Source organism: Dromiciops gliroides, chromosome 3 (genome assembly GCF_019393635.1).
Source record: "Dromiciops gliroides isolate mDroGli1 chromosome 3, mDroGli1.pri, whole genome shotgun sequence".
Taxonomy (NCBI): Eukaryota; Metazoa; Chordata; class Mammalia; order Microbiotheria; family Microbiotheriidae; genus Dromiciops; species Dromiciops gliroides.
The window spans coordinates 598,768,604-599,038,057 of record NC_057863.1 but is presented as its reverse complement, the minus strand read 5'-3'; the positions used below and the strand labels follow the sequence as shown (position 1 = coordinate 599,038,057).

General features: G+C 39.3%; 4 protein-coding genes, 1 non-coding gene and 1 pseudogene across 8 annotated transcripts; 4 read left to right on the top strand and 2 right to left on the bottom strand.

The window, feature by feature from the left end:
* Positions 1-31,387: 31,387 nt before the first annotated feature.
* On the top strand, positions 31,388-31,474 carry TRNASTOP-UCA. Its single transcript has one exon. It is a non-coding gene; the product is annotated as a tRNA-Sec (tRNA).
* Positions 31,475-63,203: 31,729 nt separating this feature from the next.
* LOC122748130 (ADP-ribosylation factor-like protein 6-interacting protein 4) lies at positions 63,204-65,225 on the bottom strand. The gene is made up of 3 exons (XM_043993830.1): positions 65,207-65,225; positions 63,881-64,321; positions 63,204-63,724 (listed from the first exon to the last, which is right to left on the bottom strand). Exons 1-3 carry the CDS (start codon positions 65,223-65,225, stop codon positions 63,204-63,206), a joined length of 981 nt encoding a protein of 326 aa, XP_043849765.1.
* Positions 63,418-209,370, top strand: FOXJ3 (forkhead box J3). Of its 4 annotated transcripts, none has more exons than XM_043996002.1 (13): positions 63,418-63,609; positions 90,361-90,421; positions 103,536-103,860; positions 135,508-135,582; positions 153,980-154,063; positions 170,274-170,375; positions 180,624-180,752; positions 182,412-182,586; positions 186,455-186,871; positions 198,983-199,084; positions 199,522-199,713; positions 205,118-205,225; positions 206,425-209,370. In XM_043996002.1, the coding sequence occupies exons 2-13, from the start codon at positions 90,378-90,380 to the stop codon at positions 206,538-206,540; spliced, it is 1,869 nt and encodes a 622-aa protein (XP_043851937.1). In that variant the 5' UTR covers positions 63,418-63,609; positions 90,361-90,377; the 3' UTR covers positions 206,541-209,370. The 4 variants fall into 4 exon arrangements, with proteins under 4 accessions (XP_043851937.1, XP_043851938.1, XP_043851939.1 ...); XM_043996003.1 differs by having other exon boundaries at positions 103,424-103,860; XM_043996004.1 differs by lacking the exon at positions 170,274-170,375.
* A 20,185-nt stretch (positions 209,371-229,555) lies between these two features.
* Positions 229,556-232,477, top strand: GUCA2A (guanylate cyclase activator 2A). Its single transcript, XM_043990461.1, has 3 exons — positions 229,556-229,627; positions 231,639-231,819; positions 232,367-232,477. Exons 1-3 carry the CDS (start codon positions 229,556-229,558, stop codon positions 232,429-232,431), a joined length of 318 nt encoding a protein of 105 aa, XP_043846396.1. The 3' UTR covers positions 232,432-232,477.
* Positions 232,478-252,459: 19,982 nt separating this feature from the next.
* Positions 252,460-254,960, bottom strand: GUCA2B (guanylate cyclase activator 2B). Its single transcript, XM_043991046.1, has 3 exons — positions 254,880-254,960; positions 253,462-253,651; positions 252,460-252,599 (listed from the first exon to the last, which is right to left on the bottom strand). The coding sequence occupies exons 1-3, from the start codon at positions 254,958-254,960 to the stop codon at positions 252,538-252,540; spliced, it is 333 nt and encodes a 110-aa protein (XP_043846981.1). The 3' UTR covers positions 252,460-252,537.
* Positions 254,961-259,419: 4,459 nt separating this feature from the next.
* LOC122748129 lies at positions 259,420-264,780 on the top strand (annotated as a pseudogene).
* Positions 264,781-269,454: the final 4,674 nt, after the last annotated feature.

Below are 269,454 nucleotides of genomic sequence, written 5' to 3'. Positions count from 1 at the left end.
AGCCAGCTCGCCCGCCGGCCCGCGGGGCAGGCAGCCGGGCACACCAGGATGCTGGTGGGGGCAGTACGCTAGTCGGGTCTCTCGGGATGCAGCGGCCGGGGGCGGAGCCGGGGCCGCGGCGCAGGGGACCGCCCCGGCATCCCTCCCGCCCGGGCTAGCACGTGGCCCCGCCCGAAGAGAGAGTCAGTGCTGGGGCATCACCTCACCACCCGCACTGCCAACGAGCCGATGGCTGGGCCTCCCGGCTCCCCCGGGAAAGGAAGGGGGGGGGAGGGGAGGAGAGTAGTGGGGAGGGGGTCACTTAGGAGGAAGGGGGAAGAGGAGGAGGAGCGGGAGGAGGAAGAGGAGGGGGAGAGGAGGAGAAAGAGGAGAGGGCGAAGGAACGGGGTAAAGAAGAGGAGGGGAAGGGGAGGGGAGGGGGCACTTAGAAGGCATGGGGAGGAGGAAGAGGGGGAAAGAAGAGGAGGGAGGAGTTGGGGGAGACGGGAGGAGGAAGGGAAGAGAGAGTAAAAGGGGATGGCTAAAGAAGAGGAGGGGGAATTAAAATGGGAGGGGGAGGGGAAAAGGGGGGAAGATGGAAGGAGGGTGGGGATGGGGGGGGCGGAGAAAGATGAAGGAGCTGGAGGGTGGGGGCCGCCTAAGCGCAGTGCCGCAGGTTGACTGGGGTGGTGACGGTGACCGTGTGACCTGGGACACTGGGACAGTAGCTCTGCAATCAGCTCCTTCTGGGCATTACGGACCTAAATCCTGAGCTCTGAGCCGGTGGGACCTTTAGTGCCTGAGGTGGGCTGTGGAGCGGAGACGGGGCCAGAGCAGGGTGGGAATAGGCGCCTGACAGGAGAGACCTGAGTGTGGCCGCTGTCAGGCCAGAGGGGTCCTGAGAAACAGGCGGCTCAGTGCAGGAAAAGACCACACCGAGTTTGCAATCTGGGGAGCTGCGTGCTAAGCCGTGCCTCTGCCAGTTCCTTCTTCCCTAATCTTGGGCAAATCTGGGCTCAAGTTTCTCCTCTGTAAAATGGGAGGAGGGTGCTGGACTAGATGACCTCTAACATCTCTTCCAGTTCTAAACCTTGGCGTCTCTAAGGTCTCTTCCAGCCCTTAAATCTATGAAACTAGGCTAACGATGTGACCTTGGACAAATCCCTAAACCTCTCTGTGCTCTAAGTTACCTCATCTGTAAGATGAGGGGGTTCCTTGCACCTCTAATTATATAACCCTGTGCTACTTGTGTGACCTTAAGCAAGACGTTCCACTTCCTCGGGGTTCATTTTCTTCATCTGAAAAAGGAGTGGTTGGACTGGTTGATCTCTGAGGTTCCTTTCAGCTCTAAATTTCTGACCGAGAAACGCTTGCCAGAAATGATTCTTTTTCCCTCCGATTTTGAGTGCTGTGGTGGGGAAAAGCCTTGGATTTGGAGTCAGGAGAGCAGGAGTTTGGATCTCTGCCCTGATACTAGCAATTTGGGAACGGTCACTCTATTCTGAGCCTCAGTTTCCCTATTTGTAGCATGAGGGGTTTGGACTGGATGAGTGCTACTGTCCTTGCCTATTTTAAGTCTTAGGATTCTATTTATAGTACAAGCCTCCATTTGATAAAGCAGTTTAAAAAGGTAAGGGAAAATAAATCCACTAGTTTTGAATCAGAGCACTCCAACATTTCCTTCTCTGGAAAATAAGGGTGTTGGATTAGATAGTCTCTGAAACCCCAGCTCTGATAACAACATGTAGACATAAGAACTGGATTTGGAACATGGGCTGTCATCCTATTTTATGATGCCCTTAACCCATAGCTTGTAAAGGCCAACCTTCTGCCCAAGCGCTGTAGTCTAGAGTCTATGGAGGAATTTGAAGGAAAGGAGGGCTATTTTCCTACCTAAAAGAGGTTAAGTTTGATTTGGATTTGAGTTGTTTGTCATTTTTTGAGGCAATCCTGGTTAAGTGACTTGCCCAAGGATCACACAGCTAGTTAAGTGCTGAGGCCAGATTTGAAAGGATGTCCTGATCTAGCTGCCTCTGAAAGGGATTAGGTTTTATTCTCAGGTGATGGTTCACAGACTGAAGTGAAAAGAACCTCAGATGTAGGAATCACAGGATTTAGAGCTGAAGAAAGACCTTGGAATTTTATCTAGTCCAAGCATCTTCATTTTACAGAGGAGGAAACTGAGGCCCAGAGAGGAAGTGACTTGCTCAGGGTCACACAAATTGCATATGATCAAAGGGGCTGGAAGGGGCCTAAACACCACCTAGTCCAATTTCCTTGTTTTACAAAAGAGGTAACAGGCCCATAGATGGATCATGCATATATACTAAATAGCAGAATTGAAATTTCAAGTAAAGTCTCCTGAATCCAAATCTACATGTCATTGAACCCAACCTTCATGAAAATGAGAATGTAATCAAGGAAACATTTATTAAGCACTAACTGTTTATAACACAGTTCCTGCCTCCATGGATCTGCCTGAAAACAAGTGAAAAGGCAGAAAAATGGCTCTTGTTCTTTAGGTCGGTCATTTGGCCTCTCCCCGCCCCCCTTTTTGTTTCTTTAGCACCAACTCATAGACAACCACCTTCATATGCAGCATCTTCACTGAGACAGACAATTTAGTCTCCTCTTGAAGATGCCTAGAGATGGGGAACTTAACACCTTTTAAATCTACTTTTATATATCTCTAATTGTTTAGAAAATTTTCCTTACATTGCTCAGCCAATACCAGATATCCCCAAAGTCAATGTGGTTTTAATCTATTAAAATGGATGTATGTGTGTGTGTGTGTATATATATATATATATATATATATATATATATATATATATATAAATAGAATCTTAGCATATGTCCATATATACACATACACACATATATACATATACAACAAAATACACATACATTAGTATATACACACATATATACCATTTATAATATTACATCATAGCTACATATGTATTATGCATGATGTAATCATCTATGTATCATTATATGTGATGTGCATACATATATACACACAGAACTTCTCTGTGGCTTCTACTGTTCTATCCTCTGCGAGCAAAGCCAAAGAAGTAACATCTTGCTTTTCTTGTGGGGCAACGAGGGTTAAGTGACTTGCCCAAGGTCACACAACTAGTAAGTGTCAAGTGTCTGAGGCTGGGTTTGAACTTAGGTCCTCCTGAATCTAGGGCCAGTGCTTTATTCACTGTGCCACCTAGCTGCCCCAATAGCTCTCTTATACAGAACAACCTTTCTACTACCAATAGGGTGTAAATGTTTGTCCTATCATATGCCAGTCTCATACTCTTCACACATACTTCAGTTACCTGAAGTTACATGTTGTTAAAAACCAAAAAAAAAAAAAAAGCATTCTCTTTCTCCTCCTTTATTCTCCTTGGTACATCTTGGTCACAGATCCACAGACAAAGACATCAGAGCTAGGAAGGACACTGTAGACCATTAAGTTAGATTCACTGAGGAAACTAAGGAAGGCCTAGAAAGAGAAGGATTTTCCTGAGGTCACCGAAATAGCTCCAGGATTCAAACCTGTATCTCCTGACTCCAACACCATCACTTTTTTATTTATGTGGCTCCACACATATACATACATTCATGTAGTCAGAAGTGCCACCATGTTGTTCAGCTCCAAGTCTGATTCTCTGCTTGCTGTCCTTGGTCCTCATTAGCTAGTTGTAATGGCTACCATGAATGTAACCTACTGTCTCTTCCAACTCTGCTATTCTGTGGAAAATGAAAACAACTTATCTTACAGATACTGAGGAACGAAAAGAAAAACTGTGACACCATAAAGAAATCCTCTATTATAAGGAAACAAAATGCTGGGAAACTAAACTGATATGGGCATACAAACTTAATCAGCCTGAGAATTGATGCTTAAGATACCTAAATAAAAAATAAAATTTTATATAAACATATATATTTGAGTATGAAGTAAAGAGCTCACAAAAGTGCAGAAGAATCTAGAATTTAAAACATCAATGGGAATGGGAAAATAAATGTAAAAAAATCAATGGACAATGAAGATGAAATCAAAGCACAAACCCCAAATAAAAATGTGACAGACTAATTCTTTTTTTTTCTTTTTTGTTGGGGCAATGAGGGTTAAGTGACTTGCCCAGGGTCACACAGCTAGTAAGTGTCAAGTGTCTGAGGCTAGATTTGAACTCAGGTCCTTCTGAATCCAGGGATGGTGCTTTACCCACCGCGCTACCTAGTAGCCCCCTCACAGACTAATTCTTAACAAAATCATGCATCCAGATGATTATGGAAAGAGTGGAAAAAAGAAATACCAAACCATAGATATATTTGTACAATTTTTAAAAATTGGTCTGCACCTGTGACCTTGGCATAGGGAATCCTAGTGAGGAAATTCCCTCTACTAATGCAGATTGCCATCTGCTGTACAATTCACAGCTTTAGTGGATGGCTTAATATTGGTTTGAGAGTTTAATTCTGTAAAATCATGTTTTTATTTTTTAAAGGAGTCAACATCATTTTTTAATCATAAAAGTATATTATTTTACAGTTACATGTAAAGATAATTTTCAACATTTGTTTTCATGAGATTTTTAGTTCCAAATTTTTCTCCCTCCCTCCCTTCCTTACCCCCTTCCCAAGACAGAAAGCAATGTGATATAGGTTATATATGTACAGTCACGTTAAACATATTTCTGCATTAGTCATGTTGTGAAAGAAGAATCAAAACACAAGGGGAAAACCTCAAAAAAAAAAAAAAACAACCAAAAAGTAGAAACAGTATAGTTCAATCTGCATTCAGAATCCATAGTTCTTTTTTCTGGATGTGGAGAACATTTTCCATCATGAGTTCTTGGGAATTGTCTTGGATCATTGCACTGCTGAGAAGAACCAAGTCTATCACAGTTGATCATCACACATCGTTGCTGTTACTGTGTACAATGTTCTCCTCTTTCTGCTCACTTCACTCAGCATCAGTCCACTTAAGTCTTTCCAGGTTTTTCCGAAATCTGGATGGATTAATATTATTTGAAGAAATAATTGGGGGCAGCTAGATGACACATTGGATAAAGCACCAGCCCTGGTTTCAGGAGGCCCTGAGTTCAAATCTAGCCTCAGACATTTGACACCTAATATCTGTGTAACCCTGGGCAAGTCACTTAACCCTCATTGCCCCACAAAAAAAAGAAAGAAAGAAAAAGAAAGAAGTGGAGAAAGTTTTCCAGAATGGAAAAGAATAGAAAACACCTCACAAATGGAAAAAATTCACAGAATTCTGATATAAACAAAGATGAAAATTAAAATCTCCAATACACATAATTAGCAGATTTCAGAATTCAAAGACAAAGATTTCCTGCCCAAACTTTTCATTTGTTACCTACCTATGAGTATCTCCTTGCTAACTCATTTGAAGTATTGATACATTGGCTTCTTCAGAGGACTTAACATAGTAGAAGCAAGTATTGTTAAGTTGCTCTGAAACTAGAACATTATTTTGAGGTATTTTTTTTAAATGAGTACAATTCATTTGAAGATAGTGTTTGGTACTCATCCCATCAGTAGATTAGAAGCTCCTTAGGAGTTGGGACTATTTCATTTTTGGTTTTGTGCCTGGCATATAGTAGGAATTTAATAAATGTTTATTGGATTGAGAAAGAAAAAAAATCCTCATCAAAAAGCTCCAGTTCTAGGTGGCACAGTGGATAAAGCACCAGCCCTGGATTCAGGAGGACCTGAGTTCAAATCCAGCCTCAGACACTTGACACTAGCTGTGTGACCCTGGGCAAGTCACTTAACCCTAATTGCCCTGCCCCTCCCCCCCAAAAAAGCCCTAGTTAGAATCTTATTTCATTTCTTTGCAGTAAAACAGAATCCGAAGCTTATAGCTTTAGAACTGGAAGAGATTACAGAGGTCTAATCTTACCCCTTTATTTTGCAGAAGGAGAAACTGAGACCCAGAAACGAGATGATTTTTCCCCAAGGTTATATAAGGAGAAAGTAATGGAGGAAGCATTTAGATTGAAGTTCTCTCCAAATCCTGCACCCAAAGTAGACAAGAATTCTGATAAAATGTAAAGGAACCAGTTTGTTTGAAAAGATCACCTATCCTGGGAATTTAAGGATTCTGATTGAAAGCAAGACCTCATAAGGAGTTTATCAACAAGGATGTGGGGAAAGAACTGTAGTGCTTAAACAAACAAACAAAAAAAGGTTGCTTCACGTTTTTCATTTTCTGTAATCAAGAATACAAAATACAAAAATAAAATTTTAAAATACCATATTCTCTGGAATATCATTTTAAAAGAAGAAATTAAATGAAAAATTATGTTTTGGGATAAAATAAGGTACATCTCAATTAATGGGAGCTTACAAATGTGTGCACATTGCATAGACTATCTATGTGTCTTAATGTTGGTTTTGAAAATTTCCAAGGGGGAAAAAAAACTAGAATAAACAAAGGAAAGAAGCTGGTGATCCTCTAAGTAAAATTTTAGCCCAAAGTGGATCAAGCCTCAGGGAATCATACATAGTTTAAAAACAAACCGAATTTAGTTCTATCAGGAATTATAGATGCTGGGGTTTGAGAGAGTTAAACAAAATAGGTGTTACCTCTTAGTGGGAAGAATTTCTCCCCATCTCTGAGAAACTGGAATACAACATATGCAAAATTTAGAACCATGAGTTATGAGCCCAGAATTGTCAGGCCAACAAAACTTAGTAGACATTTGATAAGCATTTGGACTTTGAAAAGTTTTCAGAGAGGTATGTGCCCTTCAAATAAGTCTTTGAAAAAGTCAGATTTCCAAATTAAAAAGGGAAATATATTTGAGAACTTAAGGGAAATCAGTGATTATTTTAAAACATATATGTATGTGTGTGTATATATGAACAAAACTGATACAATAGGAAACAGTTTAAATAGACCAATATTAGAAGAAGAAATAAGGCAAATCATCATTGAATTATCTTTTTTTTTTTGTTTTGTTTTTTAAGTGAGGCAATTGGGGTTAAGTGACTTGCCCAGGGTCACACAGCTAGTAAGTGTTAAGTGTCTGAGGCCGGAATTGAACTCAGGTACTCCTGAATCCAGGGCTGGTGCTTTATCCACTGCGCCACCTAGCCGCCCCGAATTATCTTATTTTTTTAAAATCACTCAGTTTAGATGGAATTCATAAGTAAATCTTCTCAAAGAATAAATGATTTCTGTATCATATAAATTCCTAAACTTTGATATTAATGGGTGGTGGGGAGGTGTTTCATGAGGGAGCAGTTTGGGATCATTGAAATTATTGTACAACTTCCCAAGTACTCCTCAGCCCAATCTCATCTTTCAATTCATTTTTGGATCAATCCGATGGGTTGCCAATTCAATTGAATGTCATAATATAAGCAATGTGTTCTCTGTCCTGTGTGGCTAGCTAGCATCTCACTTAGTTACCACAGATCTCTCTGATGTGGCTTGGTAGTGTTTTGAGGCCGAGTGGAATCAGCACACTATTAGAAGCAAAAGAGTATTCGTAGACATTGAACATCATTCTTCTATTTGGACTTTGTCAAGACACTTTCTACTGTCACACACATATTACAGACATTTGGTAAGCACATTTCTTGATGGTGATACTTGCTCAATTATAGAAGAAAACTATCACCTTATGGCTGCCTCCAATGGATAGAGTTCTGACCTTCAAGTCAGGAAAACTCATCTTCCTGAGTTCAAATTTGGGCTCTGGGCTCAGATTTGAACTTATTAACTGTGTAACCCTGGGCAAGTCACTTAACTCTGTTTGCCTACTTTCCTCATGTGTAAAATGAATTGGAGAAGGAAATAAAAAAACACTTCAGTATCTTTGCCAAGAAAACCTCAAAAGGGGGTCATGAGTCTAATATGGCTGAACAACAATATTTTAATGCTCCCCCCGCAATAGAATGTAATCTCCCTAAAGGCAGGTTTTTTCTTTCTTTTTCTCTTTCTGTCTTTGCATCCCTAGCCCTTAACACATTGCCTGGAAGAAAGTGGATATTTAATAAATGTTTGTTGAATGAATAAATAACTTTTACTTCCTTTTCAAGGTTAAACCATAAGCTATCTCTCCATTCAGCTTTATTTTCCTTTAGTCTTCTGGTTTCATTTATAGTACGAATGACAAGATTGATATGGTTCAGTTCCTCAACTATTATGTCCCCACAAGAGTCACCAGGCGAGAACCTCACATTTAAAAGATATACAATTAAGTTAATGGGTTTTTTTTTGTTTGGGGGCTTTTTTTGTTTGTTTTTTGGTAAGGCGACTGGGGCTAAGTGACTTGCCCAAGGTTACACAGCTAGTAAGTTTCAGTGTCCAAGGCCAGATTTGAACTCAGGTCCTCCTGAATCCAGGGCTGGTGCTCTATCCACTACACCACTCAGCTGCCCCAAGTTAATGTTTTATAGACACTAAAAATTGTGATTCTTAACACCCTCTGCCCCATTTCAGTCACTTTGCCACTGTCATTGCAAAGGTGACTTTGCAGTGGAGTCCACATTGGGCTGGAAACCACTTGTATTTTTCTTTGTTTCATAGTTTAATTTGACCAAAGAATTAATTTTCAAGTCATCAACCTGCCAAGGAAAAACATTCAACAGAGAAGATGATTTTCAATGAAAAAGAGGCATTTGAGTAATTCCTCTAGCACTCCCCTGCCTGCCCCCCCTCCAAATCCCCAGCTACAACAGGATAATCTGTCTACTTGACAAGCAAATACTTCAAATGTAAGGCACACAAAAAGGCAAATGTGTACAATTAACAAGAAAATGCTAAATAATGGAATTGACTCTTTAATGATTCCAGGACAAGATAAGAGCATTTTAAAGTATCATACACCAATCAAGGGTCAGAAACTGAATGAAAAGATGTTTTGTGACAAAGGGATCTGTGGGACTAAAGGTTCCTAGGGATAGAGTCCAGAGGGAAGGAGAAAGAACTGAATTAACCTTCTGTTGATTAAAACCCATATTACTTCATAAGCACAACAAATTGTTATTGTAGGTGAGGAGGAATAACTCAGAGGGAAATCACCTGGGTGAAGAAAAAGGAAGTTTGTGACAGGAAGAAGCTGGAGATATACCCCCACTCAACCAGGCTTTGAGAGGAAAGGGAGAAATGGTTTGAATTTCCTGATCTGACTAAAGGGGTGTGGGAGAGTGTGGGAGAAATAGTAGTGGGACTGGAGATGGGATGGGGGAACACAAAATAAGTGTTCTCCTAAGAAAGGGTGGGACAAGGGTAGTGGGATATTGAAGTACAATCACATGAAAGAGGTGGTGGGTAATGGGAAACCTATAATGGAGGAGTGGACCTCAGTGAGGCAGAATGGATATCTCAGGAAAAACTCTTATCTTAACAAGTGTCATGGTTACTAAAAATATATTCCATTCCAGTTGATAGGGTGTATGAGCCCAAATGAATGTCCAATGTCCAGAATGGACCAGGAGAGGGGCAGCTAGATGGCGCAGTGGATAAAGCACCAGCACTGGATTCAGGAGTACCTGAGTTTGAATCTAGCCTCAGACACTTAACACTTACTAGCTATGTGACCCTGGGCAAGTCACTTAACCCCATTGCCTCAGATATCTGGGGCAAAAGGGAACTAATTAATTAATTAAAACAGGAAGGAAAAAAAAGAGGAAAATTTAAATGTAAGAGAGTTTATTTTTTCCACTGACCAGAAAAGGGGGCCAGATAATGAAGTGTTAAACTAACCATAAAATGCAGGTCAGCTAGGGTGCCCATTTTTTGAAGTATCAATGAATTCCCTTGAATGAATAAAAAAGGAAACAAAGAGATAGGGTGAAGAATGATAGGTCAAGACTCAGGGTGACCTTGACAAGTCAGTTCATTGAGTCCTGAAGACAGACATATTATAAGAGGAAGCCACTTTCAGACAGGACAAATGGAAGAAGCATAGAACTTTGAAAGAGAAGATATAGGAAGCCACATGCAGCTGGAGAAAGGGAAGCTATAAGAACTCACATGGACATAACAGTGGAAACACAGGCAGAGACAACTGCCACACAGAAAAGTGCCTGAACTCAAGAAAGAAAGCTGCTTGGGCTAATTAGGTACAAGCTGTGTTGGGACAGAAGCTGTGTTGCAAAACTTGACCATGAACCAAGTGAAACAGCATCTTAATTAAGAATGGAAAATTTAATTAAATTTCAAAAGATATTGGCAGTAACAGTAACATATATACCTAAATGGAATAAGTAATAATATACTAAATAATGTGTGAGTAAAAGCAAATCATAGAAATAATAACTATGCAAAAGAGAATAACAATGAGACAAAATGCTAACATTTTATTTTATTTGCAGGGCAATGAGGGTTAAGTTGACTTGCCACACAGCTAGTAAGTGTCAAGTGTCTCAGATGGGATTTGAATTCAGGTTTTCCTGAATCCAGGCCTGGTGCTTTATCTACTGCACCACCTAGCTACCTTTCAAAATGCTAACATTTTAAAGTTATAACTAAAGCAGTCCCCAGACCAAAAAAACCAAACAAAACCCCTCTGTATCTTTTGTGTTTTGAGGGTTTTGACTTGCTCAGGATCACACAGCTAGTAAGTGTCAAGTATCTGAGGTCGGATTTGAACTCAGGTCCTCCTGAATCCAGGGCCAGTGCTTTATCCACTGTGCCACCTAGCTGCCCCCCAGGCAGATACTTTATGGTGGTCCAATGAGGTGATAGTCTGATTGTGGAAAGTTCCCCTATTGAGGGAGGACCATTCCCCCTGGTGGTGGCTGGAGGAGTTGGGTGAGGGGTGGCTGCAGATCTCTCAAGCCATCTCTCTCCTCAGGACACCAAGGCAGTAGCCACACCTAATCTTATCTCCCCAGGGGTGGAGGAGACTGCAATAAAGGGTGGGGGTCCCGGAGCTAGCTCAGTGGGATCTGGTTCCACTTATCTCTTTAGGTATGTCTGTCCTTTGGGTTAGTTTCTCAAGGAGAAGGTTCTTTGATGTACCCCAGAGAACTTCTGGGGTGCTCTGGGCCCATAACATTGGTAATGCAGTTGGGAGGAAGTCCCTGAGGGGAGTCATATTCCCAGAAAAGAAAGATAGATCTAACGCTGAGGTGTTTTGTCTGAAGTGCTGTCTTTAGTACCAAAAGAGCTAACAAAAAGATAAATAGAATTACAGCTCCTTTGATATGACTTTTCAGTGTGGAAAAAGAAACATTCAAGAAAACCTATCTGGGCGATGAGGCAGTAGTAAGGTGAAGGGCAAATATGAGTGGTTGAACAAACCTGGCCACTACACCATCCTCCTGAACATTGATACATAAGTAAACCCAAGAAATTTAGGATGAGGCAGGAAAATGGGAGGGACCTTGGGGAGAAACTGTGGGAATTAAGACTGGGATACAATTAGTGTAAGCAACACTAATTGCTTAGAGAGATAAGATAATAGGATCCTGGTGGTAGAAATCAATACAAAAGAATTAGGGAGTAAAATACAAACATAATAGTTATATCTTTAAATATCAATAGGTTAAATTTCCCAATAAGATGAGAGAGAATGGCAGCATGAATAAGAAAATGAAACTCCAAAATGTATTGCATAAGTAAGTAAAAAATTAAAAATAAAGTCACATACAGAATTAATTTGAAAGACTGAAACAAAATTTATTGATGTCAAGATGATTCCAAAAGAACCCAAGATTTCAATCCTAATTTCAGACAAACAACAGCCAAATTCATTGTATCAAGAGAGACAAAGAAAAAAATTGCATTATGCTTAAAGGCACTATAAAAACTGAAACAATAGCATTATAACTATAGATGCACCAAATGACATAGTATCTTAATAATGGAAAATCTAATTAAATCTCAAGAGATATGGGGTGTGTGGGGGGGGGGGAGACAGCTAAGTGGCACAGTGAATAAAGCACCAGCCCTGGATTCAGGAGAATCTGAGTTCAAATATGGCCTCAGACACTTGACACTTATTAACTGTGTGACCCTGGGCAAATCATTTAATCTTCATTGCTCTACAGGAAAAAAAAAAAGATATTGGTGGTAACAATAATTATAAAAGGCTTTAATGATCCTTTTTTGGGCACTAAATACATTTTAACAGAAAATAAATAAAAATGAAACCATAGAGTAGTCCACACTATTGTAATAATAACAAAGATTTATGGCATAAACTAAATGAAAATATCAAATAATACACTTATTCTCAATATTCTATTGCATATTTACAAAAATTAATCATGTACTATGATCAAATGTTAGCTTTTCTTTAGCTTTTAAAGCCCCCCCCTATCTTTCCAACCTCATGGGACATTATTCTCCTTCCTCATTCTCCAATACAGACAAATGATCTTTTTCTTCATTCCTCACACAATGCTTCATCTCCTATCACCATGCTTTCACACTGCTTATTCCACATGCCTGGAATGTAGTCCCTCCACACTCTGCATTACAGATTCCCCTTTTAACTTTAAAATAGCATTCAAACATTTTCTTCTCATGAAGACTTTTCTGATTTCATGATGTCCCCAACTCCTAGGGCCCTAGGAAGAAACTACCTTACATTAAACTACTTTGTATATATATTTATTCTCTTTATATTTAGGCTTTATATTTTTATATGCTCTTGTTTCACCCTTTGTTGTTGTTCAGTTTTGTCAGTTGTGTCCAACTCTTCATGACCCTGTTTGGGGTTTTCTTGGCAAAGATACTAGAGTGGTTTGCCATTTTCTTCTCCAGCTAATTTTATAGGTGGGGAAACTGAGCCAAACAGGATTAAATAATTTGTCCTTGGTCACACAGTTAGTTCCCCTATTAGAATGTAAAACTCTTTATAAGCGGGGCGGGTGGTGTTCATTCTTTGTATTTGTACCAAATGCTTAGCATGGTATCTAGCACTTACGAGGTGCTTAATATCTGTGTTGATTGAATGGTAGGGCACAACAATAAGTAAGTATATAGCAAAAAGACAGAAATAGCACATAGAATTTACAGGCTATACTGAAATAAAACTGGCACATGGCAAACACAAGCAAGTGATATAGACATAATTGGGGAATAAGTAATAATATACTGAATAATGAGTGGGTAAAATAGCAAATAATAGAAACAATTAATTATGTAAAAGAGAATACTAATGAGATAAAATGCTAACATTTTAAAGTTACAGCTAAAGCCGTCCTCAGATTTGAAAAAATCATTTCTCTGAGACCAGATATTAACAAAGTAGAAAAGAGGATTAGTGTACTAAATGTCACTTAAAAACTAAAAAATAAATAAACCCAATACATACACAAAAGAAGAAATATTGAAAACTAGAGTAAAAATAGATAGAAATTTATAAGAAAACAAAACTATAGAAATGATCAAGCCAAAACCTAATCTCTGTAAAATGTGAAGACATCAATAAATTATTGGGACCCCCAAAAAGAAGGACATGAAAAAGAATACATGTATATTAGATAGATTATTTTTATATAGATAGATAGATAAAAAATATACACAAATTCATACGTGTTGACTATAGAATCCATGTAGTGTCATGCCTCTGGTCTTGGAGGAAGAAAATCCTGGGTCCAGGTCTTACATTTGACACATACTGACTGTGTGACCCTGAGCAAGTCAACACCCCAGTCAATTCTCCAAGAAAATATTTTACAAAGTAGTAGCCAATCTACATTGGTACAGGGAATCCTTTATGGGCAAAACAATGAAATCATTAGACTGGTGTACTATCTATCTATCTATCTATCTATCTATCTATCTATCTATCTATCTATCTATCTATCTATCAACCATCTATCTATCTATATATGCATAAATATATACATATATATGCACATATATGTATAATATAGGGAGAAAGAGACAGAGAGATGGAGAGGGAAGCAGGGAGGGAGAGAGACAGAAAGAAAGAAAGAAAGAAAGAAAGAAAGAAAGAAAGAAAGAAAGAAAGAAAGAAAGAAAGAAAGAAAGAAAGAAAGAAAGAAAGAAAGAAAAAGAAAGAAAGGAAGGAAGAAAGAGATAGAGAGAAAAGATAGAGGAGAGAGTGAAAGAAAGGACCTCAAAGGCCATCTAGTTTTTGTCTATATATCACTATCAATACAATTTATCAGTGGATAGAGCACCGGCCCTGGAGTCAGGAGTACCTGGGTTCAAATCCGGCCTCAGACCCTTAACACTTACTAGCCGTGTGACCTTGGGCAAGTCACTTAACCCCAATTGCCTCACTAAAAAAATAAATAAATAAATAAATACAATTTATATAATCTACATATATTAGAGATCAATTCAACAACTGTGGATTGTTGTTGGGCTCAAGATCTTCAGCTCAATGGTATCCACAACAGGAGCTTTTAAACAACAAACAAACCATGGGGGCAGCTAGGTGGCACAGTAGATACAGCACTGGCCCTGGAGTCAGGAGGACCTGAGTTCAAATCTGACCTCAGACCCTTAACACTTACTAGCCGTGTGACCTTGGGCAAGTCACTTAACCCCAATCGCCTCACTAAAAAAATAAATAAATAAATACAATTTATATAATCTACATATATTAGAGATCAATTCAACAACTGTGGATTGTTGTTGGGCTCAAGATCTTCAGCTCAATGGTATCCACAACAGGAGCTTTTAAACAACAAACAAACCATGGGGGCAGCTAGGTGGCACAGTAGATACAGCACTGGCCCTGGAGTCAGGAGGACCTGAGTTCAAATCTGACCTCAGACACTTAACACTTACTAGCTGTGTGACCCTGGGCAAGTCACTTAACCCCAACTGCCTAAAAACCAAAAACCAAACCAAACCAAACAAACAAAAAACCCAAACAAACCTTATAGGATAAAGCACTGGCCCTGTTGTTGTTATCGATGATAGTGGTGGTGGTGGTGATGGTGATGATGAGAATAGTCCTCAGGATTTTGTTTCCCAAGTTACTCAGGACCCTGGAGGGGTCACTCAATGGATTCTCTGGACTACATTTCCTGTAGGTTTCTCTGTCTGGCTAGAGGGAAGTGGTTTTATAAAGTATGAGGAATTTGTATTGGTGGATATATGGACCACGATTACATAACTGATAACCCCAAACAGTGTCACTGGCCTTGGGAAGAGTAGCTAGTGCTTCCTCTGTTAAGAATTTCAGAGTCTCGGGGGCAGCTAGGTGGACATGGTGGATAAAGCATCAGCCCTGGATTCAGGAGGACCTGAGTTCAAATACAGCCTCAAACACTTGAAACTTACTAGCTGTGTGACCCTGGGCAAGTCACTTAACCCCTATTGCTGTGCGGAAAAAAAAATTTCAGAGTATTCATAGGCTCAGTTGCTATACTGTATTGAAAAATATGCTTTCAAATAGTAATAATAAAAAAAGAAATCCTTGTAGACCTCAAAACTCTCATACCTATATCTCCTGAATACTTTCTTCAAGAAGAGAATCAGAAGGCAGTAGACGTGGTAAACATGGAACATTACTAAGAAGAAGAAAAAAAGAAAGTGACTGTATCTTTTTTTTCTGGTGGGGCAATGAGGGTTAAATGACTTGCTCAGGGTCACACAACTAGTAAGTGTTAAGTGTCTGAGGCTGGATTTCAACTCAGATCCCCCTGAATTTAGGGCCAGAGCTTTATCCACTGAGCCACCTAGCTGCCCCTGACTGTACCTTTTATTTTATTTTATTTTATTTTTGCTGGGCAATGGGGGTTAAGTGACTTGCCCAGGGTCACACAACTAGTAAGTGTCAAGTGTCTGAGGTCAGATTTGAACTCAGGTCCTCCTGAATCCAGGGCCGGTGCTCTATCCACTGCACCACCTAGCTGCCCCCTGACTGTATCTTAATAGAGAGGAAATGACTAATTAGCAATGTAGGATTCATTTCAGCATCAGTTATGAGTTCAATCAGATTGTCAACTGGTTATAGAAAATGTCAAAATCAATAACAAAGTAGAAGGATAAAAATGAAAAGACAAAGCAATTGTGGACCCTCCAATCTGACCTTTTAAAACCAAGAGCTGACATTTATATTTATATAGTACTGATATACACAACTGGGTGGTACAGTGAATAGAACAATGAATCTGGAGTCAAGAAGATCTGAATTTGAGTTTTGCTCAGGCATTTACTGGCTGTGTAACCCTGGGCAGGTCACTTAAACTCTGTTTGCCTCACTTTCCTCATCTGTAAAATGGGGATAATTATAGTACCTACCTCATAGATTGTTCTGAGGATCAAATAACACATGTAGAAAGCTTTGCAAACCTCAAAGTACTTTATAAATGCTAGCTATTATTAATACTTTAGAGTTAACAAAACACTTTAAATCCATCATCTGTCTTCCTCAAAAAATACCATAAAAATACCATAGTGCATGTATTACAGGATGTTATCACTGACATTTTTAAAGTGAAAAAATGGATACTCAGAGTCATTATGTAATATACCTAAGATTATGTAGCTAGTAAATTGAAGGGCCAGGAACCAAATCTATTTTTCCAGACTCCAACTCCATTATCCATTCCACCTTAAAGCATGTAAGGGCCTAAAATTCTAGCTATGATGTCTAAAATCTAATGAGTGGCCACCTTAAATTAGAAAACATATAGCACCAATATTTGGGCATTAAGTATTTATTAAAGTATATTAGGGATTAGTAAAGAGAAACACATGGATAAAGTATGAGATTTGTCTGCTCTCCCTATCCTGCCTGTCTCTGCCACCAAGCCCCTGTCTGGCAAAGAAAAGATCCCACTCCTCCCAGAAGCCTCCTGTGAAACAGGAAACAGGGCTGTCCATACACTCACAGCTCCAAGGTAATTGGTCAGTAGTGTCATGGGGTGCAGAGCACCCCAGAATTTCTCTGGGGCACATCAAGGAAGCTTCTCCTTGAGAAACTAAACCAGAGGACAGATAATGCCTAGAGAGATAAACTGAACCAAATTAGACTGAGCTAGCTTTGGATTCCCACCCTTCATTCTGGTCTCCCTTACCCTGGGGAGATAAGTTTGGGTGTGGCTGGGGCCTTTGCGTTCTGAAGAGGGATCTGTAGCCACCCCTCACCCAATTCCTTTAGTCACTACCAGTGGGGGATGGTCCTTCACTCCTCACCCAATTCCCCCAGCTACCACCAGTGGGGGATGGTCCACCTTCACTAAAGGAACTTTCCACAGGCAGATGGTCCACCCCCATCAGGCCTCTATAAAAGTACTTTCCAGTCTCCTGTTCGAGGAGATTTGGTACCTCGGAGCCATGTGCTTTATGCCAATCTCCCCATGAAAGTCTAAGGATTTCTTTCATGGTTTCCCTCCCCCCCCCCTTCCCTTCCCTTGTTCCTCAATAAATTACCACCTTATTCTAACTAAGTTTTGTGTGCAAGAGGGTGTAATTCTTTAAAGAGGAATTCCTAAGAACCCCAACTCCTACCCCAACCCGTACCCCATTTTCCCACCATAACAATAGCTATGATTGACAGGACCCACAGGGTGACAAACATCACTTCCTGATGCTGATCTGACCTTTGAAACCCCAGAAAGGTCACTTCTGGATGCTAAAGTCACATGGTTTATTTTCAGGCCAGAGCTCACAATATCCCTCTCAGCAGGGGGTTTCATTCCAATTCTCACAAGCAAAAGAGAAATGGACAAAAATAAAAACATTAACTTTATAGCTTGTTTATAGCTTGTTTTTGATCAAGGCAAGGAGTCTTTATTAAGCACTTACTATGTGCCAGACACTGCTAAGTGCTAGGGATACAAAGAAACGCAGAAAGACCATCCCTATTCCCAAGGAGCTCACAGTCTAATGGGGAAGGCAACATTGCAAAAAAACCAAAACAAAACTATATACAAACAAGATATATAAGATGAATTGTAGATAACTGATAGAGGAAAGGGAATTAGGAAAGGCTTTTGCTGAAGGTGGGATTAGCTGAGTTTTCAAGTAGGCCAGGAAAATCAGGTGACAGAGATGAGAAAGGAGAGAACCCCAGGCATGAGAGAGAATCCATAAAAATGCTCAGTTAGGAAATGGAGTGAAAGGTATAAAGAAAACTGGAAAGATAGCAGGGAGAGGTTATGAAGAACTTTAAAAGCCAAATGAGAATTCTATATTTGATCCTGGAGCCATTTGAATTTAATGAATAAGGGGTGGCATGGTCAGACCTATGCTTTGGAAAGATTAATTTGACAGCTGAGTTGGGGATGAACTGGAGTGGGGAGATATTTGAGGGGAGAAGACTAACTAGCTATTGCGGTAGTCTAGGTATGAGTTTATGAGAGCCTACACTAGAGTAGTGTCAGTGTTAAAGGTGAGAAAGGAATATATACTAGAGAATTTATGAAGGTAAAATTGACAGGACTTGGGAACTAATTAGACATTGTGGGTGAGTGAGAGGAGTTGAGGATGGACAACTAAGAACATGATGGCATCCTTTACTGTAATGGGGCAGGGACGAAGTAGTAGAACAAAGCCAAGAAGGCAGAGTTTGAAGGAGGAGCCAAGATGGCAGAGGAAGAACAGCTAAGCTCTTCCCCACATCTCTTTCATAAAGATCTAGAAAAAAATGCAGCAAGTCAAGTCCTGACTTGGAAAAGCTAAGGGAAAAAAAATCACATAGTCATTTTTCCAACCCAGGTTGACAAAGAGAGATAGCCAGAGAGGTGTGTGAACACTAAGAATGGAGTGCCTGTGTGGAGCATTCTAGATCTCAGGGACTGAAAGTGGACCAAGAATGTGCCCAAGGGCAAACAAAAGTCTTGAACCCATACTGATAACCTTTTGTAAAGTGAGGGAACAGGTGCCAATTTGCAACTCTGTTGCTCACTACCCAGTTCCAGGTCACAGATCTAGGGTAGATTGAGGAGGAGACCTGAACCTAGGAGTAACTTTCTAGGGTAGTGGTTATAGACCATAGGTTGTGTATTGAACAAATTCAGAAGAAGGCAGAGGCTCCATGGCTCTGACCTGAGGAGCAGAGAGGAGTCTCAGTTCCAGCTTCTAGTTCAGTTTGAAACTTCCTGGGGAATAACTGGGGCAGGAATCCCATGCCAAAGGGATACCTGCCGTTCTGGCACTCTGAACCTGTAGAGTTTTCTAGTTGGCTAATAAGGGACCAAGTCCAACAGCAGTCTACTAGAACTTCCAACCAGGAATAAGTCAACAGGAGTTTTATACTGACCCAAACCTGAGTTATGAATTTGTAGAACTCAGACCAGAAGAGTAATGATCATGCTGGGCCTTGAATCAGATAATTCTGAGAGCACTGAAAGCTTGTAGGTCCCCAGCTTGAGTTGTCCATAGGTATTTGAATAACACAATACTTACCACTCCAAGAATACAATAGAAGAACCCAAGAGGAAAAACTCAATTGAAACAATCCCCATGGAAGTGCATAGAGTCCAATTCTAATACAAAGTATGAAGTCAGGAAGTAAATTGGGAGCAACAAGGTGGTACAGTGGATAAAGCAATGGTTCTGGAGTCAGGAAAACCAGAGTTCAAATTAAGTCTCATATACTTAGGAGCTATGTGACCCTGAGCAAGTCACTTAACCTCTGCCTGCCTCATTTCCCTCAACTCTAAAATGTGGATGATAATTGCACCTACTTCCTAGGGTTTTTGTGAGAATCAAATGAGATAATAATTGTGAGGTAATTAGCACAGTACTTGGGCCATAGTAAATGCTACATAAATGTTACTTGTTGCTGTTCTTATTGGAAGAATAAGCAAAAAATTAAAAAAGAATACAACAATAAAGAGCTATTGTGTTAAGAGGAATGCTCAAAACACAAATCCAGAAGAAAAGAATGACTCCCCAAACATCTATAAATAAAGCTATAATAAAAATATAGGTTGGGCACAAGTCCAGCCAGAATTCCTAAGAGAGCTAAAACAAGAGTCCCCTCCCCCCTCGAAAAAAAAAGACTAAGAGTGATTTTAAAAAACAAATGAAAGTACTAGAGGGAAAATATAGAAAGAAGTGAGACCTATGGAAGAAAGATTTGGAAAGAGAATTAATAGTTTGAAGCAAAAACTGACCCAAAGGTGGGAGAGGGAATACTTAAAAACTAGAATTGACTAAGTAGAACTTAATGAGTCTATGAAACAACAAGAAATATTAAAACAAAGTCAAAAGAATGACAAAGGGGCAGCTAGATGGCGCAGTGGATAAAGCACCGGCCCTGGATTCAGGGGTACCTGAGTTCAAATCTGGCCTCAGACACTTGACACTTACTAGCTGTGTGACCCTGGGCAAGTCACTTAACCCCAATTGCCTCACCAAAAAAAAAAAAAAAGAATGACAAAAATACGAGAAAATATAAAGTATTTTATACAAAGAACAACTGGCCTGGAAAACAAATCAGAGAGAGAAAATTTAAGAATCATTGGACTCAAGAGAGGATTCTGGGAAGATAGTGGAGTAGGTCAGAATACTTTCAGCTCTCCAAATCTCCTCCACACACACAAAAAAAAGATAGAACATCACCTCAGAGCAGCAGAAATAAACATAGGGCAAAGCAGTTGTCCCCCTAAGACCATTTGAGAAGACCCTGGGAAAGACCCCAACTCCAGGGATGAAAGTTCAGCCCGAGTGAAGTGTAAAGACCTACAGGCTGATCCTGCAGAATCAACAAACAACAAACCTTGGGGACAGTTGAGTTGAGAGGCAGCCTCAGCCTTAGAAACTTTCATTCAGCAGAGAGTGTGGGGGTCAGCCAGCTGAATAGGAGAAGACTGAAAGACCCTCCACTGCTGAGGAATGCCAAGCACAGCTGTGCTGACCAGATGTCTTCTGGGATGTGGATATAGGGAGGAGCTACCACACACCTGGTGAGTAAAGTACCAAGGGGCGGGGACTCTGTTGGCTATTGGCACTTGGAAGAAAGCAGAGTCCCTGGTTTCAATTCCAGAACAGAAAGGACAGCTGTAGTCTGCAGGCACTACAGGGACCTCAGGGAGCAAGATTATTTTCGGGACAGTATGGCTGGGGGCCCTAGCCATGGTTTTAGAAGTGGAGAGGAGAGCCCAAGGTCAGGCCCCAAGACAGACCAAAGAAAGTTACTGCTAAAAGCAAAATAAATAAGAAATTTAAAATCTAAGAAGAAAGAACTTAATCGTAGATAATTGTTATGGGAATAGAGAAGATCTGGGTTCATATTCAGAGGAAGATAATGGAGCTTTAAAAGCCACTCCTTTTTTAATGAGAAATGTCAAATGGTCCCAAGCACAAAAAGTTATTGGAAGAACTTTAAAAGGACTTTAAAAATAAGAGAGATAGAGGAGAAATTAGAAAAAAAAATAAGAGCAATTCAAAAAAATCGAGAAAACTATGAAAAGAAAGTCAACCAACTTGAAATAGAGAATCAAAAAATTAAGGAAGAAAATAATTATTTGAATACTAGAATTGGGCAAGGGGAAGCAAATGATGTTCTAAGACAAAGAGAAATAAAACCAAAAGAATGAAAATATACAAGAAAAAGTGAAACGTCATAAAAATTGATCTGGAGAACAAATTGAGGAGAAATAGTATAAGACTCATCAGACTACCTGGAAATTATAATAAAAAGACTATCAATACTATATTACAAGAAATTTTCAAGGAAAATTGCCCTGAAATTCTAAAACAAGAAATCAAAGCAGAAATAGAAAAAAATCTACTGATCATCATCTGAAAGCGATGCCTGGAGGAAAACTTAAAGGAATATCATAGCCAAGTTTCAACATTCCCAGGTTAAGGAGAAAATATTGGAAGCAGCAAGAAAAAAAATTAATCATCATGGAGCTACAATAAGGATTACATAAGACCTAGCAGCTACTATGTTGAAGGACCACAGGTCTTTGAATACTATACTCCATAGAGCAAGAGCTGGGGTTATGACCAAGGGTAATTCACCAAGCAAAGTTAAGTATAATCCTGAATGAAAATAAAAGGACATTTAACAAAATGAAAGACTTTCAAGTTTTTGTGATGAAAAACCTAGAACTTAAGGGAAAATTCAATATATAAGGTAAACATTAAAGGCAAATTAATAAGATTCAATAAGGATAAAGTGTTTGCTTCTTATATGTGAAAATATAAACAGTATTCTTATGACTGTCGTTATTATCTGGATAGTTTCAAAGAAAGGCTTGGACTGAGCTGAGTATGATGGAGTTAATCTAAGAAAAATAAAACAGTGTAGAAAGAGATAAAAAGGAGTAATTATCTCATACAAATGGAGGCATAAAAGGAAAAATTGCTACAGAAGAAGCTAGTGGGGGGAGGGGAAGGGCAGATAGTGCTAGCGCCTTACTCTCATCAGGAATGGGTTAAAGAGGGATATATATATATATATATATATATATATATATATATATATATATATAGAGAGAGAGAGAGAGAGAGAGAGAGAGAGAGAGAGAGAGAGAGAGAGAGAGAGAGAGAGAGAGAGAGAGAGAGAGAGATGGATATATATACCCCTCTATCTAGAAGGGTATTAAAGTCTTTTAAATTCAGAAAGAAATGAGGACAAGGAGAGAGGTTGAGGGGAGAGATAAGGGAGGGACTCTTAGAGGGCTGGGTAGATTTAAGGAAAAAGAGGGCAAGTTAGTGGATAGAAGTAAAGCAGAAGAGTAAGGAGGCATAGAGTAAACAGGGTGAGAAGGATAGTGAGGGAAAATAGGAAGGCGGAAAATACACAACAAATAATTGTAGCTTACAATGTGAATGGTATGAATTTACCCATAAAACAGAAATTGATAGTCAATTAAAAATTTGAATTCAACAATAGGTTGCTTTCAGCAAACATTATAAAAATGAGAGATACACACAAAAATAAAATAAAGGGCAGGAGTGGGGATAGTAATCATAATCTCAGACAAAATTAAAGTTAAAATGGATCTAATCAAAAGAGAAAAATAGAGAAACTATACTATATGGCAGCAATAGTATTCAATATAGTTTTAGACCATTTAAAATAAGTAGACAGTATAAAATACCTGAGTGTATACCTGCCAAAACAGACACAGGAACTATATGAACACAAACATGAAACATTTTATACAAATAAACTCAGATCTAAATCCTTTAAGTAATATTTGTTTTTCAGGGGTAGGTAAAGCAAATATAATTTTTAAAATGACAATTTTACCTAACCAATCAATTTATCTAATGTCATCCCAATTAAATTACTAAAACATTATTTTATAGAGTTAGAAAAAATTATAATAAAGTTCATTTAGAAGAACAAAAGATCAGGAACTTAAAAGAAATCAGGGGGAAAAAATGTAAAGGAAGCAGATTAAGCAGTATCAGACCTTAAAGGTAAGAGCATTGTTGAAGGGTAAAATGGATAATTTTGATAATTTTAAAGTTTTCTTGTATAAATAAAACCTATGTAGCCAAGAATAGAAGGAATGTAAAAAAATGGGAAAAAACCCTTTCATAGACAATTTCTCAGAGAGGATGTTATTGGGTTGGAATATTGCTGTCATGTAGGAGATGATGAACTGGTTGATTTAGAAAAAAACTGGAAAGACTTGGACTTACAAAGGGAGATAATATCCACCTTCAGAGAAACAGATGAAAGATGGAAACAAGAATAGTATGGTCTTACATATATGTGTATAGTTGTGTATATGTTTATTGATATCTATATATATGCACATATATCCACATTTAATTGTAGCCTTCTTCTTTTTTTTTTTTAGTGAGGCAGTTGGGGTTAAGTGACTTGCCCAGGGTCAAACAGCTAGTAAGTGTTAAGTGTGTGAGGCCGGATTTGAACTCAGGTACCCCTGACTCCAGGACCGGTGCTCTATCCACTGCGCCACCTAGCTGCCCCGTAATTGTAGCCTTCTTAAACATGAAAGGGGGCTAGGGAGGAGGTAGGGAGGGGGAAAATACAGTAAAAAGTGCACAGCAAAAAACCAACAAGGAAGCAAAGAAAAGCTGGGTAGCTTAGAAAACAATGTGTAGTATTTATTATATAGGTTTTCTTGAAATGGAAATTTATTCTTTTCTATTGAATCTTCTCTTTTGTTGTGCTGTGTACATGGCAATGTTTTTTTTCTCATTTTGTATTGAAGTTTAATATAAATTTAAAAATTAAGAATAATTGAATTCTTTGAAAGCCATGACCAAAAAAAGGACCTATTCACCTAATCATAAAAGAAAACTGCTCCGATCTCTTAGAATCAGAGGGCAAAGCATACATGGAAGGAATCCAAATCCCTCTAAATTCTAGTAACTTCCCTTTGTTAATTATTTCCTATTTATTCTGCATATAGCTGGTTTGTATATATTTGCTTATTATCTTTTCCCATTAGACTGGGAACTCCTTGAGGGTGGAAACTATCTTTTGCCTGTTTGAATCCCCAGTGCTTAACACAGTGGCACATAGTAGGTGCTTGATAGATGCTTATCAATTGATTAAAGAATCTACCAGCAACCCCGAAATGAAAACTTCTAGTAATATTGCCAAAATTCAGAGCTTCCAGATAAAAGAAAATATTGCAAGTGGTCAGAAAGAAAGAATTCAAGTACTAAGGAGCCAGACTCAGAATCATGTGAGATTTAGCAGTCACTACTTAGAAGAAGTTAAGAGCTCGGAACACTATATTCCAGAAGGCAAAGATTATTGACTTACACCCAAGAAAAATATACCCAGTAAAACTGAGCATAAGGGGAAAATGAATCTTTAAGGAAGATGGATCTTTAACAAAATAGAAGATGTCTAACCATTCTTCTTCTTCTTCTTCTTCTTTTTTTTTTTTTTTTTTTTTTTTTTTTTTTTTAGTGAGGCAATGGGGGTTAAGTGACTTGCCCAGGGTCACACAGCTAGTTAAGTGTTAAGTGTCTGAGGCCGGATTTGAACTCAGGTCCTCCTGACTCCAGGACTGGTGCTCTATCCACTGTGCCACCTAGCTGCCCCCCCTAAGCATTCTTAATGAAAGGACCAGAGCTCAGGTATCATGAGAAATACACATACATACGTGTATATATATATATATATATATATATGTGTGTGTGTGTATGTGTGTTTACTTACTCACAATGTATGTCTACACATATGCACAGATATATGCATGTGTATTGTGAGTGATGTAATGATTGGAATGGTGCCACCTGCTGGAGACTTATTGTAGAAAAGTTCCACCATGAGGAGAAGGCCTCTGAGGACAAGCCATGGGGTCAAGGTCCTTGGCGTCAGGAAGTGATGTTTGCTAGTGGGTACTATCAAGGCTACCAGCCAATCAACTTGAGGAGCCTCCCACTTCTGGGAAGAGGATGCAAAGTAGGAAGCCAAAGCTGGTGGAGGGGTTTTCTCTCTTTTGGTTCCTTACCTCACCATGGTGGGTCGGATGATGGGGTCTCTTAGAAATAGTTAGATTTTTACTTTTCTCTCTGATCCTAATGCTCTGTAATAAATACTTAAACACCTAAATACTCTTGACAAAGCTTATAATTTATTGGCAACCACTCATTAGATTTTAGATAGAACTTTAGCCCTTACAGTTAGCAATCATAAGAGATAAAACAAGGACAAACTATTTACTTTTTTTTCCCTTTTTTTTTTTAGTGAGGGCAATTGAGGTTAAGTGACTTGCCCAGGGTCACACAGCTAGTAAGTGTTAAGTGTCTGAGGCCGAATTTGAACTCAGGTCCTCCTGACTCCAGGGCCAGTGCTCTATCCACTGCACCACCTAGCTGCCCCAACTATTTACTTTCTAATGGGGGAGATGATACATGTATCCACAAAGAATATTATTACCATCAAGCATCATAGAGGAAAAGTAATCACACAGAGAGCCTAGGAATGGTTCTGTAATGCTGTAATGATCTTAAAATAAGAATGAAAATGGAGAAGAATACAATACGGGGGAAAGAAAGGAAGGAGAGGAAAATTATCTCAATTGAGATGCACAATTAGAAGACTAAAAAACAAGGAGGGGGGCAGCTAGGTGGCGCAGTGGATAGAGCACCAGCCCTGGAGTCAGGAGGACCTGAGTTCAAATCCGGCCTCAGACACTTGACACTTACTAGCTGTGTGACCCTGGGCAAGTCACTTAACCCCAATTGCCCAGCAAAAAAACCCAAAAACAAAACAAAAAAACAAGGAGGAAGCAAGCAAGCAACATCTGAACCTTAACTCTCATCTGAACTGGTTCTAGAAGGGAAGAATATATACACACAACTGGGTACAGAAATACATTTTACACAACAAGGAAACAGGAAGGAAAGAACAAATGTGAAAGAGGGTTATGAGAGAGTATAAATTGAGAAGGTTTGTTTAAGCAAAACAAACTCTTAAAGGGGGGGAGATAAATTGAAGAATAAGTAAAAGAGAACAGGATGGAGGGGAATACACAATTAACAATAATAACTGTGAATGTGAATGGGATGGACTCACTTATAAAATGAAAGGACACAGCAGAATGGATTAGAAAGCAATATATTGCTTCCTAGATACATAATTGAAACAGAAAGTTGCACATTTAAAATAAGGGGCTTGAACAAAATCAATTATGCTTCCACTGAAGTTAAAAAAAGGCAAAAGTAGAAATCATGGTCTCAGAAAAGGCAATATCAAAAATAGACAATTAAAAGACATAAATAGAAAACTACATTTTACTAAAAGGTACCATAATAGTGAATTAATATCAATACTAAACATATATGCACCAATTAGTGTAGCATCTAAATTATTAGGGGAAAAGTTAAATGTGTTAGAGGTAAAAGTAGATAGTAAAATTCTAATAGTAGAGAGCCTCAATTTATTCCCTATTAACCTAGACAAATTTTAAAAAATAAGCAAAAAAGAAGAGAAGGTCCAGAATAGAATAGATCTCTGGAGCTTATTGAATGGCAATAAAAAGTAGTACAAATATTCTTCAACTGTTCATGACACCTTCACAAAAATTTACCACATATTAGGGCATAAAAACCTCACAAATAAATGCAGAAAAGCAGGAGTATTAAACAAAAAGCTACTGATGAAGTGATTAAAACTTGAATGGAAACCAAATAGCTTAATCCTAAAGAATTCTGGGTCAAAAAACCAGTTATAGAAGCAATCAATCATTTCATTAATGATAACAAACAGACAGTACATTAAAATATTTGGGATGCAGCCAAAATTTATATCTATAAACCAATTAACTCAAACAGAAGCAGGAACCACTAAACCATGCAAAAGGATACCTGCAGGCTTCACATTGATTCAGAAAACCACATATTAGTATTATCTATATTCCATTGTATTTTAATTATTTTGTTAAATATTTCCCAATTACATTTTTTTTTGGTTTGGGTTTTTTTGTGGGGCAATGAGGGTTAAATGACTTGCCCAGGGTCACACAGCTAGTGTCAAGTGTCTGAGGCCAGATTTGAACTCAGGTCCTCCTGAATCCAGGGCCAGTGCTCTATCCACTGCACCATCTAGCTGCCCCCTCCCAATTACAATTTTTTTTAGTGAGGCAATTGGGGTTAAGTGACTTGCCCAGGGTCACATAGCTAGTAAGTGTTAAGTGTCTGAGGCCGGATTTGAACTCAGGTACTCCTGAATCCAGGGCCAGTGCTCTATCCACTGCGCCACCTAGCTGCCCTCCAATTACATTTTTTTGTTTGTTTTTTGCGGGGCAATGGGGGTTAAGTGACTTGCCCAGGGTCACACAGCTAGTAAGTGTCAAGTGACTGAGGCCGGATTTGAACTCAGGTACTCCTGAATCCAGGGCCGGTGCTTTATCCACTGCACCACCTAGCTGCCCCCCTCCAATTACATTTTAATCTGGAGGGGATGTGGGAAAATAGGTACACTAATATACTGTTGGTAGAGCTGTGAAGTGGTCTAACCATTTTGAAGAAAAATTTTGAACTATGCCCAAAGGGCTATAAAACTGTACATACCCTTTGACCCAGTGATGCCACTGCTAGGTATGCTCCCCAGAGAGATCAAAGAAAAAGGAATGGTACCCATATACACAAAAATATTTATAGCAACTTTTTGTGGTGGCAAAGAACTGAAAACTGAGTAGGTACTCATCAACTAGGGAACAGCTGAACAAGTTGTAGTATATGATTGTTATGGAATACTATTGTATCATAAGAAATGACTATTTCAGAAAAATGTGGGAAGACTTACATGAGCTAATGCAAAGTCAAGTGATCAGAACAATGAAGACATTCTACACAGTAGCAGAAATATTCTAACAACAATCAACTGTGAAAGATTCTGATTAATACAATTCACAACAATTCCAAAGGACTTGATGAAAAATTCTATCCACCTCCAGAGAAAGAACTGATGAACTCTGAGTGCAGATTTCTTTTACTTTCCTTATTTTTCTTGCTTCTTCCCATTTACAACATAGCTTATGTGAAACTATGTTTTGCATGACTTCATATGTATAATGGGTATCATATTTCTTGCCTTCTCAATGGGTGGGGGAAAAGTGGGAGGAAGGGAATTTGGAATTGGAAGAAAAGATGATATAATCCTATATTGCATTAATCAAATGGGAGCAGGAGTTATTGCCCTGCTGACCTCTGCCACAATCAGAACACATCTAGACTGAAGTTCCTAGTTCTTTGTGCCACATTTTATGGGGGGGGCAGGAATAAGTGAACTCAGAGTCATGCATTGCAAAATTTTCTCAAAGGAATTGGGTCTATTTAGCCTGGAGAATGTATGGGAGCGGGGAATAATAATTGTCTTCAAGTATCTGAATGACTCTCAGGTGGATGAGGTATGGGACTTCTCATCCTTAACACCAAAAGGGCAGAATTAGAAAATGCAGGAAGAGATTTCAGCTTGATAAAATGAGAAACTTCCTAACAATTCAAGTTTTCCAAATCTATAAAGGTTGCGTTGGAAGTTAGAAAATGTATTCATCACTGAAGATCTTCAAACAGAGTTTGGAATACCACTTGCTGAGGAATTTGTCAAGAAGATTCCTGATCAGATTCTGCTCAGATAGATGGTTTCTGAGATCTCTTCTAGCCTTAAGTGTCAGTACCATGGCCAGGGATAGTGGAGAAACAAGTAGCTAATAGTTTAGTCAGCACCATGGCTAGGGAAAGTGATACATCTTAACTTTCAAACATGCTTTTAGGTTGACAGGACAGCCTCAGGAACAAAAATTTCAAACAAAGCTGTCTCTGAAAGGCTTTTTTCATCATATACCAGCTAGATGTCACGATCTCAAGGTCTAATAGAAGACACCAAACAGCTGAGGAAGACATCTCATACATGGATATATAGATTCTCTTCCAGTTGTCTCATTTCTGGTTAGCATACCCAGATTAGGAAGGCTCTTCTTAGGGAACACAGATAAATAGATGATACCTCACCCTCACCCAAGCCCTAGAAACTCCTCTGGCTTGTACTCCCACTCTGTAAAATTATCCATTAACCTAAAGGAACCAAAGTCAACTTGCTGACTTTTTTTTTATAAGGTATTTTATTTTTCCGTTACATGTAAAAATAGTTCTCAACTTTTGTTTATACAAGCTTTACAATTTCAGATTTTTCTCTCTCCCTCCCCCCTCTCCTAGATAGCAGGTAATCTGATATAGGTTATATCTATATATCTATATGCATATACACACATATATATAGATATATGTATACACACATATATATACACATAATAACATTAATCCTATTTCTGCATTAGTCCTGTTATGAGACAAAATCGGAGCAATGATAAAAAACCTCAAAATAGAAAAAAACAACAGCACCCAAAACAAAAGAAATAGTATGGCTCATTCAGCATCTATACTCAGCAGTTTTTTGTTTTCTTGGATTTGGAGATCCTCTTCTATCATGAGTTCCCTGGAATTCTTCTGTACCATTGCATTGGTGAGAAGAATATAGTCCATCACAGTAGATCAACACTCAATGTTGATGATACTGTGTACAATGTTCTTCTGGTTCTGATCATCTCACTCATCATCAGCTCACGCAAGACCCTCCAGGTTTCTCTGAACTCCTCCTGCTCATCATTTCTTACAGCACAATAGTATTCCATTGTATTCATATACCACAACTTGTCCAGCCATTCCCCAATTGATGGGCACCCCCTCAACTTCCAATTCCTTGCTACCACATAAAGAGCAACTTGCTGACTTTTTAATGCAGTTAGTTAAATCTACCAGGATTAGAGTGGCCAGCTAGCCATGGCTGTTCTTTAAATATCTTGGGGCAATGCCTTTTTTCATTATGTTGCAAGAGCATCCCAAAGCATTCTAGCTATAGGGTCTTTCTTGTCTTCTTTTTGCTAGAGTGCTAGCCATAGGAGAAAGTATGGAGATTTAAAGGAGAAAAAGATTAGTGCCTGTTGACCTTAGGAATTACATTGTTTGCTATTGTGGTACTTTTTGGTCTTTTGTTTTTAGAGAGTGATCTAGACCCAGGTGAATCTCTGGGACCCCAGAAAAGTGAGTCTATTGTTTCATATGTACCAGGAGACTTTTTCCATATGTATGTATGTATGTATGTGTGTGTGTATATGTGTGTGTGTGTGTGTGTGTGTGTGTGCATCCTTCCCTGGAAGTGTGGAGAAGACACAAGAGTTCTGTATTATGGCTGAATTTACCTATCTTCCAGTTTCCATGCTATGATTGTCTGGGTACCTCCCCACCCCCAACCTTATGGCTAGGGTTTGGTTTTCTGATTCAAATGAGTGTATTGAGAAGGCATTCTTAGACAAGCTAGGTTGTTGCACTAAGATGACAATTGTCTGGGATTTTATCCCATCAACCTTAGAACATGTTTCAGAGATTCCAAAATTCTGTCATTGTAAGAGCCTACAATTCTTCTACATTCACACACACATACATATGTATATATGTATGTATGTATGTATTCTGTTGGCTTGATGTTTGTCACTTCAGATGCATTATTCTATAATTCTTTATAACAATACAGATTATACTTCCTTACATGTATTATAATCTGTCAACTAATATCTTTGGACATTTCTAATATTGCTTTTACCCTTATTCAGACATATTCAGAATTGAGAGTGAAGAGTAGGTCCAGGCTAATGGAAAAGAAGTGAGACTGTGCACTCAGTTTCATACAGAACAAGGAATTTGGGTATTCTTAAGACCTTGGGATATAGGAGTGGGATTCAAAGACTCACTTAATTAGAGAAATGATCAGGATAAAAGTCAATAGCAGTAAGTGCAAAGCACAGCATTTAAGGACCAAAAGCAACCACAGCAGATATAGAATAGAAAAATATTTTGAGATAAATAATAATTCAGCCAACAATCATTTATTTAATGTCTGCTGAATGTAGAGTATTTTGAAAAGTAGCAGAAAAATGACTGGAGTATTAAATATAGCAGAAAAATACCTAGGGTTTGTCCTGAATCACAAACTAAATCACAAACAATTTACTTATTTTAAAAGCTAATGTGGCCTGGATTACCCTCAGTGGTCTGGGGTAGAGGCTTCAAACCTGTAGCTGTCTAGTGACAGAGTGGTTCAATTCCATCTTTTGGGCAGCTAGGTGGCTCAGTGGATAAAGCACTGGCCCTGGATTCAGGAGTACCTGAGTTCAAATCCAGCTTCAGACACTTGACACTTACCAGCTGTGTGACCCTGGGCAAGTCACTTAACTCTCAATACCCTGCCCAACCCCCCCCCCCAAACCAACTAATGTGATAGCATCACTGAATGTCAGAAATTGAAAGGAAACTTAGAGGTCATCTAGTACAACCTTCTCCTTTCACACAAGAGGAAACTGAGGACCTGAGAGAAGGGATTTATCCAACATAGCACATTTAGGAGTCAAATCAAGACAGGACGCAAGGTTGCCTGTGTTGCCGGTCACAACCCTTTCCACTACACCACAACATCTCCCAGTTAAAAAAGTATTGCATCTGATAAACAGAGATGTAGGGGGCAGCTAGGTGGTACAGTGGATAAAGCACCAGCTCTGGATTCAGGAGTACCTGAGTTCAAATCCGGCCTCAGACACTTGACACTTACTAGCTGTGTGACCCTGGGCAAGTCACTTAACCCTCATTGCCCTACCAAAAACAAAAAAAACATTAAAAAATGATAAACAGAGATGTATGTTCAACTTTGAAGAAGGAATTTTTTCTTTGTTCTTTTTGTGTGTGTGAGGCAATTGGGGTTAAGTGACTTGCCCAGGGTCACACAGCTAGTAAGTACCAAGTGTCTGAGGCTGGATTTAAACTCAGGTACTCCTGAATCCAGAGCTGGTGCTTTATCCACTGCACCACCTAGCTGCCCCTCTTTGTTATTAAAGTAAAATCTTCTATAGTTAAATAAGGAGGATTGAGAAATATCTCCCCAAGTCTAATGCTGGTTTAACATTGGAAAAACATTATTAGGAGTATGTCATGTTCCATAAAGCCATCTTGAACATTTGATAGGCCCATATTAAATAATAAATATTATTGAGTAATTAGTAAGTATTAGAAACAGAAACTGAGGCACAACTCCTGGTCTGGTGCAAAGAAGGAAGGTCATTTTATTATGATCTTGCAAGAAAGGGCACACACTCTAGAAGAGTGGCTTACTTTGCCATGGCAAACTTCCCTTTTTATCCTAGATCTAACAAAAAGTCCCTCCCCTGGTTCACCTGTCAGGTTATAACAGATTCACATTCTTCCTGAAACTTCTAAACATGTAGACCACCCCCCCACACCCCCAGATGTGGCACCACCCCCACCCCATGGGACAACCAGACCCTGAGATGTTATGATTATTTGTTATCTAACTTTAGCAAACCTCTGCTAACTCAGCAGGAAAAGGAAGGGAATGGTGGGGGAAGGGGAACAAGCCCCTTTGAACTATGCAGAGAACACATCTGATTCTCTCAGTAAGCATTTATTAATCACTTACTATGTTCCAGGAACTATACTAAGCATTGGGGATTCAAAGAGAAGTGAAACATAGTCACTCCCCTCAAAAACTTCACATTCTAATTTGGGAAACAACAGGCAAAAAAAATTATACATACGAAATATATGGTTTGAATGGGAGGTAATCTTTGAGGAAAGGCACCAATAGTGGGAGGAGGAGTGGAGTGTTGAATAGACTGGGAAAGGCATCCTGAAGAAGGTGGGATGTGAGATGAGTCTTGGAAGCCAGGGAAACTAGGATGAGGAGGTGAGGAGGGGAAAGCATTCCAGGCATGGGGGATAGTAGTGAAAACATGGAGTTGAGATATGGGGTATAGTGTGTAGGGAGGTGTAGCTAGATTAGAGATTGTATGGAGGGGATAAAGTAAGAAGACTGGAAAGGTAGGAAGGGCCAGATTGTAAAAGGCTCAGGATTGGGCAACCTAATATGTAGCATTTCAAACTAACCCAATTTAGGAACACATTTATTTATTTATTTATTTATTTATTTTTATTTAATTTTTTTGGTGAGGCAATTGGGGTTAAGTGACTTGCCCAGGGTCACACAGCCAGCAAGTGTCAAGTGTCTGAGGCTGGATTTGAACTCAGTTCCTCCTAACTCCAGGGCTGGTGCTCTATCCACTGCACCACCTAGCTGCCCCATGGAACACATTTAATGAGGTTTTCTGAGATTTTGAAACACAACCTAATTAAGGTTAGATTACTGGGGTTCTTCCCTTCCACACACCAGAACACTGAAATTTAGAGGTCACTAATAGCTCCTATTATTCTTTTGGCAGGTAGAAAAAAACTGGTCTTAGTATCTAAGCTAGCAAGAAGCTTGGTTGTTGAGTTGTGTCTCTTAGTAACCCCTTTAGGAGTTTTCTTGGTAAAGATACTGGAGTGGTTTGCCACATCCCTCTCTAGCTCATTTTACAAACAAGGCAAAGAGGCAAACAGATTAAATGACTTGCCCAAGTTGACACAGCTAGTAAGTGTGTGAGGAGTCTTCCTGACTCCAGGCCCAGTGCTCTATCCACTGTGCCATGATAGGAATCTACCAAATGTATCTTGCCTCCAGGTGAGCTCCTCCCCACCCTGGCTCTCTTCTATTCCCTTCCCTGATGTGGTAATGTCTTCATGTCATTGTGGGGCTTACATGCATAGATGCACTGTCCTTTGGTGTCTGGCTTCCCTTGTCTTTGGTGGTTTTTTATTTCATCAGATAGTACATTATTATGACTTCTGTGACTGACCTTACAATTTGATGTGTAACAGATTTGTTAATTTCCACCTGTTGAAGGGAAGTTAAATGAAGGCTCAAGCCTTATTGTTGAGGTCATTATTATTACTTCCTGTGTATTGTAACTGCAAGGACAATATCAATTTTGAGAGACTCTTTTCCTAAACTGAACTATCAAGTTCAATCTCAGAAAACTTATTAGCATTCAAGCAGAGCAAACATCCATCCTGAGATTATAGTCACACCCTAATGTCACTGTCATCCTTAGGTTAATTATGAGAACCAGTCCATCTCAAGTTTCCCTATGAGACAAACTCTGCCCGCACTTGAGGTTAATAATGATCGAAGAATAATCATGAATAAGAATAGGAATTGTCCATAAGCTCAGGCATACACTAGCTGGCCAATTAGCATTCAGAAATCCTCAAATGCATATGAAGAAGGAGGGAATTCATTGATTAAGACTGAGATCAGAATGAGTGCTTTTTCATTTTATAAACAGGTACAATCTGGCTCCAGTTCATAGTGCTATCAAATACTTACACTATGAGTCTCACACAGATGTGAGTCATCCATGAAGAAGGCCAGTGCTAAACCAAAAGAAACTTTCCAGGTCAGGAGGAACATGCACTTTATCTGGAAGAACTCAAGAGAACCACGAATACCATCCATATTCCAAGCACTTGCATATTCTATCCAAGATTCAGCCTACTGGGATCTGTGTAATAATTCATATCCTTCAATAAATCATGCTGGAATATATGTGAGAACAGTTTCATTTGTTAGTAGCACAGGGGTATCATTAGCCATGATTGTACATTTAGAGAAAATCATTTGCTAAATGTGGAGGAATATACAGAAGAGTTTTATCATTTCTCTGGCCCTTAGAAGTTAACTCCACAGATCTGGAACTTGTCCTCCCATATTTTGGTATCCAATGCTCTTTCCCCCCACTAGCTCTTGTATCCTAAGGTCCAAAACTTCTCCTCACCACCATTACAACCCTGCAAATGAATTTGGGCCACTGGTTCTTTTCTTCCCACCATTAACCATAATTTTCTTTGGCTCATAGCCCTTATATCTATTTAGTTTTTCTTTAGTTTCTGTATTCTTCATGGAATTAAAGCTTCTAAGGTACCTATTTTGGGTGCCTTTTTTGTTTGCTTTTTGGTGGACAATGAAGGTTAATTGACTTGCCCAGGGTCAGACAGCTAGTGTCAAGTGTCTGAGGCTGGATTTGAACTCAGATCCTCCTGAATCTAGGGCTGGTGCTTTATCCACTGTGCCACTGTGCCACCTGCCCCTTGGGTGCCTTCTTATGAACAGTTTCTATATTAATTCCTTGTTGATCTAGTTCCCTGTTCTCCTTTTTTTCTGTTGTGCCTCATCCTTAGAAATGCTGGTTACTGAGGAAATATTGTCCCATCTCAGGAATTTTCCTATGTCCCCTATTGTACCAATTATTTTTTTCAATATTTTTTTCCAGTTACATGTAAAGATAGTTTTCAACATTGTTTTTATAACATTTTGAGTTCCAAATTTTTCTCCCTACCTCCTTTCCTTCTTCCCTCCGCAAGACAGAAAGAAATCTAATATATGTACAATCACATTAAACATATTTCTGCATGAGTCATGTTGTAAAAGAAGAATCAGAACAAAAGGGAAAAACCTCAAAAAGAAAAAAAGAAAAAAAGTAGAAATAGTATGGTTAATCTGCATTCAGATTTCACAGGTTTTTTTTTTTTTTTTTCTGGATGTGGAGAGCATTTTCCATCATGAGTCCTTTGGAATTGTCTTGTATCAGTGAATTGCTGAGGAGAGCTAAGTCTATCAGAATTTATAATCACACAATGTTTCTGTTACTGTGTACAATGTTCTCCTGGTTCTGTTCACTTCACTTAGCATCAGTCCACTTAAGTCTTTCCAGGTTTTCTGAAATCTGCCTGCTCATCATTTCTTATAGCACAATAGCATTACATGCATATACCACAACTTTTTCAGCCATTCCCCAATTGATGGGCATCCCCCCAATTTCAAATTCTTTTGTGCCAATCAGTCTTGACCTTTGCTCTCCAGTTGGTTATTTTTTCCCATTTATTTTGAAATCTCCCTAGGTCTGTAATTGTACATATATGACCTATATCAGATTGCTTTCTGTCTTGGGGAGGGGGGAGGGAAGGGAGGGAAGGAGAAAAATTTGGAACTCAAAATCTTATGAAAACAAATGTTGAAAACTATCTTTACATGTAACTGGAAAATAATAATTTTTTTTTTTTTTGGTGCGGGGCAATGAGGGTTAAGTGACTTGCCCAAGGTCACTAGTAAGTGTCAAGTGTCTGAGGTCAGATTTGAACTCAGGTCTTCCTGAATCCAGGGCTGGTGCTTTATCCATTGCGCCACCTAGCTGCCCCTTAAAATACTTTTATGATTAAAAAAGAAGAACTCTCCCTGCTATAACCTCTCACTCTTTTGGGTGTCAGTTGCCTCCAGGAAGTCTTCTTCCCTTTCTCCTGAGGCAAGATGAATGGTCTTTAAGTAAGTACTAAATTCTTTTAGATAATGACCTTTATAAGGTCTCCATCTCCTTTTATCTTTCTTCTCCCATAGGAGCATTCATTACAGGTAGTCTTTCCCACCATTGAAATAAGGTTTCCTCCTTTCTTTCCATGCTTTTTAATCCCCCCTCACTTGCTTCCTTTTCCATTCTCTTGAAGACTCTCTTCTTCCTGAGAGACTGAAGTTATTTTCCCCTTCATTTTTATCCTTTGACTTAAGTAGCGTATATCACATTTTCCTCTATCTCCTTGCTCTTCTCCCTTTTATGTGTCCTCCCATTTTGTAATTCAGTCCTTTAAAAAAAACATCTATTCACCATAGGTGGAGTATAGTGATGTTTAGTCCATGATATTTCAGGTCTGTTTCTCCACCATCACTTTCATTTGACTTCTGCTTTTGCCCTGTCTCCTCATGTACATTTATAAAGAAATCTGTTAATGGTCTCTCTGTTGTTGTTGTTGTCCTTGGTTGCTGTTTTGTTTATGCTTCTTGTATTAATGTTATCTGGAATGTTTGAAAAGCAAATAATTTCTGCAGGTCTGGTTTTCTTTCTAAGAATGTTTCAAATGTTTCTTTGTGTTGAACTTCCACCTTTTCCCTCTTTTTTCACTTTTGGCAAGGTTCAGATTTATAGAGTAGGTCACTTTGGGCTTCATATTGATCTTTTTTGCTTTTCAGAACCCATTATGCTTTCACACACACACACACACACACACACACACACACACACAAACCACCACAATTTCTCATGGATAAAGAACATAACCTTGTGTTCGTTGAATATCCTTTCCTTTATATTTGAGGGGTTTTCTTCTGCTTGTTTGAAGAATTTGTTATTTGAATGTGGAAATGTTGAATTTAACCACTAAAAGTGTTGGTGTTTGCAGCATAGGGTTTCTTTCTGGAGGTAATCTATGTATTCTTTCAATGTTCACTTTGTTTTCTGTGTTCAGAAATTATGAGCAGTTTTCTTGTATAATTTCTTGCATTAAGGTGGTTAGGTTTTTGACTTGTGGTGTCCTTTTAATAGGCTTATAATCCTTAAGTTGTCTCCATTTTATCTCTCCCTTTCCCCTTCTCTCAGTGCATTTATCTTTTTCACCCATTAATTTTATTTTTTAGATAATTATCCCATAATATTCAACTAACACATGTGTTCTCTGCCTATATATACTCCTTCTAACTGCACTAATAATGAGAAAGTTCTTGAGAGTTATAAGTATCATCTTTTCATGTAGAAATGCAAACAGCTTAATCTTCTTAAGTCCCTTGTGATTTAGTCTTGTATTTGAAAGTTAAGTTTTATATTCAGCCCTGGTCTTTTCATTAGGAATGCTTGAAAATCCTCTATTTCATTGACTATCCATTGATGGATTATACTCAATTTTTCTGGATAGGTGATTCTTGGTTATAATCCTAGCTCCTTTGTATTCAAGAATATAATATTCCAAGCCCTCCAGTACTTTAATGAAGAAGCTGCTAAATCTTTTGTTATACTGACTGTGGCTCCATGATATTTGAATTGTTTCTTTCTGGCTGCTTACAATATTTTCTCCTTGACATGGGAGATCTGGAATTTGGTTATAATATTCCTGGAAGTTTTCATTTTGAGATCTCTTTCAGGAGGTGATGGGTGGATTCTTTCGATTTCTTTTCCCCCCTCTGTTTCTAGGATATCAGGGCAGTTTTCCTTTCTTGAAAGGTAATCTTGAGCATGGGGGTGGGGGTGGGGCAGAGCCAAGATGGTGGAGGAAAGACATTAAACGCACAGAGCTCCTGACACAATTACTCCAAAAACAGCAATAAAACAACCTCTGGAGCAGCAAAACCCACAAAAAGATGGGCTGAGATTATTTTCCAGCCAAGGTAGCTTAAAGGGGGCTGTGCTGGGCTGCAAGAATAGTCCAACCCTGCAATTGTGCTGACACAGTTCCCAGGCAGGCTGCACCAGAGAAACTTACCCCTGAGCCTCCAAATCAGCTGCAGCACTGGCATCTTCTGGGATTAAGTTTATGATCAGGTGAGAGGACTGAATGGCTGTCTGGGGTTGGGGAGGAGATACAGGGGTGTCTGTGGGACCTAAGGAGGCATTCAGCTGTCCCACCCTAGCAGGGAACCAGGAAGAAATCATGAGTGGCAAGAGGCCCAGGTGGGGGAGGGGTTCAGGCTCGTCAGAGCTAAGAACCACAGCACAAAAAATTTTGCTGGCTGGTTAATTAGCAAGCTGAATTGAGGTTATCTTTAGACCAGAGAACAGGCTAGGTTAGAGAAAAACCTGCCCTCCTTCTGAAGCTTGAGACAGTGTGGTTTGGAAGTAGGGCCCCACTATAAGAGGCAGTTAAAAGCCAAGTACAAGATGGCAATATGAGCAAGCAAAGAAAGTTGAGAACTATAGAAAGTTTCTTTAGTGACAAGGAAGATTGAGGTGCACCCTCAGAAGAGGATAACAACCTCAGGGCCCTTACATCCAAAGCTTCCAAGAAAAATATGAATTGGTCTCCGGCTATGGAAGTGCTGAAAAGGGGCTTTGAAAAGAAAGTAGGAGAGTTAGAAGGAAGATTTAGAGAGGTGGAGGAAAGAATGGAAATAGAAATGATAGCAATGCAGGAGAGTCATGAGAAAAAAAGTCAACAGTTTGAAAAGCCAAATGGAAAAGGAGATACAAAAGCACTCAGAAGATAATAATTGCCTAAGAATTAGGATTGAACAAATAGAAGCTAGTGACTTTATGAAAAACCAAGACACAGTAAAGCAAATACAAATGAATAAAAAAATTGAGGGCAATATGAAATATCTCCTTGGAAAAACAACTGACCTGGAAAATAGATCCTGGAGAGAGAATTTGAAAAAAATTGGACAACCTGAAAACCATGACCAAAATAAGAGTTTAGATAGCATCTTCCAAGAAATTGTCTGGGAAAATTGCCCTGATATTCTAGAAGCAGAAGGTAAAATAGAAATTGAAAGAATCCACTGATCACCTCCTAAAAGAGACCCCAAAAGGAAAACTTCCAGGAATATTATAGCCAAATTCCAGAGCTCCCAGGTCAAGGAGAAAATATTGCAAGCAGCTAGAAAAAAGGAATTCAAATACTGTGGAGCTACAATAAGGATAAAACAAGATCTAGCAGCGTCCACATTAAAGAATCGAAGGAGGGCAAAGGAACTGGGACTACAGCCCAGAATTACCTACCCAGAAAAACTGAATACCATCTTTCAGAGGAAAAAATGGGACTTCAATGAAAAAGAGGACTTTCAGGCAATTATGATGAAAAGACCTGAACTGAATAGAAAATTTGACTTTCAAATACAAGACCTTAGAGAAGCATAAAAAGGTAAACAGGAAGAAGAATTCATGAGGGATATTAAAAGATTAAACTGTTTATATTCTTACATGGGAAGATAATACTTTGAACTCATAAGAACTTTCTCAGTATTAGGGCAGCTGAGAGGAATACATTTAGACAGAGGACACAGGTCTGAACTGAATGTGAAGGGATGATATCTGTAAAGCATTTATTTTTTGTTTATCCTTGCTTTTTGTGGGGCAGGCAGGGTGGGGTGTCTTATATCTGGGGCCAGATTTCGGCTTGGGGATTTCTGGATCCAGGGCTGGTGCTTTGTCTACTGTGCCACCTAGCTAACCCATGATAACATCTTTAAAATAAAGTTAAGGGGTAAGAGGAATGCACTGGAAGAAAGGGAAAGGGAGAGGTAGACTGGGGGAAAATAGCTCACATAAAAGAAACAAGAAAAGGCTTATGGAGGGGAGGCAAAGAGGAGGAAGGAGTGAGGGAATGAGTGAACCTTACTATCATCAGAATTGGCTCAAAGAGGCAATAACATACATACTCAAGTGGGTATAGTAATATTTTTGCCCTGAGGGAAAGTGGGAGGGGAAGGAGATAAGAGGGAGGGGAGAGAAGAGGGGAAGGAAGGGCAGATTTGGGGAGGGAGCTGTAAAAAACAAAACACTTTTGAGGAAGGTGAAGATGTTCTGCATAACTGCACATGTATGACATATTGAATTGCTTGATTTCACAGGGAAGGTTGAGGAGGGAGGGAGGAAGAAAATTTAGAACACATAATTAGCTCAAAGACCTTAATCTCATCAGACTTAGCTCAAGGAGAGAATAACATACACATGCAATTGGGAGGAGCAATCTATCTAACCCAAAGGAAAGTAGGAGGGGAAGAGGAGAAGGAGGGAAGGGGGAAAGAAGGGATGGAAGAGCAGAGGAGGAGACAGTCAGAAGCAAAACAGTTTTGAGGAGGAATAGGGTAAAAGAAGATAGAAAATAGAGTAAATATCATGGAAAGGGAAGAGGATGGAGGGAAACAGTTAAAACATGTGGTATCTACTTTGCTGGGCTATTGTGAAGAACATTCTTTATCAAGAACTATATAAAAGTTATGATGAACAGGATACTATCAGAAAAACCTGGAAAGACCTACATGAACTAAAGCAGAGTGAAATGTACTGTCACTATCACAACAGTGATAGTGTAAGATGATCTTCTGGGAAGGATGTAGTTTTTTCAGTAATGCAATGATCCGATATAACTCTGAAGGACTTAAGAAAATTGCAATACATCTATAGAGAAAGAACTGATGGTATCTGAAAACAGATTGAATTTTTTTGACAGTTCCTTAATCTGAAGTTTTGTTTTTATCTATTTTCTCTCACAACCTAGGTAATGTGGAGATGTTTTCCATGACTACTCATGTATAACTTATATTGAATTGCTTGAGTTCTTGGAGGTGGGGGGTGGGACGGGAGGGAGTAAGGGAAGTTGGAACACGAAGCTTTTTTTCTGTTTAGAATTTTGTTTTCCAAAATATATGTAAAAGCAAATTTTGACATCAATTTTTTAAAACTGTGTTCCAACTTCCCTTACTCCCTCCCTTCCCACCCCCCACCTCCAAGAACTCAGGCAATTCAATATAAGTTATAGATGAGTAGTCATGAAAAACATCCCTACATTTGCTAGGTTGTGAGAGAAAACATAAAAACCAAAACTTCAGATTAAGTTATTATAAAAAAAAAAGTGTTTCAATCTGTTTTCAGATACCATCAGTTCTTTCTTGGAACACAAAGTTTTAAAAAATCGATGTCAAAATGTGTTTTTACATGTAATTTGGAAAATAAAATTCTAAACAGAAAAAAAGAAAGATGATCTTTTTTTTTTTTTTTTTTTTTTTTTTTTTTGGGGGGCAATGGGGGTTAAGTGACTTGCCCAGGGTCACACAGCTAGTAAGTGTCAAGTGTCTGAGGCCGGATTTGAACTCAGGTACTCCTGAATCCAGGGCCAGTGCTCTATCCACTGTGCCACCTAGCTTCCCCCGAAAGATGATCTTTTTAAGGCTCTTTTTGGATCATGGCTTACAGGAAGTCCAATAATTTTAAAATTATGTCTCCTGTATCTATTTTCCAGGTCAGTTTTTTTTCAATTAGATATTTCACATTGTCTTTCATTTCTTCATTCTTTTGATTTTGTTTTATTGTTTCTTGATGTCTCATAGAGTCCTTAGCTTTCACTGGCTCAGTTCTAATGTTTAAGAAATTATTTTCTTCTGTGAGCTTTTGTACCTCCTTTTCTATTTGGCCAATTTTACATTTTAAGGAGTTTTTTTCTTCAGTGATTTTTTTGCCTATTTTTCTATTTGACTAATTCTACTTTTCAAGGTGTTCTTCTCCTCTTTGGATTTTTTGTACCTCTTTTACCATTTGGCCTATTATTTTTTAGAAGGTGTTATTTTCTTCAGTATTTTTTTTGGTGCCTCTTTAACCAAGCTGTTGGCTTTTTTCACGATTTTCTTGAATCACTCTAATTTCTCTTCCACATTTTTCCTCTACCTCTCTTATCTGATTTTTGAAATTCCTTCTGAGCTCTTCCATGGCCTGAGACCAATTCATATTTTTCTTGGAGGTTTTGGATGTAAGAGTTATGACTTTATTTATCTTCTTCTGATTGTGCGTTTTGATCATCCTTGTCACCACAGTAATTTCCTATAGTCAGAATCTTTTTTCATTGTTTGCTTATTTTCCAGCTTATTTCTTGACTTTTAACTCTTTGCTAAAGAGAACATCTGCTTCCAGTGTGGAGGGCACACTGTGCCAATCTTCAGGAATTTTTTTCAGTTATTTTCATAGCTACTTCTAGGGACCTGTAAATTTTCAGTTCTTCCAAGGAAAAACTGTTTACTACTCTCCTGACCTGTGCTATGTTCTGTGAGTGATGACACTCTTTTCTGCCCTGATACTGTGATGAGGGTTCCTGCTCCACTGCAACTATAAGCTCTGGTGTTCTAGTGCTTCTCCTCACCCTGCATCTGCCACCCAGGACAGGGACCTGGATCTGAGTATGGGCAAAGCAACAGAGTCCTGCTCCCCAGTGTAAGCAAAGAGATTTCTGTCTTATATGTACTTTTGCAGTAAATAGACTTTTTATTCAGATTTTATCAGTTTGCTTGCAGGTGCAGAAATGAGAGATCTAGAAATAAACCAGATTATTATTTTCCCAGATAAATTTAGGAAGGGGGCATGAGAAGCCCCAGTAATTGAAATTAGGTTTCTATATTTTTGGTCTAGCATATCTGTTTTGTATGACAGATTATACTTGTTTTCTTCATCTAGCTGATTAAAATGGGTAGTGGTTTTGTTTTGGAGTCACTATATTCCCTGAAAAACATTTTCATGATTCCTTTTGGGAAAATCAGTGACTTGTATGCTATTATTGAGGATCTTGGGTGTGAGAAAATGGGTAGTTGTGTCCTCTCAATGTGAATGTAACAGTCAGTCATATTCCTCCTGACCTGTTTGTAGGACAAAGGTCTCAGATCCCCTCCTCCCTCTCAGGTTAACAAAATCACATCGTTCAAGGAGCCCTGGTCTCAATAAGGTCCACTCCTGAGTTATGCCCATACAAGGAAGAAGGGTGGGAATACTGCGTTCTGATTAGCTAGTTTTTGCACGTAGATTGTAACCCTTGAGTAATCAGACCAGTGATGAAAAAGGGGAGGGTCCATGCATGTTAGGGACTAGGGTATAAAACAGGGCCTGCGAGCCCCCTTTGGGGGCACCCACTAGCTGCACACTAGGGTGCCTCCTTCTCATAAGAAGGAAATAAAGAGCCTTTGTCATATCCCTGTTGAGTTCTTGAGTATTATTGAGAAGAGGATGTTTTTTTTTTCCCTCACATTGGGGGTTAATTCTTCATCAGCAGCCTATCTCCTTTTTTCTGACATCACACACAGTTTTATCTGCTGGCAGTAATCTTCATTTTTGTCTGTGGCTTCACCACTTAATTCTAAGAACTGAGGATACAAAAAGTGCAAAAATAGTTGTTGTTCTTAAGAAGCTCACAATCTAAAGTGGGAGACAATGTCCAAATAGTTTAAAAGAAAGATATGTACAGGATAAAGCGGAGATAAGCAATAGAAGTAAGTCATTAAAGGGGAATAAGCAAAGGCTTCTCATAGAAGATAACATTTTAGCTGGGACTTGAAGGAATCCTGGGAATCCAGGAGGTGGAGATGATGAGAGAGCATTTTAGGCATGGGGGAGAATGTGAAAATGCCTGGAGTGTTTTGTGCAAGGAACAGCAAGGTGGGAGTAGGGGTGACCTTGTCAGATTTGCATTTCAGGAAAACAACATTGACAACTGGGTGGAAGATGGATTGGAATGGGGAGACACTTATGGCAGGGAGACTAACCAGTAGGTTATTACAATTGTCCAGGTGTGAGAGCATGATATAGATGATGAACCAGCTAAGCAGACTAAGAGAGAACAAGTTAGACAGGTAAGAAGAGAAACAGAAGAGAGTAATGTCATGAAAATCCAGAGAAAACTTTATTCAGGAGGAGAAGATGTTCAACAGTGTCCAGTGAAGCAGAGAGGTTGAGAAGGATGAGGTCTAAGAACAAGATAACCTGATATATCAATGAAAGTATCATTGATAACTTTGTATGGAGCAGTTTCAGCTAAGTGATTGAGATCACAAGCCAGAATACAAAAGGTTGAGAAGTAAGTAAAAAGAGAGGAAGTGGAAAAATAACTTTTTCTAAGATGGCTTCGAAAGGGAAAAGGCAATAACATGAGAAGTTGCTATGGTCTAGTGAAAGTGTCTTCAGTAGAGAAGGAACTGTTAGATCAGGTAAGCTGAAAATTATCTGGAGAGATGGGATGACTGAGGTATTGATAACACTCCTCAAATTCTTTCTTTCTTTTTTTGTTTTCGGCGGGGCAATGAGGGTTAAGTGACTTGCCCAGGGTCACACAGCTAGTAAGTGTCAAGTGTCTGAGGCCGGATTTGAACTCAGATCCTCCTGAATCCAGGGCTGATGCTTTATCCACTGTGCCACCTAGCTGCCCCCTCACATTCTTTTTTGAGTGTATTTGGCTTCCAAGCATGTACCACACAGTGTTCCCAGACAAGCACGGACATACAGCTTAGGTGCTAGAGCACTCTCCCTGGAAACCTTATCTTTATTGGTTTTTTTTGTTGTTGTTGTTTTTTTAATTTTGTGGGGCAATGGGGGTTAAGTGACTTGCCCAAGGTCACACAGCTAGTAAGTGTCAAGTGTCTGAGGCCGGATTTGAACTCAGATACTCCTGAATCCAGGGCCGGTGCTTTATCCACTACGCCATCTAGCTGCCCCTCTTATCTTTATTGTTAAGAAATATACCAGCGGGGGGCGGCTAAGTGGCGCATCCGGCCTCAGACACTTGACCCTGGGCAAGTCACTTAACCCCCATTGCCCCAAAAAAAAAAAAAAAAAGAAATATACCAAATTGTTTTCTCTTATTTCATGGTACAGTGGGAAGAACATTGAATTTGTAATGAAAGGCTCATGGTAAAAATGGAAAGAGCATTAGATTTGGTATCTGGATCTCAATTCAAATATTGGTTCAACTTCTTTCTACTTGTTTGACCTTGGATAAGTCTCATTCTCTTGGGTCTACAGGGGTTTTTTTAGCTGTAATATAAGGAAGTTGATTTACACGGCCTCTAAAATTCATTCTGACTATAAATTTATAAACCTATGAATTCCAAGTAAGGTGAAACATGTACAAGCTGGAGAAAAAAGAAACACTAGAAAGGCACAGAAGGAATGTGTTCTAAAGAGGAGGTTCGCCTATGGTGTGGGGGTATAGAGGGGACGGTTTGGTAGGAAAGAAGACAGAGGAGAAAATCACTACCTCATTCCAATATTTGGATTTAGAACAAAATCCAACCTTATATAACTAATGGAAATATCTGCCTATTTAACATAAAGTATGAAGAGTAATGGTTATTACAACAACAGAGAATCTTAGAATTGGAAGGAATGAGAGGTAACCTAATATTATCCACACTCTCACAATTAAACTTCCCTCTAAAACATCCCAGCAAGTGGTCCCTTAATTTTCGCTTTGAAGTCATACAGTGAGGAGGAACCACATACGTCCCAAGGCAACTTATTCCACTCTTTGATAGCTCTAAATATGATTATTATTTTTCTTATATTAATCCTAAATTTTGTTCCTTGCAAATTCTATAAATTGCTATGAAAAAAGATGGTTTTGACTGTATATTTTGGAATATACTTACAAATAAATTAGATTTTCAATTGACTTGCCAACATAAAGCAACTGTTTCAGAACTACTATGCCCATTTAACTAAGTTCTCAGAATAAGGCATTAGTTAATATGAGTCATATCCTACCTAGTAAAATCAGTAGCAGTAAATTCCATGCAAGGCATTTCCTTATTCCAGAGAAGTTGATAGATAACACTGTCATTAGTTGTCAATTAGATTGTCTTTGTCCTACAAATGTGGCCTACTGTCTTTTTTTTTTTTTTGACGGGGCAATGAGGGTTAAGTGACTTGCCCAGGGTCACACAGCTAGTAAGTGTCAAGTGTCTGAGGACAAATTTGAACTCAAGTCCTCCTGAGTCCAGGGCCAGTCCTTTATCCACTGTGCCACCTAGCTGCCCCCTACTATCTTTTTTTTTTTTTGGGGTGAATCAATTGGGATTAAGTGACTTGCCCAGGTTCACACAGCTAGTAAGTGTCAAGTGTCTGAGGACAGATTTGAACTCCAGTCCTCCTGAGTCCAGGGCCAGTCCTTTATCCATTGTGCCACCTAGCTGCCCCCTACTATCTTTTTTTTTGGTGAGGCAGTTGGGGTTAAGTGACTTGCCCAGGGTCACACAGCTAGCAAGTGTTAAGTGTCTGAGGCTGGATTTGAACTCAGGTCCTCCTGAATCCAGGGCCGGTGCTCTATCCACTGTGCCACCTAGCTGTCCCCCTCCCCCACTATCTTTTAAAAAATAAATCCTTAGGTCAAATAAATCCTTTTAGGAGGTACTGACTTTTGTTACTTTCCAAGCATCTAATAACATCTAATACTGTATTTTATAGATCCTAGTTAATATTGCCTAGCGATGATGATGACAGTGGTGGTAGTGGTGATGATGATACTAAAATATGGACAAAATGCAGAGATGCAGCCTTGCATCCAATATAGTTATATGGATTCAGAAATAGATAACTGACTAAATCAAAAGAATATTGATAGGGGCAGCTAGATGGCGCAGTGGTTAAAGCACTGGCCCTGGATTCAGGAGTACCTGAGTTCAAATCCAGCCTCAGACACTTGACACTTACTAGCTATGTGACCCTGGGCAAGTCACTTAACCCCCATTGCCTACCAAAAAAAAAAAAAAGGAATAAAAGAATATTGATTAAATGATTGTTGTCAATCAAGAGGGAAGTATGAAGAGGAGTAGTAATGCTCTGTCCTTGGTCCTGTTCTGATCAACGTCTTCATCAATGACTTAACAGATGACTTCATGGGTGTTTATCAAGTTTTAGGGATAACACAAGCTGGGAGGGATAACTAATGCATTGACTGAATGGGGTCAGGAAACCCAAATAGGCTAGAACAATGGGCTCAGTCTAATAAAATGAAGTTGAATTGTGATGGTTCAGTGAAAAAAAAAGCATTGACTCAAGGGTAAGATCTGGGTTAAAATCCTGCCTCTGATACCTACTACCTGTGTGACCACAAGCAAATTTCTTAATCTCCATGGGCCTCAGTTTCTTCATCTATAAATTGAGAGTATTGTACTAAATGTCATCTGAGGTCCTTTTTAGCTCTAGATTATGACTCCATGACACATAACATCCTGTGCTTAAGAACAAAAAATTAACTACAAAAGTCCAGGCTGAGGAAGACATGGCTAGACAAGGTTATCATGTGTATATCTTGTTTGTAATTAGCTTTTTCTTTTTTTTCCTTTTTTTTGGTGACTTGCCCAGGGTCACACAGCTAGTAAGTGTTAAGTGTCTCAGGTCAGATTTGAACTCAGGTACTCCTGAATCCAGGGCCGGTGCTCTATCCATTGTGCCACCTAGCTGCCCCTGTAAATAGATTAAAAAAATTTTTTTTAAATTTTAGTTAGGCAATTGTGGTTAAGTGACTTGCCCAGGTTTACATAGCTAGTAAGCGTTAAGTGTCTGAGGCCGGATTTGAACTCAGGTACTCCTGACTCCAGGGCCGGTGCTCTATCCACTCCACCACCTAGCTGCCCCTGTAAATAGCTTTTTAATGTGTTGTCTCCAAATTATACTGTGAGCTCCTTGAGAGTAGGGACTGTTTTTTACTTTCTTTGTATTCCCAGTGTTTAATAGATTGCCAAGCACATAGTGGACACATAGGAAATGTGTATTGATTTGTTTAGATAGTCTCTCTTGTGGGAAAGACTTAGAAATTTCATTCATTCATTATCACATTCATCCATTCAACAAACATTTATCAAATACCTGCTATTTGCAGAGCAGGATCCTAGGCACTGGGGTAATTACAAATTTTGATAAGATACTGTCCCTGCCGTCATGGAAGTCATAGGATAAGATATAAACACAGATAGCTTTAATCCACAACATTACCAGATAAGTGCATCAGAGAGGTACAAAGTGCTAGGTGAGGTCCAAGGAGGAAAGCAATAAATTACCCATGAAGTAATCAATTACCTTTGGCCTGGATGTCTGCACAAAACTTATTTTCCTCCCCCAACAGCAGGCTAATGGGCTACAAGTTCATGATTCACCAATGTGACTTGGCACCCTAATAATACTTATCTTACCTGCCTCACAAGGTTGTTTAGAAGATCATACTAGATAACAACACATGTGAAAGCATTTTGAAACTTTGAAACTGCTCTACAAATAAATATAAACTATCACCATCAATCAGTTACTTATCATCCCTTTCTGAGATATTACAACAGATTAACTTAGTCCTAGAAGTAGGTATCTAGGGATAAAAGGAGATCAGAAAATAATAGAAAAGAGCACTGGAGGCCATGAGGTGACTTGAGGAATGCAAGAATTCTGAACAGGTGACTGGTGGGAGTACAGTTGCAATCTTGTTGCCATAACAACTGATTGTTGCATTGGTCCAATGACCAGTTGCCATGACAACAAGATCTTAATGTCAGTGTAACATAGATCCCAGTAGAGGGTGTTTGTGCACCCTTTTCTTATTGATAAAGCTTTTGTATTGGCTGTAATTTCTTTGACTTGGGACAATGCCATTGCTTAATGGAGGCTTCCTTGGTAACTCCTGCCAATATTTATTCCCTGTGTCTCCCTCCCCCTAACTGGAGCATCTATAGCACTGACTGTTGACACTATATATTTAATCACATGATTATATTCAATTTAGCAATTTGTTATATACTGTGTTATTTTTCTCCAATTATTTTATGTGTTTAAGTCTAATTTTTCCCAACAGAGGGCAGGGACTCCTTCTATTACTGTAACTCCCATGGTGCCTGGTACAGTGTTAGGCACGTGGTAGGTACCCATAAATATCTACTTGATTGAACAGATGATGCTAATGGTGGCAATAAGACTACATTTAATCTGCAGGCTATATACTGTGCTGAATTGTTCAGTAACTCAGAGAAAAGGAGAATTAAAGGGAGACATGATAACTGTCTAATTATTTGAAGGGCTATCACATGCATGAGAGATTAGTCTTGTTCTGCCTAGCACCAAGGAGGCAAAACTAGGATCAATGGGCAGAAATTTAGACAATGTGAGGAAAAACTTCCTAACAAATAAGGGCATTCAAAAATGGAAGAGGCTGGATGTGGCAGTTTCAATCTCATTGGAAGTCTTCACACAAAATATGGCTGACACCTGTAAGGTATGTTGTAATGGGGATTTCTTTGGGGGGGGTAGTTAAGGTATATCACCTGGACTAGGTAATCTTTGAAACCAATCAATCAATAAATTGATCAAACATTTTTTCTTGCCAGTAAAGACTTCGGCACTCTCAAATAGTTCAACATCAGAAATCTATATGAATTAATCATTAAAAATGACATTTAAGAAGAGGCATCTTGTTTTGTTGCTGTGCCCCTGAGGACCATGGGACTTTCCCATTTGACTTGCAGTTCAAACCTTCCATGTGTGTTGTCTCCCCATTAGGATGTGAGTTTCTCCAGAACAGAGACTGTCTGACTTTTATATTTGTATTCCTAGGGCTTAGCACAGTGCATTACAGATAATAAGCCTTTAATAAAGGCTTCATTCATTCATTCATTCATTCATTTCATTTCAGTTATTCATTCTTTCATTTACTCTGAAATGTTTTTATTCATTCCAACCCTCAATTGAAATACCACAAACTTCAAGATTAGTGGTCTGAGTCTTATCAGGATTAGAATCTTTCATTCTCATTTAGAAAAATAGATATAAATAATTTCAATAAGTTTAGTTCATTTGGGAACTCCTTGGATTTTTCTCAGGGACAATGAAACTATTCTTATTTGGCTATAAGTTCCCTTTTTGGTTCAACACGAGTTCATTTTGAATAATTTAGACTGGAAATTTACTTAGAAATCTCCATCAAACATTTGAAAAATCCTGAGACAATGGACATAATATGGTGGAACTTGCGTTCTGCTATCTTAATGATGACAACCAGCTTTTATGTCATGTTTTAAAGCTTGCAAAGAACTTTGCCTACATTATTTCCTTTGTGACTTCACAAGTCTTCTGAGGTAGGTGCTGTATGAATCATTTTACCCATTTTAAAGAAGAGGAAATCAAGGCTCAGAAACGTTAAGTGACTTGAATATGTTCACAGAGCTTGGGTTATTGCAGTTGTACCTCACAAGAAGTGATAACAATATAAATGATTATTCAGGAATGAAGGAAGGAAACAAACATTTCTTAATTGCTTAGTATGTGCCAGGTACTGTGGTAAATCCACCACAAATATTATCTCATTTGATCTTCACAGCAACCCTGGGAGGTAGGTGCTGTTATTATCCCCATTTTTCCATTGATGAAACTGAGGTAAGCAGAGGTGAAATTGCTTGTCCTAGGTCACAAAGCTAGTAAGTATCTGAGACTATATTTGAACTCAGGTCTTCCTAATTCCAAGATTATGCCATTTAGATGCTTTTGGTAGCAACAACAACAACAACAACAACAACGTCATTAATTATGACCTCAATTAACCAGCATGCCAATATGAATGGTAAAATTAGGCTAGGAATGGAACCAATATGATTGTTTTGTTTTTGTTTTGTGGGGCAATGAGGGTTAAGTGACTTGCCCAGCGTCACACAGTTAGTAAGTGTCAAGTGTCTGAGGCCGGATTTGAACTCCGGTCCTCCTGAATTTAGGGCCAGTGCTTTATCCACTGTGCCACCTAGCTGCCCCTTAAGTGGTTCTAATAATTTTCCTTGTATTGAGATGAAATATGTTTTTCTACAACTTTCACTCATTGATCCTAGTTCTTCTCTCTGGAATTAATCAGAATAAGTCTAATTTGTTTTTCAGAAGACAGTCATACAAATACTGAAAGGCAGCCAACATCCCTGATAAGAGTTTTCTTCTGCAGTCTAATCATTATTATTCTCTGCAACCAATCCTTCTATGTCATTACTTCTAGGTCCTTTCCAATCCCGGTTGATCTCCAGATGCATTCCAGCTTCCTTCCTATCTTTCTCACATAGGTAGTGCAGCATAATGGATATAGCATTAGCTCTGAAGAAGTCAAGAAGATCTGGATTCAAATCCTGCCTAAGACACTTATTATTAGCTGTGTGATCCTGGGCAAATAATTTAAGCTCTCTGAGCTTCTGTTTCCACATCTATAAAATGGGAATAAAAACAGCACCAACTTCAGAGGGTGGTTGCAGGGAGCAAATGAGACAATTTATGCAAAGTGTTTGGCAAAGCTTAGAGCACTCTATGAACAGAAGAAAGGAAGGAAAGGAGGAAAGAAGGAGATAAGCATTTATTAAGCACCTAGTATGTGTCAGGTACTGTTCTAAGTGCCTTACAAGTAGTATTTCATTTGATCCTTACAAGCCTAGAAGATAGGTGCTGATGCCTATTTTGCAGATGAAGAAGCTGAGGTAGAAGGTACTTAAGTGACTTGCCATGGGTCACAAAGCTAATAAGTGTTGGAAGAGGGATTTGAACTCAGTTTTCTTGAATCCAGGCCTAATTCTTTAAGTACTGTACCATTTATATTCTAGACTCTATGAGTCTATTAACGTAGCCTAAAATCACATTTGCTTTTTTGGCTATCATATGGTGTTGACTAACATGAACTGGAATTCCACTAAAACCCACAGCTCTTTTCTCCATAATTTTGTCTAGCCCTGCCTTCCCTATACTGCACTTTTGCAATGAATTTTTGGAACTCAAGTGAACACAGAACAGAGTGCTCTCCTTAACCAGTTTGCCCGCTACTTCACAAAGATTTCCGGTGGTCTCTTCATTAAGACTTAGTCCTGAGTCTCCTGCCTTTCTGCTTGCCTGTGTTTAACCTCCATCTGTTTGGTGCCATTAAACTGTCTTCTCAGGGTTAGAAGCTTCCTTTGCTACCAGTTGGCTCCTCTCTTTGGACCTAGAATCTCCAGGCTTAAACTCATGAGATTGTCTGAACATCCACAATTTGATAGCTTGATTGATATAACAGAGATAAAGTAAATTGATTTATTTTTGTCATTTTTATTATAGTGGTATGGTCCAACTATTATCAATTAAAGTCTCCAATTATTTAGTTCTGCCACTATTTCTGTAAAGATATTCTGAATAGAATTTATTTTTCTAAATCTCCCTGCTGGGTTTTGTTGGTAACCTATAGAAAATCTGGTGATTTTTGTGAGTTTATTTTATATTCTGCTACTTTATTACAGTTACCATTTCATTGAAATTGTGTTTCTCATCCTTTAAGGGTCCCCACCAGAGTAGGCAACACTATTTATTATAGCCTTCACTCTCAAGATAGGACATTTGAAGTAATTTTTCCTCTCCCTTCTTACCATCAATATTTTATTGGCCTGATTTCTTTCTCCTCTTCCCTAAATCATATGAAAACACCTTTTCTTTCCTATCCTGTTATAAGCAGGATCACTCCCCCCCCCCCCCAAGTCAAACCTCAATGCTGCCGTGAGTTCCTTGAAAGCAGAGACTTTTGCCTTTCTTTGTATCTCTGCTGCTTAGCACAGAGCCTGGCACATGGTAGATGCTTAATAAAATGCTTATTGACTGTTGGTGAGAGTAATCAGATCCATTTTTGCCTTGTTCCTTGCTACCCACGATTCCCAATCCCACAGAACTATAAAGTACTTGGGTTATTTGGAACTAATTAAAGATACCCACTGGGCTATATTTGATCACTTCTTTTAGCTTATCTTTTCTGAATTCCCAGAAGCCCTCCCCCACCTAGTTCTGTAGCTAGAAATCTTCATTCTTTATTCCAAAATGTCATCAAGGGTCCTTTTACTCCTTACATATTGAAAAATAGAGTTCTATTTCTTATGTTTCTTATGGGAAGAAGTCATGCATATGGAGAAAGAAAATGGGGAATCAGAACCCCCCAAATATTTAGCCCTTGACAGACTGAAAAACTGCTCTTCAGCAAGTGTGTGACTCCTAACAGGTTTGCAAATTTAGCTTAGAGAAACATCGTAGGCTTAATGGAGTGTTTCATAGAGTCTTGAATGTTCTTGGAAACATATCTCCTTCTGAATCAGAATTTTGAATTAGAGAAGAAAGCAACCCCACTGTTGGACTGGTCAATTAAGGCCCCAAAGGTGGCTATTAGATTAGACTTGTGTCACGGAAGGTTTGAATAGGTTACTGGTGATTCTGTTCCAGAAGGTGAGCTCTTCTCACAGGCTGTAAGTAAGCTTCTTGAGGGTAGAGACTATTATCACTTTTGTCTTTGTACCTCTAGCACAGTCACAGGCATTTAATAAGGGTTTGTCACATTGAAATGGTTGAAAGAAATTCTCTTCAGGATTCTTACAAATACTTGCTTGTAAACACACTCCACTATATCCTGCAATTTAAGAAAGCTTTGCCATATTTGGTATCACTGCAAAGGCAAAATATCCATTTGGGAAATTCACCTAATCATCCCCATCCCCCCAGTCCTGTAAAATAAACATCTGTAGGTGGAATCTATCTGTAAAGCTTTCATTTCCCTGACATTTCTGAAAGGGCCCATTCTATATAAGATAAGAAGTTTTACCAAGATCATACATCCCTCACCTAGGTGCCAAGGGATCATTCTATAAGCCAGGCTATAAAACTTGAAAGCAACAGTCATTACCAGCTAAATTGCAGGAAAATCCAAAGCAGGGACTTCAATGAAGGCATTAGAAAACTATCACCCTGAACAGAGTATAAATAACAGAAGTAACCAATTTAACCTACACTATCTCTGTTCATAGACATGAGGCCATATGTTGGTCTCAGACCTCATAGATGTGGAGAACCCAGTTGACCAATAAATGGAGAATTGGGGAGATCAAAGGCAGCTGCCTTTTATCCTTGCCAGGACTAGCTGACTGTGGAATATGAACTCTTGGGGATATCACTAAATAAATGTGAAACCAAGCATGCTAGGGTGAGTATAGTGTTACTTTGATGCTAAGAGAAACACAGTGTTTTGCTACCAAGCAACTCTGAAAGATGGAAGGGGCTGATCATCTCACTCACCTTGATAAAGCTGACTTGTCTAAGACTAGACCAGGGGTCTCAAACTTTTTCATCTTAGGATCTCTTTACATTCTTAAAAACTGAGAATGCCCCCCTCCCAAGAGCTCTTATTTATGTGGGTTATAGCTATTCATAGGTATTATGTTAAAAATCTGCTATGCTAAAATTTAATATTTACTATATTAAAAATTAGTATTATTATGAAACTTTTTTGACCTTGAGGATACCCTGAAAGCATTTCAGCAAGTCCCAGGGGTCCCTGGACTATAGTTTGAGAATCATTAAACTAGACAGTTGTCTGACTCCTGGGTTTGTCTCAAGACTCAGCAATGATATTTTCTATTGGAAACTTCTCTGTGCCTGGTTCCTCATTGGCAGACTAAGAAGACTAGACTAGATGACCTCTAGAACCCCTTCCCCAGCTCTTCATCCTGAGTTTTAAATCTTTGCCTCCCTATCACCAATGAGACTTTACTGGAAGCCTCCTACTTGTGCAGGACTTTGAGATCCATTTAGTCAACAGCCCCTCCATCTCATCCTGAATCCCTGTTTTAAGCCTCCTCAAGTTGCTTGCCATAGCTGTAGCACCTTTCCTCTTAGGTTGCTGGCCTCCTTTCCATTCTGAGTCTTTGCCAATACACTTAGAGGAGGTGATTTTTTAACCTGGTCCTATTGTTTGAACATCCTCTTACTCATTCTTCCTAGCAGCATCTCGTTCCATTTGCATCCTTGTTTATGTGTAAGGTAAAAACCATATTTAATCTCTAAATTTGTTAATGATTGTATAGCCAACTGTCCCTGTGTCCTTTTATTTTTAAGTATGCAGATGATTAATGAGAACACAGGACTGAGGCCAAGGCCACAAATTTGATCCTAAGTCACCTTGTTAGCTTTGTCCTATTCTATAGATGGGGGAAGGAAGAAAAGAAATGGGCATTTCTTTTCTTTTCTTTTTTGGTGGGGCAATGAGGGTTAAGTGACTTGCCCAGGGTCACACAGCTAGAAAGTGTCAAGGGTCTGAGACCAGATTTGAACTCAGGTCCTCCTGAATCCAGGGTCAGTGCTTTATCCACTGTGCCATCTAGCTGCCCTGCAATGGGCATTTCTTAAGCACATGCTATGGACCAGGCACTATGCTAAGCATTTAAAAATATCATCTCACCTGATCCTCACAATAGCCCCGGGAGGCAAGTGTTATTACTGAATCCATTTTGCAATTGGGGAAACTTAGGCAAAGAGGTTTAAGCTACTTGCCTATGGTCACATAATAAGACACATAGTAAGTGTCTGATGCTGGATTTGAACTGAGGTCTTCCTGACTCTAGTCTCAGAAACCCTATTTACTGTACCACCAAGGAAAATTTCTCTCTCTGATCACAGCTCTCTATTCCTCTATTCATTCCGCTGCCTCAATCTTCTTAAATCTGTTCTGTGCCCTTACCATGACTTCATTCTTCTCTGCTCTCCCAGTGTGTTACCACTTCTCCATTGACATTAAAGCTAATAAGAGCAATAATAGACTTGTCCTCTACTCCTCAATGGATCCCTCATCCTACCACTGCTTGTGTCTTGCCAAATACCAACTCAGAGTTACCTCTGGCATCCACCTTTTCTGTTACTTTTTATGTGTTGCTGAACACCACTGGAAGAGGAAGTTGGCCAACTATGCTGGCTGAGCACACTCTAAATTTATGTCATTGTAACCTCCTCATTTTGCTCTAATAAAGTTGTTGTTTGTCCTTTCATCACCAAAGAGGACCATGACATAGGATGATGTCATAACTTGCAGTGAATTGGATTTAAGTGAGGGAGGGCTGTTGCAAGGTCACCAACCTCACTCTCTCTTCCAGAGTCATCTGGATCCAGTGGCAAGATATATAGATGACTGGAATTGGCCCCAGATGGTTTAAGGCAATTGGGGTTAAGTGACTTGCCCAGCTTCACACAGCTAGTACATATCTGAGGTGAGATTTGAATTCAGGTCTTCCCAACTTAAGGGCCAGTGCTTTATCCATTGTGCCTCCTAGCTGCCTCAATAGAGAAAACAGAGGGGTGGGGGAGAATAAACTCATAGCCATCCTTGTCCACAAAGCTTCTGAATGTGGGTGAACCTGACAGGGGAAGATAAAAAAAGAACTTGGGGTGAAAGTGATGGACACGATCAGCACTCAAACTATGAAGGAAAAGAAACAAGAATAAAATGAAGGGGATATGGTACAATGCTGATGGGACACCTGTGCCCCCTTTTCCTGGTCATGGGATGGGACTAGAGATGGAGAATGGATCATAGTTTCTAGTTGGAAAATTCAAAAGGGGACTCATTCTCTTCTCTCCAAACATCCTTTGCCTCCAAACTTCCCCATTTCTGTCAAAGGAACCAACATCCTTTCAAATATTCAGGTTTACAATCCTGTGGCTATCCTTGATTTTTCCTTTTCCCTCACCCTTCCATCTCCAATAAATTGATGTCTTGTTGCTTCTTACTCCAGAACATCTCTAATATTCATCTTTTCTCCTCCTCACATTCAGACCCTTATCACCTTATCTAGATTATCATACAACTTTCTGACTAGGCTCCTGCCTTCTCATCTCTTCTCTCTCTAATCCATATGTCCTATAGCTGCCAAATTAATCTTCCTAAAGCATGACTGATTGTTACTCCTCCGCTCAAGAAATTTCAATGATCCTCCATTTCCCCTTAAATAAATGACACACTTCTCAGCTTGACATTGAAAGCTCTTTACAATCTTTTAACTTACCTTTCTAGACTTATTTCACATTATTTCTTTTGTGTACTCTAAATTCCAGTCAGACTGACATTGCTTTATCCTGAATTTAGCATTCCATCTTCTGTCTTAATGCCTTTGCACAGGCAGGCTGTCCTCCATATCTGAAATACACTCTCTTCTCACCTCTTCCTTTAAGAATCCTTAGTTTCCTTTAGGGCTCAACTTAGGTTCCACTTTTTGTGGAAATCCTTTCCTGATCCACCCAGTTATTTATTTCTCTTTCAATTACCTTGTGCTCATTTGTATAAAATTTGCATCATTCTAGTAAAATGTAAGGTCTTAGAGCACAGGGACTTTTCACTGTTGTCTTTTTATTGATGGTATCTACCTAAGGGCCTGGCACAAAGAAAATAGTTTAAGAATGCTTGTTGAATTGAATGTAATTACTGTTTCAGGCATGGCTAACTGGGAGGGTGGTGTTTCCATTAATAGAAAGAAGGTAGGGATCAGGCAGCCCTTGGGGAGAAGGATGATGAGTTTGTTTTAGACATGTTGACTTTGAGGTGCTGGCAGGGAATCTAAATAAGCATTTGGTGATTAGAGAGGTGCAGAGGAGAGAATGGGGTTAGAGATATAGATTCAGGTTGTTGGTTGTATACAGATAAATTTTAGGAGTGGGTAAGATTGTTAGAGAAGATAGCAGAGAGTGCCAGCTATGTACAGATATTTGTGGGGCATGCCCATCTTTAGGACTAGTGGAGAAAGGGAAACAGGTTAAGACTAAAGAAATAACCAGTGAACTAGGAAAGAGCAATGTCAAGGAAGCGAAGGAAAGGGAGAGAATAAAAAAGGAAGTGGTGGTTAACAATGTCAAATGCTAGAAATAGGTCAAGGAAGATGAAAAACCATTGGATTTCCCAATAAGGCCAATGGTGACCTTGGAGAAAGCAAATTAAGTAGTTGACTGCCAGAGAATACCATATTTCAGGATGTGCACTGATAACTTGGAGATTATCCAAAAAAAAGATAGTGATGGGTCTTATGAAATATAAAAGAAACCAGTCAAGAGACCAAGTTTCTGGGTAATAATATTATTTTATTAATCATGCTGACAATAATTAATAAAAGGGTTCAGTGACATTCTCAAATGCCAAAGACCCCCTCATGGAATCCACTCAACACTTATTTGCCTTTGGAAGAGTGGGTGTTCCTGATTGAGTAACAATGAGAGAATGAATATTATAATGAGTCAAACTCATTATAATGAGGATCTGGAGGACAAGTCTTTAATTAATCAGTCATGATTAAAGGGATTTATCTATGTTCATATCATCCTGTCTAGGGTAATCAAAACGAAAGGGAGAATCCACTTTTCCCCAGACCTGTCTGAATAAAACACAACGGGCTGGAATCCATCAATCCACCTAAACTAGAATTTCTTCACCTTTTGGACAGATCTGAGTTTTCCCTCTCATTATCATCCCCTGCACTTCAAAGGCTGCCTGAATAAACTACAGGGGCTGGTTTTTGAATGAGGAGGTAGAAAAGGGGGAAAACCCTCTCATTCTTTGGTTCATTTAATATAAGTATCATTTGAAGAAATCAGGTGTGTTTAACCTTAAGAGACTTAGTGAGAATATGATAGCAATCTTCAAGTCAACTTGTCACGAAGCAGCATCTAGTAAGTGCTTATGATGTGCCAGTCACTGTGCTAAGCTCTGGGAATACAACTAGAAGCAGAAAAATAGTCAGTCTTTTGCCTTCAAGGAGCTGCCCGATCTAATAAGAGAAGACAACACAGCTGAAAAGCCAGGAGAGCTAACGAGGGAGAGAAGGTCCTTGTACAGGGTGTGGCAGAGAAAGTCCAAAGAATCAGAAGTGGATCCAGGGGAGGAATGAAGACATACATGGATAGCATGGGTGTTCCAGCCAATCAGAGGAAGAGGCTGCAAGATGAAATGTGACTTCCAGGGTGAGGAGGGGCTTCTGTGGCTATCTTTAAATATTTGAACAGAGACTGGACTAGTTCTCAGCCCCAGAAGAGAGAATTATTTATCTGGCATTTGGCTTGTTTTGTATATATTTATTTGCTCGTTGTCTCCCCCATTAGATTGTAAATTCCTTGAGGGGAGGGATTGTCTTTTGCTGCCCCCACCCATAATATATCCCTAGTGCTTAGCACTGGGCCTGGCACATGGTAGATAGTAGGTGTTTTAACAAATGGTTTATGGATTGATTGAATAGAGAGAAGTTGCACAATGACAAATTTAGGTTTTGTCAGGATTCAGGAGAAAAACTTCCTGACAATTAAGAGTTGCACAAAAGTGGAATGGACTGCCTCAGAATGTAATGATTTCCTCCTCATTTGAGATCTTCAAGTAAAGATGAGATACTTGGGTAGGGAGTAGAAAAGAATTTCTTCTTGACTGGACTTAGGTGGCAATTGAGGTCCCTTCCAACCCATAGAGGTAGCTAGGTGGCATAGTGGATAGAGCATTGGGCCTGAATTTGGAGGATCTGAGTTCAAATCTCATCTCAGACACTTACTAGCAGTGTGACCCTGGCCAAGTCACTTAACCCCAATTGTCTCAATCACCATGGACCATCTCTGGTTGTCCCTGATGTATATCTTGCCACTGGACCCAGATGACTGAAGGAAAGAGTGGGGTTGGTGACTTTGCACAGCCCTCCCTCATTTAGATCCAATGCACTGCAAGTCATGACATCACCCTGATGTGTTGGTCCTCTTTGAGAATGAAGGACAAACAACAAAAACAATCCTTTCCAACCCATAAATCATGTGAACAGTCATATTGCAAGGGGTTGAGGAGGAGTGATGACAAAATAATATAGACAACTCTTTATAGACATGGCAATAGAGGGGAGCAAAATGATAGATGATAATTTGAGTGGAAAGCAGAGTCAAGCTTCAAATGTTTCTTTTGTGGCTACTACAAAATAGCATGGAACATTAGAGTTGGAAGGGCACTTAGAGATCTAGTCCAGTGATTACAGATGAGGAAACTGAGGCTCAAAGAGTTCATCATGCATTTACTATCATGGAGCTAGTTAGGAGTGGAGCTTCGACCATGACCTCAGTTTTCTGATTTGTATTACAGTGCTCTTTCCACATATCACATCTATTTCCATGAGTTGGATGCAGGACAATCTCAGCCCCAATACAGGGAGAGACCTTCTCTCACCTGATAGAGATCGTGTTTGGGGGTGGGGGAGTGGGGAGGCGGGGGAGGATTTAGAGTGTGAGGATCTTTATCTAGGGATCATAAAAGGCCTGGCATAGGAAGTGCCACTTGAGCTTTGCCTTAAGGAAACTAGGGGGCTCTGAGGCATGGGGAAAGAATGACATCCATTCTAGACATGGAAGACCACATGTACAACAGAAAGCTTCTGTTCATAGGGCCATTTACTAGGACCTCTTTTTTTTTTTCTCTTCTCATTCAATTGATCAGTTCATCTGGTGAGTGGGCAGAAGGGAAGGCTCCTCCTACTGAAATAAGCTCTTTACTATGTGATAGGCTATGGGCAGTACAAAAGATAAGGGGCCTCAGTTCTGTGGAAGATGACTAACATACCAAGCGTGTGGTAACCAATTAATTTTTCAATCCAATAGATATGCACCGACCACCTACGAGGCATACACACAGTATTATGTTAGGTGTTTTAAGGGAATACATAAATAAATAAGGAAGTTTATCATCTAGTTGGGAGATTGATAACATGCTAACTCCCCCTGCTCAAATCTCATTACTTTAAAGTTCATTGGTCCCTTAGTGAGTCCCCATTTTGCATTAGTGAATTTTGTGGATATGTGGATATCCTTCCCTCTAAAGCAAACACAGGCAGGGGCCCTTAGACAGCTGACACTAAACAAGTATCTGTTGAATAGTGGACAGGAGGGAGTCAGTCAGGGAATTATTATTATTTTTTGTTTGTTTTTTTATTTTTTAATAGAATTTTATTTTCCAAAAATATATGTAAAAACAAAATTTTAACATCAATTAAAAAATTGTTCCAACTTCTTTTCCTCCTCCATTCCCACCCCCCACCCACTAGAACTTCACGCATTTCAAAATAAATTATACATGAGTAGTCATGGAAAACATTCCCACATTAGCTAGGTTGTCGAGAAAAAGTAAAAAAACTCCCCAAAACTTCAGACTGAGGAATTGTCAAAGAGAAAAAATCTTTTTTTAAAAAAATGTGTTCCAGGGGCAGCTAGGTGGCGCAGCGGACAGAGCACTGCCCCGGAACCAGGAGCACCCTAAGCCCAAATCCGGCCCCAGACACCCACACAGGGATATTATTATTATTAATAACACAAAGGACATAGATTTTGAGTTGGAAAGGGAGTTCAGGTCCATCAGCCCCAACCTTCTCCCCAGATTCAAACACAGAAACTAGAAATGGGACCCAAAGAATTTAGGTAAGCTGCTCAAAGTTACAGTGCCAAGTGAAGGATTTGAACCTAGGTCCTCCTGATGTCAAATCCAGTCCTTTCCATTCTACTATGCGCTGACCTGGCTGTTCCGTTGTGTATGTACAAGAGCCCAAGGGCAGTTCGGGCTGTACAGGATCACAAGAATTCCTCAGTCCTAACACCTACAGACAACCTTTAAATATACTTTCCTTCGACCATCCGAACCTTCATCAGGCTTCCCGGGCTGTCGAGGCTCTAGAGCCTTTTTAGAATCCTAACTAGTACAGTGTCTAGCAGTGTTAGGTGCTTAATAAATGCTTTCTGGCTAATTGCCTCTAAGCTGCTGGGATTCCATTGCTCCGAATCACTTCAGGCCTGCTGAATGATGAATGGATTTGAGTTATAGAGCACCTGGTTTAGAATTATGGGTCGGTTATTTCCTGCCTGCGAGCCTTTGGGTAATTCCTTCTTCTGGCCTCAGTTTCCTCCTTAGCAAATCATAGGGGATGACTTATGTGATTTCTAAGGTCTTTTATAGCTTTGTCTAATCTTTAGTCTATGGAGCAAATCCTGGCTCTGCCAATTACTAGCTGCATCACTTAATCAGGCCAACCAACATTTCATGCCAAAATCTAGGTACATTCGAATGAAACAATAGCTAACATTTATATAGCACCTACTACATGCCAGGCACTGTGCTAAATACTAGGGAGGCACAAAGAAAGGCAAAGAAAGGGGAAAACAACCCACCCCCCCAAACCAAAACAAGTCCCTACCTCAAGCTTCCATTCTAATAAGGGGAGACAACCTGCAAACCACTAGGTACAACTCAGACGAATCCAATATACATGTCAGGTAGTCCCAGAGGGAAGGCAACTAGCGGGGGTGGTGGGGTGGGAAAACAAAGGATCTTTTGCAGAAGATGGGATTTAAGCTGAGTTGAAGGCATCCAGGAAAGCCGTGAGGGAGGACATCCCGTGCAAAGTCGAGGAAAAGAGGCACTAAGTCGATCACTACTGCTAGCTTGTTGGACTGTGTGACCTTTGGAAAGTCCCTCGATCACCCTAACCCTCAGTTTCCCTATCTGTTAAATGAAGAAGGGGGGCGTGTGGGTCAGACGGTCTCTAAAGATAGTTTTCTGCCCTAAATCCCACGAGGATCAGGGTTTTCACGGGGCCGGTGGACGCCTTGCCTCCGATGTCTGTCCTGGTTCCCAAGTGTGCACTCCCGGACCCGGAATCCCTTTCTCTCCCCTCCCCACGCTAGGGTCGTCAGGCTGCGGGCCTGAACGGCAAGGACGCGGCCCCGGAGGCACCCGCCCTCTCCCGTCTGCCGCGTCCAAGGCAAAGCGGCAGGCAACCTACTAGCTAGGGCCCCGGGGCACTATTTCTCCCTGCGGAGGGATCTTGGATAGCTCTCTCTCGTGATGCGCCAAGAGGACCGGAACGCGGGAAGAGGTGGCGCTGACGCCAGGACGGAGGCGCGGCGACGTCGCCGCCGCCGCCCGCGGGATGTGGGTAGCGGGAAGAGGGGGAAGGGGGGGGGGGAAGGAGGAGGGAAGTAGTTCCGGGTGCGCGGCCCCGGATGTTGGCTGCTCCCGCTGCTGCCGCCCGCCGCCGTCGTAGCCGTCGCTGTCGCCGCCACCGTGGGCGCTGCTCGGTGCCTTTGCCGCTCGCTCGCATCAAGCCGCCGTTGGGGCTTTTCCTGGGGGGACGGATACGCACGGAGCGGGCCGGGGGCTCGGTTGGGCCACCCCGGCCTCCGAAGCCTGAGGTGAGGACAAGCCCCTTGGACGGCCGGAGCTGGGAGGCGGGGCTGGGGCATCTCCGGGGCCGAGGCCGGGGCCGAGTCCGGCACGGTGTGGGGTGCTCTCTGGCCGCTCGCTGACCTGCGAGGGGGCGAGGGGGCGAGGGGGCGGGGGGAGCAGAGCCGGGCGGGCGGGCCTGCGGAGGCTCGAGGGCAGCGGCCGCCCCTCCCCCTCCCCCCCCCCGTGCGCCTTCTTCCCCCTCCCCCCCCTCAGCTGCTGCTGCCCCTCAGAGGGCGCCGTGCGCCCCTCCCCCGCCGGGCCCCTGCGCCGCGGGGCGCCGCGCCCCCTTCCAAACTCCCCCGCCCCTTCCCTGGGAAGCCTCCAGTGTCCAGGGAGGACGGAGCCTCGGGAGGATGCGGCTTTGCGGGAGGACTTCACACCTTCTGTGCTGCTGCCCTTCCTCTGCATGGCCGGATCGGCTGGCCTCCCACCCATCCTGTCTGTCCCCGTGTCCTTTGCTGGTGATCGGGCCAACCTCGGCCGGCAGCTGCTCCGTGCAGGCGTGTTTCTGTCCTGATGGGTTTGCATCCTGCCCCCACGTGGGTGTGTCCCCTGTTCCCCCGTCCAACCCCTTTTCCCCCTTTTCTGGCTTTGAGGGATGAGGGTCCTGGCTGGGATTGATGGTTGGGCTTGGTTGCTTTAGTGGAGATGATGAGGAAACTTGAAGCTTTTGAGTTACTGCCGGGTGAGAGGAGGAAGAGATTAGTCCGGTTTCACCTTTTCAAGGAGGGGGGTATCTCGAGACACTGAGAAGGACATCCTATTCTTGACACCCCCCCCCCCCATTTCTCCTCACTGCCCTCTTTTTCTGCTGCCTTTTCTTAGCGGGTTTGAATACTGTTGCTTGGTCTATACAATTTTTCAATCATTTGTGCTGTTTTTCTGTATGTGGGAAGGTTTCTCGTTCTGTCTTGTACAATTTTGTTTCTAAGTGGATATTGACATAAATTGAAAGTTGAGCTAGCCTGTGAGAATAAATGTTGTTTTTACTATTTTTTGGTATGTTAACACATCCCTTCTTCTGTAGAGGAATTATATGTTTGCATGCTTGTAGAGGTATTATATGCTTCGTTATACTTTGGTCAGGTATTAGTAGTCTCAGTCAACTGCCTTTCATGGATGCTGAAACATTTTCTGTCTACTGAGCATCCTTATGTCCAGTCTACTTTCCCTGTTGCATTTGGACCGAGTATGTATGTGTTGGATCGTTTGGCTTCGTAGGTTGGTTAGGATCACATTTGAACTCTGTGAGCCAGTTAATTTTGCTTTGGTTCATGGCCTCACATTGACATTTTTAACTGTAACTAGGTTAAAGTGTAGTGGAAGGGGATCTTTTTTCATCTCTTAGAATTTTTAGATACTGGAAGGAAGAGGATGTTTTTCCCTTTTTCTGATTATGCAAGCATACTGGAAGTGGTTAATTTCTTCCATTTCTTGCACAGCTCTGAGGACTTCTATTTTTTTGGTAGTAGCGTTATTTAATTTGCACTGTTGCAATGAATTGGTTGTTTTATTTATTTTTAGGCCTTTGGGGAGTGCTATTTTCTTATTTCTTGTTTTTACGGCCTGTCCAGTTCCTCATTTTGGGTTCCCATAGTCATGTGCTTACTGGTGGATCACATTTTTTAATCATAAAAAGGGTAGTACAACTGCTTTTCTTCTGTCAGATCTTTCTTGTATTTTTTTCCTCAGATGGCTATTGCCATTATTTTATGTGTTGATTTTTCCTAAATTTTTTGTTGAGTATTTATCTCTTTGGATAGTGTAACCCATTCTGGTTTTCTTTCATGGAACTAACCTTTGTGGAAAGAGAGATGTTAATATAATTGTTGCGGTTTTCTATGGTTGCCTCCTCCTCAGTGACTGGAAGTTATACTTGTTTACTTTTCATGACAATAGGGCAAATGACTCGATTTAGACTTGCTAGTTTTATTAAATCAAAAGTTTGAGTACTAATTATGAATTTTGTAGAGAAATAACAAGAAATAAAGCCCATATTTTTATCTTCAAACCTCAATTTGGTGGGGTAAAACAGGCGCATACCTAAATAAGATCCAAGCAAGCGCAAATTGTGAATATAAGTACCTACTTTTTAGAAATAATTTTTAAAGGTAACGTTCCAACTTGGATCTTCATTCTCATGTAGCCTCGTTTGGTTTGCAAGTCCTTGGCCAGTGCAATACTAGTATGAGGCTACTGAAAGTTATAGGTGGATTTTAGAGAGGAGGGAAGTGGATTGGCAGTGGAAAAGGAAGGCATTTTCAAGAAGAAGGTAATGGCATGTTTGAGGGTAAGGAGGTGAGAATGAGCATACTACAGGCAGGAAATTCCAAACATAGTTTGCCTTGGCTGGACAGAAAGCCTATTGATGAATATGAAAAAATGTATTTGGTGATATAGGTAGGAGGTTGAATTGGAATGTGTTGCTCAAGTTTGACTTTGATAAATTATATAATGGGGAGCCACTGTTGGTTCTGAGGATAGTAACAGGATAGAAATTGTTTGTACACAGGAGATTTTTCTAGTAGCCTTGTGTACTTGGATTGCAGAGAATTTGAAAGCGTAGATTAAGTAGTTCACTTGTGAATTGAAAAAGACCAGGATAGCAATTACAGAGCTCTAAGAAGAGTTGCTTCTGTGACATGTGGTAAAAGAGTTGGCTAGATTTGGTGATAGATTGGAAATGTAAGGCAAAGTAAAGAAACAAAAAATTACAAACCCAGGCTAATAAGGAAAAAAAGTGCTAACAGGGCTCTTTAAGAGTAGAATGAACTTGAGAGGGAGTGGAAACACTTTCTTTGAAGGTCTTCTAGCAGAGCCTGAATGACCACCTGTTGGGTATCTTATAGTGGGAATTTCTTTTTATTTATGCATTGGATTAAATAACTACTAAGTAAGACTCCTTCAAAATTCTGTGATTTGTAGGGTATATCATTCTGCTATTAACTACAGTGCCTAGATTATAAAGGTTTTACTGTGGAAGAGGAGTTGTTAAAAAAATTTTTTTTGACATGGTTTATCAGTTGGTAACTTTTAGCTCCTACTATGGGCCTAGCACTATGCTAAGTACAAAAACAGCTGGGAATACAGAAAGACAGTGCCTGCCCTCAAGGAGCTTATAGTCTAATGAGAAGGCTAATGCACAATGGGATTTAATGGGCCCTAAGGAAACCAGGTAGGTCTGTAGTTGGACTTGAGGAGGGAGAGCTTTCCGGGCTGGGGGGAAAGCAGAGAAAATTCCTGGAGCCCAGAGCTTGGAGTCTTGTTCACAAACAGCCAGATGTGTCACAGGATCAAAAGAGTACAAGGTTGAGAGTAAGGTGTAAGAAACTGAAGAGTAGGAGGAGGCTAGGTTATGAAAGGGTTTAAGTGCCAAATAGAGCATTTTGTATTTGTATTTGGAAGTGATAGGAAGTCACTGGAGTTTATTGAGTAGGGACACAATCAGACCTAGGCTAGACAAATCACTTTGGTGGTGGAATGGAGGATGGATTGCAGTATGGAAAGAGGAGGGAGGCAGACCCACCAGCAGGCTATTGCAGTAATCAGGAGTGGAGGTTGAGGGCCTGCACGAGAGTGGTGACAGTGTCAGAGCAGAGGAGGGGGCCAGAGATACAGCAAAGGTCAACACTTTTCATAATCAATTTTTAAATGTCAGCCTAGCTTTAACCTGCTACTTGGCATATTTTCTGACAGTTTAGCCCCATCTCCTATTTGGTTGTGTTCTGGAAATACAGATGACTACTTCTTGTGTGACCTTTGGCAAGTCACTCAATTGGCTTCAGTTCCTCATCTCTGAAATGAAGTTGTATAAGATAGCCTATAAGGTTCTTCTACTTCGGAGTCTATGAACCTGTGTATGATCAATTTTCATGCTAACTGAAGAAAACATTAGGAAAGAAAGTTTGTTGAGAGGATATATGTCTGCGTATCATACACCAAAATGGAATAAAAAATTTTTGGATTATCTCCTTAAAATTCAATGTAGCACTCACTGTTCTTCCCATTTATGTAGATAATCAAGAGTTGATTCTGTTCAGGTTTTTGTTTCTAGAATATCCAGAATAGAGGAGTAGAGGATGAAGGGTTAGGGAGAACTTCTTTGTGGTTTTTAAGAGCTATCTGGGGCAGCTATGTGGCACAGTGGATAAAGCACTGGCTCTGGATTCAGAGGATCCCAGTTCAAATCTGGCCCTCTGACACTTGACACTTACTAGCTGTGTGACCTTGGGCAAATCACTTACCCTCATTGCCGCCCCCCCCCAAAGTTTTCTGCAATATTGAAAATCATGGGAATGGATTAATATGGGAAGGATCAAGTATGAACTGAGGAAAGACAAAGATGTAGAACTGAACCTAGGAAGCTGAGCTTAGATGAGGCATATTTGTGTTCCTTAGGCAGGGTTTAGAAGTTGGTGCTGCTTTATTCTAGAGGGCTTGAGACATATATACATATTAATATATTTACATATTAATATCAGAATAATGTGTCATGGAGAGCAGAATTTTCTGGCCATAAACACACACATCTATTCATTTATTTAATTTTTTTAGCACTCACATTTATAAAGTGTCTCATCAAGCCCTTCCTTACATGTGTCCTGCTGCTGATCTTTCTCACCCCTCTAGACTGGCTCTGTTCTGGAGATACAGTAGGCTGAAGACTAGAGGAAGATGAGGAATCTAAGAGAACCAATGGATGTATCACAGAAACAAAGGGGAGGAAGTAGATGATGGCAATATTTGGGGTGTGAAGGTTTAGAAGAAGAATAATCAAGAAGGTACCCTGTGCTAAGCCCTGCAGTACAGTATAAAGCAAGACAGAGTCTGTCTTACAAATCTCTGTGATAAATTTGTAAAGTGCTCATTAAGCACAGCACCAGGCACACAGTAGGTGCTTATAAATGCACGTTCCTTCCCCTTTCTCTTCCTGATCTCAAGAGCTCACCTAATTAGAGGAGGGAGACAGCACATGGGAAGGTTCAACTACAAGGCAGATGAAAATGCCCAATGGCTTTAGGGTGCAAAATGGTAAGCTCATAACCCAAATTTGTTTGAAGGATCTGTAGCAACATGGCTTGATATGGTAATTTAAAAGCTTTTTTCCTCTTAAGCTTTCCCCCACTTTTAGTTCTATCCAATGATAAACCTGTCTGAATTGCAAGCACCTTCCTAATATACAGTTTATTTTAACATCATGCTTGATAGTCCATGTTTTTTTCTTGCAAAACTGTATTTTCACAAGTTTTTGCTATTATTCCTTTGTACTCTTGACTATACTTCTTACTGTCCTTTCAAACCATAGTTTTCTTGTTTATTCTTTATTGTACTTTGCCTAATTCCTTTTCTCAACTCTTAATTCCCAAAGTAAGTTTCTAATTTGTGGCTCTTCATATGAATCATAGAAAACAGGATGAAAAGAAAGTTCTATAAGTTTTTGGGAACTATTGATTTTCAGTGGATAGACCCGAGATGAAAGTTTGGAGACCTACATTCTGTGTCTTTTGTTTGCTTCCTAAATACCTTTGACAAGTCATTTAATATCTCTTCACCCCTCATAGTTAGGGTATCAATCAACCAATCAAGTATTTATTGAATGACTATTATACAGTAATAATAATAACTACAATAACAATAGTACTTGACAAACACAATTTACTAAGAACTGACTGATACTCACTTGGTCTCCGTCCCAGGCCAATGAATTGACTTTGTCAATTCCAGGCTCTCATCATTTTGTAGATCTCCCAAACTTTCTCCCCCCTGAGATTTCCAAACTTTCTTTATGTAAGCAAAAGCTTGTTATGTTCACTGTGAGAAACTTATTCTTCATTCTTCCCGTGAGCAGTCTCATAGCTCTGTTTTGGTACCCCCCCCTTCCCATCTTTAGATATGAAATATCTCTAGCTGCAACTCCTCTGCTCTGGTTAAAGACCTATATTTATTTATTGGTTGTTTCATTAATGTTCATGTTGATCTAACAATATAAATATTATCTCATGTAATCTTCACCACCCTAGGAAGTAGGTTACTATTGTTATTATCTCCATTTTAGGTGAGTAAATTGAAGCAGACAGAGAGGTTAAGTGACTTCCCCAGGATGACACAGCTAATAAGCGTCTATGGCCGAATTTGTGTTCAGGTCTTCTAGACTCCGTGTCCAGCTCCTGGTCTAAGGTGCCATTTAGCTACCTACTGTAGTTAAAAGTATAAAGAATGAAGCAGCCCTTATTTGCAATGAGCTTATATTCTAACAAGAGGGAGAATTAGTTCTACAGACATATACAGCATAAGTATAAAATAAATAAATACAAATATGTACAAAACAAATACAAGATAATATGTGGGGGAGGGCATGAGCAGTAGAAAGGATCAGGTAAGTCTTATTGCAGGAGATAGTACTTAGCCAGGTCTTAAAGAGAGGAACTCTTGGAGATAATGGTTAAGAAGGAAGCATTCTGGGCAAGTGAAATGGCCAGTCTAAAGTTACATAGATGGGAAATGGAATGGTTGTGAGGGGAACAGAAAGGCCAGTTTAGGAGAGGTAGGGGTGTGTGTGTGTGTGTGTGTAAGTAAAATCCATTGAACCTTGCAAGAAGGATTGAAGTCTAGTTTGTATTTGATCCTAGAAGTAGAAATGGCAACATTTGGCACAATTGATGTGGGGTGTGGAGAAGTGAGGAATTCAGGAAGTATCAAGACACAGGAAGGATGGTGGTTCCTTCCACAGAAATAAGGAAGTTTGGAAGAGGGGACAGTTTTGGGGGTAAGATGATTTTTTGGGGAGGCAAGTTGAGTTTAAGATGTGTCTGGGACATTTAATTTGAAATATCCAGTAGAAAATTAATAATGTGAGACTGAAACTCAAGGTAAGGATTGAGTTCATCAAATGTATAAAGAAAAGCAACATAAATTATTGGTGTTTTAGTAATTGGCATTTAAGATAGTATTCCATTTAGAAGTGTGATTATTAGGTAATTAAACTGCTTATCTTGTTTGATTTATAGATTCAGTCACATGAATAAATGTGCCAGGCAGTTTGCTAAGCTATTGGATATAGATCTTAGTCAGGGGGAATATTTACATATAGGTGAGTGATGGCCTGGGAAAATTATTTTGGCCTGGGAAGGTAAAGGGATGGTGAGGAAAGCAATTAAATCAGTCCATTAAAACATTCATTATAGTTGATTTGATAACTTCTCAGAGTAAGAGTAGGAGTGAGTAGTACCAGTGGCAGGACAATTGGCACATAGAAAGAAGTCTCATTTTGGTCAATTTAAATAGTGCATTAAAATGTCTTTGTTGGGGCAGGTAGGTGGTGCAGTGGATAGAGCACCGGCCCTGGAGTTAGGAGTACCTGAGTTCACAATCTGGCCTCAGACACTTAACAATTACTAGCTGTGTGACCCTGGGCAAGTCACTTAACCCCAATTGCCTCACTTAAAAAAATGTCTTTGTTTAGATTTATTTTAAATGTAGTTGAGTTATAAACATTTGTTAAGTGCTTAATAGGTGCAAAGGATTTTTTGTTCAGACTTGTAATTTCATCTGTGTAGTGAACTCAGGTGTCATACTCCCATCATTCATGTTATATCTCTACTACATCCATAACATTTTATCTAGGTGCTAGAGAGACAAAGAGAAATAAAAGGACCTTCTCTCAACAAGTTTATAATCTAAAAGAAGAGAGTATAATATATTCATCTATATGAGTTTGATATGAGGTGCAATGGGATGAGTGACTTGGGTTTGCCATTAATTACCTACGTTACAGTACACATCACTTTATCTCTCTGGGCTTGAGTTTCCTCATCTGTAAAATGAGAGGGCTGGACTCAGTGAGCCAGAAGATCTCTTCCAACTCAGATATATTATCCTAAGATAGAAGGTGATAAGGGCAAAGTAGAGATCTAGATAAAGAAGAGTGATCACTTTATTTAGGGAAAGGGAGGATCACAAAGAAGCAGGATGTAGTCAAGAGGAAGACTGGATTTGAAGGTGTCTGACCATCTGGGTTCCAATCCCAGCTCTGCTACTTAACACCACTTGGTGATTGGACAGTCATTTAATTTCTTTGAGTCTAGTTTCCTCTGTAAAATGAGAGTTGTATCAGATGGCATTTAAGGTCTTTCCTCCACCTCTGTATCCCTTGATTCTTTTTTTTTGGGGGGGGGGTGAGGCAGTTGGGGTTAAGTGACTTGCCCAGGGTCACACAGCTAATAAGTGTCAAGTGTCTGAGGTCGGATTTGAACCCAGGTCCTCCTGAATCCAATTTATCCACTGTGCCCCCTAGCTTCCCCGTATCCCTTGATTCTTAAAAGGCTTCATGTAGGAGTGGCATGTCAGCTGCTTCTACAGCAGGTAGAAGTCTGGCCAGTGAATTCTTGGCATAAGTGGATGCTTGGCAGAAGAGAGCACAGCACAAGATGAGTGGATGTTGAGTAGTCTTAGTTGGAGAAGCAGAATGATGTAGAGGGGAGAGTGATAGACTTGGAGTAGTAAGTCTAAATTCACATCCTGTCACTAGTTATGTGACCCTCGGGCAGTTCTTTTAATGATCCTTTTCTGCACCTATAAAATAGGAATAATAATTGTAGTATTGGTAAACTCCTTGATTAAACCTTAAACCACTATATAAATGTGAATTGTAATTTATAACAATATAATGTAGAATGTATGAATAGTGTGAAAAAAGAGTGGAAAGATAGGTTGGAACCAGATTATGGAAAATCCTAAATACCAAACTAAGCAGGAGTTTGTATTTGATTCTTCAGTGGGGAAAATTGAAGATTTTGGAGCAGAGGAGTATTCAGGACAGAAACAAACATTTAAATTGCTATCTATTCCTATGATGTCCTAAGATTTGTTTTCTAGGTACTTGTTTATTTTAAATTTTTTTTCCTTTTAACAGACCCCAATTCAGGATCTGCTCCATTTTCATGCTTTATTATTTGGTTTGTCATACCCAGTTCTCCACACTTTGACTATTCAGAGAGCCTGGCCCAAAACCTGGTCCACTTTTATTCTTCTCTACTGTCTGGATTGCTCCCTGCTATTCATTTCTGCTCTCTACATTTGTGTAAATTCATCACTTCCAGAAGGAGTCACTCTTTGATATTGACAAACCTCTACTAGAGACATCTTACAAAATTTCAGATTTTAAGAATATCTTAATTGCATTTAAAAATCTGTGCTACAAATCATAAAAAACACAGCTCAATGTTTTTGTTATAGAGATTGATTTCTGAGAAGATAGGTGAAGGCACTTGCTATAAAGAATTTTTGGCATATAGAATTTGTTATAACCAGATCAGCAAAGCACTATTATAGGGAGCCATCTGTTGAGATGTGGAAATAGCCTAGTTATATTTTAATCCTATTCTGTAAAATAGGATTCTACCTATTTTAAGGTACCTTTCTTGGTACCTTACGCAGCTGTTTCAGTTGAAGTGACAAGAGCTGATAATTGCAAATGTTTCTTATAGGGATATTATATGGTGCTTTTTTGTTTTGTTTTGTTTTTTCCAGATTTGTGATTTCATCAGTATGGGGGTGTAGATCTCTAACTTATGTGCAGTTTAGAGAGTTGACTGGAGGTATTGAAAGGTGTTAAGTGACTTGCCCATGGCTACTCAATATATGTTCTAGACAGGATTTGAACTTACATCCTCCTGACTAAAAGGTTGGTTTACTGTGCCATACTGCAGTAGGGTGGGGAAGTAGATTTTCTTGTAGTTTCTTCAAGAAATGAAAATAAAATGAAATTCTTGTGTTATAATACAGACAACTTGGTACTACAATAATAAATACAGTATTGTAATATCAGTTCACCTTTCTAAATTGCTTTATGGTTTATAATGTAGTTTATATACAGTATTATATTTGGCAAAAATTATTTTTTAATCCTTTGACCCTATCAGGAGAATTGTCCTAGTAATTATTGAGTAAATTTGGTTGACTTGCTTCAAATCTCTCCCTTAATCCATCCTCTTCACAGTTGCCAAAGTGATTTTCTTTTTTTTTAATCATAAAAGTATTTTGTTATTTTCTAGTTACATGTAGAGATAGTTTTCAACATTGGTTTTTAGAAGATTTCTGGTTCCAAATTTTTTTCCTTCCTCCCTTCCCTCCCCCATCCCCAAGACAGCAAGCAATCTGATATAGGTTATATATGTACAATCACATCAAACATATTTCTTCATTAGTTATGTTGTGAAAGCAGAATCAGAACAAAAGGGGAAAACCTCAAAAAAGAACAAAGAAAAACAAAAAAAGTAGAACAGTATGGTTCAATCTGCATCTAGATTCCACAATTCTTCGGAGAGTATTTTCCATCATGAGTTCTTTGGAATTATCTTGGACCATTGTATTGCTGAGAAGAATTAAGTCTGTCACAGTTGATCATCACACTGTGTTGTTGATACTGTGTACAATGTTCTCCTGGTTTTGCTCATTTCACTCAGTATCAGTTCATGTAAGTCCTTCCAGGTTTCTCTGAAATTTGCCTGTTCATCATTTCTTACAGCACAATAGTATTCCATTACATTCATATATCACAACTTGTTCAGCCATTTCCCAATTGATGGGCATCTCCTCATTTTCCAATTCTTTGCCACCACAAAAAGAGCAGCTCTAAATATTTTTGTATATGTGAATCCTTTTCCCTTTTTTATGGTCTCTTTGGGATTAAAGACCTAATAGTGGTATTGTTGTATCAAAGGGTATGCACAGCTTTATACCCCTTTGGGGGTTGGAAATTGCTCTCCAGAATGGTTGGATAAAGTGATTTTCTTTAAGCTCAGTTTTGACTAAATGATTCTCCTACTCTGAACTCTCTCCTCTGTTTTTAAAGCTCTTCACAACCTGGTCCAACCTTGTTACTTATATACATCACTCCTTTCCCTAGAATGGCCTTTTTGCTGTGTTATGTGCAACATTTCCATCACTTGTCCTTTTTCCTTTGTACTCCCTCGTCTCTAGGCCTGTAATAGACTTGTTTATCACCAAAGGTTTTGACACTATCTAATGGTTTGGAATCATCAGTAGATAATTATTTTATCAGTAGAAATGACTTTAAAGAAGATGCATTACTGAATGCTTTCCCACTACAACCCAGAGGACTATGGGACATTTCTTTTTGACTTGCAGCTGAAATCTGTGTTGTTTTCTCTATTAAAATGGGAGCTCAGGGACAGATAGGTGGTGCAGTGGTTAGAGCACTGGCCCTGGAGTCAGGAGGACCTGAGTTCAAATCCAGCCTCAGACACTTGACACTTACTAGCTGTGTGACCCTAGGCAAATCCCATCTTATACAGGAAACTTGTCCTAACCCCTCTTAATTCTAGGACCTTCCCTCTTTTTATTATTTTCCTGTTTATCCTGTATGTGGCTTGTTTGTGTGTGTATATATATATATATTTATTCACTTGTCTCCTCCATTAGATTGTGAGGTAAGTGAGGGCAGGGACTGTCTTTTTTTTTTTTCAGGGACTGTCTTTTGCCTTTTTTTATATCCATAGTGCTTAGCACAGTGCCTGGCACATAGTAGGCACTTAATGTTTATTGTTAATTGACTAAAGTTGATATACTTGTATTAATCTGAGTCTCTTCTTAATTGTCTGCCATCTGGCTTTCTACTTAGTCATTCAACTGAAACTGCTCTCTCCAAAGTTACTAATTCCCTCTTTGTTGCCAAATCTAATGGCCTTTGTCTTTCTCGACCTCTCTGTAGTCTTTGACACTGTTTCATCACTTTCTCCTCCTTGTGACACTGCTTTCTCTTGGTTCTCCTCCTATATGTTTGATCTTTCCTCATTCTCCTTTGCTGGATCTTGCTCCAAGCCGTTTCTGCTAAAAGTCGATTTTCTCCAGTGATTAATCATAGACCCTCTTCTCCCTCTACACCATTTCACTTGATGATCAGTTCCCATGAATGATTCTCAGTTCTGTTTATTCAGGCTCAACTTCTTTGCTGACATCTGGTCTTTTCCAATTGCCTATTAGACATATTGAACTGGCTGTCTTATAGATATCTTAAATTCAACATGCCCCGAACTGAATTCATTACCTTTCCGTTCAAATCATCCCATCTTCCTTCTATTACTATTGAGGGTACTACCATCCTTTAAGTAAACTCAGTCATTAAGTCAACCTAGTTGTCATCCTCTAATCTTCACTCTCTTTTATCCTGGCTCCAGTCTAATCAGTTGCCAAGCCCTGTTGATTCAGCCTTCATGAAATCTTTCCTTTAACTCCCCCTTCTTTCTCCTGACACTGTCACCATATTGGTGCAGACTCCCATCACCACATGCCCTGAACTATTACAGTAGTCTTTTTAGGTTGTTCTTTCTATCTCAAATTTCTCCTCATTCCTGTCCATCCCTCTATTTAGCTATCAGAGTGATCTTTCTAAAATATTACTCCCCTATTCATTAAACTCCAGAAGCTTCCTATTCTGATTTAAAATCCTTTGGCTTTTAAAGCCTTTTATAACCTGGCCTCCTGTTGGTTTTCCTCAATTGTAAAGTGGAGATAATAATAGCACCTACCTACCAGGGTTGTTGTGAGGATCAAATGAAATGATAATTGTAAAGGACTTAGTGCAGTGTCTGGCACATAGATATATATGAATGTTAGTTATTAATATTGTTATTATATTGTATACATTGTTTTCATTTTGTTCACTTCATTTTGCATCAGTTCACCTAAGTCTTCCCAGGTTTTTCTGAAACCATTTATCTCCAATTCTTAAATCACAGTCTTATTCCATTGCATTCATATACCATAACTTGTTTAGTTATTTCCCAATTGATGGGCATCCCTCATTTTCCAATTATTTTCCACTACAAATAGAACTGTTATAAATATTCTTGTATATGAGTCCTTTCCCTCTTTCTTTTCTTTCTTTGGTGTATGTACATAGCAGAAGAATTTCAAGGTCAATGGGTAGAGAGTGTCACTGGGAAATTGGTTGTGGTGGGGGTCCTTAGGTATTCCTCTTTAAAGAATTACACCCTTTCACACACAAATCCAATTAGAATAGGAAACTAGAGAAAGGAGACAACAGAGAAGCCAAGGACTTCTCTCAAGGGGAGATGGTTTAGAGATGATTCTCTGAGATACTTGTCTCTTTGAACAGGAGAAAGGCAAAAACTTTTATAGATGGAAGATGGAGTGACCACCTGACAATGGAAAGTTCCCTTTGGGAGTGGGAAAGCTTGAGTGAGGAGTGGTGGTCCTGACTTTTGAAGTTATCTCTGTCCTTTGGCACCAACCAAGCAGCAGCCATGTCTAATGGGCTTATCTCCCTTACTTCTCAAGGTGTGTCTGTCCTTTCGTTTCTCAAGGAGAGTTACCTCAGACCCATGTCTTTTAGTTTAGCTGGCCAGTTTAAACTTTAATAGTATCAAATTACTTGATATGTCCCAACGCCATAACAGACGGTTTAATTATTTTTGTGACATAATTCCAAATTGCTTTCCAGAAGCCTTGTACTTGCTTACAGCTCCATTAACAACGCATTAGTGTACTTGTTTCCCACAGCCCCTTCAGCATTTATTATTTTCCTTTTTGTCATCCCAGCCAAGCCTGATACATGCAAAGTGATACCTTTTAAAATTTACATTTCTTTAATTGTTAGTGATTTAGAGTGTTTATCCATATGGCTATCAACTTCTGGAATTTTCGTTGGCTCTCATGCCTGGAATTCTCTCCTTTCTCAGCTTTGCCCCCTAGCTTCTCTCAGCCAAAATGACTCCTTCAAGAAGCCTTTTTCTTTGAGACCACACGTAGTTGTTTGCACCATTTAATTACAGCTTCCTTGAGGACAGGGATTGTTTTGGCCATTTTTTGTATTCCTAGTGCTTTACACTGTGCTGTGCCTGGCAGCAGACAATGTTTGTTGACTTACTTTTCAGATAAAGAATTTAAATGGTTTTTGAACCTTTTGGATAAAAATATTAAAATGTAATACCTTTGTATTAGTTTGCATAAACAATTGACATTGGGGAAGATGGAAACTTACTTTTGTGGTAAGAAAAAAATGAAAGTTTTTTAACAGTCGGTTAGGATAACTGAAAGACACCAGTTTTTAAGGACCACCCTTTCGGGGAGGAGACCAATGGCATGAGCTACGCACGCCAGTCCGCCTGCTGCGCACCTCAGACTGCCTGCTATGCACTCGACTTCTGGGGTGGGAGCTTAAAAGGCAAGGAGAGAAGGGAAGTGGGGATTTTTTTTTCCTGCTCGGCTGGTCTCCTGACTGCGCTGCACAGGCTGATGCTGATGAGAGTTCGACTGGGCCTGGCTCGAGGTTAGCAGCAGCATGCGCTTGACACGGTCTCTCTCTCTCTCCCCAAAGGTGGCCTTCGGCTTTTGGTGAGTTTTACACGGAATATAGACTAAGCTTAGACTTAAGACGATTTGTATTGTATTTCTACTTTCCTATCCTTCTAATCAACATCACCTTGTGACTACCATACAATAAAAGCTCTAACTAGAAAACCAGAAGCTTCTTCCATTTACTAGTCTGGGAGATAAATTAAGGGAAAGGTTAAAGAGGGGAGATTTATGATCTAATATCCAATTTTAAATCTCACACTTTTGAAACAAAAAAATCTTTTTATAATTGGTAGATTGGATTGATAAATGAGTATCGTGATTATTTAGTAAGTAGCACAGTCAAAAATGCACTTCTTCCTTTTGTAGGAATGTATCTTGGTTAAAAGATGTTTTTTCACCCCTGACAGCCATTCAAATCCAAGTATTGAAATAAAGTAATTCTAGAACCATATACAGTGTATACTTTATGAATAAAATATGTTGGGAATATGTAGTAAAAATTTTTTTTTTATAATTAAAAGGATTGTATTTTTTTTTTCAGATGTGTCTTATGCTTTTGTGACCCCATTTGGGGTTTTCTTGGCAAAGACTGGCAGCTAAGGTTGCACAGTGGTTAGAGTGCTGGGCCAGGAGTCAAGAAGACTCATCTTCCTGAGTTCAAATTTGGCCTCAGACACTTAACTGGCTGTGTGACTCTGAGAAAGTCACTTAACCTGCCTCAGTGTCCTCATCTGTAAAATGGCAAACTACTCCTGTATCTTTGCCAAGAAAACTCCAAATGGGGTGATAAAGAGTCAAACATGAGTGAAATGAGTGAACAGCAAAACAGCAGCTGGCAAAAATCCACTGGGCCACCTACCTGTGCATGATCAAAAAGGTTTGGAAGCCACTAATCTAGCAGGACTACTAGTCTAGCCCTGACCATGAATCCTCTCTATAACAGTTCCAAAGTGGTCACTTAACCTCTGTTTGAAGCCATCCATGATGAGGAAACCATTATATCCTAAGGCAGTGTATTCTACTTTTGGACCAAAAGATCCAAAAGGACCTTATTTTGTTCCAAAAATCGAACTCTGCAACTTCATTACTTCTAGTTTTGTTTTCTGGGGTCAAAGAAAACAAGTCTAATCACTCTTACACAAGACAGTTCTTTAAAACAGCTATCATATCTTTCACCATAACTGGCTGAGACTTCCTCCTCACCTTTTTATTCTCTAAGTAATATAACCAGTTCTTTCCCTGATTTCACCATCCTGGTCATCTTTCTTTGAATGCGTTCTATTTTGTCAGTTTCCTTAAACTGTAACACCCAGAATTGGATGTAATGCTTCATATTTGTTTTGACCCAGGGTAGAATACAGCAGATTTTTGTTCTGGATACCATGCTTTTGTTAATTACAACCTAATATCCCATAGCTTACTTGTCTAAAAATTACCATCAGCAGCATTGAACATGAAGGGGAGCTAGCTATACATAGTGTCTGATTTGGAAAGGCTTCTATTTTAATAATAATATGACCTTACATTTAAATGTTTTATATTTTACAAAGCATTGTCTCATACCCTTGCTCATTTAATTATTTTATTTATTTATTTTTGTGGGGCAATGAGGGTTAGTGACTTGCCCAGGGTCACATAGCTAGCTAGTAAGTATCATGGTGAGGCTGGATTTGAACTCAGGTCCTCCTGAATCCTTTATCCATTGCACCACCTAGCTGCACCCTTGCTCATTTCATTATGGGACAGATATGAGGAAACCAAGAGAAAAGCTAAGGATTTTTATAGGAATATTCAGTTAGCTAACATAAGGCAGAATTGGAATATAGCAATTTTGATTCAACTTTATTTTCTTTTCATTGTATCACTTAAAAATTGTGAGAATATTTTGCTCCTTTATAATCATCTTATGCCTGTAGCCAGTAATATTCACCCTTCAAACATGGTTGTTAGAGTGTCATTGTCATATTATCAGATTGGCAGTGCAGCCTGGTAGAATAGCAGTTTTAGAGCAGGAAGTGACCTCAGAGCAGGGCTTCATGAATAAAGTTCAAACTGTTAGCCTGGAATTCAGAGCTTTCCACAACCAGTGTCACATTATTATTCTAGCTTTTTTTTCATGTAATTCCTCTTGTGTTCTATGTTCTGGCCAAATTCAAATTGTATGATGCTTCCCCATGTAGTAAGACTATTGGAATTTGTCAGACCGATTGCGATGGGCCACACCTGGCCTGCCCTGAGTGATGTAAGCTGCTGATGTCAGCAGGAGAAACCACTCTCCATAGGCAGTTTTGAAGGACTTCCCCTTTTGGGGGAGGAAGAGTAAATGCTCGCTGAGGGGAGCTCAGTCTCATCTGGAGTGACTCACTTTCTCTTCTGGTGTGAGCAGCAGGAGCAGACAGTTCTGTGGGCCCTGGTTGCAAAGCTGGCTTTCCATTGAAGCTACGGACCCCAGGTGGTGAGTGAACATATGAGCCCTGGGGCAGCTAGGTGGCACAGTGGATTGAGCACTGACCCCGGAGTCAGGAGTACCTGAGTTCAAATCCGGTCTCAGACATTTAACACTTACTAGCTGTGTGACCCTGGGCAAGTCACTTAACCCCAATTGCCTCACTAAAAAACCAAAACCAAAACCAAAAAAAAACATATGAGCCCAGCTCTTTTGAATTAGCTGAACTGGAAGCGAGTTTGGGGTTTGTATAGACTTAGGTTAGAGTTAGGAGGATTATCCATATTTCTTTTTCCCTATTCCCTTGTCTTTGATTTTACTAATTTCACCTTTGCTGGTTATTTTATTCCATTAGATAAAACCTGATTCGTTTGGAAAAGAGACTGTTAGGCTCCTTTCTTATTGGCCTGGGAGAAATATCTAAAAAGGCAGTTCGGAGGGGAGGGAGTTTTTGGACCTAGAGGTGTCCCTCATTATTTCCAGGACCCCAATATTATGGTGAGCCACTCAATTAACTCTCCATATGTTAAATTTAGCCCTCACACCCAATACCTTGCACTTTGCTATTTCATATGTGTAAATGCTTTCTCCCTTGCTGAATAGCCTTTTTAGCCCCATTCAAATGCCACCTAGTCCATGAAATCATTCCTGTTACTCCCCATCAGTAACAAGCTTGTTTAGACCACAAGACCAAACTTTCCCCTTTTTGTGTTTTTCTAATATACATATCAGATAGGAGTATATACATGCTTAATAAATGTGAATTATCTTTTTATGCAAGTATATATGTATATGTATAAATACACATATAAAGGCTTACTAAATGTAATTTCTCTGTATATATGTGTGTATGTATATATAATATATACATGTTGATATTCTAGTTTAGTAGTATTATAGAGAAGCATTGTTGAGTCATGGATAGAATTGGCTTTAGAATCAGGGAAGGCCTAAATTTCAGTTCCCACTTCTGACACATACTGGCTGTGTAATTTTGGGCTCAGTCCTTTAAAGACTGTAAATTTTAGACAAATGCTGATTTTCATTGGTAAAAGGAGTGTCTTCATTAGGAGTACTCCATGTCAATGACATGACAGGTCTAGAACTTTGCTCTACCTTCTGCCCTCAAAACAAAAATAATATACTTAACCTAAGTTGTTTTCTTTACTTCCACTAGACTCTGAGTTTTATCAGGGTTGGGAACCATGTAAACTTTGTAGCTTCCCCAAGATAGAGATGTCACATGGGTCCCACAGCACTTCTGAGGCCCACAATTTCTTGAGTGCTGTTTGAACCAGATTAAAATGTAACTGGGGAGAAAGAACTGATATTGATTGAATACAGACTGAAGCATACTATTTTCCACATTCTTTCATATTTTTTTTGCCTTTTATTTGAGTCTTATACAAAATTAATAATATGGAAATGTTTTATGTAATTGCACATATATAACCTATATCTGGTTGCTTACTGCTTTGGGGAGGGGGCAGGGGAAGGAAGGAGGGAAAGAATTTAGAACTTAAAACTTTAAATAAAAATGTTTAAAAATGTAATTGGGGGGCAGCTAGATGGTGAAGTGGATTAAGCACTGGCCCTGGATTCAGGAGCACCTGAGTTTAAATCTGGCCTCAGACACTTGACACTTACTAGCTGTGTGACCCTGGGCAAGTCACTTAACCCCCATTGCCCCACAAAAAACAAACATCAAAACAAAAAAAATGTAATTGGAAAATACTTTAACTAAATAAAAATATGATAGATAAAGCCTGCAGGGATACTTAAGCTGTTTAGTGGCACTGTTTATATTTGAATTAAATACCACTGTCCTAAATATACAACATGTATTAGGCTTTTGAATTGAATTGAACCTAGATATGGGAGAGAATGAAATTCTTTTTTCCTCCTGTGGTTCTTCCCCCCTATTACATGTAAAACCAATTTTTAACATTTGTTTTTTAAAATTTTGATTTCCAAATTCTTTTCCACCCTTCCTATCTTCCCTCTTCATTGAGAAGCAATAAGATTTAGGTTATACATGTGCAGTCATGCAAAACATTTCCATTTTAGTCATGTGAAAGAAAAGATTCTCCCCTCCTCAAACCCCAGCAAAAACAACCACTAAAAAAAATACCCAAGAAAAAGAAAGTTTTAAAAAAGTATGCTTTGATCTCTACATCAATTCTTTCTTTCTATGTAGGTGGATAGTATTTTTTTCATGAGTCATTTGGAATTTTTAGATCACTATATTGCTGAGAATAGCTAAATCACTCACAATTGATCATCATACAGTATTGTTAATGTGTACAGTGTTATCCTGGTTCTGTTCACTTCATTTTGCATTAGTTCATGTAAGTCTTTTCAGGTTTTTCTGAAAGCATCCTGCTTGTCATTTCTTATAGTGCAGTTGTATTCCATCATAATCATATACCCAAACTTGTTCAGCTATTTCACAGTTGGTGGGTATTCCCTCCATTTCTAATTCTTTGCCCCACAAAAAGACATTTTTGTACATATTATTTGTACAAATATTTTTGTACATACAGGTTGATTTCCCTTCTTTTTAAAAATCTCTTTGGGATTCTGACCTAGTAGTAGTATTGTTGGGTCAAAGGGTTTGCAGTTTCATAGTCCTTTGGGCATAGTTCCAAATTGTTCTCCAGATTGGAGAAATTTTCTAAATGCATTTCAGCCTGATCATCTGTTCAATTTGAATCTAGCTCTTAATTGAAGGGATTCTGATCTAGTTGCATGACATAAATTTTTTGAATACTTAAATGTTTAAAGTTAAAACATTTTAAAATAATGCTTTAGTTTTCCCAATTGTATGTAAAAATAATTTTTAACATGGTTTTTAAAATTTTGAGTTCCAAATTCTCTCCTTCCTCTCCCTTTTCTCTTCCCCTCACCCTATGGTAAGCAATTTGATATAGGTTATACATATTTGCAGTCATGCAGAACATTTCCATATTAATCATGTTGTGAAATAAAACTCAGACCAAATTAAAAACTTTCAGAAAAAAATTTAAAAAGTGAAAAATAGTACAGTTTGATCAGATTCCATCAGTTCTTTGACTGGAAGTGGATAGCATTTTTCATTGTGAGTCTTTGAGAACTGCCTTAGATCATTGTATTGTTGAGAATAAATAAATCATTCACAGTTGATTATTGTACCATTTTTCTGTTACTGTGTACAATGTTCTCCTGGTTCTGCTCACTTCACTTTGCATCACTTCATCTAAGTCTTTCCAGTTTTTTCTGAAATCTGACTTTTTTTTTTTTTTAAGTGAGGCAATTGGGGTTAAGTGACTTGCCCAGTGTCACATAGCTAGTGTTAAGTGTCTGAGGTTGGATTTGAACTCAGGTCCTCCTGAATCCAGGGCTGATGCTCTATCTACTGCACCACCTAGCTTCCCCATACAATTTCTTTTTCTAATTTGGGATTATTTAAGTATTCTATTTCTTCTGTTAATCTGGAAAATTTATATTTTTGTAAATATTCATCCATTTTGCTTAGATTTTCAACTTTATTGGTATATAATTGGGTAAAATACCTCCTAATACTTGCTTTAATTTCCCCTTCATTTGTAGTGAATTCAAGCTTTTCATTTTTGGCCCCATGCTTTCAGCTGTAGCTCCAAGAGGCTGTAGCATGTGCAGTGGCCACACCCCAATAAAATTGTCTCGCCAAATGGACTAAATCAGGTTGGGTATAACAGGCCTCAAACCTGTTGGTAAATTAGGGGGATGTCTATCTCAAGCATGTGAAGATTTCCTCTAGTGGAGTGAGCAGATGAAAACAGTTTGTTCCAAAAGTCATGAAGGCAGCTGAAGCAGGCACTGTGGTGTATGTACTTAAGAGTTTGGTCAGACATCAGGGTTGTCAAGGACATCTACTGATTCCTCAGCCATGACTGTTCATCTTGACTTTTGTCTTGCCACTGGACTTTAGTGACTCTGGGAGAGTGAGATTGATGCTTGTGCAACTCTGCCTCACTTAAATCTAATTCATATACAAGTCAAGACATCACCCTGTGATGTCATTGGTCCTTTTCAAAATGAAGGAGGAACAATAGCAACAGTAGCTCTTTTATGTGAGATAATTCACCCCTTTCTACCTTTCTCTTCCTCTTTCTCCCAGTGCATCTCTATTTTTCATCTCAATTTAAAAAAATCTTCCCATCATATTCAATTCACACCTGAGCCCTCTGTCTATGTATACTCCTTCTGACTCCCTTAATAGTGATAAAATTGTTAAGGGTTTTGATCTTGTTGCCACTTATTTATTTATTTTTTTGCTAATTTTCCCAGTCTATTTATTGACTTAATTTTATGCTAGAGGCAAACGCTAAGACAAAAACTGGAGCTACCTAATGTTGATGGCTTTCTTAAGGAATTTAGCTATGAAGGGAAGGGCATATTTGGGACTATAGCTAGCAGGAATTGTTGGAACAAGTGAGAGTGGGGCACGGGGCAGGACTGGATTTGGGTGGGCTTGTTTGTAGGTATCAAGGAAGCAGCTAGTACATTGAGAAAGATTGGATATTAGTGAGAAAATAGAGATGATAGAGGGAGAAATACACTGCAGTAGACAGGAGAGTATGAGATCAAGCATGTAGTAGAATTTGCCTTGGGAGTGAGAAGGACCGTCTCTTCATGTGAGATAGGAATGAAGGAAAAAACAGTGGGAGAAGATGGCTGAGTCATGGTGAGAGTGAGACGAGAGAAGAAGGTGCTTTTGGGGATGGCCTTAGTTTTTTCAGTGAAGAGTGAGTCAGGGTCTTCAGCAAAAGGGAAAAGCTTGAAGAGGAATGAAAAGGTTTAGAATAGGTGTTGTGATGTGTAGGATATTGAATTGATTGGGGAGACGTAAAATGATTGCCTTTCCATAATTGATGTTAAATGCAGTCCTCGTGGTTTCGTGATTTTCCTTATCTCCATTTAGCAGCTTTTGAGTAGTATTGAAGGTAGTGAATAGTGAGAGTAGTCCATGATTGTGGTTTGACAAGGGATATCTAGTGGTAGGGAAGGGGAAAAATATAGAGGATTTCATTGAATTCATCAAGGGGGCTTGATGGGGGGAAGAGATGAGAGCATTGCCAGTACAGGAGTCATAACCTAAGAAAGAATTGAAGGGTGGAGGGACTGGAGGACATGGTGAGGATGAATGAAGAATATGATTAGAAAGCTGAGGGAAAGATCAAATTATAGAAGATTATTATCAAATAAGTGGTATAAGATATACCATTATATAATCTTAATTTCTGTCTTAATGTTTTCTAGTTTTTCATGCCTCTTTTTTTGGGTGGGCAATGAGGGTTAAGTGATTTGCCTAGGGTCACACAGCTAGTAAGTATCAAGTGTCTGAGGCTGGATTTGAACTCAGGTTCTCCTGAATTCAGGGCCATTGCTTTATCTACTGAGCCACCTAGCTGCCCCAATGTTTTCTAGTTTTTAAATTGACTAATCTCCTTCCTTCCCTCCCTCCCTTCTTTCCAAAATGGTTTAGTGATAGAGAATTTCCCCCCAGGATTGCTTTGGCTTTATTCCAAAAGTTTTGGTATATTTTCTCATTGGCATTTTCTTATTTGATAGAGTTTCTTTTATATTTTCACATTGTGATGTTGTTTCTACAATTTGTTCTTTGACCCACCAATTCTTTGGGATTGTTATTTAGTCTTCATTTAATTTATAGCCCTTCCTTCCAAGGCCCTTTATTGAATATAATTTTTATTACATTGTAGTTAGTAAAGGTTGTGTTTAGTCCAATTAGGGATTTTTGACACAGGTGCCTAACACAGCTGAGAAAAATGTAAGTTTTTTTTCAATTTTCAATTTTTTTTTTTTTAGTGAGGCAATTGGGGTTAAGTGACTTGCCCAGGGTCACACAGCTAGTAAGTGTTAAGTGTCTGAGGCCGGATTTGAACTCAGGTACTCCTGACTCCAGGGCCGGTGCTCTATCCACTGCGCCACCTAGCTGCCCCTCAATTTTCAATTATTAATTCCCAGAGATCTGTCATGGCTGACTTTCAAAAAAAAAATTCAGGTACTTATTTTTCATGTTTCTCTTTTGGTTAGATTTGACTAAGTAAGTCTGAGAGGGATACATCAAAATTATCAACTCATAATTTTATTGTCTCTATTTCTTCCTGTAAATCAGAACCTTTCTTTAAGTATTTATTTAGATGTTATGCCATTCACTGCATATGTATATTAATATGTTAAACATTGATACTTATTTTCTGTGTTGCCTTTAAGCATAATATAGTTTTGTTTTTATCTCTTTTAATCATATCTATTTTTACTGTTAACTTGTTTGAGGTCATGATTGCTAGTCTTCCTTTTTTGAGTTCACTTGAAGTGTATCGATTTTGCTCCAACCCTATATTTTAACTTCTGAATGTTTGAAGTGTGTTTCTTGTAAACAGCATTGTTGAATTCTACTTTATAATTTGTCTTATGGATGGATTCTTCCTATTCACATTTACTGTTATGATTGTTAATTGCAGTAGAAAATTTGTCAAAAATATGAACCTTTGATGCAGAGAGATGCTCAGGGTCATGAAAAGCACTGTAATTTACCAAAGACAGTCCATTTAAGCTTTTTCTTTTTGTGCAGTTATTGGACCAGCTTCATTGTCTAGCTCTAGTGTCCAGCCTGGACAATAGACGGTCTGCATTCACTTGGTTCATTCTCTACTAGGTTAAAGAAACAGGAGAATGATTGATAGATAAAGTAATTTCTGTTAGGATATTCTCAAGGGCTATATCTAGGTGTATGAAATTGTTTTATGGACCAAAAATGTCAAATGTGCTTCATGCATAAATTGTATGGTTAGGGGTTTCTGGGGAATAATGAAAGCTGCCAGCAATCTTTACCAGATTACTAATGGCAGATTGTTAGGCAGAAATTTGGAGAACACCACTTTAGCAGCTACTGTATGAGGAGAACATTACTCATTCCTTCCCTTTCCTATTTTAGATTGTGGGGTGTGTGGCTGCAGTAGGGAAACAAGTGGAAGCTGTTTTTGTGTGATAAGATGTTAACTCCCTCTGTTGGACTTGGGGTTCTATTTGGGCTCTTATATAAAATGATCTATGGATACTAGAGAAGGAGTGAGCGTTAGAGGCAGTGTTGGGGTTTTCTTTTCTTGTTTTTTTTTTTATGTCATTCTCTCTCCCTTTCAGCAAGTTTTTTCTCTTACTTATCTCTTACTTTTCTAGATTCTTTAACTTTTTCTGCCTTTTAACTTCGTAGAATGATATAATGTAAGTTAGAAGGTGTCTTAAAGCTCGTATAATTCAACCTTTTCATTTTGTAAAAGAGGAAATCTCTTGATTACTCCATTAGAAAATAATCTTAACTGCACTTCTCTTCTAACCACTATCTCATTCATACTTTTCACAGGCTAAACTTTTAAATTTGCAGCTGCTTCCTCCATTTATTCACCACTCCACTTCCTCCTTGAAAGTTTTACTTCTGTTCTCACCATTCAGTAAAAACTGCTCTGTTTCATGCTGCTAATGAGTCAAAAAAAATCTCTTCTTTCTCAGTTTGCACTCATGTGCTCCTGCCATTGATGGCTTTTTCCTTGTCTATTACTTTGGCTTCTTTTATCGCTTGGGTTTCTTAGTATTTATTTTTTTAATTTCTGGGATTATTATTATTATTATTTTTATTCGGGGTGGTGGTGGTAATAGTTTTCCTTATGTCTTGTCTGCCACAGTTCTCTAAAATTTATTTCTAGATTTTATATTTTTCTCCCTTTTGTGTTTGCTCTCTTTGGTTATTTTATCTCCTCACATGATTTTAACTGCCTCCACTAAGCAGGGATGACTTTCAAATCATAATTATAATCATGTCAAGGATTTGAGAAGAAATGATCTTGAGCAAGTTACTTCATCTTTCTGGGACTCCATTCTTTTAATTTATGAGTGTTCATTTCTGTAAAAGTTAGACTTTTAGATGATCTAATCTTTTCCAATTGTAAATCTATAGTCACCTTAATGCGTGTCTTAAATCCTTTGTATTGAGGAATTCTTATTAGAGGCAGCAACCTTCTAATTGGTCTTCTTGCTTCTTCTAGTCTCTTTCTTTCCATATAGTTGCCAAATTGACAGTCTGTGAACAACCATTTATTAAGTACCTACTGTGTTCCAGGCACTGTACTAAGTGCTGCGGATACAAATATTATAAATAAAACAATTTCTCCTACTAAAAACCCAAATTCCTTGTTCTCAAGGATTTTATATTTTAATGGGAGACAACAAAGACATGTGAGTATATACGGAACATATGCAAAGAGAATAAAATAAATGTAAAATAGTTAAATATTCCACATGATGCTGTTGGTACCAGATTATGTGGCTGCTTAATAATTTGAAAATAATCAGCATAAATCTAAAGTTGAATTAATTACCAGTAGTGACATGGGCTTGGAATAAATCAGAAATTTGTCCTGTGAGAAGCAAAATCAAAGACGACCACATAACAGGACAGACATATTGAGGAATCAAGGGGCTATTAATGTTTAGATTGACCAACTAGATTTCAGTAATTTAAGAAGTTACCAGGAAGGTCAGTTAGGCATGGCTACTGCCTGACCAGAGCTAGGAGACAGAGATGATCCCAGAAGTCAGGACCATTATTTTAAAAAAATCCCCCTTGACTCTCAGGAATAAAATGACAAGAATCCAAGCTTTTCCTACCCCATCCCACCCCAAAAGAGAACTTTCCAGTTTTCAAGTGGACACCCCATCTCTATAAAAAACTTTTGCCTTCCCTCTATTTGAGGAGGAGAATGTTTCTAAGCCCTCCTCCCCTAGGGGTAAAGTTTTTGACTTCCCACTTGGTCACTTTCCTAGTGCCAAATAAAAGATCATTTTAATTCTAATTGGACTGTGTATGAAAGTGAAATTCTTTATTGGGTAATACCTAAGGACCACCACCTCTTTCCTGTGACAAATAGGATACACATTGAGGACAACTCAGTTTGGTGCCTTGAGAGATTTTCCTCATAGCATAGTGATAGCATAATGGAAGTGACTATTCTTTTCTTTTTTTCTCCCTGACTATTCTTCTTAAGGAGATAGGTTGTTTTCAGTCAGTTCTTCTTTAAATGGAGAGAACTGGACAAAGAGAAGTATAAATTAAATCCATAGCAGTCAAGAGGATTCCAGTTTCTTACCATACCAACAGGAACGTTGAGTAGAGACACTAGGGTCAGAGCAGTAGTCCCTTCTGTATCTCTGTCCTTTGACTTAGTTAACCTGCATTTCCAGTTTGTACCTTCCCAGGACCATGCTGCTTTTGGACCAACCTCACTTGCTGTATTGTGCTCATCTTTCCATTTTCTAGCATGTTTCTTCTTACTGTTATCTATCATTTCTGTTTCATTTTGATATGTCCCTAATCTAAAGGGTATTTTTATAGAGTTTGTCAACCTGAAAATTATTAAAACAAGCAATATAACATAATTAAGTTCTATAATTGGGGCAGAGGAGTTGCAACTTGTGGTACCACCATAGCAAGTGCTAGGAGTACCCCAAAGATGGGAATTGGGGATAGTGTTTATATGGGGTACCAGAACAGAGAGAATCTAGAAACTTCCTTTGGGAGTTTCACTGGTTAAGTTCTTAAGGTAAGCTGTTTTATATAACTAGGAAAGGTAAAGAAAGCTTGGGACTCTTTGGAGGGGAGAGTTTGGAATATCTACAAAACAGAGTCCGGAATTGACAAAAATTTGGTCAGCCCTAGGCAATTCATTGGGGAATGGAGTCCAAGTCAGCATCTGTCAGTTCTTAGTAAATTATGTTTGTCAAATTATAATATTGCTTTAAAGAATTAATATTTCAGTTATGGTAATTTGATTTTTAATGACATTTGCTTTGGAATACTCATGTTAATAAGTATTCTTTACTTTCTCCCTTCTAGTTTCTCTTTGTGGCCAGATGGGTTTGTATGGACAATCCTGTCCATTTGTAACTTCATCAAGGTGAGTGTCATTTTTGGATTATGGCATTAAATAGTACTTAAAATACTATTTGGGAATATTTTACATACAGATTTTGTTTTAATGAGATTATTTTATTTTAATGGGCCATTGATTGGTATTTGGGATTACTTTATATACAGATTTTGTTTTAATAGGATTCAAGTTAGTGAAAATGTTCTTATTCAAAATGTAATCAGATTTTTTGTTTGCAAATGTCATTCTTTTTTTACTATAATTTTTTACTTCAAATCTTTATACAAGTTTGAATTAGAAAATGCATAAACTTAATTTGGATTTTTAATGCAGATAGTTAATATTAATAAGTAGCAGTTATTTAGTGCTTTAGGATAAACAAAACACTTCATAAAAATTATCTCATTTTATAGGCACAATTGTTATCCCCATTTTACAGAGTAGGTAACCGAGCCAGGTTGAGTGACTTGCCCAGGGTGAAACAGCTCATAAGTGTCTGAAGCCAGTTTTAAACTCAGGTTTTCTGGACTTCAGGTTCAGTGCTTTGTCTAAAAACTGTGCCTCATCGTTGCCTCAGGTTATTCAATTATCCCAGAGAGGTGTTAATTTTAAACTTGCCTTTTTTAGGGCAGTGTAATCTTAATATACAGACATCCTGAGTTTTGAACTAAGTTCAATCTTAAACTCTCCAACTCAAAATAAATCAAGTAGGGAATGAATTTTTATAAAATTCGGAACTTTTAACTTAGGGTAATTTTAATTAGGCTATATCCTAGCTTCTAAGACAGTGAGTCGTAACCCTAAATATGGATTGTGTAACTGAATGTAGGGGTAGTGAAAAATTTGGTGGTTTTGCATACCTATTTTATATACCCATGTACATGGGGTCATATAAAATTTTTTCTGGCCAAAAGGGGTCAAAAGTGGAAAAAGTTTAAGAAGCCCTGGGCTATATCATGCTAGATGATGACACCTACTGTTCACATATGATATTGCAACCTGCTTTATTAGGCACTATAGGTACCCACAGGTAGGATATGGAGGAGGAGATTAAATTTCTAAAGGCATTAAGAACAATTACTTTTGTCTAGAGCACAGGTGACATTTGGTCTACAGTGTTCATTTCTCAGCACCACATTTTAGGATAGACATGGGCAAACTAGAATTCATTTAGAGTAAGAATGTAACCAGGATGATGACAGGACTAGAGAACATGTCATACAAGGATCCATTGAAGGAATTAGGAATGGTTAGATTTGAGAAAGGAAGACTGAGAGGGAATTGACTCTAATTTTAGGCAGGTATAATGTTGGTGCACTGTCATAACCAACGTTGTCAGAGACTGGTTACTATTTTGTCCTTTTTTTCCCTTCTCAAGAAGTTTTTTTAATTTTGAAGTCTCTTGAGAAACTTCTTGCTGAGGGAATACATTTATAATTTTATAATGGAGATCATTGGGAAGTCAGTTAGGCAGTAAACATTTATTAAACCTTCACTATGTGCCCAAGCACTATGCTTGAGAGTTGTAGATATGAAAAGAGGCAAAAGATAGTCCCTGCTCTCCAGGAACCCAGAGTATAATGAGGAGAATCACCTTATGTTCTGTACAGAAAACCATAGATTATCAGGGTTTGAAGAGGACATAAAAGCCCAGTTGAGACTAGTTCCTTCAGAGTAGATAAGGAAATTGAGGCCAACAGGAAGTGAATAGCCCAAGGTTGCACAGCCAGGGGTTAGTGGTACTAAGAGTTAATGGCAGTTTTTTCTTTTACTCTTACCTTGACTCCTTTCTGTATGTATTTACTTTGTAAAGCAACTAATACCAGTCTACCACTGAAAAAAGATCTTGTGTATGTATAGTATCATCCAGGCCAATGAACATAATTTCCTTTTGTCTCCCGTTGTGCTAAAGCTGTTTTGGGAAATAACCAAGGCTCTTGGTCGCAGTATGATCTGTTTAGATTAGGCTGAAGAGTATCATGCAGCCTAAATAGTTAATGTTTTCTTAAATATTATGGACTACTGGCTTAGCATATCCATGATAGGATATCTTATAAGCTTATTTCCCCCATTGGGTGAGTCTTTTTTCTAAATACTTAAGGGAAGAGTATGTGATTGTGTGATTGTGTGTGTGTATAAGAAAAATGAAGGGAAAAAATTTAAGCTCCTTGGCAGAGATTTCAACTATTTTGTTTGAACATTTATAAGGTATTCTTAAGTTCAAGCCAAAGCTTGTATGACACTGGTTAAGTATTCATGTAATTATTTCCCTCACAGGATCATTTTTGGAAAGAGTCATGAGGGAGCCTTTGTTCTAGTCCCCGTTTTGCACTGACAGGAAAAGTATCATATTACATGAACATGACATAGATTCTTTTTACCATTTACTCACTGTTAAAACTTTATAAGCAATATTAGATTCTAAAACTCTTCTGGATTTAATGACAAATTGAGCATTTAATTCATAAACTGAAAAGCCTTGGAAAATATGAAGCCCAAGGATTCATATTTCCCTAATATGATATTTTTATTTAATGTTGTTCTGTTTCCAGACCATTGATTTACTTCCTTTTGACTCTTCAGAATACAAGACAGACATGGGTAGGAGACAAGAACAAAGAGCTTGAAATAAAGAGAAGAGGAATTTGGGGAGAATAATATAGTTTTTACTTTCAACCCCCTTCCCCCCATATGAAATAGTCCTCTCCAAGTGGGCACCAAAGTAAAGTTAGGACACTTGAAGTAACTTGAGATGCATTCATGATGTGTGAGTATATATTCACTCACACAAACACACCTACAAATATACACATGTACTTTTTATGCAAAAGACAAGTAAATTGTAAGTTTTAGTACCAAAGAAGTAAAGTTAAACTCAGATGGAGGATGACAAGTAAGAGGGTACAGATGTAAATGGTTGGCAAAGGGAGTGATTACATGGGTTAATAACAGGCTACACTAAAGATAGCCTGTAAGCTGGCAGAAATTGGAAGGGCAAGAAAGAATGATTGGTCAATCCGTTAAGTTCCATTTTCCTCAGCATTTGGGGAAACCTTTATTTTCTTCACTTGGTATTGGATGTTGGCTCATTTTTTGGGTGGGATAATTTCATGCCATTGGGAAATCTATGTGGAATTGAAAAAACAAGCTTTTGGTCTTCTGTTTAAAGGGATGAATGAGAACAGTGCAAAAGTTCTTGTAGTGACATGTTTTTTTAAATTTTTTTTTACAAAATTGCTCTTGGCAGCACTTTATTCTTTCATTAGATAGTATAGATAGTGTCCCATTTATAATGACTAGTTTTATATAATGAAGGTATTTATTTGGCAGGTGGTACATAGCAATTCTATTTTTTTTTAGTGAGGCAGTTGGGGTTAAGTGACTTGCCCAGGGTCACACAGCTAGTAAGTGTCAAGGATCTGAGGCTGGATTTGAACTCAGGTCCTCCTGACTCCAGGGCCGGTGCTCTATCCACTGTGCCACCTAGCTGCCCCTGCAATTCTATTTTAATACATCATTCTTTGGCTGTTAAAATTGGATGAAATCTTAGAGGTCATCTAGCTCCAATACCCTCATTAAACAGAAGAAAAAATTGGTAACCAGAGAGGGATTGCCCAAGGTTGCACGGTTAAGGGATAAGTTGTTCATGTGGATAGAACAAATTTAGTTTGACAAGAAATCCAGTGTAATGTGTCAAATATGCTTAACAAGGGATGTTATCCTTTTGGTATTTTACTCATACATGTTAACTTTTGAATACTGTTGATTAATCACCAGCACATTTTGAAAAACTTGCTAAGGGGGCAGCTAGGTGGCGCAGTGGATAGAGCACTGGCCCTGGATTCAGGAGTACCTGAGTTCAAATCCGGCCTCAGACACTTGACACTTACTAGCCGTGTGACCTTGGGCAAGTCACTTAACCCTCGTTGCCCCACCAAAATAAAAAACAAAGAAACAAAAACCCAAAACTTGTTCAGACTAATATCCAAATGTAGTATTTATTGAATATGTATCTAAATAAAAAGAATATAATAAGCTAGCAAACAATTCAGCATACCATTCTATACATTGACTTTCCCTTTTGATGAGTTTTAGATACTTTGAGACTGAATCTGGAAATTCATCCATGTGCACATTCTCTTAGCTGATACAGATGTTCTTCCCTCCAACCCTTCTACTCTCATACCTTCTCATTTGGAGTGATTTTTTAAAAATAAAAGTATTTTATTATTTTCCAGTTATATATAGAGATAGTTTTCAACATTTGTTTTTATAAGATTTCCAATTTCAAATTTTTCTCCCTCACCCTCTCCCTTCCCCCCCTCCCCTAGACAGCAGGTAATCTGATATAGGCTTTTTATATATATATATATATATATAATAACATTAAATATATTTCTGCATTAGTCATGTTATAAGAGAAGAATCAGAGCAAAAAGGAAAAACCTCAAAAAAGAAAAACAACAGCACCCAAAACATGAGAAATAGTACGGTTCAATCAGCATCCGTATTCCACAGTTCTTTTCTTTTCTTCTGGATTTGGAGAGCCTTTTCCATCATGAGTCCTTTGGAACTTTCTTGTACCGTTGTATTGGTGAGAAGAATCTAGTCTATCACAGTTGATCAATACATAATGTTGATGATACTGTGTACAGTGTTCTTCTAGTTCTGCTCATCTCACTCATCATCAGTTCATGCAAGTCCTTACAGGTTTCTCTGAACTCCTCCTGCTCATCATTTCTTACAGCACAGTAGAATTCCATTACATTCATATATCACAACTTGTTTAGCCATTCCCCAGTTGATGGGCAATCCCTCAATTTCCAATTCCTTGCCACCACAAAAAGAGCAGCTATAAATATTTTTGTACATGGGGGTTCTTTTCCCTTTTTTATGATCTCTTTGGGAAAAAGACCCCAAAGTGGTATTGCTGGGTCAAAGGGTATGCACAGCTTTATAGCCCTTTGAGCTTAATTATTTGGAATGATTTTTAAAGGGATAGCTTCTTAATGCTTCTAAGATACTATATAGATTTCAAAGGTTAGCTTCTAAAGCCCCTCATATACTGGCCCCAGCTTACCTTTCAGTCTTAGTATATATTCTTTTTTTTTTCCTTAGTATGTATTCTCGCACCCTTCGTTTCCTAGGATTTTGTGTTTGCCAGGTAGGTAGAACAAGTATTGCCATCTCGTTATATAGCTGATGAAATGGGCATAATTTGTGTGATTTAGCCAAACTCTGGTTCTAAATCTGTAGTTTTTAATATTACATTGATGTTGCTGGCCTCCCTAATGAGTTGTTTTGTATATTTCTACCTAATATATGGGGTTTTGTATTTTTTAAAAAATACAAATCTACCTATAGCATTTTGGGGGGGCGGGCAGGGCAATGAGGGTTAAGTGACTCGTCCAGGGTCACACAGCTATTGACAGTGCTCTGTCCACTGTGCCACCTAGCTGCCCCCCATAGCATTTTAAGTTCATTACAGATATGTGTTAAAGTGACCACAGTATGGTGGTGTTTAAAATCTTGTGTAATCACAAGAGAGTTACAAGAGACAGTTGAAATAAAAGATAGTAGGTAAACTTTTATTAATGATATCACTGAGATGAGACCCAATAACAGTGCTCCTGTGTTAGAAGGGTAGTGAAAGTGCCTATCTGGTAAAGGACACAGAAAATGTACTGGCTTTTTTGTTTTCAAGCGAAAGTTAATTGTGGGGGCAGCTAGGTGCTGCAGTGGATAGAGCACCCACCCTGGATTCAGGAGGACCTGAGTTCAAATCCAGCCTCAGACACTTTACACACTTGCTAGCTGTGTGACCCTGGGCAAGTCACTGAACCCCAATTGCCTCACCAAAAAAAAAGAAAGAAAGAAAGTTAATTGTGGTTGGGTAACCAGAGTGTTCACAATCTGAGATTAGAGAATAGAATTCAGGATGGTTCAATTAAACAAGAATTTATTAAGTGCCCATTGTGTTTAAGGCTGGAGTCACAAAGTTAAAAATGCACTCAGTCCCTGCAGGAGCTTGCATTCTTCTAGAAGGGGTACAAGGTGAGATTTCATCAGGGCAAAGGAGAAATAAAGGTGCAGTGCTATTGCAAAATTTGCAGGAGAGAACACTTTAAACTATGTTGGGGTGCATGAGGAATCAGGAAAAGCCTTGTGAAAGAGGCTATACCTCAGAATTGAAGGTAGAGGAGGATTCTGAAGGGAAGATGTGGAGGAAGTGTCAAACTGGAACTGGACAGGACTGCAAAGGGAATGGCAGCATGAAAAGAACTCTGATTCTGGAATCAAGGGATATGGGTTTAAATTTCCCTTCAGACACAGACCTGGTGACTTTGGGCAAATCATTTAACTTCTCTGGGCCTCTGTTTCCTTATCTGTAAAATGAGGCAGTTGTGGACTAGCTGGCCTCCAAGGTCCTTTCCCGCTCTCATTCTGTGACTTCCTGTTTTCAGATCTGTGTGGCCTGATGCCGTATATCTCTAGCTTTAAGGTACTACTAGACCTCTCTTTTGAGCTCATTAGCCATGGCACCTTTTATCCTATTGCTACCCAGTGTTAAGAAAAAGCCTATATATTGACTCTCTGATTCTTAGATTAATTTATTCTTTTTCCCCCCTAGGTTTCCTGAAATTGGTTACTAGTCATTGTTACTTTTAAATTCAGAGTTGATAAGAACTTGTCTAACTTACTGTTCATTATTCATAAGGTGTATTATAGAATCAGTTTTATTTCAGTTTAGTTGAACAAATTTTTATTAAGTTTCTGTTATGCGTAAGGCCTTGTGCTAGGGTTAGGGATGGGAATAGGGAATGCAAAGCTAAATAAGACCTTTAAATATTTTGTGATCTAGTTGTGGAGATTGGGGAATCACAAAGTAAATCTATATTTAGAATATTAAAAATGAAAGAGTTAGTCCCTTAGTGGACTCTTGGAGGATGAGTGGGATTTTAAGAAGTAGATTTGTTGATAACAACTGGCATTTATATTAGCATTTGCTTTTACAACACCCCTTGATGTAAGTGCTTTAGGTTTTATTATCTCCATTTTACAGATGAGGAAACTCAGACTTTGTGAGATTAAGTGACTTGTTCAGTGTTCACTTAGCTAGCAAGTGCCTGAGACCCAGAGTTCAACCCAGGTCTTCCAAGTCAGTCACTCCTTTACTAAACTGCCTTTCAAGAGGATGATATGGGGAGCAAAATCCTTTTCAATGGAGGTCCATTACAGCTATCGTATAATACAAAGAGCTCTTGACTTATGATCATCTGAGCACTTAACTTTTTTCAGCTCCTTCACTACTTCCCTCCTCTCTCTTCCTGAGTGAGTAGTTTCAAGAAAGTATGAAAATCAGAAACCTTTTGGGGAGACATGCTGGGGAGGAAGAGATGAAGGAGGGAAGAGAAACTTAAGAAGTTGACTAACATACTTTTTTGTGAATCATTTCCCTCCCCCCAAAGTATTTTCTCTCAACACTACCTGAAAACTTTCACATCTTTTTGTGAAATTATCCTAATGATACTAAAATGATCTTTTAAAACTATTAGTACTTATGGGAGATTAAGGAAGTAGATTTCAGTTATCCATACATAAATGTGGGTAAGTTGAATCAAATTGCTTTCCTAATGTGTAGTTGAGGGCAGTAAGATTGAGGGAATGGGAATTAAGGGGAAAGAGGTAGGTGATAAGTACTTTTGGAAAGTGGAGCCCTCCCACTTCCCAAATGTTATGGCACAGAGAGGGAAGATGTACTTAGAAGTTTTATCTTTTTGCTTTACCACATAGCCACCTACTCCCAAGATTTTAGATTTCAAACCAGTATCATATATATTTTAGTTGAGGTACATTTTTTTGGGTTAAACTACAATTTACAATATTATCTTTGTAGGAAAATACATAGCAAATTTCAAACAACTGACTTACAAATGAACTTTTAAAATAATTTCTTTTTAAGTTGGGAACTCGTGCGTGTGTGTATGTGTGTGTGTGTGTGTGTGTGTGTGTGTGTGTGTGTATAATTTTGCTGAAACTGGGTTAAAAGTAAAAAAATGTTTTCCATAACTTTTACTTGAATTTTAGTGATTTTTTTTTTAAAGGAAAATATAACCAATTTATCTTGTTAAGAAGTGATCAGCTTCTCATAGGGGCAGCTAGGTGGCACAGTGCATATAGCACTGGCCCTGGAGTCAGGAGTACCTGAGTTCAAATCTGGCCTCAAACACTTAACACTGTGTGACCCTGGGCAAGTCACTTAACCCCAATTGCCTCACTAAAAAAAAAAAGTGATCAGCTGCTTCTTAGCTAAATTTTCACGTTCAGAATTTCTCGTTTCTAATATTGCCGTTACTCTCCAACAGAATTTTGCAGTTTTTAAACTCTAGTACAGTGGAGTACAAATTAGCTGGGACAACATAAAATAATTAAATTTATTGATATATTCAATTAACCTTACAACTGTTTACATTTATAAAAATATAAAATGTGCAATATATCCTCATTTAAAAATAAATTTTACCGATTTTTTTATACATCACCATGTTTTCCCCTGTATCCACCTCCCCCTCCTAGATTCATCACTTATAGTAGTAATAATAATAACAACAACAATAACAATAATAATATGTTCCTACCCTTCTTGGAACATCCCCCCATACCAATCACTTTAAAGGCAGGGACCATTTCATTTTTGTCTTTGTATCCCTAGTACAATTCTTCTTGTTCATTTGTTTTTCAGTTGTATTTGACTCTGTGACCTCATATGGGATTTTCTTGGCAAAGATACTGGAATGGTTTGCCATTTTTTTTTTCTCCAGCTCATTTTACAGATGAGGAAACTGAGGCAGACAGGGTTAAGTGATTCATCCAGGGTCACACAGCTAGTAAGTGTCTGAGGCCAGATTTGAAATCATGAAGATGAGTCTTCCTGACACCAGGCCTGATACTATCCACATAATCCACCTTACTGCCCATGGTTTGTTACATGCTTAAAAAATTATTGTTGATTGATGAATTGATACAAGTTATATAACTAAGTGCTAAATTATGTAAGTAGTATTACTATAAATGATAAGCTATAGGAATTAAAGGGAAGTTATATTCGAAGTGGTAAGGACTGGAATACTTGGGATAGCAGAGGGACTTAGATTTAACAGATAAGGAGTTTTGATCAAAGAAATGGCCTGATGAAAGCAATGTTTATATAAAATGTGTATGGTACCAATATGTTGAATAGATTAGAGGGGACAGAGAGAGAAATTGAAGAGATAGAGATGTTATAGCAGTGTGATAAGTGGTGAGGCCTGGCATTTGACATTATTTCTTCAAGTTAAGAGCCTCACTCTGTTTTTCCCCACCATCTGATTTTTCCTATAATTTTGCATAGTTCACTGAAAAGCTTTTTTCTTAAGTTACCAGTAACTACTTGTATGTTTAAATAGGATTTTTCTTTTCTAAAATTCTTCTCCATATGATACCTCGTAAGATGTAAGATTTCTGTCCTTTCTGCTGTCATTTGGTGTTATACTCCCCCTCCCCCATTTCCCTTTCCACAATGAAAATGAACATTTCTTGAAAATGGAAGTTCTTTAGTCTGTGCTTCTCTACCATCATTAATCATTTTTTTGCAAAGCCCATGCACAAATTCTAAAAGATAAATTTAAAATTTTATTTATACATTAGTTCTTCAAAATATCATTTCTTGAGTGTTAGGATTGCCTTCAGTGATACAGACCTATTCCCCATCACACTTAAGTAGATGACCACAATGAGTTGAAAATCACCCTCACCCCAAAATAAAAACAAAACAAAAAAACACCAAACCCAACAACCCACCTGGTTATCGTCCTATTTACCTTTATGAACTTAGGCTAACCCTTGAAGAACAAATGCATTTTCTGTTACCAGGCTAGTACTCAAAGTTTTTTCCAGTTTGGTTAGACCTGTTAGAGCTTGCCCTGTGTCTGTACAACCTGTGAGAACCTAGAGTCATTCATTTCCACTTCAGGAATATGTTTTACTTTGATACTGTGATCCCATCCTTGTGGGTGCGATCCAGAGGTACAGATTGTAGTTCATCCATGCCTTTTAATCTTGTACATCTCTTACCTATGTTCTCCTGTAAATTATACACAGGAGAGCCATTCAATATGCTGGGGACCTTCCACATTTCTCTATGACATTACAGGGGATATCAGCAGCATATATGGTCTCTCCATTCCACAGTCTCAATTTAAAACCTTTGGAGACTTGTAGCCATATTGGTGTTGAAAAAATAGGCTTTTACTTCAGGTGGGATCATAAAAAACATTGCCTGTGGTATCTAAAAGATACTATAGCCCACTTTCATTTTGCTTGATTCTGGGCCTGCTGATTTTGTAGTGCATTTGTAGTATCAGGCCAAGATATATATCTTCACCAGTTTTATGAGTTATTTATACATGTGTACACCTTAGTCTGGAGAATAGGCAGTCTTTATCCACTTGTTTCACCCATGTGGAAATATAGGACAAACTTTTTATTGATAGATTATATATCTCATTTAGGAGAATCTGCAGTATTGTAAGACTTGATGAAATTGGCACAATGTTGGCTACATTGTGAGCATTGGGAAGGCCTCTTGATCTATTGGGAAGCCTTTTTTTCCGTTTACTATGTGTAACAGTTGCAGACATTTTTGAAAGCATACATTTCTTTTTTATGCTCTATACAGTATTAATAGTTAAGGGGTTATTGAATAAATTTGTCTTTGTTATTTCAAGGAATCTTTGAATAGTTTTGACATATATGCATGGGAGACACTGTAGTGAGGGAGAACCTTTAAGGCACAATTTTACTCTTAACTAAATGCTTTTTTATACTCAAGAGTTGTATTTTCTATACCTTTTAGGCAGTTGTGTGACTAAATATCTGGTCTCCTATGGAGTCTGATATGCAAAAATCTACCTATCTATTTTATTCTCTTTAGGAATGCCCTTGATGCATAAGTAGATTATTCTCCTAAAATTATTTAGAGATGGAAAAATAGGCATTAGTAGTTGGTAGGTTTATATTTTTCAGTCCCCTTTTTTGGTAATCATATTTGATTTATTGTACTATTCTTCCTTTTTTCAAGTATCTTGAAAATTGATTCCATAACAACATTATCAAAATTATGTGCCTTCAGTGCAGACCTCCCCTTTGTACACTTGGTCTAGTTCAGCTATTTTCATGTCTTTTTTTTCTTTAATGCCAATATAATTTATATTTATTTAAATAGTTGTATCTGAAGGGCCATGATTAGCCTTCCTTGATATGTTTCTTACTTTGCCTCCTCTTATTGTCCTTCCTTTCCCCCTTTAGCATTTTAAAATTTTGATCATAGTTAGAGTTAGAAGGGACATTAAAGTACATCAAGACCAACCTCTTCACTTTATAGATGAGGGAATGAACTAAAACTTTGAGAGGGTAAGTGACTTGCTCAAGGTCAAACATACTAATTGATAGTCAGGATTTAGCTCAGGTGTTCTCACATGCCAGTGCTCTTTGTTCTATCATGTTATTTCTCAGTGTGTCTGAGAAACTACTCATATGCCCTATTCCTCTTTTATTCTTGTCTTTGTTCCTTTTCTAGCACTAAAAATGACACTTTGGGATTAGATTTCCTTATCTCTTAATTTTTATTATTTAATTTTATGATTTTTGCACTGACTACTGCTTCTGTAGCTTTGATCTCATGATTAAAGGACTTCATTCTAGAGCTGTATCATTTCAGTACTAAGGTATCCTAGTGTAAGGACAGGTCTAGTTATCCTGTCTTTATTCCTAATTATTCCTAGAGGGTTTTTCACCCTTTTATGCATGTGTTAACTGAGCAGATTGTTATTGTCTTTACTCATCTTCCTTCCATGATGCAAATAAATGAATTTAAAAACTGATGAACTCTGTTACAGAGCCCATATGACTGAAAATTTGACTAATTGTGACTTGATGTACCCAGCTTTTAAATCCTGTTTTCCTTGTTGTCTGTACATGACTTGGTCTCTGCTACCCTCTCTCAGTTAAACTCTTCTTTTTGTGGTTTGTTTTGTCCCTCCCCCATTCCTTTTGTGGGGTTGAGGAGAGGGAGAGATTACTGTCTATTATTTTCCCATGTCTTATTTTCTTTTGGTTTTTTTGGGGTTTTTTGGTGAGGCAATTGGGGTTAAGTGACTTGCCTAGGGTCACACAGCTAGTAAGTGTTAAGTGTCTGAGGCCGGATTTGAACTCAGGTCCTCCTGAATCCAGGGCCGGTGCTCTATCCACTGAGCCACCTAGCTGCCCCTCTCCCATGTCTTATTAACTAGTGTTTTAGTATCTGCATAATTCCTTTCTGTTTAATGCCAAGGCTGGTTGGCCTCCTTGCTTTTCTTGTCCAAACTGTTTTGCTCTCCTCTCCTCCTGCTGGGTCTAGGCCACTTTCTTATAATTTGTTGTATATCTACCTCACCACTATTCTTTCTTCCTTTCTTTACCTTGCTCTGTCACCGTACCTGCTTTGTGACCTGTCATTTCTGTGAATCTGTCATCATGAAAAGTACTTTAAAAGCAGTGCCACAGGGGCAGCTAGGTGGCGCAGTGGATAAAGCACCGGCCTTGGATTCAGGAGGACCTGAGTTCAAATCCGGCCTCAGACACTTGACACTTACTAGCTGTGTGACCCTGGGCAAGTCACTTAACCCCAATTGCCTCACCAAAAAAAAAAAAAGCAGTGCCACAGGACAGATGTGTGGTATACAAGCTTTTAAAAGAATTTGAGGGGCTTGTTAAAAAGTGAATGTTGAATGGGCTTTGCAGATTGAGGGACTGTAGTGACCATCCTATTTAAAGGCAAAGGCCATCAATCTGGCACCATAAATCACCTTATGTATTGTACTATAACATTTCAAAAGAAAATTTGTTCTTGTATTTTGGAGAAGAAAAAAATTAAGAGAAAAAAAAGATTGGAAATGTTGAGCCCTTAAATATTTGGTTTGGTCATTAACATACTCAATCTTTTTCCTCCAGATTTAACTCAGGCTTTCCCTCACTTTGGAACTCCTAGATTTGTGAATATTGGATTTTTTGAGAAGCAGGGGTTCTTTCCTTGATACTGACTAAGGAGTCTATTTGCCTTCAGGATGACTTCTGAACTGGAGAGCAGCCTCACATCTATGGACTGGTTACCACAGCTCACCATGAGGGCAGCCATCCAAAAATCTGATGCTACACAAAATGTACATGGAACAGGTATTTCAAAGAAGAATGCACTTCTGGACCCAAATACAACATTGGACCAGGAGGAAGTTCAGCAGCACAAAGACGGGAAACCACCATATAGTTATGCCAGCCTCATTACATTTGCCATTAATAGCTCACCCAAAAAGAAAATGACTCTCAGTGAGATTTATCAGTGGATTTGTGATAACTTCCCATATTATAGAGAAGCTGGCAGTGGTTGGAAGGTAAGATCACTTATATTTTAAAATTTTTACTTTTCCTTTATAATGAATAATAAAATGTGACTTTGATTTTCTGAAGTTCTAATTCACAATTTTTTACTAGATTAAAACTAGTATAAGTTAGAATGTATTAGTTTATAAGGTCATAAAAATTTTTTTTGTTTGTTTTTTGGTGAGGCAGTTGGAGTTAAGTGACTTGCTCAGGGTCATACAGCTAGTAAGTGTCAAGTGTCTGAGGCTGGATTTGAACTCGGGTCCTCCTGAATCCAGGGCCAGTGCTTTATCCACTGTGCCACCTAGCTGCCCCTATAAGGTCATTTTAAAGATAAAAAAGAATAGAGGTAACTTAAATATGTTGCTATTTGAGTGGCTAACAATTCATAATAAGATATAAAAATCTTTAATGATAAAGCATAGGCTGAATAATAGCAGAGATGCCAGTACTATCCACTTACAATAGCCACCAAAGAAACATTCCAGGTAAGTGTACATTCAGGTTGTATAGGTAAAAACTCATTGCATTGAATTCAAATGTTATTACCAGCCTTGCATAGACCATAATTGAAGTAAAAATTTTGTTGCAGAGCCCACCCCTTCTCTCTACCTTTGCTGGACAGTCTCTGAGGAAAAGTAAAAAATTGGTCCTTTCATCAGTGAACCATCTCTTGTGATCATAAGCCTATTTCCTCCCTCCTGACTTTATTAGGAGCTTCCTCATAAATGATACCTTATTTCTCACTTTAATTTTTAATTTCTCTTAACTCCTTTACTTCTGTTTTTACAAATATGACCCAGATCTTCCCAACCATTAAAAAACAATAACAACTCCCTAGGGATCTTCACGACCTTGCCTTATCCTCTCAAGCAGTTTCTATCCTTTCATGTATAAATTCTTAGTTATTTTTACTTGATGCCTCCAAATCTTACTCTTCTCCCCATATACAGTTTCCAGTTCCTTGCAAATCTGGCTTTTGCTTCAATTAATATGGTAAAACTGCTTTCTCAAAGATGATCAATTAGTTCTCTTTATTTTTAAAGTGTTTATTGATAACTTTTGTTTTTACATCCCCTTTATTTCCAAATATATGTTTCCCTTCCCCCCAAATTAGGAATACAATCCTTGTAAGAAAGAATAAAAGAAGACAGAGGGGAGGAGTTCAGAAGCAGTTCAACAAAACCAACTAGCACAATAACTGAGTTTGAAAGTAAATAAAACTTTCCACACCTATATTCCCTCCTCTACAAAGCTAAGGGAGAGAGATAAATTTTCTCATCTCTTTTCCAAGGTCAAACTTAGTCATTACAATTACATGGCATTCAGGTTTTGCATTTTAGTTTTTATTTTCTGTTTACATTGCTGGTTTATAGTGTTTTTTTCTGGTTCTGTTTAAAATCATTTTCCATCAACTCATATCTCATGCTTCTTTTTATTTTTCATTATTTTTTCATATAGTGTAGTAATATCCTGTTTCATTCATTTACTACAGTTTGTCTATCCATTCCACAATCCATAGGCATCAACTTTTTTTCTAGTATTTAGCTATCACACACAAAAAATGCTGCTATGAATATTTTGATGTACATAGGATCTTTCTATCTTATATCCTTGAAGTATATGTCCATCAGTGGTATCTTTGGGTCAGTTTGAGCACTATAATATTATCATTCCTAATTTCTTTAAAGATTATTTGAACCAATTCACAGGTCCACCAACAATTGATTAGTGTGCTTGTCTTTCTACAAACCTGTCATTATCTTTGCCAGTTTGCTGGGGTGAGGAAAAACCTCAGGATTGTTTTGATTGCATTTCTTTTACTATTAGTGATTTGGAGCAATCTTCCATGTACTTTTTAATAGTTTGTGGTTCTTTCAAGAACTTGCTACATTCTTTTATCACTTATCTCTTGGGGAATTGCTTGTTCTTAAATATTTATGCTAATTTCTTACATAGCTTGGATAACAGAACTTTCTCAGAGATATTTGATACAAGACCTTTCCCCCTAATCAATAGCTTCCCTCCTCTTAGTTGCCTTCATTTTGTTTGTGCAAAAGATTTCTAATTTTGTGTAATTAAAATTAATCGATTTTATCTAATGTAATTGCCTCTATCATTTGCTTGGTTAAGCCATCTCTATGAACTTTGTACCTGATCTGGTACAATTTTTTTATGGTATGATCTTTAATATTTAGGTCATGTATCCATTTTGAATTTAAAGTGGTATATGTTGTATGGTATTGGTTTAAATCTAATTTCTGCCAGATGGCATTCTGGTTTTCCAGTGGTTGTTGTGACACAAGACTAATTTGTATTCTTGGCAACATAAAACTTAGAGTTACTGAATTTTTTTGTTTCTGGTTCCTCTAGTGTTTCTGACCAGTGATCTTTTTACTTGGTAATTCTTATAAATTCTTTGCTTTGGCACAGTAAATCTTTGTTTTGAGGAATCATGGCACACTGAAGGTTTAAGTTTGTAGCCGTATAGGATGATTAACTTGGTACCCATGTGGTTTCCCTTCAATAAGAGCAGCAGTTTTTGTTAAGTTCTGAGTGAATTTAATATTGCAAGTTTGAGGTTAGTATGAATATTACTGGACAAGTTTTACTTAAATGTGAATGTTAAAAAATAAATGTAAATGTTGTACTTAATATATTATATATGCTAGTTAAAAGATTTATATAAAATAATTTTTCATTCATTAAATCACCAAGAAGTCAGGATGGGAAAGGGAGGGGAGTGTAACTAGTGGAAGGGTGATGGTCTGGTAGAGTGCTGAGGGTTTAAGGGATTGGAGGCCATGATGGGGACAAAGAAAAGTGTTTGGGATTACAAGGCAGAGGGAGAGGACAATAGATTGTGATCAGATAAAGGAATTTTAGAGTTGATGAACATCAAAGTGGTACATTTTGGATCAAGGCAAAGTCCAGGATATGCCTATCTCTGCATATGGCTGAGATAAATTGGAGGAGTTGGTCACGGGAAATGAGTAATTTAAGGAATTGTGAACTTAGTGCATTTGAGGTATTATCAGTATGTGTGTTGAAGTTCCCTAGTATTTTTGAGGAGGGCAGGAATTGAGGAGGTTGCAGGGGGTCTCATAAACTTATTTGCTGTAATATAGTATCCAAAGTTTTGTAGCACATTTGTCTCCTATATCACACCTTTTGAGAAGTATTGTCTTAACTACTATATTTGCTGATCATTTCCTGAGTAGTCTATCTTCCTTAACATGGTGCAATTCACCACTGCTTCTACAAATTAATAGTCTGTCTTCTCTTATCTTTTGTAGTTTAGATAGTTCTTTATGTGAAATCACATTACTCAAATTCTCCTTTACTTAAAGCATTCTGAAAGAAATCCGCATTCCAAAAAAATACTTATGTTAATTTTACAGTGCTTTTCTGTTTCTCTCCACTCATACTTTCTCCAGAAGGTAGTGCTTAATTTTTCTTCATTTTCCCAGGAACTAGCACAATGCCTTACACATGGTAGGTTATTTTTTTTAAGTACCTACTATGTGCCAGGCACTATACTGAGTGTGGAGGATGCATTTAATAAAAAGAAATACAGTACCTGTCCTCAAGGAACTTACACTCTGAAGGAGGACACAGTACACAAGGTGGCAGGAAAGTTGGGGAGTAAAGGGAGGGGAATCCAGGAGGTATCTTGTTCGATGAAGTTGAAACCAGGAGGAGCAGTATACACAAAACAGAATGAACTGAGAGTCTAGTTTCTACCCTCTATAAAGGAAGGCATTGGGAGGAATTCTGTTATATACTATAGAAGAAGATTAAATTCTTTGCAACTTTATGTTCTCTCACCAAGCAGTTTGTGGTTATTATTATTTTTTCATAATGAATATTATCCCCCATTGGGTGGGAAAAATAAAACCAAGCCCTTCCCCCCCAAATTTATTAATTTATTTGGGATTTGGGGGATAATAAACATATTTATTTAAAGTTTTGAATTCCAAATTTCATCCCTTCTTCCCAGCCCCCCAGGCAGTAAGCAATCAGATATAGGTTATGTATGTCCAAGCCCTTTATTACCAAATATGCAAAATCAAGTAAAACAAATTCCCTTATTATCCATGTCAAAAATGTATGTCTTATTCTGCATGTTTAGTCCATCATCTACCTGTCAGAAGGTGGGGTAGCATGCTTCATTATCAGTCCTCCAGAATTATGGTTGATTATTGTGTCAATCAAATTTATTAAATCTTTTAAAATTGTTCGTTTTTTGTGTTGATATTATATTATAATTTTTTCCTGCTTCTGCTTATTTCACTCTTCATTAGTTCATACAAATCTTCCCATGTTATTCCTTTCATAATTTCTTACAACACAGTAGTATTCTTCAATAAGCATTCATTAAGCATCCTACTTTGCACCTATTCCACTTCGACTCAGAAACTATATACTGATTTAGACTTTTATTTCTGACAAAATTCTAGCATAGTTTGTTAAAGGCATGGTTAATGAACATCTGGGAAAAGGAAGGTATGATCACAAAGAGGCAGTAATGGCTCCTTCATACACAGATCATGTCAGATGAACCTCATTTTCTTTTTTAAAATAAGCCACTAGACCCTAGCAAAGTGCCTCCCAGAGTCTAGCTTGCTATTCTTATGGGGGAAAAAAAGAGAGATGGAGTAAATGGCTTCCCACATCCTTCCAACATCCATCATTTTTCTTTTTTGTTATATTTGCCACTCTGATGATGGATGTGAGGTGGTACCTCAGAGTTGTTTTAATTTGCATTTCTCTGATCAATAGTGATTTAGAGCATTTTTTCATATGACTATATGTAGCTTTGATTTCTTTGTTTGAAAACTGCCTGTTCATATCTTTTGCCCATTTATCAATTAGGGAATGACTTGTATTTTTATAAATTTGACTCAGTTCTCTGATACTTGTTGCAAAAATTCTTTCCTAGTTTTCTGTTTTTCTTATAATTTTGGTTATATTGGTTTTGTTTGTGCAAAAGCTTTTTAATTTTACATAAAATTATTGATTATATAATCAGAATTATCTATTTTACATTTTGCAATGCTCTCTATGTCTTCTTTTCCCTAAATTCTTCCTTTGTCCATAAATCTGACAGATAAACCATTCCATGCTCTCTTAATTTGCCTCTGTTATCACACTTTATGTGTAAGTCATGTACCCATTTTGACCTTATTTTAGTATATGGTGTGAGATGTTGGTCTATACCTAGTTTCTGCCATACTCTTTTCCAGTTTTCCCAGCAGTTTTTGTCAAATAATGAGGTTTTTTTCCCTAAAAGTTTGGATCTTTGGGTTTATTATAAACTACATTACTCTGGTCATTTACTGTAGTATAATTCATACCTTTTCTATTCCACTGATCCATCACTCTATTTTTCAGACAGTAGCAGATTGTTTTCATAATTATTGCTTTGTAATGCAGTTTGAGATCTGGTACTGCTAGACCACCTTCTTTCACGTTTCTTTTCATGAATTCCCTTGATATCCTTGAGCTTTTTTGTTCTTCCATATGCATTTTGTTATTATTTTTTCTAGAACTATAAAATATTTTTGATAGTTTATTGGCATGGCACTAAATAAATAATTAGGTAGGATTGTCATTGTTATTATATTTTTGACTCACTCTACCCATAAGCAATTAATACTTTTCCAGTTGCTTAGAGCTGACTTCGTAGCAAGGAAAAACACATAGAGGTGGAATGTTCAAATTAGGAAAGAGGAATACATCAGTTTGACTGGGATAGTAGAGTTCATGAAGGGAAGTAGTAAGAAATTAGGCAGACATGGTAGGTTGTAGTAGGTTGTAGAAAGCCTTAAATATTAGACCAAGACTTTTGTATTTTATCCTTTGGCAATGTAGAGCTGTTAATAGATTTTGGACAGAAAAGTGAAATCAGTCATTTAATATTTATTATTAAGTGCCTGCTATGTTTAAGTCCTGGGCATACAAAGAAAAGAAAAAACATGTCCCTGCCCTTAAGGAGTTCACATTATTATTTTTTTTTAAGTGAGGCAGTTGGGTTTAAGTGATTTGCCCAGGGTCACACAGCTAGTAAGTGTTAAGTGTCTGAGGCCGGATTTGAACTCAGGTACTCCTGACTCCAGGGCCGGTGCTCTATCCACTGCGCCACCTAGCTGCCCCAGGAGTTCACATTCTAATGTGAGACACAGTATACAAACAGATAGTCACATAGAAGATACATATAGGATAAATAGGTCATATCCAAAGGAAGGCACTAGCAGGGGACAAGGAAAAACCTCTTACAAGGTAAGGAAGGAGAACATTCCAGGCATGAGGGATAGATAGTACAAAGGCATGGAATCAGGAAATAGAGTATTTGAGGAGCTGAAAGAAGTCCTATGTTGCTGGATTTTAGAATATATCCGTGGAGGGGAAGAAAGCGTAAGAAGAGAGGAAAGGTTGGGAGGGGACAAGTTGTGAATGGCTTTAAAATGTAAACAGAGAATTTTATATTTGAACTTAGGATTAATAGGAAGCCACCAGATCTCATTGAGTGGGAGAGTGGGTGACGTGGTCAGATCTCTACTTTAGGAAGATTTATGAAAGACTGGAGGCAAAATGACCAAGCAGAAGACTATTTCTGTGGTTGAGGCAAGAGGTGTCACCAAGGGAACAGCTGTGAGTGGAAAGAAGGGGGCCATTTAGGGAAATGTCGTAAAGGTAGAAATGACAGAGCTTTGGTAATAGATTAGATGTATGGAATGAGAGATATTGAGAAATTGAGGATGATACCAAGGTTGTGAGCCTTGATGAAGACTAAGAAATTGCCATCACACTTTCATTTAAGGGATTGTTGGTAACTTTGGAGAAAGCAGTAAATGTAGACAATTCCTTCTAGGAATTTGGCCACAAAAGGAGAATAGCTCACATTTATAGAGAGCTTTCAGGTTTGTAAAGTGAGCTAGAGATATAGCTATAGATCTGGAGATCTAGATTTAGATGTAGATAGATTTATATCGGTTTCTTTATAGGTATGTGCTGTTGAGGTAGTGTTATCTCCATTTTATAGAGGAGGAACGAGATGCTGAAAGAGGTTAAATGAATTGACCAGGGTCACACAGCTAAGTGTTGGAAGAGATATTCAAACACATATCTTGGAAATATGCCCATCTATCTGCTATGCAGTGGTGCCTTCCATTAGTTAATAGTTTGATTAGGCATGCTTATAGGTGAGTAGAGACATAGACACAGAGACAGAAGAAGGCTCGAGGATATTTGATAGATCAAGGGTTGACCTTAGCAATTAGAAAAGTCACCTTTTCATCAGAAATAGAAGTAAAGTAGGAGATGAGTGAGGATATTGAAACTAGTAGTCTGTGAGAAGGGGAAGTTCATGATGTTTGACCTTTTTTCTCAGGAAAGTATTAGGTGAGGGGGACAGCTGAGAGAAAGGCTTGTGTGAAAAGGTTTGGGGCTTGAGAAAAAATTATTTGGAACAGCTGCTGAATAGAGTAGGTGAGTGTAGAACCAATTAAGGAAGACTCAAATTTTGTTGTGCACCAATGAGCGTTCAGCTCATTTGATATCATGCCAACGCATAAGGTGAAGATGGGTAGCTATCGTTAAGTATTTGAAGCACAGATTATATGGAAGAAGGTTTAGAAGTGCTGGGTGGAAGTTGTAGAGAGCCAGGTAAGCCAGCCTATCTAAAACAGCAAGGCAACCTGAGGGGGAGATAGAAAAGGTGGTAGATGCCACGCAGGTTAGACCATTACCACCACCTCGACCACTCTTGCCTTTCAGACTTTGAAGGATGTAGCCTAGGATCCTGAGCCCAAGAGCCTTGGATGTAGTAGTGCTTCACAGGCTTTTGGACTTGCCTCCATCCCAAACTCTGAAGCTATCATTGAGAAGATCAGTCACTGTGCCAAAAAGCCTACCCATCTCCTATCCCTAACACCAACTGCTCAACCAACTGCCACCAGTTGGCAGGTAAGAATGGTAACAGTCTTCACACCACCAGTCGTGTTTCCAGCCAGGCTCCCACAGCCATTATCCCAGGAAACAGTCTTGGTGGAGATGTAGCCTGGCAACTGTTTCCAAGGGTGCAGCAGCCCCAAGTACTGAAAAGAAAGTTAGTGTTATGTCACTCAGAATCAGAAACTGCTGTGATTTTTCAGTGGAAATTACATTGAATATGATGCAATACCCTCTGCTTTGCTCCTGCACCCTAATGATCATGAGGCTTTTCCATTTGACTTGTAGCAAAAATCTTCTGTCTCTCCTATTAGAATGTATGCTCCTTGAGAGCTTTTCTATTTGTATCTCCTGTGCTTAATATAGTGCTTTGTATGTGGTGCCTAGTAAATGCTCATTCATTCATGATCGTAGAGTTAGAAGAGGCTATAGAAGCTATCTAGTCCAACCCCTGTATTTTATAAATGAGCAAACTGCTAGACCCTTGGAGGTAATTAATCTTAAGGAAAGTAAACATCGTGGGGCAGCTAAGTGGTGCAGTGGGTAAAGCACCGGCCTTGGATTCAGGAGGACCTGAGTTCAAATTTGGCCTTAGACACTTGACACTTACTAGCTGTGTGACCCTGGGCAAGTCACTTAACCCTCATTGCCCCGCAAAATAAGGGGAAAAAAGAAAGTAAACATCGCAATAGTTAAGAGTTGTTCCAAAGTAGACTATATGCTTGAGGAGTTAGTTTTCCCCTTATTGAAGGTATTCTTTTTCAAGTATTGGTTGAACTACATGGCTACTGACATCCCTTTTGACTTTCAATAAGTAAAGGGAAAAAATGGCTAAGGATTTCCCAACCGCTGCTAAGACCTGAATGTTGTCATTAACAAAAAACTGCTTTTTAAATACTTTGGGGTTCAGGGTGTGTATGGTACTTAAACTTATTAGGTCACTGATAGAAGACAAATATTGAATGCTTAGGCATAAATTTCAGATGAGACTTCCTTCTGTGTTGCTCTCTCTTTCTCTTCCCCCCTTTCTCCCTCCTTCCCCCTCTTCATATATTCTACCTACAGTGCAGGGGGTACAAGAATCTATGTAAGACTACATAGAAATTAATAATAAGATTATTTGTTAAAGGATTTATTTTTAAGTAGTCCTTTTCAGAAAGTTTCACTTGGAGAGTTAAGCTATTAAAAGATCCAAGAAGTGCCAGAAAGAAGTTGAGTGAGCTTTTTCCTGTTGTGTCTCTCAAGAGAATTCTAAAAGTTGTTTCTCTTTGCTTTGAAGCAATTAAAGATTTGGCAGGGAGGTTATAATTACTAATTGCATTTAACACAAATCTTTTACTGTATTTCCTCTCTTCTTGTAAATATGAAATATCATGATCTCATAAGAACAAGAAGTTCTAGGTTCTTTAAAAGATAATAGAAAGGGGGCAGCTAGGTGGCATAGAGGATAAAGCATTGGCCTTGGATTCCGGAGTACCTGAGTTCAAATCCAGCCTCAGACATTTGACAGTTACTAGCTGTGTGACCCTGGGCAAGTCACTTAAACCTCATTGCCCTTCCAAAAAAAAAAAAAGATAATGGAAAGACACTTCATGGGTGTAAGTACCCATTGTCTTACAAGTAATGACTTGTTCAAAAGAAGATTTGTAAAAGATATCATCAGTGACTCCTATGATCAAAGAAATGTGTAGGATAGTCTTGTAGTGAAATCAGGGGTAACAGGTGGACACCTGAGTGCTTCAGTAATGTCCACAAAGTATCAAGAAACTTGAGGTTGGCTTTCAGTGCATTCAGTGGGTCTATTTTGGAGGATTTTCTGAACAATAGAGACAATATTACCTTAGTATGAAAAGGCATAGATGGGGTGTAGTCCACACCAGTGGATAGTGTATTCACATAGATTAAGATTAGATTTTAGTTCAGTTGAAGTATCAAAATATGGTAGTGACTTTGTCATAGAGACCCCACATTAGATCAGCCACTTGTTCAGCTTTCCCACATAGAAACACCATGAATAGAAGTGCTACCTTGTAGAGGCTATACTGAGCAGAATAACTAAATTAGGAGGTAATTGTATATGTATAAGACCAGTGTGCAGTCACATAAGATGTCATTGTCAGCCAGAGTGCAACACAAATGCTTCTGGAATAATAAAATGTAAGCTTTGGGTAGCAGCTTGAATTCAAATTAAGTGTTAATTAAATTGTTGTATTCCCTGAAGTTCAGCTCTTTAAAAATGTACTAGATTGGCTTGGCTTGAAACTTTTAATTGACAACTGATCCACTGCTAATATCAATATCTTGGATTTTGGAATCTGTTGTCTTGTTGATAGTGACCTAACCTTCCCTTTAGATTAATTTATTTGCCCTTCAACTATAGCCTTGCCTTTCCCTCCAAATGGCAAGGATAACTTCTTCATCCTCTTTCTCTCTTTCCGTTAGGCAGGATACTACAAAGTACTTCAAAACAACTCAGAACATTTCACATCCTATATCAAATGTCAGGAAGGAGTTATTGGTTACATTTTTGCCAATGGAACATGTCAAACCAGTCAACCTCTTCTAGTACTGACTCCCTAATCCCAATTATATTGTCTCACAGGGTAGATATGAACAATATGTCCATACTACCTTTTCCTGAATCCTCATCTTGGCTATGATTATCCTTATTCTTTTTTTAAAAATAAAAGTATTTTATTATTTTCCAGTTATACGTAGAGATAGTTTTCAACATTTGTTTATGTAAGATTTCCAATTTTTCTCCCTCCCTCCCCTAGACAGCAGGTAATCTGATATAGGTTTATATATATATATATATATACACACACACATATATATATACACAATGACATCAAATACATTTCTGCATTAGTCATGCTATATGAGAAGAATCAGAGCAAAAAGGAAAAATCTCAAAAAAGAAAAACAGCACCAAAAATAAAAGAAATAGTATGATCCAATCAGCATCCATATCCATTCCTTTTTTTTTCTGAATTTGGAGAGCCTTTTCCATCATGTGTCCTTTGGAACTTGTACTGTTGTATAGGTGAGAAGAATCTAGTCTATCACAGTTGATCAACACATAATGTTGATGATACTGTGTACAGTGTTCTTCTGGTTCTGCTCATCTCACTCATCATCAGTTCATGCAAGTCCTTACAGGTTTCTCTCAACTCCTCCTACTTATTGTTTCTTACAGCACAATAGAATTTCATTACATTCATATACCACATCTTGTTTAGACATTCCCCAGTTGATGGGCAACCCCTCAATTTCCAATTCCTTGCCACCACAAAAAGAGCAGCTATAAATATTTTTGTACATGTGGGTCCCTTTCCCTTTTTTGTGATTTCTTTGGGAAAAAGACCCCAAAGTGGTATTGCTGGGTCAAAGGGTATGCACAGCTTTATATAGCCCTTTGGGCATAATCCAAATTGCTCTCCAGAATGGTTGGATCAGTTCACAGCTCCACCAACAATGCTTTAGCGTTCCAATTTTTCCACAGCTTCTCCAACATTTATTATTTCCCTTTTTGGTCATATTAGCCAATCTGATAGGTGTCAGGTGGTACCTCAGACTTGTTTTAATTTTCATTTCTCTAATCAATAGTGATTTAGGGTATTTTTTCATATGGCAATAGATCTTTTATTTCTTCATCAGAAAACTGCCTGTTCATATCCTTTGACCATTTCTTAATTGGGGAATGACTTGGATTCTTATAAATTTGATTTAGTTCCCTATATATTTTAGAAATGAGGCCTTTATCAGAAGTACTGGCCATAAAAATTGTTTCCCAGCTTTCTGCCTCCCTTCTAATTTTGGATACATTGCTTCTGTTTGTACAAACCCTTTTTAATTTAATGTAATCAAAATAATCCATTTTGCATTTCATAATATTCTCTATCTCTTGTTTGGTCATAAACTGTTCTCCTTTCCAAAGATCTGAAAGGTAGACTATTCCTTCCTCTCCTAATTTACCTATGGTATCTTTTATGTCTAAATCATGTACCCATTTTGACCCTATTTTAGTATAAGGTGTAAGATGTTGGTCTATGTCTAATTTCTGCCACACTATCTTCCAGTTTTCCCAGCAGTTTTTGTCAAATACTGAATTCCTATCCCAGAAGCTGGAGTCTCTGGGTTTATCAAACAGTACATTACTAATGTCATTTACTACTGTGTCTCCTGTGCTTAGCCTATTCCATTGATCCTCCACTCTATTGAATATCCTTATTCTTTTTTTTTTTTTTAAACAGGGCAGTGAGGGTTAAGTGACTTGCCCAGGGTCACACAGCTAGTGTCAAGTGTCTGAGGCCAGATTTGAACTCAGGTACTCCTGAATCCAGGGCCAGTACTTTATCCACTGAGCCACCTAGCTGCCCCAAATATCTTTATTCTTAACTATGCTCATTCCTACCTGGTTTACCATTCCTTGGTGTCCTTTGGGATCACACTACATTTTCAACAAACTCGTCTATATTATAGAACTTTTCAGTCAACATTCCTTCTCTTTCCTTTAAATGAAACAATATATCACATTTTTCTCCACTGGAGCCTATTCATCCCATTCTCCCTAACTCATAGGAATACGGTAAACATTCTTCTTAGTCACCATTTTGCCATTTCCAGATCATTGGTCTACTACTGTCTTCCAATATGTTTTCTCTTTAGAGATTCATATACTATGTTTATACTACCCACCCCATATCTTTGTTGCTATTATGTTTTTACTTCTAGATGAATCTTACAACTCTCCAAGTGACTTTTAACCTGGGTCTGTAAAGTCAAAATCAATTAGAAACTTTATTACCCTACACAAATGGTATTAAACTTAATTAGCAATTGGGGCCACTAAACCATACATAAGGATTCCTGTGGGCCACATATTGATAGCTTTAAAAATGTAATATTATCCATGTTTTATTGTATTTTTATTTATTTTGTAAAATATTTCCTAGTTACACTTTTGGACTGCATGTAGCTTGCAGGCAACATATTTGACACCTGCGACCTGAATCTCAATATTTTTATTGACCCATTTCCTCACCATCATCCTTTGGGAATTGAGCATTCATATTAACAAGCTGACTACCCACTTAGTACTTCAGTCTTCTGAATTCCATTAATTTTTTACCCTGCTTCAACTATATACTGGGATGGACACCTCTTAGATCTCATCATCTGTCAAGATTATACCACCTTCAAGATTTAAAACTTTAAAATTTTATTCTCTAACCACAATCTTCTGTCTTTCCATCTCCTTGCTGGGGAATCATCCCCTTTAAGGTAGTGAGAAGAAAAAGAATTAATAGGGAACATTAAAACTTGCTCATGTCAGCCTGGCTTCCTGTAGACGGTTCTACATCCTTAGCCATACTCTTTAGTAATGGAGTTTCCTTCTTTCATGCTTCTTGACACCTCAGGGTAAGGAGTTGGCATTTACTTCACTCCTCACTGCCACTTCCAAAACTTGGCTTAGTTACCATCATTCAACAACTTCTCTTGAGGTAAAGAGAACAAGGTGTATGTGCCAGGCTGGTCAAATGACTGCCAGTGTTTCTTTCAGATTGATGGAGACAGCCCAGTATTCTTAGCCCTAGGAATAGCAGTGTCCCTCAGACAATTGATTGTTAATCTGTGGGGGTACAAATCATACTTCTAGAAGGAAGCTGGAAGTATCTTTAAATATTATCTATATTTAGACAGGAAACTGGAGGATAGATAGCAATTTCATTTTTACTAGGATTTAGAGAAAATGATATGGGAAGTTAAGAGCTAGATAATAAGATATTGTTAGAAAATGTGGAGGCAGCTAGGTGGCGCAGTGGATAAAGCACTGGCCCTGGATTCAGGAGGACCTGAGTTCCAGTCCGTCCTTTTACACTTACTAGCTATGTGACCCTGGGCAAGTCACTTAACCCTCATTGCCCCACCAAAAAAAAAAAAAAAAGAAAAGAAAATGTGATATGAATTAGTGATGTTATTGGCTGTGGAAGGAGAACATTTGGCAAAAGAATGGAAGATTGGCAGATGTGAGTGAGAAGACTCAGAAATTAAAATTGAAGGGGAAGGAGAAAAGTCAGGCAGATCATTTATAAACATTTATTAAGCACTTAATGCTTACTGTATGCTGGTTGTTGTGCTAAGCACTTGGGATACAAAAATATAAGCAAAAACAAAGATGATACCTGCCCTCAAGGAGATTACCTTCTAAAGGGGGAAGGTAGTACAGAAAAAAAAACTGAAAAGCTGGGGTGTGGGGGCATTGTGTTGAAAGTCTGGAAAGTCAGAAGCAGATCCAGGAGGGGATGAAGGTTAGCTGGCCTCGACTCCTTCCTAAAATGTAAAGTCTGATAACCTACCCTGGTGGTGTTGGTGAAGCTATGATAGCTCTTCTCTTTTTCCTACCCCCCTGCTTCCACCCTCCCCCAATTCTTCACTCCTTTCCTACCTCCAGTTCTCTCCACCATACTAGACTTCAGTTTTGGTGACTCTAGTAGTCTGGATCATGTTGTTGGCCAGATGTAGTTCAAAGGCATAGTAATGACTGGAAAGAACAGTAGAACTGGTACATGTAGGCTCCTGTGTCTAAAGACAATATAAAGAAAATAGATTGTTGCAAAGTAATTGTTTTGAGTCCAAAAAATGTGCTTAACTAGAAATTCACAAACCACAGGAAAAAAGTAGAGAAAATTTGTTGTTTTTATCCATGATAACAGAAAGGTGATGTCATGACCTGCAAGTGAATTGGGTTTAAGTGAGGAAATGCTGTACAAAATCACCAGCTTCACTCTCTCCTCCAGAGCCATTTAGGTCCAGTGGCAAGATATAGATCAGGACAACTAGAGATGGCCTCTGATGCAGTGGGAGACCTTGGTCTTTTTAAGCTCAGGTTATGTGCTGGGCCTAGAGTCAAGAAGACTCATCATCCTGGGTTCAAATTTAGCCAGCTGCATGACCCTGGGCAAGTCACTTAACCCTGTTTGCCTCAGTTTCCTCATCAATCAAATGAGCTGGAGGAGGAAATGGCAAACCACTCCAGTAACTTTGTCTAGAAAACCCCAAATGGGTTCATGGGGAGTCAGTCACAACTGAAAATGACTAAACAACAAGTAATATTAATAATAATAGGTATCATTTATATAATGCTTTAGGGTTTGTAAAGTGCTTTTTATATATCTTACTTGATTCTCAAAACACCCCTTTGAAGTAGGTGTTATTATTATTCCCATAAGTGACTTGGTCAAAATAGGGTCAACATAGCTAGTAAAGTGTCTGAGGCAGACACTTTACTATCAAACTCTGGTCATCTTGTTTCCCAAGTTTTGGTCCTTTTGACTCCCCGAGTTTAATACTCAATCCATTGTGCCATTTAACTACCTCAGGTTACTACGTCACAGGTTCATATTGAAGATTTTGAAAGCAGAGAAGTTGATGAATTATTGACTTGCTTTCCAAGTAATTTCATCTTTTAAAAGGTGGAGGAATTAACTTCTTTTTATTATACAGGGTTAGTAGAATGCTGTTGACACAATATACCTGAATTCTAATGAGGCATTTGACAAATTCCCTTGAAATAATATGGGGGGGTGGGGGTGGGGCAGCTAGGTGGTACAGTGGATAGAGCACTGGCCCTGGATTCAGGAGGACCCGAGTTCAAATCTGACCTCAGACACTTGACACTAGCTGTGTGACCCTGGGCAAGTCACTTATCCCAATTGCCTCACCAAGAAAAAAAGAAAATTAGAGGGGTGTGGGTGATAAAATGACTTTAGAAGTCATTAAATGACTGGAAACATAGAATTTTTAATAGTAAGTCTCTGTGGCCCTGTTCTGTTCAGATTTGTGTTAGAGACTTCAGAGAAGGCTTACTTAGGTGGCTTAGCACAGTGCCGGACATTTAGTATAAACACAATAAATGTTTTGTTGACTAACTGTGGCATGCATATTAAGTTTTCAATTGTTTGAATGTTGTCATAGACAGAATCTGTTAGATGATCTGAGTTTGGATCCAGAAAGATTTCTGGTGGCAGCAAGGGTCAGCTGAAATTAACAAGCTCAAATTTAATAGGATCATAGCTCTAGAGCTAGAAAGGACCTCTACTCCAACCCCTCCGTTTTATACATGAGAAAGTGGAAGTTTGTAGAGATGAAGAGACTAGCCCAAGGTCACATAGGTAGTAAATGTGTGAGATGGGATTTGAACCCAAGGCCTTGACTTTCTCAAGGTGAGTCATAGGTTGAAAAATTGTGGTGGTTGGGAGCTCCTTGGAATCAAGAAAGGCGTTTCAAATAGCTTGGTGCATTGTCAGCAGCCACTTGTTTGTTTTTTGGCAGACCAGGTATATATATAGTAAAACCTATCAGAAGACCTTGTTTAGTATTTATAGAATTGAACATGTTGGATTAGAGTAGGGGATGGGAAAGATAATGTTTAACTAAATGAAAAGACTGACTTATGTAACTCTTTTTAAAAAATAATTTTTTATTTTTTTCTCAATTACATGTAAATTTCTTAGCATTCTTTTTAAATTTTTCAAATTTTAGCATTCTTTTAAAAAGATTCTGAGTTCTGAATTCTCTCTCCCTTCTTCCTCCCCTTGAACACAAGCAGTTTAATATAGATTATACATGTGCAGTCATACAAAACGTTTCCATATTAGCTATGCTACAAAAGAAAATGCAGATACCCACCCGCACCCCCCAAGAAAAATAAAGTTTAAAAAAGCATGCTTCAGACTCCAAGTCATTTGGAACTGTCTTGGATTATTGTATTACTAAGAATAGTTAAATTATTCACAGTTAATCATTGTACAGTATTGCTGTTATTGTGTACAGTGTTCCGGTTTTGCTCACTTCAATTTGCATCAGTTCATATAAGTCCAGGTTTTTCTGAAAGCATCCATCTTGCTATTTCTTTTTTCTTTTTTTCTTTCTTTCTTTGTTTGCCGGGCAGTGAGGGTCAAGTGACTTCCCCAGGGTCACACAGCTAGTAAGTTTCTTGCTATTTCTTATCGCTAAGTAGTATTCCATCACATTCATATACCATAACTTGTTCAACCATAAATATTTTTATACATATGGGTCCTTTTCCTTTTTCTTTGATCTCTTTGGGACACAGACTTAATACTGTATTGCTGGGTCAAAAGGCATAGCACAGTTTTATAGCCCTTTTCCAAATTATTCTGCAGAATGGTTTGATCAGTTTACAATTCTACCAGTAGTGCATTAGTGTCCTTATTTTTCCACATCCCTTCCAACATTTTTCGTTTGCAAGCCTCTTTAAAGGGACGTTGTTTTATTATTTTTAAGTTCATAAAATAACCCAGACTAACTAGTAATTGCATTCTTGAGAACCTCAGATGATATTCTTGTTTTTGTTTTTTGCAGGCAATGGGGGTTAAGTGACTTGCCCAGGGTCACACAGCTAGTAAGTGTCAAATGTCTGAGGCCGGATTTGAACTCAGGTACTCCTGACTCCAGGGCCGGTGCTTTAACCACTGTGCCATCTAGCTGCCCCAGATGATATTCTTTAACCTAGGATTGAATATAACTTATGGTCACCATATTTTATTATTTTATTTTTAGTTCCATATTCTCTTTCCTTCACCCCCAAGTTTCCCCCACCCATTGAGAAGGCAAGAAAAACAAAACCCATTACAAATATTTATAGTCATGTAAAACAAATTTCCATACTAGCCCTGTCAACTCCCCTCCCTCCCTGAAAAAAGGGGGTGGCAAGAAAAAGAGAAGAAAATATGCTATAATGTTTACTCCAAATCCAGAAGGTGAATGGTATATTTTATCATGAGTCCTTTGGAATTGTGGTGGGTCATTGGATCAGTTACTATTTTTCACAGTTGATTATCATAATATAGCAGTTAACTGTCTAAATTTTTCTCCTCACTTCATTTTGTATCAATTCATGCAAGTCTTCTAGGGTTTTTCTGCAACCATCTCTTTCATCATTTATTAAAGCACAGTAGTATTCCATCACATTCATATATCATAACTTGTTCACCCATTCCCCAGTTGATGGGTATACCCTCAGTTTTGGTTCTTTTCTGCTACAGAAAGAGCTGCTATAAATATTTTTGTGCATATAGGTCCTTTTCCTCTTTCTTTGATCCCTTTGGGGAATTGCGTTAAAGGGTATGCACTTGGGAGGGGTTCCAAATTGCTTTCCAAAACGATTAGATTAGTTCATATTCTCACCAGCATTGCATTAGTTTACCTGTTTTCCCACATCCTCTGCCATCTGTAATTTTCCTTTTTTGTCATCTTAGCTAATCTTACGGATATGAGGTGGTTTAATTTGCATTTCTCTAATTATTAGTGATTTAATGCATTTTTACTTATGGCTATTAATAGCTTTGACTTCTTTCTCTGAAAATTGCCTATTATCAATTGGGGAATGGATCTTATGCTTACAAATTTGGCTTGGTTCCCGAATATATTTTAGAAATGAAACCTTTATCTGAGAAACTTTCTGCAAAGATTTCTCCTCTCCCTCCCCCCCTCAGTTTCCTGCTTTCCTTCTAATTTTAGTTGCGTTGGTTTTTTTTTATTATGCAAAACCTTTTTAATTTTATGTAGTCAAAATTATCAGTTTTACCTCCTGTGAACGTCTCTATTTTTTGTTTGGTCATGAACTTTTCTTCCCTTATGGTCATCATTAATGTTCCATTCACTTTATCAAAAAGGCCAAATAATTGATGACCCCTGAGTTTTCCTTCTAATATCTGATAACTGGTTAAGAATTTACTAATCCTGGAGCCCACTGTGAGCTCCTTCTAGCCCCTAGACATAGCTCTCTGGAATTTGGAGGAAAAGATGCTTCAAGACCCTATACTCTGCCCTCTTAAGAAATCCTGAATATGTACTCTATCACTTCAGGACCCTAGAGATACTGCTGGAACATTGCATACTTACCTTGTCCTATGGCTAGCAAACCTTTACATTTGCTATTCTGTGAAGGTGACCTTGCCTCCTACTTTCACAGTCATCTGTTGTGGGCTCTCCAGCTTCCCATATCAAAACCTCTCCATATTTAACTGTCTTAGATTGGAGAATCTGAGGAAGAAGTGGTGTTTGTTTTTTCCTTATTAAGGTCAACTCTCCTATTTGTGCCTTCAGTTCTATCCCTTTCTATATTCCCAAAAGAGATTAGGTCCTTCTTTCTCCATTTCTACTTCATTGCTGCTTATGATTGCTGAAGAAAGTCATACAACCTTTTCCGCTGGGTCCACTATCTTTTGTCATCTCAATTTGGCCCTCATTGCTGCACAGCAGTTATTTTAATTCTTCCCCAAGTGACTCATTCCTCACAGTGACATTCCAGACTCTCTTCCTTCTAGACTCCTCTGTCACCCAGCCTCCTAAACTTTACTCAAAAAATTGAGACCGTTCTCATTTTACGCTTAAGCATTTCTCGGTATTAGTGGTGTCAAACTTTAATAGAAATAAGGTTACTAATCTATACATAAGGATCCATGCAGGCCATTTGTTGACTTAGTTTTGTGTTTTTTGTGTTTGTTTTTTGTTTTGGGGGGCAGGGTAGTGAGGGTTAAGTGACTTGCCCAGGGTCACAAAGCTAGTAAGTGTCAAGTGTCTGAGGCTGGATCTGAACTCAGGTCCTCCTGAATCTAGGGCCAGTGCTTTATCCACTGTGCCACCTAGCTGCCCCCGACTTAGTTTTAAAATGTAATATTATCTGTGTTTTATTGTATTTCTTTTGTTACATATTTTCCACTTATATTTTAATTTGGTAGGTGCTAGGGACATGTTTGACACCTCTGTTATAGATGATTCCTCATCCTCTTTTCTCATTTCTCTGATGAGGTAATTCCTTCATCCTGGTTAACCACTCTTTTTTTTTTTAAATCCTATTTCCTTATATCCCCTCCATCTTTTCCAGACCTTGCCTTTTAAATCTTTCTCTCATCTTTAATCACATATGCTAAGTTTTGGGGGGCACTACTTAAAAACAAACCTAACTCTCATTCTTTTTTTCAAATTTATTTTTAAACTTTTAAATTTTAATTTTTTTTGTGTGGGTTGACTCATTATTAAAAAAAAATCTTGCGGGGCAGCTAGGTGGCGCAGTGGATAGAGCACCGGCCCTGGATTCAGGAGTACCTGAGTTCAAATCTGACCTCAGACACTTAACACTTACTAGCTGTGTGACCCTGGGCAAGTCACTTAACCCCAATTGCCTCACTTAAAAAAAAAAATCTTCCTTTGTGTATTGTCCTAAAGCTTCCCTCCCTCCTTCCCAATGCCAAAGTCTTAGAGCTATCTGTATTTGTTGCCTACTGTTCCCTATTACTGGGTCACATCAATCAGTCAGTCAGCAAGTATTTTGTTAAGTGCTATGTGCCAAGCTCTGTGCTCGGTTTACAAGTTAAAAGAATGAAACAATCTGTATTTACAATAAATTTCCATTCCAACAAGGGAAACAATAAGTATACATAAAAATTATACAGTCAATATAAAATTAATAAATACAGAGTTGTTACATAAAAGGTAATTTTGGAGGGAACATACTAGCAGTTAGGAGGATCAGAAAAGTCTTCATGCAGAAGATGGTGTCTGAGCTACATCTTAAAGAAATTGTGAGGATTTATTTGTAGGTAAGGAGGAAGTGCTTTACAGGCATGGAGGATGGCAAAAACATGGAGATCGGAAACATGGAGTATCACATATTGAGAACAGAGAGACAGTCAGTTTGGCTGGATTGCACAATGAGAGGGGGGAGTGCCATCCAAAGAAGCTACAAAGATAGGTTTGGCCAAGCTGTTCAGGTTTTTAAAAGCTAAACAGAGGAGTTTATATTTGATCCCAGAGGCAATAGGAAACCACCAGATTGGTTGACTAGGAAAGTGACATGGTCAGATCTCTGTTTAAGGAAAATTACTTTGGCAACAATATGTAAGGACTGGACTGATAGGAGACTTGAGGCAGGGAGACCAATTGGAAGCTGTTACAGTCATCCAGAGAAGAGGTGATGAGGGCTTGAACTGAGGGGGAGATGAAGGGTTGATAGAGATTGTGAAGGTAGAAACAGTAAGATTTGGCAAATGACAGGATATATGGAGTGAGTGAGAATGAGTAGAAGTTATAAATATGAGACATTGGAAAGATGATGGTGCCTTTGACAGAAATAAGGACATTTGGAAGAAGAGAGGGTTTAGGGGGAAAGATAAAGCGTTAAGTTTTAAAAAGCATGTTGAGTTTGAGATGTCTCCTGGACAGATATCTTAAATGTCCAATAAAAAATTAGTGATCTGGGATTGAAGCTTCAGGGAGAGACTGGGATATATGAATCTGGGAGTCATCTTTATAGAGAAGACAGTTAAACCCATTGGAACCAATGTAGTTACCAGGGTGGAGAATGGAGAAGAGAAGATGACCCAGGGCCAAACTTTAGGAAACACCCACTGTTAGTAGTGTGATGTGGATGCTGAGCCAGTAAAGGAGATAGATAAGGAGTAGTTAAGGTAGGTAGGAGGCAAACTAGGAAAGAATGGTGTCATAAAATCCCATAGAGGAGACTGTATTCAGAGAGAGTGGGTCAGATGTAGCAGATAGATCAAGAAGTGTTAGTTCTGAGAAAAAACCCCATCATATTTGACAATTAAGACAACAGTGATAACTTTGGAGTTTCATTGGATTGATGAAATTAGAAGTCAGATTGTAAAGTGTTGAGAAGTGAAAGGCGGGGAAGTTCTGGCACCTAAAGTAGATAGGTGCCTTTCTTCCACAGTTTGGCTGAAAATGGGAGGAGAAATGTAGGACAATAACTTTAGGGGACTGCATGATTGAAGGAAGGTTTTGGTCTTTTGGGGTTTTTTGCTTGATTTTTGTTTCTGTTTTTTAGGATAGAGAAGACTTTGTTATGTTTCAAAGCAATAGAAAAGGAACCAGTTACTAGGGAGATCTTTCTGAAATTTTGATGCTCTTGACTACTTCAGTCAGTTAACTATAGCAAACATTTGTTAAACATCTGCTAGGGACAGCCAAGTATAGTAGATAAATCAAGAAGACCCTCATTCAAGCCTAGCCTCTTGATACTTGCTAGCTCTTTGACCAGGAACAAGTCATTTAACTTCCTAGTATTAAAGGCAATAGGACTATGAGTTAGACCAATATTGTAGATGAGTTGGATGCTCATTGGTGGAAGTTTTCCATGTTGGGAGCCTTTGATTGACATGGATGAAATAAGAATTCTGGACATCCTTATATCACCCTCCCTGTTCCATTCCCTCTCTTCCCCTAAATCAAACCAAACAAAAACACAGACATACGAAAGTCACTGTGGTAGGCTTCAGAGGCACAAAGACAGAAATTTAAGTCACTGCCTTCAAGGAGCCTACATTAGATAGATAAATAGAACATATACATAGATAAATATAAAAAAATTTGAGGAGGAAGATAACACTGACTGCCTAGACCAGGAAAAGTTTCCTAAAGACCTGCAGAGATCCATGGGAACTAGATGCTAAGCCTTGAAATAAGTGAAGGATGCCCAGAGTCAGAGGTGGGGAAGAAGAACATTCTGGGCAAAGGAGGACAGCCTGTGCATCGAGATGGGAGTTACAGAATTCTCAGTTCTGGAAACAGTTGGTATACCAGTTTGAATGGAATGTAGACTGTGCGAAGGGGAGTAATATGAACAATCTTGAAAGGTAGGTTGAAGCCAGATTGTATGAGGCTTTAAATGTCAAGCTGAGGAGTTTGTATTTTATTCTAGAGGCAATAGGGAGCCACTGAAGATTTTTGAGCAGAGGAGAGAAACATGGTCGGACCTGTGCTTTAGGAAGATTGTTTTGGCAGCTGTGTGGATGGAAAGGGGAGAGACTGGAAGCAGGGATACCAATTAGGAAGCTATTGCAGTAGTCCAGGTAAGAGATAATGAGGCCAAACTAGGGTGATGACTGAGTAAAGATAAAGGAATAGATGCAAGAGATATTGTGTAGATAGAATTGATACAACCGAAGAACTGTTTGGATATGGTAGAAAGAGGGAATGAAAGACAAGGAAAGAAGAGAGGAAGGGAAGGAGACAGAGCACAAAGAGAGAGGGAGACAGGAGAGAGGATGAAGGAATGAGAAAGGGGAGGGAGAGAGAGAGAATGAGTTAAGAATGATCTTAAAGTTGTGAACTTAGATGAGCAGAAGGATGAAATAAAAAAAAAGAAGAAAATTGCTGTCAAGCGAAATACGTAAGTTTGGAGGTGAGCCAGGTTTAGGGGAAAGGATAATAATGCGTTCCATTTGGGCATGCTATTTGAAATACCAGCATTATATCCAGGTGATGATGTCTGGCAGGAAGTAGATGATTTTGGTCTGGAGTTCAAGCTGGAGATTAGCCTTGGATATATAGATTTGGAAGTCAGCTACATAGAGATGATAGTTAAATCCATGGAAGCTGATGATGTCATCAAGAGAGAAGATATAAATGGAGAAGGAGGTCCCAGGACAGAACCTTAGGGAGATAGGCTCTCAGTTGGAGAGGTATACATATGATCTTGAGAAGGACTAATCAGACAAGGCAAGTGAATATAGTGTCATAGAATCTAATGCAGGACAGAGTCTTTAGGAGAAAAGGGTTGATGGACAATGTCCAAAGCCAGTTAGGTGAAGAAGTATGAGTACTATGAAAAGGACATTGGATTTTGCAGTTTGAAATCACTGGTAACTTTGGAGGGAGAGAGTAGTTTCTGGGCGGTAGGGTTGGAAGTCAAATCGAAAGGGGTTGAGAAATCAGTGGGAAGTGAGCAAAATGGAGGACAAGACTGACTTTTCTAGGAATATGACTATGGAAAAGAGAGATATAGGGAGTAGCAAGGTCATGGAAGTTAGTTATAAAGTACAGCAAGAGATGACATTTGTCAGTAGGGAAGAATGGACCAGACAGGCAGATAAGCAGGAAGGAGGTGGCAAAGGAGAGAAGGAAAGGGATGATCAAAAGGATAAATTTCTAGAAAAGAGGTGATGGAGTCAAAAGCAGAAAGAGAAGGGCTGCTTTGGGGTAGAGATTGAAGAGTAAAGAACAGGGAAAGGAATCTCAGACATCTGAATTGGGAATGTAAACCCATTTATGGGTAATGATGAGACATGGGCTGTGTCCCTGTGGGTCACTGAGGGAGGCTGAAGGGGAAACCTTGGGAGTTGAGGAGGTCGATGAGCCAGGAGTCCAGAATGTTTAAGGTGGAGTGGGGTGGGGTGGTGGAAAGAATGCTGAATTTAAGAGTCAGGGATATCTGTGTGGCAAGCTAGCCTCTTTATGAATTAGCTGTGTGGTCATGGGCAAGTCCCTTAACCTCTCAGCTTCAGTTTCCTCATCTGGCAAAGGGGAATAACAATAGCACCCAGCTCTCAAAAAGTTGCTGTAAGGATCAAATGAGATAATGTATGGAAAATTCTTTGAACACTCTAAAAGTCTGTATAAATGTTAGCTAGTTGGCTCAGTGGATAGAGCACTGGGCCTGGAGTCAGGAAGACCTGAGTTCATACCCATCCTCAGACATTTGCAATCTGTGTGATCCTGGGGCAAATCACTGAACCCTGTTGGCCTCAGTTTTCCTCATCTGTAAAGTGAGCTGGAGAAGGAAATGACACACCACTCTGGTGTCTTTGCCCAAAAAATCCATAAATGGGGTCATGAAGAGTCACAGAGACTGAAAGGACTGAATAACAACAACAACCACTTGTTACTTGAAAAGGTGACATCAATGTGTTAATTACCCAAGTCTCAGAGTGGAGTTGTGTAGAGGATAACTTTGAGCCACATGATTAACTCCTTATGAGCTACTAGATAGATTTCCCTCCTTTGACTTAGTATGATACTGCATACTCTTTACTGCTTCTCCTGATTGTTCTTTCTTAGTCTTTTTGAAGGGGACAGTAAAAAGGAAATAAGCAATTTATTAAGTGCTTATTATATGCCAGGCATTTTGTTAAAGGCCTTACAAATGTTATCGCAGTTGATCTTCATAACAACCTTGGGAAGTAGGCATTATTATTATTTCTTTTTTATAGTTGAGGAAATTGAGGCACATAGGAATTGAAGTGACTTGCCCAGGGTAACATAGCTAGTAAGTGTTGGGAGGCTATATTTGAATTCAGATCTTCTTGACTCCAGGCCCAACTAGCTAATCAATTTTGCTGTATTCCTGTCTGATCTTGTCCTACCCCCTAAATATGGTTCTCTCTTTAGGCTCTAATTTAGACCCTTTATCCTTTTCTTTATACATTCATTTTTGGTGAAGTCATTTGTTCCAGAATTTCTTTTTTCTCTTCATAGATAATTCCCAGATATATTCTTGTTCCTGTTTATCAGTTGCACATTTCCAGCTACATGTCATGCACCTCAAATTCAACATGTCCCAAACTAAACTCAGCATCTTCTCCTATATAGCCTCATTTCCTCTAAACTTCCCTATTTTTGAGGAAGACACCCATTGTCTAGACCCTCAGGATTGTAAGCAACCTTGGAGTCATTTTTATCTCTTCCTTACATCTCATGTGTAATCATTGGTCATTTTGCCAAGTCTAAGTCTTTTTAATTCTGCCTAGATAACATCTCTCACATTTCTCCCCTTCTCTCTGTTCACAGAGCCCTGAGCCTGCAAGCCTGCATCACCTTTTGTGTGGCTTCTGTAAAAGCCTCATGGTTTCCCTTCTTTCATTCACTCTCCTTTCCATTCTCTACATTGAAGTAAAAATATTTTTCCTAAGGCACATCTCCAGTCTCCTCACTGTCTGCTCCAAACCCATTGCCTCTGAGATAAAATGCAAACTTAGCCTGGCATTTAGTGCTCTGCAATCAGAGCCGTACTGAACTCTTCAAACTTAGCTCACATTATTTTCTGCCCTTTACTTCCTTTTATTGCTTTGACAAGTAGTCATTCTCTAACATGATATCCAGTGATTCTGTTTTCAGTACATTTGCAGAAGCCATTCCCCATGTCAGTAATATATGCAGTCTATCTCCTCTTTCTAGAAGCTTCATCTTCCTTCAAGGCCTTCTGGTGCCACCTCTTTGTTGGAGCCCTTCCTCTTGCTGGTGCTCTCTTCCTCTTAAATTTAGTTATATTTACCTATCTGTGTACACACTAGCTTCTCGATAGAGTAAGCTTGTTGGGGCCTGAGACCCTTTTCTTTTTGCCTTTATATCCTTTGCACCTCCCCTCTATAGACTCATTTTCATTTTCTGTCACTAACTTATTGCCCTCCACCCCCCTCCTTGTTGAAATATTCCTTCATCCTCATTGTCAGACATTTACCTCCTTTAATCAGTAGCTTTTCCTCTTTTAAAATCCACATAATTCACATTTTCCTCTCAAACAAAATTATGATAGTTATAGTACATCAACTCCCAGGTCATTGTCTCTCTTTCCTCAAGGAGTTCAGCTTCTAGGTCACCATTTTCCTTTCTTCTCCTTTTACTATGGACTTTAATATCCATGCAGGTGTTGCCTGCTCGCTAACCTTTCATTTCTGTAGCTTCCTTAAATTTTATATAACATACTCTTCACTTCACTCAGCCATACATAGGGATGGTTATTCACAAGTGTTCACTTTTCTAATTAGGAAGTCAGACATTCCCCTATCAGACCTGTCCTTTAGTCATTCTGTCTCTGTGCTTCAACCCTCTTATACTTCTTCTTTACCCTCATTGAGATCTGTTTCCTCCATTTCTCAGTACTTCATCTCTGATCAAAGGAAATGATATCTGTACAGCTCTTAGCACAATGCCTGGAACGTTGTAGGTCCTTCATAAAAGCTTGTTGCTTTTCCCCTTTTCTTTACTTTCTTAGGCCATTACCCCTTCTCCGATTTAATTTTCCTCCCTCTCCAACCTTCACCCAAATAGTGAGCCATTTCAGTTCTACATTGTCCTCTGTTCTTGTCTTGCTGGCCTCTTCTCTTATCAAAACTCAGCCCTTGATTGTTCCTACCATCTGAATTCAGCTGGAGGAAATCCCATGACTGTAATAACTTGGGGCTATTACAGATTTCATGTTATTCAACCTCAATGGGGCCTGCACTGCAGCAAGGCAATACTTTTCATTTCTCCTTACCTGATTCCCTGTCTTCTTTCCCACAGAAGGCATTCTAGACCCTTCCCTTCCCTTCCCTTCCCTTCCCTTCCCTTCCCTTCCCTTCCCTTCCCTTCCCTTCCCTTCCCTTCCCTTCCCTTCCCTTCCCTTCCCTTCCCTTCCCTTCCCTTCCCTTCCCTTCCCTTCCCTTCCCTTCCCTTCCCTTCCCTTCCCTTCCCTTCCCTTCCCTTCCCTTCCCTTCCCTTCCCTTCCCTTCCCTTCCCTTCCCTTCCCTTCCCTTCCCTTCCCTTCCCTTCCCTTCCCTTCCCTTCCCTTCCCTTCCCTTCCCTTCCCTTCCCTTCCCTTCCCTTCCCTTCCCTTCCCTTCCCTTCCCTTCCCTTCCCTTCCCTTCCTTCCCTTCCCTTCCCTTCCCTTCCCTTCCTTCCCTTCCCTTCCCTTCCCTTCCCTTCCCTTCCCTTCCCTTCCCTTCCCTTCCCTTCCCTTCCCTTCCCTTCCCTTCCCTTCCCTTCCCTTCCCTTCCCTTCCCTTCCCTTCCCTTCCCTTCCTTCCCTTCCCTTCCCTTCCCTTCCCTTCCCTTCCCTTCCCTTCCCTTCCCTTCCCTTCCCTTCCCTTCCCTTCCCTTCCCTTCCCTTCCCTTCCCTTCCCTTCCCTTCCCTTCCCTTCCCTTCCCTTCCCTTCCTTCCCTTCCCTTCCCTTCCCTTCCCTTCCCTTCCCTTCCCTTCCCTTCCCTTCCCTTCCCTTCCCTTCCCTTCCCTTCCCTTCCCTTCCTTCCCTTCCCTTCCCTTCCCTTCCCTTCCCTTCCCTTCCCTTCCCTTCCCTTCCCTTCCCTTCCCTTCCCTTCCCTTCCCTTCCCTTCCTTCCCTTCCCTTCCCTTCCCTTCCCTTCCCTTCCCTTCCCTTCCCTTCCCTTCCCTTCCCTTCCCTTCCCTTCCCTTCCCTTCCCTTCCCTTCCCTTCCCTTCCCTTCCCTTCCCTTCCCTTCCCTTCCCTCCCCTCCCCTCCCCTCCCCTCCCCTCCCCTTCCCTCCCCTCCCCTCCCCTCCCCTCCCCCCCCCTCCCCTCCCCTCCCCTCCCCTCCCCTCCCCTCCCCTCCCCTCCCCTCCCCTCCCCTTCCCTTCCCTTCCCTTCCCTTCCCTTCCCTTCCCTTCCCTTCCCTTCCCTTCCCTTCCCTTCCCTCCCCTCCCCTCCCCTCCCCTCCCCTCCCCTCCCCTCCCCTCCCCTCCCCTCCCCTCCCCTCCCCTCCCCTCCCCTCCCCTCCCCTCCCCTCCCCTCCCCTCCCCTCCCCTCCCCTCCCCTCCCCTCCCGTCCCTTTACTTCATGTTTTTCTGAAAAGATTTAGGCCATTTGCAGTGAAATTCCCTTTCTACCATTTTCTTCATTTCAAAACTCATTGATGTAATTTCCAACTTTCTCTGTTTCCCTCAGTATGTAATAAAAGCTATCTTTTTAAAAGGCTCTTCTCTTTGACATCTGTCTTCTCTATATATTTGCTTGCTCATTTCTTCCTGTGTTCTCTATCAAATTATATCTTTAACCATCCTTCTTTCTTTAATCTTTAGTTTTCCCTTGTCAACTGGTTCTTTCTCTGATACCTTCAATTATGCCCAAATTTCCCTCATCCTAAAGATGAGGGCAAAAAAAAAAATCACCAAACTTCTCTCAAATAGTCATCCTATATCTTTTCTTCCTTTTTTTTCCTTGGTAATAAAAATTTTTATTTATTGTTTTGGGTTCCAATTTTTATCCTTCTTTTCCTCCTTCCCCTCCCCTCTCCCTGAGGCTGCAAAGAATCAGATATGGATTATACATGTATGATTATGTAAAACATGACCATATTTGTCATTTTGTAAAAGAAAACTTACTTAAAAGAAAAAAATGAATGGAAGTGAAAAATAGCATGCTTCAGTCTGTTCGTCAATATCAGTTCTTTCTTTGGAGGTGGATACTATGTTTCATCAATAGTACTTTGGGATTGTCTTAGATCATTGTATTGTTGAGAATAGTCAAGTCATTTACAGTTCTTCGTCAAACAGTATTGCTGTCTCCGAGCACAATGTTCTCTTGGTTCTGCTTGTTCCACTATATATCATTTCATACATGTCTTTTCAGGCCTTTCTGAAATCATTCTGCTTGTCATTTCTTATAGCACAATAATATTCCACCACCATCATATGTCACAGTTTGTTTAGCCATTCCCCAACTGATGGGCATTTCTTTGATTTCCAATTCTTAGCTTTTTCTCCCTTTCTCAGCCAGACTCTTTGAAAAAGTTGCTTACCATCACTGACTCCACTTCTTTTTCTTACTCAGAATGTACTGTTTACACAGAGTATGTCACAGAACATAAGTCAGGTTGACTTAGCTGCTCCAAAATAGGCTTATTATAAGGTTGGCAAGTGAGTAGTGGGGGAGGGAAGTGTTGGATGGGGAAGGACAAATGTCCTCAGGGAAGAAGTTTCTTTACTGAAGCCCCAGTACTCTGAGATGATATGAATGATGGTACTTGCAATGTTGGGCTTATAGGTATTTATTATAGAGTGTCCAGCTGATGGAGTATATCACATTGCACTGGCCAGTTTACAAAAGGCAGGTAGGTGGCTTGGTGGATAGAGTGCAGGGCCTGGAATTAGGGAGACCTGAGTTCAAATATAGCCTCCGACACTTACTAGCTCTGTGACTCTAGACAAGTTACTTAACCTTTTCAACTGTAAAACAGGGATAATAAGCACCCACCCCCCAAGGTTGTTACTTAGGATCAAATGAGATAATAGTTATAAAGTACATAGCACAGTGTCCGGCGCATAGTAGGAGCTATATAAATGCTTAATCCCTCCCTCTTTTTCCTATTTTCCTTATGTACTTTTAAAAAATAAGGTACAGAGGAGGGATGAGAACATTTCAAATGGAAGACAATTGAAAGCCCAAAGAACATCTTTAATTCTTTTCGTTTTCCTCACAAACATTCTGTTGAGTTGGCCTTAGTAATTCTCACTGCAACTATTCTGTTCAGATGCTTCTTTTCTTAGCTTTTTAGTAACTCACTTAAAATTAATTCATAGTCTCCTAAATTACTTTCTTGCCTCTATCCTTTGCTCTAGTGATATTCTTTTTTACATTGCTGTGATTAAGACACCTCCTATTCATAAACCCTGTTTGAGTTCCCCGTTTTGCTGATGTAATAAGTTATAAACTTATCTTGGTATTCTAGATTTTTCACAACCTTGATCCAGATCCAGTCTCCTTTTATGTCTTTATTTCATTTCATACTCAATTGTGTTACTCTTTATTCTAGCTCGACTATACTACTATTTTTTGTCTGTTTTTATTTTATCTTTTTCATTCCCATTCTCTTATTTCTTCTTGTACTGTTCTTTTTTTTTTTTTTTTTTTTTTAAAGGCAATGGGGGTTAAGTGACTTGCCCATGGTCACACAGCTAGTAAGTGTCAAGTGTCTGAGGCCGGACTTGAACTCAGGTACTCCTGACTCCAAGGCCGGTGCTTTAACCACTGTGCCATCTAGCTGCCCCCCTGTACTGTTCTTTATAACTAGAATAGGCTCTTAATTTGTCTTTTAAAGTCTTACTCTTTTCCTGACCCCTACTAAAATACCATTTTGTTTATATTTCTGCTCTTCACTTTTATTTAGTTGTAAATTAATTGTTTGTGTATATGTCAAGTTTCTCCTCGTTAGATTGTGAGCTCCTCATCTGAATCCTCATCATATCTAACTTTGTTTCCTTTTCTCCTAGCACAGTGCTTTGCATTTAATAGGCATTTAAAAATACTTTTTAAAGTACCTGTTGAATAATTTGAACTGATTATTTAATTTTTTGGTAGATTACATCGGGGATATGTTATTCTGCTCTCAGTTAATTAACCATATTACTGTAACTTGCTAAAAATCCTGTTCTTTCTGCAGTTATAGTTCATTGTATCCTCTTTAGTCTTTGGTGGGAAACTAAATTCTGTTGCCTCTTTTGGTAATGAACACTTTCCCAGTGTTAGAAAAGAGGGAATCGTGTTAATTATTGAGATTTTAGCAATTCATAGTTGGATTGATTATTCTTTGGTTAAAGAAATATTCAAATAATCTTTCTCCATGGGACTATTCCTTTAGGAATTTTTTGTCAATAGAGACAATAAAGTTGAGTGTTTGATTTAAATTTTGTGCTTTCATTCTTTAAAATAACATTTTTCCCAATTACATGTAAAAATAATTTTTAACATTCATTTAAAAATTTTTTGAGTTCCAAATTCTTTCCCTCCTTCCCCCCCCAGACAGTAAGCAATTTGATATAGGTTATACCTGTGCAATCATGCAAGACATATTTCCACATTAATCATGTTGTGAAAGAAAACAGTTTAAAAAAAACACAAAAAAATAAAGTGAAAAAATATCTTTGATCTGCATTCTTTCTCTAAAAGTGTATAACATTTCCCATCATGAGTCCTTTGTAATTGTCTTGAATTGTTATATTGCTGAGAATTGCTGTCATTCACATCTTAACAATATTTATGTGTTCATTTTTAAAGATAATCATATATTAATGTTTTCTGTTGAAATTTATTTTTCTATTTTAAGGACTTTTTAAAAAGGAAAGTTCGTTCAACCCTTTGATTCCTCTTTTCTTTTCAATTTCAGAATTCCATAAGACACAACCTATCTCTGAACAAGTGTTTTCTTAAAGTGCCTCGATCCAAGGATGACCCTGGAAAGGTAGGAGTTTCCTTTTATTGATCTAAGAAGGTTGCATCCTTAAGTTATATTTTTAATGCTGACCCAATACAAGTGACATATCTAAAAATATAAATGTTAAGGAAGTCATTGAAGAAATGAAAAAGATTATGTAATTTAAATGTCAGAGTCCTTGCAAAAATACCCGTGGGGCAAAACCCAAAAATTAAAGGAAAAGAAACAGTTTGGATAAAGGAATATTTGTGGTAAATATAGCTTATAAAAATCTAACATCCAAAATCCATAAGGATATGATAACTTGCTAATGTGTGTAATACTGATTTCCCAATGGAGAAATAGTCCAAAGTTATATGTTGGCAGTTTTTTTGTTCTTTTTTGTTTTGTTTTTGTGGGGCAATGAGGGTTAAGTGACTAATGAGTGGTCGCCAATAAATTATAAGCTTTAGCAAGAGTTAGACTTTTAAGCATTTATTAAGGAGAAGAAGAATTTGGTAAAGAGAGAGCAAGGCCTAGATTCATCTATCTATTAAAGGGAGAGCGCATTTCTTGCTCCACTTCCAACCAGAGTCCTGATGAAAGAGAAAGAGAGTGAGAGCACCAGCCTCGCCCCCTCCTCCTCCCACAAGCAAACGTCACTTCCTGACTCCAAAGAGCTGCATGGCTTGCCCTCAGACCCCTTCTCCTCATGGCGGAGCGTCCTGCAGTAAGTCTCCAGCAGGTGGCATCATTCCAATCGTTACACTTTTATGTGTAAAAAGGCTGAAGGAAAACTCTTTTCTGAAGGGCATAGGGAATGGAAAATTGCAGAAGAGGAGTGATCCAGTGACTGGCTCTTGAAAGTTGGTTTTTCTGTCTTATATTGTTGACCTGAGAGATAGTCCATTTTGTTAATGTTATAAAATAGAATTTGGTTGTATTTGTTTCCATGTCAAAGACCAAAAATTCCTTATTAGGAAAAGGAAGGCTCAAATTCACAGCATGAACAACTTTTACTGTATCTGTATTCTGTATGGTTTTGTTTCCTCTTTCTCTACCCTAAATAAATACTTAATTTTGTAACTTTTGTTGTGCATTGTGAGATTATTATCCAAAATGGATTCCATTAGTTTATAGTAACACCAGCAGAGGATGTGTTGTAACCTTTTGCTTTTTACTGCATTAATTCTTCAGGTTTAAAGTGGCTTTTAAGAATTAGACCTTAAAATTAATAAGATAGAGCCATGGACTGTATGTAGCTGGCAGTTTAGGATTAAGGAAATAATTTGGGAAAGCAAACAGTTCTATATGGGATACCTTGACTTTTTAAAGACATGCTTGATGTGTTTTTCTTGTACCCAGTTTTTCTTGTGTACTTTGAACAGTACTCTCCTTATCTATAAAATGAGGACATTGTCTGAATACCTTTCTAGATCAACATCTGTAATTCTGTTACCTTTAGGGATGTTGAAAAAATTACTTTACCTTTTGCTGCCCATATCATCTCTCCACCCTAATGTTGTCACTGTTCTAGTTTCGAAATTCTATAGTTCTTCTTTGAGGTGGTTATTATGGAAAACAGCTTTGTCTTGATGAAGCAGCAGCAGCATCAATAAGCATTTATTTAGTACTTAGTATGTACCACCAGTCACTACCCAAAGCATTGAGGATACAAAGAAAGGTTCTTGCCCTCAAGGAGCTCACATTCTAATGGAGGAAATACCATGCAACCAACTGTATGTATATACATACAAAATATACTATGTAAATTGGATGGCACTAGCAGTGCAGAGGACTGAGAAAGGTGTCTTACAGAAAGTGGGATTAGAGCTGAGTCTTGAAGGAAACCAGGGAAACTGGAGGCAGAAGTTACGGAAGAAAGCATTTCAGGTGTGGAGTCCAGCCAGTGCAAAGAAGTTTGAATATTGTCTGTGAGCAATGGAAAAAAGGCCAATATTGCTAGATTATAGAATTTGTGGAAGGGAATAGAGTATAAGAAGAAGCCTGGAAAAGTAGGAATGAATCAGGTCATAAAGTGCTTTAAAAGATAGACATAGGATTTTATATTTGATCCTGGAAGTATTTTTTTTTAAATAAAAGTATTTTATTATTTTCCAGTTATATGTAGAGACAGTTTTCAACATTTATTTTTTTATTTCCAATTTCAAATTTTTCTCCCTCCCCAAGACAGCAGGTAATCTGATATAGGTTATATATGTATAACAACATTAAACATATTTCTGCATTAGTCATGTTCTAAGAGAAGACTCAGAGCAAAAAGGAAAAACCTCAAAAATGAAAAACAACAGCACCAAAACCAAAAGAAATGGTATGGTTCAATCAACATCCATATTCCACAGTTCTTTTTTTTTTCTTTCTGGATTTGGAGAGCCTTTTCCATCATGAGTCCTTTGGAACTTTCTTGTACCGGTGTATTGGTGAGAAGAATCTAGTCTATCACAGTTGATCACGTAATGTTGATGATACTGTGTACAGTGTTCTTCTGATTCTGCTCATCTCACTCATCATCAGTTCATGCAAGTCCTTACAGGTTTCTCTGAAATCCTCCTGCTCATCATTTCTTACAGCACAATAGAATTCCATTACATTCATATACCACAACTTGTTCAGCCATTCCCCAATTGATGAGCAACCCCTCAATTTCCAATTCCTTGCCACCACAAAAAGAGCAGCTATAAATATTTTTGTACATGTGGGTCCCTTTCCCTTTTTTGTGATTTCTTTGGGAAAAAGACCCCAAAGTGGTATTGCTGGGTCAAAGGGTATGCACAGCTTTATAGCCCTTTGGGCATAATCCAAATTGCTCTCCAGAATGGTTGGATCAGTTCACAGCTCCACCAACAATGCTTTAGCGTTCCAATTTTTCCACAGCTTCTCCAACATTTATTATTTCCCTTTTTGGTCATATTAGCCAATCTGATAGGTGTCAGGTGGTACCTCAGACTTGTTTTAATTTTCATTTCTCTAATCAATAGTGATTTAGGGTATTTTTTCGTATGGCAATAGATCTTTGATTTCTTCATCAGAAAACTGCCCGTTCATATCCTTTGACCGTTTCTTAATTGGGGAATGACTTGGATTCTAAATTTGATTTAGTTCCCTATATATTTTAGAAATGAGGCCTTTATCAGAAGTACTGGCCATAAAAATTGTTTCCCAGCTTTCTGCCTCCCTTTTAATTTTGGATACATTGCTTCTGTTTGTACAAAAGCTTCAAAATCATCCATTTTGCATTTCATAATATTCTCTATCTCTTGTTTGGTCACAAGCTGTTCTCTTTTCCAAAGATCTGAAAGGTAGACTGTTCCTTCTTCTCCTAATTTACCTATGGTATCTTTTATGTCTAAATCATGTACCCATTTTGACCTTATTTTAGTATAAGGTGTAAGATGTTGGTCTATGCCTAATTTCTGTCATACTATCTTCCAGTTTTCCCAGCAGTTTTTGTCAAACACCGAATTCCTATCCCAGAAGCTGGAGTCTTTGGGTTTATCAAACAGTACCTTACTAACCTCAGTTAGTACTGGTCTTCTGTGCCTAGCCTATTCCATTGATCCTCCACTCTATTTCTTAGCCAGCACCAGATAGTTTTGATGACTGCTGCTTTATAGTAGAGCTTCAGATTTCGTACAGCTAACCCACCTTCCTGTGCATTTTTTTCCATTATTTCCCTTGATAGTCTCGATCTTTTGTTTTTCCAGATTAATTTTGTTATTATTTTTCTAGCTCTATAAAATAATTTTTAGGTAGTCTGATTGGTATGGCACTGAATAAGTAAATTAATTTAAGTAGAATTGTCATTTTTATTATATTAGCTCGGCCTATCCATGAGCAATTGATATTTTTCCAATTATTTATGATCCTGGAAGTATTATGGGCCCACTGAAGTTTATTGAGTGACATTCAAGTCTGTACTTTAGAAAGATCAGTATGGGGGGGGGGGCGGAGCCAAGATGGCGGAGGAGAGGCTGTGACTCCCACAAGCTCCAGATAAACCCGTCCATTCACACCCAAATAATGCAGTAAAAATCAAAACCCAGAACAGCCTAATGCACATAAGAACAGAGTGAGACTATTTCTCCTCAAAAGAGGGCAATTCTGATCACCTACTGATCAGGCTGAACAGCTCAGCGCGCGGTCCGGACTCAGCCAGGGACACTGCTTCCAGCACATGTCTTCCGCACCAGCAGCTTCTGAGGCTCCGATCACAGACTGGTGAGGGGGTTCGGCGGTAGGCCAGGGTGAAGTGGAGGCAGTATCTACTGGAATTGGGGCAAAGTGCCCTGGGTCTGAACCAGTGGGCTGAATCGAGTGGTGGTGGCCCAGTGGGGGGAGGGGTAAAAGCACGCCAAGCTTCCGACCATAGAGAATCAGAGTTCAATCAGACTTCTGTTTCTGGGTCAAAGAGAAAGTGGCTGTGATTACTCACAAGCCAGGCAGGCTGAGAAGAAGCCCAATCACCCCCTGGGCCTTGCTGTAGCACGAACAGTGTGTCCTGGAAGCAGCGCTACACTTTAAGGAGTAAAAAGCCAAGAAACAGTAAGCCAGGATGAGTAGGCAGAGAAAGCAGAAGACCATCGAAAACTTCTTTGGGGGAAAGGTAGACCACAATACATCCTCAGAAGAAGAAGATAATAATAGGGTCAAAGCTCCAACATCCAAAGCTTCCAAGAAAAATATGAACTGGTCTCAGGCCATGGAAGCTCTCAAAAGGGAATTTGAAGAGAAAGGAGGAGAGATAGAACGAAGATGTAGAGAAAGAGAGGAAGGAATGGAAAGAGAAATGAGAGCAATGCAGGAGAGTCATGAGAAAAAAGTCAACAGTTTGAAAAGCCAAATGGAAAAGGAGATTAAAAAACTGTCTGCTGAAAATAATTGCCTAAGAATTAGGATTGAACAAATGGAAGCTAGTGACCTTATGAGAAACCAAGATACAGTAAAGCAAATCCAATTGAATGAAAAAATAGAGGGCAATGTGAAATATCTCCTTGGAAAAACAACTGACCTAGAAAATAAATCTAGGAGAGATAATTTGAAAATCATTGGACTACCTGAAAACCATGACCAAAACAAGAGCTTAGACACCATCCTCCAAGAGACTGTGAGGGAAAATTGCCCTGATATTCTAGAAGCAGAAGCTAAAATAGAAATTGAAAGAATCCACCAATCACCTCCTGAAAGAGATCCCAAAAGGAAAACCTCCAGGAATATTATAGCCAAATTCCAGAACTCCCGGGTCAAGGAGAAAATATTGCAAGCAGCTAGAAAAAAGGAATTCAAATACTGTGGAGCTCCAATAAGGATAAAGCAAGATCTAGCAGCTTCTACATTAAAGGACCGGAGGGCATGGAATATGATATTCCAGAGGGCAAAGGAATTGGGACTACAGCCAAAAATCACGTACCCAGCAAAACTAAGCATCATCTTTCAGAGGCAAACATGGAACTTCAAGGAGAAAGAAGACTTTCAGGCATTTGTTATGAAAAGACCTGAACTGAATAGAAAATTTGACTTTCAAATACAAGACCCTGGAGAAGCATAAAAAGATAAACAGGAAAAAGACTTCATGAGGGATATTAAAAGATCAAACTATTTATATTCCTACATGGGAAGATAATACTTCAAACTCATAAGAACTATATCAGTAAGGATTTAATAGAGGACACAGGTCTGAACTGAATATGAAAGGATGTTATGTTTTGTTCGGTGTGGGGTGTCTTATGTCTGGGGCCGGATTTGGGCTTGGGGCCTCCTGGGTCCAGGACTGGTACATTGTCCACTGTGCCACCTAACTAACCCATAATGACATCCTTAAAATAGGGTTGAGGTGTAGGAGAAATAGACTGGGGGAGGGGGAAGGGGAGAGATGGTCTGGGGAGAGGTTGTTCACATGAAGGAAACAAGAAAAAAGCTTATGGAGGGGAGGGGAAGAGGGGGAAGGAATTGGAGAGTGAGTGAACCTTAATATCATCAGAATTGACTCAAAGAAGGACTAACATACATACTCAAGTAGGTATAGTAATATATTTTTGCCCTGAGGGAGGGGAGGGAGATGGGGGGGGGAAGGAGGGAAGGGCAGATTCGGGGAGAGAGTAGTAAAAAGCAAAATACTTTTGAGGAAGGTAAAGATGTTCTGCATAACAGCACAAGTATGAAATATTGAATTGCTTGATTTCATAGGGAGGATTGAGGAGAGAGGGAGGAAGAAAATTTGGAACATAGAATTAGCTCAAAGACCTTAAACTCATCAGAGTTGGCTCATGGAGGGAATAACATTCACACCCAGTTGGGAGGAGTAATCTATTTAACCCTAAAGGAAAGTATGAGGGGAAGAGGATAAGGAAGGAAGGGTGAAAAAAAAGGGAGTGCAGAGTAGGGGAGGGGACAGTCAGAAGTAAAATACTTTTGAGGAGGAATAGTTTAAAAGAAGATAGAAAATAGAGTAAATATCATGGGAGGTAATAGTATGAAGGGAAATAGTTACGATGACTTTGCTGGGCTAATATGAAGAAAATTCTTTGTCAAGTTTAAGGTACTTTATTTAGGTTATGATGAACAGGATACTATTAGAAAAACTTGGAAAGACCTACATGAACTGAAGCAGAGTGAAATGCACTGTATACAAAATAACAGCAATAGTGTAAGATGATCTGCTGAGAAGCATGTGGTTATTTTCAGCAAGGCGATGGTCCAATATAACCCTGAAGGACTTATGAAAATGGCAACCCCATCTACAGAGAAAGAAGTGATAGTATCTGAAAATAGATGGAAACACATTTTTTTTCTTTTCTTTTTTTTTCTTTTTTGGTGAGGCAATTGGGGTTGGGTGGCTTGCCCGGGGTCATGCGGCAGGTGGGTGTTGGGTGTCTGGGGCCGGATTTGGGCTCAGGTGCTCCTGGTTCCAGGGCCAGTGCTCTGTCCACTGCACCACCTAGCTGCCCCTGGAAACACATTTTAAAAAAAAAATTTTTTTTCTCTTTGACAGTTCCTCAGTCTGAAGTTTTGGGAGTTTTTTTGACTGTTTTCTCTCGCAACCTAGCTAATGTGGGAATGTTTTCCATGACTACTCATGTATAAGTTATTTTGAAATGCTTGAGTTCTAGTGGGTGGGGGTTGGGAATGGAGGAGGAAGAGAACTTGGAACAATTTTTTTAAAAAATTGATGTTAAAATTTGTTTTTACATATATTTTGGAAAATAAAATTCTATTCAAAAAAATAAATAAAATTTTTTTTAAATGTAAAAAAAAAAAAGGAAGATCAGTATGGCACTTGAGTGCTGTATGAAGAGAGACTTGAATTAGGGAGGCCGGTCAGTAAACATATATTAAGCACCTACTATGTTCTGGGCACAATGCTAAACCGTGGGGATACAAATGGGAAAAAGAAGGACAATCCCTGCCTTCAAGTAGTTTATAATCTAAGGGGGCGGGGGAGGTTGGGGGGGAGGGGGAGACAGCATCCAAAGGAAACCAAAAAGTTACCAGAAAGCTATTGCACTATTCCAGGTATATGGTGATAAGGGCCTATATCAGGATGGTGGCTGTATGGGCAGAGAGAATGGGACATAATACGTGTGATTTGATGGATCAAAAGGAAATTTATATGTTGTTATACATTCAATAAAGAGCCTCCTATGTATAGAGTATGCTATGCGTAAGGCAGTGTGCTAGGTGGTAGTGGGGATACAAAGACAAAATGAAAAGTATTTCCATTTTTTAAATTTTTTAATTAATTTTTTTAAGAATTAAAAATTTATGTTTTAATTACCCAAAATCTGCCTTCTTATCCCACTTCAACCTCACCTCTCCAAATTGAGAACACAAAAACCAAGTGCAAACATGTGTAATCAGTTAAAAACAAATTTTACATTGGCCATGTCCAAAATAATGTTTCATTCTGCATTCTGAGTCACTTTTCGATCAGGAGTTGGGTTGCACGTTTCCTCATTAGTCCTCTGGAATTTTGTTTGGTCATCACGTTGAAGAGCTCAGCACAGACTAATATTCTATCTCATTTATGCACCATCACTTGTTCACCTATCCCCCAGTTAATGGGCATCCCCTCAGATTCCCATTCTTTCCTACCTCAAAAAGATCTAGATTTTTGTATATCCATAGAATTTATTTTGTTTAGGGTTAACGCCTCCTATAATCTATTCTCTCTGATTCTCCTTTCCCCCTTCTCTCCTTGCTCTCCTATTTTTTTGTTGAGTGAAATGTATTTCTGTATCTCTGTGTGCATTCTTCCCTCTTTTCTTAAGGTTGTCCAGACATAGTAGAACATTGGTTTCGTCTAATTGATATCTCTCTTTGGTCCCTGATGTTGATAGGGTTAAAAGAGGGACCTATGTATCATCTCCCCATTGTTCTTTCATGTTTACCCTTTTATGTTTCTCCTCACTCTTGTGTTTGCACTTCAGATTTTCTACACTGCTCTGGTCTTTTCATCAAGAATGCTTGGAAGTCTTCTATTTCATTAAAGGTCAATTCCCCTTCCCCCATCCCCTCCCCATTATACGCAGCTTTGCTTAGCCCATGTTCTTTGCCTTCTGGAATATGAGATTCCAAGTTCTCTGCTCATTTATAGTGGTGGCTGCTAAATTATGTGTAATCTTGTCTGTGGCTCCATGATATTTGAATTCTTTCTTTTTTGGCTCCTTGCAGTTTTGTTTTGTTTTACCTTGAAGCTCTGGACTTTGGTTATGATATTCCTGGTAGTTTTCATTTTGAGGTTTCTTTCAGAAGGTAACCATTGGATTCTATTTGTCCCGTTTTTAAGAGATCTGGACTTGATAAGTTGTGTTCAGAGTCCAGTGATTCTTAAATTTTTTTTTCCTCAATCTGCTTTCCATGTCAGTTATTTTTATTATACGATACCTTATATTTTCTTCTATTTTTTCAACCTTTTGACTTTTAATATTTCTTGTTGTCTCAAGGAGTCGTTGGCTTCTCTCAGAGGCAATGCTTGTAGATGTTTTGGAGTCATTCTCTTCTGTGTTAATATCCTGAGCACCCCTGTCACCACAATAGCTCATTATAGTTGGATTCTTTTTTTGGTTTGCCCAGTCTTCCAGTGTACTTCCTGACTTCTTCCTTGATATTAGGTCTGGGCTCTGCAGCACTTCTGGAGGGAGGGTCTGGGCTGTTCCTGTTGTTACTTTTTTGGAGTATTAAGTTTTGTATTATTTCAGGATCTCAGGGACAGTCTGAGGGACCTGCAAGTTTTCATTGTTTCCCACAGTGGTCTGAACCAGGGCAAAGTCTCGTTGCTGCTGCCCCCCTGGTTTGATCTCTGTAAGTTCCTGACCTTGGTTTAGTTCTGAGTAAAAATAAATTGCTGCTGGACTTTGCCCCTCTCAGCCAGCTGGCAGCTCTATTGATTCAGTGGTAGAATTTTAAGCTTCCCCATTTGGTATGGGAGTACTACCTTGGTTATATCTCTCAAGCTGGGCTAAATGCTGAAACTGAGCCCCTACTCTGAGCTTCTTGTTTGAGCCAGACAGCTACTGTTTGCTGTATACCACACAGGGTGTTCCTACCTGAGAATGTCACCACTGCCACCACTGGGCATAGGTCGTCTTCTTATTCCACCCCTGATTTGTGACTCAGAACTGGGTGGTGGATGCCAGAGTTGTCTGTCACACCTGCACCCATCACAGTGCCCTAGTGTGGGTCTGGTGGTACTCCACTATAGGTCTGGGACCTCCTCTTGCCCAAGTGCATGGCCTTTCCCTGGCTACTTGAATATTCCCCATATGGTGTGCCTCTGGGAGACACTGTCTGCAGTGTCTGGGACCTGTCTGTCTCCCTTGTCAGTGTGGACTGGACAAAGGACTCCCTGACCTTTTCTAGATTTCCCTTCAGGATTCAGTCTGGTGCATTTTCTAGATCTTTTTAGAGGAATTCATGGATGGGAACTTGACACACTGCTTTCTACCACTCTGCCGTCTTGGCCCCCTCATCCTTATCCCACCAGATAGCATTTAAACAGATAAATTTACATGTACTATTTAGAGGAGGGAGAGAGCAGTAACAAATAGCAGGATTAGAGAAAGATTTCTTATAGGAGGTGGCATCTGAGTTTAGTCTTGAAGGAATCTAGGGATTCCAAGAGGTTGGGGGGAGGGGGTCAGAAAAACATTGTTCTAGGTGTGGGAAAAAGCATGAAGGAAAGGGAGATCAAATGCTAACTTCTAGAAATAACAAGATGGCTGATTTGTCTGGAACTTAAGAGGGTATGAAATGTGAAATGAGCCTGGAAATGTAGACTGCAGTCATATTGTGAAGGTCTTCAAATGCCAAGCTGGGGAATTTATATATTATTCATTCTAGAGGTAAAAGGGAACCAGTGATGGTTCTTAAAATGTTAAAGACAGCCTAACTTGATAAGCAAATACTGATTAGCCTCTACAGAATTTTGGAATATTGTATTTGAAACTCAGTTATAATGTGCTGGCCTTTATTTACGGGAGTGATACTACTGATTGGCCATCAATTGACTTCTTTTTCTGTTACTGGTGAATACAGTATCTTTCCTAGTCTCACTTGTGATTAGTAAGTATGAATTGATGTGATGTTAGGCTAGGGTTGGGAGCTGTGTACCTCAGTCAATCAAACATTTATTGAGTACTGGGGATACCCCAAACCAGTCTCTATCCTGAAGGTGCTCACAGCCTAAAGGGGGAAGACAACACTCAAAAGGAAGCTGAAAGGAGGAGGCTAAGAGGGAGAGCAGGTGGTGGCCTGGGAAGGTATCCCATGTGGGGCATGGTAGAAGTGAGAGAAATCTCAAAGCATTGTAGTCAGGTGAGAACTGAGAAATTATGAGCTGAGTTCCCCCCATAAATGGTGGCTCCACTTTCCATTCATAAGGACTAAGGGTGGTGATGTAGTAGAGCCCTGGGGCTGATGGGTTCTTGCAGGGTGTGGAGGTTTTTCCAGTAATTAACTTCAGGAGCCTGGTACAGAGAAGTCTCAAAGTATTGCAGCCAGATGCTTTAGGGAAAAAAGGAAACTATTTGCGTAAATGGAAACAATCTCATGATCTCGGTTTCATTAATACTGTACTCTACTTAGGAGTTAACTAGCCTATTCAGTAAACATTTGTTAAAATACCTACCTTCAGGTTTCAGCTAAAATCCTACATTTTGAGATTTCATCTGCTTTAATATTAGTTCTTCTGAGATTACCTCCAATTTGTCACATATATAACTTGAGTGCACACAGAGGCAGTCCTTACACACTGGGTTGATGATACTGTGTACAGTGTTTTTCTGGTTCTGCTCATCTCACTCATCATCAGCTCACGGTTTCTCTGAACTTCTCCTGCTCATCATTTCTTACAGCACAATAGTATTCCATTGTATTCATATACCACAACTTGTCCAGCCATTCCCCAATTGATGGGCACCGCCTCAACTTCCAATTCCTTGCTACCACGTAAAGAGCAGCTATAAATATTTTTGTACATGTGGGTCCCCCTCCCCCCTCCATGATTTCTTTGGGAAAAAGACCTAAAGGTGGTACCGCTGGGTCAAAGGGCACGCACAGCTTTATCGCCCTTTGGGCGTAATTCCAAATTGCTCTCCAGAATGGCCGGATCAGTTCACAGCTCCACCAACAATGAATTAGTGTTCCAATTTTCCCACAGCTTCTCCAACATTTATTATTTTCCTTTTTTGTCATTTTAGCCAATCTGATAGGTGTCAGGTGGTATGAATATCCATTCTTTAAAACCACAGAATTAAAAATATAACAGAAGAGAACAATCAAATCAAAATCATTTACTCAATAGAACTACCTAAAGAGATCAAAACCAGCTCAGCCTCATTTCATTTGTTCACAATTAGTTGTTGTGAATAAACCTAGTGTTACTGTTACCGCATGATCATTGTTGTCACAAAGTGAAACCATATACAAAAGTGTCTGTCCCTAGTACTTTTCATTCGTCGTCTATATAGGAAGCCAGTTTCTAGGTACAGTATTTAGCTTAGTTAAGTAGTATTACTTGATGCAGTTTAGTTTAGATCTTTGTTGCAATCTGTTTCCTTTCAAGCTAGATAGCTTCTCAGTTTGGGGAGAATGCAACATCTTTTCTGGTAAACATCTAAGTGTAGTCCTTGGTTTTTAATGAAACATTTCAAACTGTTTCATAGCTACCTTGTACCATTTGCTCATTCCCCTTGGTTTCACACCTGGAAATCCTTCAACTCTACTCTGGTCTACCATTTTATTATGGCAGTAATTTTTTCATTATTTCTAATTTCTCTCATAATACAGAGTATCTGTCTTAATCTTTAGCATAATGTGTAAATTTTCTAAACTTTTATTTTTCTAATTTAAAGAAATAAAACTTTTTCTTTCTAGCATTTGCCTTTTCCCCCCTAAATTTCCAAGAAATCTGTCCTTGGTTTAATTTTTCAAGCCACTATTTATTATTTCATATAGGACATTCTGCATTATTGTCTTTGGTCTTAGTAAGTCTCATTTCAGTGATTTGGAACTGATTAGGCAAAAGAGTTGTAGTGTTATAAATGTCTACATCTACCCATTTGAATCTTGAGCATGCAACGCTTGTCTCTTAGTTTTTGTAAATATTGCTCAGGTTGCCAGCCTAATTCCCAAAGATTGATTCTACCTGTGCAGCTTTGATATAGGATAAATGAAATACTTTATAATACTAGGGAGTATTCAGTATGTGAAAATTTAAAATATCCATTTGTTGATGGTATTTTCAATGTTTAAAAAATCATTTGGAGTGGACAAGCTATAGCACTCACTTCTTCAGTGGTCCCCTTAGTGTTGCAAATGCAATCATTTGTTCATGTGGTACTTGTATCTTTGTATGCCAAAAATTATGTTCCCTAATATCAATTTCCCTAAAACAGAAAGATGTTAAACTTTTAGGGGGATAGATGTATGTAGCAGAAGACTGCAGATTTCTTTTTCTAAATTAATTTATGCTTAACTTTGGGGATAGTTCATATTCCTCTTTTTCCTTGGTCTTATTTTTGCTTTATTTCAGTAAGAATCTGTGATTTCATTACACTGAATAATTTTAAATACAACTTCTGACCCTCATTTTCTTTAGTTTTTGTTTTATTTTACATAAATGTTTCCTCAGTGTACTCCCTCCACATATGCAGATTGTAACCTTTTCCTAAATTGGATGGTTAAATCAAGAAGTATTGTTAAATGTCTGTTATATGTTATATGTTAGACACTGCTAAATTCAGGGGATACCAAGAATGTATGAAACAATCTCTTCCCAAAATCTTAGGGAGAAGACCATATGCAAACAACTATATATAAACAATATATACTGGATAAATTAAAGATAATTTCAGAAGAAGATTTAAAGATTAACTACTACCAGGCAAGACTTCTTGAAGAAGTTGGAATTTTAGGTGAGATTTTGAAGGAAGCCAGAAGGAAGAAATGAAAAAGGAAGAGAATTCCAGGCATGGGAGGTAGCCAGTGGAAATGCAGTATTGGGAGATGGAGTATTTTGTGCTTTCTACAATAAGGAGACAAAAGTCACTGGGTCATAGAGTATTTTGAGAGTGGAGTGAAGTAAGGTATAAGGTGCCAAGAAGTCTGAACCAGAGTTTCCTTTCTATTACAGTCTTTCTTATCACAGTGACAGCAAGAGACCTGAGTCACAAATTGTCTTGCCACACACCTAATACATTGCTCAGTGTACAGTGGGTGCCATTATATTAGTGATGGTTTGAGTTTTGCATGGAGGTGAGTGTGCTTGAGGGAGGGGAAATATTGGAGTATAGAATGACATAGATTAAACATTGACAGTTCTACTTAGTCAAAACCTTCAGGCAAGAAATTGCCTCTAGCTGTTTAACTCTTATAGGCTTGGTTGGCATCCCATATGACTTAGTTATTTTAGGCCCCCCCCTTCTATGTTAGGCCCTCTAGGTGTATAATAATTTGTTAATCAGTTGACATTTCTTCCCAGCTTTTAGCATCTATGCTGGACTGCTGGACTTAAATTTATAATACTGCAGTACCCCACTCATTAGTGCCCATGGGAGATAGCTTCTTTAATGAGAAATAATACGGTATAGTAAAAAGAGCATTAGACCTGCATCAAGGAGAGCTAGGTTTAAATACTCATTTCATTTGAACTGACATTTATCATATGCATACAGTGTGAAAAATACTGGGGATATAAGGCTCCTTCCATACCCCTCAAAAACCGAAAACAAACAAAAAGCATCTGCTTTCTCCCTCCCCCTTTTTTTTATGGGGTAATGAGGGTTAAGTGACTGGCCCAGGGTCACACAGCTAGTGTCAAGTGTTTGAGGTCAGATTTGAACTCAGGTCCTCCTGAATCCAGGGCCAGTGCTTTATCCACTGCGCCACCTAGCTGCCACTTCTTTGGTTGCTTCTTGTTGCTATATTGCCTCCCTTCTCTGGCCAAAAGAGGATGCTAAAATATATAATGTGTTCTAAATGATAGAATCTCCATATTTTTCCTGAAGTGTGATGCTCATCATCTCAGGAGTGATTGATCTCTTACATTTTCTGCTATCTTCTCTTCCCCTCCCCCCCCCTTTGGCTTTGTTTTAATATTTCTTGTTGTCTTGTGGACATTGGCTTCTCTTTGTTCCATTCTAATTTTCAGGGAGTTTGTTGCTTGGGCAAGATTTTGTACTTCTTGTGCCAAGCTCTTAATTCCCTTTCTAATTTTTTCTTCCATAGCTCTCATTTCTTTTCCAGTTTTTTTTCTCAAGTACTCTCATCCCATTTATATAAAGAAAAATACAATTATTATTTTTTAAATGCTTGTTTTATCTCTTCCAAGAATAACAATTGACTTTGTCCACAAGCTATTTTTCTCTGAGGCAATGCTTGTAGATGTTTTAGAGTCATTCTCTTCTATGTTAATATCCTGAGCACTCCCGCTACCATAATAGCTCATTATGTTTGGATTCTTTTTTTGTTTGTTTGTTTGTTTGTTTGTTTGCCCAGTCTTCCAGCCTACTTCCTGGAGATTTCAGATTTCATGCTAGGTCTGTACTGCAGCATTTATGGAGGGAAGGTCTGGGCTGTTGCTATTTTCCTGAGGTATTGAGTGTTGTGTTATTTCAGGATTTCAGGGACAGGCTGGGCACCTATAAGCTTTCAGTGTTCCCAAAGTAGCAGCAAGGTCTGATTGCTGCCTCCCCTGGTCTGATCTCTGCAAGTTCCTGACCTGGGTTTTTTGTCTGTGCAAATGAAGAATGCTGCCAGATTCTGTGCCTGTCAGCCAGTAGGAAAGCGTTGTTGGCTCATAACAGCAGAATTGTACACTCTTCTTTAGTCAGATTCTACCCTGATTATTCCTTTGCAGGATGAGTTAGTTGTTAGATGTGATACCCTACTTCATAAAGGTTGGATGTGACACCACTGTTGCTGCTACCAGCTTCAGAACTTGATCTTTTGAGCTACCCAGAGCCTCCCTCCTCTAAAGAAGATACTTTGCACAAAGCCTTTCTCATTCTGTCCTAGATTTGTGACCTAGAATTGGGTGGTGGATGACAAAGTTGCCATTTGGCACCTTTTTCTATCACAGTGTCCTGGTGTAAGTTGTGGGGTGCCCATAGTATGCAACCTCTCCCTGGGTACTGGAGTGATGTACTCACATGTAATGTGCCTCTGGCCCAATCTGACTCCAGTGCCTGAAGATGTCATTGTCTGTGTCTTTATGCCAAGCTGGGCTAGACAAAGGACTCACTATAACTTTTTTTTGAATTTTCTTGATCTGTTGGGAAGAGTTTGTGGAGAAGCACTCACTGCATCACTTCCAATCACTACATTATCTTGGCTCCATCTTTTAATGTAAATTTTGAAAAAAAAAATTTAGGAATAAAAATCTATTTAATTTCAGCATGTAAGAAGACAAGCATTTATTAATGAAGTCAGAGTGGCCCCATAAGATGGATGGAGAAACTCTGAATTTTTGTTCATTTTGGTTTAATCCATCTAAAGAAAGTAAATATAGAGCCAGGTTGGAGCCTGAAAGACCTGATTCTGACTCGGTGCTCTAAGCAACTCTCTAAGACCGTAAGTTACAGAGAAGGTTCTGACCTACATTAATATAGGGAATTTTCTCATCTTTGAGTTCCCTATTTCATTGAGATCACAGGTCATTTCCTTATCCCTAAATTTTCCCTCCCCTATCTATTAAATAAGTTCTTGCCAAGAAAACTATCTTGAAAAGTCATATTCTGTAGCTGAATAGCTAAATGTCAAAGTTCCAAGATTAGTCACTCTTCTATTCTGTTAATCTTTTCTTTCTGTTCTATAATATTAAAAAGTTTTTGCCACCAGAGACCCTGCAAGGTACTGTTAAATGGTTTCAGCATCAGAAACAGATATGGTTTTGGCTATGGAAATGCCACTAAAGAAAATGGTTACCAGATGGCCTGCACCTTTGTGATTATATTGCTTTTCTCTTGTATGTGTTTTCTTTCTCTCTCGCTCTCTGAACTCACCTGTATGTTTTCTCCCTTTCCCTGCCCCGCCCCCAGTGCTTAGCACTGTGTTTTTTGATCGTAGTATGTAATAAATGCCTTTTCATTCATTCATTTCAGTCATCTTTAACCAAACTCTTTGCTTCTAGAGAGTTGACCTTCGTGATCCATCCATATAGTTATTTCCTTATTTAAATAATTGTGAACTTGGTGCTCTTTGCTGTAGTGCTGTTTGGGTAAATATAAGTATACTGTTAATTTGATCCTTGTTAGAAATTATTCACTTCTTCCCCCACCCCAGTAAAATAAATAATGATAGCTCATACTTACTTCCTTTTTTAAGAACAAGGGAATAGTATTTTTCAAAAATTTTTAGAGATGTGATACAAAAATTTGGCTAAGATTGGAAATTTTTATTTTCTTTGTCTCCTCTTTCTTGTCTCCTAGTCTGTCCGAACAAATTATTTTTATGTTCCTATTCATATTGGTTTTTAGCTTGATTTTCTAATAAATCTCAGTTTTTTAGGAATAAATTACTTGATAAGAGTAATAGATTTAAAACTAGAAGGGACTTCAGAGGCCACATTGTTCAGTCTTCTTCATCCCATTTTACCTTCTTTCATAGACAGACTACCCATTTATAAATAAGAGTATATATCAGGGATCTTTAGTTCACTTCTGTACACTGCCCTACACTCTTTCTGAATTTTGGCGAATCATTAGATGTTATATTCTTTATTTTGAGCTTTTTTTGTGATTATATTGCTTTTCTGTGATTTTCAAAGTTTAACGGCTTTCTGAAGTTCCAAGGAGAGCCGGGAAAAGAGCCTTATCAATGAAAAACTTGTTCAAGTTTTTAACACTTTTAAAACACTATATTTATTTATCTACTGGCTCCTTCCTTTTTGCTTATACCTAGGTTTCAATGCAAAACAAAAACACTTCGCTTAACCCTGTCATTCCAAGATATTTTCTTGTTTCTCTTCTTTTTACCAGCCACACTTCTGTAATATACCACTTGTTTACCTCGTTCATTTCTTAACTCCTTGCAGTCTGTCTTCTAACTCTACTCACTTAATGAAACAACCGTCTTAAAGGTTACCAACTTGTCTCTTTTGATCATGAAAGCTAAGGCTTTTTCACAATCTTGATCCATAACTTTTTTGTACACCCCTCCCCCCACTCAAGTAAACACAACAACCTCTCTGTTCATACTAGTAGAGTGACAGCTCAGAATTGGGAGAGACTTAAGCCATGTAGACTAACCAATACCTGAATAAGGATATGCTCTTGACATATACAACAAATGGTGGTTAGCATTTGCTTGAAGAACTCCAATGAGAGGGGAGTTTTGGTTCCCAAGGAAGCCTCCATACAACTGCCAGTCTTCTTACCTACTACTACTACTACTACTACTACTACTACTACTACTACTACTACTACTACTACTGTTCTCTGTGGATTTGAACCTGGGAGAATTATACCATTACTTGAAACAGGAAACATTTGGAAGAAGAGCTACTTTTGTAGAGAGAATTCTACCTGTGTGGAAATGCATAGCATATTAGGCAGCTGGAATGAATGAAGGAATGAAAGATATGTTGGGATAGTATGTCTAAATAATTTAAGATGAGGAAGGATGAAGAGAGCTCTTGGCAAATGGTCTCGATTCTTTGGGTGAAGTTTAGGGGAAGAAGTTAAGGTGGGAGACATAATATTTGAAATGGCTTCCAGAGAAAGTAGAATCCAGGCTTATCTGGCTATGTTGCTTAATTATTCCTTGGTCAGTTAAAATATGAGAAACTTGTTGGAAAGACAGTTGTACTTTTTTGAAGGTTGTTAAGGCAAAAACTCAATTTTAATGCTTATTATAAAAGTCTAGTCCTTTAGTCTAATATGCCTTTGTTTTAATAGAATGTTCATCTTATATATTTTTTCTTCACTTCTAGGGTTCCTATTGGGCGATAGACAACAATCCCAAGGAAGACACACTGCCTTCACGGCCAAAGAAGAGGGCAAGATCTGTAGAACGGGTAAAGCTCTTTGTCTTAGGTTTTCTATGAATATTTTCATGTAGGTTAAAATACCGTTTTTCAGTTTTCACAAATATGAACTTAGCAAAGGCAGAATAGTATTATAATTTGTCAAACAAAGGAGATTGGATTCTGAGGGTACTTCTAACATGAATTCTCTCATCCTAAGTATTGTTCTTTTTCCTTTGGTGTAGCACTGCATACTTTTTGAATCACTTCTTCATATCCATTTCATTTGATCCACACAATAATCACATTAGGAAGTGAGGCAGAGATTATCCCTATTTTCCATATTAGGCAACTGAAACAGAAGTTGATAAATAGCTTGCCTTAGTCACTGCAGCTAGTCAGGGAGAAATGAGACTAGTCCCTAAGATCTTCTGACTCCTGGTATAATGAATGTTTTTGCTTTTGATTGCTTCACTAATTTAAGATGATAGGTTTTATATAATAAATGTCTTTCCTTTTGTTTATCTTGTTACTACAAATTCTCTAAAGTAAACAGTCCGGATTGCATAAGAAATACTTTCTCCAGCCCCTAGCCATGTTACTATCAAATTGTATAACAAAATTCCTAGTTGTATGCTTTTTATAGAATTTTTCATTTCTTGATATGCCAGGAAAAGTAAGCTATATTTGAGATCTTTAGAGTTGTTTTCTTTTACTCTTCAGCATTCCTTACCCTCATATTCCCATCATCCCAACCAGAAATTCATTAAATTCCCCCAAAATAAGTATACCGAGATCTCTGATCTTGGAGAAGGAAAGTATCATAAATGAAAGTATTCTAGTCTTCAACACTGTACTTAGTTTGAGACTAGTCTACTGCAAAACACTTCTTTTCACTTGGAAATTAATTGCCATTTATGGTAAGCACCCTTAAGACTTGAAAATAATGTTTTCCCCTTTCATCTTTCTGGAAAGAAACATGAACATTATATATTACATGAACAATTATATATTACAAAGAATACCAAAAAAAGGGATTTAAATGATACCATGAATCTCTATTGCTTGTTTTTCCTTAAATATATATTAAACTTTTAATACCTTAGTACCTACACTGTGCCTTTTTGTCTTTTCGCTGAGCCTAATTCTTATCCATGTCAGTATTATTATAACACTGGTCAAGTCTCTTAAACTAAAATTTAGCCCTTGGTTTCTACAGCTAGGTGGCACAGTTGGATGGACTACTGGATTTGTGGTCAGGAAGCAGAGTCTAGTAGCTCCTGTACTGGATAGTACAGTATTATAGTAGCTCCTGTAATCTCCTTGGAAAGTCTTTGTAAGAATCAGGGTAGGGGGAGGATTAAGAAAATGGAAATCCAAGAGAGATGTTTGACAAAGATGAATAGATTTTGTGGCCCACTCCTAATTGAAAAACACTGACATAGAGCATCAGGACCTCAAACTTTAGGTTTCAGAGGAGATGAAGTGGGGTTTGGGGCAAGGTGGAGAGATAGCAAAATTAGAACTAGCAGGTCTGGGTTCAGACCTTGGTGCTACTGTTTACTACTGTGCATCAATTGAGCATGACACTTTCACATCTCTGGTGTTCAGTTTCTTCATTTGTAATAGGAGGAAGTTAGATTAAGCACTTTTTCTGGCTGTAGCATTCTTTGATTCTATAAATCAGAGCCCTGAAGTGTAACAGCTTTGAGGTAGCCAACCCAGTAGTTTGTGGTTTTACCATTGTTTTAGGAGGTTTAGGAAGTTAAAATCTATCTCCTTCCTAGCTATAGGTCTAGTTAGCTTGTATTATCATTTGTACTCCTGCACTGACAGGCAGGTAGCTTACATAGTACCACCTGACTAGTTGGTTATACTCAAGCCTGGCATGGTAAAGACCTATACATGCTCAAAATACCTTTTTAGAATTTGGTAACTGAGACAACAGATTTTGACCATCTATCCCAGAAATGCATTTTCCCTGAGTACAAATAAGCACTATTATTTTTTAAATGAGGGTGTGAAATGTTGAATTAATTAAAACTGTGAAATAGTTATTTCGTATCATTTGTAATTTGTCACTGAGGCAGCTAGGTGGATCAGCGGATAAAATATTAGATCTAGAATCAGGAAGATTTTAGTTCAGATTCAACCTCAGTAGTGGCAATGTAACCTTTCACAACTCTGCCTCAGTTTCTTGTTGTGAGGATAATGGTGTCTGTCTCATGGGATTGTTGTGAGAATAAAATGAGACAATGTTTGTAAAGTGCTTTGCAAATCTGAAAGTACTACATAAATGCTAGCTATTATTTGAATATGTATGTGGAATTAGGTTTTGTACATTTTAAATTGAATCATGGATCAGGGTAGGAGGAAAACTCAAAACATATCCAAACCCTAAAACATCAGTATGCTTCTTGGAAGTTATGTCCTTCTTGTGGGTTGTCATTTTTTCTACCTTTCTTTTTCCCTTTTGAAAACTATATATACTTCTTTGAGCATGAGTTTTCTGTTTATTAGGTTTTTAGTACAATATCTCTTTATATGATACCATGTACAAATTTTCCTTGTGAAAATAAGTTACCCATTTACAGTAGAAATCAATAGTAAGAAAACAGGGGGGCAGCTAGGTGGCACAGTGGATAAAGCGCTGGCCTTGGATTCAGGAGGACCTGAGTTCAAATCCAGCCTCAGACACTTGACACTTACTAGCTGTGTGACCCTGGGCAAGTCACTTAACCCTCATTGCCCTACCAAAAAAAAATAGTAAGAAAACAGGAATCAGTATGCAAAATTTTACTTTCCACACTTTTCAGAGCTTTTCCCCTTTTTTTATATTGAGGAAAGGGTATATTTGGTAGATATACTTCTATCTTTCTTTCTCCCCCAGAAAAAATCAATTTAAAAATGTAGTACTTTGTCACTGTCAAAAAGTTTACCTAAGGGATAAAATTCCTCTCACCAAAAGTAACTCATGTTGAGACTGTTAAAGTGTAGATTTGTGATTTGTGTTGGTGGAGGGAATGCCTTCACTGATGGAATCATTGGTGCTTTAAGTATTAAAGTAATAAATAATGTAACTCATTGCATTTATTTGTTGTCTGCCATCTGGTTTTATCCACAAATGCTCTCTAAACAATCTACGTTTACTTGGCTCTCATGCCACTTTCCAAAAGCTCATTTTCTCCTCAATTTTGTGTGTGTACTTGAAAAAAAAATTCCTCATAATTTTCCATTTTTTTCTTTGTTGTACTTACAGTGATCACCCATTTTAAGTTCTGATAGCTGATCTTTATATAAATACTACCTTTATAATCACTATTAAAATATAGCCCGTTTTCATTTTTTTAAAAATTTCATTTGTTGTTTTTCATATCTAACACCTCCTGACTCTTTTTTGAAGAAGATATTAATCACACTTTTCATTCCTTGATCCTAGATTCCAGTGTAGTGTTAAAAAAAAAAATCCTTATTCTGTGTTTTAGGTACAAATCTTTCAGAGGCAAATTAATTAATTAAATTATTCTAATTTTAAAGATCTCTCCTTTGAAAAACCAAAGGAGCATATATCCATCCTGCCCTTAAAAATCTCTCATCAAAACCATATCTGCTCACAGTTTGTATTAACAGTTTATTGTGGTCCTATTGTTACAAGGTTTAATAATTTTGATTCCTCACTCAGTAGTAGTCAGACAGTAGTCACAACTTCTGGTCTACCTCCTCACCTTCTAAGGAGTACTTCTATTACTTAAATTAATCTAAGACTTCCCAAACTAATGAGGCAACTTCCTTGAGAATTTGGTTTGGCTTTTGTTAAGAATAGTATAAAAAATTTCTTGTAAAACATTGTTTTGTAATTGATTGATAAAGAAAAACTCAGATAAAACCAAAGACTGCAAAGTACTGTTCGGTATATATAATGTGTAGACTAAAGAGGGAATGCTAGGGGATGGATATCAGTAGTTTTTGTCATTTCCCCTTGTTTGGGTCTTGTTGAAATTACTGAATTTTAAGAGATGTTGACTTAATTCAGAGACTTTCATCAAGTCCTCATAGAATTTTTCTACCTCTTCATCTTAAAAGACAAAATTAGTCGTGGAAAATAGTTATCTTCATAGTGTTCATCTATTCACTTTACTGTACCTCATGGACCTTCTGTTTGGCATTCAAAGCCATTCATAAACTATAATTTCCCACATGCCTTTCTAATCTTCTTACATCCTACCTTTCTCATGTATTCTTCAATCTAGTGACACTCAATTCCTTGTAGTTCCTCAAAAAAGACATTCTATTACTGTATTTCCTCTTTATCTCTTCCTCCTGGCTTTCTTAGCTTTCCTTCAGGTCCCAGTCAAAATCCCACCTTCTATACTAGTGTCTTTCCTCTGTCGAATATTTATTTACCTTGGGTTTTTTTTTTTTTTTTTTGCTTGTTATCTTCTTGACTAGATTGTGAGCTCCTTGAAGACAAGGGCTATCGTTTGTCTTTTTTTGTATTCCAAGAGCTTAGTAAAATGCTTGGCATATGGTAGATACTTAATGATTGACCGATCCACCAAGTGTCCCTTGAAATTGTCCCTTTGTTACTTTGAGAACATAATGAAACCAGTTCTTTTTGTATTCTCTAGAGAGAACTGTGCATCTACTGATCTTTTTACAGGAATCTCTTTTACTCGTTGTCAGTGAGAGTGGAACCATTCACCGAGTTTGAACTTTTATCATCTCTCAATTAAAGGTATTCTATGAAGAGGTGGTAATAGCCCTTAAGATGAAGTTACAAAGAATAGCTATACCTGACCAAGAATACATATAAGAAACCCATACTGGAGATAGCAAAATTCTAACTCAGTAATTTGTTCTCAATATAGCTTAAAATTGACAGAGAAAATTGCAAAGAACAAAATCACAAATAGTATTTTTACCATTTATGATGGTGGAAGGTCCATATCCCTTACTTTCTCAGCTCTATAAAAATTTTGTGAAAAGAGTTACTATATGCATTAAAAACTTCCCTAATAAAAATAAGAAAAAGGAATCTACAGACTTTTGCAAATGTTTTTCAGCAGTGAACCACAGCTTTACAGTTGGAAGACTATATTGTGAATGAAGTGTAAATCAGTTTGACTCAGTTTGACAAACATTAAATGCCTGCTATTTCCCAAGGCAGTCTGGATAAAAAGACAAAAGCAGAACCATTCCTGCATTCAAAGAATTTACATTCTACTTGGTGTCGGGGAGGGTACATGTACAGAATTACAAAGTATATGGGGGTATGGGCAGCTAGGAGGTGCAGTGAATAAAGCACTGGCCTTGGATTCAGGAGTATCTGAGTTCAAATCTGGCCTCAGACACTTAACACTTACTAGCTATGTGACCCTGGGCAAGTCACTTAACCCCAACTGCCTCGCTTAAAAAAAAAGAAAAAAGAAGTCAAATTACAAACATTTTGAGGGATGATGGAACAAGATGCATGACAGGTATAAGATTGTGAAGTGTGTTTTCATTGGCAAAGGATGTGGGACTATCAGGTGATAAGAATGATAGCCAAACTGATGGACAGGTGGAGTGGTATCCTTCCACTGTGCCTGGTACATACTAGGTTCTTAATAGATGTCTGTTGATTGATTGAACAAGAGTAATTATAATGGCTAGTTTAAAGCATCAAAGGAAATTAATTTTTGTGTGTCTGTTATGGTTCCGCTAGATATCCATGCTGTCACTGTGGGACAGTACCAACAAGTCAGTTAGCAACACTAAGTATATACTTACTGTGTGCAGAGGCTCTATATTATCCTGATAAGAAAAGAGAAAATAAGGCTCTTGATCTCTGCCTTAGAGCTAGTTGTAGTTGTAGTTGTAGGGAAGAGTAAGCATACTCACGTTAGTACCTGTAATCAGGAATGTACAAAATCTGTAACGTCACCTTATTAGATGATATTATAATTCTGTGGTTCAACGAATAACTTTTGTTCTTGATGAAAAGTCAAGAGATGATAGCAGCTCGAAAGATTGTAATTACAGATCATTGTGTTTTGGGAGAGTAGTACCATAATTTAAGTGCTGATTTTCACAATATAAAACTAAGAATTGCCTCCCTATTACATCTATGGAATTATGCATGGACTATGCTATGGACCCCCTAGAACACTCTTGTCTTCTCCCAAGGTCTTGTTACATAGTGAAGTAAGTTTGAGTCTTGACTGCCATTCCTCCCCCCCCGCCCCCCAATTTCTGGTCCTTTAAAGTCCTGACATTGATACCATATCTAGCAAACTTTCTCAGCTTCATGAGGTTATCGGATATTTTCATGTAGCTTTGGTTTAAATATTGTCTAATCAGATTGGAGGCCAAATTTTAGAAAGAGATTCACAAAACTGAAGCATATTAAGAGGCAGCTGGCCACCCCATGGTGGAGGATTGAGGGAAGGGGGTGGTGGAGGGCAAGGACCAGGATCAGTTGTAAGAATTGCAATTCAGTTCCCCTCTCCCTCAATTCCAGATCTGCCCACCCCTTCCACTATGCTCTCTGGGATTATACTCCATAATTCACAAATGTTCTTTCATCTTAAAATGTTTCCTTTCTTTGTCCATCTTCTGGTATTCACTGAGACCTTCCAGATAACATTACATCCCTGGCTACCCTTTCCAATGGTGGTTGTACTTGCTCTCTTACTCACTAACATGGTGCTCCTTATTGCCACTTCTGATCTTTTCCTGTACCATCATCACTCAGCATCTTTTCTTTCCTCCTTTTAGATTTAAGATACCTAAATTCAAGGACAGCTAGTTGGCACACTGGCCCTGAAGTTGGGAGGATCTGAGTTCAAATCTCATCTCAGACATTTACTAGCTGTGTTACCCTAGGCAAGTCACTTAACCCCAATTGCCTTAGATATTCGAGGTCATCTCCAGTAGTCCTGATGTATATCTCGCCACTGGACCCAGATGGCTCTGGAGGAGAGAGTGAGGTTGGTGACCTTGCACAGCCTTCTCTCACTTAAATCCAATTTGGTGCAAGTCATGACATCACTCTGATTTCATGGTCCTCTTCTAGAAGAACAAAGGACAAACAACAACCCAAATTCATCATTCAACTCTGATTCTGGAGGCAGTTGACCCCCTCTGTTTTCTCCTTTCTTCCTCAACGAGTAAGTTAATTACCTGACTCATAGTCTTTCTTTCCGACCCAGTTCCCTGTCTTGTAATAGGGAATTTCAGAATACATTGATGCACCCCTAACTACATTAGCAGGTACTTAATAAATTAAATTTCTTTAATCTGCTCATCTCATGACCTCCACCTCAGCTACACACAAAGGTCATACCTTTGATTTTGCACCCACATGTTCAACTTCTTTTATCATTTACCTTTTATCATTTATGTTTCCCTATGGCTTATAACATTTAACCCTTTTCTTTGTCCTTACTATAACCTCCATCCTTCAGTTCTTTCCTAGCATTGATCTCTGTAGTGGCTACAGTCATCCTTTCATCAGTGTCTCGACCCCTGGTGAATCATCTCCACTAGCTTGCATCTTTTGCAATCATAATTTGTATCTTTCCTCTTGGCTAAACATGTGAAGAAAGCCATTTACACTTGGAGTCTCTACTTCATCTCCTTTCACTCCCTTCTAAATCCTCCAGTCTGACTCATAATCCTCATCTTTCTTTTTTCTTTTATTCTTTTAGTTTTTGCAGGGCAATGAGGGTTAAGTGACTTGCCCAAGGTCACATGACCTCATCTTTCAACAGAAACTGCCCTCTTACTTTTCGTTCTTTTTTTTTTTAAACTTTGTGTTCCAACTTCTCTTCCTCCTTCTCCCCCCCCCCCCGCCAACCTCACCCCAAGAACTCAAACAATTCAACATAAATTATACATGAGTAGTCATGGAAAACAATTTTACATTATCTAGGTTGTGAGAAAAAATAGATAAAAACAAAACTTCAGATTAAGGAATTGTCAAAAAAAATGTTTTTGTTTTCAGATACCATCAGTTCTTTCTCTGTAGATGGACTGCAATTTTCATAAGTTCTTCAGAGTTATATTGGATCATTGCCTTGTTGAAAATAACCACGTGCTTCCCAGCAGATCATCTTACACTAATGCTGTTATTTTGTATACAGTACATTTCTCTCTGCTTCAGTTCATGTGGGTCTTTCCAGGTTTTTCTGATAGCATTCTGTTCATCATAATTTTTATATAGTACCTTGAACTTGACAGAGAATTTTCTTCACAATAGCCCAGCAGAGTAGGTACCATACGTTTTGACATTGTAGTTAATCATAACTATTTCCCTCCATCCCATTCCCTTCCAATGATATTTATTCTATTGTCTATCTTATTTTGCCCTAATCCTCCTCAAAAGTGTTTTGCTACTGACTGTCCCTTCCCCTGCTCTACCTTCCCTTCATTCACCCCTCTCTCCTTATCCTCTTCCCCTCCTACTTTCCTGTAGGGTTAAATAGATTACTCTTCCCAATTGGGTGTGTGTGTTATTCCCTTAAGCCCATTCTGATGTGGTTAAGGCCTTTGAGCTAATTCTGTTTTCTAAATTTTTCTTCCTCCCTCCCTCCTCAACTCTCCCTAGGAAATCAAGCAATTCAATATATGTAATACATGTGGTGTTATGCAGAACATCTTCACCTTCCTTGAAAGTGTTTTGCTTTTTACAGCTCCCTCCCCAAAACTTCCCTTCCCTCCTTCCCCTCTTTTCCTTCTCCTCCCACTTTTCCTCAGGGCAAAAATATATTACTATACCTGCTTGAGTATGTATGTTATTCCCTCTTTGAGCTAATTCTGATGATAGTGAGGTTCACTCACTCCCCTTCCTTCCCCTCTTCCCCTCCCCTCCATGGGCTTTTTTCTTCTTTCCTTCATGTGAGCTACCTCTCCCCATTCCACCTCTCCCCTCCCCCAGTCTATTCCTCCTACCCCTTACCCCTATTTTAAAGATATCATCATGGGTTAGCTAGGTGGCACAGTGGACAAAGCACCAGCGCTGGGCCCAGGAGGCCCAGAGCCCAAATCTAGCCCCAGACACCTGGCAACCCACCCTGTTTACTCCACAAAGAACAAGTATACACAAAAAATAAATGCTTTACAAATACCATCCCTTCATATTCAGTTCAGACCTGTGTCCTCTGTGTATTCCTTACTGAGTTAGAAGTATTATTTTCTCATGTATGACTGTAAACAGTTTAACCTTTTAATGTCCCTCGTGATTTCTTTTCCCTGTTTACCTTTTTATGATTTTCCAGGGTTTTGTATTTGAAAGTCAAATTTCTATTCAGTTCAGGTCTTTTCATCACAAATGTCTGAAAGTGCTCTTTTTCATTGAAGTCCCATTTTTTCTTCTGAAAGATTATACTGTTTTGCTGGCTATGTGATTTTTGGCTGTAGTCCCAGTTCCTTTGCCCTCTGGTCCTTTAATGTAGAAGCTGCTAGATCTTGCTTTATCCTTATTGGAGCTCCACAGTATTTGAATTCCTTTTTTCTAGCTGCTCGCAATATTTTCTCCTTGACCTGGGAGTTCTGGAATTTGGCTATAATATTCCTGGAGGTTTTCCTTTTGGGATCTCTTTCAGAAGGTGATCGGTAGATTCTTTCAATTTCTATTTTAGCTTCTGCTTCTAGAATATCAGGGCAATTTCCCCTCACAATCTCTTGGAGGATGGTGTCTAAGCTCTTATTTTGGTCATGGTTTTCAGGTAGTCCAATGATTTTCAAATTATCTCTCCTGGATTTATTTTCCAGGTCAAGCTGTTTTTCCAAGGAGATATTTCACATTGCCCTCTATTTTTTCATTCAGTTGGATTTGCTTTACTGTGTCTTGGTTTCTTATAAGGTCACTAGTTTCCATTTGTTCAATCCTAATTCTTTGGCAATTATTTTCATCAGTTTTTTTATCTCCTTTTCCATTTGACTTTTCAAATTATTGTCTTTTTTCTCATGACTCTCCTGCATCACTCTCATTTCTCTTTCCATTCTTTTCTCTCTCTCTCTACATCTTCCTTCTGTCTCTCCTACTTTCTCTTCAAAGTCCCTTTTGAGAGCTTCCATGGCCTGAGACCAGTTCATATTTTTCTTGGAAGCTTTGGATGTAGGGGCCCTGTCATTGATTTCCTCATCTGAGGGTGCCTCTTGATCTTCCTTGTCGCTGAAGAAACTTTCTATAGTTCTGAACTTTCTTTGCCTACTCATCTTTGACTTGACTTTAAACTCTCCGCTGGAGGGCCCTGCTTTTTGGTTCCACTACTGTTCCCAGCTTCAGAGGGTCCCAGGTGTTTTGGTTTGAGGGAGGGCAGGTTTTACTCTCCCCTGGCCTGTTCTTTGGTCTGAAGATAACCTCAAGCATACTTACTAAACAACCAACCAGCAAAGCTTTCTGTGGTGTGGTTCTTAGCTGCAAGGAGTCCGTGCCCCTCCCCCACCTGGGCCTCCCGCTGCTCAGGATTTCTTCCTAGTTCCCTGCTGGGGTGGGACAGCTGAATTCCTCCGTACATCCTGCTGATACCCCTGCACTTTCCCCCCAGCCAGCCATTCAGCCCTCTCACCCAACCGCATGCTCAGTTCTAGAAGATGCTGGTGCTGTAGCTGATTCAGAGGCTCTGGGGCAAATTCCTCAGGCGGCGTGCCTGGGGTCTCTGTCAGCGCTATCGAAGGGTTGGACTTTACTCGTAGCCCAGAACAGCCCTCTGCAATCTATCCACAGCTGGAGAATGATCTCAGCCCATATCTCTGTGTGTTTTTCTGCTCTAGGGGTTCTTCTGTTGCTGTTTTTGGGGCAATTGTATCACAAGCTCTGTGCATTTAATGTCTTTCCTCCACCATCTTGGCTTCACTACCTGCCCTCTCCCTTTTCAAAGTTATCATTGATATCTTAATTGCCAGATATCATATCCTTTTCTCAATCCATGTCCTTCTTATCCTCTCTTCAACTTTTGTCACTGTCAGTCACCCTCTACTCCTGAAAGCTCTTTTCTAGGTTTTTGGTGACCCTGCTTTCTCTTGGTTCCACACTTGCCTGTCTCTTTTTTTGGATCTTTATACAGGTTAAGCCTACTAACCAAGAGTGTTCCCAAAGGCTCTGTCTTAGACACTCATCTCTCTTCTTTGTGCTGTCTCATTTGGTGTTTCGTCAGCTTCCATGGGTTCAAGTATTATATCTTTGCAGATGATTCTCAGATATATGTATCTATCTCTAATCTCCAGTCCTGTATCACCATTTGGATATCTCAAACTTGATGTTAGGTAGGCATTTTAAACTCAAGAGAGGGAAAGATAATAGACTAGTTGAGTGATTCTTAGAGTATGGTCTGGGAACCCCTGGGACTCCCTGAGATACTTTCAGGGGGCCCTCAAGGTCAAAAGTATTTTCATAATACTAAGATGGTCTAATTTCTAATATGACAAGTATATCTGTTTCTCTGTCCTCCCTTTATTTCTTTCCCTTCTTCTCAGTCTTCCTTTCTTTTTTTCCCACCTACCTTATATATCTCCATCCCTTTCTTTTTCTCTATTAACTGGTTGTTAATTTATGGAATATTTTTAAAATATCATGTTTTTCCAATAAAATGATGTTCCTTATTCTTAATTTAAAATTTAAGCTCAATATCAATATCTTTACTGTTTTTCCTTAAAGGGGGCAAAATGTCACTACTAAATTAAGCTGTTTCATACCTAAATTTGTGAATGATGATATAGGCTTCTCCCCACCTTGAGCCAGTACTTGATAGAAAATGATTCACTATCTCAGTATCTGCACATACAACTGGATAATGTATCAGGTCAAGATGATTCTACAGGGTGATTATGAGTGGCTTCACTGGCCCATTTATTACCTCTAAGACAACTTAGAAACTCCTTAGCTTGATTTTTTTTCAGCCACATTGACCATCTTGCTATTGCCAGAGTCCCTCATCCATCTCTTGCCTCCATGCCCATTCCTTTTCATTCCTGAAATGCATGCCCTCTGCACTCACTACACCTGATAAATTTTTGGCACTTAATGAGGCACTTAAAAAAAAATCCTGCCTGGACTTCCTCTGGTGGGGAAATCCTGCCTGTACTACCTCTGGTGGGGGAGACTTTTTCTAATCTCCTAATTGTTAGTGCTCTTTCGTGTATATATAGCTATTGACATATTCCCTCAGTAGAATAGAAATACTCTGAATGATATCTTTCCTTCTTGTTTTTATTTATTTTTTTTGGTATTCCCAGTGCCTAATAATAAATAATACCATCTCATATTTATGTAGTGCATTAAGATGAACAAAGCACTTTACACCATTTCATTGGATCCTTATAAGAGTAACAACCCCATGAATGCAGGTTCCATTTTATCATGTTTCCCACTTAACAGACGTGTGATAAATACTTTTTGGATTGGATCCCCTGAGGTACTTATGTATGTTGGCATTGTTGAGGAGAGAGTAAAGGTCTTATCTAATGAGTAAAGCCATACTTTTCTAAGAAAGTTTCATGAAGAAAATTCGTCTTAAGGAGACTGGCAAAAGGTGATGGTTGTGTATAGAGAAAGTGAGGTATTCCTGAGGAGAAGAAAAACATGTGATGGCTTGGAAAAGCATTCTGACTCCTCAGCCTCAATGGAGGTCACTGTCTAGAATTCTCTGGAAAGAAAGAAATCTGTGATTATGACACCAGTAACCTAAGAAGCTTGGGAAAGTAGTCCAGAGAGCTCTTCATTCTTTGATTCAGCACACATTTATCGATTGAACCACCTGTTCAATATAAAGCTGTATGCTAGCTGCTGAGGTATTTACAAAGAAGAACAGGATCACTGCTTTTATGGTGTTGACAATCTAATTTACACATTATGACTACATTTTATATATATATATATATATGCATATATATATATATATATGTGTGTGTGTGTGTGTGTGTGTGTATATACACAATGCTAGAGTTCAGAGAACATACAGAAAGTGCTAGAGTTCAGAGAATGGAGAAGTTCCTTCCAATCACAAAGGTCTGGGAAAGTTTGTGGAAAAGGTATCTCATTTGGGCTGGTCCTTGAAGCACTAAATTACCTTCCTTATAGGATTTCAGCTGGTGAAGATTAGCAAGAGGAGGGGATAAGAAAGAAGCATGGTCCAAGAGCAAGGAACAGTGTAAATGCTTTGTAAGCTCTTAGTGCTAATTACATGAAATGTTATTAGTAAATATTTCAGGCATAATAAGTAGACCAGTTTGGACGAATACATTTAGATTTCTATCGGTATGGAGCATAGGACACATGAAGGGGAATATTATTAGAAGTCCGAAAAGGTAGTTTCAAACTAGGTTGTGGACAGCTCTTTGAATGCGAAGCTAAAGAATTTTGATTTCTCTTAATTCTCTTTGATTTCCCTCTTCCCCAAGTTAGTTATGAATCAACATAACTAAACTGGAGTAGGCTAGCCTAGATTGGGAGATTAGGCTGAATTAGGGAAAATTAAGGCATATTTACATTATTATCATAGCACCTTATTGTCATCAAAATCTTACACAAATTCATAAAGTAAAACAGAGTTTTATCTTTATAGCTAGCCTTTACCTCCAATTTCTTCTCTTCCCCCAGCACCTAATATCCTAGCCATGGAAAATATCCCACCCTATTTTAACCTCCTCTCCCTTCCTTATTCCTCTATAATGAGAAAATTTCTCATTCTTTATCCTGATAGAGAATGGTCTGCTTATATGGTGACCAATGGATTTAATTCAACAAATACTTAACATTAAGGATCTACTGTATGCACGGTAATACAAAAGATACAGCTAAAGCTTAAAGCTTCATTAGCCCAAATTAATTTTTATTTAGTAAAAAGCACGGGGAAAATTTTTTTTGATCAGTGATTAGAAGTACATTAGAATCACACATAATCTATAGCAGTAGGCAATATTTTGGTATAGTTAACAAATCATTAGATTAAAATCTTATGATCTGAGTTTTAGTTGTAGCTTCAACACGACTCTGATTTATAGCAAGTTCTTTTGTTAATGAAGCTAGACATACTTGTGCTCTCTTCCTCATGGAGTTATTGGGTAAAGATCAAATGAGGGGCAGCTAGGTGGCACAGTGGATAAAGGAGGACCTGAGTTCAAATTGGGCTTCAGACACTTGACACTCACTAGCTGTGTGACCCTGGGCAAGTAGCTTAACCCCCATTGTCTCGAGCGCTGGTGCGGGCCCCCCCCCCCCAATCAAATGAGAAATAACATGTAAAATACTTGTTAAACCATAAAGCACTATATGGTCTCCTGTTGTGTTTATTTTTATAACAGTGTCAGTCAAGTCTTGATTATGCTAAATGACATGACACCCTCTATTTTCCTCATCATTTTATCCTATATTACAGAGGTGGTTTTTGTTTTGGAATTATGCAGATCATTGGCCCTACTTATCTTAATGGATGGCATTTCATGAGTTGCTCTGACTTCCACTATTGACTAACATTGTGGTGATCACCCTCTCCAAAAATAGCTAGGCTGGTACTCAGACAATAGGTGTATGACACTTTGACAATAGGTGTATAACTGGTTATCTGAGGGCATTCCTTCTCTACTTGATAGGAACTGCCAGAGGGAGTAGTTTGCTTGTCTAATCTGTGCCACTGAGGGGCCCTGGAAGAGGATTTTAGTGAAAAGCAGAGTTTGTGTATAAGACCCAGCAAATACTAAATCAAGTCGGCTTTGTTTTCTCTTTGGACCTTCTTTTAGAAGAGCCTTCCAGGTTCTTGTTCCATATTCCTAATCTGACCCTTAACACAGAATTAGAAACCAGTGGCCTTTATCAACATTCTGCTTTTCTTTTTCCTCTTTCTTTTTCTTTCTTTGATAACTAAAAAACATCTACCTGGCATCTATATTTGGAAGCTGGAAAATTTATGCTACCTTAATTTATATTTCACCTACTCTGTCACCTTTGCAAAAGTACCACTACAAAGCTTCATAAAATAAAATCATCTTTTAATAATGTTGTTATTCAGTTGTTTCTGTTTTGTCTGACTTTTTATGGTCCCATTTGGAGTTTTCTTGGCAAAGCTACTGGAGTGGTTTGCCATTTCCTTCTCCAGCTCATTTAGCAGATGAGGAAACCGAGGCAAGTGGGGTTAAGTGACTTACCCAGGATCGCATAGCTAGTAAGAATGAGGCTGGATTTGAACTCAGGCAGATGAGTCCTCCTGATTCCAGGCCTGGTGCTCTTTGACTGCACCATATAGCAGCCCTGTTAATACTAATGCTTCTTTATTTTAGTATGAAGACACTTTAAAATCATGACTTTAAAGTCATCCCATTTTCCTTCTCATCTAGTTATTAAATAGGACAGGATTTGAAATTAATAGACCCAAATTTGACTTTCATGTCTGTCACTTAGAAACTCTATCCTTAGGCAAGGTACTTAATCCTTCTGGTCCTGAGTTTCTCTTCTGTAAAATGAAGTGGTTGCCTGTGTTGCCTCTAGGATTCTTTACAGTTCTGAAGTCTTTGATCTTAAAATAGTTGCATCCACACAACACCTTTGTATATATTAGGTTTTCAGTAATAAGTGCATTTGATCCTAGCAACACTCCTATACATAAAGCAGCTTAATAAATGTTAGCTACATTGACCAGTAGAAAATGCAACTTTTCTTATATGTCTTTTTTTATAACTATATTCTTTAAGTTTTTTTATTTGATATTTTATTTTTCCCCAAATTACATGTAAAAACAACTTTTAACATTTGTTTATAAATCTTTGAGTTCCAAATTGTCTCCCTCCCTTCCTACCCCCTTCATTGAGAAGACAAGCAATTCGATATAGGCTATACATGTGTAGTCATGCAAAACATTTTCATTTATGTCTTTCTCTAGTACAATCAGAATGCCACTATTTGAGGCCCAGGAGAAAACATGCATGCAAGTGTACTAGCTTGCGCTCTCTTGTATTTGCTCTCTCTGTAAAGAAACTAAAATGCATCTGCTTTTAATATTACCATATACCACACTACCTGTTTTCAGGTTAATAGATAGTGAGTGGGTGGGTAATAACTGAAACTAAAAGATGTTAAGGTAGCCCTCAGTGAAATAGGCTGTAGCAAGATAAAAAGTTAAAAAGGCCAAATTAGGCTCCAGTGGATAGTTAAGCTCTTTCTTACCTGTGGTAGAAAGAATGTATAGCATTGGGAACTGGAGGAGTTAGTGAAATCCTTTAAAATTGAATTAACTTTGTTTCAGGTTATAAGCTGCTAATTATTTGTTTTGTTCTTGCATTTTAGGCCTCAACTCCATATAGCATAGATTCAGATTCTTTGGGAATGGAGTGTATTATTTCGGGAAGTGCCTCTCCAACTCTGGCAATCAACACTGTGACTAACAAAGTAATTTCTTTTTTTTTTTAAATGTCAAGATGTTATTGCATAATTCATTTCACTTCCCTTTATCATACTTTTTAAATGTTCTGTATAACTGAATTGCAAATAGCATAAACTTGTATCTCTTAAACCTGGCACCACCATAGCGATCTTAGGAATTGTTTGGTTTGTGGAATACTTCCCTCTGTAGAATAACTGCCCTGATGGATAAAAGTGACCCTGAGTTCTTGAAAGTTTTGACATCACAGTATCAATTTTGTTGTTCTTGCCAAGGTGGTGATTCTTAATTAAGTATGGTCTCAGTAATTAATTGAATGCCTGTCAACTGAGGACCAACCCAACTAATAATGGAGAAATTTGTCACTAAGGTTGACTGTAAATTGATGAATTTTCTGGCCACTGCAATTCATGAAGACTCCTGTTGAGTTATAAGAGAAATCGATGAAGGAAGTACTCTGTGTTAGTGGAGGAGGTACCCTCACTGATGAAATAAAATTCTTGAATTATAGAAGTAATACACGTGGATGTCATAGAAAAGGATTCTTATAATCCATGTCAATATTAGGGATTTATTGATAATGTTGGTGGTATTTCTCTTCTGTTAATTTTATTGGGGTTTTTTGGTTTGTTTTTGCTTGAGGGTCCCTATTGGGGGAAAAAGATGATCCTTTAACTGATATTTTTATGAGCTTATAATTTGCTCCCTTTTGGATGCTACAGAGAAGACTTAGTAAGGGTAAAGAGAGGGAAGAGAGAAATGCCTGACTAACTCCTAGGAATAGGGCTAGTCCCTATTTAAACCTCTTTTTCCTTAGTTGTAAATTAGTTGGAAGTCATAACAGAGATTTCCATGATACTGATGTTTGTATGAGGTTTTTACCCATATCTTTTTGTTGGGTGCCCCACAAAAAAAAATTTAAGACAAATTGATCCACTTATTTCAAGTAATATTTTGTTTAGCAAAAATATTTAAAGCGGGCGGCTAGTTGGCGCAGTGGATAAAGCACCAGCCCTGGATTCAGGAGTACCTGAGTTCAAATTCGGCCTCAGACACTTGACACTTACTAGCTGTGTGACCCTGGGCAAGTCACTTAACCCCCATTGCCCTGCAAAAAAAAAAAAGACAAAAAAAACCCCAAAACAAAAAAAAATATTTAAAGCTCTAGTGTTGTGGAAAGAATGTTGCATTTGGGGTTAGAGGACCATGGTCAAGTTCCAGCTCCACAACTTATTAGCTCTTTGATGTGTTGACAGATCATTTGTCTAGAAGCCTGTTTTCTAACCTCCTGAATGGGGATAATAATAGCTATTCACCTCATAGGATTGTTATGAATAAAGCACTTGTGAACTTTAACATAACATGAAAATAGCTATTATTACTACTTCAAGCAGCATCTGAGAATGGGCTCTGATCTCTTCCTGTGTATGTGTGTACCAACATAACACATATCTCTCTATAGACTGTAAAATACAGGTGTCCTTGTGTCCTGTTTGCAGGATCCCTTAGCCTATACTCAAAGCCACAAGTTGAAAACACAGAACCAATTCATGGGTGCTGCCTTTTGCTTTGCCTGGCATTTGAGTTATATGTGCTTGGAGTAGAGGAACTTGAGTGTACTGGCTTGTATTCTTGGTGGGTATTTCAGTTGCTATAGTCACAAATTGAATATGGGCACTGCTGTGGCAAGGAAAAAATGGGTGAGTTCTTAATTCATTCAGTCAGTTAATTAGCAAGCAGTTGTTACACATTTGCTATATGTTCCAGGCATTCTGCTAGGCACTGGAGATAGCAAAAGCAAGAGAAACAATCCTTATATTCACGGGGTGTTAATGGGGATAAAAACACGTGCAGAACAGATACAAAGTAACAGGGGAAGGAAAACTCCATGCAGAAGGTGGCATTTGAGCTGATTTAATGTTTCTTGTAATGAGGATGAGAATAGGACAGCCAATAGCGATAAACCATCACTTAGGAAACTGACATTGGTGTGGAAGAGAAGTCCTGTGAATGTAAGGAATGTGGGGAAGCCATGTTTTTAGTAAAGGTCAGTTTTTGCCAAACATCAGAGACTTCCCATTTGATTCTTTCTCCTGTGTGTTTAAAACATCCATGATTTTTGTGAGAGAAAAGTGGGTTTTTTTCTCTTCTGTGTGCACTGACTGCTACTACTAGCAGCAGTAGAGTTGTGCAAGTTTGTGTGAAGTGTGTGCTGATTTGAAGGCTCAGAGAACAGCTATTAACCTTCTTTCAGAAGTATAGCAACACACACACACACACACACACACACACACATTTATTTGTTACATTTTAACCAGTGGTAAAGTGCTATATATAGAAATGATGATGATATCCATGTAGGTTTGCATAACACTTTACTATTTATAGAGTTTTACATTATTTTATTTGTTCCCTACAGCAACCCTATAAATTAGTATGGTGAATATATTTTACAAATGTGGTAATAGAGAGGCCCAGAGAAATACTGTGACTCGCCCAAAGTCACATAGCTAGTAAGTGGCAAGGCCAATTTGAACTCATCTTTGCTCACACCAAATCTAGTATTCTTGCCACAATTCCATGTTCTCTCCTATTTATAGCAATCAGACCTAAATTTTGCCTAGGAATAATGCCATAGTAGGGGGTCACATTTTTCACTAAAGGCTATTTTTAAAAAAAGGAATGGCAACATTCTTCATATCTAAACTGTTAAAGTATATACATCAATAGGGACAACACAGCAACAGAATCCCTTATAACTTTATTTAATATGATATTGTATAATATCAGGGTCTTATTTGCAAAACTTCATAACTCTTCTACTTGAACTGTATCAGAATATTGGTGAACACCATCGAGGTAATAAAATTAAAAAGCTTTCTTGGGAGAGATTTAAACAGGCATCTTTGAAAAGACATTTGGAAAGTCTTTGGATCACTTTTTGGTCTTGTGAGAATGTAAATTGGAGATAGAAGTTTTTCTGCTGTTTTCTTTAAATTTCCCTGTGATAGTAAGCAAAAATATTAGACACCAAATTGTTGATTCTTCTGTGGCCTTAAAAGCAGTCACATAACTACCACTAATGCATTTAGTTTGTTCCTCAATAAACTAAACCCTTACTGACAGCTAAATTTATTTTAGTATGTTGACTTTAAAATATCATGCCTCATAACTGGTTTGTGTGTTGACAAAACACAAAATTGCCAAATATAATTCAGAATTCATAAAATAGAATTGCATTCCATTGGTTTTAGTGGACTGCAAACTGAGAACCTTATTTAGAAAGAACCTCAAAGGTCATGTAGTTAAACGCCGTATCTAAATTATAATTTCCTCTGTCACATATCCTAAAGTATTTATTTTTTCTGTGGCCTTTTTTTTAAAGATTGTTTTTAAATTTGTGCCTTTGCTGTCATTCAATAATTCTACTCTAATCTTATTGTCCACCTACTGACAATTCCAAAATGTTTCTTCTTTTCTGAAGTTCTTAACTATACCCCTACCTCTCAAACTTAAATAATTCCCTAAATAATTCACTGTTTTGTCTCCTCACATGTCTCCACATCGTCCTTCCTCTTCCCCTTTTCTTCTATCAGAGGAAAAGTTATCTTTACTCCTTCCCAAGGCTACCAGTGCCCTTGATCCCATTCGATTTTACCTCCTGCGGGACCTTGTTCCAACAGTGATCTTTTTTTTTTTTTATGAATCTTCAGTCTTTCTTTGCTCCTGGAAAATTTCGTGGAAATATTCTCAGGTTTCTTAAATACTTAAAAAGTTAGCTTCTCTACAATATTTAAATACCATCTCATCCTTTTCTTCCTTTTGTATGTCAAACTTCTTTAAAACATTTTCTTTTTACACATTATATGAAGTGGAAGTACTTCCCCACCACCTCAACCCTTGGTAAGCCTGAAAAGGTTACCCTAAGATGACCCATTTCACAAGTCCATTGGCCTTTTCTCAGCTCTTACCCTTTTTGACTTTTGTGGCATTTAACCATTGGACCCATATGTCCCTTTTGGACACATTCTCTTGGTTTTAGAGTCACTCCTGGATTTCTTTCTGCCTTTTCAACTGCTCCTTCCTTGGATCCTTATGTTCCTGACCTTTGAATTTGGACCCCATAACCCTCTCGCCACTGACCTTGAGCCCCACTGCCCTCTCCAGGGGTGATGAGGCTTCTATGGAGCAGATATTATGACTAAGGACTCCAGGAGCTTGCCATTGATCTTGTGGTTAGTCCCTACCCTTAGAGTCTCTGAGCTTTTCCATCCCGCCCCCCCCCCCCCATCCCATTTTTCTGTACTTTTTTTGGAAATGTCATTCATTCCCTTGGTTTCATTTATCACCACTATGTAGAGGATTCCCATATCTGTGCCTCTAGCAAAGATGTTTCTTATTGACTTTAGATCTATATCTCCATCTATTCATAGAATAGTTTTGCCTAATTGTTCCACTAGTACCTCAGCATCTACAAATTTCTTATCTTTTCCCCTAAAGCTATGTTTACTTCTGACTTCATTATTTCTATCCATTGTCATGCCATTTCCCCAGCTCCCATGCTTGATACCTTACTAATACCTTTGACCTTTCCCTTTCTTTATCCCACTTAATTAGTTAACAAGTTCTGTCTGTTCTGCCTCCTTAACATCTCCCAAATTCCATCATTACTTCTACAGCCACAGCTTTAGTATAGGCTTTCTTTCCTACCTTCCTGGACAATTGCAAAAACCTCCCAGCAGATCTTTTTTGTTTTCATTCTTCCTCCCTCTTTTCCTTAATTCTGATCACTACCAGATTTATTTTATTTTTCCTTCTAGACTTGTCATTCATCTCCACCAAACTTTGGGGGTGGGGGGTGGGGCAAGGAGTTAAGCATGCCTTATGCATTCCCAACTAAGGAAAACTTAAGCTCTTTTGTATGATATTCAAGGCCTTATGTTTTGTCTTTCCATCTGTGTCTCATAGTGTGATCCCTTTCATATATATTATGTACCAGCTATCCATTGTACATACACCACATTTTCCCACTTTTCATGCTTTCATAGCCTAACTCCTAGAAAGAGCAGTCTGTACTTGTTCACTTTTTATTCTCTCATTCACTTTTTAGCCTTTTGCTGCCTGGCTTTCTACCTCATCACTCAACTGTAACTGCTCTCTTCATTCCCTTAAATGCCATATCTGATGCCTTTTCCCTTACTTTTCTTGCTTTTTTGATCCCTTTACAGCCTTGGATGCTTAGAAGGTTAAGTGCTTTCTTTTCCTGGATATTCTCTCCTTTCTAGGATTTTCTGACACTACTCTGTTTTGGTTCTTTTCTTAGCTGCATGACGGCTACTTCCCTATCTTTACTGATTTATCCCCTATATCACTTTCATGAATTGGTGGGTATACTCTAAGACTTTGTCTGTGTTAGGGACTTCTGTCTTTCTGTCTGTCTCATTAAATGACCACCTTTATGCAAGACTTTTAGATCTATATATCACATTTCAAACTTGATGTTCAAAGGCAGTTTAAACTCAAGTGCAAAATAGAACTCATTAAATATTTCCCCTAAAACTAACCTCTCTTCTAAATTTACTTAATTTCTGTTGAAGGACACCACAATCCTTTTCACTCATCCAGGTTTACAACCAGAGACTATTATCAAAATCCTTTCTCTGCCTCACCCCATATGTTCTCTCATTTGACAAGTTATGACATTTCTACTGCCGCAGTGCCTCACATCCATTTCCTTTCTGTTCACATGGTCATCATCTTGGTTTAGGTTCTCATTACCTCTAATGGACTGTTGCAGTCCATCTGCCTTCTACATAGGTGCTAAAATGATTTTTTGTAAAGCATAGATCTGACAGTTTCATTATTCTAGGCAATAAACTGCTGTGCCTTCCTATAAACTCTTAATGTCAGATACAAACTGCTCTGTTTGGAATTTAAATTCCTTCACAATATGGCCCCAGCTTATCCTTTCAGCCTTAATATGCATTCTTCTTTTTACCATACACAATGATTCAATCAAACTGTTCTTCTTGCTGTTCCTCTTCAGAATGTGCCAGTATATCTCCACAAATGGAATGAGAGACAGTGATGGTACTGTCATAGTTCCCAAATTATTTCAAGAATATATTTGTTTTCTCTACCCTCAAACTTAATCTTGAGGATATATCATCCTTGAAGGCAGGAATCAACCTTCTGTTTATTTTGTGTCATTTGTGGCATTGTGACTGGTACAGTGTTCCATATGCTATAGGTATTGGAAAAAAGAGTATGAATAAGTAGGGGACACCAATAGATAATAGAGAAATTGTGTTGAGAGAGTTGGGTGGCTAGCAAAATTGCCAGTAACATATTTGTTATTGCATGCTATGTCATAGCATTTTAATTATTCAGAGAAGCTCTGGATCAAAAATCTGTCCCAATGCTTACAAGAAGTATTTAGCTATCATTTTTTAAAGTATATGTTAAATTTAACAGTATAGTAACAGATTCCTATCTATCCCATTTTGAGCTTCTTTTCGTTTTCTTCTTTTCCCCATGTTTTATTGATGTACTTTTTTTGCATCTCTATCCTTACCATTTAACCTACTCATCTACTCTGCCCCATTAGAAGCTCTCTCTTGTAATAAAGAAGTATAGTAACACAGAACAAATCAAAGAATTGGTCATGTCTGGAAACATATCTATTACTGCTCAGCACAGAGTCCAGACCTGCTATCAAGTTTTCTTTATTCACTTCCTAATTCTTTATTGTAGTTTTCTTTCTTGTGTATTTTTTGGGGGGCATCAGCACTTAAAAGGGCTTCTAGTTTCAGTAGAATCTGAGGTAATAGGGCTTCAAACTTTTAGGCGAGTATGTATAAGATCTGTGTACCCATAATTCTCTATGCAAAATATCTCCTGTGGGTATCGGGATTGGGGTACGCTATCATTCCAGTCAGGGAGCTGACCTCTCTCCTTTTTTAAAAAGAAATAATTTTGTTGTCTCCTTGCCATCTATTTAGCAAGAAGAGCAGTAGGGTTTTCCTAACTTTAAATTGCTGTGTCTCCTAGTCCTGGAGGCATTGTTACCTTTTTGGTTTATAATAGTGAATAATGTGACTGAGTTTTATAGTCCTTTGAAAAACTTTTGTTGATGAGTTTTTTAAAAACTTGAAATAATTTCTATATGTTCTTCCCCTCAGTTCAGCTGCCCAGTAACAGAGAAAAATAGTTTAACAACTTTATCTGATAGTTTAAGTAATGGTCTTTCCCTGTGGACCCTCACCTTTCCATAATGAAGGGAGATTACATTTCCTCACCTCTTCTGGAGCCAAGATCATTCATTACATTACAAGTGTTCAGTTTTATCTTCGTGTTTTTGTTTATGTTATAATAATTAAATGTATATTAATATGCATATAAATTTAGAACTGGAAGGAGGACCTTGGAAGGCAACAAGTTCAACCCCCTCATTTTATAGATGAAGAAACTGAGACCCAAGGAAGTTAAATGAGTTACCTAATATTAGATACCTAATATCCTAACCAGGGTTGTAAAATGTATCTCTTTATGTTCCCCTCATTACCTAATTACAGATTGTAAGCATCAGAGGCAGGATTTGAATCCAGGTACTCTGACTCCATCCAGATCTCTGCAGTACTACATACTCTCTTCCATGTTTTTCTGTTTCTGACCATATTTATATAAATTCCTTATATTTGTCATTTGATATGGAGTAAAACTTATTCTGTTTTATCCATCTATTTATTCATTCGTTCGTTTGTTTCATTTGTTAGTTCTGTCTTAGTTTGTTGAGCTGTTCTCCCATCTAGGAGGGAGTACACGCTTTGTTTCCGATTTTTTTGCTACCAAAAAGTGATGCTATAAATATGTTGATTTTTATGGAACCTTTCTTTCTCCCTTTACTCTTTTTGGGGATTATAAGATCAGAGGTGCGATCTCTGGGTTAAAGGGAATTAGGAACAGTTTAGTGACATTTCCTCACATAATTCCAAATTGTTTTCTAGCATAGTTGGAATAATTCTTAGTTCCACCACTAGTGTATTACCATGCTTTATCCACTTAGCCTTACCAACAATGATTCTTTCTGCTTTTTTTTTTTATCATCTTTACCAGTTTTATAAGTGTGAAATAAAGCCTGAGTTTAAAAAATTCTCATTTCCCTCATTAGTGATTAGAGCAATCTTTCATATGGTTTCTAGTAGTTGGTGATTCTTCTTTTGAGAACAATTTTGGAGAATGACTCTTAGTCTTAAATATTTTTGTTACTTATACATCTTGGATAAAAAGGTGATAATTCTCCCCCCCCACCCCAGTTTCTCACTTTCTTTATCCTAGATATCTTGGTTTTGGTGATGCAAAAAAAAAAAATTTAAGTGGTCAAAATTGTTTATTTTCTCTTTTGTGATCTCTATCCCTTATTTTTTCCTCCTTAACCATGGTTGTAAAATGTGTTTGTTTGTGTTCCCATTTTTTTAAAAAAAAGTTTTTGGAGTTTTTTTTTAATGTTTAGGTTATATATGATCCATTTGGAAATTTTTGTGGTTTATGGTATAAAATGTTGGTTAAAACCTGTTTTTTCCCCAAACTTCTTTCCAGTTTTTACAGCAGTTCTTTTAAAATAGGGGATCCTTTCCCAAGTAGTGTATGTTTTAGAGTTTACTGAACATTGGACTGTTGAATTTGATATCTTATTATTGCTTTTTTTATTCATTTCACTGATCTACTTTTCTGGGTTTCTTTTTGTAACCTGTATCATACAGTTTTAAAGTTAATCGTGGAATCTTTAGAGTTGAAAGGAGACTTAGAGGTCATCTAGTTTAGTCTCTCACCATGCCATTCTCTATTTAAATAATACCAGTATAGGTAGTGCATTCCATTTCAAGATAGTTCTGTTTCTTAGAATTTGCTCTAATGTCTACTCCTTGGTATTAATTCTGATTTCTTTAGCCATATAGAATAAACTTAGTTCATTTGCAGAAGACAGTCTTTCAAATATTTGACTACAGTAATCAGGTCCCTCCCCTAAGTATTTTCTTTTTTATATCTAAATGTGTCCATTTACCCCCAGCCAATCCATATATGGCATTATTTTCTGTCCTCTCACTGATTCTGAGAAAATGTGGTACCCAGAACTGGATACAATTTTCTGGGTTTTGCTGGGTTTTTTGAGGTAGTTGAGGTTGAGTGACTTAAGTGTCTGAGGCTGGATTTGAACTGAGGTCTTCCTGGTACTCTGTCCAGTGTTCACCAAGCTGCCCCAGGATTCACAACTTTTCAGTGATAACTGACTAGTAGTGCTAACAGAAAGAATAAAAGATCAGCCATTCTATTCTGCGTGCGTGCGTATTCCTTCTCTTATTATGTATCCTTCTCTTAGCACGTCTTTGGGTCCCATTAACTCTTTTGGCATCTTCACCCTGCTGAAACCCTGAGTAATTAAAATTTCTAAGACCTTTTTGTTAGAACTGCTATTAAAATAGATCTGTAACATGGTGAACTCATGCAGTTGATACCTTGAACTGAAATGCAGGACTTTTCACTTATCCCTAATAAATTTTATCTGGTTTGTTTGAGCCTATCATTCCTGTACATTGAGATAGTTTTCAGTCTTCAGCTTATCTTGAGGAATTGCTTGTATTCCAGAATATAGACTTTCATCTCTACTATTCCAGAACCTCTGGCATCAGGTGTGATTTTTTTTTTTCTCCCGCTGGCAGACCAACTGTTCTTAATCTAACTTAAAGAAATTTGATATATAAACTAGAATGTCACTGTATTAATAGGGAATGAAGATCATACTTTCCCAACAAATTGCATTTGTGTTCCCTGAATTAGGTATTGTTTAGTGTCTATGAGAAGTTGACAAGAGTAAAATTCTATGTGGAGGAATTGGGGAAAGGGCCTAACAGGAAAGCTTACTTGAAGTTTTTTCTTGGTGATATATGGTCTGCATTGTTTTGTTGGGCCATCTTGGAAAGCTGTTGATGTTGTTGGGTTGTTTTTCAGTCGTGTACAACTCTTCATGACCACATTAAGGGTTTAGCAGAGTGAGCTGTAAATATGTATTTGTTTAAAAAACATTCTTTGTAACCCAGACCTGTTTTTGAAATTGAACCTTATTAAATGATTACATTGGTTTTGGTTGTTTTGCATGTGGATATTCTATCTTAGAGTACCCTGGTAGAGTTGCCATATAAAGTAGTGTATGCCATTTTAGCTGATCTTTGTCCAAATATTTGTTTTTTGCACTCTAGGTAACATTATATAATCCTGATCAGGATGGCAGTGACAGTCCACGCAGTAGCCTTAACAACAGTCTCTCGGACCAGAGTTTGGCATCTGTTAATTTGAACAGCGTTGGAAGTGTGCACAGCTATACACCAGTAAGCTTATTGAAATACTCTTCATACTTTAATTCACAATTAGAACTTAGAACTAAACTCAGTAGAAAATACAGATTAAATGTGAAGAGGGGCTGCTTTAGATGTAGAGATACACAATTAGGAAGTTATGAATAGGTTTTGGGAAACTACTTCCTTCCTAGATGATGATCCCAAATGCATACTTAGGTGGTTATTTGTAACTTGATTTTAAAAATGGTTGTGCAGCCTCAGACACTTGACACTTACTAGCTGTGTGACCCTGGGTAAGTCACTTAACCCCCATTGCCCCGCAAAAAAATAAATAAATAAATAAAAATGGTTGTGCTCAAGTAATTCAGAGCATATTGCCTTGAATGTAGATCATTTTCAAGTATTGGCTGAATTGTTCTTAGTTTCAGTTTCAACAACTTTGAAGGTAATGGACCATGTAATCAATCAGAATTGTAATTTTTAATCTAAATATTCTATTATTTTTGATACAGTATAATGTTAAACTGCATTTAAACAGTTTTCATTTCTTAATTCAGACTCCTAAAAATAGGTCATTTAAAAATTAAATTTAGGTAGTATTTTTCATTGCTTTGTGATAAAGGATCATTATATTTTAAATTTTAAGAATTCAAGTCACTGATCCCTTACATTTTCCTTCTATTTCCTTTAGTTTTCTCTTTGAGTTTGTACCTAGTTACTTTATTTTTACTCCCTCCTTTTTCTTGTTTTCTCCTTAGTATGTCCTCCTGTCTCCCAGAAGTAGAGAGGGAGGTAAATAAAGGTTCATTGCTTTTTGTTTTGTTTTGGTTTGGTTTTTGCGGGGCGATGGGGTTAAGTGACTTGCCCAGGGTCATACAGCTAGTAAGTGTCAAATGTCTGAGGCCGGATTTGAACTCAAGTACTCCTGAATCCAGGGCTGGTGCTTTATCCACTGCACCACCTAGCTGCCCCAGTTCATTGCTTTTTAAGGCAGTGGCTGCACTAGAAATAGATGTCACAAAACTTCCAAGTTGTCCAGTAGTGTGACAGTTTCCATTCCTGCTTACCAAGAAGCAGTATTTTATAGTTTTTACCCTACCTATAGTGCTTGGACAGTTGGACTTGAATGAAGCCATAAATTAGATATTAAGTTAATTTTATTTCATCACAGTGAAATCTGACACTGCAAATCCTACCTTATATAAAAATATTTTTTTAATTTTAGCAAAGGTAAGGTAATCAATAGCAGTGGAAAAAATAATGACACAGTGCCATTATTGAGTAGATGAAAGGGCTTTGGTATATATAGTTGGCTGCTATAACTAATAGGACAGAACCCAGTCATGTTTAAAGAGCAATACATCAGGGTCCTAATCCCTTTTGGCATGTGGGAGGTACTTGATATTGATCGTGTGCTGATTCTGGGACAGTGCCTAACTCACAGGGTTACTGGTGATTAATGACGTCCAGTTTGTGCCTCATATTTGGCACCGAAGCCAGAGATAACACAGGATGGTCCCTGTGATAAGGATATCATATGACAGCCAATTTAGTGAGGATGGGGTTCCCTCCCAACCCTTTGGATTACATTCTCTTAGCAATGTGAACCACTGTTTAGTTGTTGTTGTTTTTTAATGAATAAACTCAAATGTAGAGCCTAGAATCAGTAGTATTTTCTTTTAACATTAGGTGACAAACCATCCAGAACCAGTCTCTCAGTCACTAACTCCTCAGCAGCAGCCACAGTATGCCATCCCAGAACGAGACAAACAACTACTTTTCTCAGAATATAATTTTGAAGATCTTAGTGCCTCATTTCGAAGCCTTTATAAGTCAGTTTTTGAGCAGTCACTTAGCCAACAAGGTGAGTTTTTGCATTTTAAAAAATATTTTCACAGGGTATTTGGTATCTTTTCCTACTCATCAAAGTTGTTGTTAGTCTGTAGTTAAGGAACAGGCGTTCTTGGGACATTGAAAGTACATCGTGTGTGTGTGTGTGTGTGTGTGTGTGTGTGTGTGTGTGTGTGTGTGTGTGTGTGTGTGTGAGAAAGAGAGAGAGACTGATATTAATATTGATTGATTGGTTGATTGATTTGATTTGTATGTTAGGGTTCAGCAAAGGTATAGGCATAAGGATTTGGTAGTGCCCAACTCAGGGCTCTGCCCGCATCAGTATTGACACCAGTCAGCTAACATGGCTTTGCTTAAAAAGAAGCATCATGGAGTTCTAATCTCTGCTTCATCCATCAGCACCTTTTCCTTGAATATTGTGCACATGCAGAATGATCACTTTCATGTCAGTTGAATTGTTCCTGGCATTGTGAGTCATGAACAGATCCAGTTTGGCGTTTGAAAAATGGTTAAAGTTACTTTGCAGAGTATCTGTTTATGCTTCAACTCAGCTATTGCATCATTTACTATTTTCTACACATGTCAGTGACAGATTAAGTTGGATTGCTTCAATGACTGATTTCAAGGTTTAAAGTTCAAGTTCAAGGCATTGAGTTTAAATTAGATTGTCTGTGCATATGAAAAGATGCCTTTTTGAGCTGCTATATTATATTTAGCGTTCTCTTGTGTAATAGAGGGTTAAAAACATGCAGATTCCTTAGCTGACTGTAATTTAAGTAGATTGATCTCTTTTTCTTTTGTTTTGTTTTTCGGGGCAGTGGGGGTTAAGTGACTTGCCCAAGGTCACACAGCTAGTAAGTGTCAAGCATCTGAGGCTGGATTTGAACTCAGGTACTCCTGAATCCAAGGCCGGTGCTCTATCCACTGCACCACCTAGCTGCCCCCAGATTGATCTTAAAATAACATCAGTGACAATACCTAAAGGACATACACTGATTTCATTGTGGCATAATGAAAAGAGCACCGGATCAGAAATCAGATGACTGGCCTTCTAAGTCAGACTCTGCCTCTTAAGGAGCTGTGTGACCCAGGGTCAGTCTTTTTTCTTCCCTGTCCTCGAGTTTCCTTACTTACACAAGGAAGGAAGGAAGGAAGGAAGGAAGGAAGGAAGGAAGGAAGGAAGGAAGGAAGGAAGGAAGTTAGACTAGATCTCTAAGGTCTCTTCTAGTTCTGTCATTCTGATTTTATTACCAATAAATTATGTCATTGAACTTCCCTGGGCCTCTGTTTCTTTATCTGTAAAACAAGGCCATCTAGGGATAGATAGCCTTTAAGATCCCTTCTAGCTCTTGAACTGTGATCGTGTAAGGCTAATATTCTAGCTATTCTGTCTAAAATATCTAATGAGTGGTCGCCAATCAATTATAAGCTTTAGCAAGAGTTAGGCTTTTAAGCATTTATTAAGGAGAATAAGAATTTGGTAAAGAGAGAAAGGCCTAGATTCTTCTATCTATTAAAGGGAGAGCACATTTTTAGCTCTCTTCTCCACCAGAGTCCCCAGGAAAAAGCGTGAGCCAGCACGCCAGGCTCCCCCTTCTTCGTCCCACAAGCAAACGTCACTTCCTGATGCCAAAGAAAAGACTCATGGTCCTGCCCTCAGAGGCCTTCTCCTCATGTTGGAGCTTTCCTACAGTAAGTCTCCAGCAGGTGGCGTCATTCCAATCGTTACAGTCACCTGTCTCTTTCCCCTCCTTTGTGAATCACCTTGATGATCACTTTTAGCTGTTAGCTCTCCAGTTTCAAGAATCAGCTCTCTCCTTTATCCAGCACCAACACAGTCTTTGCCAGAACTGCCAGTTTTAATATTTTATATTGTACTCAGATATTGGCAAATATTACAAATCATGGCAACGGTATTTTTATCAAATATCTTGACTCCAGAAGGAACTTGGGCTACTGCACAATATTTTTCCATTTAATAGAATACATTGTGTCTGAATCAGTAAAATACTGTTATCATAGTCCATCTGCTGGGATGTGAAAATAGCCTTATTATTATAGAACCAGATGTTGTTTGTTAAAATGGTGCTTCTTTCTGTAAGCCAAATATGTTTGGTCTGACACCAGGTACTTTAGACAATTGTGTACATGTCAGTTGCATAATGAGGCAAATCATATGAGTTGACTTGGCTTTGTTTCACCTACTTGTACTTGGTCTCATGGACTTGACGATTGAAGAAGGGCTTCATGGAGTGACGTGGATTTTGCCACAATAGGTGGTTAAAGTTGGTAAGTAGAAGATAGCTTCTGTCTTAATAATAACATGGAAATTGGAGAGGGAGTACATAAGCATAATATATGTGTTGTCATGAAAGAGGTAAGAAAACAATGGAAAAACAAGAGATTAAAATCCTGAAGCGTTTTGCTCAAAAAGAGAATGTAGCATAATAAATGGGAAGCCATGTTACTAGTTGAAAAATAATACTAGTTGTATTTAATTGTCAACTAATGTTTACTGAAGGAATATTTTAGGGATTAATACTTTTACCTTGAAAAGCCTGTTCTGATATACTTTGGTGTAGTATATAGCCTGTTTCTCAGTACATTGAAACTTATGGAGGAAGTAAAAGAAAAGTGGCCTAATTAAAAAGGCATTTATTTCAGGGAACTGACTGTAGATGGGAGGGTGAAAAAGAGCCAAGAACATATTATTTACAAGAGAGAAGAATATAAGAAGTTGGGAAGTTAGAATACATATTACAAATGCTTGGTCCTCGGTGTGTTAAAGATTAAGGCAAGGGGCAGCTAGGTGGTGCAGCGGATAGAATACTGCAGTCAGGAAGACCTGAATTCAAATTTGGCCTCCGACACTTAACTAACTGTGACCCTGGACAAGTCACTCAACCCTGATTGCCCTTACCCCTTACCTCCCAAAAGACTAATACAACAACATAATAATAGCTGGCTGCCTCCCAGGATACCTAATGCCCTAGGGTATGTCAGAATGTTCTGTACATACTATTTCTCATTTGAAAAGTGTCTCTCCTCTCAAGGAGGAGGGAGGAGGAGGAGGATGGAAAAAATTTGGAACTCAACGTTTTATAAAAACAAATGTTAAAAATTGTTTTTAAATGTAATTGGGAAAAATGCATAAAAATTTAAAAAGAAAAAAATGGGGGCAGCTAGGTGGCGCAGTGGATAAAGCACCGGCCTTGGATTCAGGAGTATCTGAGTTCAAATCCGGCCTCAGACACTTGACACTTACTAGCTGTGTGACCCTGGGCAAGTCACTTAACCCCCATTGCCCTGCCCCCCAAAAAAAAAGTCTCTCTGGGAGTAAATTTTAACTTAAGGGCTGACCTAGGAGGCACAGTGAACTCCAGTTCCTCCTTTTCCCTACCCTAAAAAACACATACTCACAGATTAATAATCATGTGTCCTCAGGGAATTTCTGGTCAAGATGAACCATCCCAGGATAACCTCAGTACTTCTTAAAACCTAAAATATTGTTTAGAGCATGTGAAATGAGGTTTGTAATGTAGCGAGGTTTGTAGTGCATGGCCCTAAACCTTTTGCAGTAAGATGAAACTATGTGATACATGAAGTAGTTATTCCAGTGTTTTAAAAAGCTTGATTCCTCCATGTGGGTTATGGGGAGGAACTGCTCCCCCCCATTCCTATTAAAGCTAAGTTCTTCTGTGCTTTCAGAAGGTCTTCCTGAAAATAGGTGGTAAAGCCCATGTCCAAAGATCACACCATCCGTGTGTGTGTGTGTGTGTGTGTGTGTGTGTGTGTGTGTGTGTACTTCTCTTGGGTAAATTTTAAAGAAATATTCTGTACAAAAAACATGACCAAAAAGTCTTTCTCTTTACTATTTTTAGGTTTGATGAGCATCCCTTCTGAATCATCCCAGCCACCCCATACTTCATGTTCCTATCAGCACTCTCCCAGCAATACCGTGAGCTCTCACCAACATAGTGGCCAAAGCAGCTTATCGAACAGCCACGGCAGTGGTCTTGGTGCTACTGCCAATAATTCTGTGGCGCAAGTTTCTTTGTCTCACCCCCAGATGCACACACAACCATCTCCACATCCTCCCCATCGACCGCATGGTTTATCACAGCATCCACAGCGTCCTCAGCATCCAGCACCACACCCACAACAACACAACCAGCTGCAGTCTCCACACCCCCAGCATCCGTCTCCACATCAACACATACAGCATCATCCGAATCATCAGCATCAGTCGTTAGCACATCAGACACATCCACCCCCACAGCAGGTATCCTGTAATTCTGGTAAGTTCTCATCTTCTGACTTGTGTTTAGTTAATTCTATATCAGAAGCAATTCTTAGCTATTCATAGTTCTGCATATTTGAGCATGAGGGTGAGGGGGTTGTTCTGGGGTATTTAAAACCATGAAAGAATGGGTAACCATACATGTAATGGAAATCATGTGACATTTATAACCAAAACTTTGTTCTTGGAAAGGATCATGACATTACAGCTTTACAACTAGAAAGGACCTTAGGGGGCATCTATTTATGCTGCTGTGCCCTGCACCCCCGCCTTTTTTTCCTTTTACTCCATAAGATTCTACAATTTAATGCGTTCAGTCTATCTGTAGGGTGAACTAGAGCCTCTGTTTAAAATCCATTTTGATTTTGATTTAGATGGGGTGTTTAGTAACCATTGCACTTTTTTGTGTCAAAGTTTTTGGATTGTCCCAGTTCTTTTAATAAATTTCCTCTTGTATACATTTGGAAGTTATATAGAGCAACAGAGAAAATAGCCTTTAATCCAGTGATCTAGTGGGGTCTTTGAGGCCCTTGTTTTAAAGCAGAGGTTGGCAATCTTATGACATACAAACAATGATTGCTTTTTTCTTTCTCCCTCATTTTCCCTTAAAATGATTAAGAGTTATCTTTTGTTTTAAAATTTTATGTTTTTACTTGGAACTTAAACACTAAAAAAAACGTTCCTGTTCATGCAGCAGAACATAAAGAAGGTTTTGTATGAAACTGTCAGTTTCCATTTAACCTTGATAGATTTGAAAAAATATACAATAAATTCTACACATTACTCTCAAAACTTTCCTGCTGGTCTGTGCTTCCTTCTAAACTTCATTCTGTTATCTTCCGTGCATTTAAAAAGACAAAAATGTTATAATGCCCTTTTATTATTTTTTTGGCGTCACTTCCTCTTTTCTTCCGTCTACAACTCTTCAATTTGCCAAGACTAATAAAGAGAGTGGCATTTCTAATAAATAAGCAGAATCAAGCAAAACAAATGTATCTGCGCCTTGTGTCCATCACTTCTCTGTTAAGAGGAGGCAATAGGTTCTCTGTAGACATGATTATTTAATTGAGGTAATATTTATAAAAACTTTGCAAACCTTTAAGTGCTATATAAGTTCCAGTTGATGATGATGATTCTAATTACAGCTTTGATTAGTGTCCTTAAGTCTTTTGAATTTGTTTTTCTTTTTTTTCGGGGGGGGGGGGTGAGGCAGTTGGGATTAAGTGACTGGCCCAAGGTCACATAGCTAGTAAGTGTGAAGTGTCTGAGGCTGGAGTTGAACTCAGGTCCTCCTGACTCCAGGGCCAGTGCTCTATCCACTGTGCCACCTAGCTGCCCCAAATTTGTTTTTCTTAATAGTGTTGTTATCCTTGTATAAATTTTTTCCTTACTTTTGTTGTTGACTTTACATCAAGATAGGTAAAAGCATTTATTTATTATGTGTTTACTGGGGGCAGCTTGGTGGCACAGTGGATAAAGCACTGGCCTTGAAATTGGGAGAACCTGAGTTCAAATCTCTCCTCAGACACTTATTAGCTGTGTGACCCTGGACAAGTCACTTAACCCCCAATTGCCTTAAACATCTGGGGCCATCTCCAGTCCTCCCGATATATATCTTACCACTGAACTCAAATGGCTCTGGAGGAGAGCATTAAGTTGGTGACCTTGCACAGCCCTCCCTGACTTAAATCCAGTTCATTGCAAGTCATGACATCACTTTATGTCATCATCCTCTTCTGGAACGAAGGACAAACAACAAGAAGTGTTTACTATGTGTCGGGAAAATAAGTGGTAAGAATACAAATACAAACAGTCCCTCTTCTCAAGAAGTTGATATTCCAATGAAGAAAGACATCACATAAAAGGGAGATGCAGAGAGGTTAGCAGGTGGCTCTATGTAGAGGGAAAGTATCTGGAGAGTCAGGGTAGATCCAGGAGATAAGTAAGAATTGCTTGGCTGAGCACTTGATCAAATAGAATTTCCAGGGAAGAATTCACCAATAAGAGGAGGGAGCTTCAGGGATAAAGGATACTCTGAGATTGTCTCTTTGATAATTTCTAATTGCACAATAATATTCCTTTACATTCTTAAACCACAATTTGTTCAGCTATGCTCCAGTTGTCTAAGAGGCAATCCTTTAGATTCTAGTTCTTTTCTCCCCCCACTCCACCCCCCATCCATGATTGTTTCTCAGTTGATTTTAATGTATTTCTATAGTAAACTGTTGCGGGGAGAGGTATATGCTCAAAACGCTTTTGTCTTATGAGTAAGGTTCATTTGATGCCCACTCTCAACCTTCCTAAATGTTTGTATATTCTTCTCACACACCCTAATTATGAGAAGTAACAAATTCTACCTCCTCCTTGCTGCTTTCTACACTTAGTATATTCCTCCTTTTCCCCTCCTTTCTTTGTTTCTTCAAATCCTTAGAGCAGGATCATTCCAGCTGTAGGACCTGTTTCTCACTTAACTTCTTCAGTATCCTTTGAAGACATTAAGATTCTGAAGGGACATATTTTTTCTTCCTCAGTTAATGAGCATTACTCCATTATAAAGCTCTAATTGCTCAGATAAATTTATCTTTCTAGGTTTCTTCTCTCTTCTATAAAAGGTTAATTTTCTTCCCTCTTTAGGACTATGCTCAGCTTTGTGGTATCAGTTATTCTTGATTATAAGCCTATATTGTCATTTTAAGATTCCCTCTGGTTTTTAGTGAAATCTTCCAGGTCCAAAAACTAGGTAGAGACCCAACATCTCACACCATATACCAACATAAGATAGATGACTTAGATAGGGTGATCTCATAACCAAATTAGAGGAACAACAAAAAATTTTTCTTTTAGATCTGCAGATAGAGGGCAAGGTCGTGACCAAGCAGGTATTTAGTGAGCATCACAGAAGATAAAATGAACAATTTTGATTACATAAATTTTAAAGAAAATTGCACGCGCGCACACATATACACACACACCCCCAGTGTAGAGAGGGAAATGGGTAACCAGGGAAAAATCATTACAGCAAATTTGTCTGACTTCGGTTTTATTTCTAAAATACATAAGAAACTGATTCAAATTTATACAAATAAGAACCATTTACCAATTGATAAATTGTCAGAGGATATATACAGGCAGTTCTCAAGGGAAGAAATCTGAAATATCATTTGAAAAAAGTTACTAATCATTAATCATTAAAGAATTGCATATTAAAGCAACTCTGAACTTCCTCCTCATATTCATCAGATTGGCAAAGGTGGCAAGGAAAATAAGAAATCTTAGGGGAGTTTTGGAAAAAACAAGTACATTAATGCCCTCTTTGTAGTGCTGTCAAATGATACAGCCAGTCTTGAAAGCTAAAAGTTAGTAAACTGTGCATACCCTTTGACCCAAAGAGATCAAAGAAAGAGTAAAAGGGATCCTTGTGGTTTAAAAAAAAAAATTAATGTAACAGCTTTTTTTGTGATGGCAAAGCATTTGAAAATAAGGGAGTGCCCATCAGTTGGGAAGTGGCTGAATCAGTTACAGTTTATGAATGTGTGTTATAAGAATGGATAAAGGGCTGTTCTCAGAAAAAGACAGAAGATTTCTGTGAACTGATAGAGAAAAGTGAAAACCAGGAGAACAACCTGTATATAGTAACAACAATATTAAAAGACAACTTTGCAAATCATAAGAACTCTGATCATTGAAGAGGCCAACTGCAGACTGAGAGGGCTAGTGATGAAGCATGCTATCCACCAAACGTGGACTCAGTGTGCAGAATGAGAAATAGAGGTTTGGGACATGGTCCATATTTGTTTTGCTTGACTGTGCATATTTATTGCAAAGGTTTCGTGCTCCTCTCCCCAAGTGAGGATGGAGGGGAGAAAATAGGTGGGAGATTAATTTTTTTTAAAATTAACATTCGTAAAAGAAGAAAATGTTTCCTTGGTACTTGATATGCTTCTTTCTGGATACTTTAATATGGGAGCTCTGAATTTGATTATGACATTCCTGGGGCTTTTAATTTTGGAGTTTCTTTAAGGCGATTGGTAGATTTTTTTTGAAATTTACTTTGCCCTTTTTTTCCACTCAATCTGGGCAATTTTCATTCTTGATTTCTTGAAATATAGTATATGGCCCTTCCTTTTCCCCCATTCCACATAGGGTTGGGGTTTTTTAAATTTGTTTTGGATTTTTGGGGGTAGTATCATTTTAAAAACAATTAATAAATTAATAATATTTATTTTTAATTTTTAACATTTGTTTTTTTTTTTTGAGTTCTTTGCCTCTCCCTTCCCTACCCTCATTGAGAAGGCTAGCAATTTGATATAGGTTATATATGTACAGTCATGTACAATATTCCATGTTAGTCATGTTGTGAAAGAGAACAAGACAAAAAACCCAAGAAAATTAAAGTAAAGAAAAAGTATGTATCTGTGCATTCAAACTCCATCAGTTCTTTCTCTGGGGATGGGTAGCATTTTTCATCATAAGTCCTTCAGAATTGTATTGAATCACTGTATTGCTGAGAATAGCTAAGTCATTCATAGTTGATCAAAATATAATATTGCTGTTGCTATATACAGTGTTCTCCCAATTCTGTTCATTTCACTTTGCATCAGTTCATGTGAGTCTTGCCAGGTTTTTTGATAGCATCCTGTTCATCATTTCTTGTAGCACAGTGGTATTCCATCACAATCATATACAACAACTTTTTCAGCCATTCCCCAATTGATGGACAATCCCCACAGTTTCCAGTCCTTTGCCACCACAAAAAGAGCTGCTATAAATACTTTTGTACATACAGGCTCTTTTCCATTTTGGTTTTTTTATCTCTTTGGTATACAGATCTAGTAGTGGTATTTCTTGGTCAAAAGGGTGTGCATGGTTTTATATTCCCTTGGGCATGGTTCCAGATTGTTCTCCAGAATGGTTGAATCAGTTCATGACCTCAATAGTACATTAGTGTCTCAATTTTCCTACATCCCCTCCAACATTTCCCATTTTCCTTTTCTGTCATATTGATCAATCTGATAGGTGTGGAGTGGTAAGTTCAGAGTTGTTTTAAATTTGTATTTCTTTGACCAGTAGTGATTTAGATAATTTTTTCATATGACTAGATAGCTTTGATTACTTCATCTGAAAACTGCCTGATCATATCCTTTGACGATTTATCAATTGAGGAATGGCTCTTATTTCTATAAATTTGACTCAGTTCTCAGTATATTTGAGAAATGAGGTTTTTGTTATAAAAATTTTTTCATAATTATAATTGCTATGGATTTCCCTCCATTCCTTTTATCCTACTCTATCTCTTCTTTTTCCCTGCCCATTCTCAAAAAGGTTTTGTTTCTGACCTCTACCTTCTCCAATATGCCCTCCTTTCTCAGTTCCTCCCAGCCCCATCGCTTTCCCTCCTACTTTCCTGTAAGGTAAGATATATATTTCTATACCCAACTGAATATATATGTTGAATTAAAAGTATCATTTTTCCAAGTAGGAATATAAACAGTTTAACTTTATTGAGTCCTTCATGATTTTTCTGTCCTGTTTACCTTTTTATGCATCTCTTGAGTCTTGTATTTGAAAGTCATATTTTCTATTCAGTGCTGGTCTTTTCAGTCAGGAATGCTTGAAGTCCTCTATTTCATTGAATGCCCTTTTTTTCCTCTGGAGGATTATACACAGTTTTGTTGGGTAGCTGGTTGTTAGTTGTAATCCTAAATCTTTTGCCCTATGGAATATCATGTTCCATGCCCTGTAGTGCTTTAATGTAGAAACTGCTAAATTTTGTGTTATCCTGACTGTGGTTCCATGATATTTGAATTGTTTGTTTGTGGCTGCTTGCAAGATCTTCTCCTTGACTTGGGAGCTCTGGAATTTGGCTAACTCCTGGGAGTTTTCATTTTTGGCTCTCTTTCAGGAAGTGATGAGTATATTCTTTACATTTCTATTTTACCTTCTGGTTCTAGAATATAAGGGTGGTTTTCCTTGATACTTTCTTGAAAGATGATGTATAGGCTTTTATTCTTGATCATGGCATTCAGGTAGATCAATAGTTTTAAAATTATCTCTCCTGTATATATTTTCTAGGTCAGTTTTTCCAGTGAGATATGTTGCACTTTTTTCCGTTTTTTCATTCTTTTAATTTTGTTTTATTGTTTCTTGATGTGTCATTGAGTGACTTGTCAATTTCACTTGTCCAATTCTAATTTTTAAAGAATTCTTTTCTTCACTGAATTTTTTACATCTTTTTCCATTTGACTAATTCTGTTTTTTTTTTTAATTGTTTTTTAACACGTTCTTCTCTTCAGTGAATTTTTGTACATCTTTTTCCCCATTTAGCCAACTCTGCTTTTTAAAGTGCTCTTTTCTTCATTGGATTATTGTGCCTCTTTTACCATTTAACCTATTATGTTTTTTAAGATGTTATTATCTTCAGTATTTTTTTGTTCTTCCTTTACAAAGCTGTTGATTCTTTTCATGATTTTTTTTTCCATCGGTCTCATTTCTCTTCCCAATTTTTCTTCTACCTTTCTTACTTGATTTTTTAAAATCCTTTTTGAGCTCTTCCATGGCTTGGGACTGTTTCATATTTTTCTTTGAAGCTTTGGATCTTACAGTTTTGACTTTGTCATCGTCTTCTAAGTTGGTGTTTTCATCTTCCTGTCACCATCATAACTTTCTACAGTCAGGATTTTTTTTCCGCTGTTTGCTCATTTTCCACCCTATTTCTTGACTTTTAACTTTGTGCTAAAGTGAAACTCTGCTTCCACAGTAGAGGAGATACTGTCCTGAATTTCAGAGGTTTCGCACAGCTGTTTTCAAAGATAATTCTGGGTACCTGTAAGTTTTCAGTTCTTCCAAAATGGTATGATCTAGGGAGAGGTGTATTTACTCCTCTGTTGACCTGTGCTCTGGTCTGTGAGTGACCACAAATACTTTTTTCGGCCCTGGAACTATGATCAAGGTCCCTGCTCTGCTGTGGCCACAAGCTCTGGTTTTAGCGCTCTTCCTTGACCTCAAACTTTAGGAAAAGTAGCCTTTTTTTTGTTTTGTTTTGAATTCAAAAAAACATCAACAAACATGAACATTTTATTATCACAGGAACAGAAAAAGAGGATTGTATATGAAGAATGGATCTCTATTGTGTACAGCTTGAATTAAAAAAAAAATTTCAACAGTTGCAAAGCTAGGCAGCTAGATAAAGGAGCAATGGTGTACTGACTGCTGGATCTGGAGTCAGTAAGATCTGAGGTCACCTGTGGCCACACACATTTAACTAGCTGTGTGACCTTGGCATATCAGTTAACCACTGTCTGCCTCAGTTTCCTCATTTATAAAATGGGTATTTTAATAATAGCACATGCCCTCAGGGTTGGTGTGAGGACCAAATGAATTAATATTTGTAAACACTTGGCAAACTTTAAAGCACCATATAATGTTAGCTGCTATTAATTAAAGCAGCCTGTCACTGTTTATGTTTCCTTTTGAACCTTGTTCTGTTCTCTTCTGTGCATTTTTAACAGGGCTTCAATGACCTTCTTTTCTTTGCCTTTTTGGGGCATCATTATTGATAGTCCCTTTCAATTCCCTCCCCCCCCCCATTGAAGTGGGGGAGGACCTTGTGATTGATTGACATAGTCAAGCAAAACAAGTCTATACACTGTCCATGTCAGAAAATGTATATTGTTTATATGAGTCCTCCACCTCTCTGCCAGGTGATGATGGGTACTGTAAGGAAAACAACTCCTACTCAGTAATTCTCTGGAACTCAGCAGCAGTGATGTGTCAGGCTCTTTTATTGTCATTCTCGCGAGAATGGGCAGCCCAGTGTGTAGCTGGTGGGTGCAAAGAATAAAGGCTCAAAGGCCCCGTTTTAAACCCTAGTCCCTAACATGAATGGACCCTCCCCATGGTCGGATTACTCAAGGGTTACAATCTACAAGCAAAACCGAGCTAACCAGAACACAGTATTCCTAACCCTAATTTCCATAATTATTCTTTGGGTTCTTAGCCAATGGGGGAGGTGATACAGGGAGAATTCTTCAATCCTCCCTTATATGGACATAGCTTAGGAGCAGACCTAATTGAGACCAGCTCAGGGCCATGTGATTTTTTGTTTGCCTGAGGCGGTGGGGGGAGAAGGAGACTTTTTTCCTCAAACAGGTCTGGAGGAGTATAATTTGAATGGTGACTATTAAATTCTTATTGAAATGAGACCATTCCCCATTTCCTCACTTCCTAGGTTTTTAAGCTTTCATTTTTCTATGATAATTGCCTTTGCTTCAGAAAATAATAAACAATTTGCTGCTTTGGATAGAGGGCTGAAACTGGAGGCAGAAACTTCTCTGAGCCTTTGTTTTCTCTTCTGCCAAATGGAGACATTAATACTTGTAGTACCTTTTATCACAGTAGTGTTGTTGGGTTCAAAAGAGATAATTTATGTCAAGTGTTTCCTTAATGTGCAATATAAATGTCATTTTATAAATAAGTTTTTTTTCTTTAGTAAATATGACCTTTTCTCCTTTTTCCTATAAATCCACTTTGTTTTAATTTGACCTCTAGAAAATTAAAACAAAACAAAACAACCCGCAAGCTTTTTTTTCTGAATGAAATTATATAGCCAGTTTTGTTGTGGGATTAGCAGCCATGGTAATTTGGATTTAAATGGCTTAGACAGATTTTATATTTAATAATTTTTTTTCCTACAAAGGGTTCCTTTTTTAATACATATTCTTTATAGGTCAAAGAGATATGGATCACATTTTAGATACTTCATTTTAAAGTAGTGATTTAATCTATTTTTCAGAATAATTTTGCAACAATTCCAGACAACTTGATTTATTAATCTTGTTGACCAAGGGTAATTGGTGTCTATATTTGTGCTGTCAAAAAAGTGACATTTATCTACCTCACAAGATTGTTTTGAATTAAGTGCTTTATACACCTTAAAGTACTATAGGAATAGTAGTAAATGTTATTCCAATAGAGTGAATGACCTAGAAATTTGGGGATATTTTTGCCAGTATGGTAGAATGGTAATTGCCACCAAAAGCAGTGTTTGTATACACTCATTTTTCTTTAACAAACAATATATTTTTTGCTTATAAAAAGCCTGTGGATTTTTAAATTGTTTGTATTTTATTGGGATCATTGTTAGATCACCTTACCTTTAAGTAAGACTTTTAGTGATAAGGTATCATAACCTAAAGATTACTGACAAGAAAATAGCTCTCAAATGTGCATAAATCTAAGTGACCTGTTGCTAAGTGTCTTAATTTTGATACCTATAGGTTATATTGTCTCCAGTATTAAGTGGCTGGAAATTATGATACGTATTTCATGATGAGATTTTTCACTGAATCTCAGAATGTTTAGACATAGTGGGGACCTTAGAGATCATCAAGTCCACCTCCCTCATTTGACAGATGAGGATCCAGAAGTCCAGAGAGGGGAAGGGACTTAACAAGAGCCTCAGACCTACTTAGTGGTAGAGGTGGGGCTCGAACTTGAAGTCCACACTTTTCCTATTATGTCACTGTTTTAAAACTTTTGAGTTTTAACATCTCTTAAAACTAACTTCTTGTAATTAATTTTTAAGCCTTAAAACAAAACCAAAAATATTCACATGAGAAAAATCATTTAAAATGAATTGATAAAATTATTAAAATATATAAATGTAAAATACATATGTAAAATAGAAATATATTACATGTATATTATATAGTATTATATCTATGATATATACATATAAAATAGTATGATTTTAAATTATTTAAATCTTTAAAATTGATTCTTTTATCCATTCTAATTACTTGGTTAGGTTTTATAAAAAGGTATGGTTGGGTTAGAGTTCCTGTCCTGTCCTTTTCTTAGAATATTCCAGAGGCACCCATAAATGTCTAGAGTAGGGATTCTTTTTTTTTTATTGAATAGAATTTTATTTTCCAAAATATATGTGAAAACAAATTTTAACATCAATTTTTAAAAAAACATTTGTGTTCCAACTTCTCTTCCTCCTCCATTCCCCCCCCCACTAGAACTCAAGCATTTCAAAATAAGTTACACATGAGTAGTCATGGAAAACATTCCCACATTAGCTAGGTTGTGAGAGAAAACAGTCAAAAAAACCCCCAAAACTTCAGATGGAGGAATTGTCAAAGAGGGAAAAAAATTTTTTTTTAAATGTGTTTCCAGGGGCAGCTAGGTGGTGCAGTGGACAGAGCACCGGCCCTGGAATCAGGAGCACCCGAGCTCAAATCCGGCCTCAGACATAGAGTAGGGATTCTTAACCATTGTTGTGTCCTGGACTCTTTGGCAGTTTGGTGATGCCTATAGGTCCTCTTTTCAGAATAATGGTTTTTTGGGGGGTTTTGGTGAGGCAGTTGGGGTTAAGTGACTTGCCCAGGGTCACACAGGTAGTAAGTGTCAAGTGTCTGAGGCCAGCTTTGAACTCAGGTCCTCCTGACTCCAGGGCTGGTGCTCTATCCACTACACCACGTAGCTGCACCTAGAATAATGTTTTTAAATGCATAAAATAAAATATCTAATATTGGAAATATAGCCAGCTCAATAGGCATTTATTAAGCACTCGATACATGTCAGGCACCTACACTAAGGCATGGCAGGGATAAAAGAAAGGCAAAAGGGTTTCTGTTCCTAAGAAACCCTGTAACAACTATATACAAACAAGTTTATTTACAGGATCTATTGAAGATCATCTCAGAGGGAGGCACAAGCATTAAGGGAGACTTCTAAAGGTTTCTTGGGGAAGGTGGAATTTTGACTAAGACTTGAAGGAAGCCAGAGGACAGGATGAAGAGGAGTCATAGTAGTCCAGGCAGTGGGTGACTTCCAGTGAAAATGAACGGTGTTTAGTGCTGCAAACAACGAGAGGCCAGAGTCACTGTTATCAGAGTTAATGGTAAATACAGCTAAAACATTTAAAAAACAAATTCATGGACCCCAGGTTAAGAACCCTTGGTTTAGTAAAAGTAATTTACAATCTTCTAGGGAAATATATTTCAGTCAGTAACTTTTTTCTGCCATTTAACTTTAATCTTTGATGCTGAAATTTAAATACATCCTCTTTTTGCCCAATATTTGTTAGAAATAAAATAGAACGTAAAAGGAATGAGTGATGTTAAGGGCTAAAATTCTAGCTAGTCTGTCTAAAATATCTAATGAGTGGTTGCCAATAAATTATAAGCTTTAGCAAGAGTTAGGCTTTTAAGCATTTATTAAGGAGAATAAGAATTTGGTAAAGAAAGAGAGAAAGGCCTACATTCATCTATCAAAGGGAGGGAGCATTCCTAGCTCCACTCTCCGCCAGAGTCCACATGAAAGAGCCTGAGTCAGAGCTCCAGGCTCCCCCTTCTTCCTCCCACAAGCAAACGTCACTTCCTGACGCCATAGAAAAGACACATGGTCTTGCCCTCAAAGACCTTCACCTCATGGCGGAGCTTTTCTACAGTCAGTCTCCAGCAGGTGGCATCATTCCAATCGTTACAGTGACAATAGAATTTTATAGCAATATTTATAGATTATACCCACTGCTATGTTCAGTCAGGCCCTGTGGTGACCAGGAAAATCAGAATACATCAGCAAACAAGTATGGCCAAGAAGTTTCGAAATTCTCAGCTTCTATGGGCAAAAACTGTACTTTATTCATCTTGTATTTCCCATGGTTCTTTGTACATAGCTGGCATTAAAATGTTTGTTGAACAAATACTGAAAGATAATGAACTTTTAAGAATTTAGGAGTCTTTATTTTACCTCTGGTAACACAGCCTCCTTCAGCCTTACCTGTCCTATTTATAATCAGGCTGCTATGAGAAGTAACTAGTAATTTGGATTTAAAAGGACTCTGAAAACCAAGAATTTACTTATAGGAAATTACCTTAAAAAGAAAGGGTTTGAAGGCAATCCCAAGATGCACAAATTGGGACCTTAACTTAAGAGATGCTGGTTGAATAATGTAAGAAGGTGACTATACTTGAACATCAATAAGACCCCAGGGCTTCTGAAACCATTGACTGTACATAGCAGTATTACATCTGTGTCTTTGCCAGTTCTGAATTTTAAACATTTCATCTAAGATTTACAGAATTATGAATTGCTTTTTCAGGTGTTTCTACTGATTGGTATGCAACACTAGATATGCTGAAAGAAAGCTGTCGGATCGCTAGCAGTGTTAATTGGTCAGATGTGGATCTTTCACAGTTCCAAGGTTAGTTGTGACTATATTTTGACGTATAACCAAAGACATGTTGTCCCGCCATTTTTGGTGTATTTCATTTTCTTCAGCTAGTAGAAATACACATCCTATAGCATGTAACATTTCTTCTGTGCTTGAAAACTGACACTTTGCAGCGGCCATGTAAAATTTGGTATAGGCTCACAGCCTGAAACGAATTAGGCCAGAACTTAAATCGGGTGGATCAAGGACAAACTTTTAAAAATCTGAGGAATAGTACAAATAGTATACTTTCGGCCCCAGAATTTCTTCAAGAACCTACTGCTCCTGCCCTACAAAGGCCAGTAGAAAATTTCTGGGCTAAGAAAGCTTTTAGCTGTTTGCTAGATTTCTCTCCTCCCTTCCCCATTCCCCACTCCCAATTGTCTGCAAGGCTGTGTTAAATATTTCTTTTAATTTTTCCCCCACAGGTTTGATGGAGAGTATGAGACAGGCTGATCTCAAGAACTGGTCTTTAGATCAGGTCCAATTTGCAGATCTTTGTTCTTCTCTTAATCAGTTCTTTACCCAAACTGGTCTTATCCATTCACAGAGTAATGTTCAGCAAAGTGTTTGTCACAATGCCATGCACCCAACAAAACCTTCCCAACACATTGGAACAGGTATAGAGTTTCTATGTAGTAATTTCCTTGTTTTTATTTTTCCTCTTCATTTTAAATTGAAAATTTAGTGTCTAGTAACTGATGTTCAGATTATGAATCATTTAGGCCCTCTGTTCAAATCATGAAATACAAAATATGTCTTCATCTTAGTTATTCTTGCTTGTAGTTCTTTGTAATGTTGATAAGTTTATTATAAATCTTTCTATAAAAAGACTTTTATAATTGCCTTTTGTCTACCAAGAGGGTGTGATACACTGGAGTTATTTTTTATATTTCAGTATCAACCTAAAATTGTGAAATTCTCTTCACTTTAATTTGTTTTTTTGTTTTTTGTTTTTTAGCAACAAACATTTATTTTATTTTCCATTTACATATAAGGGTAGTTTTCAACATTCGTTTTCATAAGATTTAGAGTTCCAAATTTTTCTCCCTCCCTCCCTTTCCTCCCCCCTCCACAAGATTGCAATCAGGTTATATATGTACAATCCACAAGTGTTCTTTTTATCAGTTCTTTCTATAGGGGTGGATAGTAAGTTTCCTCATTAGTTCCTTGGGATTGTCTTGGATCATTGCCCTGCTGAGAGTAGTTAAGTCATTCACAATTGCTCATTGAACAATACTGCTGTCACTACGCACAATGTCCTCTCAGCTCTGCTGACTTCACTATACATCGATGTTCATTAGTCTTTCATCTTCACTTTAATTTGTATGGAATTATTAACCTGGAATAAAAGTAGCATTTATATTTTGACATGGTGCAGTGGAAAGAAAGCTGGCTTTAATGTCTTAGATGAACAGGACCTGTTTGAATACCAGCTCAATTACTTCCCTACCTTTTATGATATGCAAGTAACCTTTCCGAACCTGGGCTCTTCATTTGTAAAATGAGAGGGGCTGGACTCAATGAACTTCAAGGGTCCCTTCTTACCTACAAGTTCGTGAATCTGTGATGTATAAATAGGGAGGGGAAATGATAACAAAATCATTTGCTTGGTAGTGAGGGGCATTAAAAAACTAAGAGACTAAAACTGTTTTGCTTCTGACACTAAAATATTTTTTCTGAACCTAAATAGCAAAATCCAAGTGTTATCTGTTTCCCTTTTTTCCCCCTAAAACTTAGTTCTTCCTAATAGCCTCATTTTCTTTTATGCTCTTTGTGTTTCACCATTTGCCACATTGTAGAAGTTTGAACATTCTTTACTTTACTTCACTTTCAGAAGTTCTTTATTTCTGAATCTTAATTTCTTGCATTCCCTAACACTGTGGTCACTTCTAACTTGTTCACTTGTCCCAGCTACTGAAAATAATCTAACTTTTATAATGAGTTTTTGACCACCATTTTATTTTCTTTCACATTTCTTATTCTTTCTTCTAGGGACCTCCAGTTTAACATTTCTCTTTCTCAAAAAAGTTTTCATGAGGGGCAGCTAGGTGGCGCAGTGGATAGAGCACCAGCCCTGGAGTCAGGAGTAACTGAGTTCAAATGCGACCTCAGACACTTAACACTTACTAGCTGTGTGACCCTGGGCAAGTCACTTAACCCCAATTGCCGCACTTAAAAAAAAAAAAGTTTTCATGAGTATTGCCTTCTAGTATAATCTGAGTCGGCCAGAAATTGCTCTTATTCCATTCAGTGCCTCACTGAGAATCCACCTCATAACTTTTATTGGCTCTTTAATTCTATGATACTTTTCCTTGAAACTATTTACATTTTCTTACTACTGAATGTTTTGCAGTTTGCCCCCCAGATTTTTAAAAAAGAAGAAATGAAAATTAATTTAACCTAAGCATAAACACCAGCCTCCTTTCTATTTTGTTCTCTTTCCTGCTGGTCAGCTTTTTAAAAATGTTTTCTTCATCTTTAAAAAGAAGGAGAAACACATTCCCTCATCCTGTCTTGCATACTGTCTGTACTTTTCTTAAAGAAACTTTCAATTTTGCAAAAAAGTTTGCCTTCTCTGTCAGTTGTCTGCCCATGCTTTGGTTCAAGGGATATTGGGAATGGGAGCCCTTTGGTAACTACTGGGATTGCATAGGAGAAGTTGGATGGGTACAGGGAAGAGAGGATTAGAAGTTGATTGACAGTTCCTGGGGAGAGAACAGGTGAAGAGATTTATGAAACTACCATGAAAGTATTTTTAAACTAGTCCAGCAAAAGTGTGACCATATGTTAAGTTGGTCCCCTCATCTAGACTTCCTTTCTCTGAGTGCCATGGTTCGTTTTTATGAGGTTCTTAAAGTGTGGGCTCCCTTGACTGTCATAGCATTGTCATTTTTGTTTTTTCACCATTATCCTTCCTGATGAATCCATTTGGGTCATCTTTGGCTATCTACTCCTCATTATCTTTGGGTCTTCCCCAAAGTTCTGCCAAGTCACCCTTGCTTTCATCCCTGTCAGTCTGTGTGTGCAGCCACATCTCCAGATCACTCTGATTAGTTTCCTGTGCAGGTTCTCCTCAATCTTGTGCTCCAGTGTAAGATAATAGAACACTGGATGGAACAGGAGCCTGGAAACTTGAGATCAAGTCTTGGCCCTGCTGCTTCTTAGTATCATGGATAAGTCACTTCATCTTGCCCTGCCTCAGTTTCTTCCTCCATAAAATAAGGGGGTTATAATAGAGTATCTGTAAGGTATTTGTCAGCTCAAGCATTTGGGGATTTCTTTATCACTATTAGATGGAAAACTTAAGACACTATATGATTGTTAGGTATTAGTAGTAGTATTATTATGGGGGGGTGAGGGGCAATGAGGGTTAAGCGACTTGCTCAGGGTCACACAGCTATTAAGTGTCAAGTGTCTGAAGCCAAATTTGAACTCAGGTCCTCCTGAATCCAGGGCCAGTGCTTTATTTAGGCAGCCACCTAGCTGCCCTCTAGTATTAATTTCTAAAGGTGATTTATCTCCCTTCTTTTTTTAGCTAATGATGATAATAGCATTTTATAAAGCACTTTATCCTTACAATAATCTTGAGAGAGGTGCTGTTATTATGCATATTTTACAGATAAGGACACTAAGGCTGAGAGAAGTTAAGTGACTTGCCATGGGACACATAGCTATTAAGTGTCTATAGTTGGATTTGAACATTGGTCTTCCTGACTCTTAAGTTATCTACAATTATCCACTGTGCCTCTACCTTCTGTGCCTAAATGTTTTGTCCTCTGTCTTACCTAAGCTCTCTCTGTTTTGGATTCTACTCATTTTACCTCTTGGATCCTACCAAGATTCTTGATGCCAAAGAATAGGAAATATATGGAGAAATATCTAATAATGAGTTCTGTGCAGATCAGCATTTGCTCTGGAGCTAGTCTGGGAGAGTTGCCTAGAACCCTAAGAGGCGATGTGACTAGCCCAAGGTCACCTAGCTAGGAAGTAATGTAGAAGATATGATTGAGGTGGCACACCAGACTTTTGTGTAGTTAAAACTATTTATGTAGCGTGGCTTTTCATAAATGTTTGCTGACTCAGGTGTTTTTTGTCCTTCTGGTTTCTTTATTATGGCAACTGTTTTTTACATCAGTGAAACTCTCCTATAAAACGTTGATAATCTATGTCAATGGTGTTTCTGCTGCCACATTCATAGGTAAGGAAACTGAAGTAAAGAAAGATGTATTGACTTTCCTGAGGTCATAGGCAGGATTTAAAACAAGTTCTTCCAACTTGTAACTTGGTCTTCCTTCCACTGATGATACCAGCCTATTCTGCCTCTTTTAAAAGATTTTTGTGTTTTTTTTTCAAGCTTTCCTGCTCTCTTCTCTCTTTTTTGCATCTCATGACCTCTTGACATCATTTTCTTTTCTCCTTTTATTTTTTGATGAAGTGTCCTTTCTCAACAAGACCAATGACTCTGCCTTTACTCTCATTGCCATCCCCTCTTATGTTCTGATAAGTCAGCCCTGATACTTATCTCCCTCCTCTTTCTAATCTTGTCTCTCCCCATCTACTGGTTTCATCCCTACTGGCTAGCAGAACACTCAAGTTATTCCCATGCTTTTTAAAAAACAACAAAGTAGACCCTACTTTCCCCTCATATCATCATTCTGTGTCTCTGCTTCCTTTCTCAGCCAAACTCCTAGGAAAAAGATGACCATTCTTATCTCTATGTCTTCTTCTCCCCTTAGCCTTTCACAGTCTGGCTTCCAGCCTCATTATTCAGATAAATACGCTCTCTCCAAGGTTACCAGTGATGACTTCATTACTACATCTAAACAGCTTATTCTCAGTCCTCCTTTCTGACCTATCAGCAGCCATTGAAACTGTTGCCTGTACTTTTTGTTTTGAGGGGCAATGAGGGTTAAGTGACTTGCCCAGGATCACACAGCTAGTGTCAACTGTCTGAGGCTGGATTTGAACTCAGGTCCAGTGCTTTATCTACTGTGCCACTTAGCTGCCCCCAACCTATCCTTTCTTTATGGACACTTCTTCTCTGGGTATTTCTAACACTGCCTTTTCTCTTGGCTGTCCTACTTATCTGACTACTTTTTTCAGTCTTGTTTGTTGGGTCATCGTCCATGCCATGCTCCCTAATTATGAATGTACCCCAAGACTGTTCTAGGCCCTCTTATAGATTCAGTTACTGTTTCTGTGCAAATGGTTCCCAAATCAGTCTGTCCTTCCCACCCCCACCCCCATCATTCTTTTTCCATAACTTCTCATGCGTATGTCCTGTTTCATTGGAATAGCCATGGCTACCACCCTAGTTCAGGTCCTTGTCACCTTCTACTTGGGCTATTGCAATAGCTTCCTAATTCAGCTGAAAATTTTTTCTTATTTCACACATCTGCCAAATTGATTTTTCCTAAAGCACAGGTTTGACCATGTCATACCTACTAATAAACCCCATAGCCCCTCATCAGCTCAAGGATCAAAAGTAAACTTTCTCTTTGATCTTCAAAGCTCTTTGTTGACCGACCCCACATTTACCTTACCAGCCTTATTACACATGACTTCCTTTCACACACTCAACAGTCCAGCCATCCCAACCTTGTTTGTGCCTTGTCACTGGCTGTCCCCCATACTTACATTTACATGCCCTCACCTCTCCTTCTCAGAAGTTCTACTTTCTTTTATGACTCAGGTAAGGGCTAGTTCTCTAGGAAGTCTTTCTAATCTGATTCGCTGCTAGTGAAGTTTTATTTTGTATATTTTATTTATCTACATGTGTCTTTCCAAATAGAATATAAGCTCCTTGGGGGCAAAGACTTTATGTTCCTAGGGACTAAACATAGTGCCTGTAATAAGTGCTCCTAATAAATGCTTAATTATTTGATTGATTTGAAGGAAACTATAGTTAGTATTGATCTATGCTGATATATGCTGACTAAAGTCATTCTGATATTTTAGTGCTGTTTTTAAACTTTACATTTACATATATGCTTTCCTATATTTGCTCCTTATTATCCATAGGAAACTTGTACATAGATTCCAGGCAAAACCTCCCTCCTTCAGTGATGCCTCCCCCTGGTTATCCTCACATCCCACAATCACTTAGCACTCCAGGATCAACAATTACAGGTAATTCACTTTAGCTTACCTCTTTGGGAGTGGGTGGTATACATAGGTCTGATGCACATAATCTATCCAAAGCCTGTTACCAAAGCTTCTTATAGCTTGTCATGGGTCCACACCCTTAGGAAACCCAGGGGGTAGATAAAGGACTCTCAGAGTTTCAAGTTTGCATCATTGCATCATTGAGTCCTGTTTTGCTTGGCTCCAGAGGGAAGTTTCAGAGACACAGGTTTCAGCTTGATATGAGGAAGAAACTTTGACACTGGGTTATTCAAAAGTGGAATGGGCTGTGTTTGAGGTAGAGAGTATTATTATCTCCAGGGATCTTCATGCAGAGGCCGCATGACCAGTTGCTGTAGATACGTGTAGGGGCTTGTTCTTGCCTAGCGACAAGTTGGAGCAGGTTCTCCTAAGGTATCTTCTACATCTTGAAATTCTGTGATCCTAATTATACAATTTGAACCATAGAGGTGCAAGTAGTTGGGGAGGTACTTCCTCCCCAATGCTTATTTATATCATGGAATTTTAAAAGTTCAGAATATCATCCGCAGGATAGGCAACTAGCCAGTTACGTAAAAGACAAAAGATAGCTTCCGTAAAGGGAGCTTATTATTAGATAGTTACATGATTCTCTCTAAGCAACAAGTTCTGGCAAATTAATAACCTCTTAACAGAACAACACACATGGCCCTAGTTAATAGCTAATATGGTCTTTTGTACCAGGAGGGGTAGTGGGAAGGATTCACAGAATCATAGGATTTAGAATTGGAGGAGACTTTTTAGAAAGTGATCAGAAAGCGGAAGCCCAGAGAGATTTTAAGTAACTTTTCTCAAGGCCATACGAACCTTAAGGAGCAGGTGGAAGATTCTAACCACAGAATTTCAGAGTCTGACTCTCTATTCAGTGCTCATTCTACTATACCCCACTAGCTCACTTTAGAAGGGAGTAATGGCCTTTTGGGTAAGGTGTCAGGTTTCCTAGGGGACGCCACTGACTTTATCTGTACATATATCTCCTTTTCTGGTAACCTAGAAAAACCCTGACCTGCTCACTTATCAGACTCGTTTGCCCAAGTCTCTCCTGTACCTCTCTTCTTCAGCTCACCAACCGATGCCATGTGCCATCTGAAAATAGAGTGACGTGTTTATTGCATTATTCCTGATCGCTGTGGGAAAATGGCCTAACTTTTCCCTTTTTTTAATAGGACATCATGGAGCAATGAGCCAGCAGCATATGATGCCTTCTTCAGCCTTCCAGATGCGCCGCCCTCTGCCTCCAGATGACATTCAGGATGACTTTGATTGGGATTCCATTGTGTAGGACTTTGAGGGCATAGTAACTCTGACCTTGTTTTCCATACAGTTTAAAAAAAAAAGTGAACCTGAATTCACTAATGACAAGGTGAAGATTATAATCACTATAAAGATGCTATCTAAATTTACTTTGAAGACAATCAAAAATATTTAGCAGGATAACTTATGGCTTTTATTTGACCCAAACAAGTACTCCATGTCCGTCTCCCTGCCAGCTGCCGTAGCTCATTACTGTCACGTGATTTGGACAGCTTTTAGCTTGTGTTGGTTTGATGTTGACCACAAGTGCCAGACTGATTTCTAGACAGAGCCTCTTTTGCTGCAAGCAGTTTATAGATACATATGTGTAAATATATGTACAAAAGTAAGAAAATTAAACTTTTTCCTAATTGGGTTATAATGTCTTAAGAAAAGTTACTGTGAGTTTTTCTACCTGATTAGGCTCTTTTCTGTAAGATTCTTTTGTGTAGGTAATTAATAAGAAATTAACTTTTCTAAGCCCAGTTTCCTTTAGTCCCCCCTTCACCATTCTATAGGCCAAATAGTACATGTGCATTTGACTTCTGCCTAGCAAGCAAAGGAATTCAGAGTCCACAGTTTGACATACAAGCCCAAAGTGGCAAGTTTTTCAAGAGTAGCTGAAGAAAAAATAGACCAAAGTCATTTAAGTTTTTAAAATTTTGTCATTCTCTTAGCATATGTTGTCAGTGGCCTTTATGTTCATTTTTAAAATCCTCTGTAATGACTATAAAATTCATTTGACCAGGTAGAAATTGAGCACAGCCTGGTGCTTTAAGCAATCGATGCTTATACTTTCACTTCCTAATGTATTTATTATTATAAAGTTTTATTTTAATATTTATTACTACTACCTTTGGTGAAAGTTTGGCTCCAGTTGGGCTCATTATGGAGAACTAGAAAATTTAAAGTAAAGCATGGTTACAGTGCTGAGTAATTGTGGATGAACCAAAAGAACCTCAGTTGTCTTCTGTATAGTTAACTCATTCTGGATGTTCTGGGAGTAGTCACCATTGCTTTGCTTTGGGTGCATGAGACTTGGTAGCTAGAGAAAGATCCTACAGTATTCAATTCAAGAGTTCATTTGGAGAACTGAAGAAGTTAACCTCTGTCAGTTTCTCTTAGAATCACTCTGAAACTAATGGGAAAATCATAGATTTCCACTCATGTCTGACAAATTTGAAGTTAACAGACTTAGACAATTCCTTGAAATTGGCCCTTTTCAGGTTTTTGTTTTGTTTCATAGTTAATGCAAGCGTGCTTATTTTCTTAGTCTTATAATAAAACTAGAGGAAACAAATTTAGAAAATTGAAACATTTAGGATCTTCAGTGAGGAGGGAAGGAAATTTGCCAAAATTTCTCTCTTCACAATGGAATACCCATAGGTTCCATCTAGTCAAGGAATGAATGAATGCCTGCCTACTGACCATTCTGTAAAAGATCTGGTCACGACTGAGTTCCACCCCACCCCCAACTATTGCAGTTGAGAAGAATGATCATTCTGTAGTGGGGCAGCAGAATTTCTTAACTAGAAAAACAAACATACACACATCTTTGTTCTTTTCAATGCAGAAACAGTGGAACATTATCTACTACTCATTGGACTATCGATGGAGAGGAGGGGGCATCTTAATGTAACCCATTTACCTAGATGCTCTTCCCTAGTGGCAGAAAACCTAGAGGTCCCTTCTTAGAAAGTGCAAAGGTAAAATATTTGATAGTAATAGGCCATAGAAGATAAGCTTAGATAGTTTGTTCAAGGCCAGGTTAAACATTTCACTGTCAGTAGCAGCTTCCAGTCTGTTTAGATTATTAAGTAGCAATATGCACTTTAATGACATTTTAGGTATTCGAATGCAATTTTATGCAGAGGGATTTAGTTAGGAACGTGTACTCTAGCTAACCACTGACTGAAATTTTGCAAATTGTGTGAGGTTAATTTCCAATTTGGTAATAATTTGTTGATTCACAACTATCAATATTTTTACGTGAATTTAGAATTAGCAAGAATGGATCCTGAGGTGAAGTCTCAGTACTGTCTTATAACTCCCCTTCTGCCATCTTGTGATTCAAAAACATGGATTAGTTTTTTTAATAGAAAACCATCCCATTGTGCCTGGACCTGGATCTTTATCCAGATGTGCTCTGGGTGATTGTTGTGTTTGATAATTACAAATCCAGAAGTTATGCCTTGTGCTTAAATTGACCATACACTTTTTAGAAACATTAATAAATGCACAAAACTCACAGTGGGGCAGCCTGTCCAGGAGAACAGTGCAACTGGCATTTGTGGCCCGGTTTTTTGAATGTCAATGTGTCAATGTGCTTTTCTGTAAATATTTGTCTCTCATGTCCTTCTAGGGTGGGAGGGAATCAACCTGGGGATTATTTCCAATGGAATAGAGTATTTTGATATTGTTCATTCAGAGGGTGATGTGTACATATCTATATTGTATATATGTGATGAAAATGCATTGGCTTTTTGTGCATCACAACCTTTTATCTGTACTGCTGTTCTACAGTCAGTGTTTTAATGTTTCTACCATTTTGTTATTGCACGGTTTACTACTTTGCCTCTATGATGAACGGCACGGATTCTTTGTAACAGTTTAGTGCTGTAGAACATATTCCAAGTGTCATTAGGATTGTTGCTGCCAGAACTGATATGCATGAATGGCACTTAAAATAAAGATATTATGTTAACTCCATTTTTAAAAAAAAATTGATTTTTATAAGTTGTTTGCTGTAATTGAGGGAACAGATCTAAAAACATGTCTTCAGAATAGATACAGAAACACGTAAACAGTCTATTAAAACATGCCAGTACATTGTAGTCTGAATGTTTTCTAAGTCTTTGTCAGTGTCCCATGTTCTGTTGTTCAGAGTGGGGATTTTCTTCTTGAAGGCCCACCCTACCTGGGTCTCTTTGGAAAAGAATTAGCTTTGCTATTCACCAAGGCTAAAACACAGATCAACAAACATTTCCAGAGAGCCCAATGTGTACCTTTGATGATATTAGTCATACAAAGAGGAGTAATACCATAAGATCCACCCTTCTCACAGAGCTCAAGATTCCAGTCTGGGATAGAGGGCATGGAACCATAAGTTGAATAACTTATTTAATTATTATGGGCATTCCATTCTATTTAATGAGCTGCCGTGGTAAAAAAATATATATATATATATATATATAAATCTGTCACCTTGTGACTAATAACCCTGTTGTAATGGGCTCTTCTAAACTTCTCTAGGCTGGTCCTCAGACTGCAAGACAGCCTACATTCCAATTTGATAGGACCTACCAGAATTTGTGTTCCCCAAGGTTACTTCCTCCATCCATAGAGACCCAAGTACTAATAAAAAATGAGAAGTATAAAAAGGCAATATTTGATTAAGTACCAACAAAGTGGTACGTGGTCAGGGAAGCAGTGCTGCTGAAATGGTCTCAGAGGAAGTGTTATTTTAGCTGGCTCTTAAAGGATGCACAGGTTTTAGATGGTGAGAGTATTACAGGTGAGTAAAGGGATTCTTACCTATGTCTCAGAATTTACTGATTTATAGTGATCATTATTTTTTCTTTTTTGTTTTGTTTTTGTTGTTTTTTGTTTGGGTTGGTGGTTTTTTCCTTTTTTTTTCCCCCCCTGCAAGGCGATCAGGGTTAATTAACTTGCCCAGGGTCACAGAGCTAATACGTGTCTGAGACTGGATTTGAACTCAGGTCCTCCTGACTCCAGGGCCAGTGCTCTATCCACTGTGCCACCTAACTGCTTCAGTAACCATTATTTTTATAAACTTAGACATAAGTAAGCATAAATCCAGAGTGAAATCTCAGGGATGACTTCTGTTTTTCTTCCTGCCTACCAGTGGCTTGGAAACATGAGTGGGTCTTCTCCCTGGAAAATGGAAAGGGATCACATGACATAGAGAGTGCTGAGAGCAGCATGCTAGCCTTCAGCTAATCTAATTGTCTCATTTAAGGGATGGGAAAAACTAAAGTGATGTCACTTTTCCAAGGTCACACAGAATTCCTTATTGGCAGAACTAAGACAAGCACTTGTACCACCTGACTGCCAATGCAGGGCCATTTCTAAAAACAACAGTGAATTCCTTGTCTGTTCAACTACTATTTAGTAAATGTCTCATGTGTGTATATAGGGTCCTATGCTTGGCACTACAGGGGATGCAAAGATAAATGGTTCCTTAAGTCGAGTCAAGAACTAAAGCATGTACATAGTTGAGCAGAATCAGGGAGGACATCATGGAAGAGCTGGCCTTGAATATGGAGAAAGGCTGCTGAAATCAAGAGGATTTGATGAGGGACAGCTAGGTGGTGCAGTGGATAAAGCATTGGCCCTGGATTCAGGAGAACCTGAGTTCAAATCCGGCCTCAGATACTTGACACTAGCTATGTGACCCTGGGCATGTCACTTAACCCTCATTGCCCTGCGCCCCCCCCCCCAAAAAAAAAAAAAGCTTTGATGGAGCAGAGAGGCCACTGGCATCATGGGACAATAGCTTTTGGGGCTCTTTCATGCTCTACTGTATGCTGACTAGCTGAAGCTACTGTTGCTGCTAGTTGTAAAGTTTGGATGTGACCTTCTTACCCAGTGGAGTTTGGGAATCTATTAAATTAGCCACTAAAGGAAAAGGGCCCTATAAATACTTGTTGGAACTGAAGCAAAATGTGGACAAGTTCTGGTCATGAGTAAGAACCTGCCGTGGCCCTTCCTGGTCACCAGAGGGCACCAAGAAAACAGCTAGGTGCCTCCTGTAGAGGAGGGCAGTGGATCAGACAAGTTTTCCTTGTTAACGGTGCTTCTTGGCCCCTAAGCATCTGTGAATGGGGTGTCAAGCCCTGCCCTGTGCCAATGTCCCTGAGACTACCCAAAACTCCCAGAGTAGAATGTCATGGAAAGATCTCTAGACTGGGAGCCAAAGGACTAGATTTCTGTGTCTGATTCTGAGTCTGCTCCCTCTTCAATAAATATTTCATGAATGTCTCTGCTCTGTCAGAGAAGAGAAAATGTATTAGACAAAATCCCTGTGCTGGTATTCCTTCTTCCACCCCTAGAAGCCAGATTTCCAGCTTAAAGGTCGTTCTTCCTTTAATGGCTTCACACTGAAGCCTTCTGCACTTTTTCTAGGAGGACTTAAGAAGAGAACCCACTAGAGACCTAACAATCCAGGAATGTCCAGAAACCCTTTTTAGGTCCACAAAACCATCTAGAGATTACACGTATTTTGTCTTCCCTTTAGAGCTGAAAAAGGTCTTAGAGACCATTTGGCCCAACTACTCAGAAGTCAGAGCGGGAACTTGAACCCAGATCTTCAGATACCAAGTCTAATTTGTCTTAGGGCTATTGAATGAAGCATCTTCCATATAAGTCCTTGACAGGTATCTCAGAGACTCTTGGGGTCTAAGTAAGTCCCTCCTCTTGATCTCAATTAAATCTCAGAAAATGTGGGAACAGGCTTTTAAGCTGGTGGGCTTGTTTTGTTTTTTGCAAAGTGGAAGTGGCTTATGTTGAGTCTCCACATTTCCCCCTTCTCCCTGGGGGATAACTGACTGGGACTGACTCAGTTTCCCTATATTCATTCTTCCTGCTTCTCTTTCCTCTGACCCTTCTTTATTTGTCTCTTGCTGACTGTTATTTCTCTTCCTCATTCTTTGTCCTCCCAGGCTCCTCAGATCATCTCTTACTCTCTGTGCAGTTGTCTCCCAAATATACATCTTCCCCAAACCCCCACCTCCACCCTCTCATCTGCCCACCACAAACTCACATTTCCAGCTGCTATCAGCATATCTTCATCCAGATGTATATCTCAGGAGCTCCTCAAAGTTGACATCAAAAATTGAATTGTTCATTTCCAACCAACCGACATTTTCAAAGCATCCACTGTAATAGAGGCAGTGTGGTGAAAAACTCAAACAGCAGTAAATCCCTGGGCCACAAATTGACTTGGAAAACTACAAATTTATCATTATCTGTTACTGCATTTTTGTTGATTTTGTTAAACCTTTCCCAGTTACTTTTTTTTTTTTTTAGTGAGGCAATTGGGGTTAAGTGACTTGCCCAGGGTCACACAGCTAGTAAGTGTTAAGTGTCTGAGGCCGGATTTGAACTCAGGTACTCCTGAATCCAGGGCCGGTGCTCTATCCACTGTGCCACCTAGCTGCCCTCCCAGTTACATTTTAATCTGGTTGCTGCCAGGGCACTCGACACCTCTGGTATAATAGATAAAGAGCTGGTCTCATCCAAGATTTGGGTTTAAGTCCTACCTTAGACACATAGAGGCTGTTGGGAAAATCATTTAACCTTTCAGTGCTACAAGCAACTCTCCAGTTGCAGAGGTTACAGTCTCAACCAGTAGAGGGCTTTTCCTCACCTGGAATTTCCCTACAGTAGTGAAATCACAGGTTCTTCACCTAGTTGTGTGTGCTGCCACTGTCCTAGGTGATGGAGATACAAAGACTAGTGTGCAGCAATCCTCGACCCCAAGGGATTTAACATCTAACAAGTAAAACAGTATTACCTGTAGAAGGGTATAGAGAATAGATGGAAAATGAACCACTGAGCCTGCATTCTCTCCCCACTTCCCTATTTCTTTGAGGGCACCATGATCTAGTCACCCAGGTTGGAAACCAGGATTCATCTCTTGATGAATCTTTGCCTCCTCTTCACCTCCCCACATCCAATTAGTTGAAAAATCTTGTCAATTCTGTCTCCATAATGTCTCTTGCATTGGTCGTTTCCATCTTCGATCCTAATACCACCACCCTAATTCAGGCTCTCATTGTTTCTCATCTAAGGAATTGTAATAGCATCAACTGGTCTCTCTACTTCTCTGCCTTCAACCAGTTGCTAGATTGTTTTTAGACCCTCAGTAAACTCTAACTTGGCTGTTGATACTTGAAATGTGAGATTCATGTCCAATGATTGAAAAGGAGCTGAATCATCTCAATCTTGACATTCTCACTATAAATAAAGCCAGAAGGGAGTTGTAGCTAAAAAGGATAGCTCCCAGGAAAAGGAAAGAAAAAAATGGACAGTTGATTTTTGTTACAATCCCAAAGGCAGTCAATCAGAAACAGCATTTCATTGAACATTTGGTCACCTTGAATCATAGTGCTCAAAAGTATATTTTGTTGTTTTTTTTTTTTTTTAAGCAAGTCTATCATGAAAACAATTGCAGTTTCTGTATCAAAATCCATTGTAGAGGCAGAGAAATCCTGAGAAAAACAACTTCTATATTAAACCAACATATGCTTTGATACTTATAGATTTCAATGGAAAGGTGGGAATAGGTTAGAATGATGAAAAATATACCAGAAAGATTCGGTCAGGAAGAAGGAATGAGAGAGGTCAAAGACTTGTAGACTACACAGAAGCCTCCCAATTCTATGCCAGGAATAGTCTGAAAAATGAATTGGTAGGCACAAAGCTTGCCCAATAATTAATAATAATAATAATATAGCACTATGTGCCAGGTACTTATTTGATCCTCACAACTGTCCATTTTACAGATGAATCTGAGACAGTCACTTGCTCAGGATCACACAGCTAGTAAGTGTCTGATGCTAAATTTGAACTCAGGTCTTCTTGACTCCAGGCCTGGCATTGTAGACACTCTGAGCCACCTAGCTGAATAGCATAACAAAAAATGAAATAAATTATATTTTAACAGGAAAATATTAGTCATCCTTGAACCAGCTGTTTCTGTGTAAACTTAAAGCAATTGACATGGGACATAAATCAGAAGTTTCTCCTGTGAGAAGCAAAACCAAAGATGACCTGATAACAGGACAGACATATCGAGGAATCAAGGGACTATTAAAGGAACTTTCCATTTTCAGGTGGTCACCCCATCTACCCTCTATAAAAGCATTGTCCTAAAAGCACTCTCCTTAGTCTGGTTCGGGGAAGTTAAAGTTCTAGACTTTCCTCCCGGTCAGATCCCCTTGTGCTGAATAAAAACCTTGCTTTTATCTTTAATCAGGACATGTGTGAAGTTTAATTATTTAATAGAGGAAATCCAAGGACTAGTATTTTTTCACCTTTTTCCCCTGCTACCACAATAGTCTGAATTATTAAAAAGCTAGACAAAAGAATTATAAAGACAAAAAAAATATGGTTTGGAACTGAATTCAATCTTGATTTATTTAAACAAGTTATGAACAATGGAATTTAATCGTTAGACAAATGACCCTGACACAAATTGTAATTTTATACATATATTTAACCCACGTAGATCAAATGACATTAACATGGAGTTCAACCTAAAAATGTCCTTAATCAGTAAACACAAGTTCCTAGGAGGAAATGGCCAATCTGAGGAAGGGGTCACCCAGATGGAGACATCTTCCCCATGTGAGAAGGCTCTACAGAAAGAAGTATCTTCCTTCCAGTGTGAGAGGACTTAAGAAGCATGACATGGAAGGCTGTTTCCAGGGAGATAAAGCTGTGCTGAAATTGACATCATTATAAGGGCATCAAGGGATCAATTCACAAGCTATGTGAGGGAAGTAAAGGTGTGTGTGTGAGGGAAAAAAAAAAACAAAAAACCAACCCTCAAACCTTATTAATACACACAAAATATAGTGAACTGAGATAACATCAAAAGCCATTGGCCTATATGTCCTCTTTCCCATCCATTTAAATGTTTCTATACAGTCATCAAGAACATCATTGATAAAGGTCTTAGTAAGGGACAGGCAGGAATTCACACAAATGATTGAAAAAGTGTAGAGAAAATCAAATCCCACTGTGTTTATTGTCTTGATTATTTTTAACAATTATTTAATGTGTCAGGAGCAAAATATCACCTTCGAGGTTTCTCATCCAACAAAGCAGTGTCCCATACATGAAAATTATTTTATATCCCTTGAAAGATAACACAACAGAGATAGATTCATTTGGTCGTCTTATAATCATAAATTATATCAGGCCAAACAAAAAACAGGGAAGTGGATGTTCACCAAAGGTGAATTTCACCAAAAAAGACAGTGGAGATCAGTCAGCTAGCTTTATCAAGTACCTAGTATGGGCTACGTGGTGGGGATAGAAAGACAAAAATCAGTCCCATTCCTCAAGGGGCTCACAGTCCAATGAAAAAGAGAATATGTAAACATGATATATGCAGGGTAAATTGGAGCTGATTTCAAAGTGCCACTAAGATGAAGGAGAAAGGGAAAGGCTTCTTGTGGAAGGTAGGATGTTAGTTTGAGACTTGAACCCTGGGAAGCTGAGGAGGCTGATTGAGATGAGGAGGGAGAGTGTTCCAGAATGGGGGACAGCAGGTGAAAATTCCCCATCGAGAGATGGAGTGTCCCGAGCAGGGAATGAGGTGGGCAGTGTCACCGAATCACAGACTTAAGTGGAGGGGAGTGAGGTGTAAGAAGACTGGAAAGGAAGGAAAGGGCCAGGTTATCATAAAGGGCTTTAAAAGCCAGAAGTTTTATATTTGATCAAGAAGGCAATAGCCACTAGAGTTTATGTAATGAATGTGTTTGGGGTGCGGGGGGGGGGGTGTGATATGGCCAGACTGACATTTTAGCAAGGTTGCTTTGACAGTGGAAGATGGTTTGGAAAAAGGGGAGTTGAGGCAGAGAGACTTGGACTGTTGCCATAGTCCAAGAATGAGGTGATGAAGGCCTGCACTTGGGGAATGATAGTGTCCAAAGGAGAGAACAGGGGCATATACTAGAGATTTACAAAGATAGAAATGACAAAACTTGACAACTGATTGGTATGTGGGGGTGGAGGAGTTGAGGGTGATACCTACATTGCAAGCCTCGGGGATTGGGAGGATGGTGGTACCCTTGAGAGTAATGGGGAAATTAGGAAAAGGAGAGGGTTTGGGGAAAATGATGAGTTCAATTTTGGATGTGTTCAGTTGAAGATGTCTGTGGGACATCAAGTTTAAAGTGTCTTAAAGACAGTAAGAAATGTAAGACTAGAGGTCAGAAGACAGGTTAGGGCTGCCTGGGTAAATAGCTCAGATTCATTTGCATAGAGATTTTTTTTTTGTGAGGCAATTGGGGTTAAGTGACTTGCCCAGGGTCACACAGCTAGTAAGTGTCAAGTGTCTGAGGCCAGATTTGAACTCAGGTCCTCCTGAATCCAGGGCCAGTGCTCTATCCACTGTGCCACCTAGCTGCCCCTGCATAGAGATCTTAAATGAAAGGTGGGAGAGGGTGAGATTGAATGAAATAGTATAGAAAAAGAAGAGAAGGCTCAGGTCAAAGACTTGAGGACCCCAACTATTAGTGAGTGTGAGGTGTATGGTGATCTTGTGAAGGAGACAGAGGAGGAGAGGTCAGATGAGAAGAGAACCAGGATAGAGTTGTGTCATGGATACCTAAAGAGAAGAAGGTATCATGGGGGAGTGGGTGATCAGTAGTGTCAGGGGCTGCAGAGAGGTCTAGAAGGATGAGGACTGAAAAAGACCATTGGATTTTGTAATGAAGAGAGTACTGGTAACTTTGAAGATAGCAGCTTCGGGGGAATGATGAGGTCAAAAGCCAGAATGCAAAGGGTTAAGAAGAAAGTAAGAAGAAAAGAAGTGGAGACATCTATTGTAAGCAACTTTCTAACAACCATTAATGGGAGAAGAGATACAGAATGATAGCCAGTGGGGATGGACAGATCAAGTAAGGATTTTTTTTTCCCAGTAAATATGAGATCCAACATAGGGTCTAAGGTGGAGGAGGGATTCCCTGTGGATGGTGAGGCCTTTCAGAAGCTCCTGTTTGTGTATGACATGGTGCTGGCTGAATTGAGCCCTAAAACATTACAGGAAGAAAAGTAACTTCTCCAAGGGTTTGGCCTCACTCATTGCAATGAAGAATGTTTGTTTCTCAGATTAGGGATGGCATCCACCTAGACAGACAATATCAGGGAGAGAATCCCCAAGGAGGAGGCATTAGGCTCCAGAAAGCAAGGCCAAAAGCAATGAGTAGACCTTCAAAAGATAAGTTTAGGCCTTCATTCCTTCTCTCTCTGGGCTTCCTCTGCCATGCCATGGCATCCTCCACCCCTGGACTTCTTTTTTTTTTTTTTTTTTACGGGGCAATGGGGTTAAGTGACTTGCCCAGGGTCACACAGCTAGTAAGTGTCAAGTGTCTGAGGCCGGATTTGAACTCAGAAACTCCTGAATCCAGGGCCGGTGCTTTATCCACTGCGCCACCTAGCCGCCCCACACCCCTGGACTTCTCATCCAGGAAGTACACTCCACCCCTCTGGCCACTTCTGATTGGCTGGATCTTCCCCGTTTCTCCATTTTAAAGCAAGCCATGCTTCATTCTCCGTCCATTTCACCTCTGACTCAATTTGTACTTTGCCACCATGCCCCTAATTTGGCTATCTTCCTACCCTCTGACTCCTTTTCAGTTACCTTTTATATGTTGTCTTTCCTGATTGGAATGTAAGTTCCTTGAGGGCAGGAACTGTCTTTCTTGCATGTTTGTATTTGTGTTTCCAGAGCTTAGCACAGTGCCTGGAGTATGGTTTGCACTTAATAAATATTTGTTGCTCTGCTTTTAGGTACGGTATAAGGAAAAACTTCTTAATAGCTGTTCAAAAGTGGGCTAAGCAGCCTTGGAAGACAGCAGGTTCACCCTCATTGAAGGTCTTGACACAAAGGTCACATGTGGGGAATGTGATAGGGGTGGATTCTGGTTCAGGTGTAGGTTGGACCAGATGGCCTGTGGGACCCCTTCTAATCTTGAATGTCTGATTCAGTGAACACAGAACATCAGGACTGGGGGGTACCTTAGAACATGGAAAATCATAGCAGGCATGGACCTCAGAGACCACCATTTCTTAGAAGACAAAGCCGATGCCCAAAGAGCCTAATAGCTTAGCCAAGCACACATAGGAAGCCAGTGGCAGAACTAGGATTAGAATCAGGGGACAAACTAAGAATTCTTTGAAAAGTGCTTTTAAACAAACAAAAAAAGTCATCTGAAGGACTTGCTTGGTTCTTCACTAGACTATCCCTTCAGGGTGCCCTCACCAGTCTTCTTTCCCACGATTCTTGTGCCAAAGCCTTCAGCTCTCATTTATATGGAGCCTTTCAGTTTCCCGTTTTTGAGATCTGGTCCCCAACATCCCCAGCCTTGAATACCCTCTTGGCCACCTCCACCTACTGAAATTCTGCCAACCTTTGCAGCTCTTCCTTGAATCCTGCCTCTAGTAGGGAGCCTTCCTTGACCACCCCAGTCATCCACGAGAGACTTACTGCCTAGTATTCTGGTCATTTCTGAGCCTAGAACCTGCTACTCCAGCCAGTCAGATCAATGTTCTCTGCAATCTACCTTTCATTCTCTTTCCACATGACCATCATTACTGTGTGTATCTTTATATGCACATGTGTGCATGCCCATATGCATAAGAAGCTTGCCTTCAATGTCCACATTTCTTCTTTCCCCTCTCCCTTCTCAGCACTGGTCATATCTCTAAGTTCCAATGCCCTCTGTTGCCCCTGAGCCCTCTCTTCTTTTTTTTTTTTCTTTTTTTTTTGGTGAGGCAATTGGGGTTAAGTGACTTGCCTAGGGTCACACAGCTAGTTAAGTGTCTGAGGCCGGATTTGAACTCAGGTCCTCCTGACTCCAGGGCCGGTGCTCTATCCACTGCACCACCTAGCTGCCCCCCCCCAGCCCTCTCTTGAGGGAGAAAAGTGCCTGATAAATTCATTCCCATTGTTAAAGGGGGGAAATGGGTTAAACCCATCTCCCTTCCCAAAGGGATTTATATCATTGAAGAGAAATGATGAAGAATGATGTTATTCAACACAAAGGAGTGACTAAAAGGATGACGGGGGCAAGGGAGATAATTTCAAGCATTGCCAACTGGGAGATGAGGGAGGGGGGTGAGGCTTTCTGAACCCCTTAGTGTTGGCTTGGGGAGAGATAAAGAGAGCAGGTGGCGATCATGATCCTGCCCCTTCTCTCCCCCCTCCCCTGGACCCAGTCCATAGGTTCGTCAGGGATGGCTCTAGTAAACAAACAAACCATAACACATTAACCGGTCCTAGCTCTGGCCCCCAGGCACCACTGCTCAGGTACCCAGGCCCTGGGAGTTTCTTCTCTTTGACACCTGCTTGATATTTCAGGTATGCATTAGATTAGATGGTCACTGAGGTTGCTTCCAACTCTAAATTTGGTGAGACCTGAGACCTATGGTGCTCTGGCTGTCCTAAGAACAGCTTTCAATTCAATAAACATTTATTAGGCACCCACTGTTTGCCAGATGCTGTGCCCTATAGGCATGGGGGATGCAAAGACAAAAGGGAAACCATCCCTGCCCTCAAGGAGTTATATTCCCAGTGGGAAAGAGCATGCACAGAGAAATCCGCATATGATAATTCGAGAAAGAAGAGAACAGCAGCTACTTGGGGGATAAGGAAAGACTGGCCAAAGAAGATTGCCTTAAAATGTAGCTGTAGATCCTAAAAGGTGGATTGAAGAGTACATTCAGGGAGGGCATTCCAGGTATGGACAACAGCCTGTGCAAAGACATAGAGGTGGGAGATTTCAGCTGCATAATGGAAAGTAAGTCGGCTAAAACAGGTTGAACCTCATTGAAGGGCTTCAACTGCCAATCTGAGGAGCTTGTATTTTTTTCCTAGAGTCAGGAGAGGGTCATTAAAGATCCTTGAGCAGGGAAGTGACATGGTCAGACTTGTGCTTAAGAAAGATTATTTTGGCAACTGTAAGGAAAATTGACTGGTGAAGAGAGAAGCTAGAAGCAGGGTCCAATTAGGAGGCTGGTGAAATATTTCAGATGCCAGCAGATAAAGCACTGGCCTTGGATTCAGGAGGACCTGAGTTCAAATACAGCCTCAGACACTTGACACTTACTAGCTCTGTGACCCTGGGCAAGTCACTTAACCCTCATTGCCCCACCAAAATGAATGAATGAATGAACAAATAAATAAATAAATAAACATATGAATGAATAAACAAATAAATTAACAGATAAATGAATGAATGAATCAACAAACAAACAAATAAGTAAATGGATAAATAAATAAATAGTTCAGATGAATAGTGACAAGGGTGGAGACCATAGAAAGGTTGTGAAAGATTAATTGGTTGATTGATAGATGAATGAATCAATGAAAACAAAATTATTAACCACCTACTTGGTTGGTTGGTGGTTCTTCACTCTTGAGGAGGACCAAAATTGCATCACTATGTTGGAGTCAAGGTACAGTGTTTTTGACTGTGGCTGATCAGACCAATAAGAGCTTGGAGGGCTCTACCACAGGTCAGGCACAAATAGTCCATGTGAACATTTGGAATGGAGATGGCTCTAAATTTGTGCATTTCACGTTTCTTTTGAGCTACTGCAATTCTGTTTTGCTCATGGAGCACAGTGCCTTCTTTGATGTGGGCATACCATGCTGGGCAGTCCTGTGTCAGTGTCTCCCATGTCTCACAATAGATTCCAAAGTTCTTCAAAGAGACCTTGAGAGTGTCCTTGTGAGCACTTATGTTGTGTGAGTTCTCCATAAAATAATCTTTTAGGCAAGTGTACATTTGGCATTCAAACAACTTGGCCAACCCGCCAGAGTTGTATTCTTGGCAGTTTAGCTTGAGAAAGGACTTCAGTGCCACCTACCTTTTCTTGCCAGGTGATCTTCAGAATCAAAAAGCAAGGAAGATCCTGCTATCAGGGAGCTTACATTCTCACGGAGAGAAACAACACATAGAAATGTGAAGCCCTTTGGTCTTTAGGAGGCAGTGTCAATGCATCTTTAATGTGATGGGCATTCAATCAAGAGGCTGTCTCAATAGGCCAAGTGAGAGATGATAAGGGCCTGAACTAGAGTGGTGGTTGTGTGAATGGAGAAGATGTATATTGTTAAAGGAGAAGCTACAAGATTTGGCCATTGACTGGATATGGTGAATGAAGGAAAGGGAAGAGTTGAGGAGGTCTCTGAGATTGCGAATCTGGGAGATTGGAAGACTGGTGGTGCCCCCCCCCCAACAGAAATAAGGGAGTTGAGAAGAAAAGAAAGTTTGTGGGGAAAGATGTTGAATCTGAGATACCTACAAACCATCTAGTTGGGGTATGCATCAGGCAGTTGGTGATAGAGGCTTGGAGCTCAGGAGAGAGGTTGAGGTTTGATGCATAGATCAGCAAAGAGCTCACAATTGAATCCACTGGAGCATCTGTGGATCTCTGTGGCACAGTGCAGAGAGAGAAGAGACGATGCCCCAGGCCAGAGCCTTAAGGGACACTCACAATTAGGCCATGAGATATCTGTAATGATGCAGTAAAGGATGCTGAAAAGGAACATTGGACAGGTGGGAAGAGAATCAGAAGATAGGTGGCCCCACCTGTCTTCAATCATCATAGTTATTCCCCTAACTCTTCCAGAGCCCTCTAAATTCTGCCACACCTGGGACAAAGCCTCAATTGCCATGCCTTAGTTACTGACTCTGGCTAAAAGGTTTCCTTCCAACCCTAAAGAGCACTAATACCAAGGTCATTCTTGTGACCTGGGGTCTTTGGCCTCTCCTAGAGAAGAAACTTCAGAATCTTATTTACAGATGGTCAGTCTAGAAGCAAACCCAGGATCTGAAGGATCTGCAATCCATCACACCAGCTTTCCTGAGCCCCTGCTATGAGCTGAGGGTGGAGGGAGATGCATGGGATTGTGGGGCCAAGGTGAATTAGACATATCCGCGCCACCTTGCTGCCCTCCCCATTCCTTTTCTTTAAAAAAAAACTTCGGGGGCAGCTAGGTGGTGCAGTGGATAAAGCACCAACCCTGGATTCAGGAGGACCTGAGTTCAGATCAGGTCTCAAACACTTGACACTAGCTGTATGACCCTGGGCAAGTCACTTAATCCTCATTGCCCCACCAAAAAAAAAAAAAGAAAGAAAGAAAGAAAAAGAAAAAAGAAAAAAACACTTCATTATAAGGAATGGCTCCATGGAAGGGGAAATACAGGAGATATACAAATGAAAGATAGTAGTAAAATCTGTTAAAATTGTTTTAAAAATGAATCAGAAAAAAAAACAAAACAAAAAAATGAATCAGGCAGAGTGTATGGAAAGGATCAGAAGGAGAGACTAGAGGCAAGAAGGCTGATGAGGAGACTGTAGACTCAGAGAGGTAAGAAGCAGGGGAGGGACATATTGCAGGACATTGTGCCAAAAGAAAAATAATAACTGATGTTTATATTACACATGTTATCTCATGTGTCCCTCATAATCTCACGAAGTCAGTGTTATTAGCACCTTCATTTTACAGATGAGGTAGGAAACAGGCTTAGAGAGATTCAGTGATTTTCCCAGGGTCACAAAGCCAACAAGTATCTGAGATGGGTAGGATTCAAACTCAGATCTTCCTGACTCTCAGTCTAGCCCTCTGGCCATTATATCATAGAAGAACAGAGAAAAGGAGGGAAAGAGAAAAAAGAGAAACAAACCAAGAGAGGAAAGAGGGAAAGGAGAGAGAAGAAGAGGAAAGAACAAGAATGAGAAGGGGGAAAGCCAGAGAGTCGGAAAGCAAGAGAAGTGGGGAGAGGGAGAGAAATTTGGGGAAGAACCATAGGATCATAAAACTGGAATTGTAAGGGGTTGTAGAGGACATTTAGTCCAACATTCTCATTTACAGATGAAACTGAGGCCCAGGGTGGTTAAGGATTTGCCTGAGGTCACATAGATAGGAAGCATCAGAGACAGGATTTATATCCAGCTCCTCAGATGCCTGATTGTTTTTCCCATGCCAGAAGAGGGAGTAACTGGGTGTAGGGGAGTAGGTTGGGACAGCACTGATTAGGAGGGGAGTACATTTTGCTGCCCAGGAAATTTGCGAAGGGTTTTCCCAAGCCTGAGGAAGAGCAGCCATCCAGGGCTTAGAGAGTTTGTAACACTCCCCACTCTGGCCTGATCCCAGCATCATCGAGATTTAGAGCTCCTGCTAGGTTAGAATACACTGCTCAGTGTGCTATCCTCATAGAGAGAATGGGAATAGTGGAGAAAGAGCACAAAGAAGGGCAGGTGATTCTTCTTTAGAAAGAGAAAAAAGGAAACACCTTGACCCTGACTTAGACCTGACATCAAATTTGCCAGTCTTGGCTCCAGTCCCATCCTGGGAGGTGGTGGATGGGGGATGCCCCAGGTGGAGGGAAAGGGATGAGGGAAAGTGAATTGATTCCCATTCCCAGGGTGTGCTCAGGAACCAAGTCAATGTCACTGTGCAGGGTGGAGACCCAAGCCTGAGGGGCCACTTCCTCTTTCCCACAGATTAAAAGAGTCAGCCTTCCAAATATCATTACCCCCATCCTGCTGTAAAGATCATCAGCAGACAGGCCCAGGACCCTACCCCCCCCCCCGCCCCCGCCCCCACACACACCTCTTGTTTGTTTTGCAAAGCAATTGATGCACATTATTTCATGGATTCTCAGAATAACCCTTGTGAGATCAATGCTATTACTATCTCCATTTCCAGATGAAGAAACCTAGACTTGGAGAGGTTACATGATTTGCCTTGGGTTACTTCACTGGTGTGTGTCTGAGGCAGGATTTGAACCCATATTTTTCTGACTCCTAATCCAGCACTTTCTCCACTAAACCAAACTGCTTCTCACACAAAGACGGGATCAGGGAGGCATTGGTAAGCTCCTTGTTTGAAAAAGCCATCAGTGGGAATGTTGAGCCATGAGACAGAGAAAAGAGAAGTCCTTACCTATGCAGAGCAAGGGAAGTTTCTAAGACTAAGCAGTAGCAGCAACAGCAGCAGCAGTTTTTCTCTTGTGAGATTCAGTTCAATGTGTTTGGTCTCAAGAAGAGAAAAGAAAAGAGATCCTGGCTGTGGAAAGCTGGCAAAGGACAACTGCAGCCAGAAACGATTCAAGTCAAGGGTTTCACAAGCCCCAAGGAACAGCCAGGCGAGCAATGAGTAGCACTCAGTAGATTCTGCCAGGAGAAGTTTTCAAGCAGCAGCATCAAGGCTATCTACACAGAATACTTCAACAGCTTTGTTTCAGTTGCAAAGAGAAGGGAAAGCTATAAGTCTTTTGGAGGAGTTCCCACCCTAAATTACTAGAGGGAGGGCAAGGAAAAGAAATCTTGTTTAGAAACATGGCTGACATTCTTTTCTGTTGCTTTACACTTTAATTCTGTCCAGTTAAATGTTTTGTTTCAAAGTGGTTCTTTGCCTGGGTCTGTTAGCACGATGAACAACTGAACATGTGGGCCTGAATTAACTTCATAAATTCCAAATTTCCTAACTGGGTGGGAGCAAATGAACCAAAGAGGTAAATTATCATTAAGAATCCTTTACAATTGGAATTTAAATTTGTAGAGTCACATATCAGGTGGGAGACTAAGCAGAAATTAAAATGTTGTACAGAACAGGACCAAGGACAGTTCTCTAGTGCAGTCACCTAGAGCATTCTCAGGTTAGCATCAATCACTTCCCTTTGGGTTTGATTATCCAACCCCCTCTAAATACACGTGTCTAGAGTCTTCAGTCCATATCTTTCCACCTAGTTCACAAGGATATTATGAGAGATTTTCTCAAATGCCTTGCTGAATGTATAGTGAAGTACACAGTGATATTGTGGGATGAAGAAGTGTGAATGACAACTACCCTCAGCAATACAATGATCCAAGACAATCCCAAAGAACTAAAGATGAAGCATACTATCCACCTCCAAAGAAAGAACTGATATTGATGGAACACAGACTGAAGCAGGCTATTTTTTCATTGTTTCATTTTTTTCTTTTATTGAAGTTTTCCTTTACAAAATGACATAATTGCACATGTATCACCTCAGGGAGAGAGTAGGGGAGAGAGGGAAAGAGGGATAGAATTTGGAACTCAAACCATTAAATAAAAATGCTTATTACGCCCCAAAATGCCTTGCTGAAATCTAAGTACACTACAGCAATAGTATTTCCTTGACCTATGTCTGGTAACCCTGGCCATCAAGGAAGGACAGGAAGTTACCCTTTCATAGAATGTTTTTTGATAAATCCATGATGAGTTCTAGTGATCACCACTTTTGTTTCTGTGTCCATAAAGCATCCTCTTAATAATGTGCTATAGAGGGGCAGCCAGGTGGCGCAGTGGATAGAGCACCGGCCCTCGAGACAGGAGTACCTGAGTTCAAATCCGGCCTCAGACACTTGACACTTACTAGCTGTGTGACCCTGGGCAAGTCACTTAACCCTAATTGCCTCACTAAAAAACAAAACAAAACAAAACAAAAATGTGATATAGAATGTTACCAGGAATGGAAAATGAATTCATCAGTCTATATGCATCACCATTCAGTGCAATCATAGATTCTGTAGGATGATGAACCGCTGTCCAACACTTTTATGTCCTCTGTCTTTACAAGTGTATTTCGATGCTATTGTGATGGATAAATACAAATGCATTTCAAAGCATTACCATACCATGTGCTAGTTGCAAATCCAAAAGAGAGAGAGAGAGAGAGTGTGTGTGTGTGTGTGTGTGTGTGTGTGTGTGTGTGTGTGTGTGCATGCACTCGCGCGCGCGCATGGGCCAGGCTTTTAGTTGAGCTTTGGCTTTTAAAGTTCATTCAAAGGGGAAAGATGGTTGGCTGATTCTTGCCTCCTTTCATACCTTTCTTTATGGGTGAGTTCACTGTAGAAGGGTTCATCTTTAACCAAAGTACTGTTTTGTCTTCAACTACAAAAAAGCAGAAGCTGGTAGCTCTGACTGGCATTGTCAGGCTCCCTGACCCCTTTTCTTCTCTTAGCTTACTTAGCTTTCTGCGTTTTACTGTGTGGTCTGGGAGCTAGGTTGAGATATTTGTTGGGGGAGTCTTTGCTACTTAATCACAGTAGAAAAATACAGTTGAGCTGGGATCCCAAAGTTTCCTTTTCTTTTTCTTTTTGGTGGGGCAATGAGGGTTAAGTGACTTGCCCAGGGTCACACAGCTAGTAAGTGTCAAGTGCCAGATTTGAACTCAGGTCCTCCTGAATCCAGGGCCGGTGCTTTATCCACTGCACTGCCTAGCTGCCCCCTCAGAGTGTTTTCTAAAGGATAGATCAGATCCATGTCATCCCTTTGCTCAATGAACTCCGATGCTGTCCTATTAGCTCCCGGATCAAAGATAAAGTCTTCTTTGGCATTTAAAGTTCTTCACAACCTGGCCCCTTCCTCTATTGCTGATATTTTTATACTTTGCTTTCCTCTGCTCACCCTATGAGCCAGTCCCACCCAGCCTTCTTTCCATTCCTCAAACACAACTTCTTCATGTCTTTGCACCTCTTGTGCTCCCTCACATACTAGCTGTGTGACCCTGGGCAAATCACCTGAAGCTTCTCGAAGTCTCAGGATCCTCATTTGTAACAGAGTTATTGAGAAGTTCAAATGGTATGTGTGTACACATAGTGAAATATAAAGCACTGTAGGTGTGGATTAACTTTGATTATGACTATTGTTATTTGTATTCGTTTCCCTGACTTCCCTTAAGATGGCTTAAATTCTAACTTCTATAGGAGGTTATTTCTGGTCCCCTCAGCTGTTAGTCCCTTCTCTCAGATTCCCTTTGATCTTCTCTGTATATATCTTTTATGTACTTGGTTATTTGGGACAGCTAGGTAGGGCAGTAGATCAAACACTAGGCCTGGAATTAGAGAAACCTGAGATCAAATCCAGCCTCATACACTTACTAGCTGTGTGACCCTGGGCAAGTCACTTCACCCTCATTGCCTCAGTTTCCTCATCTGTGAAATGAGCTGGAAAAGGAAAGCATCTCTGCCAACAAACCCCCAAATGGGGTCATGAAGAGTTAGACACGACTGAACAACAACCCAATTATTTACTTCTTGTCTCCTCCATTAGAATGTGAACTCCTCAAGGGCAGGGACTTTCTTTTGCTTCTTTCTATCCTCTGCCCTTAGCACAGTGCCTGCTATCGACTGAGCTCTCGATAAAGTTTTATTGGCTGACTCTAACAGAAATCGAAGACGCTGACATCTAGTACAAACTAGGGAAGGGGCTTCCCTAGCCTCCCCACAATCTTCTCTGGGAAATTGCTGCACATTGCTCTCTCCCCTTTCCCCGTGACAGATGTCTCTCCATCAGTAGGGTGGGAGGGGCCAGGGTAGCCGGGAGGCAGGGGAGGGAGGGAAAGTCTAGTGTGATCTGGAGACGAGGGGGAGAGGGAGGGAGGGGAGTGGGAGACTGAGGACCTGGCTAGCAGGAGGAGGTGCACCGGGAGAAGGAAACCAGGTGCTCTTCTGCTGTGGCTTTGAAGATCCCTTATCAGTAAGGCCTTTTACTTCCTTGAAACCCCTTACATTACCTATTCAACCACTAGGCCAATTCAGCCTAACCTCTGAAAGGCTGAGCCTGCTTTTCCCCTTTCCTCTTCATCTTTCCCATCTGCCACTCTCTGGGGCTCTCCAGAGGCCTGCAGGGCACCTCGTGCCTTTGAGGGCATATGTAAAGAGGAGAGAATTTCTCTTACATCTCCCCTGCCCCACCATAGGCCACATAGCTTTAAAGTGAGACCCAATAGGAGCCACTGAATTCAGTGGGGAATAGAGACACAAACATTTCAGACAGACACAGATACAGGGACAGTTACCTATGGGAAGAAGTTTCAAAAAGCTTGTCCTGGAAATCAGGAGTTGAACTTGAGAAAGGAGCAGAACTGAGGAGCCAAGCTGAACAACCTTCCCAGTAGAGACCCTCTACCAATGGGCAGCTGCAAGAAGCTCTACAGAAAGAGAAAAGACTTATAGGACCTATTCCTGTGACTTGCCTTTGCCACATGGGCATCCCACAAGTATATATCACTACCATCACCTTCTAAGTTTGAGGATACTCTTCTCATGGACGCCTCCTATGTGGAAGAGGAGGCTCCAAGTTAATGGGGAAATGTTTTGTAACTACATGAGTGAATGCCTTTGCTGAAATCTAATTGTGTCTACTGTCGTGACTTTTAATGGGAAGCACACCAGTGGGGACAGTGGTTCTGAACTATAGTGTTAGAAGTACAGACTCCCTGGTTACCTCTAGAACCCAATATAGCAGCTTCTCTTTGGGGACTTAGCCCACCAGTGTGTGTGAAATGGGGGAGTTCAGAGGGAGTGCTGTATATTACTTATACCACAAGGCAGAGTACACTAAGATAAGCGATAAGTAAAACACTATAGGAGTTCAGAGGCAAGAGTGATCAGTTCTGGACTGGGAGATCAGGAAAGGCTTCGTGGAAGAGGTAACACTTAAGCTGATGGGTGGATAAGGTTTCAACAGAAAAGAATGCAGGGAATTTCTTCCTGGTGAAGGGATGGAAGTGGAATGGCCTTTGTTATGTTCAAGAAATATGAGTAATCGGGAAGGGGAGGAGTGGCAGATAGAAGTTCAAGTCTTTATTGTCTTTGTCCTGGACTATAGCAATAGCCTCCCAATAGGTTTCTCTGCCTCCAGTCTCTCCCCTCTCTAAGATATCCTCTTTATAGCTATAAGAATAATTCTCCTAAAGCATAGGTCTAACAATTTCCCTCTTTTCCTCTGTAAACTCCATGGGCACCCTGTCACCTCCTGGAGCAAAGATTTCATCTTCACCTCATCCTTCTAAATCTGTTTTCTATGTACATATGTCTTATAATACATAGAATTATTAGCATAGCAGTGTACCGTATACTGAAAATCAAGCCACATACACATATTGGAGGGACATATGCTTTTTTTTAAACTGAGGGGGTGTACAATCACAAGAGTTTGGAGACCCTCAGTCTGTGGGAAGATGACTTTCCTGTCTTGTTAGGTACAGATCCTGGAGGATTCTGGAGAAAGAGGGTACTTGAGTTTGATGTTGGGGGTGCCCAGGTGTTCCCGTCTCTTATCAGCCTTATCCCAGCCAACTCTTATCAGATAAAGTCCAGCTGTGATTAGATAAGCGAGTGACGTAGACCCTAGGGTTACTCAGTAACCCCAGCACCCTTTAAAAAGGTGCTACCTGGGGCCTACAGCAGAAGTACCAGTCCTCAGCTACCATGAACACCTTTCTCCTTTGCGCTCTGTGCCTTTGTGGGCTGGCCACCCTGGTTGGCAGTGTCACAGTCCAGGTGAGTCCCTTTCTTCTGGCCCCAACTTTCTCCACTGTCCCAGAATCCTAAACCTCAGAAATGGAAGGGCCTTGGGTGGTTGGGATGAAATCTAGGCCGCCTTACATCTGAAGGAGAGTTCTTTACAACAATCTCACACTTGGCCTCCCAGGAATGAGGGACTCACTACTTCCTGGCATCTGTTAGGAGGTTTTGCTTATGTCGAGATGATGCCTGTCTCTGTACAGTTCCTGCCCTGCCCTTGTCTATTTCTGTTCTCTTCTCATGGGGAAGGATTTCTTTTGCGAATGGGTAGCACCAGATGGCCTCTGAGGTCCCCCTGAGCTCTGAGATTTAATGACTCAATAAACCCATTTCCTCGACCACACGACAGCCCTTCAGATATCAAAGGCAGCTATTATGTCATGGTGGGATCATCAATTCAGAGCTGGAAAGGACCTTAGAAGCCATCTAGCCCGATACCTTCATGAGACTGGTAAGGAAACACAGGCTCAGGATCACACAGGTGGAGGATTTGACTCGGGTCCTTTGACCACAAGTTCAATGCTCTCTTAGCACCCTGAACTGCTACTTGACCACATCTTATCTTCTCTGGGTCAATCCATAGCCTGTTGTGTGCTCATTAGTCATCTCCAGCCCAGGTCCCCCAAACCTTTGTCATCACATCTCCCTAAGCAAGGGCCCTCAGCCCCCAGGTTAGAAGGGCTCATTCACTGTCCCAGGCTCTGGGGCTGGAGACCCCTTATCTGATCTGGAAGGGAGAGTCAGGGTCCTAGCCTGAATCTGTTTCTCTTCTCACTCCATTTCCCCATTAAAAAGCAGCCCCATCCAGTCGATTCCTCCATAGACCCAATGTAATGGCAGTCAGTGCCCCTTACTGGAATCTGGGCTCAGCCCCAGAAATGGAAGAAGTGCCAGTAATCTCCCATGGCTGGGAGAACCTTATATCATTGACACCTCAGCCTGGATTAGCTTACTTAGTGAACCCAAACAGAGGGGAGAACTTGAACCCTTGGAGTGTGAAAGAAGTCGGAAGTCCTTGGGCTAGGTGAGTTGGAAGAGAGACGAAAATTTAGGAGCAGAAGCAGATGGGAGGAGGAGAGGGGACAGGACCAGCCTGGCCCAGCTTGACAAGCAGAGTGGTCTTGCCCCACTGTTAACTGCTTCCTGATGTGGTGTTTTGTTTTGTTTTTTTAATTTTATTACTTCACAAACAACAGCAGCACCCTGGGATGAAAGAGCCAGGCCGGGCACCTGTTAGCACAGCTGTGATCTGGGCTCTGTTGGGAAAGGAGGAAGGGTGGACCCCTCCCCCTCCCGCTGGGTGTAAGAGAGGCTGATGTTATTTACTCTCTCTGAGAACTCCGATAGATTAGAATCGTCCGATGGGCTGCCTCCTGAGATAGTGAACACGTCATCACTCAGAGTATCCAAAGAAGCTGCAAAGGAGGGTACATGGAGTGGGACTCTTAGACACGACAGGGACCTTGGAGGTCAGCTGGTCCAACCATGGAGAAAATGAGGTCCAGATGAATTGGAGTTGTACTAGGCACTTCTCAGCCTGGTTCCCTAGAGTGCTCCTTCCACTCTACCAGGAAGCTAGCTGCCTAGTGTAGTGAAAAGAGCCCCGAATGTGCAATTCCAAGACCTACGAGCAAATCCGGACGATGCTACTTACTACCTGGGCGGCCTTCAAGTCAATTCCTCTGGGCTCAGTTTCCCCCTCTGTAATGGGAGGGGCGGGCTTGATGAGCTCTGAGGTCCCTACCGATTTTAAATTCTTTGGTCTAGTTGAGGTCCCTTTCAGGCCGTAGGAGAAGCTAAAGGCTCTGTAGCTTCTTCATTCCCTTTGGACGCCAGAGACCTTGCCTGGGGTAAGGTCCCTGAGTTTGCCATGCCAGGGTGGAGCAAGTCAGGGAGGGCATTGGGCTGGGCAGTGCACGGGTTGGGAGAGGGGCGGAATCAGCTCGGGGCACAGGGTTAAAAGATGCTCCTGCTGGCTTCCTTTCAGGATGGGGACTTCTCCTACCCGCTGGAGTCTGTGAAGAAACTCAAGGACCTGCAGCAGAGCAGGATGAGGAGCCGGAAGGCCCAGGACTATGGGGTCTTTTTGTGCCACCACCCGGATTTCCCCGAGGACTTGAAATCCGTCTGCGACCGACCCGATTCTGCACAAGCCATCCAGAGACTGGGTAAGTAGCAAGTCACCTTTTCTTTGATTGGTGGGCTGGGGAGGCCCATTTGGCTAGCTTGGTTTTGATTGGCCACCTCTTAGGGGTGTTACTACTTCTCTGATTGGCGGGACTTGGAACTAGGGTCCGGCTCTTATTGGTCTGATATTAAAGATCTCTCTTGTATGTTGCTCCTCCTCTCACTAGTGGGGGCTTTGAGAGTAGCTCCGCTCTCCTTTGTGGGCTTGTAGGGGTGATGCTCTCATTAATAACATTTCCGGGGACTCTGTCCTGATGGGCCAGGTTTGCAAGGAGAGGATTGGAGTGGAAGCCCAGGTGCTTCCGTCCGCCCCTCTTCCCAATGTCCCCCCTTAATTCAATGCATCCACGCCAACACCTGTTTAGAGCTGGACTGAGGATGCGTGCCAGGCCTCTTGGCTGGGGGGGATCTGGGGGCGAGGAGGAGTTAAGTGCCAGGACTCTTGGCTAGGGTAGAGATGGGGAGAAGGGAGGGAGAAGATGCTGCTGCGAGGGGCCACCAGAGCCTGTTTCTGCCTGATTTGTTTAGGAGCCATCGCTGACGACCCGCACACGTGTGAGATCTGTGCCTTCGCAGCCTGTGCGGGCTGTTAGCTGAGGCTGCGGCTGCATTCCCCGCACCTTCAGCGCTGCTCCTGCCCCTCCTGTTCCTCTTTGAGCCCCCAGGTCTGCCCCTTGTCTGCAGTTCACCTCAGGAGTCGTAGCGAGGCGGGCTCACATGTCCCCGCCAGTGACCCTCAGCTCAAGATGCCATCTAGCCTGGGTGCAGGAAAGTGCCTGCTACAGGCAAAGACCCCTCCTCACACCCCAGGTCAAGATCTCCCTTACCACCTCCATTTGCCATCATTGCTGAGGCAGAGGATGGGGTTAGGGGAGGGGCGGAGGGAGTGGGAAGGAGAAACAGCCCCTGGAGTCTCAGATTGGATCCTTGACTCACCTGCCTCATTAATAAAAGCAGCTTCTACATTATTATGGTCTCCGTATTTCTGTTGTAAGGAACTCACAGGAGAGCTGAAATAAGCGATTTTGTGGATGTGACCCAGCCTGGTGCAATTACTGCTTGGGGGGGGGGGGCGGGCGGGCCGATTGCCCAGAGTCCGTTCTCGACACTTAACCGCCTAGTCTCCTGGGAGAGTTTGGGGAAAGGCTACAGAGGTAGAGGAAAGTGGATTTGTGGATTGTTGGGGTATTTGAGGTGGTCCTGATGCTATAGGGGAGTGGGGACCATGGTGCAGAACTGGAAGAGTTCCACTGCGGAGAAGAAACGTAATGCCTGGAGGTCAGCACCCTGGGACAAAACCCTGGTTACCTCACCCTGGTTCTAACTCTTAACACCATAGGCACACCAAGGTAGAAGGGGCTAGGTGGGCACAGTAACTTTCCTCACTGGATCTCCTAGCTCTGCCTATACAGGCCTCCGTGGCTCTCATTAGCTCCCAGTCAAGGGCCAATGGCCGCCCATACCATGTCAGTATACAAGTACCTGTCTCCTATGTATTTGTGAGAAAGCCTTCCCTTTGACAACTGACACCCCTGGGTAGAAGATTGCTTACTAGGGGCCTAAGATAAACACAACAGTGGAACCCAACCACCTTGACCAAACCCCGAACATAAAACTGGGTATCTGAATCCATGTGAAGTCTAAACAGAGACATCAAGAGAGGTGGTGAGCCTTAAAGAGATTCAAGTGGTCACTGCTACTGTGTCTGCTAGGCCTCCGCCCCTCCTCCAACCAGCTGCTTTCTGTGACTCCCAAGTCCCTTGCTGGGTCCCCTCTGGTTCCCCTGTCCTGTATGCGTGCCTTAAGAGCACAGGTGCTTCCTTCTCTCACCTCAGATTCAAGCATGGGTTTCAGGATGTCTTGGCAATCTGCCTTTTTGGAGGTTTCTGAGGAAGACATAGCCTTCACCTTGGTCCATCGCCTTTTGTTCAGGCTAAATGCCTGAAGTCCTGTGAGATCAATTTTTAGATCCATGGGATACAAGAATTGAAGGAGAACCTAGAGATGAAGTCCAACCCGGTCATTTGCCAGATAGGTGAGGGATTGGCTCCGACTCATGCAGCTAGTTAGCGGCAGAGTTAGGGTTTGAATTAGGCCGTCTTCTGGGCTGGTAAGGTTGGTTTTATTCAGTTTCTGCACTTGGCCTGTGAGGCTTTCTCTCTAGGGGCTCATGGTCTCCAGGACTGACACTTTTAGATCCCTCCCCTTTCCTGCCTTGTAGCCTTCATCCCCTTTGACCACCAGCATGGTCTTCCTGTTTCCTGGTTAAGGAACACCTTGGGCTCTCAGCTTTCTCGGGGCAGAGATGACTGATAAGTACTGAGCCTGAGGAGGAGTTAAAATTTTCCCAAGGTCTTTAACAACTCCACTTAGCTTCCTAGATTTCTTTTTTTTTGCTCACTTACTGAGTTCATAGATTTATAGGGGAAGGGACCTTAGATGTCATCTATGAGAGGGGTATGTGTCACATAGCAGCTTCCTGAGAAAATGCTTGTTCTTGGAAAGACTTAAGTGAACTGATGGAGAATGAAGACAGCAGAACCAAGAAAACACAAAATAGCCACAATGAAAGAACAACCACTGCAAAACAAGTGAAAGGCAGTGTAGCTGGCATTAGACTGCTGCTGGTGCAATGGACAGAGTCAGAAAGACCTGAGTTCAGATCCAGCCTTAGGGGCAGCTAGGTGGCGCAGTGGATAGAGCACCGGCCCTGGAGTCAGGAGGACCTGGGTTCAAATCCGGCCTCAGACACTTAATACTTACTAGTTGTGTGACCCTGGGCAAGTCACTTAACCCCAATTGCCTCACTAAAAAACAAACAGATCCAGCCTTAGACACTTCCTTGACTGCATGACTGTGGGAAAGGAAGTCACTTAACTTATGCTCTGCCTACTTCAGTTTTCTCATCTGTAAAATGGGGATAATAATAAAATCTATCGGGGCAGCTAGGTGGCACAGTGGATAAAGCACCAGTCCTGGATTCAGGAGGACCTGAGTTCAAATCCAGCCTCAGACACTTGACACTTACAAGCTGTGTAACCCTGGGCAAGTCATTTAACCCTCATTGCTTCGAAAGAGAGTTGTTGAGAGGATCAAATGGAATAATATATGTAAAGCACTTAGAAATGCTTGTTTCCCCCTTCCCCTGAAGAATTACAAAGGACAAGCATGATCCTAAAGAAGAAATATGAGAAGACAGCTTCTTTGCTGCCATGTATCCTTTACAGAAACGAGTGGTTCAAAGATGTGACATTGCATGTACTTTCAGATTATTTCTCAATTTATTGATGGATTTTGTTGATTGGTTTTTGTTTTCTTTTAAAAATATTCTTTGTCAGAGAAGATGGCTTTTGGGGGTAAATAGGGGGAGGGCTGCTAGAAGAAATGTAGGGGGGGGCAAAAACAAAAGATATCAATAAAATTTATTTAAAAACAAAAAAAGTTGATTGATCTAGATGAGAGATCATCTCATTTTATGGACAAGGAAAGTGAGGCCTAGAGTGGGTAAGTGATTTCCCTAAGGTCACACAGATAGAGAAGTTTTCAGAGCAAGGACGTCAAATCCAGGTCATATGTCAGTAAAACTAGCATCTTTAGTGACTCAGCCATTGCTGGGGAGAGGACTTTCTTCTCAAAGTCCTTTAATTTTATCCTTATAGTAACAAATCAGCATCATCACTATCATTAAAGCAGATTGTGTAAGGAGATGGTAGCAACCATTCAACAGGTCACTAAAGGCTGTAAAATTGTAGACTCTACCAAATACCCTGCAAGGGGAACAGTGGATAGAGTGTGGGGCCTGGTGTCAGGAAGACTCATTTTTCTGAGTTCAAATCTGGCCTCAGACACTTACTAGCTGTGTGACCCTGGGCAAGTCACTTAACCTTTTATGCCTTAGTTTCCTCATCTGTAAAATGAGCTGAAGCAGGAAATGCCAAAGAAAACCAAAAACAAACCCAACTGGGGTCAGGAAGAGTCAGACATGACTGTACAACAAATATTCTTCAAGACATGACCTGGAGGCTAGAATGCTCCACTAGAACTTTACTGTCTAGCATGGTGTAAAGGAAAACAAGTCCTCATGCTAGAAGTACACAGCTCAAGAGATCCTAAAGAACTCAATCAATTAACTGTTCCAGATCTTTGACCTTTATCATAGAATCAACTGTTGTCTTCCATTACCTGGACAAAACAAAACATCGCTTAATAAAAACTTATAAATCACATGTTTAATAGATGTCATCATGCTAACCATTCATAATCTCCAGTCTGCACGGAAGGAAAAACCTTCAACACATAGAGACTTATAGACAAATCAAAGTCACATGAGGACAGGATGAGAGGCATGTCACCTTGGTTGTTCTGGCTGCTACTGAGGTTGTCTGGGGGAATTCTCTCCATGAACCTGCAGGGGGTGAGCTGACATCCTAACGCTTTTATCCAATTATAAAAAGCAGTTACTTTATCCATTCATGCCATAGCCCATGAAAAAATAGTCAATTTAAAAAGAAGAAAATGGCATAAAAAAGATGAGAAAAGTGAGATAATCATAATAATGATCTATTTATAAAGTCTCATGCGCCTTGAAAAGCACTTTCCTGGGAAGCAATAAAAAGTCATTATCCTCATTTTACAGATGAGTAAACTGAGGCTCAGAGAAGAGAAATGATTTGCCCGTGGTCGCACAATAACAAGAAAGAATGTTGGTAGATGTTTATTTGGTATTCCAAAGCATTTGACCCTCACAATGGTCCTTTGAGGTGGAAGGTACAAATATTACTATCTCCACTTCACAGGTGACCAAACTGAAGCTTGGGGGAGTGAATGCTTTGCCCAAGGTCATGTACCTTTTGGTGGCAAAGCAGACTCAAATTGGATTCAGGTCTCCTGAATCCAAGGCCAACGCTGAAGACTTGGATTCAGTGTTTAGACTCGTTCTCAGAAAAACCTGTGTTCGAATCTTGACTTTGGCATTTACAAGCTGTGTGCTCCTTGGGAAGTCACATACCCTCTCTGTGCCTCAGTTTCTTTATATGTGAAATGAAGGGGTTGGATTAGATGGCCTGGAAGGTCCCTTTCACCCCTGAATCTCCAATCCTCTCTCCATTGTGCCAGGTTGTCTGTTGATCATATAATATTTAAATGGATTCATGATCTCATCATGGGTACTCCATTAGTGTGGAGCACAACTGTTACATAGAAAAAGTTTGAGAGGCATAATTTCTGAGTAATTAATCATCTTATTAATTATTGCTAGTGGATAATTAGTTAAAGCGTCATTCGGCTGTCTCCCCTAGGGCAAAGACAGATCACACTGGCTTCTTGGCGCTTATATGCCCTTAGAAGAGTGGGTATCCTCAACAGATGGCAATCAACTCTGATTGGTTAACAATAAATGAGAAGGGGGTGGCTAGGTGGCGCAGTGGATAAAGCATCGGCCCTGGATTTAGGAGTTCCTGAGTTCAAATCCGGCCTCAGACACTTGACACTTACTAGCTGTGTGACCCTGGGCAAGTCACTTAACCCCATTGCCCCATTTAAAAAAAATTATAAACAATTAATGAGAAGGATGAATATTATCATGAGAGGTGTTCCTATCCTGATGAGGGGCTAGGGATGTGACTTTGATTATGTCACTCATGGATAAAGAGAGACTATCTCAAGCCACACCACCTCCAGGCTCAGGCAATTTTGACAAAGGATCTACCCCCTAACCAAGACTGAGTAGAACACAATGGGCCAGAATTCACGTTAGGTCAAATTCTTTGTAAGATTCTCTAGTTGGGTGGGGTCTTCCAGCCAAGATGGAAAAGCACATACTGAGGATTTGAACAGTTTCATGCATCAACAGTGTCCTTCAGAGACTGAACAATGTATAGGTTTCTGGTTTCTGAATGAGGAAATAGGGAAAAAATTCTGGGCCCAATTCGGTAGTTTATTAATATAAGAGAGAAATAATCATTTCTCTCACAACCCTTCCACATCTTCTTCTGGGTAACTCTTGACCTTACTTTCTCCATAAGGGATCTACACAACAGACTGCAAGCTTGCCCCTATATCTTTGACATTCTCTGGGTAACAGCTCAGGATCCAGGCTGTCCAGCTTATTGTCCCTTACTTGTGTTAGAGGGCCCTTCTCCTGGATAATGTCTCTTGTGTGAGGGTCACTGCAGTGAAGTGTAAATGGTCAAACAGGCCACCAATAAAGCCTAAATCCCCAATTCCCACCAGTAATTGTGTCTTCTGTGCCCCTAAATCTACTGGGGGCCAAGACTACTTGAGATCATTGAAATTCTTGCTATAGCAAGTCAGCAAAGCAGAAACCTGCAAAATAATAACCTCATTTTGCTTGAGGAAGAGTCACAATATAGAAGCTTTAGGGGAACTCAACTTAGCAAGGGATATATGATTAGTATCATCTATGTACTAAGCAAAAAAAAATAGTATAACGAATGTACTAAGCAAAATGACTCAGGCATGCAATTATTACTATAAAGAGAATTATGATTGACTACTTCTCCTAGGCCCAGTGAGACATACCAGGACACAAGGTCACAGAAATTTCCCAACTACTAGATGGAGAGAGACAGACAGACAGGAAGAAAGAGACAAAGAGACAGAGACAGTCAGAGAGAGACTGTAGAGACATAGAGAAAGACAGAGACATAGAAACAGAGACAGAGACATTAAGAGATAGAGAAACAGAGACTGTAGAGACGCAGAGACAGTCATAGAAATAGAAAGACATATATATATATATATATATATATATATATATATATATATATATATATATATAGAGAGAGAGAGAGAGAGAGAGAGAGAGAGAGAGAGAGAAAGAACACGAGGAGGCTAGGGCCAAATCTCTGATCTTCTGCTTAGTATTATGGAAAGAGAAGACTCTTTCATTAACAAGTCTCTCTTTCATCTAAGGTAAAGAGGAATAGCAGAGGATGGCCAAGGGGCTGTTTCCTCCTGGATAGAGAAGAGAAAGGTGGAAGCAGTTCTAGGAAACTGTTCTCTTGTCCCCAGCCTGAAGGGAAGAAAAGTCAAGCATGAGAGCAAAGAGCTGACAGTTTTCTAATTCTCAGAGCAACTCACCATTGCCTCTGGCCCAGGGGGCCTTAACCCTTTTTTGTGGCATAGCCCCTTGGACAGTCTGGGGAAGCCTCTGTACCCCTTCTTGGAATTACGGTTTTTTAAGTATATAAAATTTATAGGATTACAAAGATAACCAATTATATTGGCATGAAATATAAACACACACACATACATGCATACACACATCCATCCATCCATCCTTCCTTCCTACTTACATTCACTCCCCTCCCACCCTTCCCCCAGGGTAAAATATAGAATCCTCAGCCTGAGGGCATTTAAGGTGTTCCATATACCTTGCCAGCCTCATTTCCTATTACTTTCTCTTGTGCACCATCCTTCCCAGACTGTGTGCTGGGCTGCTCCTCGTGCATAATAATTTTCTACCTGCTCACCTCCATCTCAGTAAATCTCAGGTACCACCTCTTCCAGGAGGCCCTTCCTGATGTTTCCTATTATTAGTACTTTCTTTGCCTCTTGAAATTACTTTGCAATACTTGTCATAGACTTTGTGTTGACCCATACTGTAGATGGAGTAGCTAGGTGGCACAGTGAATGGAACATCAGGCCTGGATTCAGGAGGACCTGAATTCAGATCTGACCTCAGACATATACAAGCTGTGTGACCCTGGGCAAGTCACTTAACCCTATTTGCTTCAGGTTCCTCATTTGTAAAATGAGCTGCAGAAGGAAATGGCAAACCACTCCAGTAGCCGTTGCCAATAAAACCCCAAATGGCACCAAAAAGATTCAGATACGCTTGAAATGACAGAACAACAAAAATATTGTAGCCTGCTCATTACTACTACTACTACTATTACTACTACTCATTACTGCTACATTACTCTTTGGGAGATTCTCCATTCCATTTCTTCAGACACTCATATTATGTCACATGAAGCCAGTGTCATGCTTGTAAATGTTTAACAACCAGTTCTCAGTTTGTGTGCAGGAATATATGCACAACATACTTTTTGGGGGGATGGGGTGGGGAAATGAGGGCTAAGTGACTTGCCTAAGGTCACACAGCTAGTATCAAGTATCTGAGGCTGGATTTGAACTCAGGTCCTCCTGAATCCAGGGCTGGTGCTTTATCTACTGCGCCACCTAGCTGCCCCAGCACAACATACTTTTGGTTTTGTTTTGTTTTGTTTTTTGTGGGGCAATGAGGGTGAAGTGACTTGCCCAGGGTCACACAGCTAATAAGTGTCAAGTGTCTGAGGTCAGATTTGAACTCAGGTCCTCCTGAATTCAGGGCTGGTGCTTTATCCACTACACCCCCAGCCACCCCCAGCACAACATACTTTTAAGTTAAATCTGCACTATTAATATTTTCCTCATTGCTTGCATAAGTCTAGACAATCAATAAAACAACACATCAAACCATAAGGTCATTTTCCAATTTCTGAAATGCAAATGCTCCATCAACTCTTGAGACAGCTGGAGCACACAACTACTTGCAGACATACACAAAGAAGAGCATGTGAAATACAGTTATGGTAGCTAGTAGGCCGAGGTGTATCTATGCAGATAGGTGGTACAGTGGACAGAGTGCCAGATGTGGAGTCTGAGTTTAAATCTGGCCTCAGACACTAACTAGCTGTGTGATCTTGGGCAAGTCGCTTACCTCTGTTTTCCTCAATTTCCTCATCTATAAAATGAGCTGGAGAAGGAAATAGCAAACCACTCCTGTAGCTCGCCAAGAACACCCCAAATGACATCAATAAGAGTCATATGCGATTGAAACAACTGAACAATTGTAAGAAAACAAAATAAAATTCAATTAGAACAATCCCAACTTGACCTATTTAAATATCTTATTGATCCCTGAAAATGGGAAATGGTTGGAGAAGACGACTTTGACACCCATGAGAGCAATTTCATACAGAAACTGAAGGGATGTAAATCAATTGTGGGAGCAGGGAGACTAAAGGAGCCTGGGAGCCTCCATTAGCAAGCACTGGATCTCCTTGCCAAGTAGAGCTATATGGCAATCAAAGGCCACGTAGATGGAGGACATAAACACCGCTGTAAAATTTTACAGAGAAGGGAGATTATGAGCTGCATTGCTCTATAAAACAACAAGAATCAACAGAGGAAAAAATAAGTTTAAACAAAGCTTGGCGAGAGACCCAATTAAATAAAGTCACCTCAAGGGCGTTTAAATATGAAATCGGAAGGAGGATGACAATAGGGGAAAACTTTGGTTTTTTTGGATGGGAACTGGGATTTTGTCAACTTGGGGAATGTCTTTCCACGATGAACTTCTGTTCCTCCATTGCTGATTGGCACCTGCTCTGCCACTTAGGGCTTACAGAGCTTCCTGGATCATTAGGAAGGTCACACAGCCAGAATCTCTCAGAGACAGGACTTGAACTCAGGGATTCCTGACCCTGAGGCCACTATGACATATTGTCTTTCTGATGGGAAAATACTGCTAGTAAAAAGATAGAGAGGGAACCTTACTCTCATCAGAATTGGCTCAAAGAGGGAATAACATACCCTCAATTGGGTATAGGAATCAGTCTTTTCCTACAAGAAAGGAGGAGGGGAAGGGGATAAGAGAAGAGGGTGTGCTCATTGAAGGTAGGGGAGATTGGGGGAGGTGGTAGTCAGAAGTAAAACACTTTTGAGGAGGGAGAGGGTGAAAGAGAGAACAGAATAAACAGGGAGAAATAGGATAGAGGAAAATACAGTTAGCAAACATGACTCCGAAAAAAATTTTGAAGCAAATTTCTCTGATAAAGGCCTTATCTCTCAAATATATAGAGAAATGAGTCAAATTTAAAAAATAAGAGTCATTTCCCCAATTGACAAATGATAAAAAAATGAACAATCATTTTTCAGAAAAAGTAATCATATGAACAATGTTTTGAGCACTATTTATTGGAAAAATGCAAATTAAAATAATGCTGAGGCACTAATTCACACCTATTAGATTGACTAATAGGACAGGAGAGGAAAATGTCAAATGTTGGAGGGGATGTGGGAAAACTGAGTCACTAATACATTGTTGGTGGGATTGTGAACTGATTTGACCATTATGTAGAGTAATTTGGAACTATGCCCAAATATTTAAAGCAACTCTTTTGGGGTGGCAAAGAATTGGAAATTGAGGGGATACTTATCAATAAAGGAATGTCTAAACATTTTGTGGTATATAGTTATAACAGAATAATATTGTGTTTTAAGAAAAGATGAGCTAGATGCTCTTAGAAAAACCTGAAAAAACTTACATGAACTGATTCAAAGTGAAATGAGCAGAAAAAGGAGAAGACTGTACATAATAAAAACAATATAGTAAGATGATCAACTGTGAATGGCCTAGATATTCTCAGCAATATGATGATCGAAGACAGCTCTGAAGGACTAATGATGAAAAACACTGTCCATCTCCAAAGAAAGAACTAATTTAGCCTGAATAAGATTGAAACATGCTTTTTAAAAACTTTTTTTTGGAGGGTGTTATTTTGGTGTTTTCTTTTACCACATGACTAATATGGATATATGTTTTGCATGACCACACATATATAATCTATATCAAATTGCTTGCCTTCTCAATGAAGGAGGTGGAGAGGGAGGGAAAGAATTTACAACTCAATTTTTAAAATGAATGTTGAGGGGGCAGCTAGGTGGTGCAGTGGATAAAGCATTGGCCCTGCATTCAGGAGGACCTGAGTTCAAATCCGGCCTCAGACACTTGACACTTACTAGCTGTGTGACCCTGGGCAAGTCACTTAACCTTCATTGCCCTGCAAAATAAATAAAACAAAATAAAATGAATGTTGAAAAATTTTTTAACATGTAATTGGGGAAAAATAAAATGTTACATATAAAAATAAAAGACAGAAAAGAGCAACTAGGTGGCATAGTGGATAGAGAACTGGCCCCAGAGTCAGGAGGACCTAAGTTCAAATCTGGTCTCAGACACTAACTGTGTGACCCTGAGCAAGTCACTTAACTCCAATTGCCTCTAAAAAAAGACAGCAACTTGGGATCATTGAAAGCTTTCATTCCTAGTGTTTTGCAGATGAGTCTGTCCCATAAAACAGAGTTTTATCCTTGGCTAGTATAGGGGCCAAATTTAATATGGGGAGAGTTAATTGGGTGGCTCGCCATAACATTGGGGTTTAGAAAATAATGAGGGACCTTTAGGTCCAAAGCTTTCTTCCCTCCAAACTGCCTTTTTTAGTTATTTCTCCCAGGCCAATAAGAAAGGAGCTTAACAGCCTCTTTTCCACAAACAAATCAGGTTTTATTTAATGGGAATAGAATACACAACAAAGGTGAAATTAATAAAGTTAAGGACAAGGGAATAGGGAAAAAGGAAAATGGATAATCTCCCTGGCTCTAGCAAGGGCTGTCTCAAACATAAACTTGATTTCAGCTCAGTTAATTCAAAGGGCTGGATTTAACTCACCACCAGGGGTCCATAATTTCTATGGGAGTCAGCAGCCAGTCTCCAGTCCACTCTGAATGCTCCTCTAAGGCCAGAGAGAGACAGAGAGTGCGCTACTTCCTGTTGGGGTCCCTTTTTCTACCTTTTTCTCCCTCCCCCCAAGGGGAGATCCTTCAAGTAGTGTAGTTGAGACTGGTTCCTTGTTGATGACGCAGTCCATAGCCTCTAAGGACACTTCTTCTCAGGGTTGGACAAGTTTAAACTAGGTGGCTAAAAATCTAATCATCTTAAGTGGGTACTTAGTAGTTTCTCATTCACACCCAATTCAAACACTACTAAATCAATCAGGTCGGACCCCTGGGCGTCTGCCAAATTCCATTATTTTACCACACTAGAGATGTCTCTTTTCTTGGCAAGGAGAGCAAATGTTTGTTAAGTATGTTTTCTAGGCTCTTAAACTTGAGTCAACAAACAATTTTTATAAGAGATTCTTTTATTTATAAAATTTGGTTTTGGACATCTCTGTTTGGTGAAATAATAACTGGCTAATATTCTGCGGCAATAATCAAACAAAATTATTGTGGTCAATATCTATCTTTATTCTATTTCCCATTTTTCAGAGTCAGTATCTTGTTTGAATAGATCAGATTGACATTGATATTGCCGTCTTCAGTGTCTTCTTGGTTTTATCCTGTTTTTAATTAGTTCACTAATTCATTCATTAATTTTTATAAGCATTTCCCATCTTTTTCAATGCCTCCTCTAGTAGAACAATTAAAAATGAAAAATAAAAACCTCATGACCAATATGTAGAGTTCGGCAAAATGAATCCACACATTAGCCATGTCAAAAAAATACATGTCTTATTCTGTATCTTTGAGCTCCTCACCTCTCTGGTAGGTATGGTTCATCTTCAATACTCTGGACTTGTGTTTATCATTGCATTGTTCAGAGTCCTAAAGTTGTTTTCCCATATAATTCAGTTTTATTCTTTTTTTTTCTAATTTGCTTTTGATTTTTCCTTTTGGGATAACTCATGGTGGTCTGACTATACATGGGCTTCTGGTGCTGATATGATGACCACATCAGCAAAAGGCCATTTTCTGCTTGTAAATAGAGTCAATTCTGCATTTTTAAAAAGTGATGTTGTTTGGTGATCACCATTCTCAGCCCTTTCTGTTGTTTGTCCTTTGTTCTCAAAGTGGATCATGACATTGGGGTAATGTCATGACTTGCACTGAATTGGATTTAAGCGAGGGAGGGCTGTGCAAGGTCACCAACCTCACTTTCTCCTTCAGAGCCATCTGGGTCCAGTGGTAAGATATATATCTGGACAACTAGAGATGACCCTGGATGTTTAAGGCAATTGGGGTTAAGTGATTTGCCCAGGGTCATACAGTTAGTAAGTATCTGAGGTGAGATTTGAATTCAGGTCTTCACAACTTCAGGGCCAATGCTCTATCCACTGTGCCACTTAGCTGCCCCTGCTATCAGAAAGACTTAAGTTCAAATCCTACCTCAGGTATTTCCTAGCTGGGTGGCCTTGGGCAAGTCACTTAATTTCTTTCAGCCTCAGTTTCCTCATCTAAAAAAAACTTTAAAATAATAACATTTACCTTGCAGGGTTACTATGAGAATCAAATGAAATAATATATGTAAAACACTTTATTTTTTTTTTTGTACAACACTTTATAAACCTTAAAGTACTAACTAGCTATTGTGAGTGTTAGGTAATAACAATAATGATAAACTACTGTACTTTCTTCACCTGACCTCCATACAGCATGATTTTCAGGCCCTTTACCATCCTGTTTGGCTTTTCTCTGGGTCCTCTCCGGTTTATGATTGTCCTTACTAGAATTGGGGCCCAAGATTGAATGTAATATTCCTGCTGGGCTCTGACTAGAGCAGAGTACAGAGAGACTCTTTATCTCCCAGCCCTGAGCACAAGACCTCTCCTAAGGTAGACCAAGATTGCACTAACTCTCTTGGCTGCTGCTGACTCATGCTGAGCTTGCAGTCCACTGAAACCCCCAGATTTTTATCAGATATACTGCTATTGAGCCATATCTCTCCCATCTTGCCACCTTAAGGCCAGTCAAACATAGGTAAGTTTCACTGAATCACTGAATTCCCTAGTAGTCATCTAATCCAACACATATTGAAGAGAGAAACCCTTTACAGGAATGCGAGTTTATTTGTATGGGATGTGTCAGGCTAAAAGGTGATCAAATCCACTCCCTTCATTTTACATATTGGAAAACTGAGGTCCAGAGAGGTTAAGTGGCATTTGTCATGCAGGTCGTGTCAAAGATAAGAGTTGAACCCAGGTCTTCTGACTCCAAAGCCAACGTTCTTTTTGCTGTGTTGCATACTGTCTCATCTGGTCATTGCTCCTTGTTCTGACCTCTGAGGCCAAACAGAACAAGTCTTATCCCCTCCCCCACTTATAGCCCTTCACTATAGGGATTAGACAGCTTCCATGCTTCTCCCCACTCCCGAGTCTTTTCTTCTGTAGGTTAAACATGCCTGCTTCCCTCAGCTGATCCTCCTGTGATTTGGAATCTAGCGCCTGCACTATCTGGGTTTCCCTCCTTTGGACCACTCTCCATTTTATTAATATCCTTTTTAAACTGCATAGCTCAGGTTTGCACACAGTATTCAAAATGTGGTCTGCTGAGGGCAGAATACAGGGGGATCATCATCTCCTTATTCCTGGAAGCTGTGCCTCTCTTAACAAATGCCAGGATCCCATTAGCTCTCTTTGTCTAGTGAATCACACTTCTGTTGTTCAGTCATTTTGTCTGACTCTTCATGGCCCCATTTGAGGTTTTTCTTGGCAAAGATACTGGAGTGGTTTTGCTAATTTCTTCTCCAGTTCATTTTATAAATGAGGAAACTGAGGCAAACAGGGTAAGTGATTTGCCCAGGGTCACACAGCTAGTAAATATCTGAGATTGCAGTTCACTTAAAAAACCCTAGGTCTTTCTCAGAACAATGACAGTCTTACCAGGCCTCCCATATCTTGTATATGTGCTGTTGACTTTTTATATCCAAGCATAAAACTTTATATTTATCCTTAGAATTTAATAGAATTTAATTAAATGAGATTCAACACAATGCACTAACCTGTCAGGATCCTTTTGGATCCTTTCTTTGTCATCCAGAATTCCAGTTATCCCTCCCTCCTTTGGGTCAACTGTGAATTTGATGAACCTGCTATCTATGTCTTTCCAAGTCATTGATGAAAAAATAATTAAGGAGTATGGGACCAAGCACAGATCTTTGGAGTACTACACTGGAAACTTCCCTCCATATTATCATTGAACTATTTAGAATTACTTGAAATCTAGCCATCCAATGAGTTCTGAATTCATCATAGTAATGTAAATATTTATATATGTGTGTATATATTTATCTATGTTTATATATTATATATGTATATACAAACACACATATGTGTGTTTACATTTATTTATATATACTTGTGTATAGATATATACATACATATGTGTATCTGTATATATTTATGTTTATGTATTATATGTCTATATATTTATGTTTATATATTATGTGTCTCTATATACTTATGTTTATATTATATATGTCTATATATACATAGACATAGACATATATCCACCTTCTTCAGAATAATAGTATAATAATAGCTAGCATTCACATAGCACCTTAATATTTGCAATGTGCTTTCCAAATATTACCTAGGGATTTAATTCTCACAATGACCCTGGGAGACAGATAATACCATTATTCACATCTTATAAATAAGGAACTAAGGCAGAGGTTATGTGACCTGCCCATAATCATACAGCTAGTAAGTATCTGGATCTGGATTTGAACTTAGAACTTTCCTATTCCAGGTATTTATCTATAGCTTTGCTAGAATGTAGGCAAACTTTATCCACAGAATTTCCTTTATCTACTAGTTTAACAATCCTGTAAAAAAAAGGAATGCGGTCAGTCTGGTGTGACCTGTTCTTGATGAAATGATGCTGGCTCCTTGTAATCATTGCTTCCCTTTTTAGATGTTCACCAGCCATCTCTTTAACTGTCCATTCTAGAATTTTCTCAGGAATTCATGTCCAACTCACTGATTTGTAGACTATATACTCTGGTCTTTTCCCTTCTTTGAAAACAGTGACACTGTTTGCCCTTTTCCAATCCTGTGCTCTCCTCCCCCATGTTCATTCAAAGATTATTGACCATAGCTCAGTAAACATATCTGCTAGTTTATTCAGGACCCAATGATATACCTCATCTGGGTCCAGTGACTTGAATCTCTCAAGACAAACTTAGTACTCTCTTACTGACTCATTATTCATCTTGAGTATCAACTCCGTATTAGTCATTTTCCATTTTTAAAAATTATGAGCCTGACAAATCTGAACATGTCTAAATACAAAGAAGAGTAGGAAAAAGAGGACCATTTATGTAACTATGAGTCTTTATCATATATGGTTTGATTGTTTAAAAAGCAAATGTTAAATTCAGCAATACTGCTCTGATTGTCTATGTCTCCTTATTGAAGTGTCATCTGTTCTCTTCTGTGTATTTTCAAATAATTCATTAATGCTCTTCTCTCTCTCTCTCTCTCTCTCTCTCTCTCTCTCTCTCTCTCTCTCTCTCTCTCTCCCTCTCTTTTAATGACAGGATGGGGGGAGGAGGGAATTGCTATCATTAGCCACCTACTTTCCCCAATCTCTCCCCACAATATCATAGAATATGAGAATATGCTTCTTGGTGTGTGTCTAAACCTAGGACTTATGTGCCTAAGAAAAAACTAGTATGAAGAATGAAGAAAAACATGGGAAGACTTGTATGAAGTGATGCAGCCTAACACAAGTAGAGACAGACACAAAATATACACAATGATAACAACAAAGTACAAAGAACACTATAATTACTTGGAATGCTGTGTAAATATAATGGCTAGCCTTGATCCAATAAAAAACTTAAGATAATGTACCTCTCTCACTTCATTGCAGAAGAGATTAGAAAATATACCTTTTTGAAGAGGTGGTGGATTATGGGTGTGGAACACTGCATATGGTACCAGACTTGGTTGATGTATTAGCTAGTTTTTCTGAACTATTTTCTCTTCCTCATTTAAAAAAATTATAACAAATATAAGAATGGGGTCAAAATTCCCAACCCCACTTAGTCCTGATATATTTGTCAGTCAAGAACACATCTTGGTTGTTCATTAGGTGTGAACAAGGCTAGGTTTCTCAGGAAGTCTGTTTGGATTGGATGAAAGTCTTAGTCACATTCTCTCGGGATTGCATAAACTAGTTGGAATGATTGGTGATCCAGGGGAGAGTGTTCTAGCCAAATCCCCAACTTGGGGGCCCGGAAAGAAAGAAGAGTACTTCAACCTTGGCTCTTCTACAAGGTCAGAGGAAGACCTTGTGAGCTTTGATGAGTTTAGAGAATTTGGTACTTTCCATCTTCCCTTATGCAAGCCAACAGCAATCACAACTGCCAAGTCAAGAGGTAGGGCAGATTCTTGGAATAGCTGATCTGTTATTGGGAGCAAAGGCTAGGCTGGACAGAGATGCAACACTTTCCAAAGAACCAAGCAGAAAAAAAGGCTCCATACCTAAGGACTCTAATCAAAAATGTTAGGACCTCTGAGTTATCCTTTACCATATGTGTTCACTAAATTTAAGTTCACTTTCCTAGGACTCTGTATGGAAAAAATGCAACACAGACGTTTGGAGAATGTTTTGTATCACATTTTCTTACAATACTATCTTAATAAATACACCTTTCTAAAAGCTAATTAAATCTGGCTGACAAGTTGATATCAACTAGTGATCATGAGGGAAAGTACACTAGTGGTGGCTTATGAGCTGTACAATTAGAACAACTCACCTAACACTTCAGTGCTAACTCTTGATCCCTGAGGGGATGTGAGAGCCACACTCTGGAGACTCAATTGATCAGTGCAAGTGGATGTTAGGACATTTGCCCCAGAGCATAAGCTACAAGAGGAATGGGTTGCTGGGTAGGAGAGAGGGTGGGATATTTTTGGAAATTAAGGTGAAATTTAAAAGATATATAAAATATTTAAGAGGGAGAAGGCTTAGTGGGGACATGATGACAACTGTATTGAAGATGAGTGAGAGGAGCAGAACCAGAAGAACATTGTACACAGTATCATCAACATTATGTGTTGATCTACTGTGATGGACTAGATTCTTCTCACCAATGCAATGGTACAGAAGAGTTATAGGGGACTCATGATGGAAGGGGATCTCCAAATCCAGGGAAAAAAAAGAACTGTGGAGTATAGATGCTGATTGAACCATACTATTTCTTTTGTTTTTGGTGCTGTTGTTTTTCTTTTTTGAGGTTTTTCCTTTGTGCTCTGATTCTTCTCTTATAACATGACAAATGCAGAAATATGTTTAATGTTATTATACACACACACACACACACATATATATATATATATATATATATATATATATATATATATAACCTATATCAGATTACCTGCTGTCTAGGGGAGGGAGGAGAGAGGGGAGGGAGGGAGAAAAATTTGAAATTGAAAATCTTATCTAAACAAATGTTGTGAACTAAAATAAATAAATATATATTTTTTAAAAAGAGTAGAGTGGTGGAACACTTGTTGGGAATGTTGCAAAGGTGATTCCTGCCCAGGTTCAGGTTGAGCTAGATGCCTTCTGGGGCCCCTGCTGCCTCTAAGATCCTGTGATTCTATAGTGAGTCTGAAAAGGGCAGTGATGCTGTTAACAAAAAAATTAGGAAGTTAGGAGGTGGGGCCAGTTTTAGGGGAAAGATCAGTTGGAAGTGAGAAACATTGAGTCCTATGGGGCTAGGCATCACTCACCTGACTTTATTGTTGTATGAATCAAATGAAATAACATATGGAAAGTGGTTTAGAAACCTTAAAGTGCTATATAAATGCTACCTCCTATTATTATTATGGGCAGCTGGGTGGCACAGTAGATAAAGCCTGGAGTCAGGAGGACCTGAGGTGAACCCTGGGCAAATCACTTCACCCCAATTGCCTTAAATATCCAAGGCCATCTCCAGTCATCCTGATATATATCTCACCACTTAGACCCAGATAGCTCTGGAGGAGAGAGTGAGGCTAGTGACTCTGCACAGTCCTCCTTCACTTAAATCCAATTCAGTGCAAGTCATGACATCATCCTGACATCATGGTACTCTTCAAGAATGAAGGACAAATGGGGCAGCTAGGTGGCACAGTGGATAGAACACCCACCCTGGATTCAGGAGGACCCAAGTTCAAATCAGACACTTAACACTTAACTAGCTATGTGACTCTGAGCAAGTCACTTAACCCCAATTGCCTCACCAAAAAAAAAAAAAAAAAGAACGAGGGACAAACAACAATAGTTGTGTGACCCTGGGTAAGTCATTTAACCCTGCTTGCCTCAGTTTCTTCATCTGTAAAATGATCTGGAGAAGGAAATGGCAAACCACTGCAGTACCTTTGCCAAGAAAACCCCACGGACAAAGTCTATGTAGAGTTGGACACAACTGAAAGACAACTATTATACTCATTTTCCTTTTGCAACAATCCATCTCCACCTAATTTTACCCCACCCTTCACTAGAGAGCCAGTGTCTAGTAAAGGGCAGCCTTTACACACTTAGATGGTATGATGTCAGGGTCTCCCTCCCCAAGGAAATTTTGGACAAAGACATTGAAAGCCGCTGTTAAAATTAAGGGCCTGGGAGAAGGTAAGCTTTGGAAGATGAGGTGCTGGGAGGAAGGAAGGAGAGGTTTGGCGCTCAGGACTAGCCACCCAAATAGGAGCTAGGGGAGAGTGCTAAGGTACTGCACTGGTAGGTGTGAGGGGATTCATGCTGTCAGGAGTAAGGGTGGGAGAATGAAAGTGAGACAGGGTGGGGTATTGAGGACCAACTCCTCTTATTCTGCAAGCTTGCCTACCACATACAGGGCCAGGCGGAAATGATACAGCTTCCTGGATTTATAGCTTTTAGATACTTGTCGAGTAAATGAAGGAAGAAATGAATATATGTATACGTGAATGAATGAAACATCCTCTCTTCCAGCCCACAAATTACTCCTCCCATCATCAGCTAGCTCCTCCAGTCCCCTTGGGAGCCATGCCTAGGAGTTTCAGAAAGGCAGATTTTGGCTTGCTATAAAGGGAAAACTTCTAAACCATTAGCAAAGTCCCCGAGTGGAATGGGCTGTCCATTAAGGCTTCTTGGGCTAATTGTAAGAGAACAAGAAATGTTCTCTCTGGTCTAATCCCTCTAATCCTAATCGACTGGTGAGGGTTTAATGCTTCCTTCATCAAACCAAGACATGCTCTTGGGCCTTCCGTTTACACAGAGCTCCAATGCCTCCCTGATCCCTTAGCCCACAGCAACGGAAAAGACTTCCTCTTTTCTCAGCGCATTTATAAATTCTTTATTCACAGGCTAGCATGGCTCCAGAAGGTTGGTATACAGCAGGAAGTCCACCTTAGATTGGAGGTGGGGGGTGAGGGGAGAGAAACTCATCAAGGGAAGGAGTGGTGACTGCTTAAATTTCTTCATTCAAAATCAAGCCCCCAGATGACATAAGGGTTCCCCACAAAGGATGCTGTTGCTGGCCATGGTGATGGTGGTGGTAGTGGTGGTGATGGAGATGAAAAATCTTCTAGCATCATAAGGGTATTCCTTCCTATGGGCTATAGTGTATGGGAATGTGGGGAGAAGGGGACTGTGCTGGCCCATGTGGAGTCTGAGCTTGAACCTCTCTCCCTGTGTCTTTCTCCAGGCCTTGCCTTCAGAATGGAATGAGGATTCCTTCTAGTTGCTGGAGGTGGGGTGTCAGTTAGCACCCCAGAACATCTTGGCTCAGCTTGCACTATTCCCTGGTCAGACAGCTATTGCTAGGAACTTCAGGTCTCACTTCTGGAGAGAGGCCTCTCCCTCATCAGACATAGCTTAGAGATATCAAGAATCCAGTACTCTTCCCCATCTCCCATGAAGCAGGCTCAGAGGCTGGCTAGACATCAGAGAGGTCTCCATCTCCAGACATTTGCACCTGTGTGTGTGTGTGTGTGTGTGTGTGTGTGTGTGTGTGTTGGGGTGGGGCAGGGAAGGAGGTCAAGATGGGGATAAGGCAGAACCATCATCGATTGCTTGGGGTGGGGAAGATCTTTGGTGCTGTCTCAGTAGCAGCCTGTGCAGGCCACATTTATACAGATTTCACAGTCATCTTGGGCGATGGTGCCTGGGGAGGGAATAAAAAAAATTGAAGGTCAAGGGGATTAAGATCCAGCTGGACCTGAGCAGGGAAAGCTGGCTGAGATGACCTTTTGCAAAAGGGAGCAAAGAGATTGGGATGAAATGAAGCCTAGGAAGGTGATAGGAAGGCAAGAAATGAAGGTCAGGGTAATAGATCAAGTCAGAAAGAGTCTTGAAAGCTATTATTTTATAAATGAGGAAGCTAAGATTGTATAAGTTAAGTGACTTGAGTAAGATCACTTTGCTAGTAAGTTGCAGGTATGGGATTTGAATTCAGGTCTTCCTCAATTTCAAGTCCAATACTTTATCCATCACATCATGCTCCCTCAAGGCATGAGGAGAAATAAGCTGAAGATGGTGAGAAGCTCTGAGTTGGAGGTGGAGAGAGGAGGTAAGGAATAATGCGGGATGGAGGCATGAGCTTTGGACAGGTGAGATGAGGCCCTCAAGATAAGGAAGGATGCAGAGAAACGAGGAAGAATGAAGAGGTAAGAGACGGGGATAATAGTAAGTTATGGGAAAGTAAGAGGAGGCAATTGAAAAGAAGTATGGTGAGAGCTAAATAGTGAGTTCAGGACAACAGAGGAGTAAGGTAAGGAGAGGCACAGGACACCAGGAGATCATACAGATGGGGAAACTGAGGCACAAGAAATGAGGTGACTTGATCAAGACCACACAGGTGGAAGAGATAATATTTAAACATTCCAACTCCAGGATACTTTGTCATTATGCAGACAGGTAAATAATGAGGTGAGGAGAAGCAAATCAGGTAAAGAGGGGTTCATCTGCCAGGCTCAGTCACCTCAGGGGAAGTGTCTTTGGTGCATTGGGGCGGGGAGGACACATACTCAGGGCTTTGAAGATGTCAGCAGCTTGGTGAGTCTTACAGACAGGCTGGAGGTCGGAGGGCAGTGCTGGGTTGCTGCACACAATGGCTGGATCCTTCTGGGCACCTGTTTTGGGACTGAAACCTGTGGGATGTTCCAGAAGCTCATCCAACTTCTTCACAGACTCCAGCTTCACCTGGAAGCCCTCATACTAAGGGCAGAGAGAGGAAGGGTCAGACTCTCTCCAGCTCCCACCCCTCTGCCCAATAGGGATGCTCTGGGGACCGGACTGGGGAGCAGCCAATGGAGGAGCTGGGAAACCAGAGCCCTGCAGATGTTCCCAGGATTCTTCTTGGCATGCTTTTAGAAGGAAGAGCCCAGGACACCTGGAACCCTGGGCCGCCTCAGGGCAAAGACAGGAAAAGCTCAAGCCAGCAGATTCAGGGATGGGGTGGTGTAGTGGTTAGGACACTGAACTTGGGTTCAGAAAGAGCTGGGTTCAAACCTGATATACTAGCTGTTTGACCCTTAGGGTAAGGGATTCCTACTCTTGAATGAGAGATAACTCCAGCCCCCCTCTCCCCTTCACACATTCAGGATCTAGGGAGGGAGGCATCTTCCTGGGAGATTACTCCCTGCCCCCCTACTATCATTACCTCCAAAACCATCCCCTCTTAGGGAGAGGGGCCATCCCCGGACCTGTAAAATAATGACTTGGCAAATGCCAAGCACTTTAAATATTATCTCACAACAACCCTGGGGGATAGATGTGATTTTTATTTCTCCCACTTTATACATGAGAAAGCTGGGTCTGAGACATAGTGATGCTCAGGGTCACAGAGTTCAAAGTAGAATTTGAATTCGGGACCTCCCGGCTCCAAGTCAGGCACCACTGTGCCACCTAACTGTCCCTAAGAATCAGGGAGAAGGTCAAAGGTGAGTTGTATGAGGACATGGGGGTGGGGCGGTCCTAAGCAGCAAAGCCTTGGCCTCACCAGACCTTGGTAGAAGGACATTTAGTGTGGCCAGGTCCAGGCTGTGATGGCCCCTCCCCTCTGGCTCCTCCTTCCTTGTTTAGCAGAGAAGGAAAAAGGAGACAAGAGCCCAGACCTGTCCTGGGAATGGGCTTATAGCAGAAGGCCAAGTGTGCTGAAGCTACCCACACCACCAGGTGGCTTAGCTTGGACATGGAGACAGGCTATGCTGCAGGACAAGTGGGCTCTGGCCTTCCCCAGGGCACAGGGACAAGGTGAGTGCCTGGCTCTCCTCTTACCGCTTTCTATCCTCTTAGTCGCTGTCCAGGACCCTTCCATTCTGTAGAAAGCTCCCTTCCCCTCTTCTCTCCTCCCCTCTCAGTAGTGATTATCTCTCCCCCTTCTTCCTCCATTCAGAGCCTGAGGATGGGGGCAGGGCTGGAGCCAGGCCCCAGAAGGTCTCACCTTGATGAGGACTGACTGGGTGTTCTGTGCCAGCATCAGAAGCATGGCAGCCACAGTCACGGAGAGTACGAGGACCTTCATGCTAGCTTCCAGTCGGCTTTCCTCTGGTCTTCCTCTTTTCTCTCACTTCCCCAGCTTCTACCCCGATCTCTCTCCAGTGCCTTTTAAGTCTTGGTGATGGCTTCTTGGTCACTTATTAACCCTCTGGTCAGAGAGAAGGAGGGAAGTGTCCCCTCTAGGGGCGGTACCAGGGGGTGGGAGGCAGGGTTCATTCAAGCTGGCTCTGGGCCAGACACTGACCTGGGTTCCCAAGGGGGAGCAGAGTGAAGATAAGAGTTGGTTTCGATGCCTTCATTTTCTACGTTGCTTCCTGTATTACTGCCTGCTGCCCCCCCCCCCCAACCTTAATATGCGTTGTCCCCACTGGGTCTATAGATGCCTTGTCTTGGCATTTCTCACCTAGTAGGATACCAGTAAATGATTATAGTGATTGTATTTTAGAAATCAAAACTCACAGTAACTTTCAGATTTCTCCCAAACTTGTTCCTTCTTTTTATATTAATTTCATTATTTTTTAATTAAAATGTATTATTTATTTATTTATTTTTGGTGAGGCAGTTGGGGTTAAGTGACTTGCCCAGGCTCACACAGCTAGTAAGTATTAAGTATCTGAGGCCGGATTTGAACTCAGGTCCTCCTGACTCCAGGGCTGGTGCTCTATCCACATATTATTTATTTTTAACATTCTTTTCTTTTTAATTTCTGAGTTCCAAATTCTATCTCTCCCTCCCACCCCCTTTTCCATTCCTTCCCTGACCCACTGAGAAGGCAGGCAATATAAGATCAATTATATATGTGAAATCATATGTAACATTTCCATATTATCCATATTACCAAAAAAGACTAAGAAAATTATATTTCAACTTGCACTCAGAGTTCATTGGTTCTCTCTCTGGAAGTGAATTGCCCAAACTTGTTCCTTACAATTTTATTTTGATCTCTAGTGCCCAGTTCATCAATTCTACTCAGCCTTGATTCCACAGTCAACCGTTTTTGTCTTGTTTTGGTTTTTTGGGCAGAGCAACAAGGGTTAAGTGACTTGCCCAAGGTCACACAGCTGGTGTCAAGTGTTTGAGGCTGGATTTGAATTCAGGTCTTCCTGAATCCAGGACTGGTGCTTTATCCACTGTGCCACCTAGCTGCCCCCCACAGTCAATCATTTTTAATGATTTAACACCACCTATGCTTGTCCCCTTTACCTTCCACAATTATCACCAAAATTTAATACCCTAACTTGGGTTTAATACCCACCACCTACCTTCTCTGCTCCTATTCCTGGATGGCCAAATGTTGCTATCTGACTTCAACTGGACCATTTCTACTACATGACTATTCTTTTATCCATCTCTTGTTGACCCATATTCCCAAAAGGGTATATTCTTAAACTTCTCTTTTTCCTTGTCTTCAGATCCAGGCTCCCTCTTACTTTCAGCAAATTATTTCAAGATTGAGGACATTTATCTTAAACTCTTTAAAATCAATTCTCTCATTCCCCCAAATCTCTTACTGTCTTCCATCATTCTCTCTCTTTAGTCTCAAAATAATGTGGTAGGCCTTTCAATTTACCCAGGCTAATCCCTCCAATTTGGCCCTTGATTCTATTCCTTTCTATCTCTTATATAAATGTTTCCTGAAAAGAAAATTAGGTTAATCTGGGCTATTTTTTTCTTGATGAACCCGTGCTGGCTTGTAGTGATCATCCAGCACTATCCTTTTAATGATACAGTATGGAATTTAGCCTTAACTTTAAAGAATTAAGCTGCTTCTCCTTTTTTGAAAATTGGCACAAGATTTTCTTACTCCCAGAGTTGATGGGGAGATGTGGGCTAGGTGAACTCTCCATAAGACATTTTCTTGGATAGGGATGCTAGGCAACTCTAAGCATCCTTGGCTATTCATCCAGGACTTAGTGGTATGACCTAGGGAGGTGCAAGCTGCCCTGATGTGCAGTGGAGGTGAGGATGGTATTGCTTGTGCCACTGGGTCAGAGCTTTGGCATGCATACATGGTCCCAAGTGGGATTGGTATGGCCATGCCTTAAAAGCATTAGGCTCCAGGGTGGGAACTTCATACCTCTAGGGGTACACAGCAGCACCCTAAGTCATAACCTATCAGAGAGTTGGTAATAATATTTCTCCACAAAAGCCAACTGTGGATCTTGTTTCCAACACAACTTTCCTCTCCCCTTACCTCATCCATTGTTGTCCTCACATCGTCCCCTTCTCCTGCCATTAGCCTCTTGTGGTTGTGTAACCTCCGGATTGCTCCCTTTTTTCTCTAGACACAGGATACCTCACTAACCTATATGCTATCCAGGTATTCTCACCAACAGCTGTGCAGGCAAAATTCTCCCCAGCTTCCAAAGGACCCAGATCTTGTCTCTTATAGATCCCCTCTGTCGGTGGGTTGTCAGGACCATGATTCCTAGGCAATGGCTGGTGATCAAGAGCCCCATCCCACTCCCTTTTTTGTTTTCAGTGGGAGAATGAGTCGAGCATAATGAGTAGGCATAGATGGGTTTCTATTTTCATTTCATATTATGCTTCTTTTCCTGCCAAATCTACCCCTTCCTGACCTTCCATATTTTTGTCAAGGGTGCCACTTTCCTTCATTCCTCAGGTTCACAACCTCAGTGTCATCCCCCACCCACTCTGTACCTCATCCTACCTGTCTTCTCTCCAATCATCAGCTGTCACTCTTATTCAGGTCCCCATCACCCCTCACCTGAAATGTCACAGCAGCCTTCTAATCAGTGTGTCTGCTTCAAGTCTCTCTCTCTCTCTGACCCATCTTTGACTCAGCTGCCAAACTGAATTCTGTCTTTGTTTTGAGGGTATATTATTGATCATTGTGGTGTAAGGTCACCACCTTACATAGGTTTCGCCATGCTTTCAGATTCTTTTGGGAATTTTTTTTTTACTATCTATTTTGGCAGCTAGGTAACAGAGTGGATAGAGCACTGGACACAGAAACAGGAATACCTGAGTTCAAATCCTGCCTCAGACATTTACTAGCTGTGTGCCCCTGAGCAAGTCACTTAACCTCTTGTAGCCTCAGTTTCCTTATCTGTAAAATGGGGATAATAATAGCACCTACCTCACAGAGTTGTTGCGAAGGTCAAATATTATTGCATCTTATCTCTTGCTTTTAAAGTTTCTCTTTTTGTCTATGTGCATTATATAATTTATAAATAAGTTAAACTATGGGCATTTGGGAGAATACTCAAGAAATTTTTAATGGGACTTACAATCAGAAAAGTTTAGAGATCACTGCCCTAACAGAATGATTCTCCAGCCCACATCTCTTGATCTGGTTGTATCTCACTCATGATTTCCCAAAAGTTCCCTTCTTTTAATGGTTCAGAAACTATAAATCCTGCCTGTCCAGGTGACCAAAGGAACCCTACCTAAAATGTAGGCCACAGGTTACCTGGTATGCTTCACTCATGGCCTAATATGCCATTGAAATGTGCTAATGCGCTTCCTTTCAAAGAACTGGACATTTAAATTGTCACAGAGGGTAAGCTATATTTTTACTGTAGAGAGTCTGTCATTGTCCACTGGCCTCCAACTGAATGAGTTCCATCCACTACCAACAGATTGTGTGGTTCCCAATTGTATGGTCCTTGACCCTGCTGCCACACCCAGAGTGCTTATCTATTGTGAAGCAAAATAAGCCTCCAGAGTCCCTTGCTTGATCTTAGAAGAAAATTCTCTGTCAAATAATTCCTCTCCCGTTAGCTGAGAGAAATTATCCTTTCCAAAGGGATTCCAGCTTGACACATCAGTCATTTGTTGCCTCTTTCTTTCTTCTAACACAACCATCTTTATAGCAGTCGCCTAAGAAACATTTTTAGAAACATCAGCCCAAAGCCTGGGCTCTCTTTCTGTTTCTATGGGCAGACTCAGTCACAAAGACCCTGGTACCCTTGTTAGGACCCCCAGTAGCAATTACTGCCTTCCTGTTTTCACAGTTCATTTCCTTTTTTTTTTTTTTTTTGTGAGGCAATTGGGGTTAAGTGACTTGCCCAGGGTCACACAGCTAGTAAGTGTTAAGTGTCTGAGGCCAGATTTGAACTCAGGTACTCCTGACTACAGGGCTGGTGCTCTATTCACTGCGCCACCTAGCTGCCCCACAGTTCATTTCCTTTGCCTCTCTTAATTGCTAATGCTTTCCCCTACAGGATTTGAGACAGATCCTACTTAACTTTTCTCTAAATGCTTTTAAATTCAGTCTCCCAAAGTCTGGGGCTCCTGTTAAACAAATGAGAGAGATAGAGAACATGCACAGTATGTTTACATGCATGTACACATGTATATATGCATATATACACATGTATGTATGTGTCATAAGATCTCAGGTCACAGAATCATTGATCTAAAATTGGAAGGAACCTCAGAGGTCATCTAGTTCAACCTCTTCCTTCTCCCCCCACCCATTTTACAGTTGAGGAAACTGAGGCCCAAGAACATTAAGCGACATGCTCAGTGTCACACAGGTAGTGTCAGAGGTGAGCTTTGACTACAGGTCTTCTGACTCCAGAGTCAGAGAACTTGCTCACCTGGAATGAGAGCTGGCTTTCTTGCTTAACCTTCTGAAGAACGAAATTAATATCAAATGTAAACCGAGACTTCATCAGCTGCTCTGTTTTTGACAGAGAGAGTGAGAGCTCTGGCAGATGTCTGGATTGCTACAATCCCAGAATCTCTGAATTAATTGGAAGGGACTTCAGAGGTTGTTTTGCCTGACCCATACAGAAGAATGAGTCTTTGCTACAAAATTCTTGGAAGTGAGCATCCAACATCTGCAAAAGTATTGGCAGGGGGGAGGGGGACATGCTATCTCCTGAGGATGCCTGTTTCTTTTTTTTTTCTTTTGATTGCTCTGATTATTAGAGAGTTTTTCCTTATATTGAGCCCAAATTTGCTTCCCCACATATCATATTTTTCATCCTTTGCTCTTAGTTCTAACTTTTTAAAAAATTTTTCTGAAACATTACTGTCACAACCTAAGATCTCATCTGGATTGTCAGCTCTCTTTGGAAGCTAGATATATACTTGAGTTAAAGACTCTTTCATAGAATATCAGACCTGGAACCTACCATAAGGATCATTGAATCCAACCCCTTAATTTTTTTCACTTAAAAAAACCCATTCTTAGAGCAGCCCAAGATGACTGACTGAGGATCCGGTATTGGATGCGGAGAGGGTATGGACAGTTGCCAAGTTCCTCACTCATGCTCCCCCAGGAGAATTTAATGAAGTGTTTAATGATGTCCACTTACTATTTAACAATGACAGTCTTCTCAGGGAAGGGGCAGCTCATGAATTCACCCAATATAATATAGATCCATTCACTCCAGTGAAGATAGAAGGCTATGATGATCAGGTCTTAATTATAGAACATGGTGACCTGGGTAGTGGCCAATTTTTAGATCCAAGAAACAAAGTTTTCTTTCTGTAACGATTGGAATAACGCCACCTGCTGGATACTTACTGTAGAAGAGTTCTGCCCATGAAGGGAAGGTCTTTGAGGGCAAGACCAGGAGTCAGGAAGTGACGCGGGCTAGTGGGAGGAGGAAGGAAGAGACTGGCGCTCAGTCTCGCGCTCTTTCCTGAGGACGCTGGCGGAGAAGGAAGCTAGAAATGCGCTCTCCCTTTAATAGATAGAAATCTAGGCCTTTCTCTCTCTCTTTACCAAATTCTTATTCTCCTTAATAAATGCTTAAAAGTCTAACTCTTGCTAAAGCTTATAATTTATTGGCGACCACTCATTAGATATTTTAGACAGTTTAGCTAGAATTTTAGCCCCTTACAGATGGCTGACCACGAAGAGGAAAGCTAACCCTCAGTCTTCTTCTGATCTTCTGGTTGGGTAAGAAATTTCCCCTCCCTCTCCCTTTAACTGCTAAGTACTGGTTTACTGGCTGTGTTTTCCTTTAAATTTTTTCAAATGGACCTTTTAAACTCCCTAATTATCCTATTTTTTATTTTAGTCTGTTTAACCAGACAAATGGGAGACAAGATCATGTTAATGCTTTGTTTTTGTGGATTTTCTATTTTTCTTTTTTTTTGTTAAAAGAGCCAGCAACTTACTCACACAAGGAAATATCTCTCCCTCTCCCAACCATGCTTTTTCAGAGAAACCTGAAGAGATTCCCGCAGCTTTTCCCAGTTCTAACAGTAATTGTTGCTTTAATTTTGCATGCCTGGAGGCAATGACCCACCCTCTAGAAGCTTTTAATCCCCTAGCACCTGGAGGCAAAGTGGGGGAAGAGGAATCCAGGCCTGAGTTCAAAATCAAGTCTGATTCAAATTGTGCTGGTCCCTCCCCTCCTCTCCAGACCCCACCCTCTACTCCTCCTATGGCCAAGCCCATAGCTTCCCCTGCCTGGGAAGTCCAGAGATCTGATGCGCATGCTCAACTTTCTCTAACTACATTTGCAGCTTCAGGCTCAGCCCTTCCCCAGCCTGGCTGTGCTTCTGAGACAACCTTAGAAAACCCTTTAAATTCCAGATATGCTCGTTTTGTTGATAATTTTGCTAACCTGCTTTTGTCTTTCATTAGTAATCTTATAAAGCATTTGTATGGTGAAAAGACTGACAGACAATATAGAGGGGTTAAAGAAGAAAAATTTAAGCTGTATAAGAATGACAATCATCAACATAGTTCAAGACTCTGCTTCTTTTGCCATGGAAGGGTATATATTGTACAGAAATGTAAAAGTAAGGGGCAAGGTATTGATATGAGTGTTGGGGATTTTAGATATCAGAATCAAAAGTGTTCTGAATTCACTCAGAGTAATAGTATCAGTTCAAAGGTTACATAGGATTTCTATGCTATTATATATACATTTTGAAATTAATGGTATGGGTTTATTTTCATAGAGATTTTCATGCTTTTGAGATTGTGACTTATACTTAGTTTCTAAAACAAGGAGAATATTTGTAAAGCTTTTTATAGTCATATGATCAAGTTTATATTTTATAATACTCTTATTAATATTAAGTTCATATTCATTTAGATTTCCCTAGTTTGAATTTCATTGTCTTTTATTGTTCCGTGTGTATTTTTTTCTATTTATTCATCTCTCTAATTTTGAAACATTGCAAGATGGTTTTGATTTCATAATACAATGTTAATTCTAGGAGTATTGTGCTCCCATATTCTGAGTTGTTTGTTTTTGTTATTTTTTCTCAACTGATTATTTGATCAAACTCTTTAAAGCATTTCCCTAGCAAATTGTTTGCCATGGCAAGTGTAAATTGATTCTAGAAGTATTATTTTTGATAAGCATATTCCAAAAAAAAAAAAAAGAGGGGAACATTTGTAAAAGTTGTCTTTGAGATTGTGTTGTGCTTTAACTTGTATTTAAATATGTTCAGATTTTTCAAAAAAGTAATTGTATGCTAAGTAAAAAAAAGGTATTATTTGAAATTGTTGCATAATTATATATTATATTCTGAGTCAAGATGTATTCACATTTTTTGCAATCATTTATTATCCTCAATTTTTAAATCCATATGAGACTTGGATTATGGGAACTTATCATTTAAGACATTAATTGCCTTTATTCTGAGTTATCAGATGCCAGTTGGCCAAGATGCCATCCAATCACAAGAGGAATACATGCAAGAGCAGACACTGAACTGTCACATGAGGGGAGACATGCATGAAGTCAAGGTATGGCCAAGGGAACGGCTTTTGACAAATGTTGAGGTTGGATTCTCTTGGTTTAATATTTTATTTTATTTTTCCCCACAATATCGTACAGATGGCTGGAACTATTGATCCCACCCATCTCACTTCTACACCTGGCTTCTATGCTCCCTCCTATATGCCTGATGCCATGGACCATCTCAATCCCATGCATCTGATTAAGTCTGACTCAGTTTCCTCCAATATGTTCGGTGGCATGGACGTATATTCCATCCACCTATTTTAAGCCTGGCATACTGTATGGGCAGTACATATTGCTCAAGTGTGGGAATGCTCATATCCCATCATTTCTCTGTTCTTTTATGGTAACCCCCATAATTATCTCAGGTGTCATGATAAATACAGTGTTGAATTTGGCCTTGACACCTGTTACCAATTATATTAGATTTTTTTAATTTCTCATAATGGCATGAGGATAATTAGGCAGATGATGCAAAAAGTGATAAAACAAAGATAAAAATTATTTTTATTAATTAATATTGCAGCAATTGTCTTCTCAATTACCCTCCATAAGGGGGGACTATAGTAATATTATAATTTTAAAGAATGGTTCAATTTTTGTTTTATTATATGTTTCATGTGTAACAACTAAGATTCTGAATTCCCTTAGACATGTTTTTGAGAACTTTCATTGTTTGATTTGATTATTGACAAAGCTATTTTAAAGTTGTGTTAAGCTCAATGTTGTAGGAAATTTTCCTGGCTGATTACCAGCATCCACACATCAACCCCTGAAAAGACTTCCATTCTACGACTACACCTAGAGGACATCTGAGAAAAGACTTTCAGAGACTTTAAATGAACAGTTTTGATTTGTTGTTTTTGTTGTTTTTTTTCTCTTTCTGTTATAATATACACCATCTGTAACATGTATTCTCTGCAGAGGCCCTCCCTTTGCAAGACTAATGTCAAAGCGTCGGTTCATGAGGACAAAAAAAAAATCGCCCCTCTGGACAAAACTTTCCTCTCTTCCTTTTCTATATTGTTGTTCACATATTATTAGTTAGCAATAGTTATTATATTCTTTTTACTGTTCCGTCAAGGAAACATTTTGTTTCTTGAGGAACAACAGGGGGGACTGTAACGATTGGAATAACGCCACCTGCTGGATACTTACTGTAGAAGAGTTCTGCCCATGAAGGGAAGGTCTTTGAGGGCAAGACCAGGAGTCAGGAAGTGACGCGGGCTAGTGGGAGGAGGAAGGAAGAGACTGGCGCTCAGTCTCGCGCTCTTTCCTGAGGACGCTGGCGGAGAAGGGAGCTAGAAATGCGCTCTCCCTTTAATAGATAGAAATCTAGGCCTTTCTCTCTCTCTTTACCAAATTCTTATTCTCCTTAATAAATGCTTAAAAGTCTAACTCTTGCTAAAGCTTATAATTTATTGGCGACCACTCATTAGATATTTTAGACAGTTTAGCTAGAATTTTAGCCTTAACATTTCGGTTTGATCACTTAATGGAAAGAAGCAAGTGACCCCCAACCTGAGGACATAGATAGAGTTATGAAGTCATGGAGAAAATTCTGAGACATTAAGGGCCTATGTGAAAGATCATTTTTCCTGTTTATGCTAAAATCATAGATGGGCAGACTTATTGCCTGTATTGAGAGTCACCAATTTCATCCTAAAAACTTCTGGAATAGTCATTGGAGATCAGAGTGGATGTTTACCATCACACCACCTATAGCTCAGGTGGTTGGAGTGCTAAAGGTTCGGGTCCATTACTATGTTCACTTGCTTAGTCACAGAGATATACAGGATTCAATAGCTGTTACTGATGATGTATAAACTGCCAAGGATTTTTTTTTTTTGCAGGGAAATGAGGGTTAAGTGACTTGCCCAGGGTCACACAGCTAGTAAGTGTCAAGTGTCTGAGGCCGGATTTGAACTCAGGTCCTCCTGAATCCAGGGTCGGTGCTTTATCCACTGTGCCACCTAGCTACCCCAAGGATTTATTAAAATCATAGAACATGCTGAAAATGAGTACCAGACTGTGATTAGTGAGAACTATCAGACAATGTCAGACACCACATTCAAGGCCTTGAGATGGCAGCTTCCAGTCACCAAAATCAATCAAAACAAGATACTCAGCTACAAAGTTGGCAAAGAAATGCAAACTGCTTAAGGCTGCATGTGAAATTCTCTAATTGTAACAAGAAGGAGGAGGAAGAGGAGGAGAAGGAGGAGGAGAAAGAAAGAAAGAAGGAAAGAAAGAAAGAAAGAAAGAAAGAAAGAAAGAAAGAAAGAAAGAAAGAAAGAAAGAAAACAAAAGGAAATGAAAGGAAATGAAAGGAAAGAAAAAAGATTCAAAATATTGTCTTAGAAGTAGGTGGTTTGTAAGCAAGTGCAGTATTTTGGTAGGACTTTCAAAGTTAACAGGTTTTCTAGCTTTTTAGAATACTATTGAACTAATAGCATTGTTTTGATGGGGTTTTTTTGTGAGTATAATCCTTGCCATGTAACTTTCTTTTGGGACTGTATCTACTTGTAGAATTTTTTTTTAAATCCAGTTAATTTTAACATTGAAAAAAGAAAGAGAAAGATGTCCTGGAATTTATGTACTGGTTAGAAAATTTCCTAGCCATGTAAGCCCTCTCACAAACAGGCAGGAAATACTTTCAAAGACTCTCCCACACTTACTCCTTTGTCATTGTTTTATTTATTTAAAAATTTTATTTTCCCAAATGACATGTAAAAACAAATTTAACATAAATTTTTAAAACTTTGTGTTACAAACTTTCTTCCTTCATCCCTCCCCACCCCACCTTTAACAACTCAAGCAATTCAATATAAGTTATACATGAGTAGTCATTCAAAACAATTCTACATTAGCCAGGTTGTGAAAGAAAACAGACAAAAACAACTTCAGATAAAGGAACTAACAAAAAATTATGCTTCAGTCTGTATTCAGATACCATCAGTTCTTTGTATATGGATTGCATTTTTCATAAGTCCTTCAGAGTTGTCTTGGATCATTGTATTGCTGAAAATAACCAAGTCATTCACAGTAGAACATCTTACAATATTGCTGTTATTTTGTATACAGTACACCACCCTTACCCCTAACAGTGCTTCTGGTACACCAGTGGTTTTTTACTGATCAACCAATAGCTAAAGATGCTATGCTGCAAGATATATCTATAGACATTCTTTCTTTTCTGACTGCTGATTGCCACTTAATGTCCTCCTGGTAGCTATATATTTTAAAATATTTGGAATGGAATTTTAAAGATCCCTTTGCTGGAAAAAATGGAGTTTGATGGAAATTCCATAATGACCAGCTTCTCTGGGGAATATCTGGGGATTTTGTGTTGTTTATTTTTTAATTCAAAGACTTGAACCACATTCCCCCCAAGTAAACTTGTTTGCTTCCTTCCTTTTCTGAAAATTCCCTTCCCCATAGTAACATGGTTGTTATAGGTATCTGCATTTTTAGAATATAGGTACCCCATATATATTTGTATTTTTATATTAAAAAACTGCTAACACAGTCTGGATGTAAAAGAATATTAAAACTTGAAAAATGCAGATGCCTAAGGAATAATAGGCATATTGTCCTTTAATGCTTTGTGTCAGGTTACTAGATTTTATGTTGTAAGTGTATGGATCAGACAAGTGCAGAAATCACAAAACCCAAAATGATTTGCACCAAAGTGAGAAGAATAACATCTAAGCAGTATCATCTTATTGTTACCTGTTTCTTAATGTACTTAAAGGGAACACTGGCAATTCACTGTGAATGGTTTGTAAAACTTGATGGATGGGGCAGCTAGGTGTCACAGTGGAAAGAGCATGGGCCCTGGATTCAGGAGGACCTGAGTTCAAATCCGACCTCAGACCCTTGACACTTATACTAGCTGTGTGACCCTGGGCAAGTCACTTAACCCCCCTTGCCCTGCCAAAAAAACCAAAAAACTTGTTTGATGTTGTTCTTCTTTGGTCCTGCCTGCCAAGAACGTGAGTTAGACTGTGATGCAGCAGCCCTTCCAGGAGGGTGAGTAAAGAAAGGCATGTGTTCCATACCTCTCAAAACACAGGGACACCACGGATTTGCTATAGCAAGTATCAGAATTATGTATGGTGAATTCATTCTATGTTGTTCACACTTAGATGACCAGGCCTTAACATGAGGTCATTCCTTTTTAAACCTAGTGACATCTTCCTTTCTCCTAATACACATTGAAGAGGAGGATGTTTGTGCTTAAAGTGGCATGAGTTTTTAAAAGTTCAGTGACATGGTTAAGCAAGAGCATTTCCAAAGTGTCCTATTACTTATGTAAACTTTTTTTTCCAAAATAAAATATATTTGTATTATTTGCCATTTGTAATATCCATCTATATTACAAAATCTTTTGTAACTACTAGTAGAAATACAATGTGGTTTTTTTTTTTTTGTTGTTGTTGTTCTGGGTGAGGCAATTGGGGTTAAGTGACTTGCCTAGGGTCACACATCTAGTAAGTATCAACTGTCTGAGACCGCATTTGAACTCGTGTCCTCTTGACTCCAGGGCCGGTGCTCTATCCATTGCGCCATCTAGCTGCCCCAATGGTTTTGTTTTTTAAAAAACCAAAAAGATTCTAGACAACAAACACCAAATAAAATGGGCATCTTTAAATAGTTTAAATAGGAGAGGATTGTATATGAGATTGTTCATCTATTCTGTAGAATTTGCTTTTCAAGTATATAATAAATTTAACATGTAGCTTTCAAATCTATTCTGCTTGTCTGTGATTCTTTCTGTTCTCTCTCTCTTTTTTTTCTTTTTGGGTGGGGAGAGATTGGAGGTTAGGGTCAGACCTTTTTCTACTCAACCTCTGTTCCCCTCCATTAAAAAAAAAGAAAAGAAAACTAACAGCCTTAAAACAAATGTGTGTAATCAAGCAAAACAAATTCCCACATTGGCCATGGCCAGGAATGTATGTTTCATCCTGAGTCCATCCCTTTGCTGCCAGGAGGTAGGTAGCATGTTCCATTATTGGAATCAGTTTCTGGTTGTATCGATAGGAGTTCTAAAACCTTTCAGAGTGGATTTTTTCTTTGTAGTTGTTGCATAAAGTTCTCTCCTGATAACCTCCTCATCTTACAGATAGGTAAACTGAGGCTCAGGAAGAGGAAAGTGATTTTCCAAAGGTCACACTGGGTGTCACATATCCTTCTATCTTCACTGGAGTTGAGTTGATCCATATTATACTGGGTGAATTCATGAGCTGCCCCTTCCCTGAGCTGAGCTAGAATGAGAGCCCCCTGTCCCTGTGCTCCAGACCACTCATGACTAGACCCCAAAAGGAACCTCACATTGGGTCAAGGTCTGGTGGGGCAGGACAGAACCCCTATCCTACAGCCTTGCCCTTGCTTCCTCATCCTTATTCTTGCCAGTTTCAGTAAGATGTAGACGTCAGTCCCATGGGTCTGTGTGCTGTGAGGTGACGGGCATCTCTCCCATCATGTGTCTCTCTGGTCACATGTCCTTCTTTCACCTGCGCTGCAATATGACTTTCCCAACCAGGGAGCACCAGCATAGCCCCCAGTTCATCATTCAAACCTGCCTTCTCATAATCTCTTTCTATATCTCTCCTAGGAACTGCCCCACCATCTATCAAACTAAACTTGTCCCCAGCTGGATGGCCCTATCATATCTGCTCAGCCCATCATATACCTGACTTTTATTGAGGGAAGTAACTGTGTTATTTACACATGATGGAATTCTCCCCAGCTCTAACCCTTTTAGAACCTAATCTCGCTGAACACACCTCTGATTTTATGTAGGGTGACGCTTTTGATAGTGTCACTGTTGTGTGAATGGGCGCCAGTGTGCGTACCCACGCCAGATCCTACCAATTCCCCTCCCTCCGGTTAGGAGCTTCCCACCTGTCCCTCCTCCAAGGCACACTAACCTTGGCTTCATGGATATAGTTATCACTGACTCCAGAACCTGGGAACATAGTTTCTTAGATAGTGGCTATGTCTCTACTATCATATTGACTATTTTCCTGGTAGTTCTGTATGGGAGAAGAAACCCGGGATTGGTGGGAATATCTGTGTCTGCAGTCAAGTCCTACTACCCATAGTTCTTAGGTAGGTCTCTTCTTCTCTTTGGGCCTCAGTTTCTTCCCCTGAAAAATGGCAGGGTGTGTGTGTGTGTGTGTGTGTGTGTACAAGCATGTGGTGTGCATGCCTATGTGCATAGCACAGACCTGTGTAGAATCACAGAATTTTCAGAGACCAAAGTGACCACAACAGCCACTTAATCCAACCTACAGCTGATGAAGAACACCAACTACAGCAATGAAGCAAGCAAGCATTTCCCCACCATTTTTTAGTCTGATGGCCAAGGGAGCTCACCTCCTCAGTCACCTTTATGTTGTTTTAGCTTTCTTAAAGACCTAAATCTATTTGTTTTTACATGAATTTGTCATCTATCCCACCTCTAATAAAAACCACCACTAAAAGAAATGTTCTGAAAAACAAAATTCTTATCCTAAACATGCATAATCCAGCAAAACAAATTCCGAAATTGGTCGTGCCCCAACCTTTATTTCTCTCTTTGCTTTCCAAATTCATCACCTCTCTGGTAAGAAGTGAGTGGTCTGTTTTATCCTCAGTCTTCCAAGCTTAAAGTGTTTCATGACATCGATCAGAGTTCTTGTTTGCTCTACAATATTGTGAATTGTTCTCCTGCTTCTGCCCACTTTGATCTGCATCACTTTATAGAATTCTTTCCAGTTTCCCCTGAACCTGTCCATTTCATCATTTCTTATGGTACTATAATACTCCATTACATTCTCATCCCATAATTTG

Coding starts and splice junctions, on each gene's coding strand:
- GUCA2A (XM_043990461.1), top strand. CDS start 229,556: ATGAACACCTTTCTCCTTTGCGCTCTGTGCCTTTGTGGGCTGGCCACC. Junction 229,628..231,638: donor TTGGCAGTGTCACAGTCCAG/GTGAGTCCCTTT, acceptor GCTTCCTTTCAG/GATGGGGACTTCTCCTACCC. Junction 231,820..232,366: donor ACAAGCCATCCAGAGACTGG/GTAAGTAGCAAG, acceptor TGATTTGTTTAG/GAGCCATCGCTGACGACCCG.
- LOC122748130 (XM_043993830.1), bottom strand. Junction 63,725..63,880: donor CGGCGGGGGAGGGGCGCACG/GCGCCCTCTGAG, acceptor GCCCCCTCGCAG/GTCAGCGAGCGGCCAGAGAG.
- GUCA2B (XM_043991046.1), bottom strand. CDS start 254,960: ATGAAGGTCCTCGTACTCTCCGTGACTGTGGCTGCCATGCTTCTGATG. Junction 253,652..254,879: donor CCCAGTCAGTCCTCATCAAG/GTGAGACCTTCT, acceptor CTCTGCCCTTAG/TATGAGGGCTTCCAGGTGAA. Junction 252,600..253,461: donor TGACATCTTCAAAGCCCTGA/GTATGTGTCCTC, acceptor TTCCCTCCCCAG/GCACCATCGCCCAAGATGAC.
- FOXJ3 (XM_043996002.1), top strand. CDS start 90,378: ATGGGTTTGTATGGACAATCCTGTCCATTTGTAACTTCATCAAG. Junction 135,583..153,979: donor CCAAGGATGACCCTGGAAAG/GTAGGAGTTTCC, acceptor CTTCACTTCTAG/GGTTCCTATTGGGCGATAGA. Junction 199,085..199,521: donor GGATCTTTCACAGTTCCAAG/GTTAGTTGTGAC, acceptor TTTCCCCCACAG/GTTTGATGGAGAGTATGAGA.